We start from the raw sequence: 261,922 nt of genomic DNA on the forward strand, positions 1-261,922 counted from the left end.
TTGATAATATGGAAGGCGTGGAGATGTGAAACTGAATGATTATGAAGTTGAGAAACGGTTAAGTTTACTCCACAGTGCTGAAGAGAACACGAACACGCCTTTCTTCCACAGTGAACACAACAAAAAAGTGCACATAACTCAAAAAAATCCTTCCTATCATGTTCATTTCCAGAAACACCAGAGAAGAAAGGACAAGAATTCAAACAGATTTATGAAAAAATAGTTAATTTGGAAAAACAATTTAATATTAGATATGGACATATGTGTTTTTTTAATGCCACATATCCTGCAGCTTAATGTAAAAATTATAAACAGATATAGTTTGTTCTGTGGTGGTCGGAGATCCTGCACTTTGTTTGCATTGGTATTTCCGGAGATGGCTTGGCTTTGGTTTACTGTGCTGAGAAGGCCGATTGAAAACTGATGGATTATTTATGTTGCAGAGGTGAGGCGATAATTTCCAGGGGAGCAGCAGTCTGTGCTTGGCTGGCCACCATGAATGATTAATACGCAAACATTATTCATAACTTTCTCTCATGAATTTAGCTGGTTATTAATTCTGGTGACACACTCCCAGGTTTAGAGGTGGGGGGGTGAGGGTGGGGTGGGATGAGGTGAACGCGTGCAGCCTTGAAACGCACGGTGACACATTCACTGTCACGTGACGCTCGGCATCCCCTCTTCAGTTCAGGCTCGTCCACTTTTTCCGTTCGTGTTGTTTTTGGCACAGGAGTCTAATGTGCTGGTGAAACATGCTGTTGACATTTTCAGTCCAGCGGTTTGAGCTAATTAGCTGCTAATTAGCCTGCGTCTGCTTTGCCCTCTGAAAGACGAGTCTCTGTGGTTTTTTTTCCAGAAAGAGGAGCTTCAGAAAGCATCTGATCAGAGGTGAGAGGCTTTTGACAGGAATAAGAGGAGATTGAGTGTGGGAAACACACTCCGGCTCAGACTGAGAGCTTCGTTAGAAAGATATTCTAAATGTTGTAAGTGTAATACACAAGCAAGGATTCAATTTGTGTTTCCTAGATTCTTTTAATATTAATCATCTCGTACTTACTCGGCTGAGAAATTAGCATTGGGGTTGGAAAGGCAATGTGTCTGTCTCTGAAGTTGAAGGTTTAATATGTGTTTAAATACGTGTCATGAAGTAAAATTTTGCCTTTCAGTCGTGGTTTTGTTTAGTAAATCTGTTACTGTTTCCTAGAGGAGTTACATTAATGCCACTAGATATCATCTATTTCTCCTGGTGGTTCCCTCAACAATTACAACCATTGAACAATTTCATAACAAGCTATTTGTTAACTTTAAAAACGTGTCAACCTGATGTGTTGTTTCAGACAAACTTTCAGACCTAGCTTTCGTGTGGATAGACACGTACCACCCACCTAGACCAGACCAGACCAGACACCCTCACCGCATAGCAAAGAGACTCCTCGATGGCAGCAGCAATGACACAGGAACAACTCAGAAAAGAAGAAAAATAGTACAAGGCCTCCAAATTCACTATGTCCCAAACTGATCAAGTATCTGTGGGAGGATCCATAGAGGACCCTAATCTCAATCTATAGGACCCAAAGACACCACAGGACACCCTCAAAAGGCCCACGTCTATTCTTTGATGAGTCACAACTATTTGGAGGCACAAGGAAGACCTACACATTCTGTTTGTTTACATGCACGTGAAAGAAACAAATTATTGCCTTAATCTGACTTTAACTGGACAATTTAAGTGCATGTAAAATCAATACTATAATCCTAGACTAGACGGAGTTCTCCTTATCAGATTAAGACACCCAGATAATGTGATTGGAAATCGATTTTCGCTGGCATGTATACGCTTTAATTGGACTTTAACTAGACAACGTGTGTGTGCAAGACACATATCGCCACCTAGTGTGAAGGAGAGGAACACGTTCCTGTGCATTCTGACCACATTCAGAAAGTCGAATTTCAAGCATAGCTCGATTAGGCTGTAAACGCACTAAATATTAGGAAGGTGGTCATTAACCTCAAGTGAAGAAAGACCAAGCGGTGAATGGTCAAACGTGTGAAAATAGCTGTGGCCTTTTAATAAATAAAAGATGTATCACGTAATCCACAAAAAATCCATCAAAAAGGCATAAAGGCCGATCTTCCTCCTCATAAACCTACCTGAGAGGAAGGTAGCTGCACACAGGCCATTATTGCCCACTTCATCAGACAGTGCTCACTGGCAATTACGCAAAACAGACATACTGCAACAGATATTAATGTCAAATCCTCTGCAAACATCGCTCAAAGGGTTGCACAAACAATCCTGTACATAACTTATCTTACAAACTAATAAAGGGCCGTGTTTCTGCAGATTTTACTTTTCATACTTAAATAATTCTGTTTAAAATAGTTTCCCTTATAACCCAGTGTAAAGTATTTTTCTTTGAGTAAAGAAGCCAATTATTTTGGTATAAATCCGATAATTATGATATTTAAATGGACGTCATCGTCTCTTTTTGTGTCTTGATTTGATTCTTCACCTTAGGGACAACAATAATCCACAGCCTTTACCTTCAGGCAGAGAATTAAAACACAGACAGACAGCCTCTCTTTTGGTTCTCATAGTCTTTTTTACTGTACTTCAGAAATCTCACAGAGAGGAGAAAGAAATGACCCTGTAGCATGGCTGAGCAAAGATGAAAAGACCCAGATCTGATAAATGTTTGAAGACACGCCAGTGCAGATAAGTCCATAAAAGAGTCACTTGTGATGGTGCGTCTGATCCTGGATCTGCTGGAGTTGTCTGAAGTTGGTTTGACAACGGTCTGAATAACTGAGGGAATCGTCTTCTAGATTTGGTTTCCAGTGCTGTATGAATCACATAATATTTATATCTGTAGAAGCTTCCGACTCAAACTGGAAAATCATTGACAGTCAAAGATACAATTATTAATTTTTCCTCACTCTTTTCTCTTGAGCATTTCTTTAATTAATCATAGTCAGATACAAATATCTGTTTACTTTATTTTGTTTGACTTTACCTTTTCAGGTCAATGCTCTGGTGTCTTAACCTGATTGGACAGTTTAAACCAGGAGGGCGGAGTTTAAAGAAATGGGCTCTGTTTTTACTTCCTCCTTTTTTCTTTTTTTTAATTGAAGGGAAATTACTTCCTGTCTTTTAAAGTTTTAAACCTCTTCCTTCTATGAGCTGCCTTGTGACAGCTGCAGCCGTCAGACCTCCATCTGGATCCACAGGTAAGGCTGACGGTCTGTTGTGCTGCTATCTGGTTGCAGTTTGTTTTATGTTATCGTCACTAAACCTGAAGCCTTTCATAAATGTGCCATTATCTTTTCTGAACAGTGTTTTGTGTCGGCAAGCTGCCGTGGATTGTTTAATGTGGGGAAAAATTATGACTGTTGAGGAGAAAACGCTTTTCTTTTGTCAGTGTACCTTCTGTGTCTCCGAAGCAGTTGTGTTTTTTTAATTTATTTTTATTTTTTGAGGGGAAAACTACTAAACTTAAGTTACAATAATACGTTGCCATATTTTGGTGCTACACATTGTTATTGGAAGCACTGTTGTGAGCGTGTGTGCGTGAAAATGCACGTGATAAAAAACTTTAAATAGCATAAAGGTAAAATAGTCTTGGTTTTAGAAAATAGAACATACTTTTAAAGGCTAAATTAGAGTCAGCTGTTAACATAGTTTCAGTGAACTGTCAGAAAGTTTCAGGCCTTCAGACCATAGTTTTTTATGGTGTGTACCATACCGGTAGCACTGCTTGGACTTGGAGTTTTTCAGCCAGTTGAGTGTAGTTTATTGCCGACAGAGTGCATCCGTCACAGGGGTCCCAGCTTGGTAAACCCGATGACCAGCTTGGTAAACCAGACGGTTTGCAGCTCCCTAGCCTAGTCCATGCACTTTTTTGGTATTTCACATTTGGTTTTAGACCCGAAAATAAAGATGAAATATGAAAATTTTCATTTCCAAAAGCAAAATATGTTAAACAAGTAAATGTACCTTCTGTCTTTTAATATATGAAAACGTTTCTTCGTTGATTCTTCTTCTTCTTCTTTCGCTTTTTTGCAGTTAGCAAACAACTTTTAGGTGCATTACCGCCACCATCTGAACTCGGATGTAAAGATTCGGCACAAAAAGTATCAATAAGTGGAAATCGATAAGCATCAAGGCTAATGATATCGATGAATTGAACCAGTCGTAACTAGTTCTTTAAAAGCACCGGTTATTGACGCCCATGCGTAGTCATGAAGAAGCAACATCATATTTGACCTGTGGCTCTTAAATGTTTTGGTGCGTTCAGGCCTTTAGATATTTCAGTCAGTTAAAACGTGAAACTTTTGCTCTTTGTCCTGCAACCAAACTTGACCTGATAGGAACCAAAGCTGTGCTTGGTGTAGAACTCTGTGGTTGTGTTAATTAACTGCATGAGCTGCACAAGATCTAAAAACACAACTTTTATTCACATTCCATGTTTGTTTTCTTTGTTCCCTACATGGCTTCATTTGTCGTTTTTCTTTCTTTCATTCATTAGAATGGGACACACTTATTTGTAACAGCCCTGTTTGTCAAAGTCATCCTACACTATCCAGTAGATAATGCGTAAGATCCACACTAGTTGATTGATTTGTCTCTCTGATGTTTCTCCTCCGCCCACCTGTATCCTTCAGCCACCAGATGTTCCCCCGACACCGATCTTCATTAATCATGATGCAATTCTTCTGACTTCAGAACGAGGTCCTGAGCATTTCATCACGTCGACAAGAACAAGGACATCTCAGATGGGGAATTGCAGATTGTTTTGATGTACAAATCCCCCTAACGCACACATGAATATGCGCACACACACACATGGTTAGGACCTTATTGTTGGCTGGTCATTAATGCTGGAGCTTCTGTTTCTCCCGGCTACGAATCAATAGCAGGTTTAGATGCATGCAGAGCTTAAGTTGGACGGCCTATAAATATCATGGTTTGAGGTTTGGCCCTTGGCTGAATAGGATGATGGATGGCGGAGGCATTCTTCAGTGATGATATAAGTGATAGAAAAGCTACAAAAGAGCAACTCTCCGGGGTGTAATGGAAAGGTTAGACGCTTTGACCAGAAGGTTCATTCTTTAACGTGCCGTCAGTAGCTGCCAAAGACCCTCCCGTCTTTTCCTTTTCATTTTCTCGTCTTTTTAAATAGACCTGATCTCATATCGAGCCCCGGAGCCAGCGCACATGACCCGGAGCCGATACTCGTGTCGGCAACAAAACGAGTCTCTCCTGCCACTCGTTTGAAGTTGCCAAAGTTTCCTGAAACAACATTGATTGACTTTTAACTGACTTTGCGCTGGGGCTTGTTATCAGCCTGGATGTGCTGACTTCAGCTCCCATCCCTCATGTAACAACTCTCCGCTTCTGCATTAGCACTTTAAAGCACATCTGTTGGCTGCCGGAGCAATTACTGCCGGAGATACGACGAATTCACGTGAAGATTTTTCCCAATCACCGACGGAAAATGAGGCTGGAATTTGAAAATGAAGGAACTAATGATGCAGTGGTAAAGATCTGAGAGAAGGAACGTATCAGCTGGTACGAATCCCGTGTGCGGTTTCCCGCAACCTCGCACTTGATTTGTGCTGACCCACATTTTCTGTTGGTTTGCCTCGAAGGACTTGGCTTTGTTTTCAGGGTTGCTTCTCTCCGTCTGGCCTTTTCAAACATAAAAGGGCATTTTCTAAACAAAGCCATATGCTGCGTTGAGTCCTCTATTTCTCCGTCATTCAGAAGCATCCATCGGGGCACTCAGGATTAAGCAATAAGAGCTAGAGGATTTAGTAATGCTTAACCAAACAAATAATGTAAATGAGTGTCAAGTATTAACGATGCAGTCTACATGGGTTTTTATTTTATTTTATTTTCCAATCAAGCGACACCGGTTATGGTTCTTTTTGTACTTGAAATGACACTAACACATCCCCATATCTCAACAGTCACAACTGGGCGGAGTTAACAGGCAAAATTAGCTAAATAACTCCAATCCAATGGTCATTCTTCTCCTTGGCGTTGGAGGGATTTGAGATTTTAGGTCTGTGGAAGTCAGACTTAAATGCATCACTGTGTTCTTAAATCTCTAGAACAGCTTTGATGAGTACAATACAACTAAATTGAGTTGTAGTAATCAAGAAGAAACCTTTACTTCTCCTCAAACAGATCGTTTCCTTTTGTGCTTTCAGTTTAAGCGGCTTTTTGTCCTTTTAAAATAACTATCAGCAGAAGCTCTGCCCTGTTTTGTGGCAGATTTGAAGGAAATCATGTTCAAAAAAGTCTTTGTTGGACAAAAATGTGCAGAGGATCATCTCAACGGGTCTAATCACTGAAACGGGCTAAAAAGTCTTCTGTGACATTGACAGGAAAAAATTCAGACACCTAAATTAGAAACTGCTCTCACACCCCTGGACACATTAATATTAATTTCACTCTCGCCACGAAGACCCCTATAAGATGTAAGTCCGAGCCCCGTGTTCAATCTGCAGCCTTAAAAATTAGAACCAAACACTTTAGAGTTAATGAATTTTAATTTAACACTGAAATTAGACTTTTTAATTGACCTTATTCATGCATTAAAATGTGGATCATCATTATAAGGACTAAAATTTAAATGAGGAAAGTTTCCACTGCTATTTTTGTACTTTTAAATGTTTTAAAGAACTTAAAGTATGCAGAAACTGCCTGATTTCTTAGCAACACTAAGCATTTCAGTCTCTTGTAACCACATTATTATTTTGGTTTCATGAAGCCTTTTTTTGCTGCTGTCTCACTTTCTCTAAGGAAGAAGAGCTAAAGATACATTAATTTATTTATTTATGGTAAAACGAGTATAAAAATGTGACTTGCATTCATCAGGTACACAAATTCAGTGCATAACCAACAGAAGTTCAGTGTTTGTGCAACCATGAAGTTATTTCAGACTGAAATGCCATTAATCAAACCACATTTAGAATTGATTAACATGCATTTTAGACACGTTGCAAAGGGAAATACTCGCCTGAGCTTTACTTTATAGCATTCAGTTAACAGTCTGGGTGAATGGCCACCAGTAGGATCTGTTCTCTGCTTTTCAACAGCAGCTGAAATTAACTGCCGTAATATGAGCTCATGATGATTAAGAGGAGTCATCCATCTGTTCATGGACAGCTAGCTAAATTAATAAGCCACAGTTGGATACTCTTCGTCTGCCATTTTTGGAAATCTGCTTTAGCAGATCACCATTATTTGCGTGTTGTTCAGTAAAAAACGAGTTAGATCAGTGTGGTTCAGCAGCTAAAATGAAAATGCTCACCACACCAACCTCTTAAAGCAATAAAATACGAAGACATCGTGTTGTTGGCTTGCTCGTTTGGCTAAAAATACTTTGGAGTTGGACGTTCTTCACTTTAAACTCTTCCCCCTTCACGTAGATGATATTGGAAGAACAAAAATTGCGCAATAACTTTGCTGTTGTCAAGTGAACCAAGCCATCAGCACAATAAAAGAGATCTCTGCATAAATGCCCCCATGGACCTGGGTGTCATTGTCATTGAAAACTTGGAAGCGAGGCCGGCTCTTCGGTGTAATTTCAACGAGCCTCCCGAGTCTGGGACGCACCAGAGGAGACAGCTGCCAATTCAGACGGGCTCGCCTCTGCGCCGTGATGGATGAGTCTGCCTCGTCTGCTCACCTTGCACATGTAATTGAGGCTTCGGTTATGTCACACCGCACGGTTGTGGTCATAAAGGAGGAGTCACTTACAGCGCCGGGTAAAACAAGATCGAATGATATTGCAATTATTTACATATGTTGTCAGCTGTTAACTCTGTAATGGGATCTTTTGGTGCAGGGTGTTTTTGACTGACATCCCGACTTTTGTTCACTCGACATGAACGAGACGTATCTAAGAAAAAGCTGCTGCATGTTAGAACCAGAAAAATCCCCAGATGCTGATTCTGATCAAACGTTAGCAAGTAGTGTTTGACAAATAATAATAGTGGTAACTGATCAGCACAACCTTTTATCTCATAAGTGATTCCACAATGATTTGTATCCAAAAATATAACTCTCATGAATATTATGTTCATAAAAGCACGGTGGTCATGTGACTGTACGGCACTCTTTAAATTTCACACTGCATTGTGCATTAGGATGTAGCATGTCGTATTATCTTACAGTGTGCAGTGATTCCAAATGAGTTTCCTCAGTTTCCTTCCTAGAAATTAAATCTTTGGCCTGGGGTAATGGTTAAATGATTAAATGTGTTTAGAGACTTTACTTTAGATCATCTAGATCAATTAATACATCACAAAAAGTTGCATGACTTTGTAATACAATCAGCTGAATTGTCCAGTAATGGTGACTGTGGTGTCAATTACATCTTTATTTTTATCTTAACCAAAACTAAAGTGTCTGGATATTGAACAGTTTTCAGTTTATGAAATTGTCAATTTAAGAACTTTTATGCACAAATGCACTCATGGAAATCTGAAGTTATTTGAATTTGGTTATTTTTTTTCAATAAAACCAAATTCAGACATAGTAGCATCTTAAAAACACAGACAAATTGCTTATTATGTGGCTTATTTTCATAGTTTCTTTCACTGCACTTATTTATCTTCAGAACTGTGTTACACTGACTTGTATAGACCTATTTCATGTTGGTAAACATGAAGACGTTTTTAGTTAGAAGAACACTCGCTCCCTAGGACTGAGTGTGGTCCTTAAAACATTATCATAAATAGATGGGACCACATTGACCGACCGCTACTCAGTAACACAATAGATGGATGATCTGACAGGATTAGCTACTGTGAAACAGAAAATGAGGACATATAAATCCTTAGATGCCTTTAACTGTGACCCGAATGGCCATGAACAAGACTTAGCTTACAAAGATTTAACAGATGAGTTTTGTGTTGTGAGAGCCAAAGTTCTGTCTAGCTAGCAGCAAGGCTGGAAAACAAAGCAGTGACTACGTCTTGGTAGCTAACTGCTCCAGCATGGCTGGGAAAGTAACTTACACCTTGTATTTAACTACATATGTTTTACAGTATGCAATAGTTAGATAGGCTAATGAACGTGCTAATGGATGCTTTTACACAGGCTAATGGCTAAGAGGCGAAAACGAAAAAGCAAAATGTTGTTAGTTGTGTTACGTTTAACGAAATGTTGTAACATTGGCTAAGTTTATCGTGGAAGCCAGCAAATGCTACTTTTAGAAGGCAAACACAAACCGACGATCACGTCGATCCAATTATCCCATTTACGTGAAAATATGTGAGAAGGACATTTTACTGTTTTTGTTAGTTTTTTGTTTTTTTTACTGAGTTTAGCCCTATTTGAAAGGGACTGATTTTACCTCTGATGTCCTGTGATTCAGAAATTACCCCCCTATGTCTGTGGTTCATGTGGCACATTCAAATTATAATGGATGATAAAAATATATTTTTAGTACTATTTTTCTTGGGGAAGAAATTACCAACGACCTAGAAGTATTTAAATCGGACCCACCGTTGTCCCGGTACGAATAGGGCTTATGACTGTTTTTGCTTGTGTGGATTTGATTGTGGCATTTTATCCATTTGGTTGCACAATTAAAGTTTTATTGAAGTATTAGACAAAACTGAGAATGCTTTTGTAACAGAATAACTGCACAAAATGAGAGAATTATTAGGCTTTTCATAGAAACATTGAATGCCATCCGGGAGCTGAAAGAGCCAAGCTTCCCATTACTAGCCTCCAGACTGTGGCTGTAAAAAAAGACTCTTATTTCAAGTTAATCAAGAGTTATTTCTGAGGATTTCTGAACATGCCACTAACTGAATGAATAGCTCAATGGTTTAGTAGTGGCTCTTAATTTGAAAACCTTGAAGCCCCTTTTGACGGAGGACAAAGATGCATAAAGGTACCCGTGTAACAACACCACTGTCGAAGGAGGAAATTTTCATCTCCTTCAGCCCAGGATCTTTATATCTATGGGAAAGGATAGTCTATGTATAGATCACTCAACAATTTCTCATGTTTACGTTATTTATTTGGCCCTAAGGGTAGACACAGTGGTTTTCTTCTAACTAGGCTCCACCCGTAGACAAAGGGAGGAACGAGGCTTTTATGTGTCAGTGATTTCCAACGTGTGAAATATTTGGGTGTGATGTGCTCTAATTTGTGAGCAAACTGCAGCAAAATGGACAACAACTCCTTATATGGTGAGATAGCAGAAGTAACGTACTCCCTGTATTTCACAGTATCACATAACAAGCTCAAGGCTTTAGTTAACCCTTTAAAACCCAACACCACCAAAGGAAAATGGCAACAAAAACAATCCTAGAAGTATGAAGAAATACCTTTAAATGACCGTTAAATGGATCAACGTCAGTGAGCAATAACCGAAGTAAAACATCTCATCCCTGACAGCTGATCCGTCCTCTCCTCCTGTCATATCATTGGAAGCATCATTAGCCCAGTCAGCACCATCAGAACCAACGCACTGTGCAGCTGTTATGACCTTTCAGTTTTAAAATTAATGTTTAATGATATCAAGCCAATCAGTGTAATGTTTTTGACTGCAACAGAACACATCCAGCAGAGCTCATTTAAAAAAAAAAAAAAAGAATTAATTTTGTATGAGCGGTGCCGTCTTTCAGCCACTGCGGTCAAAATATCTGCAGAGCTTTCACCAGAGAGACGGCTGATCTTCATACACACAACTGACTTCTGACAATGCCTCCAACTGTATGTGCCGCTCGCTACGGGGATTCCTAGATGTTACAGCAAGCTCCACGGCCCCTAAGCTAATGCATTCACACAGATGCAGATATTCATGTTTGCTGCACTGCAGTGTATGTCATTAGGCTGAGTGGATGTCGACTCAAATTGAGTTTGAAGGCTGAAAGTGTTTCTGCCGGGGTCGGACACATCTCGCCTGATGGCTGAATGCTTAATATTTCATATGTAACATAGCCTTAGCGATCTGCGAACACAAACTGTAATATATATGAGCGAAGATGCGGCAGAGATGGCAGAGATTCAGCGGCGCTGCTCCGTGAAGCAGAAGACGTCTGGCTGGATAAGGGGCTGAGGACCACTTGACACCGAGGCTCCATATCCGTCTCTCTGCTTGCCTTGCCGTCTGATTGTGATGGGGTTACGCGGAGACGACTGGAAAAGGGTGTGAGGATGATATGAAGGGTTCGCGTTAGAGTGTGTGACGGGTGGAGAAATGACAAACCATTCATGCTTAAGTTTACGTCAGCCTCCTCGAATTAGTGACCAGCTCTGTGTTTTGGTGGCTACAGAATCAAAGTGAGAGCTTTTCCACTTCTGCAAATGGTCAGTCGTGCAGGCGACAGAGCTGATTGTGAACACTCCACGAAATGAAGGACGTATTTATGGCAGTGACTTCACAATGTAATTTAACCTCATTACAGCAGCAGCAGTGTCCAAACTTACTGCAAACTCTGTAGCCAAACCTCATTCAAGTTCCCTCAGTGTAATACATTCATTCACGCTAGAGATTTTTGATCTTTAGCACCTCCTTTAACACAGTGGTTCTCAGACTGAGTTGAGGTGATCAATATTTAATGAGAGGTTATGCTGTACGAGGCAGACAGAGATAAATAAGACACAGGTTTATGGGTTTTTCACTTAAGATAAATTTGACTTCTGCTGGGTGATTCGTCTCCACGTTTAGCTTGTTGCTATAATTAAACTGTTTGTTAAAACAGAAAAGTCAAGTGACATTCAAGTTTCATGAACATTACAGGCGCATTTCTATTATTGTGTAGGTCTTCTTTGTGCCTCCAAAACTGTTGTGACTCATCGGAGAATGGACGTGGGTCTTCTCAGGGTGTCCTGTGGTGTCTAGAAACAGGATGTTGTTGGTGTCTTTGGGTCTTATGGGTTGAGATGAGGGGCCTCTGTAGTCTGTTTGGGATCCAGTGAATTTGGAAGCCAGGTCAACACCTTGTTCTGTAATGTAATTAAAACATACAAACATAGAAACATATAGATACATATTCAACAGATAAAGTAATGGGTAATAAAATAAATTAGATTTTCATTATATTTTTTGTAGGTCTTCTCGATATTAAACCATTTTTTTAATACAAATTTGTCTTTTTTTTCCTTTTTTTTTATCAGACCAGGAGAAACGATAATAATAGCAACAGTAATAATAACAGTAAGAATGATCAATTTGCAATTCATGCATTTAACATATCCAGTCAATTAAAAGCATTTCTCTTCTCCCCCTAGATAAATCCCAAATCTTTTTTGTGTGTGTGCTATGAGATAGTGGAACAGATGAAAATAGAAATAAAAGCAGAATGGAGAAAGTAATAATGCCAAGGGACAGTGAAATCGATGGTCAATAAATAGAATAAATGGATAAAACTAAACAAACTAGAAAAAAATCACCCAGATAAAAGATTATATAGAATTTAAGAGACAAATAACAGAGGGAATAAAAGATTTTAAAAGACGGTTTGTCTTACAGACAGGTAGAGCATACCCACGGCAAGTACATGACCAGGAGAAGACAGAACGTTGGTTGCTTCCCTAAGTGTTTGTTGGTCCCAAAAGCTGGTCAAGTCCCCAAACTTCACACCTGTGATCTCAGAACATGTTTTTCTAAAGGCTGGGACACCAGCAGATGAGCCTTGTCTGGTCTGGTTTAGGTGGGTCTCACAAAGGTTTCCCAGCAGAACATTGTACTGTCACAAGATGGTCAATGTTATTTACTTCTCATGTCAGTAGTCGTAATGTTGTGGCTGATTAGATGTAGTCTGTATGGTGTGTTCAAGTGCAGCCTCCTTTACTGTTGTTAGTTGTGACTTTTGGTGTCTTAATACGTCTAAACTCCACTCCTCTAGCGTGTTCTACATAAGTTTTGTTTTTGGATTCTTCCCGATGCTCGACAAATCCCCTCCAGAGCCACAGAAACCGCGGCACAATGCACCATGTTTTCACAGGCCGAGCAGCACTTTCCCACAGTGAGCAAACTGACCTTTATATGTAACACTGGTGCGTCTCCTCGTTTAATGTGACTGCTAAACCGAACCGACTTGCCAAAAAGTGCTAACAACAAGCTTCTAATCGAAAGTGTCTCCGGCCGTGACTTACGACTGACATATTGACCAAAGCACATTTTAAGGGAGGAATATTTACTGTACTGCAAACGGGTTGGAGGAGGGAGGGAGGGGGTGAATCAGCTCCTCTCACCGATTTACAAGCACCGCTCCGCCCACCCTGGCACACAGATCGCGTTGTAATGCAGAGGACTGGTCTCATGTCCTTTCAGAGTCATGTGAGAGGTGTGTGGCATTGGTTTTATTGACAGGCTCTAATTGAGAGTGATTCACATTCATCTTAGTTCTTTTTTATTCTGCTAAAATGATTAAACGGATCCCAATCAATTATCTCCCCATTTGGCCCCATTAATATGACTGAGGTCCTCGGTCATTGTCATCTGTTTTTGTTTAAGACAAGAAAGAAAGAAGAACACATTTGTTTACTGGCCAGCCATTATCAAACCGAGCCAAAGCAAATACAGCTGTGATTTACACAATGCATTGTTCTATTCACTGCAGCCTCAAGCCCTTTTCCGTGGCAATTAAAATGCACCGCTTCAGGCAGCGTTTGTCAAGGTTATTTATATATTTATTCATTTATTTCCACATCCTTTATCCTTAAACCTTCGATTCAGATAAACAAAAATTCTTCACCGAGGATCTGCAAGATGTGCGACAGAGGGTGGAATGACAACACCCTGTGAGCGGGTTGTCCATGAACCGAAGGGTTAGTGGTTCAATCCCCCGAGTGTGCCATATGCCGAAGTGTCCTTGAGCAAGACACTGAACCCCCATTTGCTCCCAGTGCAACTGGCACTGGTGTGTGATTGTGTGAGTGAGTGGGTGAATGTGTCTCTGACTATAAAAGTGCTTTGAGTAGGTAGAAAAGTGCGATATAAGAGTAAGACCATTTACACATGTTCAGAGGTGAGACCAGAAGACCACATTTCATTAAACCATCTCAATGTTTTATTTCATTTTAACCGGTTAAGATGAAGGAATAACTGGTCATAATTTCTTTCAATTGGAAGTATGCGTTAAGCTTGTGGCACATCTTTAAAATAGTGTATTTAAATCCGAATAAACAAAGGGTTTTTGTTGCCTGTATACACCTAGAAATAAAAACACAACTACAAGCAGTGGCGGCTAGTGGTGAAATCTGGTGTGTGGGCTAACAAGTGCATTGTTATTATTTTCTTTTTTACTATTTTATTGAATTGGGACAATGCACGTTAATCAACACTGATGTGTTAGTCATCGGCGTAAATGCGCTGCACTTAGCACGAATGCTCATTTTCAGGCCTAGTCCAAGGTAGGTACACAACACGGACAGAGAAGACTTTAAAACAACAATCACACAATAAGCAATTACAGAACCAGACACAGATGGACAATGTCAAAACAAACCAAAAAGGACACAGACAAACAGTATTGAAATGGGCATGGACCAAGAACCAAAGTGTACGTATCAGATTAAGAAAACTATTTGGGTTATGTGAGTACATGTCTGATTTGTTTTTTAACCTGTGGTTGAGATTTTTCCCAAAAAAAGTAGGTGCCGCAGTTTTTGGATGTGTAGTGGAAACTTGTTCCAGGAATGTGTTCCTCTTACAGATAAAAACATTTGGGAGAAAAATACTTAAAGAGTTAACACAGCCGCAGAGGAAACATCACCTACAATACACACAGGTACAGGAGTTACAGGTACACTATGTCTTTTTTTAATTTTCTACATCAGTGGTTCAGGACCCACCATCAACACCTTAATGACGAGCCACAACGCAAATCAAAGATTATTTTCAACCTTTCAAATTTATTGAATGAAAAGATTGCGCAGTTTGTAACTAAGACAGTAGAACGGAATATCACAGCATGGAAACACACAAAAGTTTAAGTTCATTTAATTTATATAGCACCTTAAAAAGCAAAGAGCATTTGCACCAAAGTGCTTCACATTCAACATGTCATATTAAACATGTAAATTACAGCTGAACATCACTGTGTAAACAGGGACAAACCAAAACAACCAGCAAGTGGCGTCGCTAGAGAGGCCCAGCCCTGTTAGCCTGTTTATACCAGGCGACTACCAACTATTTTAAAAATGAAACAAAAAGTTTACAGCACCTAACGGGACTTAAACCACAGTCTGTTAATGCTAAGCACCTTTCAAACATACCAATACAGGTTTTTGTTGGTGTTTCTACACTAACAACAAGTCGCAAACTCCTGGGCTGAAAGAGTTAGCGCAAGTAACGAAAACTGCAGTTCCTCAAATGGCCACTTGAGACTGTTTCCAAAAGCGAGTCAATTCCCATAGACCTCCACGTTAAAACAAACTAACTAGCATCTTTCTTTAGTCATGACAACTATACATATGATTTTTTTTAAATATAAATATAAATAACCTTTTCAAACTAAACTTCTATTTACTCTGTTAATATACACTTAAAATACGTTAGCATTATACTGTATATACTAGCTAAAATGACAGAAGCCAATAAAAAAAATATAATAAAAAAAGTGACGTGTACTTTAGTGTTTTAGTTTGACCTACTAACATTGAGTAGGTGGAGCTTATATATTGTATATTTTTATTTTTAAAACTTGTGACTATTTTATGAACCACTATGAGGCCGTGCTGCAGCTAAACCTTCTAACCATTTGCACTTGTATTTACATTAAGCGTATGACGATTCCTCAGAAAAATCATCTTTCGTCTAATTTGTCATCACTTTTCATCTTTTTTTGTATGGAATGGTCCGAGTAGCCTCACTCCGACCCGTCTCCTGTTAAACAGTTCCTCATTCATTTCCCGACACGCGCCATCTGGCGGCCGAAGAATGAAGGACGCACCGAGCGTCTCGCACCGTTCACAGACGCACACCCATGAGGAGACAAATGTGACAAATTCACGCATATCAGCGTCGTGGGTTGGAGACGGAAAGCAAGGGCCATATGTCACGCTTCATAGACTTTGTTTAGTGGCTGTTGTCGCGGAGGATCAAAGCATCCGACGCTGCGCTTCTTTCCAGTGAGATTTGAGAGCTGTGCAACTCTCAGCTCAGCGAAGGGATTAGGCCAGCCTCGAATTTAAAGGGGTGGGGGTGATTTTTAGCCTACAGGGGGTGGCATGTTTCTATTTATGGCATGAGCTGCATATACTCAAGCTCGGTGTCTCGCAGGCATTCACTGGAGTCTTGGCCCTGTTTTGAAATAAAGAAACTCCGCAGTACAATTATGTGTTGGAGTTAAATGAGCTGCAGTCAGGTATTTTACTTCCCCCATTGCTTTATTTCCTTCTGAATTATTAGGGAAACGGGTTATTTATAAGAATCCATGTTAAAGTGCTGCAACCCTTCTACGTCCTAAGCGTTTTATTTTTATCTTGTAAGATTCCCCCTCACTATTTTTAACTCCAGATAGTGTGAGAAGATGTTCTCTTTTCCACGCATATCCATGACGTCTTTTATGATTAATGAGAGCCGTGCTGTGTTTTTGGCTTTGACTGTCATCTTGTGTGAAATGCAGGTGTCACTGAGCTCGTCGGGGGCCCCGGGGCCTCGTGTCGCGTCCACCAATCAAAACCCGGGGCTGAGCGCACACCGACCAGTTACGCGCCAGCTGTGGAAACGGAGGAGGGTGAGGGGCAGTAAAGGAGGCTGCAGATGACAGAGGGGGGAAATGGAGGCATCTGAACAGAACAGCTTTGACAGGAGCGGCGCGTTGCCCATTTTCTATTAATAGTTGAATATATGTAGTTGAGTGAATAGATCGTGTTCGCCCGGCAGTGCTACAATCTCAAGAAACACTCACACCATTTCCCTCCAAATGTCGTTTGTGTTACGAAGCTGCTTCTGAATTCCACGCTCCCTCGAATGCATCACGCTCATTCGACTACTATTAATATTGATGCTACTAGTCTGAAGCTATCTGAGGGAGTTCGAGTGTGACACGGAGGAGGCCGCGTTGAATTCATTCATTGTTTTAGTAGATGTTGTTCCTTGGAAACACTGATCATAAACTATTTGTAGAAGTTCAGAAAGTCCCCTTACCAATTATTAACAGAAAGAAAATGATCGAAGAGCCCCAGACCGCCTGGCCCAGAGTATCCCAAAAAACACTCATCAAATGCGACTCTAGACAACGACATCATCCGATGAGCTGATTGCCCAAGGAGGCCATATTTCACAATCACCTGCTGCAGTTTTATCCTGTCGTGAAACCAGAGTCAATTCAAAAATGCTCCGAGCGATGGAGCACGAGTGGCGCCGGGGTGGAGGGTGACGCCTGGACAGACAACGAGCCAAAACCGCCCGCTCCTTTAATTATGCAGAACGGAACATGAAATGATTATTTATATCAGTGTCTAAACATGTTTATTACTGCTCTAAGGTTGAACATTTTAACATTAATTCACATCTGCATCACCTGTGTTGCAAGTGGACGTGCACCGTCCCAAAAATGTGACATGGCGACACAGACCACGATTGGTCCAAACCACTTGCCCCAGATCCCCTTACTCAGCGGCCATACAAGCACTCAACATTCACCATTGTTCAGCCTTCTATAAATCAGTTACTGTCTTAAAGTGTCTTCTCTGCACTGATTTCAGTGAAAGTTCAACGTGAGCCGCTCGGGCCGCGGTCGCCGCTGCGTTAGACTCGACACAGCTGACTAGTCACCGTCTAGTGCCTCGGTGGATCGACTCGCCGTCGGAGTGAGCCCGTTAAGTAAGTGGCCGGCAGACGAACAGCTTCCACTTCTTCTGCAGAGCCGTGCTGGTGTCCATTCAGGGTGAAAAGTGCTGAGCGTTTCACACCCGCAGTCCCACAGCGTGTTGCCATACGTATGTGTGAATGCAGTTATTCACTCAATATACTGTGGTGGTTTCAGGTTCAGAAAAACATTATTTGATCCTGCCTTCCGGCGTGGGTTGTGTTCGTGGAAAAAATCTTTTGCTATTCCAACCTAGTGACTTAAATATCGTATTCCAAAGGAGCAAGCAGATCTGGTACAGACAACGGATAACGTGCTTGATTTGCAATGCGGACCTTGCTTTTCATGTGCAGCGGGAGCATTTAAAGCGGAGAGATGGAGTTGTGTGAGAAAAAAGCTTTAACTCTAATTTTAGCCCGAAACCCACCATCTAAACTTTGTCTGTACACCTGTGTGCAGGTTTCTAGAATCAACAACAGTAAAATACGTAAAAATTACATTTATCAGCACGTTGCCTGTCCTTGAATTTAAAAACTGATGGCTAAAAAAGAGGCACTGAATAATCCATAATCATCGTAATCCGATTAGTCGACTAAATGTTAAGACAGTCGATAGATTAGTCGCTAGCTGCAGCAATTTTGGCCAAATTTCGCTGTAAGTTTTAGTCATCAAAGTTGAAAGTGAAGCAGGAAGTCGAAACAAAAATGAACCTAACTGGCAACAAAAAAAAGACAGCGCCACCTAGTGTTTGGGTGCCGTTGTTAAGAGTACGCTACATGCGTATGGCACAGAGTCTGGGTCCTGCAGCACTTTAAAGAGCCTTCACCATGCAAAGATCATCTTTATACCATCTTCTCATGTAACTCTGTGAAAAAAATGAAAATTAACTTACACTAAACCATCTATGACCAGTATAGATTGCATATTTCCTGGTTTGTAAGATTCATAGCAGACAAGACCAGTATATTATGCTAATGATATTAAATTAATATTGAGGAGAATGACTCCAAAGCCTGCTGTCAAGGTGCGATATCTGAGAATAACTGAAGACTCCAGGCTCAGGCTTTGACTCACGCGTCTCTTTTTGCACAGTTGCGCCGTCATTTATATTCAAGTGTTGTGGAGAATGCAAATCGCTGACTTAGGTCTCAGAGAAATCAGTGACAGCACAGCGACCCTGCCAAGCAGCTGCGGGAAAATCAAACACATTTTATTCTGTTTATTATCCCCTTTTGGCTCCCTCTGTAGATATTGTTCAACATGTGTCAGAGGGAGTGCGTGTCATTAAGATCAGGCTGCCTAAAACAAACAGAAATGTTCCTTGAACACTCGCGTTGGCGCGTTCCTGTGGTGATTTCTCCTTTTAATAATTCATGCACTTGCCTCTCCTCTGCAATAAATAAGCACTTAATAAAACTCTAATTAATATTTAATTGCCACACTGTGCATTATTAAAGCCGTAATGAGGGAGTTTGGCATTTCTCATAGATTTTGCTAATTAACTGTGTTCGTTTAGATTGGAGATATCGTTTTATTTTCGCTCACTTTGTTCATTCATAACTAACTTGGACAGATGAAGGATAAAAAGGCTGACGTGGAAAATAAGAGCGACAGCTTGCATTGTAATCAAATAATTTAAAAGCATTGATGATAGCAGGCCAAAGTCAAGCCTGTTTTTTTTATATATAAATATATAAATATATTTTTCATCTTTCCTTGGAACTTCTGTGATGCAGCTCAAAATAAGCATAATTACACTTGGATATAAAGCCGTTAATTAGGCTAATTAATTTCAAATCCGCCTGTGATGTAAGGGTTAATCATCTGGCATAAATAATACAGCCCACGCAGTCGTGTCTTTCTGCAGATGAAAATTATTGCAGTGGATTTGTCAGTCTTTAACAGCAGCGTATCCTTTACATCCACATGCTCTTCTTGCAGTTTACAGTTTGATGCTGCTTCGAATGAACGTCAGAAATATCTGTTTTATCCAAACAAATTCAGATAGAGGTTTAAATATGTCCTGACCGTAATGAATTGTTTATAAGAGGTGTGTTGTAATGCAGTTCTTTATAACTGCATGACAAACATCTCTCCTGCAAAGATTCACACCTTGAGTCTGGAGTTTCTGGCCATTAACAGGTTTTTAGAGAACTATAAAAATAAAAAAAAAAAAACAACATGCTCTAATTGGACTTGGGTTGTTGACAGACCTACTTCCCACCAGTCGTTTAGAACTTAATTAGACACTTGGATGAAGCGCCTTCAAGAAAACTCAGCAAGGCCAAGAAAATGAGACTTAGTGGTGTGACATTTGGTGATTTTGTAATAATGTAGAACAAATCTTACCCTTTAAATGGGTAAATGAACAACAGACTGGTTAAGCTTGGCCATATTCTTTAAGCTTTTTTAATTGGAAAGCAATACCACCACTAACCACTAGATGGCTTCCAGTTCAGAAAACTTAGGATGCAAAGAGTGAAAAGATCATTACCCTCTAGTTGAAATCAGACATGCTCCAGTTCCCATCCATTGAAAGCAAGGCCGTGGTTTCACAGGAAGATGCTGATTGCTGCAAACTGGCTGCAAACATCCCCCAAAATCTGATTATATATGATGGAAGCGCATTAGTGCAAAAACACACCATGGAAGTCATGGTGGCTTCCCGTTGAGAAACTTCTGGTTGCTGTCAATTATTATCAATTATGCTCCCATTGAAATCATCAAGTTCTAACAGGGTCTGATGTGACTCAAGTAAACAAGTTGGTGTTCAGTCTCTCTAAAATGAAGGTTGCTTTGGACAAGAGCCTGTGAGCTCCAAAGTGTTGGTCCGGAGCTTGAAGCCAGACTGACAAATGGCGCCACTCAAAGTCAGGTGGGACAAACTGATCAGTTTCGAAAGGCATCTTGAAGCGTCGGCTATTTAGTACTTCACCAGTGGAGAGAGCGGACGAGCGTTCTGTCTGTTGGAGTGGATGCTGTGTTGGCAGTGAACCTGATGAGTGTCCTGCCCTTCACTGGCACTATAATAATTTAGAAAAAAAAAAAAAACAGTAGACTGGTCCAGCAATCGCCCCTGAGCCTGAGAACGGTGCCGGAAGCGAGGAGATGATGCACAACTATTTGGCTCATTGATACTTTTTTCAGCATTTTGTTTCAGGCACGCTGTCCTCTAACAGAGTGTCATAGTTCTCGCCAGTTATCTGTCCTCCAAAAAGAAAAAAGAAGCATGCTGAGCCAATCAGTGTGACCTGCGAGGGCAAAGCTGATGTGCCAGCATTGGTGAGCGATTATGTTGGTAGAACTGTGTGTTTTCTCCTCGAATCTTCACACATCAATACTGTTTTCTCCTCTGGATTGGTGTGATGACAGCAAGCGGAAGTGTCAGCACAGATTCAGACTCAAAACATGCTTCTATCAAGGCAACGCACGACGCTGCCTTTGTGTGGGTCGGTAGTTGAAGTTACCAGTGATGCAATGAAATAAGATTCTAGAAATGATTTGCTTCCATTTCGTTTTTATATTATTCTTTAACTTTGATAACAATCATTACGCAGTACAAAGTAACCGAATGGAAACCTGGAGCTGCTTTTATGACTGGCCTTCAAGTCGACAATCAAAGGAGACAATACCACCACTGACCACTAGGTGGCTTCCAGATTAGAAACCTTAGGATTGCAACAACAAAAAAAAAAAATATTATCATTATGTATTACAGAGGCCCATTAGTGGAAACCATAGACTGTATAAATATGTCGGCATATATGAGTCGCCACCTCCTGGCTGAACTGATGCTATTTTCCCAGCGATGCGGACAGTGTCATCTTGAGTTTGGAGCCAGCGTCCGAGACGCTACCTAAAATAACAGAAACCATCCTAGGGGGAAAAAATGTATACGTAAATGTGTGTAAACTTGTAGGCGTGTATTTTAGTGAGTCAATTCCTATCCAATGACATGGAGGAGGTATACTGCAGCCAGACACCAGGGGGAGCTCTACTTGGTTTGGCTGCAATTTTTCAGGGGCAGTTTTGCTGTCCATCTTTATACTGTTAATGGTGCCTACAAACATGGAAGTCACATTTCTTCATAGTATCTACAATTTGAAAAACAACAAAGCAACAAAGCAAACCAGCCTTTAATATGAAAATAATTACAACAGTCAGGGTGATTTGCCGCCATTTTGAAATCACCCCATAATAGAGTTGGTAGGTTGCTACTTATTAGACAGTATTCAGAGCCTCAGTCATACAGTCTACGACACTGATAGTCACTGACAACTAACTAATCTACTGTGTTTGAATGTAGCAGAAAAAAAATCCCCTCCTTTCCATCTTTAGCAGAGCGTCACCCAATCGCCCCAAAGGACAAACTGCCCGTGCTGCACAACTTGCGGATGACACATCACGTGAGCCCTCACCTCATCTCTCTTAAGTCCCAGTTCAATCAGTGTTTGATTTCAGTAGCAGTACAAGCCACACTGAGTCCACATGAAAGGTGTCAAAATAAGCTCACGGATTCTGAACTGTGTGAGGTTGACTGGCCGTCAAACTGCAGGAAAGACCGAGGGTGGACAGGCAGCTTTCTCAGTATCTCCATCAAATGCAGCGGTCAGCAGTGTGTTGACACTAAAACGGTGTCGGTAGATGTTGCCGGTTTAGTGGTGATCATCTTAAAGTTGCCCAAGACGCCTCCGTAAACAATTTGTACTAGTTAGAATTACAACTTCCCTATAGAATGGGCGATTGTCTCCAAAAGCCCTCATACGTTTTCTTTCTTGATCTTTTTACACGATATTAGATGGTGCAACTAAACATGTCCTTTATCTGAAACTGAACACATTTGTAAAAGGATGTTCTCACATCTGTTGATGACAGATTGCACAACAATAATTACTGTCCTGCCTGCACAAAATAACAAAAGATGTGGGGTGAGGTATATACAAAGAACCGGCGATACAGATTCCCAGCGTGCAGATGCAGAGATGAGTGACCAAGGCGGTGTCGCCCCATAATCAGGCTCCGTTTGCGGTCACGGAGCTGAGTTACGCTCTTTACTATTGCTGTTTGTAACCGTTATTGTTTACGGTTTAATTATAGACGTGTCTCCGCGGCAGACGGCGAGATGATGGTGCTGAACGTGAGACCTGTGATTAGAAAAGCTGTTCTTATATAGACCATTTAATTAGAATTACACCGCTCCAAGACTCTCCCTTTTATTTCCTGACAGTTACCGGCACGCGCTGCTGCGGGAAATAATTTAAATAAACCGTTTCAAATGTTCCCTTTTAAAAGTGGTCTAATTAGCATTATTTAATGTGAAGCTACGCTCCTCTAACGCCCCTCTGGGGACCACCTGTGGCCACCTGCCTCCACTCTGGTCAGTAGGAACCTAATAAACTCCTGGGGAAAACAACCATTCCCTCAGATAGCTTCGCTGCAGTTTTAACCAACTGAAATTTGTAAAATGCCCCAACAAAGCACTTAAAACAGTTAATTAAATAGAGCAGCATTTTTTTTTTCTTTACATCTGGTATATGATGCTTGTCTGACGATGTTTGGTGCAGATCTGCTCTGTGCAATGGGACAAACTGCACCTATAAACCCTTAACTTGAAATGTAATGAGAAACAGCTCATGATGCAATACAGCCAGGCTGTCACACAGTGTGACCTATGGACCACATCAGCGTTACAGTCAAGTCTTTTAGGGAACATATCGCTGTCCTTGTAAGAACGATACATGCGTCTCTGTCTGCGTGGAACAGGTGTATGTGCTTCAAGCTATTTTGCCGTGAAATGAATGTATTGAGTGATGTATCGTGTCGCACATTAAGCTAACTGAACAACACAAAAAAAGAATGTGTTTATGGTGCCACATTTTGTAGCACCGAAGTGAAACGGCCTCTCAGAAACATAGCTCTGCTTTGAGTTTGTTTTCATTCGAACCTCTTGGTAAGTAAAAGTCAGACAAAATAATGGATATCTCGCAATTTAACTTCTCTAACGAGATCACGCCTTAATAAATGTGAGCTTATTCATTGCACAGAACAGAATCGATCAGGGAGGTGAAATGAAGAGAATATTATCTTTGTCTTGACTTACAAAAGGCGAAATAGATTTTTTTCTTATCAACTAAGGATTTCTGGAAGTTGCTTTTGTGTGTTGAGAAATTGTTCTTTTGTAATTTGATTAATCATTACACACATGAATTAATGCAACCAAAAATGTTAAAATAGCACACATATCTACACTTCTTAATATCAGTGTTGGGAGTAAAACATTACAAAAGTAATGCAATCACTGTAATGCGGTAATGTAAGGCATTACAAAAATAATAATAATAATAATTGCAACATTTTACTCAGTACAAATTTCAGTAACACGCATTACAATGGATTTTAAAGCCCAAATTAATTAAATTAATTAAATTGTGTGTTTTCATACAAATTTGAGATTAGCAGAGGAGAAAAAAACTTCCTGTTATTGCTAGAGAACAGCTGATTGGGGAGAAGACGACTGCAGCGGCGGAGTCGGACTCTACGAGACAGACATACGCTCATTATTTTCAGTTCAGCAGAGAAAAAGACACAAAGAACATCATAGTTAAGTTCACTCTGTGTGTGTGAAACCCAAACATCTCTGTGTCTCGCGAAATAGCACAAGTAATTTCACCAAACATCTGCCGTGGTGCAGCTTCCTTTAGGTGTTTGGTTACAATATACAGTAGGAGCTTCTAGCAGTATTGATTTCAATAGGAATACAACTAAATTTACACTATCACAATATGCATTGCGCCATAACTGCTCCATTATATTGTACTGTCATTAGCGTTAGCTTAGCTTAGTCATTATATCATTCCACATCACCTTCTACTGGATGTGTTAATGAGCTACACTGAATGAAAAATGATCTATTGAGAACACAAAATCCATATTTCCAGTTATTTTGGTGAAAGTAACTTAAAAAGTAATGCAAAAGTAAAATGCAAAAGTGCCTCATGTAATATTATAATGTAACAAATTACTTTGAAATTACAGTAATAAGTAGGGATTATATATTTAAAGTAACTTGCCCAACACTGCTTATAATGCTTTTAATTATTTTTTTTTTAAATTTATTATTTCCCTCTTCACCCGTCATGTTGCTCTTACTCTCTGTCTGAGCCCCTCAGGTCATCCGTGTTCTCCTGGAGCACCGTCGAGTCCCTGGTGATGTAGCTGCACGATAGAGCTGAGAAATTCGAAAAAAAAAAAAAAAGAAGAAAGGGAGAGAGAGCAGAGAGAGAGGGAAAAAGAAAGAGAAGGGGAGATGATGAGAACCCAGTGACAGCAGCTTTAATCACAAAAGCGCAGGCATTTGTTCTGTCAGCAGAAAAGAGAGCGTCGGGTTTGGGGGGGGGGGTGGAGGGGATAGGGGGGGGGGGGGGGGGAGTGTGTATGCAGAATGAGGCAGATATGAGCGTTATGCCTCCGTGAACAGGAGTGTGGATGTATTAAGGTGAGAAAAACTGCAATGAGCGGCGCGCACACACACACACATTGCAGTACCTGGACAGGGATGTGAGGGATTGTCTACACGGTGGAGTCGGGTGGTGGTGGTGGTGGGGGGGGCTCCTCCTCCCCTCCACCTCCAAACCAATCCTTTCATCATCCTCCTCCATCTTCTCGTGATTTTGGCACAATTGCGATCATTCACACTTGGCGGAAGATACGGATGGATGCAGGTCGACCTTTTGGGCTTCCCAGCGCTCTCACACACACGGAGGGGAAATAAAAAAAAAAAAAACTGGCAGAGGAAGACGAGTGGAGGCTGTGGTAATATATCGACAGAGGTTTAAATCACTGTGTCTGGCTTTGATGCAGCTGTAAAGATTAAGTTAAGTGTGAGGTTGAAGCAATAGATCTGACTGCTGACATGGGGTCTCTCGTTGGCTTTAAATTGTAATCGAATGTATAGAAGAAATGGAGAAATATAAAGGAACGGACAAAAATCCAAATTGCATTATGTCTTGTAATTCCTACTGTCGCATTAAATTACATGCAGAGAATTACATATTGTAATCCTAATATTTATATTAACCTCCTGAGACCCAAGCATTTGTTTGGAATGCATCTTAATTTATTTAAGATAAGATTAATGTCTTTAGGTATTTAAGATTAAAAGTATAAAAAATAAGCATCATCTTTGTTTTTGAAAAAAATATGTGCCACTTTATTAGGTACACTTTGCTATTAAGAGGTTGGACCCACTTTTGCCTTCAGAACTGCTTTAATTCTTGGTGGCATACTTTCAATAAGGCGTTGGAACCATTCCTCAGACATTTTGGTCCATACTGACATGATAGCATCACGCAGTTGCTGCAGATATGTCGGCTGCACATCTATGATCCCAAAGGTTCTCTACTTGGACTGGGATCTGGTGACTGTGGAGGCCATTGGAGTTCAGTGAACTCATTGTCATTGTTCAAGAAACCAGTTTGAGATGATATGAGCTTTGTGAAATGGTGCATTATCCTGCTGGAAGTAGGTCTAAATGAAGCAGAATAAGAAGCTGCCACAAACCCAAAATGTAATGTCCTCATAAGAGGACGCAGGGTCTCACGAGGTTAAATATTTACAAGAATCTACTTTTGTTTTATTGCGTTTTCCACTAAGGGCCTCTGTTGTCACGGTTGTACACTGTGCCAGAAGTAGTGCCACGCATTCTAAACCACATGCAATCAACCGAATCATCGTCGGCAGTAAAAAAGTCGGCAATAAAACTAATCACAGACGGAGCAGGGAGGGAAATAACAGAGCAAATGTTTTCCAAATTATTATCTCAAGTGTTTTGAAAAGTTTCCGGCGAATGAAAAATTAAATACAGACAAAGAGGACAGAATAGTTTAACCAAAGCTGATAAAACAGCACGCAAGTTGTAATAAACTGGAATTGTGTTGAGCAAATACACACCCCTGATCCACGCTCCTCACAACTCTTTTCCCTTTTCCCTCCGCTCTCAGCATGTTGTTGTTGTCATTTGTGTCATTCTTGTTTTCGAGCATCTGCCAGCGAGGACTCTGTTGACATGGCGGTGCACTGTGCCTGATGAAGTAGCGCACATTTCCGAGCAGAAGCCGTCGACCAAATCGCTGTTTTCTAGTCTTGTGACATCGCGAAGCAATAAAACTAATCGCAGAGAGCGCAGGGGGAAACAACCGTGTAAATGTTTTCCAAATCATCTTCTTGAGTGGCTTTTTGTTTGAAAAGTTTATACCGAACAGATATTGTAATACAGACAAACCCAGATATTTGAAACTGAAACCTGCGGTTTTGCCATGTTGTACAGTGTTTTGTCAACCCATCGATCCACCCAGACCTCCTCACTATGCAGTAAAACGCAGTAAATGCCTTTTCATACCTTAGTTATTGGAAAGCAATTGCAGACTTAATCTTTCCACATATTGCAGAGTTTCAGTTTCTTTATCCAGAGCATCACAAGGGTTTGAACACATCCAGAGTAATTTATTTATTTATTTTAAACTCTGAAGTATATTGATGTCATTTACGATAAAGCCGAGCTAATACGACAACAGAAAAACCAATCAGAAGACACAGTCATGTAAAATATGTGAAAATGCTGTTTTAACCACGTACAAATGAAATAAGTAAAATAATAAGATCATTAAAATCAATTTTTGTTACTTTTTCTTACTTTGATTTGAGAATCGGGTTTAGGGCATAAAGACCTGGTATCGGAATTATCATCACTACCAGACACCTACGTCCCGTAGACCATGCAAACCTCAGTGGCGCTGATTAGCATAAACAGCGTAGTGTGAAGACATCTTGCGAGAGCGGCACGAATGTAAAGGAACGCTAGCAGATGGCAGACTCTGGTATCCCCAGAGTGGCCTTGTTAGCGCAGCTGAAACTGCTCAGATTTCAAGATAATGAGTATCAGCAGCATGTAGCCTTGGTTATAAGTTCAACGGGACGGCGTGTGCGTTCCACTTCCTGATGCATGACTCGGGGACACATGGAAAGATGGTAGCCTACAAACAGGTTACCCTATTTACAAAAGTCGCTAGTTTTTATAGGTCAGATTATCTCCAGCGCATAATGACTCATGCTACGTGAGTCACACACGGCTGATAATGGTGGCTTTGGTTCCCTCCAGCCCACCTCTAACCGTCGGCAGAGAGCGGAAAGGAGCTTACAAAGGAGTGAACGAGGCAGGAGTTCATAGCTATGGATTATTCTCACTAATGGTTAAGACCTTCTGCAGTGGCAGCAGTCAAGCGCATTGCGGGGACTCCACATTTTGTATTCATGAGATGAGCAAAAGACAGAAAAAAAAAAAAAAATGAGGGGAAGAACGTAAGAGGGGAGGAAAGAGTAAGAAGACGAAGCAGGAAGGACTCCGTGCTTCCACCGCGTTCATGCTTCAGAGAACGGCCAATTGTCACAGAAAGCGAAGCTATCAGCCTGGGGGGGGGGGTGATGCGGATCAATGGACTGGTATCAGCGAACAGTCGTCGAATTTTATTCATAAGAAACGGGAGGGCGTGACTGGAGGAGCAGATCGGGCTGCGGTGACGGGGGTTTTCCAGTTTGCGTCGATCGATAAATAAAAACTGCAATAATTTTTTTTGAACAAAGTGCGACATAAAGAATCAGGAAATGCCAAGAAACTGTCTGAAAGCATCCGATCCGCCGCACCACGACCTCGTCAGTGCTAGTCAGAAACACTGCAGGCGACGTTCAAGCTTCAAGGTTTTAATATCTGCTGTGAAATAAAAGTTTTAAAAGGCTCCAACTGCCAGTGGAGGGAATGACACTGGGTCCTTGCGACCAGAGACTGGAACGTCCACTGGAGACTCGACTGTCGGCTTCAAAGTGATGGGTGACGAGCAAATTACTGTATATGTGATCGGGGCCTTTAAAAGCAGTGACTCTGAAGTGTTTAGAAATGCCGAGCAGAAAGCAGCGCGTACCACAGCGTTAAAGCCACTGACAGGTGAATTTAATAAGCTGTTGCAAAAACCAAGCGATATGCGACCTGGCGATCACGCTTCGACAAGTATCTTCGCGCGAATATCGTTGAAGACGATACAGACAAACCTCAGAGCGACTGTAATGTAATCTGTTGGTTAGATTTATAGCAGCTACGGGACCGGGAGATCACTGCTTTAAATCCCTTCGACGTTCGCGAGTGAAATTTGCTCCCTGGGTGCTGCATGCATGGCCGTCCACTGCTCCAAGAACTGATGGGTTGAATGCAGAAACAGGATAACAACAGGGCAATTGCTTGACATTGCACAACAACAACAACAAAAAAAAAAATCTTAGTGATGACTAGGGCATTGAGCTGATCTTCCCCAGATCCCAATAATCAGACCGAGCTAAAACACCGCCAAGCTTTCCACGACGTCCACATCCGTATTATCGCATTTCATTATCTCAGGTATCCGCAGTAAAACACCAACCATTTCTTTCCCCCTCTCTGAAACGCCCATTGAAAATTAAATGACGTCCTCCGCCCCAGAACGCCGGCCACAGATTTCCGGGTTGGTGCAGAGTCTTCAGTAGATGAATGAGCAGGTTTATGAGGAGACAGGCTGCAGCACATGTGTGCAAAACAAATGAATTGCACCGTGCCATGTATATGAAATCGGTCGAGAGGCCGGCCCGGGTGAGAGCTAACTCTGTGTGTGTGTGTCGGGAGGGTTTGTGGCAAGAAAAGGTTATTTATCATAAAACAACAGCGAGCGTTTCCTTCTTATAGCAGCGACTAATCCCGCCCGGAGCCGCTGCCCAGATTACAAATAACACACTGCAGCGCAAACACACATCCACGCGCTGCTTCTGACACACACGCACGCACTCGCACAAATATTACATGCGTACACCATCCTGAGGGTATGAACCAGGAGAGTGGAGTTGCAATGGGTTCCACTTGGTCTGCACAGTCAAGAGATGGCTGGTGGCTGTGGGCAACCGTCAGGGCGACACTAAAGGAACATACAAACACAGCTGCAACTGTTTCCCCGCCGCAGTCTAACTATAAAACAGGTCCTCTAATTAATTTTAGTTCTTGGTGTGTGGCCTGCAGGGGTAAACAGGTTTTTAGTCTTTTGAGTCCAGCGTGCCTGTGGGAGCATTAGAAATGCTCAGATCAACAAAGAATTATTATCTACTATCTTTTTTTTTTTTTTGTACTGGAATTATCAAGAGCCTCTGTGCTCATCTTCACCTCAACCCATCTCCACTGAAATTACTGAGATTTTTTTTTTTTTTAGAGCGCATGTTAAATCATTACTGCAGTATAAAAGAACCACAAAAGTGTGTATCTGCTGTCTCCATTAAATCTCCTTAAATGTGCACCTCTGAGGGTGTTCTCCCGCATCAACGAGGGCCACTTGTTAAGATTAAAAGCAGGGTGCTTATTCATCTTTTCTGAGAGCGTAATTATGTTTGAGCTTTTTCCTCTGCTCACTCGGTCCCTCTGCAACATCCTGCCTGACAAGCAGATCGCACCTGTACAACTGATGTGCAAATGCATGACTGCAATTCTTTTAAGGAATTCCCAAGTCAAATAAACACGGTTGTCTATAAGCTTAATGCTGATGTATTGTGCGGTAAGGGAAAGGTGTTTGTTCCCACGGCGGCGATGACTAAAGAAGGACACGTCAGCCGCTCTGCATGTACAACACTTTGCTCCATATAGTTTATAGAAATAGTCTAACTCTTCATTCAAATTCAGTTTACTAGCTCTTAAGAGATTATTTTGTTTGCTATTCCCTGAGTCAAAAGATTAGTCAGTTTATCAGTCAATGGAGAAATACAGTGACTCTTTTTTTAATGAAAATGTGATCAAACGAAGTATCTGGGGCCTCGTGTACAAAGACTTACATGGATTTCCTACTAACAGTGGGTGTACGTTCAAAACCAGAAAACGCTGCTCGACCAAAAATCTGATGTATGAAGAATCTGTGCGTACACATGAATCCAACCACTTTTCCCATGTGTCCCAATCAATGATTGTATATGGACGAACCCATCATGACGTCACCCATTTGATTTTGAACCTCGAAAATGAAGCCCAAAGTGGGTGGAGCCCGCGGTCGCCATGTTGGACGGACTTTAACCCTTCCACACTCAATGCTCTAAATATGGACATGGGGGTCGTGTTGGGGCGGAGCTAATGGACGCTGAGGCCCGCCCAGGCTGTAAATATGTTTAATACTGCTGTAAAGTTGAGCTTTTTAACATGCGGGGTCTATGGGAATTTGCTCCCTTTTGGAGCCTCTTGTGGCTCGATGAACTTCAAATTTTTGCACTTCCTGTTTAACGGCGGTTGGCAAACAACTGTTAGGTGCATTACCGCCCCTATCTGGATTGGAGTGTGAAGCAGCACAAATTTACTCTAAATTCTATTGATAATACCAGTGTGTTACGACAATTATTAGCGGTTCAATACGACTTTACAAATTACGGACATGGCTGATTCACATGGCATTAAGATCACAGACGACCTCAGACATTGTTGCAGATTACCGGAGGTCCCAGACGTGTGTGAGGCTGTCAATGATGTGGGGTCAGAAAAGCGCACACACACGCTTAAGTGGTCAGATATCAAGGTGCTTACCCCCAAAGTGTTGCCAATACAGCATTATGACAGTTTCCCAGCATCACCAAGTGTCACCAAAGGATCAACATCCGTACATTCGTGCGTACGAGCTGTTTGAACGTGACACTATGCACATATCCGCAAAAAAAGAAGTGTTTCAGCGCACGCACCCTTTGTACATGAGCCCCCTGGTGATTTTTTCAAACCGTACTCGTAATGATGACGTAGGAAGTTGAGTTCACAAAATTCTCGATGTTCAAACGGTAACACTGATTGTAAGCCATGAGGACACCACTGCCAGGCAACTGGAGGATCCAAGGCTAACAGTTTAGCAAGCTAAGTATTGGGTGATGTAGGTAGGAAACATAAAAAAGCGCTAAAGAAAGGAAACTGGACTCGGGGAGTTTCTTGAAGACGCTTCATCCATGTAAAAAATACTGGTGAGGAGTTGGGTTTAAACAGGGACATCTGTCATCAGATACACGACGGTTAACTACTGTACCTGTCAATGGGACACCTCGTCTTCTTTCTCCAATGAATAAATGGTACTCTAACATGATCCCATTGTCAGTCAGAGGCCCCAGTCTCAAGATGTGAATTTTAGTGAAGCTTCTCGGGTACAGATGTAGCAAATTATATCTCCCTCCACCCTCCCTGTTGAGAGAAGGATTTTCTCAGCAGTTGTTGAAAAAGCTATAATCTGAAATCCGGCCTGGTACATGTTGAACCCCACTACCGCGCTTGTATGTAATAATAATAAAATGTCGTGAGAAGATATTTTTCTGTGGTCTTGCATGAAGGCGCCTCTCTGTTTGTGTAAAGGAGTTTTAATATCAGTGTAACCGTCCCTTAAGATGCAGCTGCTTCGTTCATTAACCTTTATCACCAACTTATTCAATTTGGACGAAGGGAGTTTCTATAATGGAACATATAAAGCACCCAAGCACGAAAAAGTTTTGCTGACTGTCTCGTTGAAGCAGAATTTGTTGGTCGAGTTCCCTTGAAGGGCTGAGAGCTTGAAGACAGTGTTAAATAACATTGGGTTCACTTGTTATGGGAATTACTGCCCGAGTGAATTACTGGTTAGAAGCAAAACCTTGAAAGCGAGTCTGCGTTTAAGATGATTTGAAGCCGACTCAATGGCAGATCTATGGTCAGGGTGTTGTGAGTGAGCACAGAGGGGCTTGGCCTGTCAGTGTGTCCCTGCACATGGATGTGTATTATGACCAGATGTTCTGTAGGAACATAGGGGATGAATAAAAGACTTCCCTACGTATGGGAAGTCTATGGTTTGGCTTAGTGAAGGCAGTGGCCCTTGGATGACATTAGTGGAATCAAGGAGACCATTAGCTTATATTATCTTGAAAACTGTAAATGGAGAAACATCTGATCAGGCTCCGGTTGCCTAGGTAACCCATTTGTACATATATATACAGCTCTGAAGCATTTTTGTCAATCCTGCCATTGTACAACTTCAACAGACTTCGTGGAGTTGAATTTTAATGCACGGTCATGTCCTTTTTGCTCCATTTATTTAACTTGGATTAAACTAATTCGCATTAATTTTTTTCTCCAAAAGGGGCAGAATTTTTATTTTTTTTGCCAACTGTGCTTCTTCTTGCCAACGCTTGTCGTAAATGGAAGTTTGCCAGTTAGTGTTCGTACTGAGGAATACTAAAGAGCAATGTTGTACTCGCAATTTGATGATTGTGTTTCGCATAAACACAAATATGTGGTTTGTGAAACATGGGGAATATATGGAACGGCATCGAGACCTGCTAACCACAGTCAGCAACTTTTCATCTCGGATACAAATAGAAACTCAAACTCAAACTAAAAAACGGTGTACTGATGTGTGTTGATGAATCAGCACAGAGGAACTAAAGTCATTAAAAAAAAAAAAAATCCATTTAAATCCAAATATTAAAGGCACTACATAAATGGCAGTTTTTTCTTTCTTTTTTGTGTATTTATGTGAGATAAATTCATCGTTACCCCAGAGCTCTGGAGTTGGTTCCTTTGCTGAACAACCATTAATATGTAATATTCATCATTAATATTTATTTAATTTCTAGCACTCTTCCTACTTCCTGCGGCTGAATGTTGTCCAGTCATTGCCCAAAAAAAAAAATCAAAAACAGCACTTGTTGCAGCTTTGACACAGACGTTGATTTGGAAATCTGGTGTGGGCCAGATGAAGGAGGAGACATTGGCTATCAAACATGGAAGTATAAATTTCCCTGTCAAGCGTCGTCTGAGTCACAGCTTCCCTCACCGAGTCTTCTTTCTTTCTTTTTTTTTTCAGGGGTTGCTGCAGGGCCTTGTGTCCCCTCTGTCTTTTCTTGTCACTTTCTATTTCCTTCATTTTCTTCACTCTGCCTCCCCCCCCCCCCCCCCCCTGCCGTCTTTCCTACATTGGCGCTTTGGGTTCTTATTGTCTCAGACTAGTGCAGCCGAATCACCCTCGGCCCTTAACTCTTTCCTTATTTCCCCCACTATTACCGCCCGGCTGTGGAAATCAATAACGCGCCTTCACCGCTCCTCCACCATCTAATTTGACATTTGATCCAGTCGTGGGTTATTTATACGGAGGAGATACAAATGAAATCCTTCTCTCTGTTCCCCCCTTTTTGTCCCCCTCTTTACTCTGTCGCTTATTCCAGAGTAACGAGTGGGGGCGGCACGTAGTGAAGCCCGTAGGACCCCATTTATTGAGCGATCGGTGATGCTGCCAAGGTGCTGCGTGTATCTATTTTAGGTTGCATGACTAATATCATGCATGACCAGTCACGTGCATCACGCTCTGTGCACAAAGTAAGGCAATTTAGATATGGCCTCACGCAGCTACAGTGTCCCTGTTAGTTAATAATGCCGCCGTTTTGTAATCTCGATGACTCAACTGGGGTTATAATAATGTCAGACTGCGTATGCCTGAGTCTGTGATGCTTATGGTTGCATAAAGAAGAGGGACGAGGTGTGCTGCATTAGTCTTCATCTTCGCCAAATGATGTAACCTAAGAAGTATGAGGAAGAAAAGAAAGAAATCTAAGACATAATTATGGAGTTAATTTGTCAAATTCAGGAAAATGGCTTCGGGTAAATTGGATTTTATGCTTAAAAACTTCAGATTATTGTAGGTGTGAGTTTTTCACACCGATCACCGGAAGATTTGATCAACCAAAAGGAATTTATAAATACGAGCAACAGGAAATCTCCAGGGTGGAATTAAAAATGTTGGTCTCAATGGGTTTGTGTTAATTGCTAAATAATTATTACGCAAGAATATCGTCTTCATGATCAACCAAGATCAAGTTGTTACAGAGAAAAGATTGAGCGCTTCATTCTGCACTGGACCTCTCTTTATTCAGCGCTTTCATATGAAATGACAAAACGGTGGTGATCTTATGAGGATTATAGTCTTCAACTCAAATTCAGCTCAGTAATGAGGCTTTTTTCAAAAAACATAAAAAAAAAAAAAAATCTATGCTATTAGTAGGTGCGATTTGAAGTCAGTCAACACAAATCATTTAGCCCGAGGGTCACAACATAAAGTGGAGACAAAATGACAGAAATAATAAGCGGGTGACACGTGATGGGATTCTGCAGACGAAATATAGCCTCGGTTGACCCTCCCTCCCAAATCCTAATGGTCTCGCGGCATGGGATCAGTCATAACATTATGACCACCTTCCTAATATTGTGTAGGTCTCCCTTGTGCCTTTTATTTTATTTTTCTGTATTTTGCCTCTGTAAAGTTGAGTAGGCCCCATCATGCACCAACAATTTCAGTAGTGGTGAGGTTGCATTGTTACAGAGTATTTGACAATAAAGAATCTTCAATCTTGAGATAATCAGTGTTATTTGCTTCTACTGTCAGAATCAGAATCAGAATTACTGTATTGATCCCATGGGATCAGCAGCTCCTACTCAAAGTGAACCAGTGTTAACAACAAAGAGCAATGTAGGCAGTAAGAATAAGTAAGAGTAGGTAGACGATTATAGTAAGAACACAGGCATCAGTGCAAAAAAAAAATATATAAGAAATATATATATAACAATACGTACAAGCATAACTGCACCTGTGTTCACTTATGCTGCTCTATGATAACACTGAATATGGGGCATTGCACAGCGGGAAATGTTTGCACATGGTGAGTCCAGAGTCCAATAATATATAAAGAAATATGTAAACATGAGAACATGAGTTATTGCACAATATCAGTATAAATATGGTTATAATGTTGTGGCTGATCGGTTTGGTCGCTCTGGGTTAATGTTATCAGCTAATGGATTCCCTGCCAGAAAACTTATCACTCAAAATTATAGTTTTTAACCGCATCCCAAGAAACGAATTTTAAGTAAATTGACCAAATATCTCGCGAAGCGGTTCAACGGATACATTTTTAATGCAGGTTCCTCCGGTGGAAATTGAATTTCATGCCGGGAGTAATCACTGCTGTTGTTCTACACGAGGGCGGTTTGTTGAGCACTTTTTTATATGTATTATTTTCCCCCACAAAACGCCGCTGCCTGTCGTACCTCCCTCCCCTGTCTCTGCCTCGCTGATCAAAATTAACTCGTCGGAAGTAATTATTCAATCAGCCCTTCTTTCTTTTTTTTTTTTTTTTTATTGCTTCCACCATCTGCCGTCACCAGAAACTCTGAAAGCACAAGCTTTCCTCCTTCTGACGGGGCCACAAAGCCGTCCAGCAGAGTTCCCTCCAAATATGGCGAGGTGACACAAGTTAAAGAGAAAGAGGAACGTTTTAAAGTGATTTTTTTTTTTCCAATCAGTGTAAGGTTGAGTACTTGTGCATTGTCTCTACATCCAGCATTTGATGCGCGAAGACATTTCCGGAGATGAGTCCGAGGAGTCATTTCGTGCTGGCGGCGTGCCTCGAGGGAAGGGAAGTGTCATTAGGTGCACAGCCATTAGATGAATAGCCATGAAATTTGGTACATTTGTCGAGAACCCTCAGAGGATGAGGCCAAATGAAATTTAAGATCCTCTTCATCTGGCGCCACCACCTGAGCTTTTCATTTCTCTGGTAGCTGCTGCACGCCAACGTATCGGCACAGTTTGATTTCGTCTGGAGATCTTTGTTGCGAGTCACACCCTGTTCTCTACCGTTGTTTCTCACGTCAGCTCTGTCGTGCAGCGAAATGTGTCAACGTCTTCCACGAGTCGGGACATAATTTTGTACAAGTGCTGGTGGATCCCAGAGAACGAATCGTAAGCCCCTTTCAAACATGAACAAGAACCCGGATCATTTCCGGACATCCCCATCAGTCAGACTTTCATCCTGACCGCTCTCTCACAAAGTCTGTGTACAATATACTCATGAGCTCACATGTGCATAGAGCAGGTAAGTGTCCAGAAAAATTCTGGTTAGCAAGAGACAACGTTGCCTGTGCTGGTAGACATGACTAGGGATAGTCCGTTTATTTAAAAGAACCGGTTCCAACTGGTTCAATTTGTTGTCGTCATTACCCTGACAGCAAGGAAGACGTGATGGTGGAGGGACTGAAACGGTCCAAAGGGTGGCTTCATGTCACCAGAAGGGACTGTAACAGCACAAACGTGCAACTTAGGCAGCACTGTAATTTCAAGCAAGGGCGGCAACACCACCAACACCATGAAGCATTTGATGACGACGCATGGCATTAAATACTGAAAGTGTTTTCACAAAACCATGAACACCTACTTTTTCTAAACCAAAAATTCACAGGAGGAATTAATAAGCTAATCGATAAAAACTCAGATTGATAAGTAGAACCGATAATGGCATCGGTATCAATAAAATGTTATTTATACCCTAGACGTGACACCTGAGAAAAACTAATAATAAATTAAGGCCGTGAAATACTAACTTGTGAGCAACAAATACCTATTCACAGGAACAAAATACCTCATTTGTGGGCTCAAAATATTAATTTGCAAGAATATTCAGTCATGATAAAGAAAGGCCTAAAAGAAGTACCTTATTCTGTTCTTGGATGAGCTGAGAAACATCTTCAAAAAACTCAACTAGCCTAGTTGCCTTTTTTCAGCATTTTCTAGATATGACCTGGACAACCGAGAACCTTTACAGGAATTCATTTTTGAGCACAACATACCTGTTTTGTGGACGCAAAATACAAATGTGTAGGCAAACAATCCCTATTCGGGTGTTCCTATTAACGTTAGGTGTACCACACTTTCACTACAAATGGCAAAACATTTCTTATTCTTCTTATCTCACTTTTAATTAATATGGTAATTTAATCAACAATTTTATAGCCTTTCTGGGGATGTATGGTTATGCTTGTCCTCATATAGTTTCCAACGTACTCAATGTTTTGTTACGCTGTTCTGTTAATTATTATTATTTATTTCTGAGATTGCACATACTGTACATCATGGCCAGACTCATTTGAGATCAGAGTATAATACACCTCTGATAACACTTCATCATGAGGCTCGTTTCAGATTAAAAAACACACTCTACATGCAATTGGATACTCCCACAATCAAACGGAGCTATTAAGTCGTAAACTAACGTCACTCCACGACGCTCATGTGACGACATGTGACTACATTTCCATTGCTCTTCTATTTATTGTGTTTTTTTTCTGGCCTGTAAGATCGTTGCATAATCAGTTCCCATTGGACAAACTTTTTTTATCCAAATTCTGTGGGTGGGGAAGTTTGTCTGGCTTCCATGATGTATCCAAATCCACTTGTAGTGTAGTAGCTACGGGAAAACAGTCAACATTAAGTAAGAATCTTCCTTTTTCTTCGCACTCTATCCTCGTCAGTCTTGACAAAAGGGGAGTTTCCTGTATCACATTTAACATTAAATCTGTGTTTGCTACACGTGTGCAAGGACAACTCTGTTATTTCTGAAATGTCCCTGTCTGATTTTAAGGACATTGACCAGAGTTTGAACGTGGATAAACAGATGACTTTGTGACTTTCAGATACATCCGATGTCTTTCCTGGAAAACTTTTCCAGAGTGGAGTGTGGTAGTTTACTGTGGAAAGTGACAGAAGTAGTTGTGGAAAGTGTTCTGCACATTTCTGGTGTTTATGCCTCGTGCTCCCTGTCCTGTGTGCCTCCAGGTAGAGTGCCAACCTTTCCCCATTCGGCAGTGGGTGATTAAGTGCAGGGGTAGAGAGTATAAAAGCTGTGGAGCAGCTGCATTCGGTGCCAGTCGGTCATGATGGCGGCATTTGGGAAGCTTGTGTGTTCCTTGTTCCTTTTGGAGGCTATAATTTCTTAGTTTTTTGGTGTTTTGGGGTTCTTCTGCAAGTAATTTATTTACTGTGACTCCCTAAATTCCCTTGGCTTTAACAGTGAAATAAAACGATTATAAATCAAAGTGAAAACGGAGCGTTCAAACGCTGGCTCCTTTCTTACCTCTTCCACACAGCTGACCTGTGAGTGTGTGAAGTTGCAGAAGTTGCCCCTTTCCTGATGTCAACCATCCTTTAGCTGGTTCCAGTTCAGCACAGTGGCGTTAGTAGTCTAATCACGACGTCTTGCTGTATATTTTTTGGGTGCCAAAACCAAAAAAATCAAAAACGCTAACTTTAAGTTTTATCACATACCAGCCACTGCCAGTCGTAGATTGGATTTGGAGTGAGACTAATAATCAACACACTTCATATCAGATAAGATAAATATGTGATGCATCATCAGTTTCAGCCTGAATAACGTCATATGATTATGTTAATTGTATGATTAATTATTTAGAGGATTCTTGTTACACATTAATGCTAATGATAACCTCTAGCTAACGCAACATTATTTGTGTGTTTCAGGGGTCCAAGCATAAGTTGCATTACCTCCACAATGTTTCCTTACTTACTGCTCGTAATATCTTTGTTGAAGAGGCTTCACTTGATAAAGACAGACCAGACTCCGTTCCCTCTGTGTTCTCCTTTGGTCAAGTCGTCCATCCAGTGAGTGAGAGTGTAGGGGTCGGTGAATATAGTCCCATCAGTCAGAGTCAACTTTTTGAAAATAACGCTCACGGTCTCGGGTAGTATTAGTATTATTCTGTAAAATATGTGTTTTCCTCGTCCATTCTTGCCAAAACAGTCTGTTGAAATATGCTAAGAAGTCTTTTACAGGCTTTAGTGTTTGAGATGTTTTGCCTCCAGCTAAGCCCCGCCCCTCAAAAAATGTCACACCGTTTACAAACGATGAAGGGGTCTATGTCTAATGTAAAAGAAAATAAATCCACTAGCTTGGTCATCCTCAAATTTGCAGTTATTTGAAAGGGTAAAAGTAAAAACCCAGATTTTAAAAGTCAGTCTGGGGTTGACGAATAAATACTTCTACATTTTCCCAAATATTTAGCCCATTCTGATGAGAAGATATCTCACACTGTATTGACATAATCGATAATATTACCTTTCTCTCCCGCCAAGAAATTTGACGCCTGAAACTAATTAAAACAAATTAGATTCCAGACATGATCTGTATTCTATGAGCTGTCCGAGGTGACTACAACATAAAAAAGACCAGAGCAAAACAAAAAGATTTTCCCTCAGAGTACAATTATTAACTTAATTAGACTGGTGTCGTCTAATTTGATAGTAATAGCATAAAACTGACAAAGCACTTCTATGTGAAAAAGTATTATTCGTGTACCGTAACTCCAGTGTGTCTGGATGAAATCAGGTATTATTCAAACCATTTCTCCCAGATGTGTTTAAAGCACTTATTCTGTGGCTTTAGTTTGTCTCCGTGTCTTCTGTGTCTTCATGTATGTTGGGATCAGAGCTCTGTGGGGGACGGACCATCTGTTGCCGGACTCCTTGTCTCTGAAAATAGTTTTTCCGAAACTATTTGCATTATATCGTAAGTCTCTTTGCACTTGTAATCTTGTTATCTTATTTGTTTAAACGCGATAACAAGATGATGGTTCTAACAGTATTATGCGTAATCCTGTGTTTACTTTTTATATAAACTGCTATGCCTTGCAGAATCTGATTTTCTCCTTCATTGTCTTTCTCCATGATCTCTTCTGCAAACGCTAGAATAGTTTTGTTTCTGCAGTTTTTTTTTACAGGAGGGGCTCAGCTGGGTAGAAGGGATATTACATTTTTCCACCAGTTCTAATTGGATCAGAATTGAAATGTCCTCATAAATTTGATCAAAACGGATCAAACCGCACCGATGACTCAACGTCCACAATGGATTCACACAGTGTGATGTGTGCCTTCTGCTACACTGATGGAAAAGCAGTTGTACGTCGCAAGTCATAAACCAATCAGCTCAATTGCTCAATTACATCTTACGCCAATCAGCCACAACATTATGACCACCGACAGGAGGAAATAAATAACTGGGAACATCTTGTGACAATTCTGTGTTCTGAATTCATGTGGATGTTACTTAGACATGTAGCACCCACCTGGACCAGACCAGACACCTCCACCCCATGATAGCAACAGTCCAGGAGGATTCAGCCTGACACAGACACACAAATTGTTTAGGAACAACTCAAAATAACATGAAGAACAGCACAAGGTGTTGACCGAATTCACTAGATCCCAAACTGATCAAGTATCTGTGGGACGATCCACAGAGGCCCCTCCCCTCAACCCAAAGGACCAAAAGGCCAAACTACGGTCAGAATGACTATTCACTGGGCGCTACAAGTTTGAACGGATGGAAATTAAAAGTTTTCATTCAAATATGTTCCCACAGCATTAAGCCTAACCCAGGCCCCCATTAATCAATATTAGAAAGGCATAAATAACCATGCATGGATATTGTTTTTGAAGTTATATACTGTATATGTCATACTTAATGGTATATTATACATATTGTACTTAACTCATTATTTAATGTCATTTCAGTAATGTTTTGAGAGTTCAGTAGTAGATACAAGTGTTTAACATTTTGATTAGATCCACATTCCCATACGACGTCCTTTAATACACAACAAAGTGTCTGAAGTTTCTTGCATACTGTTTTTTATGTTCTGAAAAGGAAAGATTTTTATACTTTTTCCTTTTTCAAAACCTCTTTGAAAGACTGTGGGTCAGGAACTGGAAATTGAATTCTCAAGTTCACTGAAAAGAGGCTGGATGAGGTACAACTTGCTCAGAGGTACAACACACACACGCGCACACACACACGCACACACACACACACACACACACACACACACACACACACACAAACACTGTGTGCATGGGATTCCCCAACAGCGGTTGAACTACACTCTCCGTAGCCCCTGATGTGAGCAGGAAAAACCTACTGCAGTCTTCCCATCTGTTCAGCTACAGAGCCATGGCAGAGATCCATCACACACACACACACACACACACACGTACACACACGCACACACACACTCATTCATAAAGTCGGTCAGATTCCGACCCTTGTCCTCTGGGAGCAGGCGAGGGCGAGTAGTTTTAGAAGCTCCTCTTAAGTATAGTTTTAACATCTGACTGTACATTTTAGAGCCATTAGTTTCTCTGTGGCGCTGCTCAGTGTAGAGACAGTTTCCTCCCTTTTAAAATGTAAACTTTAAGGCCATGAAAGACAGCTTCATACGAGTCCCATGCATCACAGTCATTCCAATCATTCACTGCTTCGCATATAACTTATTATGATTCTTAGCAAAGACATCGCAGGTCACGCTACTCCACGTTTGCGCTTCTAAACCGTTATCAGATCGCACAGAAATGAAAGCTGATGTTTTAATTCACACGTTCTTATAGCTTGTCCAAATCCTTTGCCCACATTTACCCACAATTACCAGCATCTGGGTCTAAGGCTTCAAGAAAAGATGAGAAGTCGGCCTCCTGGAAATTCCTAAGTTCACACTTGAATTTTAAAAATGAAAGTCTCCAGACCAACATACTCAAGTCACATTTTAGTCAAACTATGTTTAACCTTGCAAGTCCCACCTTCCTTACTAAGAGTGAACCATTCACACGACTAAGAGCAGGTAGAGTGTGAAGGCCGTGAAACAACTATAAAAATTAAGAAAGCAACAATGACATAAAGTGAGATATTGCTTGAGCTTGTTGTTGCAGCTTCTTCTGCAAACTTCATTTTTTTGCAAGTTGCAGGAGGAGCTGCAGTCTGTCCCAGCTGTAAATGCATCACAATTATATTAACTACGTAAACTGACTGAAACTATCCTTGAAAAAAAATATTTTATGTATGTTTTAGTGTTTTAATTTGGCCCAAATCCCATCCACTAAAATGGTGGAGCGTATGACCTATACTGCAGTCAGTCACCAGGGGGAGCTCTACTTGCTTTAGCTTCACTTTTCAAGAGCAGTTCCTCCATCCAGTCCAAATCTTGTCAGTGTTGTTTCTTTTTTTTTTTTTTAATTTAGTAACAGTATGAGAAGCATTTAACACCACAGACCGCTCCCCTCTCTCAGTAAACCCCCGCTGAGTTCTTCTTCAGGCACTAATTCTACCCCAACACACATTCATGGATATTATTTCCATCTTGGCATAACTTCATCAAACACGTCAAATCCATCTTCCTGCTTGATCAGGTCGAGACCACTACGCTGCCTTTCGGCTCCTCTTCGAGGAACTCGCACTGGATCACAAAGCGGAGAGAGAGAGACTTGCTCCGGAAACATTTTTCTGAATTCGTGCTCTCCTCGATTGCGTTGGCGCCGGATTCTCTGGTGTCTTGCCTCGTCTTTTTTTTGGCTCGCTTTCAGCCGTGTGCGTGTGACATGATTAGCCCAGCAGCGTCTTACATCTTGCTGCGTGTGCCAGAAATTTCTAGATGACTTCAGTGATTCATTTTTTTTTTTATTAGGAGTTTAATTGCATGACGGTCCACAGTAACGCTGCTGTGTGTGTGAATTAATGTGGAGATAAGTAAGACAAAGAGGGCGAACTGACACTGAGGCTGATGTAAACGCCTGACATACATCACACATGTCTTATGTATAAGGTGTCACATAAACTTTACAATGGCTCAGAAACTGTGTGTATAAACTTCTATATAAAGTGGGTTTGTCACAGTGGTTTCATTAATGGGAGTGTGGTATAGACCCCTTCGTGGCTACGTCTCTGTGACGTCACGATCTTAACTGGAGGCAAAACAGAGGGAAGCTTGAGGCGAAGACTGACATCACTTTCAACCATGAAAATGTCTCTTCCTGTACTTTTGGCTGCTAAAACAAAAAAAAAAAAAAAAAAATCAAAAACACTAACTTGAAGTTTTATCACGTGCCAGCCACTGCCAGTCGGAGACAACTTAGATTTGGCTTTAGCGATTAAATAAAACGATTGGAATTAGACAATCAACAACAGGCACAATTCATATCAGGTGAGATTAATACGTAATGCATGATCAGTTTCAGCTCGGAAAACGTTATGGGTTAGACTAAATCGTGACTGAAATTGCGTTACTTTAATCCTCATTTAGGGGATTCTTGCTAGGCTAATGCTAACGCTAACCACGAGCTAACACAACGTTACTTGGGTGATTCAGCATTGTCCAAGCAGAAGCTGCATTTACTTCGTTACCCTCCACAGTGGTTCCACTTACTTCTAATATCTTTGTTGGAGATGCTTCACTTGATAAAGACAGACCAGACTTTGTCCCCTCTGTGTCCTCCTTTGGTCAAATCGTCCATCCAGTGAGTGAGAGTGTAGGGGTCGGTGAATATAGTCCCGTTAGTCAGAGTCAACTTTTTAAAATAATACTCATGGTCTCGGGGAGTGTGTTGGTATATTCTCTAAAATAAGCGTTTCCCTCGCTTATTTTTGCCAAAACAGTCCACTAAAATATGCTAACCGCCGTTTACAAACTAACGTGTTGAGATGTGCGGCATCCAGTTAAGCCCCGCCCCTCAAAAAAAACGTCACCTTATTTACAACACGTGATGGCGTCTGTAGTAAACAATGTTAGGTTTTTATGAGTCTTACTACCTTTTACACAGCACCATAAATCAACTTCAAACCTTAACTGGAATAGGTAAACCATTTCCCACATTATTATACCTGCTTGTATTTTCACAGCACTAACACTTAATAGAAACATTAAAAAAAAAAAAAAAAAAATAGCTGTGACCTTAAATCCAAGTAAGTTTCACATTGAGAGTGAAATTTCCCCTTGGTTAAAACTTAAAAATGGATTTCTCTTTTTTTTCCCCTCCTCCGCTTGAGAACCTGCATTGTAGTGGCGATGCCCTCTTTCTTTCAAAGCACAAATATCTCTTAACCGTTCAAAAGTTTTGATTTTCTCATTTGCACTTGAAAGACTTCTTTGTGCGCCGGAGCGAGGAGAAAATACCAAACATTTAATACAAAGCATCGTAGCCTTGAGGCATTTCCCGTTCATTATCCGTTCCTCGCTGAAGGAGGACCGGTCCATTAGGATGTGTGAAGAGTCTATGGCGGTCGGATGTGTTTCATTGTTGTGCACAAGGGAAATCTTTGCACTGAATTTCACAGTGAATGTACTTGAAACAGGAAGAGTGTGTTGCTTGTGTACTTGAGGATTTCATGTAGCAGCAGGCAGTGGAATGAAAGAGTTCTCATTAGCTGGAGTAAACTGTATATAACATATTTTATGCTATATTATACTCACTGTACTTAGCTTTTGAATGTTGATGGATTTCAGTAATGTCTTAAGGTTTCAATAGTAGATACAGACATTTCTGGCTCTCAGTGTCGTGTCTGGCGGTTTGGACTTCTGCGACAATGTAACCACACGTCACGGCGAAGGAGACCACGAGGGCTGCGATTGGTGCACTTGGTCGTAGCGTGTTTCCACTTTAGCGTTTTACGGCTGCTTGTCCATCTCCGCAGTCTTTGTATCGATTGTTTAGGATCAATAAACATGGAACCCATCGTGGAAAGGTTGACTGAGGAGGTTTGGAGATTTGTATGACTTGTAGAAACAAAAATGAACCCAGTTGGCAAAAGAAAAAACCTTGAGTGGACTCACTTTAAAGCTGCCTTTTACCCCCGGGCCACATGTTTGACACACCTGCTCTTGAGGACAAGTGGTAAGATAAGATAATGAATAGATCAATTAATTTATTCGTGCATTGATTTGTTTCCGCCGGGGAAAAGGTGAAAACAGGGGGTTTATGGGAAGAAAGTTCCATATATTGAGAAACCAGTGACACCACTGGTGTGAGATGGGGTCTCCCACCATGTTGTTTTGAGTCCTGTGGTGCCGTTAAATAACATATTATTAGATATTTAACAGGTACAGTGCAGATAACCATTTTTACAGGGGGAACTGCAACGCATAAAGAAGACATATACGAGCTTTGAGCTCTTTTAATGTGAGTTAAAAGCTGCTAAACGCATAGTATAAGCAGATAAACGGTGAAATTCAGAGATAACGCTCCGTGCTAATCGGCGCTGCAGCAGTGCTGCGCAAAACTGCTGGAAGGATGGATTGCCATTTTTACATTTCTGCTGATTTATGGATCAAACAAACAGATGCAATCTGTTCATTAGTGAGCTTTAACGGTGTCTGCGGGGGGTTTTGTCAGAGGCAGGCCTTACAGTATCAGACTCCAGATCAGTAGGAACGCTGCTAGCATCAGACTCGCACAAATAAACTAATATTTCACACAGTATTGAACTTCTCCTTTGAGCGTATTGCGTGTGTCTGAATCTGAAAGGGTGGCCAGAGCACCGTCAAGTGGATCTGTTTCACTTGTTGTCCGCACAAACTCTTTTGAAGGCATTTAGCACCACGGACAGCTCCACTCACAAACACCGTTAACTCACGTTGAACCGTCCTTGAGGCGCCAACTCTACCCAGAATATATATCCCCGTGGTCGTCCACCGCTCTGCTATTAACTCGAATGCTGAAATGAGAAGCAAATGAGACGCTTTTGTTTTGTAAATAGCAGCCCGGTTGGTTATATTTAATGCATTACCACTAAAGATTGACCCCGCTCCCCTCTCTTTATTGATTTTTTCTCGTCATTATATCAGAGTAAAAGATGCCTGCTTTAATGGGCTCTGCGTGTGTTCGGGCAACCTGAGGCCTTTAAAAATAGATGTGTAGACGTACAACGAAGTCTGCGCAGACATTTGAAGATGAACTGCGCTCCATTGTGTGAGCTCAAACATGGGAGACAAGCAACCTTGTGCTTTTTTTGCTTATCGTTCTTAAGTGCTCCCAAAGCAAATTCTGTTTGCTACAGTACGTCCATGCAGAGGTTTCAGGCACTCAGAGCAAAGTGGACTGTGGAAGGAGGAATGTGGCCGGACCAGACACACACACACACACACACACACACACACACACACAAAAATTAGATTAGAAAGTTTCTCAAAACTCAGCTCAAACTACTGTGATACTTTTTCGGAATGTTTTGTTTATTTGCCTTTGGCGAAATATATGCCCAAAAATTGCATGAGACTCGTGAGTGCATATGCCAGAGTCAAATCTCCAACCGTCAGGAGCATTTTTCGAAGGGTGTAAACAAAATGAGTTTCTATTGATCCCTGTGGAGAGATGCAATTTTTGCAGACACTAATATGATAGAAAATGGAGAGAAAGAAGTGAAGCATGGAAGTGTTATTCTTGACCCGGAGAACAACAGATCGAGCCAGCTGCTGACTGTTTTCTTCATTAATCAATGAATGATTTTTTTTGTGGGTAAGAAGACACACGGAGGAAGTGCTGATTATAAAATGCACCACTCATTTCCACTTGGTGTAAAAGTCTTCATACATCCTGTTTTATAACTTTGTTGTTATTTCATCCAAGTAGCTTCTTCGGTTCCAAAAAAAAACTGGTGTGTAGTTCGGTTTTAATAGGAACATTGGTGGGCGTTGTCCACCAAAAACTCACAGCACTGAACTCTAATTATTCTTTATTTGTGTGAATGTTTTTCAGAAACATTGACGCTGCAGGGAACATTTTACAGGAAGACTCCTCTGCGTTTAGCCCCCCGAGCTTCGCGCTTTCTCCACTCTAAACAATCACACCGCTGTTTGTTCAGTGATGTAGCTGCTCCGTGCAGTGACACAAGGCACCGTTACAGTCGATGTGTGGTGTGAATACGTGAAGCCAATTCAAAAGCGAGAGATCTGAAGGAACTGCTCGCACCGAACAAATCTCACAGATGGATTTTTTTTAGCTCGCTCGTTATAATCCCGTTAATCGGAACAATTTACGCATCCTAAATGGCACCTGAGAGGCTGTGCGCAGAACGACAGTGCACGGGGAGGACACGGTGATTTCAAAAGAACGATCTGTAATAACTTGTGACACGGAGTGGGAGGGAGGGAGAGGGGGGGAAAAAAATCCCTTGTTAGACATCAGTCTTTACAGACGCTCTCTGTGTATCTTTGGATCAGCGGTTCTGGAAGTTTGGCTGTTTAAAGAGCTCCGGGGACTTTCACCGCCGCTCGGTGAGCTGCTGCTGCTGCTGCTGCTGCTGAAGCGGAGCTGACTGACGCCCCTCCTGCCCGCCTGCCTGCCTGCCTGCCCCGGTCGGGTAAAAGGCGCATGTGTGTTGTTCCTGTGATGTGAGTTGAGCCGCATCCAGACGCACTGGCCGCCGCTGGCTGATGCCCCCCCCTCCACCACCCTTTTCTCCTCCTCATCTTTGGTGGTGTTGTGCGCAAAATCTCCAGCGCCGGACGGACGGACGCAGTTTTGACGGTACAAACGAGCGGCACTGCGGGTGGAATATCCTAGATATATATAAAAAAAAAACAACATCCGAAGCAGACATGGATATTTAACCGGCTTTTTGATATTTTTTTATTTATAACCTGTTTGGGTTTTTTTTTGTTTGTTTGTTTTATTTTTATTTTTTTTTTTACCCTGTGATGTTGCTGTGGCCCCGGGGGTGTTAATTAAACCTGCTCGATGTCTCTCATCAGTTTATAACCGAAACAAAATGAGGATTTCTTCTCGCGATTGGATTCTGTTGATGTTCTCTGGCTTTTGGGGGCTGACTATGGGTGCTTTCCCGAGCAGCGTTCAGATCGGTAAGTGAGAGCCTTTCACGTTAAATCTCACCAGAAAATAAATCATGTGAATGAATCCGCGGACGTCCTGTCTGCAGCCGTCTCCGTTCCGGCTTTTACGCAAAGTGGGAGTCGCTCATTTCTTCTCCGTCGTCCGTCTTTTTGATTTTGATTTCATTTTATTCGTCTTTAAAATGTCACATGCGCACGGGGATGTGCGCTCTGTTTATGCTGTGCATGTTTAACACACACACACACACACACACACACACACACACACACACACACACACACACAGCTAATGCGCTTTGTATCTGCGGGCTGGAGTGTGTATCCCGGTGCACTCCGCCACTGCAGCAGATCAGAGCAGCAAAGTGTGTGTGTGTATTCCCTATGCAGGCTGCCTGTGCATTGACTGCTGTTAACTCTCTCACAGACCCCGGTCCTGGCGCTGCAACGACCGGCTGCCTCGGCCCCACAGAGGCCTCACAGGTCCACCTTTCCCCTCTTTAAAAAAAAACAAAACAAATAAACAAAAAAAGACATATTTTCCTCGAACAACTTAACTGTGTTTGTCCTGGGAGGACATACAGCTGATGATGGATCTATTTTATTTCAGTAACAGGCAGATTGACTTTGGTTGATTTAAAGGCAGGGCACTGAAAGAAGGGCAAACTGTGACCTCCAGCTGTTGATCATCATAACCCTCTCCAAAAAAAAATCAATCACCAGAAAAGCAGCCGTTCCCGCTGATCAGCCTTTTTTCCATGTCAAAAACCCTGCATATTTTAACTTGAGCGAGAGGCTCGATCTGAGCGTTTGCTTACGCTGACTTTTTTTTTTTTTTTTTTTATGTGTGTGGCTTTAATCTCCACCGCGCCGCTGTTTGGTTCAAATTTGAGGCACATCAGAGCCGGTCAGGCTGATGAAAAATGACAAGCCGTTAAAATGTCTCCTTGTCCTTTTATATCATTGTGATATTTGAATCCCCGGCCCCTGCAGGGAGGTCAGAGGTCAGGATCTGTTACAGAATTACACCCCTGGAACTGAGGGCACTTACTCTGGATGGGGGTTTAAACCCGGGCCGCTGTACCACCCTGTCAAACATGCAAATATTAATTTGCCGCTGATTTAAACAGAGCTGGTGCGGAGGAATTTTGGTCACATGGCTCCTCGTGCGGATTCAGATTCAGTCTCCTGATATTTCTGTTAAACTATAACCGCTTCTCATTATCATGTGCCTAACAGCATCGCTGCCAATTATGGGAAACAGTGTTGATGTAATCCCTGTGTCATCATATTTCACATTTCGGGCCTTTGGGAGTGTAAAAATTCACACTATGCCGGTGTTTCCTCACCCGCCAGACTTCATTTAACATTTAACAATTTTGAGCAGCTCCATCAGCCCTCCGAGAGGGCAAACATCTCCCCAATCAACACTTATCTGTTTGAAATAATTGTCAGCAAAGAATCAACACTTATTAGCAGAGGGGAGTTTGCTGTGTACACATGCATGCAACACCGAAACTAGTGCACAAACAGAGCGATGGCAAACGTGCTCCACAGCTGCAGATTGACTTTTACGGCAGTGACATGTGCAGTCAACGCGATTAGAAATCCTGCTTCTAATTTATATCGTGGGTGCTTTTATTTCCTTGATTAGGCAGCGGGCCTGTCCCGGGATGCATGGCAAAAGCCAAACTAAGCAGTAATCAGCAGTAATCACAACCGTGAAGTTTTTAAACTGCTATTCCAAGCTTCTGTTTTGTAATAACTCACAGGTTCACTTTCAGCTGAGACCTTGAGAATCGTTCAGTGACCACAACAGCAATGCGAGTTTGTGCGCGAGGATGTAAACTCTCCCGAGGCTGCGACTCTGCAGATGATTAAACGGGTGTCGCCAAATGATCCGAAGCGCTGAGACGAGTCGCCGTCACTCATTTGGGTTTCGTCTATTCGTTAGAAAATAGAATCTGCGGCCGAGTGACTTGTTTGGATAAGTGGTGCCGTAAATGCCCATTGTGCATTATAACCGGGGAGCACTGTGTGGCTCGTTGACTCCATGTTGCAACTTAGTGCAATTTATAGAGGGTGATTACATTCTTAAGGGCCGTGACACGGACGTTAATGGTCGGCCGTTGCCTGGTTCGAGTCTGTGAGTGCGTCTGACCCTGTTTCTGCCGCTGTGTCTGTGTTTCCTGTTCGGGCTTGTTGACTCAGCGGTGACATCTGGATACATATCCGGATATGTTTTCCATATTTCCTATGAAGAAACTCATCAGCGTGAGAGGCCAGGTCTCCTCTTTTGAAGGATAAATACAGAATACAGTCGTTTCCTTTAATGCATTTGCAAGTGCTAGCTGGTCACTGATTGTAATCTTTGCGGTATAACTTTTGGCCCAGGTGCCTAGGTCACAACGTCACAGTATTTTTGCTACTAGTTCTTTCACGTTGGTTTGTCCTACACACATCCGTTAAAAAAAAAGCTCACTGATGACGACAGTAATGTGGCAGATTGGAGTAGCCGAGTTGGCACTAGTGCCATTGATCGCATTTGTACTATATAAGCGATGCTACCCTGAGTAGGACGGCTACTGTAGGGGCAGGCCACAGATGCCATCAGCTGTTTACGTCCTTCACATGACCCCACCTCGAACGCTGCCGCTCGCCTCGGCCATGACGCTGCATGATATTTGACAAATATTTTTGAGTGGAATGCTTATAGCGTGCATTCCCTAACAGCGGGAGCGATAAGTCATAGTAAATTCAGAGGCTTTTCATCAGATGGCGTCACTCAGATGTACCAGGCGTTAATGGCGCCACAAACAAACAAACAGACAGGCTGGAGCCACTGGAGTCTTGTTTCTGCTAAACCATATGGCATCTTGGAAACTTCAAAGTCTGGGCCCCCCCTAAAGTGCGCAGACCTAGTTTTCTCATCGTCACGTTGCGTGTAGACGACAGGGATGTCATGAGTCGAAATATGTATAATTCAGGCCGTCAGTTGGTTTTCTAATCAGTGGTGATTGGAAAGAATAAATGAGAAATGGGAGTTCCTGTTGATTGGTGGCCGAGATGTACAAAATGTGTCTTTTTTTTATATATATATACATAATCAGAAACACAATCCAGGGATTTCCATGACCAGGCTTCACTAATTAATTACGTATTCCAAAGTTTACCTTTTTATTAAAGGAGGTCAGCCGTGAAAAGAACACACTGACATTTTGCTTTAAAGGACATTTACACTGTCTCCTCCCCCACAAACATAGCCTTAAGTCTGATTTTGAAATGTGAAACAAACTGCTGCCAACCTGAAACACCACTGACATTTGCACAGCCATGAACGGCTTTGAGAAGATCATTTCATAGGAACGAGGCCGTTAATCCAAAAGGAGCTGAATACAAACAAAAGTCTTATCTCTGATTTATGACACCGTAGCTGCTCTTGCATAAAAAAATGTATGAAGACCCGGGTTGATCCTGAAAGAATATATTAAGAATGTTATCACCTTTTCTGCTTGCATTAATGTGAGACAAAGACTTCTTTACATGTTAACCCTTACCACCAAGCCTAGTGGTGCCTAAAGAGCCCCGGGCGGCTAGACGGTGGAGCCACAGAATGTCGATAATGTGACTTACCAGACTAATAACACCCTTTTTATTACATTTTGGATGTTTTTTAGTCCGTTGTGTTATTTTCTGATATGAGAGAGGTGCGCCTTTTGAATAAAACTGCTAAAACTTGTCTGAAAACCTTACAAAATATGGTACTGACCATCATGGTTTGGTGAGGAGGAACTATTCATTCTGTTATTTGAACCACTTCATTCAAAATACTATCAATTACCTTATCAAAGGAAATATGGTTGTCATGGTTCCCAGACATCTCTTTGGACTCTCGTCCAGGGTATATGTTGGCACCGACCTGGTATATTGACATGATATTTGGTACACATATCCATAATTCCCATTGAAAACAAATGGTCTTTCCATTAGCATTTAGCCGTAATTGGCAATCTAATGCTAACACAGTAATCTAAGACATTCAACATTAACACTGAACGTATTCGTACATCAGCAGTGTTAGAATCAGCATATTTAAATGCTGACATAAACATTTGATTACGTTAGATGCGACCCAATGTAATCTGGGAGAGCCTCGAGCATCAGCTTTGGACCCTCTGAGTCTGTTTCTCACAGCCTCTTCTAGTGAATGAAACGTGCTCAGGTGTCATCACATGATTGCAGCCTTGTTGGAGCAGCTGGGGCAGTGGATCAGAAAATGTGTTGTTCCTTGGTGCACACACTAATCCACTGTTTGTTCTTCAATCAGAGCTGTTGAGTAGGCTCGGGTGGCCCTCAGCGCTGCAGGAATTGTTTTATGTAACTTTGATTTGAAGTTTCGAAATCTATACAAATTTTGAGGTTACGTTCTCACCAAAGAAAATGTTCTAGCTTGAGGATCTAAGTGTATGACATTCTTTTTTCTCTTCTTCCGATGTCCTGTCTGTAGTAAGTTTAAGCCAACACACACACACTCATCATCAAACTTGTGTGTCCTGTTTCTCCAGGCGGTCTGTTCATCAGAAACACTGATCAGGAGTACACTGCCTTTCGGTTGGCAATCTTCCTGCACAACACCAGCCCGAACGCCTCGGAAGCCCCGTTCAACCTGGTGCCCCATGTGGACAACATCGAGACGGCCAACAGCTTCGCGGTCACCAACGCCTGTAAGTCAATCTTTATGGCTTCGTGTTGGATTTGTGCGTTAGATTTTCTTTACTGCAAAACAAGTCCCCAGAACAACGGTACGAATGGTAATGGAGTAGTTGCATATTATGTAGTTGTAAGAAGTAATAATGCCTTATACACTAGAAATAGGCTGTTGTGCTTTTTACCTTTCGACATTCAAGTTAGTTTATTTCCCTCTGCTTCTAGCCTCGTTGCTAAGATAGCTAGGCTAATTAAAAGGCGTAGGTCTTTAGGCAGAGAAAGAAGAGTGGTATCAATCTGCAACGTTCGGTTGCTGTGATCTGATCAGAGGGGTCAGGAAATACATGTAGGTAGATGAAAGAAGATGTAAATAAATCTACACATTTGAATCAGTTTAGAGACACAACATCCTGGTTCAACTTTGACTGAATCTATTTTGCACAGATGTGGGTGCACTTATCTTTGATTGTTATTAAAATGATTCAAATAAAACCAGTAGTGATAGAAGTAGATGTCAAAATTGGGTGTGATTTCACTGAACAAGTTTCTGTTAATCATAAATTGAAGGAAGGTGTATTTTTGATCAGAGCTAGACTAGCTTCTAGCCTTTATGCTAAGCTACACTGAAAGAACATAAGTCTTGGAGCACTCACAAGAGGGAAATATCAATCTGTGTTCCTTTAATAGCTGTTTCTGCTCAGATGTGTCATGAAATACATGTATTCCAGTGGTAACACAGCTTGTACTATATAAACAGGCAGGTTTCACAAAATTATTTAGAAAAGAAAACAAAGACAAATGGGAAGAGTTTACAGATCAGCTTCCTGGTTTAACTTTCTGTATCTAGCACAGCTGTGAATGCACTGAAATAATTTCCAAAATTATTAAAAAGGTAAGAACTTTCTTATCCATAAATTAAAGGTTGGTGTGCCTTTATGCTAAGCTACGCTAAAAGAACTTAGAAGCACTGACATGAATGTGATATCAATCAAAAACATGTATTCAGATATTGACGTGGGTTGTATTTAAATTATCAGGTTTTCCAAAATTATTTAAAACAGAAAACAAAGACAAATAAATAGTTTACAGACCAGATACCTGGTTCAACTTCCCGTATTTGGCACAGTTTTGTGAAATGATTAGTTCTGAGATTTCAGTTACGCTCGAGTGCCATCATGATGGGTAGATGTGATATAAAACATTATATGTAAAAGCTGGAATTCAACATTAAAATGAAGATGAAGGTAGTGCGTTAGTCAGGGTTTCTGCAGAGTCTTAAAAAGTCAAAAAAATGTTGCATTGTAGGTCTTAAATTACATCTAGTCGATTCTTAAATCCTTACTTCCATTTACCGCTTCATTTGCAGTATGACCCCCTCTGGCTCCGGCCTATTATGTTTCTGTTCCTCATTAGGAAGGGATGACCTGAGTTGATAGGTGAATGACAATAAATTTTGTTATGTTGAAAGTAATCAAAGTGATCTCTGATTTTCCTTATTTGCTGTACTTGTCATGTAGGGTTTAAATTGAACCTATAATGGACTTAAAAAGGTCTTAAATTTCCTGATAAGTGCTCGTAGAAGGAGCAGTAGTGATGGAAGCGGTAATGAGGTTAGATTAGAACAACATGCACGGCTTGTCGTCCCAAAAAAATGACACATAAATGACAAATATTTAGCTTGTTTGTTTCCACCCAGGCCGCTCAGCACGTGTGTGTGTGTGTGATGTGGCAGCTGTGTTTGTGAGTGTCTGCTGGTTCACATCTGATCTGAGCAAAAACCACACATGCCAAAGGGGACAGACACTGCACGCATACAAATAACTAACACTACATACACACACACACACACACACACACAAAACAAATGACAAATCACACACTGTGGCACAGTTAGATCTCCCAGCGGTAGTAGTAGGCAGTGGTTTTTTACTGATGATCCTTCGGGAAGCATCTTTTTTCTTGCCTTCCTTTTCACTCTCTTCTGACTTTGAGTGTGTGTTCATTTATCTGTGTGAACGAGTGTGTGTGTGTGTGTGTTTGTTTCTGTAACAGAGGGTGGGAGGCTCCCGCAAAGACCATAAAACACTTCAGCCTGATGTCTTCTACTATCTATGGTGTGATCTGGTGTTAAGAAAATCAATGGCTAAATTAAGCAGAGAATGAAGTGCTTTTGTGTTCGTTTGGTGACTCTGTGTGTGTTTGTGTGTGTGTGTGTTTGTGTGTGTATAAAAGCCAGAGACAGAGCTCAGAAATTTCAGGTTCTGTGATCAGATTAAGATATTGAATTTAATTTAACATCGTCATTCATAGCTCATGGTTCCTAATAATAGCCACACTTTTTGTGAATTAGCAACCGAGCTAACTGTTAGCTGTTCCTGTTTGGAATAAGCATGTTGTGTACAGTTGAGTGGGATACTGCTGACTGAGGATTTTTGTCAGTGCATTGAGATAACATCAACGTCATACAAGAGCTCTTACACAACTGGGGTGGTTGTTTGCTAATTCTGGGACCTTGCTGAGTTCCTGTGACATGCACCGTTCACACTAGCTTCACCCCCTTTTTGGTAGTTTTTGCTGAATCTGCGGTGGAACAATTCTCTCTCAGAGATTACTCCGATCAGCCTTCTGCATGAGCAGAAAAACAGCAGTGACAGACGTAACAAACATTCAAATACACAGATCATGCCAGGCCAGCTTTGTGCATCGGTTTGTAGCTCGTCCTAGCTTCCTAGTCTCACAGCTAATTTTCAGTTTCCCCTTTTTAAGGACAACACAGTCGACCTCTCGTACAAACAATTACTTCACGCAGGTGCAAAAAGTATGCGCCAGCTGGTCGTTGGCTGCGGTCTTTGCGTTGTGATCAGGTGCAACTTCTCTGACCACAGTTGACAACAACAAGTCCATAGTCCGCTGAACATAAATATGTGTTTGTATCAGGGAAATTCTACAGTGTATGAGTGAAGTTTTCACTGAAAGATAATGTCTTCTGCCTCCATTTATCCCAAAATATGTTGGATTCATGTTAATGTGTATTTAAAGAAATTTAAATTTATGGGGGAAAATTTAAAAAAAATATATAAAAATATCTAATCAACCAAATATTTTGCGAAACCCCCTGCAGTACCTCCACCTACTCCCTAGGGGTCGCACTGAAGTCCTGTTGAAGACCTATGGCTTAAAGACTGAAGAAGAGAAATTACATTTAAATGTTCAAAACAAACTTAAAGATATAAAGGTCAATAAAGGTAGGCACTCCCTGCCAAACCATAAAAATAAAATAAAGTTTAGCAGGTGCTAAACCCTAAAAATGAGCTAGACACGCTTATGTTATGTATCCAGTCTGTTAGTTCAGATTTGTTTAGATGCACTCCTTTATCTCCTTTATCCTGTGCAATATCTATCATCAAACACTCCACAAATAGTTACGTGTACATGTCTATTCCTGCGCCGAACAGCAAATAAGAAACTCAGATTTCCTCCCGATACACTATATTTGTTTTGTGTTTCTCTGCAGGGATCATTGAAACCAACGCTGCTCGAGTTCTTTTGTGACTAAAACACATGTAGTCGTGAGGTTTTTTTTTCGCCGGGTAATGACCTCTGAGATGAAATTCCAGAAACGCGACGCTCTCTGATCTTTGTGGGGAAACAAGCGATGCCGTCTGCAGATAAAACAAACGGACGAAAAAAATGGAAAAGCACAAGTTATCAGCACAAGCATGTATGATAATGAGAAAACTGCAGTGCGATACTGTACACTGCATGCATGCATAAATATAGAACGTCTAAAGCAGCTTGTAGGAGAGCATGAATATTAATGTGGCTTTCACATACAGGATGTAAATTAGCTCATTGTATAAGAGACCAAATCTTTGTCCAGGTGTGTGTAGGTGCTGTAATGATCCATTTAGAGTGGAAGCTTTGGTTTGAGCGGCCGAATCAGCAGGAGGAGGCCAGCGGTTCTCCGCTGGTGGAGGAGCAAAACTGTGTGTTTGCAGGAACTGCAAGAAACTATGGGATTTTTCACCTCCAGTCTAATGGCGGCACAGTCACAGGAAGTCGGTCTGCAGCCCATTGATTGGCCAAGCCAAATCAGAGCAGAATTACATGAGCCAGTCAATGCCTCTGATAGCTCAGGGCCAGCGGGGGAATCTGAGATCGAACCGCGCTGCTTGTTTTCACCCCCCACCCGCCCGCCCTTGTTTTTACATTTCCCAGTGTCTTTATCCTTTTTTGCTTCTCCACTTCTGCTCCACCATCAAAGGCCCTGAGATAATGCTTGTGAATAGGCGGCGTTGCCACGTGATGTTTAAGGGCATAGCGTACATTTGGGGAGAGGAAATGAGACACAGAGCTAATTTGCGAAGAGAGATTAGGCCGTTCAGGGGCTCGGCGTGCCGCTGTCAGGAAGGCTGATGGGGATAATTGGTGGGTGGACGGGGACAAATGTTGTTGTGTGTTCCCATTGTCGTCGACAATCATCCCGCAGACAGAGACTCTCTACTACATTTGTTTGATTTACAGTTTTTGTCTCCTCATTATCCTCAGTGGGGTTACTGGTATTGCTGGCGTCACACTGCGACGGGAAGCCACTGAAAACATCTTCCAAAAACTCCCACTGTTCATAGTTTACACAGCAGTGTACTGTAATTAATCATTATCAAGTTAATTGTGATACTTCCGTGTAATTACCGCTAACAAATGAAACGGTGGCGAAGACATTCGTTAGTCTATCGGTGGCGGCACGCTGAGGATTTATTCCTGCGGAGGGAAACTGGACTTCTGCCAGCGAATGAGCTTTTAAAAATCGCTTGTCAAACTCTTCTCTTACCTCTCTTTATTAACCGCACAAAGAGCGTTTGTTTGCTTTTTAAACTTCATCTTCAAGCTAAAACTCGACCCAATGTGTGTAGAGTTGTTGATTTAATAAAAAATGTAATAAATCCAAATATAAACAAACTTAAAGTGAATTTCCTGAAATGGTGAAGCTGATTCGCAGGAAAACACCAACACAATCATATAGTATAAGTAAAATAGCACCTGTGAAACTTTAAATGTATCATATTATATTATATCACGTTTCATATTCTCATGTTTTAAGTTTCAACTCACATTCTTCATCTCGCCACATCTACGTATATATTGTGCAGCTCCTATTTTATTTGAGCTGTTTCCGTGACAGCTGGCCACGCCCCTTCCAGGAAGTGGACTCACTCTACATCTCCTCAGTGTGTTGCAGAGAGGAGCAGCACATGTAGCTCATACCAACGTAAATGAGCGTGTGAGAGTGATGTATCTATGTCCAATCTACGAGTAGCAAAACAAACAAAAAAAACAGACAAGTGGCTAAAACGCTTGCTGACGTTCAAATTTAAAAATGGACCGGTGAAACAAACACGCGTGATTGGCTGATTCTTCGCCGCGTCGCTGGAGCAAATAGCTGAGGTCGGCTCAAGTGTCAGCAGCTTCGTTTCGCTTGTAGCCAGGTACAAACACACATTCAAACACGTTCTCTTTCTCTGTGCGTGATCATTTTACATTTGCTGAAATCACCCTGGCTTCCCCCCACCATCCCAACACATGCTCATTAGGTTAATTGGTGATTCTAAATTGGCCGTAGGTGTGAGCGTGCATCGTCTCTCTGCGTTTGACGCGCCAGAGGTTTAGCGGTTACAGAAAATGAATGAATCAGTGAATGTAGATGTTATACTCAGTCTTTCAGGATGAGGTTTGCCTGTTTTAAAATCAGGATTTTTGTTGCTCGGAAAAGGCTTTCACACTCTGACAACAAAAGCTGAAAAATATGCTCTATTGGGAATTTGTCCGTGTTAAAATACTGTATATATAAGTACAGAGTGCGGGAGAGAAGAAGAAAAACTGTCTATATATTATTGTGTGACTGGGCCTTTGCTTATACACTTGTCTACACACACAGTCTCAGAGAACTGTTAGACACTCTGAATCATGCGGTCATGAGGTCAAATAAATGACGTCGCTGTTAGTCAGTGGCCTCCAGAAGAAGAAAAGCGGTGCATGAAGTGAAACTTTTAATTTTGCCCCGGGTCACCTACAAATAAAGCATGACGCATCACTTCAGATTAACTGAAATGATTAGCTTCATGCAGCCCAAAATGAGACGTTGGCTTTATTTCTTTTTTTTTTTCTTTTTTTTTTAAACTGGTGTTAAACGCATTATCCCTGTCTTTCACGTATGTGTAAAGCCTGGAAGTTAAACGCCAAAACAACAGACTGTCTGGTTTATTGTGAAACACCGAGCCAGCAGGATGATCACTTCATGGATCCCTGCCTTGTTTTCAAGGTGCCATTCATTCCTAATCCTGTGCTAAAGTTCAGAACGACCGTCTACGTTAATGTCTCTGGATCCTTGAACCTGGAAGGCTTCTCCAACATTTTTTTTTGCTTTTGATGTGAGGAAACCTCCTCTGGGACGTCAGGAGGAAAGTCAGTGAGAACATCCAGGAGCTCCAGACGACAGGCGACTGCATCTATCGGGATGGAAATGGGCAGAAAATAAAGGCACTTGCGGCCACAGCAGTTTAATGCTTAACCGTCTGTTCTCAGTGCGATCCAGTCGGTCCACTTGAGAAAAATACCTCACATCGAAAAATATATTGCAGGGTAATTCTCTAAGCTCGGATTCTCCACGGTGAAGTGGAATGACGATACATTGTATACATGAGGGAAATCACTGAAAGGTAAAAATCAACACTAACGGTTAGTAAAGTAGTTTTAAATTACGTAAAAGGCATTTATTGTATTAAACTGTACCTGACAAACCTGGTGTTGGCCCGTCCTCGAGCCTCTGTCACCATAGATTTTCTGATACGTCCTGCACGGGTGACGAAGGTTCTTCATTTCCTCTTAAGGCCACGAACGGTTTATTCCAGCCTCTGGGTTCATTCTTCTTTTATTGTTTTAAGTCTTCAGTTCAACATATGAGTTCATGGAGAAGTTGCATTAAAAAATGTTCATGACATGTCCATCTTTCTCCATCAAGGTTTCCCTGAAGAGCGCACTATAATTTCTTAGACAGTCATTTTCACCAAAGCGGTTGCTGAGCAACGAGGTTGAATACACAGGATGTAAACAGGAGTTCAGTTAAACTTATCCTGAACAGCGAGCAAAGGCCAGATAGTGAAAATATTACCAGAACTAGCATCACAGTTTGCACACACACAGCTTCACGCACCACATTTGCCGTCGTCGTGCCTCGGTGCAATGCGGGAAAATCTCAGCTTTATCCGACCCACAAAAATGAAGTGCATGTATGTTTAAAATCAGGCTGAAATAATTAGAGTGAATAAATTCTCACATCCTGTTCACCTCCTGGGGCCTGGGCCACCCTTGTCCTGAAAAACCTAGTGACGCCCCTGGTCCACATCCAGCCTTGAGCTGCTTCAAACTAGGCTGCGTAGGGTGAATACACAGGATGTAAACAGCGGTTCGGTTAAACTCATCCTGAACAGTGAAAATATTACCAGAACTAGCATCACAGTTTGCACTTTACGACTTTACGCACCACATTTGGCGTCATTGCGTCTCGGTGGAATGAAGGAAAATGTCAGTTTTATCCGACCCATGAAAATGAAATGCTAAGAAACATTTGCCTGGTGCTGAGTGGAATTAGCTGAACGTAGCAAGGCAAGGATGATTTTATGTATGTGTGAATGAATGAATGAATGAATGAATGAATGAATGAATGAATGAAAGCTTTATTTCAGACATGTAATACAACATTTTTTACCTAACATGTTCGAAAAGGAGCAGGAAGAAGTACGCTTATTTGATCCTACCCCTTTTCCATTTACTTCCTGTGTTTTGTTTTTGTTTTTTGTTTTATTTCTCACATGCTGATGAAACATATATATTTAGACATATTCAGACCCTCCTTCTTCCTTATACCTGTTTAAAACCATGTGTTTGTACGGCTGCTTAAACCCGCTCATGCTTGGACATTGCTTTAGTTCCCCCGTCAGTCTGTTCTATAATTTCAAATGCTGACAATCAACCAGAAACACTGAAATGATTAGATAAGAGGTGTACGGAAGAAGAAGGTGAGTTTTTTTGGGGGGGGGGTGATTGAACCTGGATGGAATCAGCGCAGTGAATAAATTAACCTCTTAGTGATGAAGGGCAGCGTGTACTCGAGGTGCGGAGCGCATCTCCACGCCTTCGTCATGAACTCCCAATTAAATGAAGATTTGCTCTCGCCGCTTTGTGCCGTGTGGAAAACGCAAAAAAAAAAAAAAAGAAAACTAATCAATATGCCCGTAAGCAGGTGCAGAGTCCTTGGCGGAGGGCGTGTTACCTTTTCAGCTGCGGCTCATTCATCCGGCTGATCTTTGTTATGTGTTTTCGTGGTAACCTCTTAACCACGCGGCAGCACAAAGGCTTTAAAAGCACCGCGGGGGTGGGAGGGGTTAATGTGACCTCCTACACGCTGCCCCTGCCTTCGCCTTTATTGAAACAGTGACATCTTAATCTGCATTGAGTCATTTATATTCAGCGTGGCGCTCTGAGTCACTCCAGATCCAGACGGCGTCCTGCGCTCCTATATGCCCGCACAGGAGAACCTACATTTTCTCCTGAACGCGCGCCTTTCTTATCTGTCCTTGAGCATGAAAACGCTCTCCCATTTCAGTTTTTAGTCATGCCCATGCATGTGTGTGCGCGTGTGCTTGTGTGTCCGCGGGCGTGCGCGCAAACAATCCGGCTGTGCAGCATGTTAGTCCTATTTAAGTCTATTATCTCTCCCTCCACGGGCTCCGTTCAGAGGGGCTCTTCTGCTCTGCAGTGCTGCCCTTTAAATGGCTGCCAGTGCCCCTCATTTGTCTGAGGATACTTCTGCGCGGGTGAAAATGTACAGGCCTTTCGGCGACGGACGCACGCATGTGTGCGTGTAATGGCTGGTGTTGGGAGAAATAAAGGGTGGGGAGAGAAAAGCGAGGAGGGTGCCGCTAATGAGAGATTAATGTGTTGAAGCAGGGAGGAAGATGGAGTATGGGAGGACGAGGGTGAAAGATGGGGTGAAGGGAGGAGGAGGTGATGCGAAAAGAGATTTTTTTTTTAGTAAATGTATGATAATGTAAGAACCCTGCTCTGGTAGATCTGGGAGAAAAATACGACTTCATTAAACGGGGTTAGCGTTCATCAGCGGTTCTGGAAAAGTGTGACTCAGAGGTTTTGATAAAACGTGTCCTCGCATTCCTGTTCTTTGCAACATTAGCTTTATGTGACATGTCTACAAATGCCACATTTACACAGAGTCACTGAGTAAATCACTTAAATAAATCAAACTTCTATTACCCTCGCAACACGGGGAGATTGGATCCGACGGTAAGATGTTTCTGTGGTTTCGGACCGTCAGTGAACACCTGTTTATTTTGGTTGTGTGCACCACAACGTTGGCACAAGTCGCCTTTTCGGCTTTTCCTGGCAGAACCAGGAAGTCGGCGAGGTCAACCTGTTTGGCTGTTTAGGGAAATAATGCACGAGCGGAGAATAGCTTGTAGCTCGGCGTCTCAGAGCTAGTGGAATGTTTCCCGTTTCGTCTTGTGAATGGTGAATACAGACTACTGCCACCTGCTGGTGTGGAGAGTTATTCCTTTTCAACACAGGCAACACGAGGCAACGTCACACATGCTCCTCGTAGCCGGTAGATCTTTGATGTCGGTTTTTGCGTGTCCTCATCGAATATCAGTACTTTTGTAGAGAAGCTGTTTAAGCTTCAACGATTACGCTCCAGTTCCCTTGTCGTTGCTCCCACACACAAAACAAAAGTTTACGTTAATGCGATCTTGCATGTAATTCATCCGCTAATTTACGCCCTTTTAATTTCATCTCCTTATCCACTCCACCTACCCTGCACATCCCCCCCACCCTCCCTGATCTGTGCACTGGTTACATAAATCCCCCCCCCCCCCCCCCCCCCTGAAGTGTGTGTGTGTGTTTGTGTTTGTCGAGGTCGCACAGGTTGAGGGAGAACTCTGAGGAGACGAACGCGCACCGAACAACAGTTAAATGTGATGGTTTCGGATGCCGTTTGAAAATCAGTAATCTGAAACGTTCAGAAAGATGCCCCAGCTACAGAGTGAGCGTCAGTTAGCAAACTAGAACGAAGAAAGTCAAATGTTTTGCTCTGATCTTTATTCATTTTACAATCTTTGGGCATAACATTTCATTTTTCTTTGTTAGTCTCTTTAGAAAGGATGCATTTAGGCCACTAAGGCTTCTGTGACAGAAACATCCAGTTCAGAGAGACTGATTCACTGTCACTCTACATCAAGACAGAGTCTGGCTCCTACATGGATTATTTGTTTAAAAAAAAAAGAAAAAGCTGAAGTAGTTTCCTGTGATGAACACTGGTTTGATCCCAAAGGGCCCTGGTAAGTTTGATTAGTTATTATGACCTGTGTCATTTGAAGGGAACCACTAAACATTCAGAAGCCTTACCGGGCGTGAAGCAGCCTTGCCACCTTCTTTCTCAATTAGAAATCTATTTTTGGATGTGAGGATGCGCTGATGGATTTTCTCCAAACTAGGACAGCAAGTCATGCCAGTAGCTTTGTTTTAATCATTTAGAGATCGCAGTTTAGATTTTGAGCATCTTTGATCTTTTTTTTTTTGTATTTTTTTCATAGGGTGGCAATGCAAGTTTACCAGCTTCATTAAACAAGTAAATGTTACTCTACTACTGGACCTCATTCAGGACGAGACTATGGGACATCTTCTGTATCACGGTGATTTGCAGAGAGAAAATGTGCCCGACAACGATAAATTTCCTCATGTAGCCCGGTTCACTCTAATGGTCACTCTCTAACCCTAATCCTAATGAACTAATTAATCAAAAAACCCTTCGGAGGACGTGTTTCAAGGCTAAAGAGTCTAACCTGCTGCCCTTTGGGTGGTGTTGCATTGTTTATGTAATGCTAAATCGTGTATCATGGACCAGCCCACTGGAGCCGCTGCTCTAGGAGCCAGTTCGGTCTCACGGGAGTTAATTAAAGAGTCGAGACATGTAATTACGGTATCCTTGGGTTTTCACTTCTCTTCATCACGACACAGACTTTGAAAATATTCTATTTCGGTTGGCAGTATCTCTTCTGCCGCATCATGCATTTGTAAAATTGTGTCCCCTCCCACTCTCTAAATCTAACCAAGCAGTGGAAAAAATGTGTTTAGGTTAGATTAGATGAGACTTTGTTAATCCCCGCTGGGAAATTAAGGTGCTGCAGATGCTGCAAAAATACAAAAATACAAGTCAGATACAAAAATAGAAGTATAGAGGTAAGAGAAGAAAACTAGATATTATCATAATATGATATGTGATATATATGTATGACATTCATGAATATTATAAAAACTCCAGGGTCTGCATGTGACGTCACAGCGAGCGAAGTCTGTGATTAGCATCATAAGTTTGAATCATAGCTTCTAACATGTAAAATTGATTTAAAAATGGAGGAGGAGCTGTTGTGCAATTGACTGAATGAACAGATCTGAAAAGCAGTCAGAGATATATTTTTACAATTCAATTCAATTCAATTCAGTTTTATTTATATAGCGCCAATAACAATACAAATCGTCTCAAGACGCTTCACAAAAACCAGCCTGCAACCTCCAGAGCAAGCCTGAGGGCGACGGTGGCAAGGAAAAACTCCCTTTTAACAGGAAGAAACCTTGAGCACAACCCAGCTCATAGCCGGGTAGAAACAGAGAAGACAGAGAGAAAAGAAGAGCAGGAGAAACAAGATAAACAAACTTCTGTCATAGATACATACATCAAGCGGAAGGAAACATGTAGGGTCTAGTAATATAACACATAGCTGATGATCTGTGACAGTTTGTGAGTATAACAGGAATCATGGACGGGTTGGTGAATTGTTCATCTAGGTACAAGTGGATAACTGGAGGAGGCCATGATGACTGGGGCAGATATAGTTTATGGAGCTCCACAGGTCTGATACACAGCACTCCAGACCATGAAGACTGGGCTGGTTGATGAGGCCACAGCAGCAGATGTAGCTTAGAACTCCACAGGTCAGATATTCAGCACTACAGCAATACAGATATCTACCAACTGGGATCCAGGCGCAGAAACCTCACATTTAGTGTCAGGTAATATTCATTTATGCTGTATTTGTTGAGTATTGTATGGCTAACGTTACTTCTCAGTAAAGCTCTAAGCGTTAGCATCTTTTATTTAGCTTCAGTTATCATAACTGAAATGACCTAAAACTAACTTAAACTAACTGAAACTGAAATCCATACTAGTTCGTATGGATCATTTTTGAGTCTAGTTTTCCCTAATTTGATCTGATAATCCACATTTTCCTGTTCTGGCTGTATTTACTGATACATTTCGCCATGTTTTTGCCACGGGCGGTAGTGATGTCAATGCATACCCTCTATAGGAGGATGGTTCTTAAAAAAAAAATATACATATAGCACGAAAAAATGACACGCATAAGTTAATAAACAGATGCCTTGTCCAGTAGAAGCACAAGAGCAATGCCAAGAAATGCTGTCTGACAGAAGCTGAAGAGATCTTCTGAAGATCTCCTCCTTCTTGCATCAGTCCAATACAGAGGAGGTGAGAGGAGTTGCGACACAACCAGAACAACCTCCATGGCTTCGGCCTCCAAAGATAGACATTTGCAGTTGCTTCTCCCTGCTGGTGCTCCACCTTCATGGTCAGCGCCGCAAAAATGGAAATTTGTGTCCGTGGACATTTGAGTTTCCGTGACTATTTAACAAAACCCCCAAAATGGAAAGATTTTCACTGAAGCACTGATGATTTTAAATTAAAGAGCTAATCACAGTTTGTTGTGGATACATTCGCTTGATACGTAGCGGAAACCTCACGCGTACATCACAGGGGACGGAGAAGGTGATCTGACGTGAATCTGTCGCACCTTCATGCGCACATTTGCATATTAATGGAGGAATTTAGAAAGTGCTGCTAAATATTGAATAGCACACATGTTACGGTGAAAAAACGGTTGCTAATTAATGAGCTAATTAGGAACAATGCAGTGCCAGAAACACTGCAGATACCTCGTACGGATGATGACATGATTAGATTAGATTTGGTGTGGCTTGCTGCATAAACATTACATAAGAGCAATTTCTTAAGTGTCGCTTGTCACGGATAAGAGGGTTTTGATGTTGGTTCGGTGGAAACTTTGAACCAAATGTGGCGTTAGAAAGAAAAGACGAAATCACAAAAATCTTAAGGAAGCCATGAATATTTAAGACTAGATAGTTTAAAGACTAGTTGGTGAATAGTTCATGCAAATCTGTATTATATCCCTACCTATTTAAATGACACACAGACAGGAACTGAATAAATGCCCGGAACATGGCTTCGACAGCTTCCGCGCGGAAATATTTCGGTCCGCGTCGACCTTCAAATAACCGTATCAGTCAGCTGCTAATATCAACATTGTTCATGCAAGATTAACACTAATGAAAGCCTAACGGATTGAAGTGAATTGCCCTGCGAGACAGAGACGCCAAGAATATTTTAAGAGGCCGAACGGAGACGGAGACGGAGAGGGGAGTGGGAGGGAAGTCGCAGCAGGTCTGCTCTCTGATCACAGTGAATAAGTTGTGCGAAATTCACAGATGGGTTTTTAACAGGAACACACTCTGGCCAGGGGAGTTGTTCTCACACACTGGAGGATGCTGTTACAGCTCGCGCACGTACTCATACGCGCCGGGCGCGTCACGTTTTTGAAATGACAGGAAGTTGCTCTCGGATTTCAAGTTGCAAGAGACTCCTTTGGCATGCAGATCAGGCGGGGAGAATGGATGGGGGCTGAGGCTCGTGTTTAACTGTTAATGATAAAATGACTAAAAGGAGGCTGAAATCAATAGAACGATATGCCACGTCGTTATTATTTTATATATATATATATTATATAAAGGGTGTGCAAAGCATTGAGAATTTATATTTGTATTTGTTGTGAGAAAAAAGGGATTTGTATTTTTATAAAATTGAAAATAGATGCAAAAATATAAAAAAATGTTGAGTTACACTTCTATTTTAAGTGTAATTTAAGCCATGTTTCGTCCAGTCAGGGCCTCGTCTGTTACGGAGTCAAGACTTTTCACCCTGACTCCTGAACGCCAGTCAGTCCGCACAAACATTCACCGCAGTCACGTGACGAAAAGCAGTATTTCAAATAGAAGTAATTTGAAAACACATCCCTGCTCAGGTCTGTACACTCAATATCAGCGTATTGAACGTGCTCTAATGTTTCATTATGTTTCAGCGTGTCACAACAAACCTTTTTTAGACCTCAATTTATTCCTGCGCTCCGAGTGCGTCCGCCATCCGTCTTTAAAGCTGCGACAATCAATATTTCCATATTAAAAGTGTATAAAAGTGATTATGTGTGATGTGAAGGTTTTTTTGCCCTCGGTGTCGTGGTCCGTTTTGCAGCAGAATAAAAGCTGTTATTTTCAGCTAAATAACCCGTGATTAATCTACGGCAAGCAAACTATACAGCGCTAATCAGCAGATGCACACTGACGGCAAACAGCAGGTGTGCATAGTGGAGCATTTTGCAGCTACATATTGGATTTTATATTGATTATGTGGCCGGGAACACAACTCAGAATCAATGCTAATGTCTGCTGCGTGTGGTATTCACAGCCTCATAAATGGAATAGTGAATCGTAAGTTAATATATTATAACTTACTTGTGAGTTACTTACTTGTAACTTGTAAAGAGGTTTCTTCGTAATTTTAAGTGCTAATGTTAAGCGCAAAGTGCGAAATGTTAGCATGCTAAAACAGGATATGGTGTTTTGTTCATGAGGAAACCAATATGAGCAACTTATAGTATGTCTAAGGAAAATGTTGATATTCCCAACACCCTCTTCCTTTCATTATACGTATGTGTTGCCTACATTTGGTTACTCAACCATTAACTTAATAACCTTCTAAGAGTCTTTTACTGCGGGACGTAGATGCTGTAACCTGTGCACGTTGCTAACACTGGTCTGAGCCATTTATACTTGTCAGCCTGGCTCTGTAAAGCTACTTGATCTTGTGTCTTTTTCGCCAGTCGGATAAATTTTTGTTTCTACTTCCTGCTTCACTTTCAACAATGCCGACTGAAGCTCTCGCCGAAATTTTGCTGGAGACGAGCCCCGCAAATGTACCTCAGAACTTCCTCGGTTAACATTTCCTCAGTGTTTTCCATCTTTATTGATCCAAAACAATCAATTCGACAGTGGAGATGGAGAAGCAGCCGCAAGTACACGTCAAGCTATGGCGTTATTGATGCAGCCTAATCGCCTATTAGCTTTGGTGGCTTCTAGCTTCTAGCATTTGAACGCCAAGGATTGGTGCAATCGACCTCCAGTGTCATAACCACCAACTCACGAGTTCCAGTTAAAGGCAGCACTGTCCTATCAGCATATAGTCTATGGATATATCGAAAGATACGTGAATTGCACAGTTATGACTTATAGCTGGCATCAAATGAGGTCACGAGAATGGATGTTTTCAGAAATGGCCAGGACGGATATAGCGGTTAATGCTGTAACTTTATCTCCTGTTAAGGAAGTTATCAAAATAAATAGTGCTGACTGAGAGCATTACACTAACAGGAGGTACTTTAGTGTTGTCAGACTGATGTAAGGAACCTCTGTGGACACCTTGCAAACTAATGAGTAGTGCGTTTGTTCGTAAATGAGTAGGTGTGTCCATGCAATTATCAGGCCTGGTTTCATGGTCATTATATCTCCAGCCTGAGTCGAGGTGCTTTGACGGAGAAACCCTTCAAGGACTTTGTTCATTAGCCGCTGTGTTCATTAGTTGGAGGTCAAACGGTCAAAGTCCCACTGAAAGGCCTCAGGAGGGAATAGGTCCTGACTTGACCTCTCTGCACACAGCTGCAACCTCTTCACCTTTAACCCCTCGGCCATGTTAAGAAAATGGACTCCGGCTAAAATGTCCACAATGTATTCATAAAGATGTAGTTTGTAGATAGATGATGCGCAGCAGATCTTATCCTTCAGTTGAAGCAAATCCGGCCCAGAAATGCCACATGGAGGTGAGGACGGGGGTTAAATTGGCGTCCGATTAAACTCCTTCTGCTTTCCATGCTGTTAATTAAACAGCCAACGTGGTTCCTTTTCCTGTGGTAAAATCACCCACACAAGTACAAAGTAGCATCTTTGTAGTCAGCTGTCCCATGAAGCTCACATTCAAACGTTCACATGCATATGCCAGATTACATTGTTATGATCAAATTGCACATTTTGTTATGTCAAGTGGATCAAACATGCATTGAATTGCATATATATCTTTATAATGTTAAAAAAAAGAAACAGTCATAAATTCCCACATTTTTTTTTAAATTGTACTTTAAGTGCAACATGTACGTACTAAGGAAAGCTTAATACTGGGAGTCAAACATGGTGATTGTTCACTTGAAAGGAAATTGCCCAGTCTCAAGCTTTTAAAGCTCCCAGGTTTACGTCCGCATTTTGCAACCCTGCTGCACATGTGTCTTAATGTTTTCCCCTGCTTCAGGGCTGTACTTTACATTGTGTAATTTTTCTAGGGCATGGGAGAGTTTAATAAATAAGTCTCGCATGTACTCAAACATTCATAATGGAAAGATGATGATGGGCTAAAGGAGAAATGCTTTTTGAGCTGCAGGGAATGTTGTGGTTGCAACGCTGAAAGCGAGAACTGGGACAAATTGCCAGTGCGGTCTTCTTCTCCTTCTTTGCCTTTGTTAGTTCAGTTGTAGAGTTTTTACTCAGTGCTGCCACCAATCAATGAATTAAGGACCATCTACCCTGCCTGTTATTTTACTCCATAATGTGAAAAGCCTGTGAAGTCGGCCACAAAGGATTCCTGGAAAGTGCTTTTTGAAGCTCAGCGTTGGTGGCACCGGCTGTCACCATCTTGGCAGTGCCTCCTGGCTCCTCCCAACTCACGGCTAATTGAAATATGGGTGAGCCCTTATAAGTGGAGCTCAGCAAACATCTAGCAACGTGTGACAGGACCCACCTGTCACTCAAAGAGGCTACAATCCTTAATTCTTTAAAAAGGTAGCCTAGATTAAAACTGAGTTAAGGTGAGTTATGTAAATATCCAGCACCGCACAGCTGTCATGATGAGATAAAATATCTATAGAGACTGGAATAGTTTTTAGCATTTTTTTTTAATGTACCATCTTTGATAGCCTGCCAGACCACGTGCCACTGTTTTTAATCAGAATTATGGCAGTTTTTGAACAAAGTTTGCATGTTTTCCATTGGTTAAGCACTGCTTCGGGAACCTTTTATGCACCAGCGTTGTTTCAGAAGTATTGACTTGGCGCTGGTATGAGATAAAACCTTAACAACGCCCAAATGTGTTTAGCACCAGGCCGTAAATGTGTTTACAGCCTCAAGTGGCCATTCGAGGAGCTGCAATATCCTCCTCGTCTTTGTAGGCCTCTTTTCTTTTTAGTGTTTTTTTGCTTCGTACACGCAATCGTACATAAATCACATTCAGTTACAGGCCTGCACACAACGAGCAACTACACCACGTCTGTATAGGCAAACAAAGAGAGAGGGATGTAACATCAAGCTCCACCTCAGCAATTACAACAGCCATGCATCTCTCTCTGCCACTCTCTGCTAACCTTTCACCCTGTGCTACTACTGCAACTCCGTCTAATGATGACACTATTATTAGAGCAGATGATTACCAGTTATCAATTCTCTGCAAGCCATTCACCCTCTCTGCGGCGCTGTGTGTGCGCGCGCGCGGCGTGTTCGACAAAGCCGCTGTTGGACGGCCTCAGCATTTGAACTCTCGCCAGCAGACAACCAGAGAAGAGCCCCTGATTGCAACATGATTGGCCAATTATTGGTCTTTTATCGCACCAGATACACCCCTCACTGGTCAGTGGACGGAGGGCGGGAGCGGATGCGGGGATTGGGAGAAGTTGGACGTTCCTTGCTGCTCGCTACGGCATCTTGACGACGCCGCCATACAAAATCTCCCAAATGATAGGGCTGACGGCGGTGATTGAGTTCAGAAGGATCCTGCGGTAGCAGCCGCTGAGAGAAAGGCGAGGAAACAGACGGCTCCTTGGGGTGAGAAACAAAAGCTGCAGCTTGAAAATTAAGGATCCAAATAAATAAATGCGCCCCTTGCCAAATCTCGACGCTGGGATCGGATCCAGCTTCTCTGCGACGCTCTAAAGTAGTAATAGACACAGAGTGAATGGATGGATGGATAAATACCATTACTCAACGCTGTTAAAATGGAGAATTGGATTGTCTTAGCCAACAATGAAATGATAAATGTGTAGAATAAGAGGTCAATACCTTCATAGTCACTGCCGTTACTCTCACCTTGAGTTAGCTTGGATTAGCTTGAGGTTTGGCCCAGATTAATTGGTCCAACCTATCGAACAGCTCACAGACTCATCAGGGCCACCCACAGTTATTTTTATTCGGACGCGCTTTCACACCAACCAATTAGGGAGACAAGTCTGAAAGCATACAAAACAGCCTCCTGCTTTAGCTCCCATTACAAACTATTTTAAAGTTGCAATTAGCTCTTCTTCTGTGGAAGAGTGTGAATCCAGTCCAGTAGGTGATACATCCATTTTCCACTGCGATGGTGTTAGGGAGCTGCACACAGAACTCCCTGACCCGACACTACAATCCAAGTAATATTCGTACGTTGCCCTCTTGTTTTTAAATCCTATCGTGTGGGCAAGTTTGAGATTAGAGAGAAAATTACCTGTGAAGTTTCTCCTTAAGCGTGTGATGCAACCTGGTTTCAGGGTTGAGTAACATTTGAACATTTCTGTAGCCTGAGCCCCGTCTTAAGGTGAGGAAACATTCTGATCCTGTGTGTGTGAAAGAGTCTCGGATGTTCCCCAAAGAAAAGAAAAGGTCTGGAAGAAAGTGTGCACTTCTCTTAAACTCGATGTGCATTTGCCAAACCACCCAATAACTCGTCATACTTGGAGTAATTTTTTCTTTTCTCGCGCAAAATGAGACTAAGTCTGACAAAACCTTCCCAAGCCTTTCCCTTCCAAACCCCTCACCTGTGCGTGTCCTGTCCAAGTAAATGTCTCAGTGCCGTGCCTTATTCTTCTCATTCTGGCCTACAATGATCTGAAATGGGATTAACGTCCCCAGAAGGCCTGAGGCGGAAAACACCCACTGGAACTGTAGTTTTTCTTTTCTCCCACTTGAAATCCAACCAGGTCATGGCCCATACGGTAAAAGTAGAGGTTGTGCTTTATTGTAGCTCCTCAGTGGGAAGCAGAAGGGAAAGCTGGATGGAAAAAGTCCCCAAAGTTTAGGAAGGGTTTTAGTTAACGCTTTGACTTCCACACTAAGAAATTACACCTAATCAGTTAATTTTTAATCCATATTAATTGCGTGCTCTATAAACTGAGTATTTTGACACATCATTATCAAAATGTTCACACGATTGTACAGATTGATACAATATAAATACGGAAGCTATATGATGTATATTTTCATCTGTTCAGTGCTATAGCTCAAGAAGTATAAAAGCTTACATATTTGTATATATAATGTGTTCACTCATGGGTGAATTGAGAAAAAATCAGAAATCAGAATCAGAATCAGAATTACTTTATTGATCCCAGGGGGAAATTACTTTTCGTTACAGCAGCTCCAACCCAAAGCGTAACAGTATTACAAAGAGCAATCAGAATAAGTAGGAGACAACAAGGATAAGTAAGCAAATGTAAAAAGTATAGGAAATATATATATAACAATATGTACAAGATATAAGTGAAGTGAAATCAGTGTTCCTAAGAGATGAGGTGAACATGAATTATTGCACATAAAATAAATAATATTGGTTCTACATTAAGCATTTTATTGTCTACTACTACAAAAAAAAGGATCCACCGTGTGGTTACAATACCAGTTTAAGGGTTAAGCTTGTGGTCATGATTTAATCTCAAAAAGCTGAATTCTGGAGCATGTTTCAGATCAGACTTCAAAACCACAATCCAACCAACCCAAAATGTAACCACACATCTGGCACAAGACTCTCTACATCCACCTGCAAACCACAATCAATCTCCTTTATGACTCCTGTGCAGTTAGTAAGCCACACTTGAAGCATAAATCCCTCATAATGATGCTGGTCATTAGAAAACACTTTTATAGTCCACTGCGTCTGCATTCGTTCCAGCAATCCATTTTTTTTACATGTTTTTTTTGCAGTATTATTTTGAAGAAATACTACTTTTATAGCGCAATCAGCGCCTTTTCAGCCGGTCTGACGATGGAATCCTCTTTGCATTTTTACACGTAAAAGAGAGAGGGAGTGTTTGACATGCGTCCTGGAAAACACAAATCACATGGTTCGCCGTCAAACAGAAGGAGCTCACGTGCACTCGAAGGAGCTGCATGAAATGATCGTGGCTTACGACATGCCAGTAGCGGCGGCATCACAAGCAGCAGAAGCTTATCACTCTAAATTGAGTGTACTTCCAGCAGGAGTTAACAGTAAGGGTGACTAAAGGACATCAAACACTACTGATTAGCTTTTCTTCTTCTCTGAATACATCGACTCACACACACACACACACACACACACACACACACACACACACCAGACGTGATGGCTTATTTTCTCAGACAGCTTGCAGTGGATTTGGAGGCCAAAGAGGGAAGTGGCTTGTTTATGCAATGCCCTTGACATTTGCAGGCTCCTCACTTCAGCACAGTCAGAGAATCAGAACTCACATTATTGAACTGTTTTCCTGCAGCCCACCGCTACACGCCAGCTCCCCCCTCGCTCATGCCTGGCTGCTCCTCGCTCGTGATAATGAATTGTCCTTGAATTTTGACTGAAGATCTTAAACCCCATCACCCCCTTTTCTGATCCCCCACCCCCCCCTCCACCCCACCCCGCTCGCCTCCGCTCCCCCCCAAGAGTAAATCCGCTGACTGGCAAAATCCGGCGGGAGCAGACTGCATGATGATACACATTAGCGGCCCAGAGGGAGAAGAGGGGAAAGACATTTTCGTTTTCCTGCATGACTGAGACCAATGAGATGTTTGATTCTGTAGCAACAAAGGAGGAGATGGAGGAGAAAACAGAGAGGGGCTGAGGGAGGGAGGGAGGGAGGGAGGGAGGGGTGCGGGGGGAGAGACGACGAAGGGCATGGCTGACTTCGATTTGTCGCCAGTGATAAGACTGAAAATGCAAATGACTGCAGATAGAAAGCCAGAAAGAGGATGCTTTAAAAAATAAAAAAGAGTAAAGGCAAATTCGCTGCATCGAGACTTAATGTGACGTACTGGCAAGATATATCTGTTTAATAATATATACCCACATTAATGGAAGTCTGAGATTTAGCAAAGCTCGACGTCGTCCAGTGAGAGATGCAACTTCTCTAAACTCTAAACTTAAACGCATTGAATGCATTGAAACAGCTACCAACAGAGCATCTTGGTATGTTTGAAACGTTACGGATGAAAAAAAAGAGAGACGGGTTTTCCGTTTTTGAATGTTTGGTTAGTTTAAGGCACACGATGGTGAGAAATTTATATAGCCACCCGTCAGACTACGAGCGCGGTGACACTGCACTTGGACCATTGTTGAAGGAAAATCAGCAGGAAATGGGAGACAAAGGGGAAATCATACCTTTTTGCTGATCCATCCATCCACCCTGACCTCCTCCCTGTGCAATCCTTCCTATACCATTAAAACATCACACTCCTCCTTTTTTTCCCCCGACAGATGGCAATAGTAATGGGCACAGCTGCCAGGGGGCTTTGTCACTTAAATAAATATATGTTCTTTTGTGGCCTTCGCTGAAATCACTGATTCTGCAGATTCCAGTCATTAGCTCCTCATTATCGCGGGGCGGCGCAAGGCGGCGTTACTGAAGCCCGTTTGAACGGTTTCACCGGATAACCTGCGCGGCAGCTGGACGCCCAAAAGCGCCATAGTTTCACTGCTCGTTTGCACAAAAGCCTGCAACGCGCATTGAATGAATTTTCAGTGGAAGCGCTCGTTTTCGACATCTGCTGTTTTCATCTGCACATGAAAAATGTGTGTATGCTCCGGATTGTGCGTCGCGTATCATATCCAGTGCACGCATGCATAATTCTCCCAATTGTTCTGATGCGTAATGTGAGTCCTGCGTAGAGCAATGACAACAACAGAGATGCAAACACACTAAATAATTTAAAGGCTGAATCCATCCTGATTCCTCACTTATATCAACCTATCTCAAACAATCATTCCTTCCTTCTTAACGTCACCACGTTTTTTTTTTTTTTTTTTTTTCCATGAGTTCCTTTGCCCCATTTTTCTCTGTCCCCCAAACTAACACAAACACATCTGCTTACACACACTTACCCATCACTCATAACACTCCGTGCATCCAGCCCTCCTCCTGGTGTTATTTCCTGTCTCCGTGGGGAGCTGGGGGGTGGGTTAATGAGGCAGACAGGCCAGATGATGCTCCTCCTGGTGAAGGAGATCCAAAGTTCCTTAAACCTGCATTATGCTAGACTCCTGTGTAACCAAAAAAAAAAAAAAAGAAGAAGAAGATGAGATGAAGGCATTCTGAAGGAGCATATCTTTTTCAATGTAAAATACAATCCAGATGTTATTCTCGTGTTTATGTCTCATGCAACATGGCCTTTTTTTTGAACATGAAGCAGAGACGTAAACTTGATCGCGACTGAGTCAGAATTGCAGAAGTGCAGTTTTTGCATTTGTGCAAGCTATTTTGAGCCACCATTATGCGGGAAGCTGATCTATCTATCTCAGAACTTAATGATGCGATAGATGTGTCTGAATAATGAGCAGATATGGCATCAGCTAAAACTAAATCCCACTGTTCAGTGTGATTAAATGTGTGAAGTGTTTGGTGTGTGCTATTTGGTCGCTGCATTTTTATGTAGACATTTGTAAGTCTGTGTGCTTTTTTTTTTGGCATATTTATTCATTAAATGTGGCCAGTGAAGCACCAATAGTCACAATGAGTAAAAGAGGAATGTGAGTGAAACCTGTGTTTTCTCTTTAATGAAGTCGTCCCCTATTTATGTCCTCGTGAATGTCCACTGAGGTCATTCCATCAGCACCGGTCTTAACAGGACTTTTAATCCCTCTTTGTAGTGTCGCTCCTTTCTTTTTCCGTCACTTTGCAAAACAGTGAATTAGAGGCAGAAGCAAAATGACTTTGGCGTCCTCCACCAAACAAGAGACGTGAACTGGTGCTTTTTAAACACCAGAAGGCTAATTACTTTCTAACTAAACCACAAATATATTCAAGTTGCTCCTCGGATACCAGCCTCAACATTCATCATAGTTCAGAGAGTTTCTACGGAGTGAATGCAGTAAACCCTGGTGATGTGCTCGGGAGTGCTCGAGGGATGGATGTGATGAGGTGCAGGAGAGGTTTTCTGATGTGGGTTGACATCAGCATAATTTAAAATGTAAACACAGACACCTGCACACAAACACACGCAGGGCTTATCACTGACAAGGATATGTGGTATCGGGGGGCACACAGAGTCGTGGCGTTACTGCACAAGCTGGAGAACTCGGTCTTGGAACAAATCCAGTCAGGTGGCGTGCTCTCTCTCTGTTTATCTCCCTTAAAGGGAAACGAAGAAACTTTAATGATCTCTGCAGGGAAGTGGGTTGTTACAGCAGCTAATAAACAACAGGAATGTGTTTTACAAAAAAAAAAGATGTTAAAGAAGTCAAATGTCCAGAGATGTGTAAAATTATTTTATAGTATCTAAAATAGACAGTATAAAGATGGACGTGGAACTGCTCCTCAAAAGCGAAGCCAAAGCAAGTAGAGCTCCCCCTGGTGTCTGGCTGCAGTATATGTCATTAGGCTCCACCTCCTCCAAGTTAGTGGGCGGGGCTTGAGCCAAATATTTTTTTTCAAGGATGGTTTCTGTCATTTTAGGTACATAATATAATACTGATGCATGTGCAAGTGTCATTTTGTTTGGATAAATTTCACTGTAGTTAGTTTTTTTTTGCTATAGAAACAGGATGTGACAAAATGGCGGCTACCAGTTGCCATGCTAACTGCCTTGTAAAGTGGTATATGGGACTGTGAGAGTTAAAAGTGAAAAAAAATAAATAAATAGAATAGCATATTGCAACATTTGAGTCTGGAGGAAGACAATATCGCAGTTCCTCACGCGGCTCCACTCTCGGACCGTACTGCACAGACTCTGACCGCAAGGACTGCATCCAATTTACAGATGGTACATAAGTTGTTAAAGCCTGGTGTAGCCTAGTAACACAACATTTGGATTTTCTTGATGTGTTAGAACTGATACAGGGAAAAAAAAACTGCATGCAGTGAGATAGTCTATTTGTTGTAAAAGAAATTTGCATTCAGAGCTCAGCTGACGTGTATGACTACGTCTCTGGAGGCTACAAAGACCCAACAAACCCTTGTGCAGAACTGGCCTCTCCAGAATCATCCTGATCAGTTGTTGCACTGTGAAAATATCTGCGCATTCGATTGTCAGACCCACAAAAAAAGCCGGCAGAGGTCCGACTCGTGGCATCGGTGCAGGACACATCACAGATACTTGGGTCACGGGTGACCGGACACCAGCGAAAGGCCAACCTCAGTCTCTAAACATGATTTGCAAAAATGTATTCACATTTGCAAGGGCGCCTCCAAACACGGCTCATGGAAATGAAATCACTCTACAGACACACAGGACCATTACTTTCTGAGTTGATCTGCATCAGTAAAATTCAGATTCCATCCTGTGTTTGTTATTCTCGGCCTCAGGTAAACAAACTGTCAGAAATGCATTTAGCTGCAGAGCAGGTAAGCAAACAGCAGACATGAATAAATGAACGAGACGGCAGCCGGCGGTTTTAATTAATAAAACCAACGGCGACAGCGAGCTCACCTGCTGGTGCTCAAAACAGACCCTTTGCCTCGATGTCAGCGAACGTTTGCAGGTGCGTCTTCTAAAACGCTGCTGTTGCCTGAAAAAAAAAAAAAAAAAAAAAATCAGCTGAATTTCTGTAATTTGTTCATGCTGCAGATGAAGAGATGCCACCTGGCCAGAACAGATCCAAGAACAACTCCTCTTATTTTGCAGAACTACAGTACTGTACGTTATATCCTATAGGCAGCCATCATAGACAAGAGTCTTTTACCCTTGTAACAAATGTGATAAAAATGCAGAAAGAATCATCCCTTTTTGCAGGGCATCCGGGATGACATTGAATATTACTTCACACATAATTAGGGGACACAAGAGAAAAAAAAAAAAACTAACTCTTTAAAAAGGCTCATTATCATGTTGTCTGAGTTCATTGTTATCCCCGTGCTGCAGCTCTGATCTGAAGAGAAGCTGGGAGGTTTTCTTCAAACTGCACACAAGCTTTGATCTGGATTTGAGGGTCCCTTTGTAAACTAAAATCCCAGCTGTTAATGTTAAGTAAGAGGTCAAGAGGAGGACAGCAAGTCAGTTTTAAGGTTGAGGTTTGACTCACAAGCGAGAAGAGAACTGAAGAGAGCAGCGCCGAGCAGCTCCTTTTTAGTAAATCCAAAATTCCTAGAACGAAGACAGCTTTCGCTTTGTAACCGCCGTTTAATTTTGACATTTTTTCATCTATATCATCATTAATGTTGACAGGAGCAGGCAGTGACTGAACAACTGGGGATGTTTGTTTAAGGAAAGCTTTTTCCTTTTTTTTTCAGAAATTTCTTCTGCCAGAACTTTTGGAAAGCTGTACCTCCAGTCTGAGTTGGCTCGGAAATCAGTGCAGAACCACAGGAAGGGGGTGAAAAAAAAAAGAAGAAAAATTATAGCGAGGTAGATCATACTGACAAAATAATACAGTGCCACAACCCAGAGGTTAATAGCAGCGTGGCAGATATACTGGTGCCACAGACACAAAGGTCTCCTGTTGTGACATGATCTCCTGCTTGCCTATATTTCCCTTTGTCCTTCGTGTCATTTATTACAGCGGAGCCTCATGAAAAATTGAGTTGTGGATGTGACTACTGCGCCGCGTTTTAAATGGCCTTTTATGATTTGTTTTACATAGTGATAAATGTAGTTTTACATGGCAGACAATTGTGATAAGATAATAAAATAACAATATGCTGAATTGGTTGAACCAAAACTGCCATGCCAGAAGCTGCCTGAGGCTATAGTTAGGGCCGCCTAGAGCTAGCCTGTAAAGGCAGCATGCTAACATGCTAACATCAAACAAAAGCTGGAAAGATGGCAAGTCAGTCAGCTTGTTATAAATAATCCTTTGTGGGTAATGAACATGTGCACCACACGTTTTACGACTGTAGAATTTAAATTAAATATCTACCAGTGGTGCATCCATGCTGACTGGGCCTGTGCTAACATGCTGATGTTTGGCAAATATGGCAACCGTGTTCTTTTCTTTTCAGACTGAACTTGTGAGTATGGGCTTACGACATTGTGTGAGCGGTGTACACAAAATGTTTGGAGTTCAAGCGCTAACTTCAAGTATAAGTCATGAGAACACAAGATGCTAGGCATCTAGAAGTGACTGAAGGCTAATAGTTTAGCAAGCTAACAAGCGGCTAGCTTAATGAAAGAAAGAACATCGTTTCCAAATGTGTCCAATTTCACCCAAATTTTGTTTGTGAAGTTTTCGAGTACCTTACGGGGGGGCTGTTTATGTGGCCTTATCTCGTGAATACGGTAAACACGACCAAATCTGCATTTAGTGTTTTGGGATGCCGTCGTTTGCACTAGACATTAGCATTTCAAAGAATCACCAGCATCATTAAAATCGATCCTCTGGGAGCCATTAGAGTTTAACAGTGATCGTTCCCAGGGGATGAACACACAGCGTGACCATATGTAAAATGTATTTCTGCCAGGTTTAAGGTGGGCGTATTGCTAGTTTTGCATAGTTTTCCAAGTTTTCAGTGTTTCTCTGACTTTTAAGGAACATCGCTGTAAAAATAACTATTGAGAAAACTTTTTTTTTCTTTTTTTTCCCATAAACGATTGAACTCCGTGGTGAAAATAACTCCGCTCCGCAGCACACACCATAAGTTCACAGCAGCGTTGGCTTCGACTGCAATAGGAGCGAGGCAGTAGCGGGGGTATATGAAGATAAATCCTGAACACAAATGGTGATGATAACGCTTGTTACCAGCTGTAATAAGGTCAGAGTCACCACTGTCTGGCTCAGATAGAGATTTATACAGAAATGAAGAGGTCCAGCTGTCTTCCAAGGCACATACCAATAAAGATAGATCTACTTGAGTAGCTCGGAGCAAGGAGGGTGACGGGCGTGATAGAGGAAATACAGGAGATACCTGCAATCTGATACATTCAGTGAGGATTTGACACTGTACATAAAAGAGACTTTTTGGACCCTTAAATTTCGCACGACTCTACTCACAGTCAGCACCCACTGGTTTTGATGATTGGACATCTAGCGGCTAACTCCGCTTTCACACTGCGAACCGTTTAGATAAAGTGTCGCGCTTTTCTGACCACCGGTGGGTGGGAGGAGATGCTTGATTGCATCCTTATGGAAGGTCCTACTTATTATTAAACTGGTGAATTTCACACTTTTGAGTTTCTTTTCACAGCAGATCTTTTGATGAGTTGACCAGAAGCGTGAATCCTGCTCCATACTGGAGTCATCTGATGATTTTGAAAATAAATAAATAAATAAAAAATGGACTTTTAAAACTATTGGAATAACTTCATATCCTCCTGAAGCACAAAGATAAAAATAAATGCTGAGACCAGCAGACAGATGAAACCAAACCATACACAACTAATTATGGTAGTTATGACTGTACAGAATTGATCTGCAGTATGTTTGTGTGTTTGACAGCTCAGGCTTTTACATACATCTTAGTATTTTTATCCGGATTTGACAACACAAGTCTTTGCCTGAATTTACCTCAAACCATATTATTTACTCATGGACCGTGGATAATTTTTTTATAAGATCATCACGCTGCATGTGGACAGTATTACAGGGTTTATTCTTGTACAGTATTCAAACCCCAAACAAAATAGCACCATTTCCCTCAATCGTGTGTGACTCTCTCTGCGCGGGCCAGCGGGGTATCTCCTTGAAAGTGGAAAGCAATTAAACACAGAGGCTGAACCAATTCGCTGTTGTAGCTTTACTGGAGTGTGGCAGCAGGAGGAGAGGGACCAAAGCGCTGGCCTTACCCACCACCATGTCATCTCTTCTCCACAGCGAGAAAGAGACTACATTAGCGGCAGAACAAATACAGAGCGAAGAAAAGGAATGGACTGCTGGGAACAGAAGTGTTCACATTCAGCCCGGGAAGAGAGGAATATGGAGGAAATGAGGAGGCCGAAAGAAAAGAAAACACAGGGGGTGACAACACAATGTCTGGTTTGGAGCTGAGCCCGGTGCTCCATTGAGGATTGAAGGTGACATTTTACTAGGTGCCCCTTCCACAGGCATGAAGTAAGCTTTTTCTATGAGGCCGGCCAGTTGAAAGTTACGCTGCCAGCTTTTTCTCAGCGTAACGAGGTGGGTCCAGGAAACGTTGGACGTTGTTGTTTGTCTGCAGTGCTACTGTATACACTTAAGATCAAAGTGATCCTTCTAATTAATTTTTAAAAAAAGAAATTTGAATCTGGGCCAGTTCAACACGACTAATAATACTCCACAGAGGGAGTCGCTAGGTATTTCTGTTTTTATGTTTCCGTTCTTGACGACTGATCGGGTTTTTGTGCATTATTCTACAATGAATAAATGCACATTTAAGCGGCACGGTAGCTTCTCAGCATGACCGTCCGTTGTGCGGATCTACGCCACCTCTGTGCGTGAACGTCGTGCCTATTTCCTCCTGTCGGGGACAGGATTGTTTGTCCACTGTTGAGGAACATTTTTACGTATATAGGTAAATCACTCAAACACACACACACACAGGGAAACCAAAACGAATATTGTGCTCACGCTGTGCACGAGTCTAAAAAAGCTTCCGGATTCATCTCGGTCGTCGGTTGTGCTGCTCTCTCATGTCACATCCATTCATTGACGCCGCGGTAACATTAAACTTCCTGTATGTGTCGACCCGGAGCGTGACTGTAAATGCACTGACAATTACCCAAACTGAGTGAGCGACACAATCCATGGAGCACTCGTTCTCTCTGGTGTATTCGCATACAAATAGGTGTTGCATGTTAAAAACAAACAAATCTACACCATAGATCCAGGATACACTTTAGAAAATCAAAATATAATAATGACAACGCAGTGTTCTGCTGGGAAACCTGTGGTTAGTTTGTTTGGATGTAACTTATAGCAGTGACATTCCTGGGTGGCAGCAGCCGTCAATTATCAAAAATCTCCAAATTCCCTAAATCCCAAACAGATCGAGTATCTGAGCGGTGACTCTCCCCTCAGTGGACGCCCACCAGACGCCACAGGACGCCCTCCGAAGGCCCCGTGTCCGCTCTCTGATGAGTCACGGACGTTTTGGAGGCAACAAGGGCAACATTAGGGAGGCGGTCATAATGTTGTGCCTGATCGGTTTGTGTGTCGCAATCTGCATCCAACAGTTTCAAGGTGAGACGCGATTGTGCGGCGTTTTGCATTATGAAAACAATCCGTGTCGTGTGGTGAGGCGTGTGAAGGCAACACGGGGGTCTGGATTATTCATGGCCTCGAGTTTTAATAATGAATCGTGTTTAGGTTTACATTCGCCGCTTGTAACAATAACGTAACAAGACGGAGCGGGATGTGAGGGCGCCAACAGTCGCAAGTTTTAAACTCGAGGGAGAAGGAGAGAAAATAGGGGGGGGCAGTCGTCTCGCCTTCGACAATTACTCTTAACGGCGCTGTGTGTGTGTGATATAAGACTGGGTGTCCACGCTCCTCCGAGCGCCCAGATGGTGTTTGCCAGTGACACAATTTTTTAGCTTCAGCCCTCAATCCTTGATCGCACGCGTCACGTACTGTAGAGCTCCCCGTTGGTGCAGCCCAACAATGAGGCGTCGTGTTCAGGCATGACTCTCTCCTCATTAACCCTCCCATCTGGTCGCAAGTCGCGGTTTGTGTGTTTAAATGGAGACATGCTTCCCCGGCGCCGTCGCTCAATCACCACTTCCTCTCTTCCTTCCTTCCTTCCTTCTCGTCCGCGCAGGTTCTCGTCTCTCTCTCTCTCTGCACTGCTCTCGGTTTTCTCTCAGACTGATAATTAAGGCTAATTGTTGATGCTTCCTTCTCCGTGGTCTGACACCGTTCGCTTGCTTTCTTTGAGCTATGATGATTGTCATTAAAATTACTGCAGTCAGCAGCTTAAAAATAAAAAATAAAATACAGGTTCGGAGTAGAATGTGTTGTACGATTCTCTCGACAAATACCAGATGGATTGTTATGAAGTTTGATTTAGATGTTCGAGATTCTCAGAGGATAAATTATGATACCTCTGCTAGTCTCTGTGTTTCTTAATCTTGTGCTAAAACTATGTAGGAATCACAGTTTCCTTTCAGTTCATTCATTCAACTGAGGAGAGGGTTTAGTAATTTCAAATGCGTTTCTGTAAATGTACATTGCTCTTGGCAGTTTGATGCATATCGAGACGCTGCAGGTTTCGGGCTAGAACAGCACAAAATGTACGTCGCTGTTTTGCTGCTGCTGTGTTGCCCTTTATCTTGAGCTGTACGGCAGCGTTGGTCAGTTTGAGAAAAATATCTATACGTTTGAAATGGATTTCCGTGAAATTTGCTGCAGGTATTCATGGCACTCACAGAACGAATCCTCGTCCCTTTGGTGATAGAAGATTTTTCACCTTTCGCCAGGTTGTGATTTATAATTCATCCGATACTTCATTTATTCATTCTTTTTTTTTTTAACCGCTTGACCTCTGGAGCTTATCCCAGCTGTCATTGGGCGAGAGGCGGGGTGCAAACCCTGGACAGGTCCCCAGTCCCTCTCAGGACGAACACAGAGGGACAGACAACCATTCACTCTCACACCTACGGCCGATCTAGAATCACTAATGATCCTAACGGGCATGTCCTTGGACGGACGGTGGGAGAAAGCTGGAAACCGCGTCAATACGAGTAGATCGAATCGCTCAGGCAAGAAGTCCGTCCTTGAAGAACATAATGGATCCAGGTGATTTTCAAAATAAAACACAGTCTTTTACTTTGAAACATCAACATGACGCATTGGCTTCAACACGGTTCAGCAAAATCCACTTTATATCTTAAACTAAAACGAACCAAATTGCTACTACGGACAGTTCCTTTTGTTCTCCATCTAAAATTTCTTAAACCGTTCTATTGCTTCATTGCCCTTCACACTTCACTCCAATCAGCATCCTGTAGAGGGATCATCTTATGGTCATGCGGCGTTCACACAGGCAAGTAATTGTTTTGTTTGACTACTGTCACGCTTCCAGTCGATCCGAGGCTTTTGAATTTCCTGCAGGACTAATAACCTCTTCATCCATCTCAGATATACTCCAGGGAGACCGGTTGGTGTAGCGTAAAAAAACTGATGCAGACGCAAATAAACAAACACTGTGCTTAGCAAATGATGCATATTAAACCAACTAATTTACATGCAGTCTCTTCACGTTTGTGTGAATTTCAAATCCGGAGTTTCTGCGTTATTCCTCCCGTTTCTCGTCTCCTGCGCTTACAGACCCTCAACTTTATCAATGTAGGCCTGTGAGCCACGCGCTCTACAGTACGCAATTCTGCGGCCCTGAAGGTCGTCGTTGCTGGTTGATGTCTTTTGACCTCAGCGTTCACCACCGAAGGGTAAAAAGCATCTCATTAATCGCTGTTGCGCACATTCACCTTTAAAAGTGCGCTCCTGCCTTCGTGCTAAGTGCTCAGGTGGGACGTGTGATGTTTCTGCAGCGCCGCCGTCGCACGGCCGTTTAAAACACAACCACTTAAACTACGTCAAATGTTTTTGCGCGGCCGTTTGTGACGCGTCGGACGGAAAAACAGAGGACTGCATCGTGTAGGGAGAGCGTACGTTTAACGTGCTGCAGTGCGAGTCTCTCGGGCCGTTTCCGTCTTTGAAATGATGACCTCGTTTCTTGTATGTATTGGATTTCTCATTCTATTGCGTAGCTTGTTATTAGTCATGATGTAAGTCCATAGATAACCTCTGCAGGTTTACATACTCGTTCATGTGCGCAGAGTTTTCTCCCTTTGATACGAGGCAGCAGAGAGTCAGGAGCTCCTCCTTCCCTGGAGTTGACTGTTACCTTTAAGTTGTAAATATCTGCATGCCCTCCTCCTCCTCCTCCTCCTCCTCCTCCTCCTTCTCCTCTTCCTCCTCCTCCCTCCCCCCCAACGCCTTTGCTGGGTAACCCTGCAAATATATTGTGTGCTTTTTGATATTTTCTGCTTGTCTGAGCTGCTTTAAGCACTTTCTAAAAATAGGACAAATCTCCACAGTGGTTAGCGCAAGGTAGTGGCAGGACAGAACATGTCAGCCGTGTGACAGCAGTGGCGGGACCAGACCACGTTTCTCGCAAACGCAGATGAAACAGTTTACTTTCTCGTGTTTCACACTCATCTCCCAGACAAGGATTTTCGCAGTTACAACCCGGGCTAACTGAATTTACAGATGTTTTTGTTTTTTCTGTATTCAGCTGTGATATTCCTTTTAGAGCTGCAGGGCTTTTGTATTAATGATAATAAGGTATTTTTCCAAAAATGCATTAACTGATATTCATTTTTTGGCTTTGGAGAGCAGGATGAACCCCAACGTTTCCCATGTTATTGCCTTGAGCAAGTTGTTGAATGTGCTATAAGTCTGCCCCTGTTGCAAATCCAGCAGACGGGCAGCGACATCGTCATTCATCCGCTGTCATCTTTCTCGCTGCCTGATGAATATATGTACAAGCGAGTCCGGCGTTTTAGTGTCCACCAACACTCGAAGAAGACGCCCGGCTCTTTGGCTGTTCGCTGGAATCAGCCGTCGAGCTGTGGAATCAGAGCGACGAGCAGAGAGGTTAATGAGCTCCTCCGCCGCCTCGGAGTCGGCGATGATTCTCCGCGAGTTCAGCGCCGAAAGTAACCCCTGTTAAGATATTGATTACATTATCACAACAATGCCCCTGCAGATGGGAACAAGACTACAGCAACACATTAATATACGGCTTTAGTGCCAAAAAAAATACAGAGGATTTAAGTGTTCCCAGAGCTCTGTGGATTTAAATAAAATAAACAGAAATAGGTCGTTGAATCACTGTTATTTCCAAGTGACTAACGATGCACTCATTCATTTCAGAGTTACCTGAGGACATATCAGGGGTTAAATGTTATCCTGATGCTAGGACAAGGGTAGAGGTCGTACAGTGGGCGTGCAGATGGGAAGATACCAGCAGTGACGGGGCGATAAGACACAGTGGGGCGTTAATGAAATGCGGAGAGTCGTAGAGATGATAGAAGAAGGAAAACAAAACCTGCGACTCCGGTTTCTATGATCAAATTCATCATCTTGATAGCGGGCTGGGAGCGTTGGGATGAACCCAGTTTTCGTGTTTATCAGATCCGCTTTTACATTATCGACCCCTTGCAGCCCGGAGGTCCTCTGCCGCCGACCCCTTGGTGGTTCCTTGAGTTACAACAAGGAAGAGTTGTGAGGCGTCTTTTCAGTTTTATGGCCCACGTCTAGGACCTCAGGGCCACACAGATATTTGATATTTTTTAAAAAGACAGTCTGTCTTAAATGTCTATTTTAGCTTGACTTATTAACACTCTATTTATCTAGTTATTTATGTATTTGTTGGTTTTATTAGTCTATTTGCCTATATTTACATTTGATTTTTTTTATATTTGCTTATTTACTATTTTTTTAATCTTACTCCAGCTGTGGTGTTTCCTGTTTCCTCGTCCTCTCTGGGAGCTGTGATGCTGTGGTGATGTTGTGGGGATGGTCCAGGCTCGGTGGGATGGGTTGAGGGTGGGGGGCCTGTTTGTGGCATGGACTCCTTGGTCTGCCTGGGCTGGGGGGGTCCCCGCAGCGTTGTCCTGGCAGTTGGGGACTATGATCGACTCCTGGTGCGGACGGCCCACTGTGATGGCATTTCCTCACCGGGCCATCTGTGCTCAGCCATGTTACTCATTTTATCAGTGCTCTTTCCATCCCTGTGCTCCTGCATGTGTGTGTGTGCACGTGTTTGCGTGTCTGTGTGTGTGTGTGTGCGGGATGGGGGGAGGCTTCTGTGGGTTTGTTTTTATATTTGTTTGTTTTGTATGTGAGGCACCTTGTGTTGCAATTTATTTGTATGAAAAGGTGCTGTACAAATAAAGTTTGATTCGATTTGATTTGATCCCGGCTCTTCGTTGTTGGTGACACAACAACGAAGAGAGATAACATTGTTCACATTCATCCCTCGGAAATATTTGTGTTGGCAAATATACAAGAGGGTTACCAGGGGGACGTTCACTCATGACTGGCGGTCGGCTGCTAAGCTGATGAGTGAATTGATTTACATGTGGACGAGGTTCAAATATCTAATAACAGGGAAGCATGAATGTGCACCTTGGACTCTTTTAAAGCTGCCCTAAAAACCCACTTATTTAAAAAGGCCTTGCTGACATGATAGTTATCTGTGTATTTTTTTATATACAGTATTTATTTCTTATAGTATGCTTTTAACTTGTTCCCTTTAACTTATAGGATTCTGAGATCCCTGGATGAAAAGTGTTATAAATAAAATGTATTATTATTATTATTATTATTATTATTATTATTATTATTATTTTCATGATGGTCCAAACAAACATTAGTTCAGATAAACTATAATATCTGTCTCTTCATAGTAGTGTTGGGTGGAAGTACTGACTCCATCACAGTTTGTAAACAGTGTGATGTATTTTGAGGGGCGGGGCTTAGCTGGAGGCAAAACTTTTCAAGCTATAGCCTGTAAACGTCGGTTAGCATATTTCTTGTTTTCTTGTTCTGGCTGGAATGGACGAGGAAAACGCATATTTTAGAGAATATACTAATACGCTTACTGCAGAAGCCGTAAGTGTTAAAAAGTTGACTCGCTGTATGGACGATTTGACCATAGGAGGACACAGAGAGAGAGAGAAAGAAAACAAAGCTTGGTCTGTATTTATTAAGTGAAGCCTCTTCTACGAAGTTATTACAAGAAGTAAGCGGAAACACTGTGAAGTATAACGTAGCAAATGCAGCTTCTGCTTGGACACCCCTGAAACATACCACTAACATTACTTTAGCTCGCCTAGCTGTTAGCATTAGCATTAGCCTGTAACAAGAATCCCCCTTGTAATGATTAGCTTTACATAATTTTCATCAGAATTTGGTCCAACCCATAAAGTTATCCAGACTGAAACTGATGATGCATATCAATCTGACCTGATGTGAAGTGTGCGCTGCAGACAGAGAGTCGTTAATGATTGTCTCACTTAAATCCTTTCTTTTAATCACTTTGTACCAAAGTCATCTACGACTGGCAGGCATGCGACAAAACTTCTAGTTAGTGCTTTTTTCCGTTTTGGCAGCAAAAATAAGAGCTGGACAACATTTTTCTGGTTTTTCTGGCCTCCAGCTTCCCTCTATTTTGCCTCCAGCTACAACTGTGATGTCACAGTGACGTAGGCCATGAAGGGGTCTATACGGAGTGGAAGTGAAACGACATTATGTGGGCACGAATTAATTCAAGATCCTACTCTCTCCTGTCACCTCCTGAAATGAAAGCCACCTGGGTGGATTAACACGGCTAATACTGCCGTGAATGGAAGTATGCTGCGTGACGTAATTGAAATACAGAGTGAGGAGGAAGGTTGAATCATGCGGGGAGGAGGGGCTCAGATCTGCAGCGGTGGAGAGAGGCAACAAATGCGTCTGGATTTCTGTTGTGTTGTGGCCACTCTGCGTTCTGCCCTCTCTCTTTCTGTCCTCTCGTTACCCTGGACCTCTCCATCCTCTCTTTCCCCTCCTTCCACTGACTCATAGCTTTGGTTTTACCTCCTCTCAGGCAACCACATAGGCTCAATCTGCATGACATGAATATTCATCTATTTGTTTGCCTAAATCTCATTGTTTCGCTGTTTACTCCGTTGCTCTGAAAGCACAGCTTCAGGAAGGAACCAGTGTGTATGTGTGTGTTCGCACCGAGTCCCCCGCACCTCTGAGGATGAGCTGATCTGACAGCGTCGGCCGAAAAAGAACTGTTGTCCTCCGACCAAGACTCTCCCAGCCCTGCTAGTGTGTGTGTGTGTGTGTGTGTGTGTGTGTGTGTGGATGTTCGTTTGTCTTCCTCCATTTATGTGTGTCTGTGAGCGTGGGTGGATACGCTGTCTTAGAAATCAGTGAAGCGGAGTGTTTCTTCAACCAATGCACTTCCTCTTTCTGAATACCCTTTCCCATGATGTCTCGGTTTGTGTGTGTGTGTGTGTGTGTGTGCGTACGCGTACATGTGTGTGCTCATATGTGTACACCTCCATGACCTTAAACAGATTGTATTAGTGATAATATTCCTCTGTGAGTAGCTAGTCGGGGCCCCGTGGTACAGCTCTAAGCTGAGCCCCTGGGCTGACAGCAGACCAGCAACCACCTGACTAAGTTGAGCAGAGGGAGGCCTCGTGGTGCAGCTCTGCCCCCAGGCCCAGGCTGTGCTTTCTGACCATCCAGTGAGTCATAAACCGTTAGCTAACATGCTAACATAGCCCCATCCTCCTCTACTCGATAGAACTATTACACAAAAACCCTTAATGGTATTATTTCACATTCATTTTTTCTATTATTAGAGAGAAACTAAATAAGTAGGGTAATATTCAGTCGGTGATTTTAAATAGAAATAGACACATGCTGCTCACACAATTATTCACACGTGCAGGATGTACACACACAAAAGCCACCTGGCGTCATTTGTTGTGTCTGGCTGCGTCTTCTCCTTGTTGATGAACCGCGCGTTGGATCTCACTCCGCAACTTCTCCTCTTTGTTCACACTGTCAGCAGGTACCGAGACATTTGTGCCTGTGCAGGTGTTGATGGATGACATAATGGATGATGCTGCATTCAGGGCCTATTGCAAGGCACCGGGTCTTTTTTTTTTTCTCCCTCTCTCTCTCTCCCCGATGCTGTGCGAAAACCACAACACTGTGGCGTAGACATTCGTTGGTGCCGCACGCTAATGAACATGTTAGCTGTTCGCAGTGTACAGCGTTCCCCACCCCTGCTAAATGGAGCCGCAGCTTCCCCTGCTTCCACTTTCACATCAAGACTCCTTACAGGACGCAGCCGAAACGGAGACAGTTACCGCGGCAGCTGTCACATCGCACGCATCCAGGTTCTCACAGTGATGTCATTCTGCGGTTTTCCTTCCACATGTGCATCAGGATGAGGTCATTTCTTTGCTGGGAAAAACTCTCGGACGCCCAGATCTCGGTTTGTCTTCCAAGCTGTTGGTTCGTCTGTGTTTCTGCAGAGTGGATCCAACTGCTGAAGGACTGCATCTGCACTTCCTGGCGAGGGAACTGTATCTTCAGGCGTGTTTCCTGCGTTAGGGTCCTTGTTTTAGTCATTTTTGCCTCTGAAGAACTTTCAAATGCACTGGCTTTATACAGACGCGAAGCACAGCAGCACAAAAATGTGTCTTTTAATAAAAAGCACGGCCTTCGTTAGTGGATCACTGGTACCAGAAAGACCCAATACTCCAAATTTCTTGTGTATTTTTATGCAACCAATCAATTTTAAGTTTTTAGTGGCTGTTTTAGGGTTTGTTTAGTATTTCATCTGTGACTGTACTAAAAGAAGTTGCACCTGAAGCCCTAAGAGTGATCCTTAATGCTATATTCTACAAATGCATGGGCTTTTTTTCCACCACTGATTTCAAATAAATTAAATCTAAGAATAGGATAGGATGTACGGAAGAGTATAAGGGCCACCAATGAGAAAAAAAAATTTGAGGAGGTAAATAGTTTTTTCTTCATGCACTTTGAGAAAAAAGTTGAAGTTTCGAGAAAAACGTTGAAATTTAAACGTCTATTTTCGACTTTTCTTCTCCAAATTTCACATTTTTTTCTCAAAATTTTGACTTTCTTCTCCACATTTCGACTTTTTGCTCAAAGTGCATGATGAAAATCCTCAAATTTTTTTTCTCATGGGTGGCCCTAATAGTCTTCCGTATGTATGCATTAGTTACGAAAATTATAATTATATGCAATCAGATTTGACGGCGGTTTATTCAGTCGTTGTGGATTTCAGCCTAAACTGGACTAACAAAGTTAATTATGTAACATATGTAATGTATGTAATGTATTACATATACAACTTCTTGTGCTGTAGTCCACATGGATTAGACTTCACAGCAGCTGCTGGGTGACACTGGTCATGTCAGACCTCAGGAATATATATCGGCCAAATTACCTGTAGAGCAGAGAAATGTCTGGCAGCTGCTGTAAATCAGTCCGCACAGATATGAAACAGCGGCGCTGGTGATTGCCAGGGGAGCCATACTGTGGCTTATTGGTTTTCTCGCTGACACGCTCACATGTGGGTATTTATGCATGTTTCGCTGAGCGTATGTGTGCGTGTGTGTGTGTGTGTGTGTGTGTTGACTGTGTGGCTTCCTGTGGCGCGTTAGAGTTGGACCTATTTGAGCTGATGAAGAGTCATATTTAAAATCAGGACAACAGTGGGTTTTTATTAGGGGAAGAACCCTGGACTGTGGGACGTCGTGGGACTGAAGGAAGAACTAATAAAATAGATAAATCAAGACTAAACATGTCGTCTCCGCTTGAAATTATAGCTTAAAATTAACCCCAAAACAATAGACATTTTTTGACCATCATTAGTAAAATATGACCTTTTCTCCATTATTCCAACTCATCTGAAAGGTTGAGCCAGTATTATTGTTTGTCAATTTAATTTAATAATACTAGCCCAACTCTTTACATGCATTAGAAAGTTAGTACTACTACTAAATTAGTGGCGTAACCCGGATGAGTTGGTGGTGTTGAAGCCTAATGTGGTGGCTCTGGTCGTCGCCATCTTGCCCACTTGTCACTTAAAGCGACCCCCTCCATTGATTGTGTGTAAATTTAAGACTTGACTTAAAGTTATTAGTCTAAAGCTGTTTTTTTGTGTACCAGGCTTTAAAGTTGGACATTTTAAGACGGGGGGTTGACTCTCTGTTAGTCTCAGCCTCAAGTGGTAATTGGAGGAACTGCAATTTGGACGTTTTTTTGTTGTTTTTGGTTTGTTTTTTTAGCTCCAGAATTCGTCGCTTGGTTCGCACGACTGCAAATTTAAATTCAACATTCCCTACTCCCGCTAAGTCTCATTAAAAGCTCTGAACCATGGAGAACGGTGAGGCCTTTATTGTGAAGCAACACAAAGTGAATTAGTCATCAGGTTAGCGCGCGGAGAGAATAGACGGCGAACGCAAATTGTGCTCCTACAGTAAAGAGAATTAATTTTAATAGAGTTCACATTCAATCAAGCTTTTTCTGATGCGGCGGCTGAAGGTAGCCGCGCTACGTTCACTAGTTAATGTGAATTTGCCTTTAGGTGGGAGAGTGCAAACTGAGATATTAATTTGTGTGAAGACACTGTGCGTGTCTCTGAGGGACAGCAGCTCATGGCGCCGCACATAATAGTCAGTTTTTCACACTTTGTCAATATTTGGCAGCCACCTGTCTGTCAAACTCTCCACTGGTGAAATGTGGTTTTCTTAAAAACAGGCCTCGCTTGCATTCAATTTACTGCACAAACTAAAACTTCACACCGCCCTCCCACGCTCGACATCTCCTCCAATATATTATTGATCCTGCATCCAGAAAAATGAAAGCTTCTTAAAGGAGGTTGTTCGGGTTATCAGTGTACATGCAAGTGTTGCATCTGTGCTTTATTTTGTCTGAAAACTCGCATTTAAGCAAAACCTATATGCGAGAGAACTCAAAAAAAGAAAAAAAAAAAGAAATGTTGAGGACTCTTTGGCTTAACAACTCTTCTCACATAATGAGTCAAACATCTTGTAGAAGTTGTCGCAGTCCTTGTGTGAAATTATCTTCTGCCTCTTCATGTAATCCCAGACTGACTCCACGATGTTGAGATCAGGGCTCTGTGGGGGACGTACCATCTGTTGCAGGACTCCCGGTTGTCCTTGTGGCTGAAGACAGAGTCTTGTGTGACTCAGGCATTATGTCCGGGGGGACATTGTCTTGCTGCGGAATGAAACTCGAAGTCTCCCCGATGGTTTTGCGTAATGAAAATGAATCTAACGGTCTAAACGGTTTGCGGAGGACTAATACAAGCACCATCGTATTTCGCGTTAGGTAAAATTTTTGGTCTCTTGGAGCTGAAAATGATTAATTATTGCCTTTATTATACCCACAGATCTGCCAGAGCCAAAAACTCTTCAAATAAATACTTGAGGCTGGCTCCAAAAAGTGAGCCAACCCCTGCAGACATCCATGTTTATAGCAGAAATAAACATGTTTACAGCCTGGTACTGAAGCAGTTCTGGTCTCTCTCTAGCTAATTTCTTCATTCAATGAATTGGTTTCTGTTATTTTAGGTACTTAATGTTAAGTATAATTTTTTTGGATAAGTTTAATTTTAGTTAATTAGTTGAACAGGACGTAGGACCAGTGAGAGTCATAAAAACTAAATATAATTCAACATTTCTTGTAACTGGTTGAGGTAAATGTGAGTGAGTCCGGAGGAAATGTGGTCGGGTCGAAGATTTTGCGGCTCTACTCTCGGACCGTCCTGCACAGACTCTGTCTCCAAAGTTGCAAGATGGCGCCACCCGTACGGAAGTGGGGAGACATCGTCCATATTTATACAGGCTGTGGTCCATTCAGGTTTCATGTCTTTGACCGTTTTTTTGAATCAGCGAAGAGTAAAGTGGAGTCACACACTTTTCAAGATGGCGACTGTCAGAGCCACCGCGCTGAGCTTCAAAGCCGCTCTTCAGGAATGACTGCGGGTGAAGTCATGGAGAGTTTGTCGATATTTAACCCTTTAAAACTGAACGGATCGCCGGTGATCTGATAAAGCTCGCAGTTTTTGAATTACCGTAACTCACCATGTTTGGCGCTATTGATAAAATTCAAAGTGTGGCTGAACACTGGGAAGTTGTGTTTTTGTCTGGAAGAACTTTGTGACGAAACTAACTTCGTTTTTACCAACAAATTCCTACAAACAACTCATTAACAATGCATCATCATTACCGTAATGGCTGTTTTTTGTCCAGAAAGTGCAACTTCCCAGCCACACTTTGAATTTTGTCCATTGGTGAGTTACGGTAATTCAAACACCGCATGCTTTTTCGGTTGTAATCCAGTTACACCAGTTATGATCAACAATTCGAAGGTGGAACCTCCACTGGAACGTGGCTTTAATTCAGTTCAAGGGACTCGGTCTCAACAAAAGTGGAAATAAAAGCGGAAACCACAACAACAGCTACACTCATCTCTGCGGTTCCAGATGTAACACGACTTGTCACACTTGTAAATAATAAGATGAACAATGGGTGAATTCCCTTTCAACCCTTCAGTTTCTTGTTCTTCTTCTTCATATTGTGCTTTGCTGACTCGCTGTCTGTCACATCTTTGAACCGGAGCCATTGTTAATCAGTCAAAATGTCCGCTATATAAAAAAAAAGAAAAAAAAGGGCTATTTATTACTGAAGCTTGTCTTTCTGTTTTATCTCTCTATTTACAATAAATGCGTTTCCCACCACAGTCATTTCTTGAATCAGTTTTCCCTCCACAAGGGCATAAAAAAATAAAATAAATAGAAATTGGAAAGTCGGCCGCTTTGATTGGCTGTTATCCATCATCTTCCAGTAACCCCCCCCCCCCCGCTCTGTATCTCCCTCCATCTTTCCCCCTCTCCCTCCTCCCTGGTTCGCTCATGTTTTATGGATGCTAAGTGGTAAAGGATTTACGAGGAGTTTAGTTCACTCATCCCTCGGTGCTTGCACTTAAAATATTCACAGTTTGTGCCTCTTGGCGATGCCTCTGAGGATCCCGGCTACATTATTAACTGTAATATTTGTCGTTTTGTTCTGTGTTGCTCCCATGTAGAAATCCGGTCCAGGCTTGAACTTCCTCTTGTCATGAAAGCTGGTATTACATACAGGGTCCTGTTGCACTTCGTGGCGGCTGCTGTGCTGCTGACTTACGACCATAGCAGTATTTTACCTGTCTGTCACATGCTTTTCTTTTTTAACTCCCACCACGGGGTCAAAGTCCACTGTGCACTTAATGTAATTAATTAGCACCAGTTCTGATTGTGTGATTTTATAGTAACATTTCTCTCTCTTTCTCTCTTGATGTGACGGATACAGTGCTTGTTTATTTTAGCATTTGAGCGCATTTACAAGGTTGTAAACCCGCTCCCTGAATAGGTTCCAAGCAGAAATTTATTTATTTATCTGAAGGTTTGGGTAGGACCAAAACATTTCTGGCGGATGCGACGTTTTTGAGGCCTGTGGTTGAGACACGCATGAACAAGGGTCCCCCCTAATTCTCTTAGCATTCAACCCCAGGCAGCCTGGTTTTATGACAGGGTGGAAGGAAATGGAGTGAGTGGGGGGAGGGAGCGAGGAGGCGGGTGTAGATGATGTGCAGAGCAGAGCTCCATCTCCCCTCCTGCCCCTGCACCGCCATTGTTTAACCCAGGGCATGGTGGGAGACAAAGTCAAGCAGACAGAATATGGTGCTGCGCAGCGCGTGTGCGTGAGCGTGTACGTGCACATACGTACGTGTGTGCGTGATGAGACGGGGAAAAGTGCTGCAATGATGTCTACTGGAACTCTGTGTGTGTCTGCCTTTGTGCGTCTGATGCCGAAGGAAGACGTGGTGTGCGCAAATGCGTACATGCGTGCAACATGCACTCGAATGCACACAGGCACGAGGCACGGGCGCCTTATTGAGGCTGACACACACACACACACACACACACACACGGGAGATGAAATGCCAGGTCTGATTGAATGACTGCAGAAGAGAGGCAGGATGCACAACTGATGTGTAGGTAGGTATGATACACAATTGCATCTTTACACTGATCAGCCACAACAGTAAAACCACTGACAAGAGAAATAAACAACTCAGTGTTCAGCCGGGAAACTTTTGGACCTCGCATTCATTCATTCATTCATTCATGTGGATGTCACTTGGACATGTACCACCCGCCTAGACCAGACCAGGTGCCCCCACCCCATAGCAATGGCTGCTGCCACACAAGGTGTTCATGATTAGTCTGATCCAGTATCTGTGAGATGATCCACAGAGACCCCCCCACTGTAACCCATAGTTACCCAAAGGCCACCACTAACAACATTGTGTTACCAGACACCACAGGACGCCCTCGGCCCCCGGCCGAACGTTTTTTTCACTTGTCATCGCTACATTTTGCTAAATTTTACCAACTTTGCATGGACTCTTTTCACCACGTTGTTGTTAGTCACCAGCTGTGTGCGTGCAGTCCTCAATTTTGCATGGTTTTAATTAAGGAGGCAAGGGGCCGTGGTGTAGTGTAGTGAAGTGTCGGCAGAAAACAAGCACAGACAAAATGGCATGTTAAAAAAAAAATATTAAAATAAATCCTTTTATTTATTATCCTGGAAATATGTCATGAATGAACCTCATGTGATGAAACTTAATGTTTTCACTTGTTTGTTCTTCACTGTTCTTCACTGTGACCTGTCTTTTCTCCAGCCAACTTTCTGGGAGCTTGTTCAACCGAATAATCAAACCTTTTAAGTGAGTGAAATCTGGGCCCCTGAGAAGTGACTGTACCGAGTGTGCGACAGTAATGGTGTCAATAGAGGTGACACGATTACCGTCTCACCGAATTGCCCGCTCTTGTTCAAAATGGCCGCCCGCCCAGCGTGAGCGCCGTGTACCGGCGGTAAAACAGCGATGGTTTCTTTTCATCCCGACTGCTCAGACACGGCCCGCATTGATTTTTTCACCTCGTTGAAACCATTACCGACACAAAGAGGCTTCATTCTCGTCCTTTCCTGTACCTTTTCATAAAAGACCTCCGCTCGCGTCTCCTGCTTCTTAGAGAGCCCATGAAGATGTTTCGCGACAATCGAACGCGTTTAAAACGGACAATGAAAGAAAATAACCCAAGAATACCAGCCGCCGTAACACAGTGGGAAGTCTTCCAATACTCGGATGTTAAGAGAATTTTCTTTTGTTAATGTCTCCAACAGATTCTTGAAAAATATCAAAATCAGCTTCATGATTAATGCAAAACAAATTTCCAAACTTAAGAATCAAATACCTTTTTAAAGTGCTGCATCCATTCAATAACATGTTTTGTATCTTCCCATTGCGAGTAATGTTTTTTTTTGTCCTCAAGTTTTTAATACACAAAACCGAGACAAACGAAATCCTACAACATCTTTTACTTCAGCTCCAGAAAATAGTTCCAAGTAGCGACGTGAGGGTTGATACTGAAATATCGATACTTCCGATACTTCAGTCATTGCAGGTAATGTAGGAACACAGTGGAAAGTAACTAAACTATTGAGTTGTGGCAACACAACAAACCTTGTGAAACACCTCAGGTTAAACCACAACACAGAATAAGAGGCACTTAAGATGAGGAGGACAGAAGAGAAGAGTCACAATTAACAGTTAAGATGCAAGTTTTCATTTTATAGTAGTTCTTAATAATTAAACAATCATTAATTTTAATGGTTTAATGGTCTTTTTTTAGGTTTACCAGACAAATTAGTGTCTATTTACACAAGTATCAGTATCAGATTGCCGATACCAGCCTGGATTTTATGCAGTATCGAATCAGAAAGAAAATCTGTGGTATCAAAATCACTGTTCCTGAGGAATTACTCTGTTTTTTCTTGTTTTTGAATAATGTTTTCTACAAATAACAGTGTCCTGCTGTTTAGTAATATTACTTTATCTTCTTTTAGTTTTTATTTGGGACAATTTATTTAACATTTCCAGAAGGAACCAGTGGCATCAACATTGATGCAAAATGACAAATGATCGTACCAGAAGCTTAAAATGATCGTATTTTGAGGAAAACTAGCGTATATACATGATTTGACATTGCTCAGGACCATGCGCTATAGTAAAACATTACCACATACCCTGTAGTATAGCTTATAATGCAGTTTTACCTTTAAATAATCTAACAGCACTGTTCGTGTTTGCTAATAGTCGTGTATTGCAGGGGTCAAATTAAAGTTCATTATGGGATTTCTGGAATTATTCATCGTACAGAGGGTGATATTATCATAGAAATACGTCCGGGAACGCTGGGTAGAACATATTGCAGTTTTTCACTATTTGTGATTCCCATGTGTTTTACTGACTGAACGTCAGGATGTTAAGTGGTTTCTTCCTTTCAGTCCTGGGATACAACCAACGACTGATCTTCTTTAACCGCCAGGCCCTCAAGAGCTGATTATGACGATCATTAGCAAGAGTCCAAAATATAAATTAAAAAAAAAAAGGAAGAAAAATATCCCTGAATCAAAGAAATACACCTTATAGTTTATCCAGAGACAAGAACTTTGTGCTTATTTTAAGATTTTTTTCTCAAGCAAAACAATCTTAACACGTTTCGCAAATTTATTTTTTCTTAATATAACTTGATTTGATTGAATATAAGAATATTTTGCTTATTTACAGCCAGGCTGTCAAGCATCTCGTAGTCATTAACAAACAGGAACAGGTGTGTTGTAAGTGGTTCGAGTAGTAAAACGTCTTGGAGAGCTACAGATGGTTTAGTGTTAATTACAGAAAATACTGCGCATTTATACTTTATCTACTTTGTCGCATAACATTAATTAAAAACATATATATATATATATATCACAAAAACAGTGCAGTTAATGGTGCATTTGTTCTAATTGTTCTCTCTATAAATTTGGATGAAATACTAAACTATGCAAACGACTGATGCTGAAAGGTTTCTGATGTGTTATAGTGGCTCAAATGATCCATCTCTCACTTTTCCTCAGAAATACAGTTAATAAAAAGTTTTGGATGTGTTTCTATTAAGATTAAAAAAAAAAAAAAAAAAGCGTGGCACTTTGACTCCCAGGCTTTTGCTCCAAAACAAGTGGTAAACGATGGAGGTTTGTTCTGCGCGGCTCGAAAATCCATTTATTGACGGGGCAGAGGTCGGGGGCAGTCATCATCAAACGGCCCCTGCGCTGTGGGTGGGGCTTGACACCTGGGGGACCGAGGGAAAAGTGTGTCAATGGCACTAGACCGCATCCAGCCGCCCTCTGATTTACACAGGGCCCTGATGACGAAGCAGTTTAGCCGCCCCCCAAAGTCCTGCCGCTCAATAGCACCAGACTGGGAAAGCTTGCATTATAACCTTCCTTTAGCGTAGCCTAGCGTGGTTAGCTCACCTTGGCGGGTGATGCGGCTCTAACTGAAGACGCACCTGAGGTTGACTCCCTCACACGCGGGTTATTTTAACCAGAAGAGAGTCGAGTGTTACGTAAAATGACAGGAGAGCTGCTGTTTAGTGTGTCACACGCAGAAGGTCTGGCCCATTGATCAGCGCGAGCTGCAGCGAGTGTGCGCGCGCTCTGACCTGTTTGTGCAGTGGAGTGTGAGTTGAGCGGATGCTGTTTCAGGGTCACTGCTGGTGTGGGACTAAATGGACCAGTCCAGGAGGCCGGCCCGTAACTAACGGCCGCCCACTCACTGTCAGTACTACTGCTGTCACATCACTACTGGGTCACGTAAAGCCGTCTCTGTTTCATACAGCTTGACTCTGATGGATCGGTGCTGTTGGCCTCTGCTGTCTCTTTGCACCGCGCCGTGTCTCAAAGTCCGAGTACAAGTTACTTTTCCAGACATTGTCGTGAAACTGACCTCTTTTCTTTTTTCTTTTTTTTATTTATTTCAGCACCATAAAAACTTTCACAGACTTCAGTCTGTCGAAATTGTGGTGGAGATTTCTGTTGCAAAGATAAGAAATCAGAGCGCTCTGGTGTTTCTGTGCGTTTTATTCTGCATCTGCAGACGGTCTCACGGCCCAGACAAAGCACCGAGCGTTAGGAGGAGCGGCAAATGGTCAGACTTTTGAAGAATAAGAACAGAATTTGGAAAATATTTTTTTTAAAACAGTTTCTTCTTGCACTGTGATACATTCCTATATTGCTGCTGCACTTTATATCGTACTTTTATCTTCTCATTTGTAACTTTATTACATTGTCGTGAGCTATATGCAACTAAATTTCGTTCTATATACACCCCGTGCATCCAAAATGACAATAGAGTTAGTCTAAGTCTAAAATAGTCCGAATTCAGAGTCAGAAATCTGAGAATAAAGTCAGAATATATCACCTAGACTGAATATATCAGTCTTACATTACGCTGCTCCTACTGCTGCTGTTACTTCATGTCTGTGGACGTTTGTGTACTATTCTATTCTATTCTATTCTATTCTATTCTATTCTATTCTATTCTAGAATCCAGAGAATTAAATCAGAATTCCAAGACTAAAGTTTTTACGCTCTAATCCTCTTCTGTACTAACAGACATTCTCAGAATTAAGTCAGAATTACGAGAGTCAATACGTAAGTGTATTTATTCTGGAAAAAAATAAAATAAAATAAATTACAACCAAAAAGTCTTCCATACTCACCTGCCACTTCATTAGGTACACCTTGCTAGTAAAAGGTTGGACCCCCTTTTACCTTCAGAACTGCCTTAATTCTTCGTGTCATACTATCAATAAGGAATCATTCCTCAGAGATTTTGGTCCGTGTCGACGTGACAGCATCACACAGTTGCTGCAGATTTGTCGGCTGCACGTGTATGATGACAACGTGACGTCACAGCTAACCGAAGTCTGGTCTTTCGTTGTTTTCTTTGTATATGTTTCCTACCTTATTCTGCGCTATTGTGACAAGGTAATTTCCCATATGTTCAATAAACAAACGTCGTCTTATGTCTTTATAGAGTTTTGTGGACCCCAAACTGCCTTCTGAGCATTTCTTCGAGCCGTGTTCCCGTCCTGTATTTCTCTCTGTTTTGATTTTCTGAGGCTGGATATGAGGTCAAGTGGTTACGCTCAACCAAAACTCGCTGACTGACACAGGGGGAATCGCTGATACATGTGTCAGATCAACAATTTCACTCGGCTAATATAAAAATCTTACCGCAGTTTAAACCCTTTAATCATAGTAGCTGCACGCGGCACATTTAATTTCCTGCCCAACCTTAATCATATCGATGTGAGGGATTGGTCAGATAGTATTTCAGTAATAATCTGAATGAAAATCCCAGAACAGACTAGAATCACATCAGAGGGCTGGTGTAAGGGCGACGTCTCCAATAAATCTGAGAGAACCACTTTGTCGGGAAGGTTTTTTTAGTGGTGGATGTTTTTGGGTAATGTAAATATATTTTTTCAGGTCACTTTATTTAGCATCCAGTTGGATTCTCTGATCAGGATGATTTCAGTTAGATTAAAGAAATACCGTCAGCTTGGCCGGTGCAGCCGCTCTTCTTGGCAGGTTGTTTGTTCCAGTGTCTTGGAGATGTGGTCACAGTTCTTCTGTGGGTTTATTCTGGCTGGAGGCCTCCTGTCTCTTCATGCCATCCCAGGATCAGTCCGAGATGCTGCAGGACTCCTCGTCCCCGCTGCGGATACTTGTTTACGGCTCTGGCTGCATATATCTGGGGTGATAGCGAAGCTGCCAGATGAAAATCTCTAAACTTCTTGAGTAAATATTTTTTTTTTCTTTCTCAGAGCTCTGAATATGATGCTACGTAGTGCACACGGCCGTATTTCCAGTCTCATTGTGAGTCCAGTTACTAAAAAAACAAAATCCAAAATCGGTCCTCAAACTTCTGAGAGCTGGCTCTGCTCCGGCCGTTAGCCGGTTGCGGCGGTGATGAATTCATCTTGCGGGCGCCGAGGCAATCTATTTTAATGAAATGGATAAGACTCATCATCTGCCATTTGGCGAGTGGCGCGCGCCCTGCGCTGTACTTTCCCTCTGTGCCAGAGATTCTCTGGACGCGGCGAGCTCGTTGGCAGCTCCGGAGAGAGAGCGGAGACGTGACCTTGAAGGAGGCCTTTGTTATGCACACAGTTGGACGGGCGAGGAGGAACTTTCGGCTTCAGAGGTGTCACATCTGACGGGCTGCCAATGGGACAGCTGCTCCGAAGCCTCCTCCATGTGTAGCGGCTAAAGGTCCAATGACTTTAGACAGTGGAATTCACCGTAAAATAGTTGATTTGCAGCCTCCTTCTCCTCTCAGGTGAAGTTGGTTGACTGGTGCAGAGAGGATTTGCATTTTTTTTGCAGTAGTATCTCATCTCATCTTCTGGCTACCGCTTATCCTCACTAGGGTTGCAGGGGTTTCTGGAGCCCGTCCCAGCTTGTCATCAGGCAAAAGGCGGGGTACACCCTGGACAGGTCGCCAGTCCATCGCAGCCAACAAACAAGCATTCACACTCACACCTAGGGTCAATTTAGAGTCACCAGTTAACCTAACGAGCATGTCTTTGGAGGTGGGAGGAAACCCGAGTAAATGCAGTAGTATTTTTGTCGTAATTCAGGACAGATTTTTTTTGCATGTCACCACAAAATGGGCTTCGTCTTTAGTGAAGTATGTCCACACATTTGGTAAACCGCTGCTGGTTTTCTGTAACGACCCACCGGACCCCTCACTTGTCTTCTAGGAGGCGTCCACGTAGGATAGACTTAGTCAACTTACTGCTTGTAGTGTAATAGCACAGCAACCCCTAGTGCCAACCCCCCCCCTCCCTCCGGTTCCTTGTCTCCCTGGTTCCTGTAATGACGGATCAGAATCAGAATTTACATTATCGGTCCCGGGGGGAAATTACTTTCAGCTCCTACTCAAAGTGTAATAGTGTTCAGAAGAAAGGGCAACGTAGGCAATAAGGATAAGAATAGACATAACAATGTAAAACATATAAAATGTGGAAGGAAAGAAAAGAGAGGGATGGGGAGTTTGAGGAGGGGGGTAGAGCTGACGCAAACAGGAAGAGAGAGGGTTAAGACACTTTATAGTAAAGCGTCTGAAATAGGAAAGACATGGGACGTTGTCCTGCTCTTGAACTTGAGTCATAATGACTTCGCTTATATTTGGGCATCGAGAGCGGGCGCCGGTTGACACATGAGGATTGCGAGTGGCTTAGCGCTTGCGTGTTTCTATGTCATGCCTTCCCTCGAGGGGCCGTCAGTGGGCTGTGTGGATTTTCCAACCTCTGGACTACTTTCTTGCTTGAGCGGGCTCCCTCTCTAGCGTGACTCCTGATCGCCTTCATTCCTCAGTGTGGACACACTGTAGGCAGTAGGCGTGTGTGTGTGTGTGTGTGTGTGTGTGTGTGTGTGTGTGTGTGTGTGTGTGTGCGCTCTTCATAGATCATGCGCAAATACCAGCAGCGGTTTGTTTGACATTATAATAAAATGTTGTGTGATTTCTGTTTTTTTTTTTTTTAAATGTATTAACGCAGTTCTTTCAATCTACCATGTAGAGATTCTTGTGGCCACTTGGGGGCAGCAAAAACAATCTGTGAGGAATATTTAGTATTTACATCCAAATAAAACGCAGCATTAACATTTTGAGTGATGCTTCTGTCCACCTGATACATGAAGAGCTCGCTGCCTTTGCCGTCCATGGAGCTAATGAAGGAAATCTCTGCGTCTTCTGCTGCTTTACGCTTCTCTCTGGTGCTAGACACGTAGCATGTGCTGCCTTTTTGCAGCAGTAAATTTGTGTGGTAAGGAACTACAACAGTTCCATGGAGATGCTGATCCTGGTGCTGAAGCACCCAGGAGAGCTGAATATGAAGATATTAATGGCTCCTGCAGCACGGACCTCGCACTTTGTTTTTGCTGAATGGTCGAACAAACTGAAACGCATCTGAAAATGCCAACATCTATAATCTCGACTCTCGTTTACCCCGATGCTACTGCTAAGAAAGCGTTCTTTGCTCCCGGCTCGCGTGCGTTCTCTGCAGCGCAGGTCTCTTTAGATCTCAGCGCACCTGCTGGCTCAGCCATCCGTCAAACCTATACACCCTCCCCCCGGCTTCTCCCCCTGAATGCGAGGCTAAACTAGTCGGACGCAGGTCCACTAATCCAGCAAAGGAACATCACTGGTGCATGTTGTATATAATCAGAAACCACTTTCCTTCCTTTGATATTAACACTTCCTTACATTTGGGAAATCACTTTAAGGTGAGACACTACAGGTCAATAGGATTAATTACATAAATACAATAACTTACAATAAAGTTTCCTGTGATTTTTGTATTAAAATATGCAAATTATCTGCTTAAGTCCCAGAAGAGAAATCTGAATAATGGTTAAAGTGATGTTCAAGATTATTGTTCCATTTTGTTAACATATATAGGCATATATCACATATTGTTATATATACATATTAGATTTCCAGGTATTTACAGAGGGAATTTCACTCCATAAATCACAAAATACTGTCACAACAGTCCAAAAAAATCCATTTTTGCCACATAAGTAAAGTAAAATGTTATATAAATCAGGCTCTGAATGATATATGGAAAATCCCCTCTGTAAATACCTGCAGAGTGTAGTTGGGTTTACATCTGTAAAGTTTGATATGTGTAAGTGCTACTGAAGTGGAGATTTCTGGCTCAGAGTATGTAGAAAAACTCATTTTGAAAAACGGCCTTTAAAGTTTTACATTGACAAATCATGTTTATTTTTATTGGAAACCACTATGAACCAAAACCAAATCCACTCAAATCCTCCAAAACATGTCATATAATCATATCAACATACATAAAATCAAAATATAAGATTCAATTTTTAATAAGTTCATCCAAGTGTGAAGCATGAATGATGGTCCGTTGTCCCTCGTCTCCACCTTCGTCTCCTTTTACCAAAGACATTTTACGGGACGGTTGAACTCAGATGAGTCTGACGTCCTCTCTCCTCTCCTTCATCTGTCTTTTCTTTGGTTTTTCTTGCTAATTTGAGACTTCATGCAGATAAACACAGACCGGCAGAATATCCGGTCACGTGACGCTTTTGAACGAATCATCGACACCAGCCAATGAGAGGGCGAGTTTAGCTTTTGATTGGTCTTTCTACTTTCACGATGGGTAGCCACTAGAAAGGATATGACCATATTTGGACTTGACAAACTTCTGCAGGAGAAAAAGAGCTTCACAACAGTACCTTATATTCCAGGTTAGAGACGAGGCTCATATTACTACATGCCAAGGCTGACTTTTAGCTAATTTAGGAGTAAACTAGAGGCCCAACACAGACAAAGTGTAGTGAACTGATCACCTAAATGTACATGTGGATCGAAGATATGTTAATGGAGCAAAATCTCGCCTTAACAGGATCTTTACAGCAGAAACTCTTATGGCTTCAGTTTGACGTCTTTGACCCCGTGAAGATAATATGTGTCGTCCAAGATCGAGGGTTGACATTAAAGGCGTCACGACACAAGGAGATGCAAACTTTAGCTGTGATTTTTACAGCAGACCCGCCGCCTCCATGTACCTTAATTGTGTGCACAAGAGCAGAAGAACAGTGTCTTTCCTCTAACCGTTGTCTTGTTTGTCTCACTGAGGGATATTAAAGCCGACGCCGACTCCCTCTCCCTGTCTCTCTGTCTACAGTGGAGCGCTACACTCACGGTGCATGGAAACAATGCGTTTGTCAGTAAAGCAGCCCTCTTGTTTACCTCCCCACCACCCTCCACTTTTTTTTTTTTTTTTTTTCTGAAGAACAGGAACATATTGAGCTTTTCCTTCAGTTTTGCTGCTCACTCTGATTCTGCTCATACCCGGAAACTGGCAGAGGATGCTCATTATCTTCCCTTTTTCTGTTGTTGTTCTCTGTGTGGGTAAAAAAAAAAAGCAGCAATTATAGTGCGACTCTTGCAGACAGCCAAACCTTTCTATAATGAGAAGATCTCCTCAAGCAGGATGCACTGTGTATTTATATATATATTTATATAAACTGTATATATGTGTATGTGTGTGCGCACAGACTGTTTTGCCTTTATGCAAATCTCCATTTATTTCAAAGTCTGACCAATAAAGCACAATAGACGTTTTGTTTTTTTTACGTCGCCAAGCGTGAACGTGACGTTTCGTTAATGGGGGGGAACACGTCCTCAGGAATATATCCACACAACAGCAAATGGGAAGCAAATGTTGGTGCTGTTGTCGCTGTTTAAATGGGGGAAGAGAGCAGCTTTTGAGATGAAAGCGTCAGAGGAAATGGATGTGTTTGGTTTTGATCTCTGTTTACCGCGTTCGCCGGTTCTCTTGAAAGGATTTAAAGCGGTAATCAGCGGGATAATGGTTTGTTATGTGGTCTCCAGTCACGGTGCTCAGCGCTCATTGCTGTGGTGATTTTTTTTCCCACCAATCAAATGTCATTCATTCAAAGCAGCGTCTGTGGGACGTGGCGGCCGTCGCCGCTCGCATTAACCCGCGCGGTCCTCCCGCTCATTTCAAGCAACGTGAAAACGTCGCCCGCTTGGAAATAGTTTTCGGCTGATGAGCCCTAATTCATCAAAACAATAATAAATGCATTTGCTTCTAAACAATCAAATTATCGCGGGGGGAACACGTGCTTAATAAAGAGAAAAAGTAATTCACGGCGTGATGGCGTCCTAGGTTGTGTGTGGGGGTTTGTTGACGATGTGGAAATAATTTGTGAAAACTCATTTCCTAAACGTTTCCAAGTGGTTGTTGTGATCTCTGGCATTTCATCCTACAGAACTAAATCATAGCACGTGAGACATATTCATATTTTAGGTTTAAATATAGAAGAATTATAGATTTTTTTTTTTTTTTTAAATGCGTCAATCAAACATTACGCATTTATTATTTATAACTTAACTGGAATAATCATGTGAACATTTGATCAGATACTTTCTCTGTGGTTGGAATGAAACCATTCTTTCTGAGTATACACCAACCTGCCGTAACATTATGACCACCTTCCTTATATCATTGCGTAGGTCTTCCTTGTGCCTCCAAAACAGCTGTGACTCATCAGAGAATGGACGTGGGCCTTCTGAGGGTGTCCTGTGGTGTCTGGTAACACAATGTTGTTGTTGGGTTGAAGGGAGGGGCCTCTATGGATCATCCTACAGACACTTCTAGTGAATCTAGTGTTTCTAAACTGTTTCTGTGTGTGTGTGTCTGTGTCAGGCTGCGTCCTGCTGCCATCTAGGAGTGTCATTGCTATGGGGTGGGGGTGCCTGGTCTGGTCTAAGTGGGTGCTACGTGTCTAACATCCACAAGTTTCCCAGCAGAACACTGAATTGTCACAAGATGGTCAAGATGTTATCAACTTCTCCTGTTAGTGGTTTTAATGTTGTGGCTGATCGGTGTATAATTAGAGCTGATGAGGTGATCTGGTCTTCTTGGCCCAATGGGATGTTCCACTTTAGCTCCACTCGCCTACTTTACCTCCACATTAACTCCATTTCATCCTCTCTCTCTCACACACACTCTTACCTTTTTGTTTCACGTTGTCGTTTGCGCCCTCAGTTTGCTCCCAGTACTCCCGCGGTGTCTTCGCCATCTTCGGCCTGTACGACAAGCGCTCGGTCCACACGTTGACGTCCTTCTGCAGCGCCCTGCACATCTCCCTCATCACGCCCAGCTTCCCCACCGAGGGCGAGAGCCAGTTCACCCTGCAGCTCCGGCCGTCCATCCGAGGGGCCCTGCTCTCCCTCCTCGACCACTACGACTGGAAAAAGTTTGTCTTCTTGTACGACACCGACCGAGGTGAGTGATGACGACGATGCTCGTCTCAATCCTCTGTGTTTAGTGAAAACTTGCATCTTACTGACAAACTTTTGCCATTTGTTGAGGTAGTGAACTTGTGTGTTGTACGGCTTCTGCAAATCTGTCCTGTGATCGATATCTTTCCTTGAAACATGAAAACCTTAGATCGGTGGTTCCCAGCCCGGGGTTCATGCCCCACCAAGGTGGGTGCTAGAGATCACACCAGTTTTTAATCAGCATTGCCTGCGTCTCCTTACATGTACAATATGCAGGGCGTAAAGTATCCCTGCACTGTGGCGGATATGGAGTTTGAGTTTGATGTGGGAATGCAGCTTTCCCTCTCCAAACTAACATGACTAGCCAATCAGAAGTAGGGTGGGTCTTGGAAAGTTTGGTTGAGTTCCAGCTTCATGACAACGTGGGAAAAATTAAATCTGAGTCGTCAAACTCAGAAATTACTGCTTCCAAAATTAAAAAAAAGAAAAATAAAGAAAAATAACTGCTGCACATATTTTAATGTTCAGCAAATGGTGACAATATACTAAATGTATGTTTTCTCCTCCCAGTTAACCTGTAACGTTATGCGATATGCGATATGCGATATGACATCGCAAATCTGACATTTCCGAGTTGAAATATAGAATTATAGAAAAGATGGAGAATAAATTTATGAAGCTAACTGAATTAAATGGCTAAATTGCTAATTGAGTAATTCCCTGCTTTTCTTAGACACAAGTAGGGGGGGACTGCAAGGAAAAAAGGTTGGGAACCATTGCCTGAGGTAACCTGTTGAGAGAGTAAACCCTGATCACACCACAGAAACCACAACTTCTAACAAATCAGATCACAGGAGTATCTTTTGTATGAAAGGTTTGATAGAAAAAATGCTTAAGACGAATCTGGAAAAACACGCTGAAACAAGGGGAATGGACATGGATGCTATAGTGTCTGACTATATTTATTTTTTTTGTAGAAATTGTGTTTATATTTAAAGAACTCAAACCGTGGCAGCCCCTCGAAAATCAATCCGACCCAAGTGAATGTCCGAATCATTTAGCATGTTTCTTCGGCCCGCTGCTCCCACTGTGGGAAAACCCAGAACTGTGAATGGATGTGCTTCTAAAGTAATGGCTGTTTTTTTTTTTGTCCACAACATGTCTCTGGGCCAAGTGATCAATTTTGCAGTGCAGCTGCCACTAGAAGTGTTGCAGACTCAGTTCCCCAACTCAAGATGAGGGCTGTGCATTTCTCCCGTCTATATGTTTCTCACCCCTTTTCTTTTCTTTTTCTTTTACCCTTCCCATTTTTATTTTTTTTTTCCGCTGCTGGACCAATCTTCCCGCCCCAGCCACCACACACACACACACACACACACACACACACACACACACACACAACAATGACTGAGTCAATACGTTCGCACTTATTCACCCCACCGTGTCAGATTTCCATTACAAGACAGAATGGATATGGGCTACTGCTTGGAACACATCTCCACATCTCGCCTTCATGCATTTTCCAGAAGGTAGTCAGGGGCTTTTTCGTTCATTCTTTTTTTCTGCCGCCGCGGTCGACACAGATTGGCTGCAGAGGGGCTGCAGAGTATCACGGCGTCCTCCCCTCAGAAACAACTCATTCCCTGCCTCTTGTTCTCTTATCTGGAGCCGTACATGCTTCACTGGGTAAAAAGCCCCCCCTGCTCGTCTCCACGACGCTGACCTGCATCTGATCGAGTGTTCTGCAGAAACACAACAAAATGTCACAGGCTGCGACGCCGCGCTGCCTCACAGATGAGCGGCGGACGCGCGCGACGAGAATTTTTTTTAGATTTCCGGAAAAAGGCTCAGTGTGGCATCGCAGCAGACTCGTGACGGGAATGCGGATGAGCCTCTGTGAGCGGCGAAAGCCGAGCGCGGCTGCATGCGGCGGCGACGATTCGCAGCCGAAAGTGTTGCTCCGACGCTCATTGACGTTGCTGATGCCGACTTCTGTTTGAAGTCAACTGATTTGAGTGTTATGAATAAATGTGATGACGGCTGTAAGTGTGACACTTCGTGCACCCGGCTTTGGCTGCAAATGGACTGAAGCCTGTTTCTGTGAATGTTATATCCAGAGACTTGTAGAGCTTGTTGAAGAGGTCTCGCCCAAGTCTTCAGTTCTAAAACACTGTTGGGGAAGAAGAGTTTTAATGGCAAAATATGTGGAAGAAGAAGAAGAAGAAGCATCTTCAAGAAACCCTAAAACTCCAGTTGTCTGTGTCTGACGTTGGTTGTTGGATAAACCGTTATCTGAGCAAGGAACATCCACTTACTTACCCTGTACTGTACTGTATGTGGACAAGCTTTAACACACAAACAGATTGGTGACCCACTCATTCACACTGCTCCACAGTGTCTAAAACCCCGGTTTAAGCGTCTCAGGCTGCTATGTGCAAGAAGGAAGAGTGAGAATAACTCTCCATTGATTAAAAAGCAAAACAGTAAATAACAACCAGTCGTGACCTGGACTTGAGACTGGGAACCTTTATCGATCGTTCTACTTCAGACACATTCAACTGGCCGAGGAAGTGGGAGGAAGAGAACTGAAACGTAAAGAACTGGAGGCGCTGGTGAACTGATGCTTTTGTAGAAATTCAAGTATTGTGAGAGATGAGCGAGTGATGTCTAAAACTCTGCAGAAGCTCAGGGGATGCACAGCCTGCATTGTGTCCCTGTTTATTTGAAATTTGAATTCGGGGGACATGCCTTTTATTCTGGCGCGTGGATATCCTTAAAGTATCCGTCTGCACCACTGCCCTGCTGTCCTGTGGCTGCATTAGATTTTTAAATGGAGGAAAAACTAGCACGTTACAACGGATGGATACTCACGGCTCAAGCTGCCTGAGGAGTAATGTTTGGAAGAATTACACACCTGAGATTTCTCAAATCCTCCACAGCGTTATATATATGGATAAAGTCAAGGTTGTTTGCTGACTTTGTGTAGTCGTCGCTCCCTTGCGCAACTTTAGCTTATCAGTCACACGATTTGATGGAGGCCCATAAAAGAGAAACCCTGTCAGGCAGGAATTTGCAAGGTTAAAATTTGCCTGTGCGCTGAAGCAAAAAAAAAAAAAAAAACTATATGAGGAAGATAGATAGTGTAATTTGAGTAGCAGCTGTCCACAAAGCTGAGAATTAACACTTTATTCCTTGTGCCCTCTAATAATGTCCTTGTGCAACAGACTTACATTTTTTTTTAAACCCTCCACTTATATAAAAGAGGGTGTGACCATCAGACGTCCGTCCTCTCGTCTCGTAGCTATTACTCCTTATCCCGTGGAGATTCGCGGGTGACTGGAGCCTCTACTCTCCGCCACCGGGCGAGACATCACAGGGCTGAAACACAGACAGATGAGCAACCATGCAATCATGATTTGCATGAAATTGCCATTTTGTTCCGGCAGATCCTGAAAACAATATATAATCCTGTACTCCTTTATCGCATGGTGTCTTTTGTTTTAATTCTACAAATCTAAAAACAATCAGGTTTACACGAGCAACCTCCAGGGCTGAAAAGTGAAGCCAGCGCGGAAGTGCCAAAAAGCTGAGGCGGTTTGTGGCTGGCTCCAAAAAGCAGACCTCCAACTTTATAGGAGAAATAATGTTTACAGCGAAGTTCTCCGTTCAGGACGACTTTACAAGGCACATTTTATGTGAGTCCCCTGTTTAAATGATATAAAATCTGAGAATTATGCATAAATAATGGCGTGTGCACTTTGAATGCACTTTGAATGACAGGTAGATGACCTCACAGGTCGCTAACTCGCTAACTCCCCATTCACGCTCCGCTTCTTTGCCAACTTGGCAAGGAAATGGCAAGGAGCTACGCAGAGTGGAGCGCTACCGAGACGGTGACTGTCAGAGAAGTTATATGAAGGGTTCATCTATCTATTTACTTTTTTTTATATAAATAATTCTGAAAAAAATACCAAACACCTTAAAAGATCCTTCAAAGAATCCCTGAATCTAACAAATCATCTGCTTTCCAAATATCTCTAAACTCTCTCTCTCTTCCTATGCTTGTTTATACACGCATGCCAGTTTATTAGGTACGCTAATGAATGCATCCTACGCTAAATCTTCTCTTCGTGCAGCTTATGCCATTTAGCGTTTGGTTTAAAAACAACAGAGAGGCTGTTGCTTATAGAGCTATTGTATTGAGTCCCATACTTTATGCTGGACGCGCTACATTGAGTCGCGCTCAGAATAATTAGATCAGTTATGTATTTTCCCATTCGCTCGGCCGGGAGCTCTGTCCGTGGTGCTGAAATCAGGAAGTCGCCTGAAACTTATTTATCTCGTTGAGCTCTCCCATTCTGAGATAAGATAACGTAATCCTTTATTTATCCCACAGTGGGGGGATTTTTAGTGTTGCAGCGGCAGACAGTTTAAGGACAGTGCACACAGGAGATAAAAAACAGAAAAAAATCTTGAGTTGTAACAGCTGAAAGACATGTTTTATTGTTTGCTCCCAATTTAATTTTATGGAAGTCTCTATGTGGCATTTCTTTAGCCGTTTATTTCTATATTTGTATCTTTTTTTTTTTTGTCTCATTAATTTCTTTATTTCCCCCAGCTTTATTTGAAATCTGTTTTTGCTACCTGGCACGTCAGACTCCTAAAAACCAAGAGTCCTCCTCTGTGCACTGGTCTGGAAATGCAGCGCAGAGGCGTAGGCTATCATTTTTTAATTTCTCGTGGATGTATTATGCCGCGCTCATTCAGCCTAGTGTGTGTCAGAGTGTGTTCTGAGGAGGCACGGTTGCATATTTCAAACCTCAAATCTGTGCCGAGGTCTTATGTCTTTGTTCGGCGGCGTGAATGTGTTCGCGTACACGTCAGCAGCGCCTCGCTCTCTATACGTACGGATCAGCGCTCTGTGTGCGCATGCGAGAGCCTTTCAGAAGGCTTTTGGGTGCAGGCTGCAGCACTTTTTTTTTTTTTGTCGTTTTTCTTTTTTCACACACACACACACACACACACACAGGACCAGGCATTCATCCAGTATTGACTATAATGTAGAATCAGCCCACGCATGGCTGAGCTCAGTCAATGAGTGCCAGTCTGATTCCCTGCATCAAGGCAACAGAGATACAAGAGCCTGGATGCTGTGTGTATGTGTGTGTGTGTGTGCCGTTCCTCTTATCTTTCCTAGAGATTCACATAAATATTGCATACGTACACCAAAAGAGACAGAACATATAAAAGGTAACATAAAAAAAGAATTGAATGAGACATAAAAAGCATCCGGGAAATGAAAAAGAAGTGGGAAGAAAGAGGCAGAGGGAGGAGAATGAGTAAAGAGACTCAGGTAATGACTTAAGGGAGGAAAACATAAGGAAAGGAAAGGAAAATGGAAAGGAAATGAGTGGAAAGAAATGACAGAGGAGGAAATAAAAGGACACACATGGAAAAGAAAGGAAATGGAAAAGGGAAAGGAAAGGAAAGGAAATGAAACGTAAAAAGGAAAGGAAACATGTGGAAAGGAAAGGACAGAAGAGGAAAGGAAAGGGACTGAAAGGGGAAAATAAAGAAACAGGAGTGCAGTGAAGGAGAGGAAATGAGGATTGCACAAAAGAAGGAGAGGAATCGGAGATTACGAGAAACAAAAGAACGGGCAAAGAAAAATGAATCGAATATACAAGAGCAGAGGAGGCGATTCAGGTAATGAGTTTAGAGAATGTACAAAGGAAAGGATGAGTGCAGAAAGCAGAGAGGGAAGTTAAGAGATTGGGACCAAAGGGAGGAATTATAATAGAATATTTGCAGAAGAGAGGGGAAAAACAGATGGACGAAAGAAACAAAAAATAAAAGACGACGGAACAGGAAATGGGAAAAGAAACAAGAGCAGAGGATTTCAGAGCATGACAAATGAGGAAGGATGGGGGGGAGAGAAGAGATAACATGAGAAGAGGAAGTAAAGGAGGAAGTGAAAGAGCGAGAGAGCAGATTCCTTTCTGCAGCAGATGGACGGCTATCAGCCATGATGAATAGCTCTCACTCCGGAGAGGAAGAGGTGAAAGCGAAGCACCGGTTCAACGAGGGAGGAGGCGGCAGGACGGAGGCTCGGCAGACGGACGCTTGAAGCTGTGCATCACACTGCAGGGTACAGACGGGACGGCGTGGAGAAGAGGGAGGAGGAAATAATAAAAAAATAAAAAAAAAATAAATAACCCAGATGTGCAGTCGCTCTCCTCTCCACTCGCTGCAGCTGCTTCCATCTAGTGTCCGGCTCGGCTCCAATCAGCGCGACGCGCGCTAGCGTCAGTCAGCGCTCGGGCCCGCGGCTGTGTCTTTGACGCTGATGCTGATTGTGGCTGGCTCCAGCTCCGCATACAGCCCCCGGGGGCTACACATTTATCAGCTGGTAATCAGCTGGCCCTTTGCACGCTTTGCTTGCCTCGACCGCCACCGCCGCGGCTTCCTGTTTGTGCCATGTGGCAATAATAGGGCACGATGGGATGTCGCGTTGCTCGTATCTGACGGAATAGTTGGTGCGAATCCGACTCCTGATTCTGATTTAATCTCACGCTGCAGCTTTTGATGAAGTCATCAGTTATTCCTTGTATCTGAAAATATTGAAACCTGAGAAAATTAAAGCTCATAAGGCAACTGCACTTATTTAATTTTTCTTGAAGAGGTTTCACCACTCATCCCTCCTGCAATTAGAGGACATTGTTCATATTAACCTGGGTGAAATCCTCTTTTTTCCACAGTCAGTGTTCTTTAATAGTCAGAAAAACTGGTTTTCTATCAGTACTTTCTGAATTTATAAACCCAGTATAAAATAAAATAAGATTTTATCCCGTGGTGTCCAGTAGCTTCATCACATAGAAACAGATATGAGGATATTTAACCCCCCCTAGACCCCGCGTCCTCATATGGGGACGTTAAGTTTTAGCTTCGTGGCAGCTTATTCTGCTTCATTTAAACTTTTATCCTCCTAACTAGTTGCTGTAAAAACATGATAGTGGGCATTTCAGTGGATTCATTCTACAGTCGATCACTTCACAAAAGTGGACAAGGTACAAAACCTCATCACATTTTACAGTTCAAACTGTTTATTTGTGAATATTAACTTTCCTAGTTTAATATGCAAATTCTATCAATCATTATAACTTATAAGGCTCCACTAATTAGCAAGAACTCAATTGAAGACATTGGGACTTCATTATTTGCAATTCTGCTTTTGCACAGCAATGTTCAGACAAGAAAATGAACACTTTTATATTTTGTTACACATTGGTGACTTTAAGATAATGCTTATTTTTTATAGTTCTTAGGTCCTACTATTGCCAAATAGAGAGAAATGGAGAAATTAAAAATGCATATCAAACAAAAGCCCAGGAGGTTAAGTTATATAATAATATGAATATATTAAATATGTAGCTAGTACCTAATGAACTAGCAAATTAGCATATATGAGTAGGAAATCTGCAACTTCCATTTTTGCAAAATGTGTATATATTGTGACAGAATGTAAAGCCTGACAGGCCTGAATGTAACTGGGCACCACACAAGATAAAAAGAATTTAAAAAGGATTCAGAACAACTAAGAGCAAACTCCAACAGCGAAGTGAAACAGCTGCTCATTTGTAGCTCGAGCAGCTTCGGTCAATACCGTCGATAGCAGCAAAGTAGCTGCAGCTACCACAGGGAGTCGTTTCAGCTTTGTCTGCAGCTTCCCACCCCCAACCCCAACCCCAACCCCGGCCCAGCCTTTATTATCATGCTTATTTCTCGGGGAACGTGTGACAAAAGTCTTCATCTCGAGCAATAAAAGGAGACGCTTTGAATCGAGCTCCCGGCCAGATTTAGTCAAGTCCTCTGCCTGACGCCCCGGGGCAGGTACACGCAAACACCGCAAAGTAAATGTTAAGGTAAGGAAATGGAGTGTGTTCCACTGAGGCCATGGACATGAGTATTGACACTAAAAATATTGATTTTTTCTTTTTACCACTTGTAAGGAACATCAGTCATTCCAGAGGCAATAACATGTGAAAGGCAACTAATCGTTTTTACTCAAGAGAACTAAAGAGTTATTGAGTGTTTAATGAGAAGGATTTCTTTGTCAAATTAAGAAGGATAATTCAAACTGTAGCTGTATTATGTCGGGATAAAAAAAATCATATGATGACAAAACTTAAAATGTTTAATTGTCAAAAAAAGCTTTAAACCCCGAAAGTGGGATATATCATCTTGTTTGCATAACAAGAAGTTACACTAATACATAAATACTCTTGCATCTATTTGAGATAACAACAAAAAATTAAAATTTCAATCTACAAAACGCCAACACAGCACATTTTGAATTCTGTTTTCAACCTGCCGCTCCATTTGTCTCCAGATCAATGTCGTCCCATTTCGGGGGTTTGACTTCCCAGCTGCCTAAGAAAATGTCGTAAACCACTTCTACCCAGAGGCCTCACCGAAGACATTCTGACACGATCCGTGTTTGTGTTTTCCGTTTACGTGCTGCCTCAACCGGCGGTCCCTCTTGGCACCGACATCCCTCTAATGGGGGAGCGAGGAGCCGGGGAGGGTGACAGAGGAGCTGGGGAGGGAGCCGAGGTTGCCAGAGCGCAGGTTAATCCACTAATTGGGAGCAAAGGGAGACGGGTTGCCAGATTGTGATGGCCACCAGGAGGGGCCGTTTAAGGGAGACATCTGTTCCTGCTGGAGAACAGCCGCCCTCACAGCTCCCTGGTTTCCCTCTCTGACACTCATCTTCTTTATACACAAACCTGACAGCGATACCCGCTCCTCCCTCCAGAGTCTCGTCTTACATCCAACTCGTGGCGCCCGTCTTTCCCTCCGGCTGGAGCGAAGACCGGGATCTGGTTGGAAACGGATGAAAGCTTTAGGAGAGTTTGCAGTTTCTTTAAGAGGAGGAAGAAGGTTGCCTTGCCAGAGATGTCGGGCCAACAAAAGCCCGCCTGTGATTCAAACCGGCAATTATGAGCAATATGCTTTTATCGCTGCACACGGCCCGACGTGCCACATTTAATCCTGGAAGATATCTGCTTCAGTTTAATCATTCAGAGAGTACAAACTCGTATCGTAGTCATACAAAATGTTCTGAAAACTTGAATCCTGATCTGAATTTTGAGAAAAACAGAAGCTCTAAATGTTTAATCGATATAATTTACCAGTCTCTTATAACCTTAGCTGACAAAATGTCTATGTCCAAATTTTTCTTTAACCGATTATTATTTTTTTGTGATTTTTCTGCATAAATCTCTTAAACTACTTCAGCACTTTACAAAACTACCAAATATTCAGTTGTTTTTGAGGAATTTCAACCCTTTAAATGCAAGTTTGATTACTTAAAGCCACTGTTGTTTTTACGGAAAAAACAAAAGAAAAAAACATGGAGAATTTTTATTTCTTTTTCTTTTTTAGATCAGTCTTGGGTATGACCAAGGTTATCTAAAATATTGACTTGATTGCATTATTAGATTTTGTGTAGCATCAGATTTAAAATATGCTACCCGACCAAAATTTGTCCCATTGACTTCCATTATAAGTACATTTTTTAATCTCTCAGCCGTGACACAATATAATCGTTCATTCTGCAATATTAGGGTTTCATTTAGATGAAAATTTGTCAAATTTGTCATTTTTAGTGTTAAACACTAAAATCAACCATTTCCCTATTGTAGGGCCTATGCATAACATGTTTTTTATTTCATTCGTTTTTCTGCTTGTGTTATTGAACTTAGCAGACTATTTCAGTTGTAAATGTTTTATGGAGCTGTGTATTTGACCATTTAGTTTGTTCTTTCCAGTAATTTAAAGAAGAAATACCTTCAGTGATGCTCTCAGCCGGCTATCGGCACGGCATGTTGTTTCCTTTGCTGTAAATGTTTAGTGATTTCGTTTTAGATCGTCTTGTGTCGCCACTTTGCTGCAGGCCTCCTCCTGTGTCTCTTTATGCTTGAGCTCATACTTGGGCAAAAGAAAGCAGGTGAAGCAAAAAAACATGACCCCGCGGGGAGAAAATTAATTCAACCCATTTTTTTCAGGCCTTAATGATGCTGAAGGACATGGTTTGCATGTATGTAAGGATATGGTTTGCAAAAAATGTCTGCAGCTAGATGGAGACGAAACGGGAAAAAAAAAATACGTGTCCGTTGGTCTGTGGCTTAACTTTCCACTAAATTTAATTGATGAATGTATTAGGTTGTTTTTTGTTGTTGTTTTGTAGGTATCTTGCAAAACCATCTCACCTGACAAGAATATGAGTGGATGCTAATTTCGTGCCTGGAGGGTTTTCTGCAACCGTGTTCAATCAAGACTATCACTGTTACACTGCTGTGTTTTACAAAAGACTGTGGTTGTGACAAATAAGTTGCAGTAAAGGTTTAAGTCATGCAGCTGAATCATTTTACAAGGACAGATTAGGGAAAAGAGACACAGAGACACAGAGACACAATCCCATATTTCACCTCAACCAAACTTTTTCTATACCTTACTGCTCCCTATGGGTGTGGAACCGTCCAGTATTTCCTCAGAACGAGTTAACGTCATTAAAGGATCCCACAAATGAGACGATAAAGCTCAAAACCAAGCTGTTACCTGAATGCGTCCTGTGTCTGTGTGATTGCGTTAGGATATGCCATCCTGCAGGCCATCATGGAGAAGGCGGGACAGAACAACTGGCAGGTCAGCGCCATCTGCGTGGAGAACTTCAACGACGCCAGCTCCCGGCGACTGCTGGAGGACCTGGACCGGCGACAGGAGAAGAAGTTCGTCATCGACCTGGAGGCCGAGAGGCTGCAGAACATGTTGGAGCAGGTGATGCTGTCCTTTAAATGCGTTTTTACCTTGAACAATCTATTCTGTATAGTTAAGACACTTTACAAATGAAGTATGGAAAAGAAAACACCGCCTGAGATATTACTATAACTTTATCTTCCAGCTCCCAGCTTTGATTTGTTTCGGCTAAAAAACATTTGTTAAGTTCTGAAATGGCAACAAAGCGAGGAGGAGTCAGATGATCCGTCATCGTAAACATCCTCTGAATTATAACAGCTTTGCTTTTTGTTCATAGTTTTATCCGTTGCTTCCTGCTCTGAGTTCACAGAGTTCATTTCAGAAACTGGGACGTGCGTCAAAAAAATAAAGTCTAACGAGACAAGAGACACGAGCAGACAGATGATCGGGCAGATCAGAAACAGAGCCGCAGGTTAGCCAGACGTATCTGAGAGGCAAAAACAAAAGGTAGATGGTGAATTTATTACTCAAACTGTGCGTTATGAACATCAGTCACAGTTTTTAATGGATGTGTTGTGGAACAGTCCAAAATGGCACATTCATCTCAATGAAAGTTTGCCCTTAGGGAGTGCACAAAAAAAGGCTTTTTTTGCTCCTGTTGTTTTTTTGTTTTTTGTTTTTGTTGGGTTTTTTTTTTGCAGCCTGCTCCAGCACATTGATGAAATGTGATGTTTGGAACTTCGCAGGCATGTCTCGAGGCTTTGTGGATGTTTTACAAATATTATATTTTCATGGTTTAGAACTGACCTTGTTTGAAGCAGTTTTAGGGATCGAGGAGGAGGAGGAGGAGGAGGAGGATGCATTCTGGGCCTGTCTTGTGGCAGTTGGGAAACGGCACAAACTCACGTCATGTCTCTTAAAACATCAACAGCTTGGAAACAGACTTCCTGTTTCAGATTTGACCTGATATAGTCGGTGTAGTTGTGCACAGGGCATGATTACTGGCATTTTGGGGAAGCTAATGTTTGCTTTTACCTATTTTACACAGAGATCAACTCAAATTAATAACCACAAGATCATCCATATAACTAAAGTTCCTATTCTTTAAAATCCAATAACTAGAGCCCAGATACTGCACTACGTTAATACAAATAACAGAAGTGAAAACTTGTTTGTTTTGAGCGTGCATGTGCTAATTAGAAACTTTTGAACTTGAAAACAGTCTGTTCTGATCTCCAGTGGTGTTAGCTGGCTTAGGTACACTCAGAATATGATGTGCTCCTTCCTCCTCCTCCTCCTCCTCCTCCTCCTCCTCCTCCTCATGCTCCTGTTCGCCTTCATTCCTTCCTCCCTGCACCTTTCCCTCGGGCAGCTGGTGTCTCAGTAATTGTTCAATTATTCAGGAAATCTCCACTCGGACATCTGTCATAGTTCTAACAATTTACTTTGCAGATGTGTGTGTGTGTGTGTGTGTGTGTGTGTGTCTCAGCAGAGCAGCAGACGTCCCGCTCCAGCCTCGCACAGTGCCGGTCAACAGAAACGTCTCCCTACTGGACATGACGCATTCTGTCCTACTGAGAGCTTTAGGGACGATGCACTGTTTCACATGGTGTCGGTCGGAGTTACTGCCAACTGTTTTAGCTTATGTCCATTCCACCGGTCACACCGTGCTCGTGTTTACCTAAATTATCCTGATCCGGGATTTGAACGTGAAATCTGTGTGTGCAAACTGGCTTCATTTACCGATGAGAGAGTCCTGCACCTACAGTATGTCCAACAGTTAACATTTTAAAATTCACTGCGACAGCATAGTTTAAGATTCAAGATTCAAAGAGTTTATTGTCACATGCACATTATAGAAACATGTTTCTTGCCACCCAAATACCTAATAATATAAAATCTTCGAGGCAGAATATAAAATGATACATATAATACAAAATATGTCTGTGTAGATTCATTCTCTCTGAGTACTCTGGCTGCCTCCCACCATCCAAAGACATGCTCGTTAGTTTCATGGGTGATTCCAAATTGGCCGTAGGTGTGAGCGTGAATGGTTGTCTGGCCTGCCTTGTCTCCTTCCTTAGTAGCTAGTAGCCTCAAGTGATGTCAAATTGACCTAAATTTCACCGAAAGCTGCAGCAGATACCTTTCAGACATATGCAAATGTGTCTGTGGTTTTCCATATCAGCGTAGTGTCAGAATAAATCACGTCGAGGTCGCGGTTGGGATATGACTAACACAGATCTGAAACAAGTCTGAAGTGAACGTGATCACGTTAAGGCTGCTGCAGGACAAGGTTAAATATGCATATCTGGTTCTGCCTCTTAATGAGCACTCTAAATGTATTATTATTATTTTTATTATGCACTATATTACACCAGGACATGTTCCTTTAAGCATTAAGAAATAGCCTTTTTAAGTCATTGTATTTTCAGAGATCTGGGTGGGTAATGGAGGTAAAAGACAGCAAAACATAATAGCATATGAGAGTATAGGAATTGAACTGGACTCATTTTCCGACATTCAGCGCTTGCTCGCTGTGATGCAGAAGCTTCTTTCTTTGTCTGATAAATGGTGAAACTGATGGGAACATGTAGCCGGTGACTGACTCACTGCGCTCCCTCGCACTCACAGCGGTCATTAGCGACGGCTTCAGTGGCAAAAGAGGTTTTAAAACCCATCAGTGAGGCAGCGCGCGAGAGAACAGAGAACACTCTTCCTCCTTCGCGTCGTTATTTTCCAACTCGCCGCCGTTCCTCAGGCGGTGACTCAGCTCCTTCCAACAGAAACAAGCAAAAAACTGTCATGTCTACATGCAGTATCAGTTCATTTTCGCTGCAGAGAAACCGGGACGTGGTTGAATCTTGGGGACTTTGCTGACATCAAAAAAGTGATGTGACTTCAGTGAACTCCACATGACGTGTGGAGAATTCAGTTTGTGCCGGTGGGGTGAACTTTGAGGTGCTGGGCGGTGCGACCAGACATTTTCTACTGGTTGAGAGAGGATTTAATGCAGTAGACTGGCTAAGGATGGACTATTTTACTGCAATGATGAGTAAACATTAAAACAGGTTTGCATGGCCCCTTGTTAGCACTGCCTGTTAATGTGAAAGTCTAGAAACTATTTAATGTTATCAAGATGAAATAAAGAAAAAGGGGACATATTAATTCATATTTAACTGCTAAGTCTGTAATGTCAATAGCAGCGCGACCGGTTACCTAATAATTGTAGTCTGCGTGAAACTTTTTTTTTCATAAAGCTAAAATTAGGGACACTTTTGGGGACAGCTACAGCCGACAACAACCGACACAACACCTTTTTTTTGGCACAAGTTTTTTCCTTCTGCTACTTCATTTTTCAGACCTTTCCATCTTCACCACTCGTCGCAGTGACACAGTTGCACCAGGCGTGTTTAGTAGTTATGTGCGGGTTGTGAGTGAAATATCGATACTTCCGATACCAGGTCTTTACACTCTAAAATTGATTCTCAGATCAAAATATTGATACTGTTGATACTTCAGTCACCTGAGGTAATATAGGAACGCAGTGGAAAGTATCTAAACACCTCAGGTTAAACCACAACACAGAATACGAGACTTTTATGATGAGTGTTTTTCAAGTGTTTGAAACACCATTTTCACATAGTTTGCATGATTGTGTCCTCCGCTTGTTTTTTCTGTTGTTATATTAGCTCGACTATATAGTAAATGAGGGCACTACTTCCGAGTTTAAAACAAATAAATAAATTACTCAGATATTGTGTATTCTTTATGAAGCTATGATTTGAAATACACTACTTTTTTAGGGTTACCAGACAAGTATCGCTATCGGATTGGTATCGATGATACCACCCTGAGTTTTACTCAGTATCGGATCGGAAAGGAAATCGGAACAGTATCGGACATCACTAGAAAATGGTCCGGTCTGAAACAGCGTCTCGCGGCCCAGCGTTCCAAACACTGTGTGATCAAATACACCGGTATATTTAAAATGTATATCATAACGGGAAAAAAATACCGGTATTCAACCGTATACCGCCCAGCCCAGCCCTAAATTACACAATATCTGGTGGTTATTCTGATTGATATCATTAATGTATTTACTCTTGGATAGTGTACCTTGGCTCTTGACAGCAGACTACAGCGGTTTAATTCACGCCCTCATTACCTGCCCGTCCAGTGGGATTTCCCCGCAGATGTCAGCTTTCAAAATGAGTTTTTATCAGCAACTCTGTGGCCGTATTTATATATTATGTATGTGTGCTGTGTAAGAAGCTGTCATGTCCCTGAGAGCGTGAAGTGTTTACTCCCTCAGTGAGATACTGACGTGACCGCCCGTTCATTTGTTCAGACGTTCGATCCGCCACGCTTTAAACCGGACGGACCCGCCGTGTCAACACGCATACACTCACCTGTCACACGCACCGTTTAATGTGATTAACGAATGCTGTGCTGTAATCCAGTCAGATTAACGCTGAGATGTGCTCCGACCTCTCGCAGATTGTCAGCGTCGGGAAACACGTCAAAGGCTACCATTACATCATGGCCAACCTGGTGAGGGAAATGGACACGAGCTTGGTGTCCTGTTATTTTGTTGTTGTTGTTGTTGTTGTTTTGTCCTCTATTTCACCACACCTCTTGCTGCCTCATATTGCTCACTAGACTTTCCTTTAATTCCACTCCACATGTTGTGGTATTGATCCAGGGAGCGTGTCTCATAAACAACATTAGTATGCCGACCAACAGTGGTACTCTTGTATGGAAGCAATGAAAGAAAGAACTGAATTATTAATAATATTTGCCATTAAAATATGTACGGCTTGAAGTTAGCCATCCTTGGCTGTGATTTCAGCCGATAAAACCTGTTTTTTTTATTTATTTATTTATTTTTACTTTAAATTCAGATAGAAATAATGCCTCCAGACAGTCAGTCTTGAACAAAATCTGGTAAATCTTAAGTATTCGGTTACAGTTAATTTTATAATTTGGAATTTGGTTGATTAGAAGATTCATTTCAAGGTGGCCTTTCTTTGCTCCCGTATTCCTAGGTCACTAGACTTAAAACAAAATATCAGATTAAAACCCTGTAACATTCTGCTGAGTCGTATATGGGACACCAGTAGCTTTTTGAACCTCTGTACACAAACTGTGTTTGAGTAAATGTTGCATGCGATATGAAATTTTCTTCTCATTTCATTGATAAAATCCATTATAGGATAGAACCAAAAATAAATAAATAAAAAATCAGGTGAACCCAACAACTTCTTATTTTTTAACTGTGTGCCAACTTTGATTACTAAAGAACAAAACCACTTAGACTGATTCTGATTCTGTTGTGATAGAAACTTATCAAACGTGACCAAGACGATGCATGAGCGCCAAAATGTTCATAAAAAGCATTCAATTTACTTTGGGTATGTCCTAAATAGGTGTTTTCTTTTTTGCAAAAAAGACTGGAAACTGCAAGTACAACATCTATTTTATTTTTTTTAAAAACAATAATCAGAAGTAGTTTCAAGCACCAGTTAAATAAAATGTTAACATGTCACACAGCCTCTCATTTAATTTTGATCCAGGATTAATGTAAGAAAGCAAAGCTATCAAATGGAAGAAGTCAGTCAACAAGCTTTATAGCTTTATTACAGTATGAATCACACTCAGTCTCTCAGACGCTTAAACGTCCTGCAGCTTCAGACATCAAATTCATATCCATTACTCATCTTGTCCTCAAGGGACTTTAAGTGCACTATCTGGACTCATAAGATTATATTTACAAGAAGGATCATTCAGATGAGTAATTTTTCAAACAGAAATGTCAAATATTGTGATACATTGTTGTCTTCAGTTATACTGAACGTTTATCTTTGGGTTGTCTGGCCCAGTCAGGGAATTTGAATATGCTAATATGCTCTAGGCTCCAGGAGTTGGTGATGGATATTTTTTTCGTGTTGATTTACTGAGTATGAATTGTTTTAGCTCCATCAACCAGACAATTAAAGAATGCTCCAGGACCTTTTAGCGTAAATTATTAAAGGCAGCACCCTAAGTGATCATCTACTTAGATTGAAGAACTTCAAGCTTTGAGTAGATTACAGCTGATCATCTGTGCTTCGATTGCTGTGATGTATTAGTGCCCTATGAGTAACTTACAGGAATTATCAAAGTATAGTTTGTTCTTATTTGTGTAATACAGTGCCGGTCAAAAGTTTTATGACACATTTAACTCTGAAATGAAGACCAAATAAACGACTGAAAAATCATGGAATCAATATATAAACCAAAATATTATCTAAACTTTATACACATCAAAGTAACTGTCTTTGGCCAATTTAACATGTGAACATTCTTGTGACGTTGTTTCTTTTCTATAATGGAAATCAAATATTTTTCAGAAAGTTCTTCCCAATTTTGTGGCAGAAGTTTCCAGAAATGTGTGGTGCTAAATCCACAGGGCTAAAGTCTAGAGACTGGGCCGTGGTCCACTCCATGTTTTTAAGCTTCCCATCCTGTTTTTATTCTGAGGTAGTTCTGGTGTAGCTTGGACTAAAGTTTTGGGTCATTATCTTGCTGTAGGATGAAGCTGTTCTAAAACTTTTGACCTGTAGTGTGTGTGTAATAAATAAACCCAAACTACTATAGTTTATTTGGTTAAGGAATGAGATCAAATCATCCACTACATCTACTTTCATCGTCCTTGCTGTCACTCATGTTTATGTCCAACTTTGATGGATTTTTTTTTTTATGACCGGCCTTAATCGCTCTTTCACCTCGTTGCCCCTCAAGGGTTTTAAGGACATCAACCTGGAGCGCTTCATGCACGGTGGAGCCAACGTCACAGGCTTCCAAGTGGTGGACTTCAGCAACCCCATGGTCATCAAACTGATGCAGCGTTGGAATAAGCTGGATCAGAGGGAATACCCCGGCTCAGACGCCCCACCCAAGGTATGTCATGCTAAAAAATAAAATAGACGTGTGGTGCAGCCGAGCAACCGGTGGCCACTGAAGCGAGTCAGTCTCCACAGACAGTAGAAAGAAACCAAATTTCGTTTGGTCTTTAAAGCTACTTTTTCAATTCATGACAACTGTCTGGCAGAGAATGTTTATAGTTTCAAATATAGCACGACTTAAAGTTATGCATTATTAGTTATGTCACCTCAGCTCCACACGCGCCCCCTCTTTGGGCGATTTTTGAATTGGGCACTGACCCAAGATGGCGACGATCAACGTCACCCCTGTTTCCAGAAAACCTGTGGATGATGCAAAGGAGGCTTTGTTTGGCCTCATCAATGAGTACAAACAGCATTTGTCTTATTACGATTTGATGCTGCAGAAGCTGGGTTGTCACAAAATCAAATCCAGAAACCGTTTCATGGACCAAGTCGAGAATCTAAATCACAGTTGAGTTACTTCTGCAGTTTCATTTAGACCAGAGCGAAATTAACTGAAACAAACACCAGGAGGGAGAGAAATTGGATCTAAAACTTATATTTGAAGAACGATGTGCAATAACTTAGGTTCTATCTGCAGGTAATGGACTGAAACCTGTGGTCATTTATTAGGCCCTGTGGGGTAGCTGAGGCAGCAAAAAAAAAAAAAAAAAGGAGGAGTATACATTTAAGGCCGATGCCATATAAAGATGGAAAGTATGTGAATATAAAGTGGCAGCAGGACAAAAAAAATAGCAACCAATGATAAAACGCATTCGTGAGCATGCGTGCATGTGTGAGGAACAGGCAACACCGTCCGTGGTGTCCTCACATGCAGCGAAGTGACAGACTGACCCACTTTAAATTATTTTCAGCCGCACAGATTGTGAGTGGCACTGGGGCAAGAAGGCATCACGCCACGGTGGTTAAGCAAACCCCCCAACCCCCAACCCCACAACCCCCCCGAGCAAATCTGTGTGTCCGGTGAAGATTTCTATTTTAAAACCCAGATGCAGTGGAGTGGAAGTGGAGTGAGTCAAGCAGTGTGTGTGTGTGTGTGTGTGTGTGTGTGTGTGTGTGTGTGTGTGTGTGTGTGTGTGTTTGATGGATTCGCTTGGTTCAAATTAAAAGTTTACACCACAGGCCGATATCACATGACAAGATGTGTGTGTGTGTCTGTGCGCGCGCGTACGTGTGTGTGTGTGTGTGTGTGTGTGTGTGTGTGTGTGTGTGTGTGTGTGTGTGTGTGTGTGTGTGTGTGTGTTTATCCGCACTCCATTTCTTGATAAATTGCTCTCTCTCCTGGAAATCCACTCAGCCTAAATTGCTCTGCTCCCCACTAAGTTGTCCACAGCCTGAGTCACAGTCAGCCCGGCTTTCTGCTCATATATTAACACTACGGTGAGTTGGGAATTCTTCTGGCATGTTTACTCACTTTGCAAAGACAAATGCTATGCTCAGTGGTTAAATGTTCAAGGAATCAGCAGGTAGTGGACTAATGAGGCTTTCCTGTTTTATGTGTGACAGCGGGCTTTCGATATTAGACATTATTTATTTTATATCAACACATTTTGCCCTATTATTTATTTATTTTTTATTTTTTTTTGCGTCCTGCAGCCATGAGCTCGAACTTTTAGCGTCCTGGGTGCGTGGACTGTTTCCGAACGCACCGGCTAGTTTGAATCATACAGGCTGAAGCTGAATAAAAAATCGGTTGCAGCACCAGTTGCCCTGAAGCAGCTGTTTCAATCACACTATCGCCAACACACAAATGGAAAGAGTTCAGCATGAAATCACATTTATTTGCACAACATCTGGATGGTGCCGGCTTAAGACACTACACCTCAAATCTGCAGCCAGAGGCAGATGGTTTGGTGTTTCTTAATGAGTGTAGAAAGTAGAAATCAATAATTAAAAGAAACATCTTCTGCAACTTTCTTTATCTACAGTAAATATACATTTTTGATCCACTGGCTTTCGGTATGTTTTACAATTTAAACATTTTAGTTCTGACTTTTAGATCCTTGCACGGACAAGCGCTCCTGCCCCACCTCTCAGATCTTATACAGCCATACCTTCCCACCCACAGTCTTAAGTCCTCTGATCAATGGCTACTAGTTGTTCCACCCACACATTTTAAGACCAGAGATGATAGAGCCGTTTATTCTGTACCCCCCAGACGGCGGCATGCCTTAAACAGACCTTCGCTTAATTATAGTTTTATGGCTTTTTTTTATACTGGTTTTCATTCTTCTGATGTTTTTGTTTTAACTTTATTGAATGTACTTTGTTTTACTTTTGTTTTAATTTTATTGGAACACATTTTGCCTTATTACCATTTTATTGTGATTTTTTGTGCCTTTGAAAGCTGCTATATAAATAAAGATAACTTGCTTACTTGATACCAAAGTGTGATGCACATCTGGGGAAAGTGACACACGTGGTCAGGTAAACATCAGCACTGTGTGGGTGCTGCTTATTCTTGAATCTGTATCCGTATATTAATAACATCTGGTCATGGAGCATTGGCATTTATTTTTAAGTTTTCTCATTAACTTGATTCCTCCTGCACCGTGATTTGATCTCAGTATGCTAATGGAAAAGACCGACTTGTCAACAAGCATCAAGGAAAATAATTTTAGGGTGACGGTTAAGATTTATGTGAAGCCAAAGTTTCTGAAAAATTAAGCCAATGGGGGAGTAGCTTTATGTACAATACTACTGGGTGTCTTTCTGGATCCAAATGATCTAGTCATACAGGTTTTCTAATCGGTGTGTTGTAGATATTAGCTCACGTTGGCCTCCGGTCACAAGTATCAGCTGTCTCTAGTTGGTCGCTGTATCAGAACTTCAAACTGCGTTGATGCATTTGGAACAAGCTGTAACGTCTCCATCACTGTCTGAAAGTGATGTTCTCTGCACACACATTAAGATGTTATCTCTTTACATATATTTATTATCTGTGTATCTATCTGGTGGTTGTATGTGTGTGTGGCTTTTTGTTTTCAGAATGAATGAGGCCAAATTGTTCTGTGTGCACAGGAGTGGTATATCAATGTGACCCAGGAGGCACTGTGCATTCACACAGCTAACCCTAACCCTAACAGTAGCCCTACCCTAACCCAAACAAATGTGGTCTAAGTGATCAGATTGGATTAACCAGTGTGCATTGGAAGAACTAGGTCTGAATGGGGCCTTTGAGCTGGTATATTTGGGTATATTTGTTTGAATTAAGCCCACAGGTTGGTCATGTCCAGCTCCTCCCCCTTGTCACCTGTGGGTTCAAAATACACACAACAATAAAAAGATGGTGTCAGCCAAATGCCAAACACTCATACACAGTCTGCAGGATATGCATCTTTTGTAAAACTGTGGTGTTTTCACATTGGAAGGAACTTTAATGGCAGAGATGGCATTTTCAGAACACGTCTCCAGTGACTCCCTTTCATTAGTCTTTAGGGAGGGTAATGATATATCTTTAAAAGAAAGTTATCCATGTCCTCATTACTGGAATAATACTCCCATTTGCACATATTAGAATAAAATGCCTGAAACGCTGCATTAATTTGTTTTTGCTCACATACTAAAGAACGCTTACAATCATATATTCCTGGAATATAGTGTTCGTTTTCCATTTGTTTTAGTCTGAGTGAGAGCATTTTTCCAGTTTTTTCACCTGATTCAATGTATTACTTGCATAACTGAAAGCAAGATGTCTCTTCAATAGCAATAGCAATAATAAGATCACTAAGATCAGTAGGCTACCTATCAATATATATCAATAACTCATTAGAGTCAGTGATGACGTTGTATTCTAAGTAGTGGCGAGTTTGGCTTGGAAATTCTGCTGGGGGGCTGTGCAAGAAAATATTATGATTCAATTCAGAAATATCATAATCAATACCCTCACAACACAACACCTGACAACAAACAGGTGATGTCAAATTTACAGTTGAATAATGTCATCACACAAAAAATGCCATATGTTGTCATATCAATAGCACCACCAAACGGCAGTGTTCAAGATCTTACTTTATCAAATACTCAAGATCGAAACAATAACGTGACAACTATAAAAACACAATTCACCACTCATGGCGTGAATGGCGCACAACCGATACACAGCAATCAATATACAAAGTCACCACCCACAATATACGACAGTCAAACAGATATTTCACCTCCACAGACAAGTACAGCTCCATGAGGTTGTGTCCCCCCCACACACCCACACACGTATCGCCAGTTACGCATTAGACAAATTCCACTATAATTCAAACGATATGTAAACTACATCATGAATTCCATTTAGATTAAAAATTAAGAATAAATTAGACTCACTAAAGACCTTTTCCTCTTCCACCACTCCTGGTTGAATGACCTAGTTTTGTCTTTTCCCTCTTGAGAAATGATTAAATCCTCCGGTTGATATGCTCCCAAATGTTTTATCTCCAACTTCTGCTGAAGTAGTAAAGTCTTAAATCGCACACTAGTCAGGAAGTCAACTCAGTTCATCATGCAATAAATGAATTAAACATTAATTAGCTACTGTATGCTACTATATCAGCCGAGCTAGTGCAGCCTGTGCAGTACCCGCCCCTTGCTTCAAATCAGCCAATAAGAAACGCTCTGGGGCCCTGAACTCCATTAGTTCATCAGTCCACAACACTGCAGGCCAGAGCCGTCTCAGCTGAGCCCCACTGAGCGGAAACAGAGGAGACGGAGCATCAGGCACAACGAACTGTTCGCACACAACTACACTACAAGAATGGTCTACAGCGAAAATTGCGTTCATCAAATGTGAAAACTTTATTACTTATTAACTTATGCGAAACGAGATTTTTGGCACAGGAAAACTTGCCCCTAATGCAAAGGAATATAGGTAGGTCAATATAGCTGGAAGATGTGGAGGTAAATAACTCTTCAGTATAATGGCTACATTTCTAAGGACACACACCCAAAATGTTTCAGATCTTCATGTAGGCTGTTCCTCATGTCGCTTGGTTGTAGACCTCTGACCAACACATTCAATTTTTTTTTCACAATTCAAATTGGTCTGCTGTCTGTCTCATTAGTACTAATGTTACATCTGCCCATGAAGATGCGAGAAAGCAGACAGTAACAAATGTCCTAACTGTTTATCCCACACCTTTATTGTTTGTCTGTGCGTGTGTGTATTACTCTGGGCAGCTTGTCAAACAGTAACAGGGGGATAGAGTGCAGCAGTCTCCACAGAGAGCCATAATGTCACAGTGAGCAGTGGTCTAATGAATAGGATTCACCCCCGGCCGGAGGCAAAGTTAATGAACTCCTGCTAGCCGGGATAATTAATGCCAGCCTGCTACCCGGCTGGACAAAACACTCGCCTTTTTCCCTTTCTCCCCTCTCCGCTCATTCTCCATCTTGCTGCCTTTTCGTCATTAGTTTTGTGCCGCGCCAGAGGTGAGTTTTAGGGAAATGTATGGCTCACGAGGGAGAGGGTGATTTTTTTTTTTTTTTCCCCGACCAAAATAATCAGAGGTAAGAGGTAAATCAGAGGTGAGGAGTCTTCAGGTCAGAGATAGATTAGGGGGAAATTGGGAGACTTACACTGTGGGGAATATGCTTTTCTCCTATCTCCCTCCTCTACTTTCCATTTGCAGAAAATAATGAGCTGAGTAAAACTGCTGTGGCTCTGTAACAGCCAGGCCGGAGCTGCGTACTGCTTGGCCCTGCAGGAACAGTACACGCACTCAGAATCAGCCTTATACCTACATTGTTTTTAAAAAGATCTGACCAGCAAATATTGCGGAACATTTTGCCTGTCTCGCTAAATTAGCATTTAATTGGCCTCATACCTCTGCCCAGTATGTGTGTGTACCACAGCATTGTAAGTAAAAACGGCCAGGAAGCCTCAGGTTGCGAAGACTGTAATTTACAAATCACATGTTCTCTCCCTTCTGGGTTTTATTTTCCTTTTAATAAATCGACTCGACCACAAGTTCGAACATAATTCTGCATACTGCAGTGTTTTTACGGGATGTTAAGTTGCATGTGTGTTGCATACAGTAATCTCTGATCGCCTCCTCCTGCCTCCCAGTACACCTCAGCGCTGACGTACGATGGGGTGATGGTGATGGCCGAGGCCTTCAGGAACCTCCGCAGGCAGAAGGTGGACATTTCCAGACGGGGAAACGCCGGCGACTGCCTGGCTAACCCCGCCGCCCCGTGGAACCAAGGCATCGACATGGAGCGCACCCTCAAACAGGTGAGGAAAGAGAGGAAAAATGAAAGCGTTTGGAGGAGGTTCGCGGCGGAGTTGTCTTATACGTTGTGTGTGTCTTCGACTTATTTCATGTTAGTATTCACTCTGATCTTTAGAATCGTAGCTTCGATGCGTGGTTGCGCTTTTAAAGAGGTGCGTGTCAGCTGGCGTGTAGTTACAGCGGTACCCATTAGAGGAAGCAGGAGAACAAAAGGTTCAGTCTCTGGAAGAAATCATATTTGGCAAAATATTGAATCTTTCTAATGCCCTCAAACCAGCTGGAAGTGTATTTCAGCCATGTGATGCACATAAACAAAATCTGTCTTCATTAATTAAAATCTTCCATCTATTATAATACATTAAGTGGGAGCAGAAAAACAATCGTGTTCATCTGTATCATGTCATGGTGTGTGTTTCTGTGTCCTCCTCTGTGTGCAGGTCCGGCTGCAGGGATTAACAGGTAATGTCCAGTTTGACCACTATGGCCGCAGGGTCAACTACACTATGGACGTGTTTGAGCTGAAGAATAACGGACCCAGACGGGTAAAACATCACGCCACACCACTTTCACACTTTGTGTTGTGCTGAACATGCATCAATATTATATTAACTAACTTATATTAACTAAAATGACTGAAACCATCCTTGAAAAAGTTATATGCATTTGACGTGTTTTATTTCCGCCCAACTCACATCCACTAACATGGAGGAGGTAAAGCTTATGACCTATACTGCAGCCAGTCACTAGGGGGAGCTGTGCTTGCTTTGGCTTCACTTCAGTCTTGTATAGTCAAAACAAATCATTTTTTTTCTCCTTTAGTAGCAGCTGAGTTTGGCAACACATCTTAGAGGTGCATTACTGCCGCCAATTGTACTTGACAAGAGATTGAACCCCCTAAAATCTGTACAATCTTTTATCTGATTTTAATTTTGTACATACTGGCCAACATCTGGATTGCTCCCTCTTATCTGGCTTCTCTTGGCCATCATTTTAACTGTGTTGGTGCATGTGGCACAATTTTTTATGTAACAAAGTCACTCTCTATACAAAGGTTGAAGTAAATAAATAAATAAATCCTAATAGGTCAACAGAACACTGAAAAAAAAAAACACTTACCTCTTAAGCCATTAAGGACAAAAATGTCTGAAAAGAAAAATTATTAATATATTTTTTTTGTGCATAAACCTCTTAAAACCACTTTGGCACTTTACAAAACTACCAATGTTTCAATCATTTTGAGGATTTTAATTCTTCAATAATTGGCAGTTTGATTAGGTAATGTTGCTTTTGTTTTTGTTTTTACAAAAAATAAAATAAAATCAGATAAAAATTTGCAATTTTCCATGAAATGAATGTTGGGAGGCTGGGGCATTTTTTTAAATTAGTTTTTGATATGACCAAGATTATCTAAAATATTGACTTGATTGCATTATTAGTTTTTGTGTAGCATTAGATTTAACATTTACTTTAATTGTGTTACTTTAATTGGTCAAAAATGTCCCATTGACTTCCATTATAACCACAACACAACATAGACATTTATTCTGCAACATTAGGGCTTTATTTATGAGAAAAGTTTCAAAAGCCATTCCTCTATTATATGGCTGTTATTTCATTAATTTTGAATTTTTTGTGCTTGTGTTATTGATACTACTTTGAGGTGTACGTGTGTGTTATCCATAAATCATCTTAAAATTGTGGAAAATGTATTTTATATTCTAGCGGCCTGCGCACGCATCCTTGTTAGCTGGTAAACTGGCAACAAATTTAGTTGCGTGTAATGTGTAAAACATGGACTGCACAGGGTATAAAACAGGTCAGAGACGTGCACAGGTTGCTATCTTGAAAAATACCCAGAGGCTTAGATGATCCAGTATGCAGTGTGCCCATTTTCTGTTATCATAAGTGGGCTGCCATTGTTGCCTGGATTAGCTTCAGCCTCTTCTAGCGCCTCTACGTGCCCTATGAGAGGCTGGCTGTCTGTAAATGAAATTCACTGAAAATGGGAAAGAGAGGGGGGGAGAGGGAGAGCACTTGTGAGAGTGATGGCGAGAGGATGAAATGAAATAGAAAGCAATCAAGGTAGAGAAGGAGGAGGGGAGGAGGAGGAAGCAGGAGAGGAGTTCCTATCAATCAAATGCTGCTTTGGCCTGTTGTACCCCACCAATACAAGGGTCCTATCAGGCCTCGGTGTCCATATATATATACAGTATATATATACACACACAGTGTGTGTCTGTCGTATTCTCCAAACAATAATTGCTGATTGTTTCTCAATCATCCTAATGCCCCAGCACAGAGGAGGCATCAGCCAATCACAGCTCTCCATTCCCAGCATCCCCGCTCTGACTAATTATCATTACCTTTATTATCTTTACCTGCTTTAAAATAAATGCTTCAGCGCAATACTTTGTTTGCAGATATAGGCATTTTATTCGATACTGTGCATCATGTAGGACCTCACAACAATCCTTTGTCACAAGATGTTCATACTGTGGCAACAGTTTCTCCCAGAAGGACGTCTGTATGAGGACGGTAATGTCAGCTGAAGGTGACCTAGCTTTCAACATGAGGAAGCATCAACGTCAACGTGAATCTTGAAACAGACATCTCTTGTGAGGGAGTTTCGTTTGAGTCCAGGCTGTAATTCAATATTTATAACGTCTGATCTGATGACGCCATGAGGTTTAGATGTGACATACGGTATTACTTTTTTTAAAAGTTGATTAAAAACTTGGATTTTAATGACCAAAAATAGCTGTAAAATGGCAACGATGAATTAAATGCCCTGACCCATAATTATTTGGTAAAACTTTAAATAAACTTCAGTGCAGAGACAAATAACAGTGGCCATTCCTTGGGGGAAAACAATCCAATTGGTCGTCTGCATTGCATGTCAGGACTTTTTGCCTAAATAAAAGTATTTTCTCATGTAATTTATCTCCCCAATATAGTGACTTTTTCTGTGGAAACAATTGCTTCTTGTAGTATAAATCTCAAGATAAGATCCAATTAAAAGTTTTATCTAAACTTTCAACCACCTCATCACTGGACACGTGCCGAGACGTGACCACAGACACACAGGTGACATATACACCAATCAGCCACATCATCAAAACCACCTGTGTAATACTGTGTAGGTCTCCCTTGTTCTTCTGAAACAGTATTAACTCATTGCGAATGGACTATTGGCCTTTGTGAGGGTGTCCTATGGTGTCTGACACCAGGATGTAGGTTGTCCTATTGGTTAAGAGGACAGAGTCCAGGAGTTTGGGGACAGAGTGTCGTTGCTATGGGTTACGGGTGTCTGGTCGGCAACAACCTTGAAGTGGGCGGTAACTTCCACCTGAATGCCATGACCAGAGGTTTCCATGAGATAATCAATGTTATTCATTACACCAGTGAGTGGTTTTAATTTTGTGGGTGACTGGTGTATAATCATGGCATCATTAGTCACGTAAGTCCAGGAGAGGCACCATCAAAGTGAGAGAACCTTTACTTTCTTTACATCCACCATGCCATAGGAGTGTGATGCCACATGCACAATTTAATGGATTGTTGGATTAATGGTGACCAGAAGTTGTTTGATGAAAAGGAGGAGGAGCGAAACCTCGTCGAATCTGTCAGATCCACCAGTATTCAGAGTTTTCTAAACTTGTTTAACCCTGTGGAGTCGATGGACGCGCCAGTGCATCCAAATCACATGACCAGTTTCAGACGATGTAGCAGCAAGACACAGCGTCACTGAAACTCCATTTCAACTGTTGTAGAAAGTTGTAACTTCAAACTATGAACCAGTTTTTAAATTGTGTTAATAGGCCAAGTAAGACTAGACTTACTATAAATAATTTATGCTACATTTTTTTTCCTGAATATTGCATCCCATCAACCAATCAGGAAATGATGTGTCAATGGTTGCTAAGGAAGTGGGACAAGTTGTGGGAGCGACGCTATATTCAGTCTATGAGTGATTGTGGTTTTCACAGTGAAAAATCTAACTTTTTCCTACTCAGATTTTATGGTTTTAGTGTGGTTTTAGGTAAGATATAAAGGTAAAACCAAAAAATAGTCAAAAACGACCAACTATACTCCAGGGGGTTAAAGCACACAACCGGTAAAACCAAAAGTAAGAAATGTACAAAAACAGAAACAAAATACTTCATCTTTATTTAGAGTTTAATTCACCAAACTTTTTTTTAAAACATTTCCTCCCAAAATTATCAAGATGTTTAGGATCTTTGCTCTTTTAAGATTACATTAACAAAAACCTCCTGAATAATGTCCCAGGTTGTGCACGTGGCATTGAACACCACGTAACTGTAGCGTCAGAACCTCATATTTCGGTTTTACCCGCAGATCGGCTACTGGAACGACGCAGACAAGCTGGTGCTGATCCAGGACTCTCCGCTGCTTCCGAACGACACGTCCGGCATAGAGAACCGCACCGTCGTAGTTACCACCATCATGGTAAGGGACCGGCATGTGTGCACACACTCAACACTCAACACACTCAAGCATGCACCGATATTGCACCAGCAGTTTTTATGCTAGGAAATGATTTTATCTGGCTCCAAACCAAACATCAAATAATAATAAAAGAAAGTATATAGTGGTCAGTTAGTACATTTCTGTTGTAAAAAGCTGCAGTTTGTCCAAATGCACCATTTCTCTTGTTTTTTAAGCCATAAAAACACATTTAGTAGCAATGTTTTTAGTGGAAGACGGATGAAAAAGCACATTCCAGTAAATAATCTCAACATAAAGCCCTTATATTATAAACCGCGGCTGCCCAGATTTCAGGGATAACATGCTACGACAACATTTTGAGTACAGAAATGGGTTTCGTTTTTTTTGTTAAACCAACAGAAACTTCAATAAAACTTTATACAGCACCTGAGCTTACCGCCATCACACACAGTCTTTGATTTACTGCACCAATAAACACCTTGAAACGCAGCTGCCGTCACCGAGGCATTCGTTCTTGTCGCAGAGATAAGACTTTCACACAACCACAAAATCAAGCACACACTGCACAAACGGCCGTTTGCATGGCATGCGAATCTCTGGCTGTGACAGTGGCCCCCCCTCCGAGACGGGCGCCTACTGTACACGCAGCCAGATGTTGAGCGTGCATACAGTGTAGCAGCTGGGTGGAGGAGAGAGGAAGGAGGTGGGAATGGAGAGTCACAGCTCAGCACAATCCCTCCCTCTTTTCAGCCCCTGATGAGGAACCCCATTTTAAGAAACTGATCCCCCCCAGTTGGACGCAAGCAGGATATGAAAGCCCTTAATGGGAGAGAGAGTGATGGACACAACAGCCTGAGAGCCCTAAAGACACTGGGGGAGAGGAGAGAGACACGGCAACTATGTTAATGGACACCCTGTTCAGAAATCTGAGCGAGAAATGGAGCCGTTCAGAGCCGTAATGGAGCCCCTCGAGAGGAAAATGAAATGCAAATGGAGGGAAAAGACAGTCTTTTTTTTTTTGGTTTTGTTTTGTTTTTCTTTGTTTTTTAAAGGATGTTGCTTGTGGATTGAGGCAAAAAAAGAAAAAAGAAAAAAAAAAAAATGGGCCCCAACTCCAACCAGCACAGTGTCTGTTTACTAGCATAAACAAGCTCCCATTACACCTGCTTGTGTGTGTTCATACATTGTCACGCCTGGTGTGTTTGTGTGGCCAATCGCAGCTTGAATCCTATCCTGTTTTGATATTGTAATTTTTTTTTTTTTGCATAAGATCTGTGGACCCTGCTCTCGTGTGAATACGCTGAACTCGTGTTTGCTCTAAATCTGTCTCTTTCTCCCGACTATCTGCTCTACCGTACAGTATATTACACACTCCGAGGGCTTCGTTTAAGCCTTAAAACAGCTTATAAAGACTAATGCGGTCATAATCATCACCGTTCATATCCATCACGCTTTTATGCAGCATGATATTATGTAGTGACGGCTGCCTTTCATGCACGCTTTTAATGTTTGTTTATCTTGAGAGTAATGTGGGTTTAGTACAAACTTAATGACTTAGTGTTATTAGATATTTCAGTTGAGAAGCCCTTATAACGGAGCAGTTTAACATGTTGGGAAGTACACTTGTTTGTTATTAAACTCTTGATTAGCTGCCCTCTGGTTTTACTGTTTGATTAAGCTGGGCTACTAATATCCCAGACCTACGTTTGCACAATGTTCACACCATTGAAATCCATATCACATCTGAGATCCAGCTTTACCAGCTGCACACGTGTCTCATTTCTTGGCCTTTAAAAGATGTCTGCAATAGAAGAGCAACAAAAGAAGAAATGAAGCTTGTGGTTTAATCTTAATCAAATCTTAAGTATGAGGTGATGGTAACTACAACACAGTCGTACACAAGTTGATTTTGCCGACAACAACGAAAGAGCAGTTAACACATTTCTCAATGCGTCGTATAATTCATTGAGACTAGGAAATTCTGTTTGGTTGCCCTTAGTAGTAGGAAAGTCCTGATCGGTATTGAAGCTGATCCAGGCCTTTTTTTTAAATGTTTGGTATCAGGCTTGAGCTAAAGCTGATCTTAAATAGTAATTTAACTCCGCTGTAGACTAAAACCTGAAAGGTCTTCAACAGGGGGCCCACAACCCCTAGGGAGTCCGCGGATGTGCTGCAGGGAGGTCGCAAAATCTTTGATTGATTGGACATTTTTATATACATTTTAATTTTAATTTTCCTCCATAAGCTCCCCCCACAAATTTTAATGTCTTTATATAGACATTAACATGAATCCAACATATTTTAGTAAAGGGATAAATGGAGGCAACACTTGACTCATTCATCAATACAGGACTTGTCTCAAAAACCACTGTTTCACAGAGCGCCACACTAGCCGAGACCTGTCAATCTAAACTTCCTGTACACAGTAGGCCACGCCCCTATTGCTGCCGAGCCAATCACAAGGCTGCATATTACACTCTGTCAGGTTCCTCAATACCACAATTGGTCAAGAGTCTATTCAGTACTCAGGTGAAATCCATGCTGCTATATTAGCAGAAGAGAAGCTAACAGTGCAGCTTGTTACCATCAGCCAACTACTGAGGACAACATGACTGGTGGTGATTCACTGTGTCTACTACATTTAGCTATAACTAAAGGTAAAACTTGAATCTGTAAATTATATACAGCCTATATGCTCCTCTCTTAATCTCTCAGTTTGGGGTCCTTGGTCTAAAGAACGTTGAGGACCCCTGCTGTTACGTCTCCTTTCTCTTCTGCTTTAATGAGGTCACCTACTTTTAAAGCTGGCAAAAGTCAAAGAAGAAGAACCAAAATCACGTGACTAAACACACGTGGATGTTTGGCGCGGTTGTACTAGGAGAACATCATTACATACTATCGACTTGATTCAGCAACTTTAAGACAAAACATGTTGAGTCCATTCAGGCTGGTTGAATAGAAGCAACAACATACATTCAATGCTAACGTTTAAAGAAGACAAAAATTTCAAGGTAAAAAAATATATTATGGAGAGGGTTCAGGGGTTTGTGGCGTTGGATGACCAGCACATTTATGGAGTAAAGACTTTCTGGAGCCACATTGAGGTGAATACAAAGACGAGAAGGGAAGCATTTGTTTATTTGAGATCAGACTGGACGATAGCGGGTATTAAAAGATGGGATCTGCTCGGGGGACACCAAAACATAATCGGTTTCCCCACCGCTGACAGGTTCCAGACATTTGTCCTTGCTGTTAATTAAATTATCCACGAGTTAACGTCTCGATAGAGCTGTGTACACGTGTCACTTTAGTGTTTACAACTTTAGAAGCTGTGGAGAAATATCCATTGTCACAACAAGGACACAATGTTCCCACAGTGGGGTTGCCTGCCAAGGAATGTTGTCTGTAATTTTAGCTTAAAGCACTGAGTGGATCTCTGTGAGGTCTTGTTGCCCGGAGGTTGATGCATCAACAGAGGAGCTCGCAATGGACAAGGAAACCTTTGACTGAGCCTAAACTTTTTGACTGCACTTTAAACCTGGCACTCTGTCAAACGGCTGGAGGGCAAGAGCTCTAAAGATAAAGATGCTGCTTTAATCTTTTTTTTTTCAGTTTTTTTTACTGAAGGAGGAGGAAATGTTTGAATTTTGTTGACAAATCCGAGGCCTATTGATGAAGAGCACTGAGAACACTGAGTTCAGCACCAGGCCTTTTTTGAGGCTACATAATACATACTACATTATTCACCAGTTTCTAGGACAATTCTTTACAAATCTCTATCAATTTCACTTTTTTTCCAATGCATATAAGTGACAGACTGCTTTGCTTCCAAGGCTAACTTTAGGTCAAACCATTATATTTCCAGTTATATTATATTTTGGCATTAATAGCTTTAATGGTAATGTTCACGTATTCCCTGATACCTTTGCAGACTCTAAAGAATATGGCACGTTTACTGCACATCTAATCTGCAACACAAAGACCTTATGATCTGAGTTCTTTTCTTTTTCAATGAAAAATTGAGCACATATCATTATATGGAAAGTGAAGGTTCTTTTAGAGAGAGAGAGATGTAGACAATGCTGGCTCCTCATGTGGGGACGTTAAGTTTTAGGTTTTATTGCAGCTTATTCTGCTTCATTTAAGCCCGTTGTCCTCATTAGTGGACGCTTCAGTCTGCCATCTAGTGGTAGTAAAGGCTAAAACATATTCATTTATGCTTATTAACATTTCTAATTTGCTATGACGTGCCAATTAGCAAGTAATTGATTGAGGACGTTGGGACTTCATTGTTCGCAATTCTGTCATTGCACTACTATGTTATTAAAATGAACAGTTTTATATTTTGTCACAAATTGGTGATAATTTACAATGTAAATAACGAAATAATCCCAGTGTCCATAAATGAGGACACTGTTTTTTATCAAAAAACTACTACTTCCTGTTTAGAGATGATGCTTAGGTCCGACTAATCCCAAAAAATAAATAAATTTAAAATGTCTACCAAATGAAAGCTTGGGTCTCAGGAGGTTAATCGAGTTGAAAGAGAGTTTCAGAACAGAAACATATTCTTCCATGAGGCTTGTTGTATGTTAAAAAGTACAATTAAGCATCAAAGCTCAGCACCTTGTAAAAACAAATCTATATCTATTTTTTTTCATTGTGTTTCGTTGCTTTATTATTGCAACCAGACCATAAGGAGCTGAGGATTGCCTATAGCTGTAGTGTAAGTCATTGAAGCACCATGGTCACCTTAAACCCTGGACAGGGCTGTAATGTGGCACTAAATAATAAATACAGTCCCTTAATGAAAAAGAAAAGAAAGAAAGAACAAAAAGTGGAAATCTGCTAAAATACTTTTTTTTGTGTGTGTGGTTCGATTCAGTTATCAAACACTCACTCAAATAAAAATGTGATTAGAGTCTCTGTCCATAAATCAGTCCCTCACACTGAGACATGCTAACATGCGTTAGCATCACGCTGTGCTGCCAGTCGCTCGTGGTCAAGTTATTGTCGAGTTGGCGACTTGCTGCTCATAATCACACAGATTGTTTATCTTGCACAATGCACACACAACGCCAAACAGGGTTTTTACGCAGCTCAGACGAGTCCCACGCGGGCGCATGTGTTTGTGTACGTATGGATTTTTGACATCCGTTGTGGGCGTTGTATTGTGTGTATGCGGTTTTAATGCCATGTGTGATTAGTCTCATTAGGCAGTGAGTGAAGCAGTGTGGCTGTGATTACGGAGCGGCCTGTCAGACATGCCGGTCTTAGCTGTGACGACCTCTGACGCTCTGCTCTGTTCTCATGCCTTCTGCTCCTCTGGCTGACTTCACTGTTGCCCCCCCACCACCACCATCCCACCCCCCACTGTCATAAGTCATATGGATTACAGCTGTTTTGCCTCTGATGTTTCAGCCAAAAACACTACACGACGATCAACTGGCAGATTAAGCCTTCATAATTAAAATGGTTTGGACTCATCTGAAGAGTATTATGAATTTCTTTTTTTAACATGACGTGTTTTAAGTGGTGCAGAATTTTAGTATTATTATTTATTTTCTTTAAAAAGCATTCAATAAAAATTGTTGCAGTCTGTTATGGTTTATGGGTCAGCTGCAACAAACTTATTTATTTCTAAATCTATACATTTTATTATTTATTTATGTATTTAATTAATGAGTCCATCAATCTATTCATTATTGACCTCAGCAGCCAATTAATCTTATGGATAACTACCACAAAACAGTAACCAGAACACCTACCATTAATCTCTTAAACTTTTATTCAGACATAAAATCTATGTATGAATAAATAAACTTTTACCTAATGATACTATTCATCAAAAGTTCAATCGATGGAGGCCTAATTAGGAAAGGTGTTTGGTATATTCTGCCCATAATTTTGCAAAGATAGTTTTGGGTGCGAATTAACTTTAATGGCCTATGCAGATTTAATTGGAATTGCATCTGTTATTATTGATCTGCTAAAGGTTGCTTGGATGCTTATCTGTTCTCCAGCTGTGAATCATGAAACTTTGCAAGAGACGGACAAAACTCCTAAAAAAAAGTCTGGGCACTGAAATAACTAGCAGCTCTCTATCAAATGTAAAAGCTGAGTGGCACAGCTTTAAATTTAATTACTTTACTCGGCGGGAGTCCGACTGGGAGATGCAGGGTTTGGGGATTATTTAATGTCGTACAACAACAGAAAGAGATGCGTGGGTTCTCAAATTGACGACCTCATGCTGTGTGTACACGGCACAGAGTGGAGTTAAGGGAAGCAGGGACGACTTGCAAAGCATTAATATGGATGCATGATGCACTGGGACAGGAAGAGAAGTCAGAAAAGCATGACTAGGCAGAAACGGATGCAGTCAGAGTGAATGACTCGATGCCAAAACAAGCCCGACTCAAGTTGAACGCTTAAAGTAATCAGGGTGGCCACATTCATCTACGCTGTGACCCACACTGTGTCATAGATCTTTTGGTTTGCTGTGATTTAAATGGTTTCTGTGCTCGTACTGTATCTCCAAACAAATTACTTTTGTCATGGAAGGCAGCGTGTTGCATATTGAGAACGGGAGCAATTTATTCTGGCGATGTGTTTGCTTGACATTGCCCCAGGCAAAAGCAAGGTAAACCAAAGACTCCTCTGTAGGGGGGAAAATGCAAATGGCTCGGCTGAGCCCGTGGCACGACAAAATGTTACTGTACAACATAATAACAGCATTTTCCTCTTTTTTTTTATGACGGAAAAAAAATCTTTTTGGAAATTGCAAGAAATTAGTCGGAAAAATGTACTTAATTCTACTTAGCTCGGTGGTTAGCACTTTTCTCTGGGTACTCCCACCTCCGAAGACAAGCTCGTTAGGCTAATTGGTGACTCTAAATTGACCCTAGGTGTGATAGACTGTACCGGGTGTACCCCGCCTCTTGCCCTATGACAACTGGGACAGGCTCCAGAAACCTAGTGACCCTAGTTAGGATAAGCGGTAGTAGAAGATGAGAATAAATCCACTTAATTCATTTTTGACCGAGTCCGTTAGAAGACAGATGTATTCTACTGATGGTCATGACTTCAGGTCATGGTCAAGAATGAGCTGAAAAGAAAGATTTGAGAGGGGAAGTATAGTTACAATAACAGTTTTGAGACTCTTATCAGGAAACCTTGTAAACTGAAAGATAATATTTCCCTTGGCGAGCCTCAGATTTAATGACACATTTAGCAGTTATTACAAGACTGATATTTCAGTCCCTTCAGGAAAATACTGCTCAGCTTTCATAACCAAGTCAAATAGTTTTCAAACTGATTTATTGATTGCAAGTCGTATTCAATTCGCTTCGAGATTACAAGACACAGTCTCCACCTTTTAAAACATGAAACCAGTGAAGGTCTTTTCTTTTTTTCGTGATCTGTGATTTAATTAATCCACACAAATGCAGTACCAGCAGTTGCCAGCAGATGCCGCTATCTTGGCTTCACTAAATGCTTTAAACCATTTTCAACACATTTTCTTCATAGTGATTCATTGTATTTTTCCATGTGAAACACTTTTTTTAATATTTTAAACCTTCGTTGCATCCATGTTTGCTAGCTAGCAGTCACTGTGTTTCTAGGATTTTCTACTGCCTCCACCATTTCATCATGTGCACGCTTGAGACATGAACATAACGAGGGCTCACTCATTGAACCATCGCTCCATAGCCACTAGTGTCCAAAAAAAAAAAAACTCAACAGGGAACCTTCAACCTCAACCCTGGTTAATCCTGTGTGTCGGTGTATCAGTGCGAGCCCTGGTGTCTGTGTGTCTGTCGGTCTGACGGTGTGGTTCACTGGTTATGGTCCCTTGTGTAGGAGGGTCCCTACGTGATGCTCAAGAAGAACTGGGAGATGTACGAGGGCAACGACCAGTACGAGGGTTACTGCGTGGACCTGGCCTCGGAGATCGCCAAACACATCGGCATCAAGTACAAGATCTCCATCGTCCCGGACGGAAAGTACGGCGCCAGGGACCCAGAGACGAAGATCTGGAACGGCATGGTCGGGGAGCTGGTGTACGGGGTAGGCACTCTTTGTTAAGTTGGCTTTTCATCGTACTGTATGTGACTCATCTCACTGAAGCTTTGATTTCATGCTGTCACTACGAGAACTCATGGTGGTATTTACAGACAATACTCTTTTCTCTTTCTGGTCTTTTAGTGCTGTCAATAAATCTGTACGGCAGCTTGGCTTCTGACAGGAAAACTGAGAGCGGATTCAAAAACAGCTAGAAATTAGTCGTTAATATCCACTTGAAGCTGAGACGCCTTTAAAGAACAGACGCAGAAAATTTAAACTGCTGGAAACGTCTGTTGCAGTTATTGAATCTAAAAAAAAAAAAATGAAAACATAATATGCGTGTCAAATAAAATAGGCAAACTCCAGGATAAGGAAGAGAAGAACATGATCATTTAAAACACATAAAAGTTGCTGGTTTTTAGTTCATATTAAATTCAAATCTCAGTAACAAAACAAAATAGAAAACTGACAATGAAATGCACTGAAGCAGTAAATAAATCATAAATAAAAGCCGATAGTTTAAGAGATCCTGTGAAACGTAAATTACTGACGTCTCTGCTTGCAGCACTGTTCCCGGATAATAAGGGAAGAGGTGCATTAGTGCAGCATTAGAGCCGAGCTTTGGGACGTGTTTAGGAGGGGAACTGCAGGTGTGGAGCTTTATAGAAACCTCAGGGATGACGTCGGATGTGTGTTAGTGCTGCTGCATCATAAAAAAAGATGCAAGGACAAAAAGCATTTCTTGCAAGAGATACACACAAACCCGTCAAACCTAATAGAATATATATGAATATAGAAAACAAAAACACACACTCTCTCTCTCTCGTCATTTTTCCCCGATGAGCTAAGTGCCATTTTCACAAAGTGGCATTTTTCTCACCCGGCGCCTCTTTTGGCGTCGGCGGTGACTCACCGTGAAAGTCGACCGCAGAGAGCGCGAGCGGAGCCGCGGTTTCGGGATGTGTCAGGACTGATCAAGCGGTACAGGGAACTTTTGGTGTAAAGCCTAACCGGGGCGGCCAAAAAGCACGGGAACAAAAAAGTGCAGCTCCATTCGCTGCTGTTTTCATCTATTTAACAAGGACCCACAGATTTGCTTCGACTGGAAATCACGGCCGACGTTACTTTAATATAGATCCTTTAATACGGAGAGTTGAGTGTGAATATTGTGCTTTCACCGAGTCCTCAAACTATTTCTTTTGGGCTATTTGAACCCAATTAATACTGAGCCAGAATCGTTTTTTTTTTGAAGCACTGTACTTCCGCGTATCTGCTTGTCAAAGTCTCCTTTTTAGCTTTACAGTGCAAGTTTCCTTTTTCAAGATCATTGAGGCTAAATGCTAATTCTTTCGCATTTCCATATGGCTTGAAGGTTACTGTAGAGGACTGAGAATAAAACATACTTTGGGGCAAAGATGCAAGCTGGGTAGATAATGAACAATGTCACATTCAGCTGAAGGTGTACTTAAAAAAAAATATATAATGTGGCGTGTAGCCTGTAGTGCAGCACAGAGTGTGTGATTGGGGGCAGAGGGGAAGCTGGTAGCTTCTTCATGGGAACGTCTGAGGACGTGGAAGTTGTCAGCACTTTCCTGTCTAAGACTTTGCTCAGAGACCATTCATTTCTCCCCAGCTCTCGCTGAAAAGACCCACGCTACCACAAAAGCCCTGCCTCCTTTTAACCTGCCATGTATTTTAGCTCGCGCTAAATGCCCCGAGGCTGTCATCTTAGTGCATTTTGCTGAGGATGAAAGAACTTAAATCTCTTTCATTTCCTTTTCCCTCGCTGCTGTTTTCTTCTTTCCTATCTCCTTAAGTGTCGGATGGTCGTAACGAAACTTTAAATTCTTGCTGATATTAAGCCCTTTGCTCCAGAGCAAGCAGGCAGACAAGGTCGCAAGTGTTAACACTAAGTCACTAACTGTAATCTGGTTTGTGGATTTTCAGCAAAGCAGCATGCACTTTTCCACAGCTGCAGACCTCAGAGGTGGACCTATCCCTTTTTTTGCCTTCCTGTGCTGTAAGCATATTTCTCTGACACATTATTTCATCCTCCCTGCTGATTCTCCTGGAGTTCCAGCTAAGCCTTTGAGCATTAGAGAGGGATTCAGAGTTTCTTTTTCAATTTCTTTTTTTTCTTTATCCCCCCCCCCCTCTCTCTGTCTTAACTTGATCACTCTGAGGCGTGTACGGCTGCCATCCGAACTCGATCGCTCAGCGATTTGCTCTGTCAAGGGAGAATCTCACGATGTGAGCACTGTAATTCTCCGTTTGTTGTTTGATGACTGTCTGACTATTGGCCTTTGGGATGTTGCTTCGGTGAAGAAGTGTCATTCGATCGTAGCCTGCTCCACTTCAGACATGCGATCCATCATTCAAGTTTTGCCTTTCGCGGATGCTAACCAAAATTCCTCTCCGTCTAAATTCCCACAGAAAGCGGAAATCGCTGTGGCCCCTTTGACTATCACGTTGGTCCGGGAGGAGGTGATCGATTTCTCCAAACCCTTCATGTCGCTGGGTATTTCCATCATGATCAAGAAGCCCCAAAAGTCTAAACCGGGGGTGTTCTCCTTCCTGGACCCGTTGGCCTATGAGATCTGGATGTGCATCGTGTTTGCCTATATCGGCGTGAGCGTGGTGCTCTTCCTGGTCAGCCGCTTCAGCCCGTACGAATGGCACACCGAGGAGCCCGAAGAGGGCACCGACGGTCCGCCTAGCGACCAGCCCCCCAATGAGTTTGGCATCTTCAACTCTCTCTGGTTCTCCCTGGGCGCGTTCATGCAGCAGGGCTGTGACATCTCTCCAAGGTAAGACACGCTTTCGTCAAACTGTTTCTTCTCTTAACTTTCTCCTCCTCCCCCCTCAGTGTTTTGACACGTTGCATGACCTCTAGGCCAGCTCTAATCACAGTGCGCCATCATGTCAGGTTGGATTGTGTCTGCGTCAGTGTGGACGATCATGCAAATGAGCTTGCGCTCACTCCGGTGTGAGCATTGTGTACTGAAATCCCTCGCCTGTCAGTCCCGTTAAGACCTTCGTCATTATTTCAAACATGTCTGATTGATGCAAACGGAAGCCGAACAAATCTTGACGCCCCGCTGTGACGAACCGTCGCCTGTGACCGTGTAGAAGGAGAAGAAATAACACATTAGCATGTTGTTTGGTCCCGATGTTTTGTTTTTAATCACGTTAAACACGTTACTGACATAAAAGAGACGTCAGGGATTTTCTGATTCGTTTTAAGGTGCATGTGTAGACAAATATCTAAGTGATTTAATTCATAGATTATTGTGGTGACGTGAAAACCTCAGAAGTCTACGTCTACTTCATCTAAGTCTACTTGGACTTTGCAGCTTTGCGTTGATTAAGATGGATTTAATGCAAAGGAACAGTTCATTCTTTTGGGAAATATCTGGTTTTGCCAGAGAGATAAATGGCTTAGAAAGAAACAGCTACTCTGTCTGTGTCCAGAGTTCAAATAAATGCCTCCCAACTCCTCTGAGGCTGATTAAATCATTTGATCCGTGTGTTAGTAGATTCGTGTTAATTCATTTGTCTGCAATGGTGGATCCTGATTTCTCTCAGAATATGGAAAGTAACCTTGGTGTCACACAGTTTTTAAACCAATTCCTCACGTTGGGGCAAAACCAGCGGGTGTCAGATATCACCATGATTGGCTGATCCTCCTCTCGTAGTTCATCTTCAGCTCCTTTGAACGTCAAAATATGCAAATGATTTTCAAAACAACACCATCATCTAGAATGAATAAAGCATAGGCCAACTGATCGGCACGAATCAGGACCCATCAACCCGTTTCTCCCGTTGAATGATGAATACATACTACTGCCACCTGCTGGTAATAAGGGTATTTATTTTCACGTAGGTGCAGAACAAACATTGTAGCCATTGGCTGTACACAAGCCACATGAGTCGGCTTAAATTATCAAATTATTAAGTTTTTTTGCCCCGATCCGATCTTAAATTAAAAAAACAAAACACACAAACGATGACTGAAGCCGTGTGCCGATCGGATCGTTTTAACGCCTAGATCAGAACATTCATTTGTTCATTCAGTTCGGTGACATCACTCTTCGCGTCCCGCAAGAAATCATACAACAATATTTCCCAAAGTATTGAACTATTCCTTCAGCTGTTTCTTAAAAAAAATAACTTTTAATGATCATATAAGGATTACATCTTCTACTCATTATACACTGAATGGTCAAAAAAAAGCCGCCGCCAAAATGGTCACACACAGCAACAGTCACTGCAGCTTTGTTTCGATAAGAAGCTTCTGCAGTGTCACAAGATCTATTTCCATCCAGTGTCTTCAACAAGATGTTGTATTGATAATGGGAGAGTCTGACCCCTGCACAAAACCTTCTCCAGCACATCCTAAAGATTCTCAATGGAGTTAAGGTCTGGACTCTGTGGTGGACAATCCATGCTCCCTGAACCACTCTTTCACTATTTGAACTCAATGAATTGTGGCATTGTCATCTTGGAATATGAGGGAAGAAAAAAATCCACTGATTGAATAACCTGGTCATTGAGTGTATTCAGGTAGTCAGCTGACCTCGTTCTTTGAGCATTATGTTGCTGAACCTAGACCTGAGCTACTGCACCAACCCCAGATCATAGATACAGTCGACACTAGACGTGATGGGGGCATCACTTCATCTGCCTCTCTTCTTACCCTGATGAACCCATCACTCTGGAACAGGGTAAATCTGGACTAAATCTGGTCAGACCACATGACCTCCTTGCTTTTTGCTTCTTGCTCCAGAGTCCAATCTTTATGCTCCCTAGCAAATTGAAGCCTTTTTTTTTACAGGTCAGCCTCACTGATTGGTGGTTTTCTTAAGTCTACACAGCTGTTCAGCCCCAATCACTTGATTTCCCTTCACACTTTATGTGTGGAAATGCTCTTATTTTTTTTCTTATTTTATTTTTATTTATTTTTTTTTTTCCTTCCAGTTTTTAATAATGTGTTTTTAACCCAGTTTTAGTAGTTTCTGCTTCAGTCTCCTTAGATGTTTCTATGCTTGATACATGCCAATGATTTGACCCTTCTCAAACAGACTAACATTTTCTTTATGACCATGGAGGTTGTGTCTTTCCACATGCTTGTTTCAGAAATTACAATTTTACTCATTGCATCGGTACTCATACCTATTTGTTTAGCTAAATCCAGGTGGTGACTTTTTTTTTGGCCAGTCAGTGTATATGTGTATTTTGTCTTATAGATTATCTGTAAACCATTTCTCATAACCTGCTGTACATCAGTGACAGTTTGCATGCAGACTTTAGTTTAGAGGCATAAGTTTAGAGTTATTAAGTTTCAACTCCCGTCCTGTCTTCGCTGCTCACGCTGTGTGTTGTACTTGTGTGTCGTGGCTTATTGTACATGTGGTGTGTGTTTATGTGAGAGAGAAAGTGTCTCTGCTAGTATTGATTTTCCCTCTATCTCTCTCTCTCTCTCCTGAACCGCTGTGTTGTGTGCTTGTAAGAGAATCACTCTCGTATCTGAGCTCCAGTTACATCAGGGGCCATGTTTCTTTGTCTGAAAGCCGTGTTTGTGTTTCATTACGTGTCTGCGACTTCTCTTCCCTTTGCCCAAATTACGAGAGCCGAGCCTTCAGACTTGCGGCAGGCAGATTGGTTGTCCGGTAAAATACGGCGTACTTTGGAAGGGTGGAGAATTGTTGTTTGTTGCGTGGCTTAATGGCCAGAGTGGATCTTTGATTCCCAAAGATCAGGCTTCCCCGTCCGTCATCGCATCCTCTCGTCTGACGTGGTGGAGCCGGTGAAAGCTCTCTGTGGTTTCCCATTTTCTGTAAAGCCTTTTTGTAGCAGTTTGTGTGGCTTTGTCAAGCTTAAAGTTCCAGCAGATGATTTGTTTGGGTTATTTTAAGCTACTGCTACAATGGCTCCCGTGGCTACATTTTAGCTCTTTCAATATTATAAGTCTGTTATCTGTTTAAAGCCCTTACGGATCCTGCACTGTGATAGAGTTGGTAAGATTTTAGGATGATGAAAGGAGCACCAAAACCGGCCTGTATCTTTCAGCCGCCCCCCCCCACCAGCGGAGAACAGAGACTCACACACACAAGATGGCGGATCCTGAGGTACATTAGAGCGCCTTCGAAATTATAGCCCCGGCTTCACGTAAGCAACCTATAGAGGAGACTGTGATTAAGCGCACCCATTCAAGGAGTGCTTGCTTTGTTCACGTATGTGCAGACCACCCCTCCCACCCACCGCCATCACCACCACCACATCGCCGCCTGCCTGTGTGATGCAGATAAGGACTTAAGAGCTGCGCAACAATGTTGGCACCTGAATAAAAAGTCTACATTTCAGTCCTCTCTCTCTCTCCTCCCAGTCTCTGGCTGCGGTCCCCGCTGCTTCCCACCTGTCACCGCTAATCCCAGCGGGCCTCTCCCAATCCATCAGCAGCACAGAGAACCTCTCGAGCCCAGGAGCGCTTTCGCTTCCAGTTTAGCCTGACAGGGACAACATGCAAATCCCCTTCACACAGGGGAGATTAGATGGCACGGAGGAAGTGACAGGGGCCGAGGTGAAAGGGACAAATAATTCGAGGCCGGGGCCGCGGGGCTCGCTCGTGTGTTGCTGCAGGGAGCTGGCTGGACGGTGGGAGCCGCCCGGACTGCAGCGTCCGAAACTTTCGGGGAGTCTACACGCGCCGCAGGTTACGTAAGAAGCCATCGAGCTGCGCGCATAATTTACAGTGTTTGCGGCTTGGAGCCTTTCTGGGAGCGAGCTGCGATGGGGTAAATTTTGTTCCATCGTGATTGGCGTGAGGTCACGCTGCGTCAGCTTTCATTAGAAAGAACAGCACAGAAACCTCATGCAAGGACATCATCATATTCTTATCCTAAACCTCGAGTCACATTCATTCTCATCACTGCACAAGTTTGTCATGAATTACTCATTCGAACCTGGCAAACGCCACCTCTCCACATTTGTCAGGTTTCATTAAACAGCTACGTAAGGCCACTTGTTGCTTTACTTTCAGTGTGTGTAGCTCCTCCGAATAAACTTGCAAAAATATAGCCTATAATTTGAGAAAAATAGAGCTGAATTCTGCAAAGCCCGGCTTATTCCTCACTAAATAAACAGTTCAGATATTTGCTGCCTTCAAATGCAACTTGTAGTAACAGCGTGGGGAGTCATAAAAACGATAAAAACTAAGCTGGACCAGTTGGCAATCTCGCAGTCCGATTAGTTCATTCAAGAAATGCGAAGGAACAGTGAAAGGATAACGCAACATTTCCCTCATGCATATTCTGAAATTACCACACACCTCCGCTCCGCTGTTCCTGAAAATGTCAGCGAACACGTCACAGCTCTTGACCTTAATGAGAATTTCCACTTATGAGGTTGTTAAGGGGCGTCCGTCCACGTGAAGTCCTGTGAAGATGGCAAACACGGGCGGCTGGAAGGCAGCCGCGTTTGAAGGACGCGGCCGAATGCTTCGCACAAGGGGCTCGACGCAATCTGTTGATTCAGGAGCTGCTGTTCCTCTAAGCCAGTTTAAAATATTTAAAACTGCACTCGGTCATAAATGATGCATGCTTGCTAGATAGCTTGCTACCTATGTTTTTAAACGGAAAGCTAGATAACCAAAGATATACCGCCCTATCCGCGTTCCCGAAACCTCGGCTCTTACGTGCCGCCGCTCCTTATTTATAGCCGCGGTTCGTGTCCTCTTGTGACTCTGCCGCTCTTTGTGTGTAGATAAGTTTGACTCATTTCACGACAGCTCGGACGGGAAAGGCAGAGGTTGAAATAGCGCTGAGCGTCCTCCTCTCCTCCTTGCTCTCTCCCTCTCTTTTGCTTTTAATAAGGGTTAATACCCCCTCTGCTCCCTCAAGGCAGCCCATAATAATTAATTCAGTGATTAATATCCCGGTCTCCAGTGGCAATGTCTCCGTGGAAACCAGAGAAGAGGGGAGCTTAAAATGAAACGGTGACACGATAGTCTTCTTAATTGACTACAAATCCCAGGTGAATAGAAGTTATTCTGGTGTTTTCCTCTTAAGACCGCGGGATCTAAGTCAGAAAGTATCAATGTAAATATCGAGGCAGCCATCTTCCACCTCACGCAGGTGTAAACTGATCGTGGCTGAACCAGGTGTTTCCAGTCACTTCCGTCTCTTTGACGCAGACGGATTATCATTGTCTCCTCTGCTGAGTCAGCGCCGCCACATCTCTGGCGAGCTAATGAGGAAGCCGTGATTGGCTTGATTGGCGCTGATTAGCTCGGAGTGCGCGCGCGCGGATGGCAAACTTCCTGACGGCTTCAGACGAGACGCAACTTTTAATTTGACTTGTGAATTTAGGCCAATAAAAGCTGTCGTATGAAAAGACCGAAATGACTTTCAAGTGGTCTATCTCCGAGGCTCCTATTATTCCATTAATTCGGTGCCAATTAGTTTTGTTATCCAGCTGACACACTGCTGTTCCAGTGCATCGCTTATTGCTCGTGTCAGCGGCGCTTGTCCTTCTTTACACTCGGCTGATTTGTCGTGAATTATTAGCTGTGCTCGAGGCCCTCGCTGCATCCATGTGCAGTGGTGGTCTATAACTTCAAAGCCGAGCGCCAATTTAGCATTTCTTGCTTTGAAATCGCGGTAGCAGCTGGTAATTAGTTAGCTTTTATCAAAAACAAGCTTCTCCGGTTGCCATTTAAACATTTATTTGTTTTTCTGGAGCGAGTGGTTCAACCTATTTTTGGACTTTCATTTCCATAGATACCCACATGAGAATGAAATAAAGACGAAAACACAACAGCTATTTTAGAAGAAGGCGAACAACACTGTGCTCGATGTCCTGACTCTGAACAGATGTGCAGCTCATTAAATGCTGCGACTAAAAATGTGTTGAGCTTTGATATAGCCTCTCCGATCGCAATCAGCACTTGCCAGACGTCTTGAGGAGGTGAACGCGAAATGACAGATCCATTTGTGATACAGTCTTTCCGCAGCATGTTTTGAGCTACTACTCTAGTCTTTTGAGCATCACGGAGCGATCAGATGTCAGGTGTTTCACAAAAAAAAATAACAAAAAGAAGAAGAAAAAAAAATCCTGCAGATTTATATCTCCTCGAGAAATAATGCAGCTGTTTCTGCAGAGCATGAAAGATAAAAGAGCGTGGGATATCTGTGACAGTACATCCACACCTTAAAGGCCTGCGTTAACAGCCAGCGCTGTCATTTGAGCAGGCAGATAGGCATCAAAAAGAAGTACGATGTTACGCTTAACTTCAGAATATTTAAGTAGAAGTTAGAAGTAGAAGTTTGTCTTTTATTCCCAATCCTCAAATACATGAGGAAAGTTCATCGGTGGCCATTTTAGTGTTTGGTTTTTAATTTAAAGAAAACTGTTGGAAGTGAGAGTGTTGCTGAAATCATGTGTGAAAGAAATCAGCATATCTGTGCTGAGTCAGACAGACGTTTTAGGTGGATTTATCGTTGAATTCTGTCCTCGGAGGTGCGGCGCAGATTATCTGGTAATGTGAGACGTTTAGAGATCCACTCTAAAGACTCTTGAACCCAAACAAGGCTCATAGGGGCTATTTAGGATGATTACATCAGTAGTTGCACAGTGAGAGTCTGCAAGCAGACGGAGCAGCTGACGGTGTTGTCAAACATTCTTGGTCTCAAGGCTAACGTGCTAACTAGCATACCGCTGTTGATATTGGAATTTAACAATTAAGACCTACACTTACACCTTCTGTTTTATTCTTTCCTTCTCCTCCTTCTTCTTCTTCTGCCTTCTGATGCAGATTTCGTTGCTTCATTTTGTTGCCGCTGAATATTTAATTAACGCCCCATTAGCTCTACTGCTGCGCCGACGCTACGCGTGACGTCAGTTTTTCACCTGCGTGGATGAAAGTGAACCTTCTAAACGGTCAAACGGCCAAAACTTTGGCTGTACTTCACCTCAAACGATGCAGACTAGGCAACCTGCAACAAGGGAGGCAACACCTGGGATTCGATTAAACATCTGACGACGCATAGCATTTTTCTTAAAAGTCGAGAAATGTACCATCTTTGATAGCCTGCCAGACCCAACCCCACTGTTGAGGGGGACCACACTGCAAATTAATATTCTGTTCACATCACAAAATGCATTAAAAATAAAAAGGCACAGTTTTTGGATAAATCTTGCACCAGGTATGTTTCAAAGGTTTGGCATCGGTATCATATAAAACCTTAATCAGTAGTAGTATGAGCGCACATACAAGGAATTTGACTCTGGTCACTCAGTGGTACAAGACAAGCACTTACATAAGCATAAAACTAAAAGCGTAAAAAAATAGAAAAACTGTGCAACATAAATTAGACTTAAATCAGAATATAGAATTTAGAGAAAACAAATAACTAAATAAAGGGCAGGAGCAGATATTTACGATCAGAGCGACAGCCCAGGGGAACGACTGTCGCACAGGGAAGGAGTCTGAACAGATTGTGTCTGGGGAGTGAGGGGGTCCGTGAACATTTTACTGGCCTGCTTCCTGACCCTGGACCGGTACAGGTCCTGGATGAAGGGAAGGTCAGTATCAATAATCTCCCCCTTCTCAGACCTGATTGTCCTCTGCAGTCTGTCCCTGTCCTGTCTGGTGGCTGATTCAAACCAGACTGTGATGGATGTGGTCAGGGCAGACTGGACTATTGCAGTTTAAAAGTTGTTCAGCAAGGTGTACAACCTCTGCTGGGCCTTCTTTCTGTCAATGTGGTGGGTCCACTTCAGGTCCCATGAGATTGTGGGAACCTGGAAGAGTCCACGGTAGGAGGGGTTGATAACAACACTCCATCCCCACTGAAGTCAGTAGATGTTCAGCCAGTCGATGCACCACAGTCTTCATTTTTTAGTTTACCACCATTTCACCTGAGGTGGTGCATTCAGTGTTCTCCGATCTACCATTACGATCGTATGAGTTAGATCCTATTGTTTTTCCAATCTTGTAGTGTGGGCACATTTGAAATCAGAGAGAAGAATATCTGTGAAATTTCTCCTGAAGTTTGTGCCTGACTTCAACATCAGCAGGATGTTAAAACTCCTGCTGTCTGAGCCCATTAATGCGCTGGAGAAGTATAATATGCATATGTTTAGTCTTCAGATGTAAAGATCTGGAGCGGCGGTTTGTCGGATGTGAATATGTCACATAACATTATCTCACTCCAGGTGTCACCCAGAGACCAGACTACCACCCCCTCATTTATTCAGGCCCTGCTCAAGGCCAGAGCCGTCCATCTCTCCTTTCACATTTTTACTGCTTTTATTTAATGTCTTTTCTTGCCCCCCCCCCCCCTTCATTTCTTTCCCTCAAATCCTGTGGAGAACCTGCACACTCTGCAGCAAATCATATCTGACAGCGGCTTTTTTTTTTCTTTTCTTCCCCCCCCACATCAGAGGAGGGGACAAAAATGGAAGAAAGAGGGAATATGAGCAGCGAGCGCTATGAAGTCTCACATCACAGTGTGTCGGATGGTTTGCCGACCGGTCAGCGATACTGACGCAAACCGTATTATATTTAATCCTGATAGGAGATTTGCTTTGCTTTCATTTTTTGCTGATTATCTCAGAGTTTCCATTTAATTTTTCATTTAATCTCATTTCATTTAAAATTCACATTTTTTTTTTTTGTGGCTCTAGATGGTGAAAATAGACATTATACCACATTGAGTGACAGAATCAGTACATATACAGTATATATATATAATATATGGGCTAGTTGTTCCAGTAGTTCTTTGAAGCTGGGATGTGTACTCTGTGTGAAATATTTAAACCCTGGTTACCCCTTTCATGGCTGCACACATGCATCATGGATTCTTGATGTCTTGTGTATCGTTTTATTACACACAGTGTAGTTTGGTGCAAATCTGAAGGAAAAGGAACAGCAGCATGTAGATCATACCAGCCACGGTACATCCGTCTGTTAAACCTCCATTTAATAAGTACAAATTAACTTAACCGGGAGAGGAACATGTAAGCTAATTGCTGAAATTGGAGTTATTTTATTTTTCTTATTCTTTCCACCCTGAGGTTTACTGGACTGCTGCTGTGAGGAATCCCGTTGCCGCCACGCCGGAGCCACTTTCTCTTTCGTTTCCACTTTATTTCTTCCAACACTTTCCCCCAGTTTTCTTGTTCGCTCCACTCGTGGGGAAACGGAGCTCGTTCATCATTACAGTCAAGTTCTCCCCAACGTTTTTCACAACACCTAACAGCGGTGGAGCATTTTCCCAGCTTTTTTCTTATTACAGCAGAGCTTTATAATGCCCGAAAAAAACACTTGTAATGACCACACTTGGGTAATCACACGTCCCATCTTGCTGAAAACGGACAATGTCTGTTGCGTGCACAAACTTTTCCCCTCAATCTCAATGCTGCTGGACGCATTTTTAGTTGTCTGACGGTTTGGTTTTGTATTTATGCACAAGAAGGTCCAACCAACCAGACAAATTGTTGTCCACTGAGCCACGCCGCTGCACAGGTTTCCATCACTGTGATTAACGCAGGCGCTGTAGTTAATGTTCTCACATACAGTATGCTCAGTAAATACTCACTGAAGCACCAAATTTAAATTTAATCTACTGCCAAAAACAGTCGCAAGAAGCGACTGCACTGTTTACTCTTGTGCTGGGAACAGCTGTACCAGTAAATCACTGAGACCTTTCTCAAACAAATGATCTGTCTTCGCTGGGAGCATATGTGCTCAAGATAAAGTTGGAGACATTTGTTCGGCGATTATTACTAAAAGGAAGTTCAGAAATATACCAGCTGTTCCCATCCAAGCGTTGGTGCCACAAATGACATGATCTGTAATGGTGATAGATAACACATAACATATATTTTAAGTGGTTTTATTATTTCAGTTTGTATGAGTTTGTGTGACACACTAAGAGACTGTAGTCTCACTTCCTGTTTCCCCTTTTAAATGACAAACACAGACTACTGCCCCCTGCTGACACGGAGGCTCCTTTCATGGCGTTTTTGCAGCTTGTCCATCATTTTTATACGCACTTTGTCGTTCGGAGCGTATCTGATTAGATTATTTGAAAGAAATCCCAGTGGCATTAAGCAGGAGCAACGTGCAGGCCGTACCAGCCATATCGCATCTGTTTTACCCGTTTTAATAAGTACAAATTAACTTAACCAGCAGGGGAAACGTGCCGACTAATTGCCGAGGTTTACTGGACCGCTGCTGTGAAGAATCCCGTCGCTGCCACACAGAAGTTTCTCTTTTGTTCCCACTTTATTTCTTCTAATACGTTCCCCCGGTTTTCTTGTTTCCTCCGCTGATGGGAAAACGGAGCTCGTTCATCATTACAGTCAAGTTCTCCTCCACGTTTTTTACCCAACATCTCACAGCAGTGGAACATTTTCATTGTTTTTCTTATTGCAGCAGAGCTTTATAATGCGTTTGTGCCAGCAGCTGTAATCTTTGCAGCGAGTTCAAGTGCGGCTTTTTGGCGAGGCAATGCCACACTCTACTACACTTAAATAACTTAATAAGCGAGTACTTCCCTTGAAGGTTAAAGCAGTTATGGGGGGTTTAATATGTTATACGTCGAACAATTAGATAGTTGGATCAGATGACGTTCAGGACTACGTCGCTGTTACTTTTATGTTCATATTTACATAAAGCCCACCCAACCATTTCATTGTAGCATAATCAGTCAAAAACTTTCGTTAAGGACAGTCTGAATTTAAGTGAAATCTAAAAAAAAGAAAAACAATGCCACATAAAAAAAATGTGCATATTTAATGCTTGTTGATTTAATTGAGAGCTGTAAGCTGCTTCTTTATGTGCCGTAAATGTGAAAATGAACAATATATAGTGTAAAAGCCTGCTTTATTAATAGGATTAAATACATAATGTGTAATCCATCCTCACTTTAGAGATCATAGAGAAGAGAGAAGGCACTGACGTGTCCTGAAAATTACCCAAACTCGCAATGCTGAGCTTTTCTCCCCCCCCCTCCTCCCTCATTCCCTTTGTTTACTGCAAGCCCATCAAGACACAGCAGTGTGTCACTGTGGATCAAAGTCAGTGGTATCAGCCGGCAAACACACAGCATGGAGAGTTGGAGGGATGGCAAAGAGACCGTCCTCCTCTGGTCCCATTATTACGCTCCCACAATCCTCTCCCGATTCTGTTTAAATAAAGAAATGCACCCAACGATGGGGAGGGTCTGCTAGAAGGGATGAGGGGATTTTGGCAGGTGGGACAGAAGCCATCCCCGCATCTTATCGTTCACTTCTTTAGTCGTTAATTTACAGGCAGCGAAATTTCCCTGTGCTCAAAAGCCACAGAAATACACCCTCGGTGAGAAGGAAAAACGGAGCGAAGGCTGAGAGAGGGAGTCATTTGTATTCAAATCCAGAGCTAATACGTCAATAAGTCTATTTCATGGCCAGAGTTTCTCCGTGTGTGGAGGAGACATGCTCTGCTGCAGCACTTCAGGCACTTTCATCAGCACAGGCTGAGAAAACTTGAGGTTTCCTCAGTGATTCTTTGGTTGGATTGACGGCCCTCTGACCTGGCGATTTGTTAAAATCAATTTTATTTATTTTATTTTTTGTCATTAACCATCAACTGTATGTGGAGCAAAGGGATGCCGTCACCTGTTTTGTAAACTACATCCTGTGTGTGGGAGTTCAATTGAATACGAGCAGATTGCAACAAGACACAGTGAGACAGCAGCCAAGAAAAACACTGACTGTTGCGGATGCCCGTCTCCTCCCCTCCTCACACCATCCTCATCCCCCTCTTTCTCTGCGTCTGACAGAGAGGCCTCGGGGTTTTGTATCCTCCGCTGTTTGATTTGCACCGAGGGGAGAATCTTGTTTGTTCTCCTCAATGCAGCATTTATGGTTTAAGATTCTCCTCACGACCTTCCGCCGCTCCTGAGCAGCGAGCTATCTGTCTCCCCCGAGCGAAAAATGCAAGAAAAGAACAGTGGCGCTGCTGCTACTGCCGGCCGAGGGACCTGCAGCTCTTTTCATCCCAGCAGTAAACAAAAATATGGGGGTGTAGGCGGGGGGATAAGGGACAGAGGTAGCCTTTACCTTTTATTTATCAAGGCCACTCAGCGCAAGCATGTGGGGATATTTTATGAGGCTGTCTGCACTAATGAGGGGTAAATACAGCTCTGGCAGGTTTGAGTGTTGTCAGAGCTCCACCTTGTGGTATTTCATCAGCATCTTTTCTAACCACAGTGGTGGCCCTCCATGCAATCATGTCTCATTCTTATTGTCTCATTCACTGTATTTTCCAACACTGACTTGCTGTTTTTCTCTTTTTTATCTCTCCTTTTTCCTTTATCCTACTTTTACCTCTTACGACTCTCCAACTATCATTTTCCTGCTTGATATTCCTGCACTTCCCTTCCCTTTATTCCTTCTTATTTATTGATTTTTTTTTTACCTTGTCCATCCTCTTCTTTCCTCTCTGCTTCCTAATTCTTTCCAAACGACTCCCTGCTCTGTTTTTTCCTTTTTTTCCCCCCCTCGTCCCTTACTTCTCTCCGTCAGGTCGTTATCGGGACGAATCGTCGGAGGAGTGTGGTGGTTCTTCACGCTCATCATCATCTCGTCCTACACGGCTAACCTGGCTGCCTTCCTCACTGTGGAGAGGATGGTTTCTCCCATTGAGAGCGCAGAGGATCTGGCCAAGCAGACCGACATCGCTTATGGCACTCTGGACTCCGGCTCGACCAAAGAGTTCTTCAGGGTGAGTTGGTATTATTGGAGTTAATGGTCTTCGATGAGACAGGTAGGTGGACGCATGCAGTGTTATTAGCAGCTGAATGGACATGAGGAAGCTAAGTAGACGTCCGTTTCCTATGAATTATGTTTAATTAGTTTGTTTTGCCACAATAAAGTTCTTTTAGTCTGTGCTAAGTCATACCACACTGGCTGTATAGACCCCTTCATAGTCTATGTCACTGTGACATCACGGTGTTAGCTGGAGGCAAAACAGAGGGAAGCTTGACGCGAACACTGTTACTTTCAACCGTGAAAATTATGTCTTGTTATATTTTTGGGGGCCAAAACCAAAAAATCAAAAACACTAAGTTGAAGTTTTATCACATACCAGCTACTGCCAATAGTAGACGACTTTGAATGAGGGTTAGACTAAGTCGTGACTGAAATTACGTTAAGTTAATCTTTATTTAGGTGATTCTTGTTACACATGCTAATGCTAACAGCAAGATAACGCAATGTTGTGTATTATATTTCAGGGGCATCCAAGCAGAAGCTGCATTTACTACGTTACCCTCCACAGTGGTTCCACTTACTTCTTATAATATCTTTGTAGGAGAGGCTTCACTTACTAAAGACAGACCAGACTCTGTCCCCTCTGTGTCCTCCTTTTGTCAAATCGTCCTTTTGGTGAGAGAGAGAGTGTAGGAGTTGGTGAATATAGTCCCATCAGTCAACTTTTTAAAATAACACTCACGACCTTGAGAAGTGAGTGTATTAGTATATTCTCTAAAATATACGTTTTTCTCGTCCATTCCAGCCAAAACAGTCTGTTGAAATATGCTAACTGCCATTTACAGGCTATAGTGTTTGCGATGTTTTGCCTCCAGTTAAGCTCCGCCCCTCAAAAAACGTCAGACTGTTTACAAACTGTGAAGGGGTCCATAAAGGACTGTGGTTTGCATCAGGGTCTAATATGAGGTTTAAGTGACATCATCTCTCAGCACATAAATAATATTTCTAGGAGTAAAGACCACAGTGATAGTGATACTGGACATTTTACAAATATATGCTGAAGCAGATAAATTATTAGATATGGTATAGAGTATTTCAACCAAGTCTTCGCTTGAGGCTTCTTTAAATTTAAACCGAGTCTTACATTTTGCATTCTGACTCTCCCAGTGATTTCCATAGACCTCATATTAGCCACTTAGTCTGCATGTACCGTACAGTATATGTAGAAACAGAGAAGTGCAGCACCAATTTATCAATGTTCTGCAGCCATACATAATACATGCTCTATAAATTTTATGTAAAGGAAAGACGTAGGTTCATCCAGTGTTTAATGTCAAATTTGGCACCTGGGTTTAAATTTTCAAGCGCATAATAAACCTTCTGATACTTTTTCCTTCCATTAAAACTTCTTGTTATTTGAATAAGATGAATTCAAGCTGACCTCCTTCTGCGCACATTTTCATGAGGAGGCATGACTAATGCGCCCTCTATAAAATCTGCCTTTCTAAGTAAAGCAACAGCATAGCCTCAGGTGATATAAAATCTGGGCCCACACTTGGGTTTAAGATGCCTGAGTTTAAGTGCAGAACAGAAACATGGATGTGAATTCCCAATATAACTAAAAACGAGTTCGAAACTGACCTTATATGCACTTTTTTGAAAAGAAAAAAAAAGATCTTGTGTTTTTTAATGTCATTTTTCTTACTTCATTGGGATAAATAATATGAATATACTATGTATTGCAGGTCATTTATAGAAAGTATATTTATAGAAACTGATGCACCATGTTGTCTCTTTCTTGTTATTTTGTATGCATATGCTTCTCAGTTTCTCTTACCACGTCTACATTTAACACACCCCCCCCCCCCCCCCCCCAAAACCCCACAGCGGTCCAAGATCGCCGTCTATGAGAAGATGTGGGGGTACATGAAGTCGGCCGAGCCCACAGTCTTCACCAAGACCACGGCCGAGGGGGTGGCACGTGTCCGCAAGTCCAAAGGGAAATATGCCTTCCTGTTGGAGTCAACTATGAATGAGTACACAGAGCAGCGCAAGCCCTGCGACACAATGAAAGTGGGAGGCAACTTGGACTCCAAAGGCTACGGAGTAGCTACACCCAAGGGTTCACAGTTAAGGTGGGTGGAATAGTGTAACAATATGTTATACGTGTTGTTATGGTATTCCACCTTCCCTGGTGTGCCGCCTTTTCTATCTCTGTCTCCACTTACTGCTTGGTTGTGCGTGGGTGGGGCGTTTTATGTCTTTGTTTCAGAGCAGAACTTGCAGCTTTTTGACATCTGTGTCTGTTGCATGAGTCATTGTGATGATGCAGGGGTGTTTTTTTTTTTTATTTTTTATTTCACTTTTAACTCTTCACAGGTTTCCAGGCCAGGTAAATTGTTATGCTTGTTATGCTCGGTGTTGGAATGGCATGCTGGAAGCTCCAGGAAACTCATCTGAAACTGTCTTGTGTAGAAGATCATCTGCATTTTTATATACAGAATGTAATTACTCTGGGATGTTCAGCTAATGCTACTTCAGCCTTCCTTCACGGCTGGCTGATTCTTTATTTTCTGAGTTTCTGAGTTAGTGTTTTGGGAGCCGTTTGAATGCGCAGCCCCGGGTAACTCTGCCAGACTCTGTCGCTGCTTCCCGCACACAGTGGAATTTACAGACCTGCCACCGAATACAGTGTCATTACTGTGGGGAGTTGCACTTTCAATCCAAACGCTCATCGATCAAAGCCCCCTAGCAAGGTCTCACTGTAGGGAGTGGATAAATAAACTAAAGGCAAAAGCTACACATGTGTTGATGTGTGTGTGTGTGCAGCTTTAACCATGCTTGCACTTGCACTTTCTTATATTCCTGCAGGAGAACATTATTTTAAGAACTAGGGAGAGCACTTTTCTACGAAGGCCCCTGCATAAATAGATAATTAGAGCATTGTTATCATTGATCATTTGCAATTAGAGTCTGCCAAACCGAACACGAGTGGTGCCAACAAAGTAATGTGTTCCAACTCCTCACAGCCAGTAATTTAAACCTTATTATTTGTTCTCTGTAAATTCCTCTGCCCAGGAAATCGCAAAGTGAAGCAGAGCAGCTACTGTTTTTTTTTTTTTTTTTTTTTGCTGCAGCCAGGCTGGTGCCAGTTTTCAACCACTGCTTTGACCAGGAAGAGTCCCTGACAGATCACGGTAGTCCTCCCCTCCAGGCCTCCATGTTGTTGTTTTGGGGATTATCTTTTTCTGTCAGCCACTTGTCCGGATATCAGCGAGGAAACACACCAGCAACATCGAGAGCCGGCAACGCTGTTAGTCGGGGCTGCTATTTCACATGGCTCCTCAATCAAAATCATCAGCTTACATGGAAATATTAGCTATGTGTGCTTTGTGTCTCTGAACCATTTCCATTACTGACTGTGTGCCTTTCTTTCTTGCCTTTTTTTTTTTTTGCATAATGATACAGATGAATTAAAAGGATCAGAATGCACGCCGAGGCAAATCTCTCTGTCGCTGCACTATCATCAGCCATCACTACGGCAGCGTGCAAAACAACCCATGAAATTATTATGCACTCTTATTTTAAAAAGCTTTTCAAGGACATTTATGCAAGTCAATCACGATTTTCCAGTGCAGCTTAATGCTCAGAAATCCTTTGAGCTTTGAATTGGCCCACGTACATACATGTGTAGAACAGGTCCAAATTGTTTGAAGCTGCCTGTGTCTCAGTGCGCTGGCTGTTGGAGGCATTTTGGGACCAGCGATGCTGATTGCCAGCATTTAGTGCCAACATTTTAATGTTGTAAATTGGTCAACGATGTGCAAAAATTGCTCAGTTAAACATTGTGGGTTATATTTACTTTAGTTTAGGTTTGCTAGGGTAGAAAAGGCTTTAAATGCCAGTTTAACATCTACTGTATGCATATCTATGTGGTCACTGGCTGCCTATAACAAATAGTTCCTATTTGAGAAAATACAGGTTTTATGTCAAAAATCCCTCAGATGCAGTTGCACAGGTGACATAATGTAAGACATATCAAAACACTTTTATGGGAGCGTGACCATTTATTGCTACATCACCTTATTACGTATTTGCAGTAATTATCTAATTCCCACAGAATAAAAGTAGACTTCTTGTTTCACACTGCGAGCTCAAGCTAATGCTAACATGCTAGCACGTGGCTGAAAATGTATGTGCTGACCTTTTAATGTCTGTAGTTCATAGGTCTTCAACAGGGGGTCTAAGGGGGTACACTAAGGGGTCCGCAGACATACTGCGGGGTGGCTGCAATTTCTTTGGTTGATTAGACATTTTATATATACATTAACATGAATCCAGCATATTTTAGTTACGGGATAAGGGATAGCTTAATATTGAATGTAAAATGCTAATAATATTGTATAACTATAAATAGCACTAGGTTGTGTTTAATATAGACCACATATAGTAGCTGTTTAATCTCTCCATCAGTTTGGGGGTCCTTGGCTTGAAAAACCTTGAAGACTCCTGCTCTAGTTTGTTTCAAAGAGAAACAGTTAGATCGGAAAGTTTATCGACGTCATTTTACTCATGACGGCACGTTGGCGGAGAGAGAGATTTGTGTTCCCCGTGCATTCTGGTTCTCGATTGGGATTAACGCACTTTTCCACCCTTGTCCCCTCTCTTACTGCTGCTCCTCCCTCCCCTCTCCCCCCTCCCCCTTCCCTCTTCCTTCCCTCCCAAATTGGACAGCATACTCACCCCTCTCACCAAATATGTTTTATCGTTTTCAAGAAGTGCAGTTAACCTGGCAGTGTTAAAACTCAATGAGCAAGGCCTGTTGGACAAATTGAAAAACAAGTGGTGGTACGACAAAGGAGAGTGTGGCAGCGGAGGCGGTGGCGAGAAGGTTAGCCGCTATGTCGCTATGCCCATGTGACCTTGATGCGGGTAAAAGAAATGTGTTTTTTGTCGGTAACAGGAGCATCTGCCGGGTCGACGTTTACGCTCACGCGGATGATTTAGAAACTTCTTCTCATCTGGAAAGAAGCGCGAGTACTGTGAAAGCATAAATATTTGCATGTAGTGCTAAATTTGAACTGAAAATGTATTTAGCGACTCCTAGCGTCCAACAAAAACTCTAAATACGTGTCTTAGAATAAGACAGCAGCCCTGTTTTGGGTGATTTCAAAACACCACTGTCCGTTTTTTGAGCCAATAGTTTTGCTTTGACAGTACTAGCCTCCATGATTGTTGTAAGAAAGGTCCCGGCAGTATGCGCCCGTTCCAAAAAAGCGATGCAGCCGGGGCCCCACATATATATGTCTGTTAGCTCGGCCCCTTCCCCCTAAATATCTCCATAAACCCCCGTCCCCCAGAAAACAGACGACTCAGTCAATGAGCAAAGAGACATGTAGAAATAGTGGGGCCCCTCTTCTGGCTTCGTCACTTTGTGAAGAGTACTGAGCTGCTCTTGTTGGGCTTCTTCTGATTGAATAACATAAAATAACATGTCCTATGATGTTATTTATGTTATTTTCCCCACCCCACCCTCCCCCGTCCCCCCTGATTTGAAGAACGCCCGTAAACCTTGCCGTATTGAAACTGAGTGAAGCAGGAGTCTTAGACAAACTGAAAAACAAATGGTGGTACGATAAAGGGGAGTGCGGACCCAAGGACTCTGGAAGTAAGGTCAGTCTCCACCAGCCTGGGAGCCTCCCCTCCTCTCTTTTTGTATCTATGCACACTTTTATAACGCTGGCAGCACTGTTCTGTTATCACAGCAGGCTGGCTGTTAACACACACACATCGTATACTTAGTGTGGGTGACAGACACGCAGTTAGATACTTGAGGTGTAGCCTGAGGGATACAGCATGACAGCCAGAAGGCATGGTGCAAGGCTCACACTTAAGATGGTCCCAGGGCATGTTCAGGGTTACTGTACGTCACACTACATGTCAGCAGCACTGCACACCTCAGCTATAGTTGTACTCTCAAGACTTTAAGTTGTTCCACATCAGAGCAGGACACTCATGTTATCACCTGGAAACGAGACTAAGAATGAAAGGTAGAAAAGCTGCATACATTTAAGTAAAAATAGGTCAAAGGGTGAATCTCAGAGCTAATAGACAGGCAGGCTGTTCAAATATAGAGGAGTATTAAAGGGCCAGTTAATGCAAACGACAACAAAAGAGATATTTTCTCACTTAAGACAGAGTGGTTGTAGCCACACACATGGTAATCAGCAAATACAGGGTTGCTTAAGGGTTTTTGCACCATTCAGAATTTTCTACATTTCTATATAAAAATGAACCATAAAATATTACACAAAAATGTGCATAAATTGTGCACAATATTGTTGTGGAAGCATCTGAAGCGGTTCTCTACTAAAGAATTGTCTAAAATTCCTCTAAGATGATATATGTGACAGATCAGCAGTTACCGGAAACATTTAGTTGCTGCACAATGAGGATCAGAGCAGATACTGAAAACTAATCATAAATATGTATAAACTATAATGATCTCAAATTCATCACTACAATACAGTACAATATTCTTGTTTTATTTGTTTGACCCGTCTTACTTTCAATTTCAATACAATGGAGGTGGATGAATGGTTGACATGTTGTAATTTTGCAGCACAGTTTTCCTTCTGAATTTATAAAACATTATCTGATTTTGGCTCCTAGCCACCAACAGCTGCAGCTGACGTTACCACCTGAATGCCAAATTTATGAGTCACACTTACCAGATATAGAAGATAATCCCGGTCACTCTGTGTTTTTACGTCTTCTTCGGTTTCAAACAGAAACTGCTTATTCTGCATCTATTTAACAGCACACTTATAATCGTGTTCATTTAACATTTAACAACAGTGTCAGCATCTAAAAGCATGTCTAAGAAAGACGTTCTTTCTCGAGATTTTTTTCAATTCTTCGGTGATGCAGAAATTTGACATTAGCGTATTTTAATGCTAATTTAGTTGCTAATAATAATGGTGAGCTATTATATTTTCACGTACATGAAACTAAGAAAACTATAAAACACAATAGAATACAGTTAACAACCTAAATAAACTCTCATTTAAGACTAAAACAAGTTTAGATGTTAAGTGAGAAAATATTCTTTTTTATCTTGGTTTAACTGACCTTTAATACAGTGGAGTAACTTAAAAAATGTAGAAGATCACTGATAACATTGCTTCAGACTGTTACAGTGGACTTACAGGTTAGAGGAAGTGTAGTGAACAGAGATGTGTGTGTTTCTGTGACGTGAATGTGTTGTGAGATGTTTCCTTCTGACCCTGTCTTCAATGTGCAAGTGCTGAGTGATTGTGTTGCCCTCTCTGCTAAAAAGAGCGCTGACTTTTGTGTTTGTCCCTCTCCCCCACCACCGCCGGCTACAGGACAAGTCGTCCCAGGCCCTCAGTCTGAGCAACGTGGCGGGGGTCTTCTACATCCTCGTCGGGGGCCTGGGCCTGGCCATGCTGGTGGCCCTCATCGAATTCTGCTACAAGTCGCGCAACGAGGCCAAGAGAATGAAGGTGGAGGCCCAGTCCGAACCCCGGTCCCCACACTCCCATTACCAACACCCCCAACACCACCACTGCTACCCCTGCCTCTCAGGCACCCCCCGGCATAGCCCCGAGCCTAGCCAGAGTCCGAGGCCCAGCCCCAGCATCCACAACTTAGCCGAGTTTAGCGAGGTTTTCAATGGTTACGGCAGCGACGGGGAAGCTGATAAGATGTAGATGGGGTTTTCGTAGAAGGTCCTCCCAAGCCTTTGCCCCCCTCCCACCCCTTCGCTAGCTCCCTGCACAGAGACTGTAAGTGAAACCTGTCATGTCCCCGTTGCTAGCTTCGCCGTGGCTGAGTGACTGTCGTGACCAGTGGCAAAATGTTTCCCAGTTCTCTGTCGTATCTGCTCACCGTGTGGTCATGTGACGTCCTGGTCTGCGTTGGAGCTTTTTTTTTTTTTTCCCCCCTCAGTGTGACAGGAAAGCGATGAGTCATCTTCTGACGTGGCGTCAGCTCGTGTGGCTGCAGATGCTGGCCTTCATTTATCAAGCGGGCATTCAGTGTGACCCATTCTCCTGCCAAAATCAAACATGTGTGGCACATTCTGCACTCCCTGGAAGATAGTGATCGTCATTAAACGGCGTCAGAGTACATCTTAAACGCAGTGATTTATCAGCCTTATCAGAATCTCATGTTTGAGACGCAGATAAAGTTTCATTTGCACAGAAATCATTTGAAGAACCTTTGCATATTCTCAGTCTTAGCTCCAAGCTTATTAACAGGGACGAAAAGCAAAAGATAAATGGGGACCAATGTCTTTACTAGTGGCTTCATTTATCAAACCTTCACAGCATTTTATGTAGCCTTGTAAGGGGCTTACACGCACACATTCACACACTTCAACCTGAATAGTGCAAGCTATAGCTCGAGGACATTAATGTCTCATGTCTCTCAGCTACGGTAGACCATCAGTGTAAAGCCACCTAATGAGAAACCAGCCCTGAGCACACACTGAAAGCCCTGTACAATAACGCCATATTTAAGCACTTTACATTCATCGTAAGGTATCCCTCGAGCTTTAGCTGACTTTATTGATGCGAGCTGTGCTTTTTTTTTTTCTTTTTTTTTTTAAATCCTGAGGATATTTCCCTCAGGTTCTTGAACGTCTCACTCGGTGTATATCTGTCTAGCGTGGTTATGTGTCCCCCATCAGCACTTCCAACCCTTCATTAGCTTGACTGTCGCTGAGTCAGCTTCCCTGTCCCACTGCCTGCAACTATCACTCACTGTGTAATAACTCTGTCGCCAGTGGATTTACATGTAGTATGGGGCCGGCTACTGTACTGAATGGCTATGAAAGGTGTTCTCTTGACTCTGTGGTGGCTACGTTACTGTGTACATATCTCTCTATATATATATTTATTTATTTATTTATTTCTGTATATATAAATGTGTGAGGCTGTTCCACCTGTTGATTTTGCAGATCGGAGTTTTAGTTATAGTCAAATTTTGCTAATTGATGATAGGGATGCAACAAAAGCCACAGTGTTTTGGGCGTATTGCAATAGCGCTATAGTTTAAATAGTCCTTTTTTTCTATAATGTTACAACAAATCTGTCCACTTGTGTCGCGAGGTCTATTAGTTTTTGTTACACTGACTTTTAAGATCTCTGCTGAGTAAAATAGTTTTAAATTAATAACAATTTGCTCTTACATATCCACATGTTTCTTAAGAATCCTATGGGAGTTGCCATGACACAGTTCTATCTCCGGTTGCCGTTTTCATGTTTCCGGTGTCTCACTACTGCTCACGCAGCTAATCAAAACTAGCAGAGGGGGAAAAAAGCTAGTTTTTAGCTTGATTGATTTTTTAAAAAAATTAACTCAGGTTCAACTTGTGTCGTTGTTGGTTTCCACAAAAATTCAAAGAAACTGAAAAGTTTATTGGAAATCTTTTGTATTTAGCGCCAAGAACTACGACATTAATATTATAAATAACAGTTATGCTACATTTATTACTTACAGTTTTTATATACTTTATACTCACAGAACTATGCCCACAACTTTTTAAAGCATCCATATAATGTATCCACCTCCGATTTTGCCCATTTCTGTGCTAATCATAGCTGAAGCTGGCGTTTACCGTTTACCACGATGTTGACAGATCCTGAAACCATGGAAACGTAGCGGTACCGGAAGAGCAAAACTGGCTTCCGCTATGAATCATGGGTAACATGCAGAATTCAGGAAAACGATTGCCATTGGGTTCAGTCTCTGGGCCTGTGACACTTTTGTCTTCCGGGGGTTGAACTGACAACTGCACAGTAAGAGATGAAATTTATGTCCAGAGCTGAAACAAAAACGAACTTTCCTTAAAGCAGCTTAATGTCAACTTTAAATCTTGTTTTTGCTGACCTCCAGTGGTTCATCTGCGTATGAGGAAGTTCAGTAATCAGGAATTGTATGATAAATTAACGATGAGGTTGATGTAGAAAGGCAGAATTATAAATTATATTTGAAGCTCACCCTAATCCCAACCCATTGGACAGACTTGGGTAAGTAGGCGGTGAGTAAAGTAGCCTGAATAGACAATTTCTTGTAGTGATTGTTGCATAAAGAGTAAAAAGGTCTGTACATTAAGGTTTAATCTCTATTCCTTCATTAAATGTGAGCTTTCCTTGGTGTTATCAGTCTGTCCAAAGGGTTAGGGTGAGGCTAGCACATATTAATCAAATTCTGCCTTTCCAGATCAAATAAGGTGCAACTGTCCTCTTCTTCCAACTCAGTTTTCATCGGTCATCCACAACCAAACACCAAGGGAAGCTCATATTTAGTGCAGCAATAGAGATTCAATTGTATATTAATGTACAGATCTTTTTGCTCTTTATGCAACAATCACTACAAGGATTTGTCTATTCAGGCTTTATTCACTTAATACTTTACCCAAATCAACCCAATATCTCTGGTTCAGTTTGTTAATGTTTTAAAATAGTCCTTTATCAAAACATGGACCACATTTGGTAGCCCAAGATCTCTTTAAGGTTTTCTTCAAGTTTCCTAGACGAGTAATTCCTCTAGGAAGCTGTAATAATTGAACCCTTTAAATTGAAATCTCGTAAACACATCCTAAACCTCCAATCTGCAGCAGTCCAGGTTTTTTCTCATTTCCGCCTGCTCCGTGCACAAACCCATCTCTTTTATTTCTCTCTCCTCAGCTAACATTTACAGAAGCCATGAGGAACAAGGCCCGCCTGTCCATCACGGGCAGCGTTGGGGAGAACGGACGGGTTCTGACGCCCGACTGTCCCAAGGCCGTCCACGCCGGGCCTCCCATCCGCCAGAGCTCCGGCCTAGCCCTGGTCTCCTCTGAGCTCCCGTGAAAACCAAAAACCTCTCAAGTGCCTTATTCCAATAATTATAATAACGAAATAATAATCACACCGCCCACCACCGGAAACCTAACCATAAAGAAACAGGATTGACGACACGGCCAAACAGGTCTCTTCCGGTGGGCGCCACAGGACAACAAATCCCACCGATGGAGGTCAGAGGAGGAGGAGGAGTCGTTATTTGCTCTGCGACTTCTCTCAGAAATCTGTGGAAACCAGAGGCAGAACAATTGTTCTTTATTTTATTTTATTATTATTTTTTTTTTTACTGTGCAGCCACACGGAAAGCATTTAATCATGAAAGTCCACTGGAGACATTTCCAGTGGCAGACGGAGAAGAAAATGAATAATATCATAATATATGATAAAGATGAAGACCAGAAAACTGTAAACTTGAAACTCAAAAACTGTGCTTTTCTTTCTTTCGTTTTTTTTTTTGTCTTTTTTCTTGGATCGCTGTGAATTTGGGGGTGGGGGGTTGGGGTAAAAAAAAACAAAAAAAAAAAACACAATCAAGATTGTTTTCAAACTGAACAGTATTTGCTACACAGACATGAGCAGCGTTCAAGAGACAACTATCTCGCCGGATATCAACGCTGCAGCCTCGGCGCCGTGACGACGCGACGAAAAGATATTTGTAAAAACTAAAAAATCTATTGATACTGAATATATGAGCAAACATAGAAAGCTGTGAACATAAGTAAATATGTATATTCCGTGAAAAAAAAAGAAAAGAAAAAAATCTAATGAAATATTTAGCTGTACATAGGGACAACTGTGCTTGCTTTTTAAACACATGTACATAGCAGATATTGTAGTGGACAGACAGACGGTTCTTTTTTGTAAATCATCTTTAAAGATTTTAATTCATCGCAATAATGAAAAAAAAAAAGCGGTTGATGGAAGGAGTGTTTAAAAAAAAATGTGTGTAACTGTATAATAATCAAACTCTTAAATGTGAAGAGGGGTATCGACTGCCCAGATATTCTGATACCTGCTACGTACAGAAATTATTAATAAATATATTCAATAACAGATGAATGTTAACTAGCTCCATCCACCCACCCGCCCACGCCCTCGACCCTGAAACCACAACCCTCACTGTGCAGACGCAGAGGAGACCCAGAGAGCTGCTCACGAGTGGAGCTTTACGAATCCAAGGTTCTGCCGTCAGATTAGAACTATTTTTTTCATTCTTCGATCTATTTTTTGTACCGAGAGTTGAAAAAAAAAGAAGAAAAAAAAAAGAAATCGTGTGTCTCCTGGTTTTAAACGTACTAGACCTTTTAGAGCATCGTGTGTGGAGACATGGAAACGACACAAAAATTGAACCAGTGCCATTTCTCTCACTGTATGTTTATTTAACGAGCGCTGTTTCCAGCTGATGAAGACGCTGTTTGTGTGTCGAGCGATGATTTACAGCCCTTCCTTTGTTGAATCACTGTGGATCCTCCGGGGGAGGCTGGACACCCCGTAGCAGAAATGTCCTCATCTCCTCTGGAAGTGGAAGGACAATCTGCAGTAAGGAAAAAAATATATATATACTGTACATATATATATATATATTTAAAAAAATGAGACGCCACATATTCCGCGTATGCCAGCCCAGTGACGGTGTTGGTAAAAGGATTTTGTTTTATTCTCTTGCTCATGGACGGGTGAGAAGCCTACAGCAGCAGAGAAACCAGCTGAAATAGTTCAGGTCATTCTTCTTCTTCTTCTTCTTCTTCTTCTTCTTCTTCTTCTTCTTGTCCTGCCATCTGTCTTTAGAGCTGAAGTGTAATATGGCGTCTTATTTTGGTTTCAATTGTACATCTTTATTTTGATCTTTTTTAAGTAAAAACAAATTTCAAATTTCAACTTCCCGTGTCTTTATTGGACGAAGAGGCGTTTGTTTGACTGTTTTGTTTACATCCTGCGAGCAGAATGAAGTGTTGATTCGGATTTTAACAGTTTTAGAGAGTCAGACTGAGGCTGATTTATCACATGTGCAAAGTCGGGTAACTCAGCTTTCATATCCAACGGCTGCCAAAATCCTAAACCGGTGATTAATTCTAACTTCTGTTTGAAGGAGATTTTAGGCACAACACAACTAAAAACTGCTTTTACAGTTTGATTTTTGGGAGATGTTGCACTAAATATAAGACTTAATGTGCTTTAGACGTGCTGACAGGATGAATTTAACATCAGATTTTAGCTTTCATGCTAAGCACGGATACTTGGCTCCTGGCTGCAGCTTCAGATTACGCCTGTCCACTTTTACACAACAATAAAAAACATAAAATGTTCTGCACATGCTCATTTCTTAAAGGATGAAGCTTCATAATCCAGCATGCATGATGTTTGTATGATGAATTTAACGCAGACTGTTAATGCAGAGCCATATATTAGACAGAGTCTGGCCAACTGGTGAATGGACCGTCTGAGCTATTCCGCTATGCTGATTGGTTCTGAGCTGGTCACGTGTTTCATGGGCGCCATGTTTGCTACATTTTAACAATGATTCCCCAATAGAGAAGTGGCGATAACCGAGAATAAAATTGGATTAAAAATTAAAATATGCCACAGTGCTCAGTGTAGGATCAGGTTAGCGGGAAAAGGACTGGATGTCAACTGATTTTTACTTCTTATGTGAGGTAAATGTCACTTTCTGTCTTTGACGTTTGTTAAAATTTTAACGTCATCTCAAAGACGTCCAACACCGCTTTAAAAATGAAGTTTGAAGTTAGCCAAGCCGTATGCTAGCCTTATGCTAGCTAGCTAGTCTAGATAACTTGCTACCATAAAGCTAGCTAGTTAGCTAGACTAAAGACTAAAGAAAGATAGCAGCTACCGTCATGTATGCTGTGAAAACCACGCGTGAATGTAATTTATGTCCATGTTGATAGACAAATTTAACTGACACGTAACTTTAGCTAGAATGCTAATGTTATAATAATAATACTAAATAACATTAAGACTAGTTAAATTTTCTTGTACTTGTAATTTTTCGTAGTAATTTCAAACTTTTCTCGGCGATGGATGAACACAGGAGACTGAGGAGAAGGTAAACACAGCTCTGTGACTGATGAGGTGATTGGGCTACGAAGCATTTCAGGATCTCACAATTTCTGCAAATCATAGAGGAGCAATGGCCATCTTAGATGCCATGTACCTCTGCACCCAATAACTGTTGCTACAATAAATGCTGGACACAATAATAAGTGAACAATCTTTCCTTCCATGCCACCGTCCAAATTGCTGTTATTTTATTGTTGGTCTTAATGCCAATTTAATAAAGACTTTTGTTTTCCTACCACTTAAATTAAATACATGTAAGTAGCCTGTCAGGACACCCAAGTAAAAACATAAGTCCAAATAAATTTAACTCTACAATATGCATAAATAATACATGATCATAAATTATAGCTGTGTCCAGTGGTGGTGAAATTTGGTGGGTGAGCTACCAAATGTATAATACTGATTAAATAGTAAACACAGCAGCATTAGAAACATCACCTACAATAAATACAGTTATATCACTTTCACTGTATGCTATGTAGTCAGGTACGCTATATATTTTTTTATTGCTCTACATCAGTGGGTCTTCTCATCTGTTCTGGGTTCAGGACCATCACCCCTTAATAACAAAATGCGACACAATTTTCAACTTCTCAAATTTATTCAATTAAAAGGTTGTGCAGTTTGTACCTGATATAGTAGAATATAAAATCGCAGTATGAAAACACACACACAAAAACAAAACAAATGTAATAATGAACCAAAACATTGCTAGAGAGGGAGCTATTCCCTTTTATACTCAATTAGCTGCATTTTCATTAAAACCAGTTCACTTCAGTAACTTCAGCCTTTTTACCAGAACTCAACAGAGCTTTCATGCAGCAAATAAATAATTTCTGAGAAATATTAACAAAAAAAAAAATAATGAAAAAACTCAAATTATGCGGCTTTAGCTGAGAATCCCCACTCACTGAATCTATGACAGCCAACACTGCACTATGGGGGAAAAAAACAACAAAATTTTCAGTCAGATCCTCACCAGATGTGTTTTTGCACTAGCCAGGGATTGAACCATGACTTCCCATCTAATCACATGTCTCACGTTGCTAAATCACCATTTTTCTGATGTGATTTCTGCTCCAAAAAGCAGAACCATGGACAACAGAAAAGTGAATTCTTGGCTACACTTCTTTTCTTTCCAACCAATAAACACAAAACGTACGATTTTGTCGTTTTTGTCTGCTTTTGACCAGCAGCCTGAGGGCTGACTGGATTTAACTCAAATGATCAGCCAGAAAAAAGTCCTTCTGAGAACAATTATAAAGCCCCATAAGATGTGAATAGTCATATTATACTCACCTTAAACATCTGTCGTCTATTAGAACAGTTCTCAATATATGCACCACAGCTTATTTACCTCTCAAATTTAAGAATATTATTATTATTTCCATTATTATTATTGGAATATTGTCTTTTGATTTGACAGGTTATTTAACATGATATGGATTTAAAGAATTTACCAACTAACAATCTTAAGAAAATACCAAAAATTCAACTATTCTGTGATTAATAAATGTTAGAATTAATTATTATTATATATTTCACTGTAGAGAAAAAATAAGATGTAGTGACACATTTTTGTTTGGTTAAATAATAAAAATAAATACCAATAATACTGTGTGAAATATAAAATCAATGGTAATTAACCCACTTCTGGTGCCACACAGACCTAAATGTCTTTAAACTCACCTGCCAGTTCATTAGGGACACTTGTGAAAATAAATGCATTTGAATATAACAGTCCTGCTTTAAATCTTAGTCAGTGGGCTAGGTCAAATAATATAAATACAGTGTTTAATTCAGTTTAGGTTCACAGCACCACAAACTACATCGACCAAAACGATCCCTCAGTTGAATATCACGGACGTCACGCTCATTTTAATTCAGGGGATTAGTAACATAATAACCTGTAAATGACAACAATTCCAGATGTTTTCCTTTGTTTTAGTGAAAGTACAAAAATAACTTTTAATGAACTTTCCTTTAAAAAGATAAATGTATTGTAAAAGATAATAAAATAAGTGTAATTTGAGCACATTGCTGCCATCTACTGTTTAGTTTTGGGTTTTAGGTTTGTGCACGTCTACAACAAATATTACAAATAATTAGGAATGGGAGTCAATTTTATTGAAAACTTAATGTCTTCCATGTCGTTTTCACACTTTCCAAAATGGTTTTGGCCCACACGCATGATGTTTGATTAGGAAATACAAAATACAGAAAAAATAAAACGATTAGAAACTGAGCCAATTTTAAATTTAAATTAGATTTAAATTAAATTAAACTTTATGTAAGCCTCTTTACAGGATTGTTTTCAACTCAACTCCATGTTCTCCATCTCTCTGTAGGTACTTACATGTTAAAATTGGCAATTTAAAACAAACCCTGGTGGAATCTAACTTGTGTATTTGCTACTCGGCCGTTTCTGTTCATACTCAAACACAAATTCAGTCAATTTTACCGAGTTTCTGTGTCACCAAGTTTCCTAACTTTACCAGCTTATTAATCATCACGAAATCTTGCCTCGTCTCTTTTGAGATGTTGGCACCTCTTCTGTCGGATGGTCTTATTTAAATGCTTGTGTCTCAAAGGCAAAAGTATCTGAAAAAAGTAAACAAAAAAGTCACAAGATAAGATACATTCAATGAATCATCTCATGAGACCCAATCTGCCAAGTTGCAAATTTAAATGAATTAAATGCATCATCAGTCACAGTGGAATTTAGGTTATAAAACACTTGTTTATTTTGAAGTTTTGGTTTGTTTGTGCATTTCACTGCTAACAGGCCTCAGGGAAATGGCACGAATCACTGTGCTCAAAGTACAAATCTGCGCAGCAGGCCACCGCTGCCCTCTAGTGTTAAAAACATATCAAAACGACGAGAGGAAGAAAAGGACAGCACCTCGGGCAGGTTATTTTAACATTTGAAGTTTAATGTTAATTCCATGCTGTGTTTCAGTAAGAATACAGATGGTACTTGTGGCTCCGGTGAGAATATCCAGTAGTACAAATCAGATTCACGTTACACATACTGAACAGAAGGAAGAAGAGAGGAAATGAGAGGGAAGACAGCCGGGAGGGAAGGGGGAGGAGGAGAGGGGAGGGAGGGGGGGGAGGAGTAAAGATACAGCAGGCCTCTATTTTCCAAACTGTTTTTATATAGTGTCAATGCAAAAACTGCATTACATTACAATCAGAGAGTGTTGAGCATTCCCCTCCCACGCACTGTTAAAAAGCCATTACCTAACTATCTGCCATTAGCAAAAAGCGCTACAGCCTCGCAGCACAAAACTTGGTCCGAGAGTGGACGGGAGTAGAGGTCAGAGTGATGCTCGGAGAAGGGGGACATTCTGATGTTTGTCTTTAGAAAAAAAAAAAAAGAAATAAAAATAAAAATACTGACGAGCTGAAGGAGCAGGTTTGGTAACCACAAAGTAAACAGGGCACTTAGTTCTTCCTAAAAGCTTTAACGCGTCCCTTTTAAACCTTCCACCGCCGCTACAAGAAGAAGCATGGACAAGATATTATTCATAAACACACATACACAGGGGGAAAACAGCAAAGTATTGTCTTTTTAAATAAACTCTTTGCATATGTGTGTGTTACAAATACAGGTGAGCGTACTTGGCAACAGATGATACGGCAAAGTAAAAACAGTAAAAGAGGACACGGACCTTTAAAGGGTACAGGCTTGCAAAAAAAGAACAAAAAAAGTCGTCAAAATCAGGTAAAACCCCCGGAGAGGTTTTGGAAACGAGGACCCGAGCGGAGCCGGAGGGGGACCGGGGAAGGACGTGCATACGAGGAGAAAGAGACAGGGAGGAAAATGGAGAAAAGGGAGGAGAAAGAGAGAGTGGGCTGTAGTATAAACCCAGCTGAAAACGTTGGCTGGGGACAGGAGCTAATGCTTCGAGGAGAGGAGGAGGAGGAGGGGGGAGGAGAAAGAGGAGGAGGAGGAGGAGAGCTTGTCTTGTGTTGTTCAGTCTCACTGGGCCTCGTCCTCCGCATCTTGCAGTGCTTCTTTGTTCTGTTCTTCACCTGAGTTGAAGACAAAATAACAGATCAGTGAACAGATACGTTAATTAAAGCTGCAGACACAGAAACGCTCCAGAAGACGTCCCCGAACAGGAGCCACAACCAATTCCCATAATGCAACTCTGGACTAAAAAAAAAAAACAAGTCACCAAACTCTGGTTTATTAGAAGCGGCTTATTAGAGTTACACTTGATTTAAAGGGGACATTACAGAGAACAAAAGGGAACTCGGTCTGGGGAGGATAGTGGGAACTCTCCGTCCATCTGTCCATCTGTCCCTTTGCCACTAATGAACAGATACAGGATGTTTTGTGTGGACAATATTTAACATAAATACTGTCATCTCAAGGGCTTCTGAGAGCTCAGAGCTCAGTGGCGCGTCACACTTCACCCTTTTTTGTTCTTCTGATAAATCCCCCAACCAGCTTCCTATGTTACTGTTGCTAGGTGGGACAAACCATAGACACATCAGGGTCCTCTGGTTGGACCACTCAGAAGGACAGCAAAGGGTTAATTAATTTTTATTATAATCAAAATCCCCCGAAAAGACAGAAACCAACAATGAAACAAACCAATAAGCGTCATAATTTTTATTCGTCTGTGAAGACGTTTTCAAATTAATTATAGGACCAATATTCAGCAATATATAATGTTGGTTTTGGCCTTTTCAAGGGCAGAATAATCCTTGAAACAAACACACGCTGAACATATTCTTGCACAACATTGTATTATTTTTTTTCTTTAGATTTGCATCAAGTACAGAGGCAGAAAGTGTTAAGTCGAAGCCAGTAGGAAGGTGCTGATACGATAATCACGGGATGCGTTTTATCACAAATACATGCAACGTGAAAAAAAAACTGGTAGACGTCTTTAAAAAAAAAAAAAAAAAAAAAAAGTGTGCACAGATATCTCGGTTTCACAAATGTGTTTATCCGCGAGTCGTGTTAAAAATACCTCGGCCGTTTAACAAGCAGAACCGAGGCGTTAATCACAGACCGAGAGTCTGAGTTTACTTCTCAGCGTGTCCAGGACGAGCTGTGGACAGATTTACTGAGGGGGTAATAAATAAATAAATAAATGAAATAAATAAAAGCAGTGCCTTCTGTGAACCTGTACGACTGGTTGCTCAGAGGGTTACCATGGAGACAGCACAGCCATCCGTGTGATGAAGAATTAAGAGGCACGAGCAACAAAAGGCTCGGGAACCCGTCGCGGTTCAGATGGAAACCGTGACTCGTTAGCAGCAGCAGCGTGTGAGACCAAGCAGAAGCCTCACGTGCAGTTTTTGGTCCGTTACAACACTCGACGTGCAACGTGAACGAGCAGCGAGTCCGCAAGTCAGGTCGGTTTAGGTCTGGACTCGGTCGTGCGGTGGCTTTTTCAGTTAACTTCAACACTTTCCAATCGGATGCCATTAAACTGAGGCTGGTGAAAAAGTCTCACGGGGACGTTTTTAGAGTCGCGTTGACGCAGAGAAAACCCGGCGCCCGGTCTAATTAATAACCTTAAAATTAAACGAGCAAATATCGGCGGTTAACAAGCTGAAAATGTGCATTTGGGAAATAAAAGTTAAATATCTGAAATGAACTGGAACTACAAGAACGGAGAAATTAATCACAACCGAAAGTTTCTTTTAATTAATGTCGGATATGGAACGAACGTTAATTAGATACTGACTTTAAATATATATAAAGGACCTGCACACTTCAACACTGGTATTTAATGATAATAAAAAAAATAATGGATGTAAGCGATTATTGGTTCATTAAGACCAGCTACTGTAACTCAACTTTAACATATATATATATAAAAAAAAAACAATAGGGACGTCCTGATCCATTTACTGTGAAAAATCACTCAAATTATTCAGTGTGGACCTTTGGGGAGGTGATAAAAAAAACAAAAAACGAACCAATAAACACTGAACGCTGCGTTTAAAAGAAGAGCAAAGTTTCCTGGAAGCAGCGAATATATTTACTGGACTGAATCCAGTCACATCTAGGAGAATACGCAGAAGAGGAGAAAAGCCTTTATCAATCTACAGGGGAGGAATTTCTGTTTATTCAAGGTCTTGGATCGGACGATACTCAAGTTAAAAAAAAAAATAAAAAATCAGTATGGAGGGGGGGGGGGGGAAAAAACTTAAACACTTAAATACATACAAAAATGTAATACTCTGTCTGACTTCAGGTTGTTATAAATAATCTGAGCTTAAACTGGTTTATTTGATGTTAGGACACGTTAAACTGAAAGTTTACTGGACACTTTTGTTGCCTTTAAATTGAGTTGTGTTTACCGAGAAAATAATAAGGTTCTGTATCTGAATAACACCTGAAAACCAAGCATGTCTGTCCCCGACTGTACTGTCTCTTAATCACAAACTCTAACCATCCTTCCCCCCGGTGAGAGTTTAACCACAGCCTTGCATCATCTAATGTCGTACTGACTTGCGGACGCCAATCGAGACTTTAAAACACACAACATGTGCAGAAAAAAAAACGGTGGAAAGTGAAGCGGTCCAATCAGATACATTTCAGCTGTGTGATCCTTGAAAGGCTGGACGTGGTGCTGTGAGGAAGTCAGTGGTGAGGACAGAGAAAGCCCAAGACGGGAGCAATGACTTACAAAATACACTTCTATAACGGAGAAGAGGGGAGGAGGAGGACTGTCCTTAAGAATCTATAGAGGAATGGAGAGTTAGAGGAGTGTGTGAGTACTGAGGCTGAAAAGAGGGAATGAGAAACTGCTGTGCTCAGAGGAAAGGTTAGAGAAAACCTCGGGTTATTCTACTTTTAGGTTCCTTTGAGAATATTTCAGTAGCTAAATCATTTGTTCCTCAAAGATATTTGTCACTATATACAACTACTAATGACATCATCATCAACATCAACATCAGAGGCGACACTAGGATCTGAGAGGAATGGTTGTCTCACCGTCTCCCTGCACGTCTGAGGTCCATAGTGTCAAGTTGTCACGTAGCAACTGCATGATAAGTGTTGAGTCCTTATAGCTTTCCTCGCTCAGCGTGTCCAGTTCTGCGATGGCGTTGTCGAACGCTTCCTTCGCCAACCTGTCAACAGAGAGGACGACGTGGTCACCAGGTGTTCGCGTTACAGGGAGTTTCATCATGAACAGCAGCTGTGCTGAGGGCGTGAGAAACTAATATTAAAACATGTGGAATTCATTCAAACTGACTACAACTGTAGCAAAGAGATTGTTGTTGGAGCTAATGCTGCAATGTCTGTGTTCGTCTCCAGAAATATAACGACACAGAGAGCAAGAGCTGTGATTGGTTCACTTGGTAGTCGCGTATTTTCATTTTAGTATTTCCGGCTGCTTCTCCATCTCTGCAATTTTTGAATTGACTGATTTGGAGGAGGTTTGGAGATACAGACATTTGTATGACTCGTGTTTGCCGAAATTTGGCCAAAATTTTAGGAGAAGTTTCAGTCGCCGTAGTCAAAAATGAAGCGGGAAAAAAACGGGGAAAAAAAACTAACCCAACTGGGAAAAAAATGCAACAGGACTGGAGGAGGCTCCATCCATAAGTTGTGGCTACGTCTAGGTCCTGCAGTACTATAAAAGCTTTTGGCTAAGGTGGCCATGACCAAATATGTACCACAATAAAACCATCAACTATTACCCCTAGAAATATGCAACACCTAACATCGCCTAAAACCGACGGAAAGACCCACATTTCTAAAGACCTCGAATATTGTCAAAATATTTTTACGCTCTCAAGGTGTTTTTTTCCAGATGTATCGATATTAAAGTTTATCACTAAAGTGCAAAGAAAACACTTTTTCAAAACTCTCCATCACCGGCGTCACCAGAGAAGACGCAGGGGGTCATGTGACCAGTTCATTTAAAATCTGTCTTCCTCAAAGTGACGTCTCTGACGAGAATTTACAGTTAACAGTTACGAGATACAGTGAGACACGCAAGACTCATTCACAAAACACCTTTCAATGGAAACGCGTACAAAGAGCAATTGTAATTCATCGAAATTTCAGAAATCTCGCTTTTATGTTGCGACAAACTGTGATGGAAATGCGGCTAATGATTAAGCAGTTTAGTGCTCCACAGTCCTGGTTGATGCTAATTCAAGATTCAAGCTTTAAAGCCTGGAAATATCAAACTAACACAACAACCGCTCACCTGCAAGCACGGTCCGGCGAGTTGAGGATTTCATAATAGAAAACTGAAAAGTTAAGGGCCAGTCCCAGACGGATGGGGTGCGTCGGAGGGAGTTCGATCATGGCGATGTCGCTCGCAGCTTTGTACGCTACCAAACTGTTCTCGGCCGCCTCCTTCCTGTCGTTGCCTGTGGCGAACTCTGCCAGGTACCTGTGGTAATCTCCCTTCCTGAGAGGGGGGAACGCAAAGGTCACACAGATATCAGCTTTCACACAAACACAAGCCTGGGAAAAAACAAAACAGGACAAAAAAAAAAAAAAAAAAAAAGGAAAAAGGGGGGAGTTCGGGGCACTGATGGATGAAATTACATTTGACAAATCCAAACAGTCTGGAGGTACTGATACAAATGCCCCAAATAAATGAACTATTATAGAGACGGACACTTAAACATTACACAAAACGGACACAAAGGTTTCATAGTTTTCCTTTTATAATAAAATAAGCTTTTTGTAACATTTTAGAGATTATTGTACCTATTCATTTGAGGAGAGAATACAGTTGTTGCCCGTTTATTAGGGACACTAGTGAAAACAAATGCATTTACTATAACCCCCAAAACCCCCTTAAAGCCTGTTGTGGCACTATTTTACAGGGTATAATGTGTGGTGCTGTTCAACAATAATTGGAACATGTGTCGGTACAACACAAAACAATTAAATAATAAAAACAAACCCCAGTTTAATCAACAGCTCTCAGTTGTATTAAACAAACGCTGAATCCCAGAACCTTGGTAAAGACAACATTTAGTGCAGGACTATTTGTTTTCACTAGTGTGCCTAATGAACTGGCAAGTGAGTATATATACAGTGTAGTTGTTAAGTGGTGGCATTATAAGGTAGTGAACACAAAAACATATATATAGTCTTCCTAGTGGAGGTACGCAGGAAAAGTAAATGTTTTAGAGGCTGTAAAGTACGTTTATGAGGCAGTTCAGCATCTTCAGGCCGAGCGGCACAGAGCAAACGACTCCTAAAGTAAATTGGACAATTAACCAGCATTTTTTACTGCAGACTAAGATGAAAAAAAAAACTGCTGTTTTGCTGTGATCAGAGATCTGTCTGCTGGTGGACAGCTAAATGAGGTGCAGGGTAAAAAAAACTGTTTATTTATTTAAGAGAGTTACTGTCGACTCCTTCCATCATCTGCGTAGTAGATTCATCTTAAACGCACATTATCTCCAAAAAAGGAACACAAAAGCACGTTGGATAGCAGGAATTTCCCCTCCACAGCCACTAGACCTTCAACTTCACCCCAACCTTTTCATTTTTAAAACAAGACACGACTGATATTTACTTGTTCAGTTTATCTATTTGGGAACCACAACGTCCCAAATATCAAATAATTAGCTCAGATTAAAAAGAGGTGAGATAAAATGTCAACAACCTGCGTTCTGATTAACCAAGGGACATCTACGTCACAACTTTTGTGTACGTTTGCCTTGCTTATGTTGAGTCGTCAATAAAACATCTCCTGGATTCTTACATTTTGTAGTAGAAAACCTTAGATTCTCCCGTGGTAGCAGCTAAGATGAGGTGCTTGTCCAGTACATCCAGAATGTCATTGCAGATTGATTTCAGCTCTTTCTCAACCTGCAGATAAAACCACACACAAAAACACCGCAGTCAGTGAATTATTCCAGGGCCTGAACCCAAAATCCCCTTTGAGTGTTGAAAGGAAAAACCCTGATTTGATACGAGTTGACCGAGATCATTTTGGAGACGTTTGGAAAGGACAACGTGTCCATCCACACCCACACAACAGTGGCCAGACGCATTCATCACTGAAAAGAGTGTCAAGTGTCTCAGAATCAACTATTTTTGACGTCTGTATACGGCTTTATGTCCTAGAGAGGGAAACAGCGCTTTGTTCAGAGGCAGCTTTTACCCAGTTAAGGTTGTTTTAATAAAGGCTTGAGCAGCCTGAATGCGTTTTCTACGGGGCTGTTAGCAACTGGGAGTTTCTCTGAAGCAGAAATGAAGTAATCTAAAGATAATTCATGGTCACTACCTGCCTCATTATTTCACTCGTGTTGTTGGGAGAAATGAAAAAGTCATGATGAACGGTTTGGTAAAGCATCTCTGGCAGCTTAACTACCATACAACCTCCCTGAAACAACTACAGATGACTTCTATTTCCATCAAGTGGGTCTCGCTTTAAATAACGAGTTAAAAAATGGACTCGTGGCACAAGCTGCGACACTTATTAGGTTTCGGTTCTGACCGTTTTCCTGTATTCTCGGATCATCTTTAGTTTGTCTTCGCCGCCTTTGTTCTCTTCTTTCTGTTCGAGGCTGCTGATTATCCTCCAGGAGGCTCTTCTGGCTCCGATCACGTTCTTATACGCTACGGACAGCAGGTTCCTCTCCTCCACCGTCAACTCCACGTCCATGCTGGCCACGCTCTTCATCGACTCCACCATTTCTGAAAGACAGGGAAAAAGACGACATGAGGGGCAGGGCTTTCTCGAGTGTTCCCGAGAGCTCGCAACAACTAGGTCACTGTGGAAAAAAAGTGGATGTTGAACAACAACTAAAAGTTTCCACAAGAAGGTGTTGACCTTTAGAGGAGCACTTGTTTGTTTGATGTACTGGTCTACGGGTGGCAACAGTGACTCGAGACAATCAACAGGAGAAGGAGGCTCGATATACTCAATATTAAACTGTCGGTATCGGACTAGGGGAACCCTGATATTCCACAACCTGAAGTATAAGCACAAGCCGATGAGAGCCAGGAAACAGCCACATCTTCCGGTGAAATAGGAAGACCAGACGTCCCCAATTTCTTTGGACAGTCCCCGTTTTGGATGACCTGTCCCCTGGCCAAAGCTGTCCCTGAAAACATCCCAGATTTTTGCATTTTATGACTACAACAACGGTTATTACGGTAGCTCGATAGGAAGCACCGGTGAGCATGTTTCACACAGACTACAACTACTACGGTAGCCAGAGGCTCTGCTACTGACATCACAGACATAGCAGTTTAAATTTGTTTAAATATGAACATGTCAAAATAAGTAAAACCATAATTGTCCCCGTTTTTTTTTCATTTTATCTCAATAACATTTAATTCTAGCTTTAAATGTCCCCAGATTTCATTTTGCAAATCTGGTTAAATATGGTTAAAAAAATATTAAAGAATAAATAAAATTGCAGATGCTTTTAATCAGTCTGTTCCATATGAGAAGCAAAGCAAAGGATAAGGAAGGACAGAACTGAAGGGATTACATTTTGCCCGGTGGAAAACATGTTGTTGACTTGTTTGATTAGTCACTACAGTTTTCTCCACAACTTCCCACTTAAACCTGTAGTTAAGCAGCTTATTTGACTATAACTGGTAAGTATCATCTTAGAGCTCTCAAGACAAAATGTCTCAAGTGACAGATTGAGTCAAAACCATGGATTGTAAATTTTTTTTTGGGCCCATATTGCCCGTCCCTTTTCTCACTACTGTTTGCGAGGTTTGCAGGACAAACGTTTACACCAACACGCTGAAAGCATCACCCACTGCATCTGCTCTCATGTCGGGTTACTGCATTATCATTAACCCACCCCGGCTTCGTCTGTTTGCACCCACATTAGGTTGACAATATTCAGTGGGACAACCTCGACTGGGGAATAAGTCCCGATAAAAAGTGCTGACTGTGGGTGCTGTGGATTATCCGGAGCAACGGGGACACTGTTTCTAGGAAGAAATACTGCAGCTGAATATTTTAAAGCTCCACAAGCAAAACCTCACTCACCTCTGTCGTACAGAGACAGATGTTTCATAGACCAAAACTATCTGCGTGGCTAAAACACCACGAGAGGTAAGTGTGAAAATATCCAAAAATGACTCCCATTAACATTTTGTGGCGACAGGGAACATTCTTCCGGACTGAGAACGAGCACATTCTCCTACCCATTAACACAGGACTTAGACCTCAGCACTGAGCCATGAAAGCTCGCCGTCATCCTCAGTATTTTATTAAGGGAGTGTCTGGGACTCTGTCCAAGTACAAACTTCTCTAATGCGGACATTCACCACCTGTGGACACCTATGGCGGACGCTGGGAACCGAGCCAGGACAGTGAACCAGAGCTGAGCTACGTCGCATGCAATTTGTCCTTTGTGGGGCTTTTTAAATGACACGTCTTTCGTTGCGGCTTGATGTTAACGTCGGTGGTAGAATGGCAACCAAGGATGAAATGGTAAGGAAAACAGACAGTGAAGGAGTAATTAATCAGAACAATAAGCTGCTTCCCCGAGGATTCATATAAATGAGACACAATATGCAGCATCTTTAATTAGTTTTAGGAGGCTTCACGGGAGCGTAAACTCCTCAAATAAACCTGTTCAGCAGCTGTTACGAATAAACATCCTAATCTTCAGAATATACGAGATTATTTTTCAAATGTAGAGAATTTTAAATGCCACAAAGACAAATTCTGGGATTTGATGGCATGTCTTCTTTCCTCATAACATTGGGTAGTAGCAAAAACTGTGGCTCAAGCTGAGGATGAGTCATGCTCAACGCACTTCTCTAGAGGCTTAGCGACAGAATAAAACTCTCTTGCTCTCATCTCGCCAAAAACCTCGTCGCTAACAGAGTGAAAGAGCTCCTTGGAGATGCTTGCAAAGGTGAGAGATTTCCAGGTAAGTAAAAAGCAGCAGTTGAAGATTAATTCAGTCGCGACTCAGTTTTGCCGGCCGTGCCCTGCGCAGTTTGTAAGAGTTGTCCCAGCATCCGAGACAAAGGCGGTAATCTTTAACGCCACAGCACAGACAGGGTGTTATCCGCAGAAGGCCAGAGCAGCATGTTGGTGAAACCTGATATAAAATGGTTAGAAGCCAGAAGGAGCACTACGCCGCTTTGATCGCTTCCTCCCTTCTCTGCACACAGATCAACTCTGTGACCTCGGCTTTAAACGCTGTTCAGATCCAATGAACTGATCCCAATCGCACATCAATAGCTGGAACAAAGTGAGCGTCGATAACCTCGGGGACACCTCGCTACGAAACGAAATCAAAGAAGTCGATCGGCAATCGAGTGAAGATGGACTCCTCTGCATTCACCTATTTTCCCCTTGATTATTTTTATTCTTGTTTTTGGGGCAAACCTTATCATTTTGATGCGAGCTGATTAACAACAACGTGCCAGATAAAAATGCACATAAGACCAAGCATGGTAGCATTTCAGGAGATAACTTAACAACTCTCCAGCTACAACTGCGTCCCAATATCCAGGGAAAAGCATTGACTCAGTCTGCTCTCTCTACTGCAGTAACTTGTTCTTCTGATATTTCATGTCCTGACAGAATATTCCTCTCAACAGCCAAGAAAGAAAAACTAAAAATATAGTTCCAATGGTGTTTATTTATACCATTAACCCATGAAATTCATTATAAAATGACAGCTTCTTTATAAAACAGGCTGTGTGACTACACACTCACTTGCCAGTTCATTAGGTACACTATTGAAATAAAATGAATTCTGATAAGACAACATGAAGTTTAAGATATTCAGCATTAGTTTAACAGAGAGCTGCTGTTTCTGTTTTAATTTTGACAACCGCAATTTTTAATCAGTGGACAAGTCCAGATAACAGAAACACTTAACACTGACCAGTTACAACATTAAAACCACTGACAGGAGGAGAAGTGAATAACATTGTCCGTCCTGCAACAATTCAGTGTTCTGCTAGGAAACTTTTGGACCTGGCATTCACTCGTATAGATGTTACCACCCACCTAGACCAGACCACGGACCCCTATCCCATAGTAATGACATTCCTTGGCAGCAGGATGCAGCCTTACACAGACACACACACAAAAACAGTTTAGGAACAACTAAAAAAAAAAAACAAGAAAAATTCCCTACATCCCAAACTGATAGTATGAACTGTGGGTAGAAGTATCTGTGGGATGATCCACAGAGATCCCTCCCGTTAAAGGGAGGGGACACTTGATGGTGTCTGTTGACAGACACCACAGGACAGCTGTTTTGGAGGACACAATATGGGAAGGTGGTCATAATGTTATACCTGACCGATGTAACCGCATCCTTCAAAATGAACTTACGGTTGAATCACCATCTTTCTGATCTAGTTTCAGCATAAGCCGAACATTATAACAGTCATAAAGTTAACATTTAGTGCAGGACTGTTTTATTAGAATGCATTTGTTTTAATTGGCGAACATAATGAACTGCCAAGTGAGCATGTAAACCAGAGAACAGTAAAGAGCCATATAAAATACAAAAAAACAAAACAGATATAATCAACCAGCAGCAAGGAAAGAACATCTGGCAAATTGGCCTTTTTCTATATAGATGTTTTACATCAGACAAGGAGCTGTGACAACTCCCTGAGTGGAGAGTGGATGGTTCAAGGTGCCATGTTGAGGATGCATACTACTGTTTTCATAGCTAACAAGGAGAGGATGTAAGGCAGATAGAAAACATTCAAGACTGTTACTTAGGATTAAGTGCATCAATTCATACCTCTGTAGATTTCTCCATCCCAAAAGGCAAGTCCTTTAATGGTTTAGTCGCTTTTTTAAGCAAGAATACAAAAACAATATGGCCAAAATTTAAAAATGTCTTCAGTTTATATTTCGATACTTTTTATATTGTACATTTTAAGTTTTATATGTTTAACAAATTAACATTGACAATAAAGTTCATATTTGGGGTTCAAGTCTTCACTACTGGCTTACATAAAATAAATAAATAAATAAATTTTACAATCGGTTTTAATGATATATCATGAAACTAAGGACGTACAGAGGCAAACATTGAGGCTAAAATCATACTAAAAAGGCCTCTATATTTAATGGCAATGTACTAGATTTAGACTGAATACACATTTAAAAAAAACTGTACGTGTTATTCAGTATTACCGAGATGTTACTACTTGTGTAGACGTTACTAATTTCATAGTTTCCAGCTTTAATTACTCTTTGTATTCGTTAGAAATGTGTACCTTTAATATTCAGTAACCGTGTTTTCTTTTAGCTGCTAGTTAGCCTTGTCAGGTAAGTTCTACCAAAACACTTTGTTAAGGCGGTATTACAGCAATAAATGTGGCCGGATTTGAAGATTAATAGTCGATCATTTCGTGGATACAAAGGGTTTTTTAGAAGGTGCAAGTCATGTTTGCCTGGGTGTGGACGGTCGTAAAACCGCTGTATTTTTGAATGGAGTCCGGCGTGATGCGTGACGGGGCTGAAGAAAGGCTAGCCAGCTAGTTAGCAATCTGCATTAGTAACTAACGCTAACGGGGGGGTGGTAGCTTAGCTCGCCGCGCAACTAACGTCAATGTTTAACCGGAGAAAACAAAACCCTCCCCGGTGAGCAAACTGCTTTTCCCATTTAATGTGAAAATTGTTATTTTTAAAGTGCTCCACTTGGTTGGGGGAATCTCCGCCATTTTGTCTCCTCTAACCCATCGTATCCATGTGAACTGCTTTTACCTGCGTCTCCGAGCCCCCTGCGCAGGGACACTGAGGTGGGAAGAGAGGCACTCAGGCATTCCGCATTGACCGTTATCTACCCAGAGCCTTACCGTCGTATCGCTCCGCTTGCTCGGCCAGTTTAGCCTGGTATACTAAATTGTCTCTGTCTGCCATGGTGCTCGGGTTCTGGGGCTTCTCGTAGCGGCCCGGTGGAAAGGGAGAAATTATCGGCTGCTCGGCGATTCCTGGTGGTGGATCAGCAACAGTGCCGTCGCTCCGCTGAGCCGAAGACCCACCGGTAGCACTTGCGTAAAGATGGCGTCGCTGCTCCATCCGGGAACTCCACGCAGCAGCGCACTTCATCCACGCCCTCGTGTCAATTCCCGAAATAAACCGACCAAATTCCAATGAAATATAGTCTAATTCAGCTATAAAAGATTCTTAGTGAATGCAACAGCGGTAACAGTCATTTCATTTGATTTATTGTCAGCAACACTTCAATTCGGCACAAGTTAAAGCAGAAATATAAATTTCTTTTCATTTTGAAATTATTTTTTCTCACTGTCTGTTAGCATGTTAGCCTTATAACCTAATTGCAAAGAATTTATTTATTTATTTATTTTTTGACTTTTTTGACCTGTTGCAATAAAAACATATACTGGGCTTGTGTTTTTTCTTGTTTTCTTATTATTAATTAATTATGGAATAATTTCACACTTGGAGAAAATAATGTAAAACAAACTGGCAGTTTGGTACACATTTTTATTGGCTATGCATATTAACACATTACATGCTAGAGAAAATAAAAAAAGGTCATTTCAAAATAATATATTTTCATAATACTTTTGACACATTGTACAATCTCCTTTTTAAAAAAAAAACGCATCCTATTTTTGCTTGTTCGGTCCGCTTTAACTCTGAGTAACATGGCACAAAAATATATATCATGAATGGGGAAACAACATTATTAAACGTTATTTGGCATGATGAGACGTTTTCTTGAGCCGAAGTAAGAGGTAAGGTGCATGTTGTAGGATCGTCAGCGGTGGTCTATGGTTCTTGACTTCTTAAAGCCGTCCAACACAGGGAGTTTTGTGCCGTGCATAATAAGCACCTGGATAACGTCCTTGAAAAGGCATTTCTTTCAAAGGGACATATGGCACAAAACAAAACACATCATCCAATTGACATCACGTGATAAATGGCATTAATTTTGTTCTTGTTTAAAAAAAAAAAAAAATGTTCTACTTTTCCCAAAACCACCAACAACCCACATATGCAGCAGCACAAACCCATGTAGTGTCAGTTGAAATTTTATACATGCTTGTAAGCTGTAAAAAAAAAACAAAAAAAAAAAAAAACATCAAAAACTGCATAACAAATATTAGAAATATTGCATGTGTTTATTAATACAGTACATACGGGACTGTACAGACTGTATGTGGCTCAAAATACTCAATAAAACATATCATGGTAATAAAAAATATGCTGTTAATGTAGCATACAAAAATATCTTTGTCTCAAAAACAAAAAGGAATGGAGGGAAAATATTACACAATGTAAACGAAGACTATTGCATTGGTCAACATCAGCGGGTCAGACAGTACAAACGCAGAAATACGCATCCCAAATTACTTTCTGAATTCATTTAATTGCCCTTTTAAAAGCCGGGATAATTTCGCCATCAATAAATGTGCTTTTATTTGCATCTATAATATACAGTAGATACATTAAGTGTTCAGGCCGGCACTTATTTGTAGATTTTCTGCTTTTCGTCTTAAATAAATAACTATAAAACCACTCGCGTGTCTAATCCCTAGAGTATCCATGTTTAGGTCTGGTTTATAGATCTGACCCCAGTGAATTATGGGAGCGCTCTCGAGGCTTCATCAACTTCTCATCTTTTTTCCAAAACTAGAACTTGAGGTAGAGAGGATGTAACTCAGAAGAACCTCCCTGGTGACACACAAACTGAAAGACTTCTGCGTACAGCTGGAAGTTCACCACGTTCCTAGTTATAGGCCGGCACATTTATACACACAACGATCAGCCACAACATTAAAACCACCAGCGTGTGAAAGTGATTAACAACTTCACTCATTTCACCCCCTTTTACTTCTTTAGCCCACTGCAATAATATGCTGCCTAATATAAATCCCAACCCACTGACAGGTGGAATAACAATCTGTGTTATTCACCAGTGACTACGACTAGTCTTAATGTTATGGCTGATTGGTGTATTATAACAATAATAAAAAAAAAGATGATACACGTTGGCAAATAAAACCCAACCTCTCACTCACACTCAGTGTTTTATCAGTGTCGATGCCCTTTGACCACATTTTTACAACCACTTTCAAGTCACTGAATTAGTGTTCACAAGCTTACGCCGTCAATGTCAGAAAAAAAAAAAAAAAAAACTCCCAAGTTGATGATTTCTCTGCCTGCGTTGGCAAAAAAAAAATAAAGTAACATGTTTTTTTTGTTTGTTTGTTCGTTTGTTTTTTTACACACACTGACGCGGTGCTACAAGAAACGGCTTGTGTCATTCATGGCACGAGGAAGAGTCCGCTTTACTGGTTTGAAATAAAAAAAAAAATGCATTAGTGTTGAAGTTACTTTAAAAGCACTGAGGATGAAAAATAAAATAATAATAAAAAAGAAAAAATTCCTTTTGTTCTTTCACACGGCTGCATTTGAAGACATCCATGAAGGCGGCGTAGTTCGCAGTGTTTCTGTACGTGGATCTATATATAATTATATATAGTCAATTCTGTTATAATATTTTCCACTTTTTGAACAAAAAAAAAAAAAAAAAAAAAAAAAGGCGTTCCACAAACCATCCAGCAAAAGTCTTTACGAGCCCATTTTGACGTCTCCTGTGTGAATGAATGAAACGTGGAGGGTGGGGGGGCAGGCAGAGCAGCGGCGACGACAACTTCAATCCTGTCCTGGAAACTACGGTTTGACTGATATCGGCCACCGGTGACTAGCGTCGCCCACCACAACTCATTAAATACTTATTTATTTATTAGCAGCTTCTGTTCTACGTCCACACAGCTCCAACTTCTCCTACTTCCTGTTCACACCGAGTCATGATTAAACAGCTGTAAAGTGAATATGATGTAAGGAACCGTTCTGGTGAAGGTCTGCTTTGCTTAATGAAGGAACTGAGTGGAGTGGACTTTGTAAAAGTAATCGTTCACAGAAATAATTACCTGCTGAGATGCAGTGGAGTCGGACATGAGCGTCTGTTGTGATTTTGAGCTTGAACAAGGGTTGGGTCAGTATATAAGTTGGTCGTCGGCTATTTTCTGGTGATGACGGGGGTTTATTTTATTATTTCAAGAATTTGCCTCCTTGAGAATTCAAGTCAGGAGGTAAATAAAATGTCCACTATACAGTAGCGTGTAGCATTAGCTTCTTGGCGTTCGTTTGATATGATGCAGTGAATACAGACGGGAGGTGATGGGTGAGATAAAGGGGAGAAAAGGCACAAGCTGCAACCAAACCAGTAAAACTGAATTAAATAGAGTCAGACAACTCTCTTTCCAGCTTATTCCTGCTGAGGAGGATCTCAGTGTGACTGCATTTAATTCGACCAGTTCAGTGTAACGTTGTAGTAAAGTTTGAGTTCAGATTTAAGATTTCAAAATCGAACAGAATAAATATCATGTCTGGTAAAATAATAAATCACAACGTTACTGCTTTAATTAAGAACTGTGAAGAAAGAACAATAACAATGGTGAAACTGACGGCGTCAGGATATTTTGCTGGCTGTTATATATAATAATGATTTTATTGTATCGCCCAACCCTTGTTCAAGGTGCAAAACCATTTCAGGCTCTGGGTTGTGGTTTAGTCCGAATAAATGCACTAGATTTAGTTTAAAGCACCTGAAAATAATCTTTTATTGTTCCTATATAGTGTGTGTTCAACAAATAAAATGTAGAAAGCAAATAAAACCATTCTAAAATTAAAGTTGTTGTTTTGTTCTTTTGTTTGGTGATTATTTGTTGTGCTTCTGAAGCTAACCTGAGCTAGCTAGTTAACCTCCCATTGAATAGATGCTGACGTCCGCGTCAATAAATGAAATATGTTATTGCAGGTGTCTGAGAGCTTGTGTGCGGCTGCAGGGATGGAGGAATGTCTGACGGTGATGCTGGTATGACTGAATTAAAAAAAAAAAAAAAAGCTAACGCGGGCAAACCGATATCAGTCTGACCTTAGCGTAAACTTTTAGCGTGAACGGCGTCCATTAAAAACGGCGTCAGGGGAGGTCGCTCGACACGTCGCGGTGTCGGCAGGGTCAGGAGAGACGGTTTAGCTCGCGGGTTCATACACCGTGTCGCTCCGGCAAATCTTTTTTCCTTCCCGAGCGTGACGTGAAGAGCCGAGTTTGTGCTGTAGGCGACGGGAGTTTGTGTGTTGTGCGCTCCTCAGCTCTCGTCGTCGGGATGATACTGTTCCAACAGGCGAACGTGGGTGAAGGGAAAGTGGCCTCGCTTGCCCTTGCACTCGCCCTCCCACTGGCCGTTCACGTTGATCTTGGTCACTTTTACCGTGTCCCCCAGCTGTTAAGACGACAAAAGAAAAACGACAGTGAGTCAGGGGTGAAACACACGTGCTCTTTCCGCTCTAGACGGACGGAAACGTGGACGTCAAACTTGGGTTCCATCAAGAAAGAACAATACTGACGAGGAGCTGACTGATCTGCCTTCATTTTTACAGCCACACAACAGAAAAACCACACGGTTGTTGTATATTAAGTGGAACGGCTCCTAGTAAAAGTGCACAACAAATGAACCATTGATAACGAGATAAAGGAATTCATTCAAAGTCTGGAGGAGGCTAAATAATATTTCATTTGCCTTTGACGTGAGAGGAGCTTCGAGGTCGTAAGCTCAACTACAGACACTTAAAAGTGCAATAAGTATGTATCGACTACACTAAGATATTGTTTCATAGTCTATACTTGGGCAGGCTGCGCAAATGTCTTGGATCCAGTTTTAACAACAGGAGCGGTTTATAAACACAACGCGGTGTCACCCAGTCTGCTTCATCTCACGCACTCTTCTTCCCCTCTCGTTAATTCAAACAAAACGGAGGCGTCCGTGTTTCCTGAGAAGACTCAAATAAACAGGGCTCCACAGAGAGCGCCGCGAGCCCCGGCTGGTGACAGCTGAGGATTTTAAGAGGTGGCTCTGCTGGAAGTTAGCAACAGTACGACTATGTGAGCATTAAACCATCGCAATGAGCCATTAGCGTTATTCAACCCAGCTCAGGCTGCAGCCTCCTTGGTGGAAGGAGTTTCTAGTTTTATCTTTGGATTTGAACTGGTGGTCGTACATAACTATACTACACAATTCAATTCTTCTAACTTTAAACAACGAGCTATAGGGACAAGCTGCAGAAAATTCACGCACAACAACCGGGTTGCGACAGGGTACAAAGTGGTCACACAAAATGCTAAAAGTGGGCGTCATTGCTTCGGTCGACGTAACCTGACATGCACCTTCACAGAAGTTTAACTAGACATCGCGGCAACAAAGACCACAACAGCTGTGAGAGCTCTGAAATGAACGCAAACCAGAACAGAAGCTTCGCCCCATGTTCAGCCTCCAACAAACCATCTACTGAGACGTCTCATCTACATCGTGTGCAACAGTGATTTCAGAGAAAGTTACCACTGATCCACATTTATTAACTTTGCCTGAAGTATGATCTCCTCATCCGTATCGGAACGATCAAGGCTTTTATTTTGAAAAACAAATGACATAGAAGAAGAAGACGACTTCTCCTTTGTTTTAGTGACGGTTGCCTAGCATCAAAGCTGCCAAGGAGAAGATGACAAACCAAAATCATGTGACTAAATGTGTCGGCTATGTGTGGATCGTATCCAATAGTACCTTGATTCAAAATAATAACACAAAATATTACTAAGCACCGTTAAAAGAGAAGAGGGTGAAGATGTTTGATGCTACAGGGACGTGGTTTTGGTTTATGGCAGAACTAAAATACATAACTACTAAATATCAGGCTTTGGTTGAGGCCTGATAACGATCAGGGCCATTTTAAAAAAAAATACCAACAACCCTAGTTTTTCGTGGTCTGTGGTGATTTCATTTGGAGACAATTTGACTTCAAATCATTTAATGATGATCTGACAAACCAAATGACGTCAAAACTGTCCATTAATCTCCGATTATCCTCATTTTATTTACTACACCGCACTATTTGTCCCAAGAAAACAGCCTTTAGAGACGGGCTTGGTGTCGCTGGCTGCTGTAATAATACACATACAATGTAACATTCACAATTGATCCAGTGGGCCACAGTGTGTGTACATAAAGAGAGGATCTGTGTCTGTCTCCCTGTACAGAGCCATCCCCACTGTGGACATCCTCATGTGCGCTGTCAGTTCGCATTTGCAAAGACACTTTGTGTGTATGTTCACATGCATGAGTAGGCCATTATGGCCGTCGCAGCTCAGAACCCAAATAAAAAGGGACACACCGAGGCGAAAGTGGTCCACAGTGAATGGAGGGACAGCCCCTGGAAATGAATGGCGAGTGGAATTAGTACCTCCAGAGCGAGCGCCGTCTTGTCGTAGGCGTTGGGCACCCTCTTCTGAATAGCTCGGGCGTAGACCGGCCCGTTCTGTAGGTTGGGAAGCTGGGTGTTGACCACAGGCTGAGCGTACTGACCCGGGTCGCCCAGAGGGTTGGCCTGAGGGGCCCCTGTCCCGTCTGTGCCGGCACCCGCCACCCCTCCAACCTGACCTCCCTGTCCCGTCCCCGCAGCGGGGGGTCCGGCGGCGGTGGGCGAGGCCGGCCGGTACTTCTCCACGTAGGGGACGGGGATCATTCCCACTCGGCCCTCCTGGTTGGCGGCGTTCCACCACTGGTCCTCGGGCTTCTCCAGCACGCGCAGGATGTCCCCCCTGCGGAAGGGCAGGTCCTCGTCATCGTTGCCGGGGAAGTCGAAGAGCGCCCGGACGAACTCGGCCTCGTCGGACTGCTGGGGCGGCGGCCCGGCGGAGGAGGAGGAGCTGACGAAACCCGAGTGCCTGGACCTGCTTAGAGGCTCTATGAGTGTAGTAGTGTCCAGGTAGTGGATCTTGTAGAACTCCAGAAGGGCCGGCAGCGCCTCGAACTCCTGATCTCCGATCCGAAACCAAGGAGAAACCACACCTGGGAGAGGACAGTTTGTTAGTTCGCTGAATGTAATCAAACGCTCACATAAATGGACAGGTTATTAGCAGGATGATATTATGACTGACTGGTCATAAGAGAATAACACTAATCTATCAGTGGGAGGGATATATCAGACAGAGAGTGAACATTTTTTCCTCAACGCTGATGTTAGAACGAGCAAAAATGGACAAGTGGAAGGATTTAAGGGACTTTGACAAGGACCAAATTGCAATTGCCCGATGTGGGGTGTTTATGGTCTGCAGTGGGCACTGGGTGTGGCCTGATCCAACACACGAGCTACTGTAGCTCCCGAAAAAGGTGAAGCTGGTTCTGATGGAACCGTAGGGGTAGATAGGGGTGAAATGTTCAGGCGGCGGTACATATCAAAATTTAAATCCACATAAATGCCAGGACCCAGGTTTCCTAGGATAACTTTACATCGTAATGAGATTGTTAATTTTCACTGATTTACTGGCATAATTAAGTAATACTGTAGAAAAATCTGTGCAGGATAAACAATGTTAATAAACCCCATGCTCCGCCGGTGTCGAGGTTTGGGTTCAGGCTTTATTCCTTCAGAGTGTTCAACAAATGCACAAATCATTTATCATACAGTTTCTGCGTAACGCAGTTACACGGAAGGACAGAGATGGTATTTCACAATGCCACTGAAGTACAAAAAAGAGTGGGATTGTGCAACGATTCTTAAGGACTACAAGCACAGCAGCAGACCTGTGAGCAGGGATGTGTGTCTGTGTGTGTGTCTGTGTGTGTGTGTGTGTGTGTGTGTGTGTGTGCACGCAACAGGGCTGGATCACAGACATTCCTGAAACACCAATCGGACCAGTCATCAAGCCAGTTGTGACAGTGGAACATGCCGGGTTTCATTCAGACCCAGACCCACCCCAGACCCAGACCCAGACCCAGCCCACCTCCCCTCCCCTCCTCTGACCAACCGCCCCATCGCTAAATAAGAACAAAACACCACTTTAACTCTCAGTCATGCATTTTTTTTTTTTCCATCTTGGAAGATGGTAGAATTAATAAAATGCGAGTCGTTGCTAAAAAGATAGCAGCTGGCCAAACTTTCACCGAACTCCATTCAGAAAGTACACCGCTTTAAAGTTAACTCGCTTAAACATCAAACACACGTTCTTAATGTCGGTGTCTTCAATTTTTCTTGAAATTGGTTAATTCAATTCATAAATCTGTTACAAGGGGATAACCCATACCGAAAGCATTATTCTCATTTTTACCAGTCAATGGTGTTAAGGCTCAATCACAGTAGCCACCTAGCTACACAGCAGTGGGCGGCAGTGAGCCGTGTATACCATATCAGAAATCTTTCATTTTTATTAAACCGAGAAAAGATCTTAATATTACACATACGCCGACGTTCAAATGACCTTCAACAAACATGAATACATGTTTAAACTCCTTTAGTAAACGTTGGGAAAAGGCAGATTCAGCAACATCTTTTTAAAATTGACAATTCTTAATGGGGGTTCTGAATGGCTTGACAAGCGTGAGGGTGTATCGTGGCTAAATCAAAGAGATGCACAATGAAAATGAAAATACTCGTGACATTACGGTGATTTAAACGTCTGGGTTGAGCTCAGTTGTGTGACTAGCTATGGTGTGAGATAGATTTGACGTTACCTGTGCCGGACTGCCGGTTGTTACTGACGCTGTTGATTATATAATGGGACACTTTGGAGTTCTCTGAAACGGACAGCACGTAGTCACCGGGGCTGGTGATCGAGTCCCTCACCAGGAAAACACCGTGTCTCTGCCCCGCTAAAAGAGTCACCGTTTCCTGGCGACTCAGTCTCCCCCAGTACCAGCTCTCACGGTCTTCGGCATTAAAATTACCGGCCATGGCTACGAAATCCAGTCCGAGGCTTGAGGCCTTTTCCCCTTCGCCTCTCCCTATCCGCAACTCATACAAAAACTTTGGTTGACTAACCCGAAAAAAAAAAAAAGAAAAAAAAAAAGAAAAACTAATAATGACACGACTTGGGCAACTTGCAGCAATAATGTGAATGTGTTTAAATAAACTGAGCCGTTGCCGCAAATAAAAAACACAATTATTTACTGACTAAATGTTAATATCACAACAAAAATCTAAACTAATGTGCAACAAGAAACTCCGGGACTGAAATGGCGGATCTAGGGAAAAGTTGACCTCATCTACCGGAAGGGATGCCTGGTCAATGGGAAGCGTTGCATTCACATCCCCTAAAAAAAGCTGGAACACTACCAAACAATTTTTTTATTTCTTTTACGTTACAACTCTCTATACTGACAACATCACTTGGTTATTGAACATACATTTAAAATAAGTTAATTTATAAATTGAAAATATCAGAATCCGAGGAGATGACGCGGTGTATGGGATTGTAAGGAAAATGAGCAGACTCGGCTCAGTCCCTAAACGCACCACCGTTGAACTTTTTCAGCAGAAATTCAAAAACGTGCACCTTGGGAAAATTGGAAATTACAGATCCCAAATCCCAAATTTCTACTTATCGGTTTTAAAAAATAAGAATTTAATATAATAATCATCATAATAATCATAACAAGAAGAAACGCTGCGATTTTAAATTAAAACACAGCATTTTCCCTTTATCTTAAAATTATTTTGTTTGGGTGATGGACTATTCTATTATTGAAAATGTAAAGAAAAATTTGCCTATGTTTACTTTCAATATCATTCAAAGTTTCACTAAGATTGGCTTGCATCCTTTAAGTAGATGCTAAATTTTGAATTACTTAAAATGACACTTTAAAGGTCGTTTTCTGTAAATTTGTCCTACCAGTAGATGGCAGTGTACTTTCTGTCAGCAGTTTGAACCTCGCGTTTCTGAGCCTTTATCTTTTTTTATCTTTTCTGACAAACGTTGGAGGAAAAACACTTTTTTTTATTAATTGCAACAAATTCACAGAAATTCATATGTGCAAGATTTCTATCGTGCATTGGAGTGTGAAACAAACTTTTTAAATATTTAATTTATCATTTAAATTATTAAACAAAGAACAAATATAAATATGTGTAGTTTAATAACGAATAATTAAGAGAAATAAGTCTCCAGTTAGATGCCATTGGATCTACAGTGTGTTTTTTTATATTTATACTCAATAACACACAATTTAATACTAACTAAAAACTTCAAACAAGACTGAACAAATTTGATGATGTTGCACGTCTTAAGAATGATACACATTCATGCACATAATGTTTTAATAAATAAATTATATATACTGCTACACTTACACTCATGGACTGCTCATGTCCTCAGACACCGACAGATCAACAGAAACGATCTTGCTTTTATTATGACAGTATTATTGATTTGAATTTGAGAGCTACACAAACGCTAACTTTCATTTTGCAAAATAAAAACATTTTAGCCACACACCTCAACAACACAACTGCAGGTGAAGAAGTCCTCTACAAAGGTGAAAGAAATTGTGGGAAGCCGGTGAATGAAAGAGAAAACCGACGTGGGCTCCTCGTTCAAAGCGTTAACACGACACCCAGGCAGTTTAATCCGCTCTGATACAGAGTTATTCGAACTTCTTCAGGTGGTTGTAGAGGGACTGGACGTATGTAAACACACACATGGGGTCCGGCTTGTCCCCCATGTCCATCATGTCGTCCACCTCGATCAGACGCAGACAGTCGGCCTGCTCCCTGAAACACAAAAGACACAATAAAGGAAATAAAAGTGAACAGAACATGAAGCAGTGGAATTGTGTATTTGTGTATTTCCAGAGAAATAAAAACAGAGACTGTAGAACTTCAAAAGTTTCACATCGGTTTTAGCCATACTTTGGTTTTGTAAGTGTTCGCACACACACACACTAGCATGGCTTCATTTGTATTTGTCTGCACTCAAATGAACATCGGGGTTAAATTTAAGGAATTCCTTGTACTGAGGGATAGAGTTTCAACTTTCCTAAAAAGTCTGAAAACCGAGCTTACTCTGCGGTGGTGAAGGCCAGCTCTAAGTTGTGTTTGCGGTTCCCAGGCTCCAGAGTGTTGTAATCAAACTCCAGAGGGAAGAAAGAGTGGACCAGGGCGCAGAACGCCATCCCATCGCTCCAGCTGGACGAGAAGTTCTGGATGTCTATGTTCTGGGATAAAGAAAAACACTGTGTCATTTACTCAACTCAACTCAACTTTACCTTGTTTATTTAATGTTGACACACAAAGCAAAGCTGTTACACCCACTAAAACTATTGGGCTATGGAAAATTTAATTATAAACACCAGGGGTCATCAATGTTTTTCAGCCCAAGCTGATGGAGAGTTTAAGTAGGGACCCCCTACCAACTATATGTGTTCTATATTAAACTCTGCCTAGTGCTATTTATAAATATACATTATTATTATCATCATTTTATATTACATATAAAGCTCATGTTAAAGAAATTTGAAAAAAATATATATAAAAATTGGCTAATCAAGCAAAGATTTTGCGACCTCCCTGCAGTGCCTACGTGGACCCCATAGGGGTCGCTGTCCCCCTGTTGAAGACCTATAATATACATTCTAAAAAGAGATCAAAGAAAATCAACGTAACAATTTCCATTAGTCTTTTTGAGTTCTGACAACTTCACATGAAATTACTTTTAACCAACAAACTATACTGAGCTACGGGAATTTTCTTTTCTTTTACAATCAACAGTGTTTTTTTAATTATGACCTGCTTAATATAGTTTATAATTGATAAAAATAAAGATGTTCCAAATAGTTTCTTGACATTATTGAAAAGAAATCTTTAGAAATATCAATGTTATAAACATAGTTTTATTAAGTTTACCTGCATTTTAAAATTAAGTTGTTCTCATTGATAATTTTAATAATGCGTCAGTTTTATATAGACACTTTATCATAGACACTTTACATTGAATACATTATTAATTCGCTCACACAGTCACAAAAGATAATACTCGTAACTCAGTATAGTCTGCTGGTTAAAAGTTATTTCATGAGAAGTTGTCAGAACTCAAAAAGACTAATGGAAATTGTTGCGTTGATTTTTTTCATTGAGCCAAATGATTCATTTTTAGAGTGGCACTACTGAGTCAAAATACTGATTCATCAAGTCAATTTTATAAAGTTACCAGAACTTGAAACCAGTTCAAAGCCAAGTGATGCAGAAATATCAATTTAGACTACACATAATATTAAGTTGATCTTAGTACCAAAAATATTGAGTCAGCTGCGATAATGCATTTAATTAAGTGGTTGCAGCTCCTCTGAATTCTTTAGAATCGTAGAAGATTTTTGTGTTCAACTAGTCATCATGGAACTAAATATGTAGAAAATATTGATGAGAAGTTCACAAAAAAGACAAATTTTTGTTTACTAAAGATATTTAGCTCCCGAACAACTAGACCAGATATAACCTAAGTTCAGGTCTCGATGTCGTACCTGATAACCGATGGTTTTTGAGCGACACCACTCCAACAAAATCTGTTTGATCCCACTGGCGCTGGACACCCCAAAACTCTGAGAGCGCTTCAGTTTAGGCTTGGAGTCCTTCGGCCTAGTGTGTGAGAAATTCAACTGTTTGTCAGGAGGGGGTTTCATATTTAAGAGTGATGGATGACATTTCAACGACACTCACTTTGTAGGCTCTGAGTTCATCCTTTCAAACAGCGCCCGTTTGGCTTGAGCCCCGTTGGAGCGTGGGAGTGTTTGTGATTTCATCAGATCCTGTTTGATATCGAGTCCCCCCGACTTGTTCGCTCGCCTGGAGGGAAACAGCAGGCTGACAACGTGAGTTTTAGCCAATATAAGCATCAGACTGACAATAAATTTAAGGAGGATTTTCATTTAAATAAGGGGATAAGGGAACAGATTAGATTAGTATAAGAACCACAGATGAAAACTAATACTAATACTAAACTAACAATAATTTGATATTTTCATAATTGAGAACTGGATATCAGTGAAAACAACAAAGGTTACTTGTATTTAGTTACTGCTCAGGTAATCTCTATAGAGGGTATGCATTGATGTCACTACCGGCCGGAGCCACACCCCCCGAGAGGAAAAAACATGGTGAAATATAGCGGTAAATACAGTGACACTGGGAAAAATGTGGATTATCAGATCAAATTAAGGACAATTGGACTCGACAATGATCCATACGAACTAGCATGGATTGAAAAAATGGATTAGCCTCAGTTTAAGTTAATTTAAGTTTTAGTTCATTTCAGTTATGATAAATTTAGCTAAATAAAAGATGCTAACGCTAAGGGCTTTACTGGGAAGTAATGTTAGCCATACAATACTTTAGCGTCCGACCAGATGTTAAAAAGATGACGAGGAGTGATCACAAATATTCTGTTTATTGTTATTTATTGTTGGAACTGAAATAGTTACTGTCGGCCATAACTACGATAAAATAACAACATCGACAAACTTATCTAACAGCCCTCCAAGATGTAGCTTAAGAAGTAACTTACATAAATTAATATTACCTGACACTAAATGTGAAACACAATACCAGGTTTTCGGTGCCTGGACCCCAGTTGTTTCTTCTAATGCAGGGATCTATTTACTTCTCTTTTCTTTGGTAGATATCTGTAAAAATATATCTCTGACTGCTTTTCAAATCTGTTGGTGCAGTCAATCAGCTCTTCACCTTCATTTAAAATAATTTTACAGTTTAGACGCTATTAAAGCCTGTGATTCGAACTAATGCTGCTGATCTCCATGCTCATCTGTCACCTTTTGCCACTCAGTGGCCGTAACCATGGAGACGGCCGCTAGCTGTGATGTCACATGCATACCCTTTATAAGCAGATATCTGCCAGTAAAACACTAAACTGTCACAGGATGATAGCAACGAACTGGCGACAAATTGACTGACTTTTACGACGAAGCAGTCACAGGAAATGCAACGTGTTGGTCAGTGAGCTTAGTGCTTAGTTTGTTTCAGAGCAGATCAACCACAGTCACAGTGAGCTGTTAGATGAAGGCTCCAACAGAGAGGTAACCAGCTGCTTTCATTGTACCTAGGAGTTGGCAGCACAAACAGTCTTTGCCTGAACACAACTTAACTGCCCCCAGAATTCTGTATGACCAAAACCACATTTGCTGTAACTATAGGTACGAACATGGCTGAAATGTTGGCGACCGTCGCTTTAAATTAGCTCAGTGTTACAAAACAAGGCCACAACTTACTTGTCCAAATTAGGCGAGAAGCCAGATTTTATGATTGATTTGGAGGGCAGCAGTTTTTCTGTAAAGAGACGATTAAAGAAACTCAAACACAAGACAATAAAGCAACATTTAAAAGTGTTTTTAGTTAAATTATAAGTAGGTGCAATGGAGATTTTCTTGTAACTGCACCTGCAGACTGAGGAAAGCTCACGCTTCTCTTTAAACTGGGACTGGGTGTCTTGAGAATTGGTACTGTATTGATGAAAGGAACACAGCGACAAAGTAAGGAACATAAAAAAATACATAAATGCATAAAGAACGATTACCACATCATATCAAACGTACCCCGTTTAAAGGGATATTCCCCAGGTTTTAGAGCAGACTCCTGGGAAGCCGGACCGGTGGGAGGCTGAGCCGAAGAAGGCGATGTGGGGTCTGTGTTGGGTTTGGATATGGCAGAAAGAGGCAAATGGGGCTTGGGTTCGTTTATGTCTTGAGAAGAGGAGAAATAAAGAACACATTTTAGCAATTTACGCACGATGTTAAGAATGTTAAAAAACCAAACAATAACGGCGGCGTTGTAGCAATGAACGCACCACGTCTAAACGGATAATCGGCTCGCCTCATCGTCGGTGATTCTGGCACCAAAGGGTTCGGCGCTGGGTCAGATTTAGACGCAGCAGGAGCCTCTGAGCTGCCCCTAGTTACAGCTGTGGGGGCAGGATGGGGCAAAGTCTGGGATACGGAGGCTGACTGTTCCTGGGATACCTGGGAACTCAGCTCTTTTGCTGCAGACATACCTGCACAGGCGAGGATGAAACGGTATGATGAGTAGAAAGAATCCAGAGCAGATGGAGTGGAAATAATGAAGTGTGGAGGCTTTGTGACTAAGCACAAGCTGGACAGGGGTGGACAAGCTCGCTACTTCCTCAGCGAGAACATCATTAATGAGGAGAAGATGCATCATTAGATAATTTATTACTTGTAAAAACTGCAGATAGAAACAGTTCAATCCTCTACAAGAGAAAATAACCTGCACACACAAACCTAAGGAGTTACCTCTTAGAAAAGATGCCTCAGCAGCTGCAGACAGAGTGGCAGCTCTAGGTGTTGAAGCTGGAGACTGAGCAGGTCTGGCAGCATGAACTCCTCCCTCTGAACTGGCCTTAGTTGTCATGGCAGTGACGGGAAGATGAGGCTGAGGTTCACCAACATCTGAAAAACAGAGAATCTGGATAAAAAGTGCAGTCAAAATAGTCATTGTGAACGACTTTAGTGCCTGTTAATTTATAGGTAATTGTTTCTAATAGTGGGAAAGTATTTTTTTCAGGATGAATGAAGAAAAACTGACATAACTGTGTTATGTGTGTGTGTTATTGTGTGTTCCCAGCATAGACTGTATATAAATATGTACAACGCACTTCCTTATACTTGCCAAACTCTCACCAGTTTACTAATGGGGAAAAGGAAGGCGCCATCTTGCAAGTTTGTTTTCCAACTCTCACGGATCATGGAGTGGTTGGCATAGCAACTTGTAGTCATCATGATGTCACATCCTGTTTCTATAGCGTCAAATAACTAAATATAATATTATTATACCTAAAATGACAGAAATAATCCTTGAAAACTATATTTGACGTGTATTTTAGTGTTTAGTTCGGCTCAAGTCCCACCCACTAACACAGAGGAGGTGGAGCTTATGACTTATGACCGCAGGCAGTCACTAGGGGGAGCTCTAGTCGCGGATGTTGGCTAGGATGGATGTCAATGCTAAGTGTAAACGGGGCCTCAAGCGACAGAAAATCACTCACCGCACTGAGCAGGAGACTCCACTGACTTTAATGAAGCTTCTTTTGTTGCAGGAGACTGAGGAGCGGCTGGAGCTTCTGAGCTGGATTTTGTCATTGCGGTGAGAGGAAGATGGGGTTTGGTCAGAAGACCTGACACTTCCTGGTCTGACAGGGGACAAATACAGACTTTCAGCAAACTGCCATGGTGGCATTCTATATAATATAATATAATATAATATAATATAATATAATATAATATAATAACCAGAATAACACACTAATTGTCTTCTTTAAAGTCATCTAGCAGGTATTTCTATTAAACTAGGACCGACCAGGCACACTGGGGGTCTCCATGGCAGCAGACTCTGGGATTGGTTTGGTGGCGGCGGTCAGGGGCCAGTGGGACTGGGGAGCAGGTACGTCAGAGTCTAGCGATGAGTCGTCTGTGAATAAAGAAAATGAAAGTCGGCCAGTGAAGCAACTCGTAAAGAACTGGGGAGGGTGCAGGGAGGGGTAAGCTGTGTTCATACCTTGATGTTTGTGATTCTCTTTTGCAGCTGAGGCCAAGTGGGCAACATTTTTCTCCTCTTTTGTATCAGTGCTCTGTTCAGGGAAGAATACAAAATGTGAAATTCTATAATTTAAGTCTTCGTGACCATGACCTCAAAAAAAGAGAGGTCGATAAGTTTGACCATCCCCGAGACAAACGATTGAGGAGTAATGTACCCAGCTTAAATGAGGAATCTCATTTCATTTGCTGTTTGTTTGCTGAGTTGGAAACAGGTCTATTTGTACACTTAGCAACATCACTTTTCCATCTGTATCGCCCACAATAAACAAAGATTTTGTTTTCTTTTGTTCCTCCGACAGCCGCCTTGCTGCGGAGCTAAAATTATTATTATTATCCACAGTAAGTCTGTCTGTGCGCTCGCTTCTCCCCATGTGTGATCTTCAGCTGTTTGCAGCTGACAGCTCCTCCTTTAATGACAGCTGTGGCCAACAAACCTACGTTCCCACCGAGAGAGAGTGAGAGAGACGCAGCCTTTTTTTAGATTTTGCAATCAGCCACTTTGCAAGAGTTTCCGCTGCACTCTTCTTACGTCCCGATATAGCCCCAAATGGATGCTTTGGAAATCAGGGAGTTAGCTGGAGTGGTTCAAAAAAAAAGGGGGCCTGAGCATGTGAGGCCTCATCCAGTCCTTCAATGTTGTGATTTCCAGAGACATCATTTCAGCCGGTCCGTCAACTAGTCGTCAGGAGGGAGATTAGCACCACGGTGATCTGTGGGCTCCACGGTAGCTCCTGTGGGATATCATATCATAGACGGACTGTCTGACCCTGCTAATCCCCTCAACCTCTGGCTGGGCTTACCTCCACATCCATTTGAGTCTTTCTCAGAAATTTATTTTGGCTGGACACTGACAAGCTTCGGTCACGGGGTCTGTTCCACTATAGACGAGGCCTTAACAAACACGCCTATTAATCAGCTCTTAATTTCCTGCAAAAAGTCCAACCAGAGAACTTCTAGACACCTTAAATAGGGCTGGGTGGTACACCGGTTCATATCAGATAGCGTCTGGAAACGCTGCGCCACGAGACACTGTTTCAGACTGGACCGTTTTCAGTTAAGCGCTTCTAAACAGACATGGAGCGACTGCGTCACTGCGAGACGTAGTGAAGATGGAAAGGTCCTAAAAAAGAAGCTGCAGAACAAGAGGATTTAAGGCCAAAAAAAAGAAGATTATTTGGGTTTTTTTTAGGGTGACCAGACGTACCTGATTTCTGGGGACAGTCTATAGACAGGCTTTATAGCTTTTAGCTTTTTATGAACAAAAAAAAAATGTTGCGCACAGACTACGATATTACGGTAGCCAGTCCCACCACTATGGACATCACAGACATAGCAGTTTAAATATGTTTAACTGTGAATAAATAAGTCAAAATAAATGAAACTGTAATTGTAAATAGTCCACCCTTAGTCAATTTACTGCATTAATACCAATTAAAACCTAAAATGTTGTGAGCATGTGTGTATCATGTTTATGCATGGAGGAAAAAACGAAGCTAGCTAGCTTAGCAGCAATAGCCATGGACTTTTGAGTGAAATTCGTCTCACGCATTAATTTCAATAAGTTCACACGCTCTCACGTCGAAAAATGATAAAACTCCCCGCATATAGATGTTAAAAGATATAAGTAATCTATGAATACATGAGGCTAAGGCAGGATGCTCTGCGTCAATCAGCGACCAATCAGAAAATATCAGCAACCAATCAGCCAATCACGAAATGTCAGCGGCCAGTCAGCCAATCAGAAAATAGTAGCTGTCGTTGCCAGGTGAAATAGGAGCGCCCTATCTACGCCTTCCACAAATGCGCGAAAATATCTTCTCGTCAAAAAACTGGAAGTGGAAGTCCGTGATCTGGTAATCACTTCATCAATCAATTAATTATTATTATTATTATTAATATTATTATTATTTTTTTATTATTATTATTATTTTTTGCTTATGACTCATGGTAGGTTATCTGTTAACAACTCACTCCAAGTAAATTCAAAAGTAATTCAAAACTTGTGAGCTAGGTGCAAAATAGCCACAATTTTGGTTCCTTCCACCAAATTCGCACTGCTGATAAGAGGCTTGGTGGATCGGGTGAAGCCAGATGGAGTAGCGGATGTATAATTTATATTTTTAAATTGCTAGCAGGGAGAGAAGAAGGGCTAGCTACAGCCATAGGAATACTTTTATGTTCTGCTCGTTTCACTCTGAAATATAGAAAGTGTTACCCAGCCAATGTCAACTAGCAGAATGATTTCATTGTAAGTAGGTCTCACTTTTATTCATGTTTGCTGTCAGAAAATACTTTCTGGTGACCATTAGCCATCAAGGAACTTGGCTTCAGGCTTCTATCGGGACAAATCCCAATCATTATTTACAAGGGACGTACATGGACACTTGGAGGACAGTGTCTCGTCCGTGGAACTGCACTTGGTGGAAAAGTGATGGAGAACTGAAAACCGATTGGGAGGCTGGGGCGGAGTTTGAATCTGAAAACGATGATTCAGATTTTTATCTCAGTGGAGAGGAGGGGGTCGAACCCGTCGGAGTCGGGGGTGCTGATCGTTGGGAAAAGACCGGGTGACTTCACTGGAGAGGAATGCTGGCAGGCCGTGTGTTTCGACAGGGCAGCTGGTTGTCCATCTCAGGGTGCGTGCTGGGGGGTTTTATCTGACAGGAACATAGACGCAATTCAACTTTCCATTAGAGAGAGGGACTTGAAACCTGGACTGGCCATGAAGCCAAGATTCCTGAGCGATTATGGAACAGGGATTTATTTATATACCTGTCTTTGGAGTGTGCATGGGAGTTACGTCACTTGATATGTGTGCTGACGGCCCCCTTAGGAGCGTACACCCTTAAATACTGCCCGTGTTTGTCACCCTGTCCACCACATCCTGGACCGTGGAGTTTTAGAACTTAAATTCCTTGCGTGTGTTCGTGCCTCCGTTCGCGGGTGCAGGTGACGCGTGTGCTCGAGATAAGGAAGAGCCTTGTTGAAGAGCCTGCAGAAGCAGAAGAGCTGCAGCTCACCCGCAATCTCCGACCCAAAAATACATGTGCCCTTTGGAGGACCTACTGTTATAAAAGCAGAGCATGAGCAGAAGAGGTCTGAGGCCGGGAGGGGCAGGGGAGGCAGTATGTGTGTGTTTGTGTTGGTTTTTAAAAAGGTATAAACAGAACGGTGGCGTCATTTTTAAAGGGGATGCGATGCATACGTGGGAGTCAGAAATTAAAGATAAAGTGCACAAGCTTACTGAAGAGCCGTCAGGGCCAGACTCAGATCCAACGTGGAGATCAGGTAGGCTTGGTTCGTAAAGCACGTCTGATCTCTTGAAGGGTTTTTTGGCCCAGCAGGAAAGTAGCAGCTTTCATGACACCACTGGGGGTTTGAATAGTGTACAGTCCGTTTCTGGAGGGATGCTGCAGGGATCTGCGATGACATGTGGACGGATCAAGCACAGAGCGTTCGTTCATTGTCCGGATGCCTGACATGGGGCGTTTAATCTTGTTTGCATAAATGTAAGCTACCTAAAAAAAGATGATTGGCAGTGAGAGTTGGGTACGATGCAAGGTTCTGGAGAAGTGATACGACTTCAGTCGAATTGAACAAGATCCCTCAAGAGACTGCATGAGCCAAACAAAGACATGCACGATTCTCCTGCTCATTATTTACTAAGGATACTTACATTTTCTACTTTTTAGCTCCATTAAATCCAAGCGTTTTAGTGTCTGATAAGCTTTTAACACTCACAAACTCATGAATTCCTTGAATGTTTGACCTGATTCCGCTTTTCCTTGGAGAAGCACACCCCCCAACAAAGCATTCCCTTGTAAAGTAATGCAGAAAACATATCAATACTCACATTAATCTCGGCATGTCTCTTTGTTCTCCACGGAGGAGGGGTGTGGTTGGGAGCAGCTGCATGGCTCAATCCTCCACTCGACCCCGATGGTTCAGCGCCCGTTGAAGCCGTGTGGCTGTTTTCCGATCCCCCGGAGTTGACCAGACCCTTCTGGTCCTCCTGGCCCTTAGACTGGATCTGCACATGGCCGTTCTCTATTCGCTCCTCCGCGCTCTTCCCCTTCACTTCACCGGGGCTCCTCTCGATCTTCACCCCGGCGAGACTCTCCACGAGGCGGCCGAGGGCGTCCAGCTTCGCCCGGAGCTGCTGGTTCTCATCCTGCAGCCTGGTCACCGCCTCGGCCAAGGGTCCGTTGGAGGTGCACAGCTCCTCGATCCTTTGCTCGATGCGCTGTTTGAAGGCGCTCACGTCCACGTGGACCTCCCTCACGGCGGCTTGCAACGTGGCCTCGAACTGAACAAGAGCCTCGCTCACCATTCCTTCCTGAACCCCCTCTGTAGCTTCATCCATGTCGTTCTTCTTCTGCAACACTCACCACCAACTCAACACTGAAGTCAACTTTGCGTCGTCTGTCTTTTTGTTTTCTGGTACACGTCCCTAAAATAAGTTGAGTTCTTGACAAAATAATTCGGCACTTCCTCTACTTCCTTCTATAAAATGTTTCAAAGGTATCTGCCATCTTCCATGCCAGTTTCCCAGTAAAGCTGCAATAGAGCTTTAAAGGATGACCCGGGGTTGCTGAGAGATTCCTTGGCAGCAACTCATTAAAGTCCCGTCAAGCTCCATGGAGGACTCCTCTCAGCATGCGTATTCTCTTTCTCTTTCCTCGCATCTGGTCAAAGCAAGAGCAGGCCGTTATTTATAAGCCGTGGAAAACCAATGCACAATGATATCTTGGAAAAAGAGCTCACGGGCAGATCAGTTTGCTCGGCGTGCACGAGATCCAGGAAGTGATCAAACTAACCTTTCAAAGGAATCCAGTTGAAGTGGCAGACGATTTTCTTACACCTTCCTCCTCGGTGGTGCATCTACCGCCGCGAGACGCTTACCCCCCACCTGCCCCAGCTCAGTGTGTTTGTCTGAGCTATCTGTGCCTCCTAAGCATGGGAGCAACAAGTTTGCCCCTGTATTTTTGGACATAAAGGGGGTGGGAAAATATCAAATGGGAGGAGGGGCTTGAGTTATTCAAGTGTTTTTGTCTGTCTTTGCTGTCATGAACCCTGAATGAAGCCACTCTGAAGAGGGAGATTGGTGAATTTATAACAAAGACCAGTTTGTCTTGAACTAAATGAATTAACGAGAATGAAAACATACTGACCATCAAGGGGGAATTCACACTAATCATTTGACAGAAAGAAATGATAAACATTTTAGTCAAAAAATGTATAAAACACTTCCCAAGCATCAGCGTTTCTCTTAATTAATGTGACTACAAAGCCACGATTTTAGGCAGAGAGGACCTGCACTCACCCAACGACCGAATACAATCACAGGAAACTACCAGTGTAAACTACCACCTAGAGGTTTTTGAACACATTTTTGACATTTCAGCATAAAAATTATTCAAAATATTTGCAGATTTTCCCTGAGCGTAGACACACAGTTTGATTTATTCAGGAAAATGAGCCAATGTTACATATCTGTGACCTGCAAAAGTAAGTACACCTCAGATTTCAAATTAATTTCAAGACTTAATTAGAGTTCATGTTCGCAAGTGTTTCCCTTCAATGTAATGACAGTTAATTAGTGACACTGTATGTCTAAAATATAGAACATTATTCTAGCATGTTTGTTCAGTGGTTTATAATATATATTTCAAATATATATAGTTATTTCATTTATTTTATTTCAACTTGACTATTGACAAATGATTGCGTCATGTCTAAAACTACTCGTGTACACTGGGAAAACAGGGAAAGAAGAGGGAAAACATCTAAGGAAGCAGAAACTCCTCAAGTTGGGTTAAGAACTGTCCAATGCATTATTAAAAACTGGATACTGACAGTGAGGAAACATCGTCTTTGAGGAAGAAATGCTGTCGGAAAAAAATCCAATTGATCGTGATCAGCTATCACTTTAAACGTTTGGTGGAATCAAATAGAAGAAAAACAACAGCAAAACTCATGTTTAATAGTGAAAGTAAGAGCATTACCACATGTACAATGTAAGGGAACTCAGTGGAGCTGAACAGCTGTGTAGCCTTAAGAAAACCACTAGTCAGTGAGGCTAACCAGGAAAAAAGGCTTCAATTTGCAATTTGCATGTGGTCTGATGAGTCCAGATTTACCCTGTTCCAGAGTGACGGGGCATCAGGGTATGAAGTAATGCAGATGAAGTGATGCCCCCATCATGTCTAGTATGAACTGTACCAGCCTGTGGGGGCAGTGCTAGGATCTGGGGTAGCTGCAGATGGTCAGGTCTGGGTTCAGCAACATTATACCCAAAGAATGAGGTCAGCTGACTACCTGAATGTACTGAATGACCAGGTTATTCACTATTAAAGAGTGGCATGAGACATCATTTTCACACGTGGATTGTCCGCCACAGAGTCCAGACCTTAACGCCATTGAGAATCTTTAGGATGTGATGGAGGAGGCTTAACACGATGGTCAGACTCTCCCATCATCAGTACAAGATCTTGGTGAAAAATGAATGCAACGCTGAACGGAAATAACTCTAGTGACATTGCAAAAGCTTCTTATCTAAACAAAGCCACAGTGAGTGTGTGCTGTAATTACGATTGCACCTTACTTGGCTGAACTGCTCACCCTCAGTTGTCTTCTCGAGTCAACAGTGCCCCTGGGTGGCCAAAACTTCACATTACACCTGTACAGAAAGCATGACCAAGCATACGCACTGAAACACGTGTACAAAATAAAACGCTGCTGCATCCATGAAAAATAGCCATGGAGAGAGTGTTGGAACAGCTCTTAAGTGTATAGTTAAAAGTTGTGGTGCCAAACATATGAATAGGCCGACCAGAGAAACAAATCTGGGCTGTGGCATGAATTTGCAAAGTGAGAAAATAACACACATTAGACATTAACTGTAATCCATCAGTAAAATTGGCACCTAGTCCTCATTTGTCTGCTGGGGGAGTTGCACTGTGTTTGTCAGTTGTAACACAACAGTAAGACCCACAACTAAACAGCAGAGGGCAGCAATGTGCCGAAATTGGCCTCAACAAATTTCAGGTTCATAAAACCTTTATGATGTTCTTCTTAGCACTAAAACAAAAGGAGACATCTTATCATTATTATGCTGTTATATATTACTGGTCCTGCCTTACTGAAATCAAACAGAACTAAATTAGTTTGATATCTCAGGTTTAAGGTACTTAAATGAACAGTTCAATAATTACAGAATTGTGATTTTTTTTATGTTATTGAAAGAGAGAGATGGACGCAATTCACAATTTTACTTTAGGGTTGATTAATGGAAAGTCCTGGTTTATTTAAACCTGCCTTTGTATCGTAGCTCTACACTAACTTTGTACTTGTACCTCCATTGGAGTGACTCAGGGATTCAATGAGCATAACACGAGTGGGGAGTCGGGGTTTAAATGCGAAGCAATTTCCAATATAAACTAGATTAAATTCTCTGCAGAGTAAATACTTTTATATATATATATATATATATATCATATCGCTCACTTAATGCAACAGAGTAAAAAAAAATTCAGTGTTTTATAACCACACAGGTGCAGAGACACATTTATGGAAGCAGAGTAAATAAAATAGACACTTGTTCAAAACAGTCTATCAAATCAAATTTATTGAATTTTAAAGGGGTGCTCTGATTTCACAAGTTGCAGCTACTGTACACAACTCCTCTTATTATTATTATTATTATTATCATCATTATTATTATTACATGAAACAATCCAGTCTCATTTCAGATAGGAAATTTCCTCAAAAAAGGGTCACGCTACAAAAAAAAGGAAAGATGCATCAAATCTAATATATATTTATATATGTATGAAAAATTAGAACGCTATCAAAAATAATGTGGGGCAGGGAGTGTTAAAAGGTTGTGAAGGTGCTGCATTTAAGGAACGGTGAGCGATATGAACAACAGGTCAAGAGTAAAAACTCAAATCTCCAAGGGCCTCCACCTAAAACTGACGGATTATGAGATCAAAAAACAGAAAACACCGCAAAACAAATACAAACCTGTAACACATCGTATGCTTTAAAGGGCTCAGCCTCAAATGACGCATATCCCTTTAGACGAACAACACTATGGGATCTGCGTGATCATTTGAATTATCGATGAAATGCTTCAAAATATAAAATATTACAAAATATCAATAGAAAAGCCTTAATTTTTTTTTTTTTTATCAGGATCAAATGACAATATCAATTCTCAATCAAGCAATAAAAGCACAACAGTTTGTTTGAAATGGTTTCAAGCAGTTAAAACATTTTTTTTTCTTTTTTTTTTTTCCCATTTTAAATACACATAAGTTATGAGACTTGATGATTGCTGTGATTCCCAAAATGATCGAAAGGTCTCCTTGAGGATGCGCACGGATGAGAATAAATACGATAAATACAGCCACAACCTGTAAACACTGCCTGCCAACTTAGCTCTTTCATACTGAGTTTTGTGGGTATCACAAATAGATTTTTCACAAGGCACTGGAGACCAAGTTTGGTTCACTGTCCACAGATCAAAATCAGTCCCAGCAACTCCAGCGTTTGCAGTGCTCAAAATCCTCGCCTAGCCAAAATCTGCACGACAAAATACCACATCCGCATCACATCAGAAGAAGCAGCAGAATATTGTTGGCTGATGCTGAAGTCGCACCTTACCCAGCATACGGTTATTTTCCTCCAACGTGATGTGAATGTGGCATTTAAACACATTTTGTTTTTTTTAGTTTAAAACCAATATATATATATAGAGATTTTCTTTCTTTTTTTTTTTTTTTTTTTAACCCCACATCCAGACCAAATCCTGCACTGTCCAGAAAGGAGGGACCATCCCTGAATGAATATGTGACAATACAGAAAGCAGCAAAATTATACAAAATGTGTCCCGGGGAGCAAAATAAACTCCATAATTTTCATTAATAGAATCTGCAGCACGTTGCCCTTTAGATGGTGGGAGCATAGACACCAAAAATGTGTTGCCCTGGTGTTTAAATGCGAGGATTTGTATAACACTATATATATATATCATGCCAATGTGTTAGCATGGAAGCCCAACACCTCACAGCATTTGAGTGTTAGCTTGAAGCTACTATTAAGCGTGTTAGCATGTAGCAGACAGCCAGTCAACATATGGTTCTGTATAATAATTTGTTTTATAGCATGGTGTGTACTCCCATTCATGCACTTCTTGTTAGCAAGAAGATGACCAGTCGTTGATATGCTTATGCTAAAAGGCTCAAGTTTACTTTCATTCCACCAAATAGCGTAGGCCTGTGCTAATGAGTTAGCATGGAGTTCACTACTACTGTCCATAGCGTTGGATAAACACTATGGACATATTGTGTCAGTATTTAGCAGAAAAATATGCTAAGGTGTTAGCATGGCTTGTACCCTTAGTCAAAATAATGTTAGCGAGGAGACGACTACAGCTCAACAAAGTGTGCGTGTGTGCTAAAATATTAGCATCTATCATACATTCACTTTAAATGATAAGGTGTAGCATATAGCTACAGTCTTAAGTAAAAGTGCTTCCTTTGAGTTTGATTTCACTCAACAAAACAAAGGTACAAGCCAACGTTAGCAAGAGCATTAGCAAATATTCAGCTAAATAGTGAAGGCCTTTGCTTAAGTCTTCGCATAGACAATGCTATCACCTAACATATACTGTGATGAAGGGCTAGGCTAAGTTCAACATAAAAATATGCTCAAGTGTTAGCACAGCTTGAACGATCACTTAAGCAGGAAGTTAGCAGTTAGACATGTTAGCTTGGAGCTTTAATTCCTTCAACAAATACAGCCTCGGAGTGCACCGGAGTTATCCAAAGTTTGCCAGAGGCAGAGTATTCAGCGGAATAGTGTCGGCCTATGCTAAAATGTTAGCATGGAGTGTTCCCTCATTCAAAACAATGTTGGCAAGTACGGGAACGTTCACTAGCAAATGTTAGCAAGAGGCAGAATATTCAGCTAAATAGTGTGGACCTTCACTGAAGTGTTAGACCTTTGTTCAGCCAAATATTGATCAATGCTAACCTTTGCTAAAGCTTGACATCACTCGCAAGAAAACGCATTAGCACGGATGCTAAAATGTTAGCAAGGAATGAACAACCACTCGAAATAACATTAGCAGGAAGCCGACCATTTCACAGCATGATGTAGACCTAAGCTAAACAACGCTAGCATGACGTAACACAGCCCGGGTTAGTTTTGGTGTCCATGTTCCCATTGAACTTGCTTCACAAGAGTAAATTAATATCCTGTCACAAAAGTACAAGGAATAGGAATTATACGATTTTAGTGTTAACGTCTCCAAAAGTGATATCAGTATAAAGCTAATATGAATAAGCATGGGATGTGCGTTCGAGGAGGATAAACTAAACAACAGGAATGTCTGTATTTCCTCAACTACATCCCAGTACTGGTCACCGTCGAAGGACCAAAGAAGAGGATGTGACTGGAGGGTAGTAACGATTTAAAGTGTGAAGTGGGTAACTTAGCCATTAAGACAAATCATGTACAGCATGTCCAAAAGTATTTTAAATTAAATTATTCTCTTCACATTACTACAGTTACTGTTAACTAAAGTGCCTGACGGTCTTTGGTTTACCAACCCTTAGAAGCTGACGTATCAAAAGCCGTGTCAGGAAGCGTAAATAGAAGACAAATCTATAAGGAAACAAAGCTTCTTTAAAAAAAAAAAAGAAAAAAAAAATGAACAAAACAAACATCATATAGAAAAGAAACAGCATACTCTTCTACGTGTCATCTTCAGAATCAGTCTCACAGTTTCATCATCTCACAATAAACCTCTATACACACAATTTCATAAAACTTCATCAAACCCTGAGCAAAGAGGATGAACTTAAGATTTCCTATATTACAAATCTATCGAGTGATATATATATATATATATATATTTATAGATATGTGTACTCCTCGTGCGTTTAAGCTTCCATAATGATTTCTCCTATGATTTTATGAGGCAGTGATCCATGGTCCTAGCAATGTAAGTCATGTGGCTTATCGTCCCGTAGTTGTTGTACGTCGCAAAGAGCAAAGAACTGTGTTGGGGTACAAGCACAGTAAACTCTGGTTTCACTCCGAGTTGTGGCTTTTGAAACAGTTTAAGAGAACAAATTCCATGTGATGTCTGAACACACAGCCGTGAAAAAATAAAAGAATTAGCCGCTGAAATAAATAAACGCAACCGAAAAGGGAAATTGAGAAAAAAAAGATGGTGTTGAAAACAGTGGAATGTTGTATTTTCTGTACTTGTTCCATGATTTCAAAAGTAATAACGGGCTGTTGTTCAGGTCCCCGCGAAATCAAACTGTCTCAAAGTTTCTATGTGAATGACAAAAAGTCGATGACTGATCCTGCACTAGAGGGCGTACACTTATTTTGCGTCCAATGAGAGCTCTCGGCTTAAACATGCATGGGCGGAGCCAGCTCCAATCGGAGCAGACGGGGGCCATTTGGGACTTCATTTCTTCCTGGCCAGTCTAAACTTGTATATATCGACTTCATCTCCTCCGACTAGTCTTCGCCACGACTTTTTAGTAGTGACTTTTGAAAATTAAATAAGTGACCGAGGGTATTTAAATGATTGTGTGTCATGATGCTCCATTTCAAAAGCTTTTCCCATCCAAAATAAGACACAACTAGAACTTTGTTTAACGAGACATTTTCAAACATCAAGATCAAAAAAATTGTACGGGGGGAAAAAAAAACAAAAACAAAAAACATGCACAGTTGCACAGGCTGCAAACTGCTGAGTGGACAAGCAGTGGATAATCCTGACGACAGATGGCAGCAGAGGGAGGGCGGATTCTGCCCTATTAACTCTCCCTTCACCTTTCTACACCAGCCAGGAGACTGGGATGGCTGTCGGAGAGACCAGAGACAATGAGGCGGAAGGGAAGGGAGGAAAACAGTGGCAACAAGAAGTGAATTACAGGAAACAACCTGCAGCTTTTAATCTTAAATAGCATAAAATAACGTTTGACCAAAGTGAAAGTGGAGGTTTTTAAAAACAAGCTGTTGAGATAACACGATTAAATTGAAGCAGAGTGGGACATTTCAGCTGAAGGACAACACACAGAGAAGCAGTACAAAAGAGCGTGGGATGTTTCCAGTAACAGCGTCCCGATCAGCCGCGGACAAAAAAAAGAGGCCTGCGCCGTCCTGGGCTCCGGCCAAAGCAGACAAACAAACCCATCATTCATCCGCTCTGCGCTCCGTCGTCCTCACGCTGCTGCTGCTGCTGCTCAGCAAACCGGGCCGTCTACCAACAAACGAGACTCAGCACCTTTTAGCCCACGCTCAAATCAAGGCCGTTGTCGTGTTTTATGAAAAGTCCCATTTGAACCTGATGAAGTGAAAATAATCCCCCAGTGATTCTAGAGTGACCTATCGCTTTGATCCCGGGGACACGAGCTGAATTCGGAAGTAGCAAAACACATCCCCTGCACTTGGTCTGGTGGCTCACAGGGACTAATATTTCCTGAAGGTACAAAACTTTTAAGATAATTATTGTGTATCAGTTTGTGCGACTGTTATAAATATGTTTCATTCACAGTAAAGGCTAAATAAATCTGACTTAAAGCTAAACGAAGGAAAAGAGCAATCATGACACAAAACCATCCTTCACTATTGGGGCGTGTCTTAAATAAACCCTACAACCAATCAGAGCTCGGGTGACATGTATCACTACAACGCTATTACTCTTCTGACCATTAAGCCCCGCCCCCCAAGATCTTTCACCGGGAGCTCGGGCGACCAACTTCACTCCCTTCAAAGTTTTCAATGTTTAGGTTCGAGTTGGTTTCCTGGCGACTGCTTCACCGTGAAGCTACTGTCCGCTAGCCACGTTACTTCAATAAACGCTAATTAGCGTAGCTGATCTGCAAAAAGTCCTATCAAATCCGTTGCCACTCAGTCCGATGTGTCAACTGAGCCGCAGCTGTAAACATGTCCACGTGCAACCGAAAACATGGTCGTCAAATTTCGTGACTAAGCGTAATGATATGTAGTGAAGACTGTACACGTATCGAATAAGGATAGAAATAAAATTCCTTCATCACCTATGAGGCGTGGATCACTTTGTTAATGTCTTGACATTAGTGTTGTGTACATGCACCGTAGCCTTTGCTTCTTCTTTTTTTTTTTTTTTTGCATAGATTGACTCGACGTGACAAAGGGAAAAAACAAAAAACAAAAACAAAACAAAAAAAACAAAGAAAAGGCCATTAACGCTTTCCTATAATCACTACGAAGCCTGAATGATTATCAGAGAAATAATCCAGTGTCTGTGTATGAAACTATCCTGCAGCATTCGACTGAAATGAACAACTTCTACTACTAATTCTATCGATATAGAGAAATAATTAAAAAAAAAAAAAAAAAATGTTGGAGATTTTCTTTTAAAATAAATTTCTCTATGCAGCTGTGAATTTACATGATAAAAATGGTCCTCTCTGGTCCAGAAATACATTAGGTTTCGTTTCTTTTTTTTTTCCTTTTTATTTTTTAAAAGCTATTTGTTTTCTAATGAAACTAAAACAATGATCTCTAAAAACTGTGAGTATATACAGCCCTGTGTATTCAACGCAACGCACAAGAGCACATAAATGTTTGGAGATTCAGGGATATTTTTTGTTGTGTGTGTGTGTTTGTGTGTGTGTGTGTTGTTGTCGTTGTAATTAACTGCGTGAAATTTTAAATAGTTGGTCCAGGTTTACCCTGGTGAGCTACTGCTCGCTCATCTTATTGCTCCGACTCTGGCCCTGAGTTCATCTGGGAACCATTTGACCCTTAAATCCACCTTAGCGTTATCGTATCCCACGTTACAACTCCGTGGTCTGGAAGGCAAATCTGACTGACCGCAACATTTACATCCCCCAATTCCCACCCCCCCTCCCCAGCCACCGCCTATATAGTCTACTGTGTCATCTCCAAGCTGCCCTGCATCAACTCTGGCTTCAATGCTCAAGAAACTCTCCCGCATACAAACAGTAACACACTTAACACAGCAGGAACTCAAAAAATCCAAATCCTTCCAGTCGGGTGTAAATTAGTCTAAATGCGCTCTATCTTCTATCAGACGGGTCATTTGTCATCCAATCATGGCTTCACACATTATAGCTATTCACAACATGAGAGCAAATGTTGATGAGTGAGTCATTTGGGATAAACTGAATCCTGTTTTTTTTTTTTTTTGTTTTTTTTGTTTTTTCTTGTTAGTTTTAAAGGCCAAAAAACTGTGAGGTATATGGGATAGTTGATGCAGATGTGTATCTGATCACATGCGGCGCTAACAATGTAGCTGTTTTTAGGTTGATGAGCGTGACTTTTTTTTGTTTGTTTTTTTTTGTTTTCGTTTTTTTAAATTCCCACCCCCCCACCCCCCCTCCCCAAAATCCCCGTCTATCAGTGTGATCAGCGAATGGATGGTAGAGGGAGAGCAACTATCTGAACACATCACTCTTAGCGAGGAAAAAAAAACAAAAACGACAAAAAAAAAAAGAAAAGAAAACAACATAAAATTAAATATAGCCTATAATAACAGCCACTTGACACGCACACTGTAACAGACCTTCCCAATCAGCAGCAGCTGTAAACACAGTAGGAGTCAGAGATAAGATAAAGTCTCTCCGAGGAAGCTCCTCTTTAGTTTCTGGTGCTCCACATTTTACTCGCAGCGAGCCGGACACGACCATTCTTCAGTGTTGCAAATGTAGACAGACACAGTGTAAGCACTTCAACAAGATCCAGGCTAGAGCCAAATAATAAAAAATCAAAAACTAAATAAAAAAAAAAACAAAAAAAAAAAAGACTTCAGTAGTAGATTTAGATCGGTGGTAGAGACGTCCACTTAGGCAGCAGAATTGTAACAGAGGAGTTAAAGTGTGCGGAAAAATGCCCAGGAGTTGTGGAACAAGAGCAGGCAGTCCTGGCGTACTGCAGTACAGTGGTGGGGGTTGAAGTTGCGTTAGTAGCTGAGTGTGCGGCTTGAGCGAGAAGTCGTGGAAACTTGGAAATCAATCCTCCTTAGAATTATCGGTGACGGCGGCCGCGGGGGACGAGTTCGGCTTGCGGCTGCGCTGGTACAGGCGGTAGCCCTTCCGGCAGAGCAGGACGAACCAGTAGACCTGCGGCGCCAGGATGCACGAGTTGCCCAGGTTGGCCAAGAGCGACAGGTGGAAGGGCACCATGTAGAGGGGGATGCCATAGTGGCGGCCGTACACCCAGTACATGAAGGGGAAGAGGGCGATGCGGCACATGAAGAAGGTTAACAGCACCATGCCGCCGTTGGCCTTGTGCACCCAGCTTTCCTGGAGGCTGATCTGGAGGGGGAGACCAAAAACAGGGAGGGAGGGATGGGGGGAAAAAGGAGGGATGTGGATGAAGAAAAGGATTTAGAACAGAAACAAATGGGGGTCCTCGGCCTGAAAAATGATCTTGGATGGAAGCGAATCGAGAAATCTGTGGCGACACCCAGTCTGAGCCTCATCAGGAAATAAAAGTTTTACCATGCAAATTAAAGTCTGACCCATTTACATTTTGTTTCTGTCACATCAAGTAGATTTCCATATAAATGTAGCTCAAGCGTAAGTTTTAAATCTCTTGGTGTCTGCAGTAGGGTCATTTTTTATTCACATTCATGCATTTTGTTAATTCTTATTAAGATTCTTGGTAAAATATGAGATAGAGCAACAATAAAAACACATTTTACACTAGATCTTCCCATACACCAGATATTTTCAGGACACTGCATGCTTCAGAAACTTTTACCCTTGTAAAACATCGTGAACTCTACTAGTATTACCAAAATTACTATTTTAACAAGCAACGGATGGATTTGCTACCAGTTTTTAAATGTCTGTATATCAATGATGTATTATTTGTGATGCACAAAGCATAAAAGGAGACATGCTAATATAAGAAAAGCCACACTGATTTTAATTATCTCACAAAAAGGCAGAATTAAAACGTTCGTTCTCTTTTATGTAGACGACACTCTACTTTTTTTCACCTTTGTTTATAGTACAAATAATACAGTGAAAACAACCCTGAATGTGGATTTTGGTAACTTTTGAGCATCTTTTCTTTTCATCATTTACTAAATAATATCCAACAATTCTAGTCCCTTCTTCTCGTGTTTGATTAGGTCTTACTCCACACAACAGAAATCACCACTGTTGCTGGGAGCAGTAAAACTGTCTGGCACAGTTTGTTAGTGCTGATCTAATCCAAAAGAGGGCAGCAGTGCCGCCTGGCGTTGCCCTTTTTTTTTCTCTGCTGACACCAGATGTCAGCAAAGGGCCTGAGAGGCCTCAGCCCACTGACTTCACCGAGGTTCACAGTAAGGCTCTTCTATTCTTAGTAAGGGATTATAGGACACACAGCCTTGAACTAAACTCTACGTGCTGCAACGCGGCCGTTAAAGTGTGGGGTTTAATGACCTCTGTGTGCGTGTGTGTGGTACTAATTAAAACGTTTAACTGCAGCAGACGGGTTAAAAGAGAATTCTGTTTCTGTTTCGGATTCTCGGCTGAATGCTGACTGTTTTTGTTTGTTTGTTTGTTGTTTTTTTTTGGTGAGCAGTGCACCTTAATTATTGATGGACCAGTGACGAGCTACATTGGAAATGAAATGGAGATACTCAAGTTGTTTTTTTTTTTTTTTAAACAACCACGCCAGGCTCTGCCTAAATATCGACTGAAAAATAAAAATTGTGGATGGACTTCAATAAATTTGAGATGACAGCATTTTATATTTACAAGGCCAAGGCCTTTATTATACATCAGGGAAGTGTAATTTCAAATCCTAATGTAGCATTGAGTTGCCTCTAGGGCTGGGTTTAATAAATATGAATATATATATTTTTCTTTATTCAAAAATATATGGATTCGAAAGATCAGAAATCGATTCATGAACTGCTCTCGTCTCATTACAAAGCGCAGTGGCATTATCTGAAACTACAGAGACCATGTGACCTAAAATGCCACAAATCTCTGCGACCAAAGACAACATTTGTTATGTGAAACCGATAAATAGATAGTTGGAAAAGAAATCAGCGAAATTTCTTTCGTAACCAAGTAAAATAGTGTGGAAAATGACATATCTCTAAACTATATTATACTGAATTCAATCTAACTGAATTAGAATGAAATGAATTGAGGGCATGAGAAGCGATAACCAGCCCTAGCTGCATCTGAAATACATGAATGAGGTCATCCAAGACATTTTAATCCTTTGTAAATGTAATTCTGTCCAAATTGTAGCTATAGTAAAGGTATAAATATTGTGTATATTTGGTTTTCTAGGGTAATTTGCCAACTGCCACAGCAACAACACATACAGGATACCATGCAGGATACAGCAGATAAATGATCTCTCTCTTCCTTAAGCCCCACCCCCCCAGTTACTGTGGCTACACCTGTCTATTCCCCGAGGGAACACAAACACAAACACACACACACACACATAGTGGAGGTAGTAATTTCAAAAACAATGGGTCCTACAGATGGATAAATAGGGAATTTATCAGCTGCAACTAGCATTGCATGGCTAAACAGAGGATAAAGGCTGAGTTTGGTGCTTTCTGGTTCATACTTTTGAACACTTTTTAGCATGGAAGCTAACAAATGTGTTTTGTGTAGAGAGTTATTTCGTCCCCCTGATCCGACATTGGTCTTTTAATATTCTGAGTTAGACAAACAAAGTTCCTTCTTGATGCCGTCTCCAGGAAATGTTTCTCTTCTTTTAAGCGCCGTGTTCAGCGTTTGTTGTTGGTGCAGTGCACCCTGCTGCTGAATCAAGTTGAGAGTGTTGAATGACAATCTCCTACTACCACCTCACCAAACATCCACATTGCATAATTTACACATTTCTGTCTGACTTCATTTTCCAGAGTAATCGTCTTCCACATAGTAGACATGTTCATTCAAGTGTATTTTAGTACCTTTTCTACTTTATTATTGTTATTTTTTATTTATTGGGATAGATTAGATGAAAAGGAAGAAGATGTGGGGTCGCAAAATCGTTGCTTGGCTAGACATTTTTTATTTTCTCCCAGAAATTTAATTTTTTTTAAAAACACAGTAACAGGAATCCAGGGATGACTTGGTGAGTCAGTGTCCCTACTACATTTAGATATGTCTAAAGTTAAAACCTGAATCTGTCAATTATTTTCTTTCACTGTCAATTATTTATACGTATGCCAGTAAGGTATGTTTATGTTTATGGCAGTTGGCACGGCCACTTTACTGTTGCACATGTTTGACATAAAATAAAAATGACTATTTGAACCTGTGTATTGTTTGAATGGCTTGATATTTAATGCAAATGTATAATAATGATGTGTATTTATTAATAGCAGTAGGTCCAGTTTAATATAGACCACAAATAGGGGTCTCTTCTTAATCTCTCCACCAGTTTGAGAGTCCAATGCACATCAGTGTAGCGAAGCTCGACAGGCCTCTTGAACCTGTGCTATGATTGGACAATTGCATCTCTGGATAAGGATTTAGAAAATGATTGCCCAACTTGGTTGTGTAGTGCTCGACCTCACATTTTTTAAGATACTGTAAAGAACACAGGACTTCCTCCTCCTCCTCCTCCCCCCAGGTTGTTTCAGGTGAACGCACATGTATACATGTCTCACCTGAATCAGTATCTTCCCCAGGGAAACGAAGGGCGTGCTGAGCTCCGTTAGAAACAAGCAGCCGATGAAGAAGTCCCCCCGGTCGTTTCTGAAGAACTGCGAACAGACAAACGGAGCACACGCAGATTGAGCAAACAAACACGAGCACGGAAACAAACACAGCTGACGTTCAAGGACAACTTTCGGAACACTCTCAATGGAAATATGCTGAGAGACGCTCCGAAAGGCGTGGGACGGTGTCAGGTTTTAAACGCATGCTTAGACCGACTGATTCTGATACATCTGACGGCACTTTAGTCGGTGCATTTGAGGAATTTGCCGTTTCTTCCGTTGTACTCTTTACATAAACACTCAAATCCAAGGGTAAAGGCTGCGTTGTGTGCCAATTTGAGAAAACTGGAATCAGGAATAGTTCAGTTTTACCAACATGAGATGAATGGTTGTGTTAACATGGACAATATTTCTTCAACCAAACTGGAATCATTCTGATTAAAGAGTCAAACTTTAATTTCTCCTTTATTAACAACATTGAATTTGTTCAAGAGAAGAAGGTGATGACCCAGCAGGACAAATGTTTTCAGTGGTGCAGTGTCCACATTGATTCAAACCAAGGACATCAATGTTAGATTTTCTTTTTCTTTCGCACCTGATTCAATCCCGATCATTTAATATCGAGTATTCCAATGCAGGCCTATGTGCTTGACAGATAAGAGTTTTGTGTTAAGGGGGAAAAAAACATACTCCGCCAAGTTATTCCTTAAAGAAGATCTTGCAAGACACACAGTTAAGATTAGCCCAAGTGTGAGACAGAAGCTCCAACTCTGAGATCTCCATCAGATCTGAAAGCTCATTAAATTTAAAAAAGGATGACGACCAGTAGGAGATGCACAAAAGGGAAGCCATATGCAAGGTGTGAAACTAGAGGTAAAACATTGTGGAAATACCAATCAATACAAACCCCTGGAACCAACGACCACAGCCCTAATCTCAATACCTTTCGTGTTCCTTGTTTCTGACTGAGGTCGTCTGTTCAGGCGTCTTTATTCTGATTGTCAGAGGACCATGTCTATGTAAACACAGCACATGTTTCCTACATGTTGACTTTGGAGGATCAAGAAGCATCATCAACAGGTTAATCAACACTAATCTTGGCATGTTGGTGCTCTCAATGCTACAAACCCTAACAATGTTTGGTACCAATGTTTACGACCAATGTTTGATACCAATGTTTGATACCAATGTTTGATACCAATGTTTGGGACCAATGTTTGGGACCAATGTTTGATACCAATGTTTGGGACCAATATTTGCTCATGTACCGGATTCTACTCCACGTGAACAAACATAATGAGAATGTTTCTAGGCGGATTAAATTCCAGACTCTGGGGGCAGCCAAACAAACTTCACTTCACTGATTCTGTTAAGGTTATCTCTACATGTTTTGCACAATGTCACAACCACTCAAGGAAGACCTTTTGCTAACTCAGTGGTAGCGAGCAGCAACCGGAGGGCAGGGAGGGAGTGATGTCCTGTACATAAGTAATGAATGACGCTTTCAAATATTGACCAGCGGCACAGTGCTGTGTGGCTTAGAGATGCCACCCTAGAATAGGTGAGTCAGGCTGGATGGATGGACTCAAGACAAAAGACAAGCCCTGTCTGGTAGCCGAGCTTGGCGTGTGCTGATAAATAAAGAATGAGCGGCTCCAGACGTGGCTTTGCCAGCTGCCCACAAAAGAATTAACAAGACCACAGCATGGGGAACTCTACACCACGCCTCCAATCTACCTGCCGATCTCAACCCACTCCTCGCTGCCATGGGCTTCATTGTGTTACCTTTATACCTCCCCGTATTTTCACTTCAGAAATTGTGTGACATATCGTCATTAAAAGAGACCTTTGGGAGGTCTTGACTATCATTGCTACATCGCGTTGACATGTTTTAGTCTCCTCAGACGTTAAGATTATTATCAATTGTCCAGAAGAACATGCAACAGACAATATGGCTCAACATATTTGTGTCTGGTAGTACATAGAGAGACAAAACAGACTTATTGAAGATGCTCAACAATCCACCTGATCTGAAGTACCATAAAAACACCCCATTTACTGCACTTTAACAACTACTCATGGCAATAACTCTATGATAATAATAATCATCTCAGCAATCTGCATAAATGTAATAAAACTAAAGCTGTAAACCACAACACACTATTCTGTGTGCCTCTAGGTCGCCTACAGCCACTGACAACAACAGTTGTATTTGTTGTTACTAGCATCTGTCCAGGGATTTATTTGAATTCCCCACTATACACATGGGCCTATGTACAAAGCAGATGCATTACAACAAAAGAGACGTGTTTATCTCTTGATGAGCAGGTTGTAATGGCAGCCAATGACAATAGGCCAGGCGTGCTTCTCGTCAGCTACATCCCAACTCCCTACCGAGGTATTCCCACGTCAGGGGGGACAGGTGTGACATCCCTCAGGTATTACTCCCACATGGAATTTCCCACGACACCTACAGGGCTTAGACTCACTAAACTCTCACACAAAAAAAACTACTAGAAACAAAAGCTGACATTGCTTTGTAAAGTCTCGCCTGAACACCAAAGACACCCATCAATGGCCAGTTAGTGTGTGTGTTTTGTAGCTGGGAAACCAGAAGAGCTTGGAAGCCATGGAGCAGAGCTGATCTCTCCTGAATAACTATGTTAAATCGGTCTATAAACTTATTCCCATTCCAGGTGCTCATGTGTCTGTGAAAACGTCCCTTCTTGCTTTTTATTGTTTGCTAATTTTAGTCACTTGCGATTCGATTTTCATGCCCGGGTGTCTGACCCATTTCTACTGACCTTGAAGTAGTGTTTCTTGATTCAGTCCCTGAATTTGAACAAAATGTCCACGTCTATGAAAAAATGTCAGTCTGTGAAGTACAGCAGTGAACTGTGGACAAAGGTCACACCACCTGTGACTGGAATTTATGAGACTGTGCGTTGCTCAACTGAGAGTGAAAAGCATCAGGTTCAAGCTTATTTGCCAACTTGCCACATCCTTATCGTCCATCTGCCCCTTTTTAACTTTCTCAGCGCAAATGTTGACTTGTCAGAAGGTGGAATTAAAACTGTCAACAATGACTTTGAGAAGCAACTGAGAATCCACAAATACTTAAAGTGGCACAAAATGTCCAGGTATCTTTTGTAAAAAAAAAAATTACCTGAATGACACTGTTACCAGGCGGACAAACCAACCTTGTTCTACCCTGGCAAGTCAAAGAGGCATAAAGCTGGTGAGTGAGGGAACAAAAGGAGGACCAAAGGGAGGGGAGTTTAGAGAAAAGAGTGGATGACTGCAGCTGGAGCTGAATAATGTAGGGTAATGTGATCTCATATAGCCACTGACTGCCACTGCAAACAAAGGACTGGGTTTCCACAGCACCTGGCCTGCTAACCTAGGATAGCACCAGGAAAGGAGAGTGTCTAGATGAGCTGAAAACTCCAAGGGACACGCTGTACAGTAAAAGGTTGACGGCAGTCTGGGGCAATAACCTGAATGACCCAATTCAAGTGTGTTTGATTAATTATGCATTTCCTAGAATAGAACAGAATAAAATAGAAAAGTTCTTGGTAAAACAAATATTCTTATATGACTACAATACAATATTATATATCCCATTGTAAGCAAGTGGCTTGTTTGCTGTCCAAAGTGCAAATAATCAAATCATGAGACTTTCCTTGGAAATGAGTTTGCAGTGAAACAGTGAACTCAGATTTAACAGTTCAGTAAGTTTCCAGTTTGGTGGTCATACCTGCGGTAAAAGCCTTTCCTCGCCTGCCTGCTTCCTCCCATATGCTGGCTTTAAAAACTCAACATTTTATTCCTAGATGCTTTCACGTGCTTCGCGTTCTTTGGCTCTAGCACTTCTTTTTATTCTCCTTTCCTGTATATTTGTATTGGACGGCTCCCATTTTGCAGCATTTAGAATTCAAGGCCGTTAGAGAAAATAATAAATAATCATTCACTGGCATCTGTTCAAAGAAACCCATCGATAATTACTAGCTTAGTGTTGAGTTTCTTTTCCTGACATTTACTCCCTTGGAGGCCTGGGCATTTGTTTTTGTTTTTTCTTTACTTTGTCCCGACCAAGTTGGACTGTATTTCCTTCAATGGACCACAGAGTAAATTGGTAAAGTGGTCCACTCTAGGGCATAAAATAGAACTTAGTGAGAGTTCAGTTTTCATGTGGTGGGGAATAAAACGCACACTGGCTCATCAGCGTAACCCTGCTTCTCATGTAACCAAGGACGTTAACAACTGAAAACTATACCACACACTGGATGGCTAGGTAAACGTCTGCTGTCCCAGAGAGGACTAGGGAAGGATAATATACTGTCAAAACACTTGTTAGTGACCTATGTGTTAGGTGTTTTCTCGAAAGCTTCGAGAGAGAAGTTCAAAACTTGCTCGCGTTCACACCTTTAAACACCAGGTCTCGCCTAAGAAACCGCTGTAGTTGCTGACGATCTTGATAACTCACACCAACATGAGCGTTAAAACATTTCTGCACTAAAATGTAAATTTATTCCAACCCTCAAGTGTCTTGCTTTTGTATTTTGAACACATATCATATATTACACAGGGTTTCTGACCCTGTTTGTCAACTCAACAACCTGGAGCTGAATTATTCTTTCAACTGCTTTGAGTTAATTTTCTACAGCTCGGCACTTAAATCCCTTCATATGATTTCACACTACAGCAGAAATGTTGTCCGGTCATGTTTGAGCCAATTTTAAACAAAGAAATGAGGAAATTCAAGTAGTTTTTAATCCACTTTTGATTACTGCTACGCGTATCTAACAGCAAATCCTCAAAAAGGGGCGGACATGATGACTTTAGTTGATGATTAACGGTCACACACTTAATTGCAATTAATGATTAATTGTCTTGAACAAACTAGTTTCTCAACTGTAAGTAAAGATCCTTGAGACAAACAAATTGTGGCACCAATTCTCTCTTCAGGTGCCAATGAATCATAGCAGAAAAACGAGACAACCATGTGACACCATTAAAAAAAAAAGTGTTAATGAAAACTCAAAGAGCTGTGAAAATGAAATGTAGAAATAGAGATGGAAATATGACAGCTGTGTTAGTTTCCTCATCATGGTTTTAAATAGATGAATGAAAACTACACTATCAGGGTGTGGTAACAGTGTCAGTGACTAACAGCGACTAAAAATGCAAAACCATTGCACGTGAAAGAAAACCTATTATACCCTCTACATTTTAGAGTGGACTTAAAAATATTAATGATCACTTTTAGGGCTTATAGGAGCTTGCTCCTGAATATATAGGTGACCTCCTTTCCTGACAGCCTGAAGGCAATCAGAGCCTGTATTGGAGGTTTGGTAGTACAATCCTAGAATGAGTTGTCTCTATGAGCTCCTCTTGACAGTGGAAAGTCCAAATTCATCGTCTTTTTTTAAGTATTTCACGTCGTATTATTTCAGCATTTAATTGTAATTTTTTACTCATCATGTCTTGTTTGCCAAGTCCATTACAATACTGGGCTTCTGTACGGACTGTTTATTGGGTTAAGACGTCCATTTGTAACGTAGCTTTAAAACCATAATTGTCTCTGTGGCATGCTCGGTCTTTTAATACGCTTCAAAACAGGAAGTAATGCACTGTGGATCACAGTTGACCCGATAATGATGCTTTCACCAGTAAGGGCAATTCACTTAGTAGACAGTGTAAGCTACAGGCAGCTACTCAAGTCCTGAGGTGCGATTTAATGTAACATAACAGTTCTGGGCGATAACAGATAACAGAAATTCAAATAAACTGGTTTTCCCTTCATTATAAGCTACATCAACGTTTACTTGTACACAGGTGGAAACCAGACTCAAAATTAGTTTATAGGTAATCTATACCAACATGTCTATTTATTGCTGCCACTTAAATAATCACTGGGAGATAATGCAGCTTAAAGCAATGATTGATTTGAAACCACTGCACAACATTAGAGTACAAGCTAATAATGCGTTACTGGCAGAGGCCTGTTCTGAAAGGACACATGACTTATTATTTATCGCAAGTGAGTGTCAGTTGCTCCCAAATTGATTTTCGTTCCATTGCGAAATAAATCAATAGCTGCCTCAAAGCTACAAAGAACAAAAAAATGATCATTAAACTATCTTGATTATGGTTTGAAAAGTGCAGGAAATAATAGGATGTATATATTTGGAGGTAATTCTCTCGGCTAATCAGTTGGAATTATCTCAAAAAACTACACATGGAGGTTTTAATGTGTATCCGGATCCAAGTCCATTACAACCTGCAGATAAAAACTGGAATCTGTGATAGTAATCATACTTTTTAATTATGGGCCTGGAAGACTGACAAACCCCCCCACCCCACCCAGCCCCATGTCTCCTCCTCACCAGTGTGATAGGCAGCAGGATGGTGAGCAGGGCGATGTGGTGCAGCACCAGCAGGAACTCTCTGCGGACGAACAAGCTTACGGTCCTCAGTGAATGGCGCTTGTAGTCCTCGTGTCCCTTGACGCAGAAGCGGTAGTAGTGACTGAGGTACATAGCGAAGAGGTCGTAAGCCATGTAGGGGACGCCGTACCAGATGACAAAGTGTGTGGCCAGCCAGTGCCTGAGAGGGAAGAAGGAAGAAAATCTGGGGTTAACATGGCACTCGTTACATCAAGGGTCCGTGTCCTTATTGGCATTCAGCGTTTGGTTGTAGACTCAAAAATGTAAAATTGATTAATAAGAGTCTGTTTGATTTGCAATTTGAAAAGCAAAGTAAATTTGCCTTACGTCCTATAATGGATGAAGAAGAAAACCAAAAGAGCACTAAATGAGAAATGTTATTGTGTCTAAATTTGTGTGTTTGACTTCTGCATCTGAAGAAGCACCAGGTTTTTCCACAAGAACCATATCTATATTTATACATCTATATCTATATACTGTATATACCAGTGGCGGGCCGTGTATTTTCCACTTAGGCCTTCAATGCCCTCCAGCTTTATACAACCTAAAGTGGCTGACAAATCCTTTTCTGAGGTTGACTTAACTTTCTTAACCATCGTCCCGCTTACAACAGATGCAGTTTGCTAGCTCTGGCTAGCTCTGGCTAGCGCACTTTCTGACTATTCAATGAAAGGGTCTGAATATGCTGATGACACCGTACGACTGCTAGCAGGCTCTTGGTTAAAGCAACAGTCTGACTGAGACTTATTTTATGCTGCAGGGCCTGTAGAACTGATTCTGAAGGCCTCCAGGCAGATTTCTTTGACCCTAGCAACAAATGAATGCTGAAATGTGATTGGATAAGAGTTTTTATATGAAAATACACATTTGAAAGCAGCACAACTAGGGGGAAAGCTATGAAAGGAAGCAGACAGACCTTTGGGAATTATTTAATAGGTATTCATGCAAAGTATGAACCTTAGTCCAGTTTGAGGAGTTTGTGTCTTGGATTTAAACATCCAACCAGAGAAGTAACTTCAAAATACCACAAAGGTTCTGACTTATTATCTCTAATCTTCACACATATATATATGTATTTTTTTTTTTTTAGTCTACTGGCCCTAATGTTTCGCAAAAATGCTTAATGTATGCATGATTTCCAACCTACAGCACATTTATGATCAACATTAACTATGGATCCACACACAAGTGTTTTTTAATCTGTAAAAATGTTATCGTGAGCCGTCTGTGTTACCAACTGTCAGCTCAGTTTCAGGATCACACAAGACTGAAGCAGACGCGTACAAGATAAAGTCTGGAAGTGGAAAATAAACAAAACATAACAAAAAAAAAAAAAAGAAAAACTAGTGGGCTATGACAGAAGTCTCTCTCCATACCTGGACTAAACCTCAGTCTTTTGGGGGGAACAGGCTACTTCTGAATATAGGCACAACATTAATTATTATTCTTTTTAATTAAACAAAGGAAATATTTTAATAAAAGGTCTTCTCTTATTATTTTTAACATTTCTTGCAATTACACATACACTCAGTTGGAAGCTCATTAGGTACGCTAGCGAAAACAAATTTACTCTAGTAGAACAGTCCTGCACTAAATCTTATTGTCGTATTACCGTATTAGCTTAAAGTAACAAGAGAGCCGTTGATTCAACGTTTGGTAGTGCTCCTGAATTGCACTGTGTTGTAATGACACACGTTTCCTAGACTAATCCAGTTTAATTTAATTAAAGCACCACAAACTACAACCTCCAAAAATGATCTTACAGTTGAACTACATTTCTGACTCTGTCTCAACATCAACTGAACATAAAGTCGTGAACGTCATAAATCATGAAGGGGGATTTGGGGCATTTGTTTCCTCTAGTGTACCTAAGGAACTGGCTATGAGTGTACTTCAGCAAAATAAAAGGACATCAGTTGTTTAAAAAAGTAGGTCTCAAAAATAATGTCAAAAAGTAACATGTAACCTTATTCTAAATACACTCCTACAGCCATCTTCATCATTTGTCTATTTTACGTAGGGTAAGCAGGCCATCCAGGCCCCGAGGTTAGCTGCACTACCACTGGAGTCAGAGCCATAAGATGCTACAACAAATGACCTTTAGGTTCATCTGAAGCAAACACACAGACTCACTCGTTTAACCTATATGTCTTGCCTCTCTTGCATGCGAATGCTTTCAGGCAGGCTTATGTAAGTACAGTATAATAAACAGCTTGGACGGCTGCAGCACTCTAATGAGCGCTGATTACGGTGATGGTTAATTAAGTGGACAGAACGCAGTAAAGCTGCAGGGGAGAGCTGAGCTACTGAACTCCGACCTTAGCTCTGAAAGTCAGTGGATTTAGATTAAGGGCAGCAAGGAACAACAAACAGATCAGGGAGGAACGGAGTCATTTCTGTCCTGTGTATACCTGCAAAAACACACGAGCTACAGCCTGCAGTTGAGTCTAGAGTAGCCGTTAAGCATCAAAATAACTGCTCATTTAGCAGGATAGCTTAGCATTAGCATAGTGTATTGTGTAGCCAACGCTATGCTCATTAGAGGTCACTGGTAAGATCTGGAAACACATTTTAAAGAACGACCATTCCATTTCCATTTATTTTCAGCCATTATATAACAGATTTATATATTTAGTTCATGTAAATCGTCATATTTGTAGAGTTTTTGCCGCCGTAAGACCTTTGCGAAGGTTGTTGTAACGCCTAAATGAAGTGACAGATTGTGACGCAGTATTAAGAGTATTCGTGGGTCTGACTCCGGAGCATGTGTCTGATAAGCTGCGGGCCGTGTGCACGTCACCGGGCAGCAAAACTGAGCAGCGCCGTAGAGGAATTAAGCTCTGTGGGTTAAGGGGAGGGGTGGCGGAGATTAGCAGGAACTGGAACCGGGGCTACCCTGGTCCAGCTGCTGACTCAGTGGGATTAATGAGCTAGCATTAGCCTAGCGCCACAGTTTCACGAGCTGAACGGGAGAAACGAAGAACCACGGTGGATGCTACGCTAACGCTAAGTCACTGCCAGCAGGCTGGTCGGGGAGGCCTTGAAGGAAGCCGTTGGTTGAATAACAGTAGTGGGTTCACTGCTGCTGTTGTGAGCGTTACCATTAGTAACCACTTTTTCCCACAGAGGGGTTTAATTATAGGACTAACCTGTCATTAATGACATTGCCCCAGCATGATGACACAATGATGACTCCTGCAGTGGTTGCCATGACAGCATGGATGGAGGACACCAGTCTGCAAATAAAAAACAAAAAAAAAAGGGGACACAAGAACATCTTTTAAACATTTATTTACAACATCACACATCTACAAGGCTGCAGAATCTAATAAGACACAGAATGAAGGTCCTTGGAAAGTAATGTTTGTTAGTCACACACTCCTGGACTTCACTGAAACCTGACAACGATCCGATCCAATCATTTCAATAAAAATGTCTGGAGATGATCAGGAGATTCCCAGTTCCCACCTACTTTGTGACGCCAAACACAGGCTGAATTTGAATAACAATCCATGGTCCCTTTTTGCCACATCACTGCTCGTCTCTGCCTTTGTGAATACCCCTTAAATCATCTTGATGTAATCGGGACTGGAGAATTCCCATGAATTTATGCATGTATTTTTAACATTTACCTAGATATTAAACCTCAAACACTGGTGTCACTTGGTGCAAAGCAAGAGTCAATATTAGAAAATGCTGGGTAATTAAAAAAAAAAAAAAAAAAAGGCTTAATCCAGAAACTAATTGATTTCATTGCTAATCTCAAAGAGAAACAAGTGACTGAAACAAAAATCACCATCATTTAAAACAGCTCCAGTCTTGTGTGATGTTAAATTCTGGGATATAACAATTCAGACATGACACAGATAGAATCGACTTGAATAACTTTCCAATATCAATTTAGAGATATTTTAGATATTTTGGGGAAAAAAAACAACAAATTTTGTCACTGGTTCCAGAGACTTGTGGTGTTTATGTAGATTGTAGAATAAATCTAATCCCCTTGGATTAGCCAAACTGAGGCTAGTATGAATGACACTAGTAAATCTAAGCAGTCCCATTCTGGATTAGGAATGTGCGATAACTTATTGCACAGCAGCTCGTTGCAGCTTGTTGATGATAGTTACACAAGGCTCCTCATCAATAATGTGGAACTTGTTAGGATATCACAAGGTGGATTTGGACTTGTCCCATATGCGAGGTTTGCAATGAAGAGATAATTGGATAGCAACACAACTAATTTATTTTCCTCCACCTGAAGTACAACCAGGAGCCGGAGTACAACGAGAGCCAGCAAATGCATCAGGAGAAAGCAGCCACATCCTCCGGGAAATTAAAAAAACTATAACTGGTAAGTATCATCTTAGAGACATTCTGTAGTGACAGACTGAATCAAAAACAAGTTTTTTATCATGTACTAGCATGGAGGAGGTGGAGCTTATGACCTATACTGCAGCCAGTCCCCAGGGGGAGCTCTACTTGTTTTGGCTTCACTTCTGAAGAGCCGTCATGGCATCTGTTTTTTTCATATTGAGGATTTTATGGGGTCGTCCAAACAAAAACGAAACAAAACAAAACTACTTTTTAAACCCAGCCCTATTACAAATAAATATCCAATATTTAATCAAATGCATTTTTTCTTTTAACAAACCAGCCATATCAACTGATTTGATGACCAGCATGTAAAATCAGAGGCTCCCTCTGAGCAGGACGACCCCCTGATAAATGTAGGTCAAGTCTTAAACAAGTGTCCTTTCAGGTGAGCCACTCAAGCAGTCAGACCTACAAGTCCAGTCCCACACCACGGGATTAGCAGCGCTTGGCCTCAACTTTCCTCGTCTATAAACAGACCTGTGACATAGGAGAACTTGGTACATCTCTATTTGAAGTGTGGCCGTGTAGTGCCACAGGGCCTACATATCACTCTAAGGCCTCACGCCTGTCTTAGCAGTGAACTCGACTTGTGAACCGATGAGACGTTATTTGACGAATAACAATCAGAGATCCTCTTTTTTTTTCCCCCCCCTGCTGGGTCAACAGTTATTTTTCTTCATCCCATTTAAACAGTATTATATCACCAATTTGCTCTAACTATGAATGACTGCTTTTGCTCCGACAAGCTCTCTCTCTCTCTCCCTGGCTGCTCTCCAACTTGGCAGCAGTGACAGTAAGCTGCTTTGAAATCAGAAAACATGTAATTTATTCCCCAGCACTCACTGCAGCCATAACAGAAAGGCACCCCTTTAACACGCCACTTTGTTCGGGAATGAATTTAACCCCTGGGTCTGGTTTTTACATCACCACCTACTACTTGTAATGAGCGGAGACAAACCCGGGATACCCCGAAAAACTGCAAGTTTGCAACAGTTTTAACGAGGGCACTCGTGTGTGGTCCACAAACACAAAATATCTTCTAATTTACACATTTGTGACTTGAAGTCTTCATTTAGGATTAATACTTGGTAGAGTCCCAATGGCAATACCAATCTGTTACTATTTGTTATTGACCAATCCAAGTCCTGATTCGATCTTAAATAAACTAAATTAACTTTTTTTATCCTACTATATCCAGCGCGCACCGTGCAACCGTAGTGAGTCCAATAACCAGGACTAAAGCTAATGTGGTGTGGAGAGGGCAGCTCCAACAGGCGGTGAAAACCAAGTTCTCTACTCCAGAAATGTTTGTCCACGTGACAAATATGTGTAGTCACGCGATTTCTTGGTTTCCTTTACTTTTCAGCAGCTTTGATGCTCGGAAACCAAGAGGAAGAAGATGTTTTCATGCGAAAGGGATGTGGTTTAGGTTCACGTTAGACCTAGAATAAATTATCACAAAACGTCAGGCTTGGCCGAAGGCCGATACCTATCAGATCAAGAAAACTAAAAAAAAAAAAAAAAAAATGCTTGGATCGGCCCGATAAGGATCTCCCGATATGGATTGGAACAGCCCTAATTAATACTGCATTAGGACAGCAGCGAAATAAAGACGATCGATAAAAAAAAAAAAAAAAAAAGGGATGGCAGAAACAGGCTGCTGTGGGGTTTGAATGTCACCACAGTTTCTGGCAAGCTTGACCAAATGCAGAACAGATACTGTACATTCCTCAACGCCTTTCAGTTTAACATTGAAGGTTTTAGTTTCTCGCCACGGAATTATTCTGTTCCCCAGCCCAAGTCCTCAGTGGATGATTTCCAAAGGATTTTTTTGTGACCCTGAACTTTTCCTCTTCCGTAGTCCAGGATTTGTCATTAACCAACAATGGTCCTTGACAAAACTATTACCCAATCTTTTGTGTGACCTCTTAAGCTTTGGACACAAATTTTCCTCGAGTTTGCCTACTTGCTCAACAGCGCACACATGACATCTTGATATTTACTTGGTACATTCACGAAGAAACAAAGGGAGCATTTGTGTGATTTTCCGAGTTGAACCTGCTGCCACCTAACACCAATCTCTACGGAGAATGCGGCCGGTGACACCGCAGCCGAAAAGGCCGTGAAAGCCATGTGACCAGCAAGTACAAAACCACAGGCTTTACAAAATCAACCCCCCCCCCCACACCCCCTTCAACACACACACACATTTTCACCCCCATGCTTTTGCTGCCTTTTAGGGCTGCATTCTCCGTCACAAGACCCAGATTTTACACAACCCGTTCATTGTGTGTCCGCCAGTAACACTCACTCTTTCTGCTGATGAAAGGTTGAGTTTGATGGGGTGAGGAGCGTGCGGCTGGAGGGGGGGGGGGGGGGGGGATGCCTTCGCTGCCTTGTTCGGCAATGTTGTCTTTTCTTTCCTGCTGTGTCAGGCCAGTGAGCAACCACTGCTTCCTTTTCACTACAACACAAGTCTTCCTACTGACTGCGTCGTTATGCGCGGACTACTTGCTCTTTCATGATCTGTCACACACAGAAGCGTCCCGACAGTCAGGAGTGGTTCTGTTTTTTTTTTAGTTTTTTTTTGTTGTTGTTGTTTGTTTTTGCTCCTCCGGTAAATGGGTACGCAATCTGTGGGTCCACTGGCTGCTGCAGCAGAGCGAAAGAAAAAGTGACAGCGGAGGCAAAAAAAAGCAAACGGGGTAAAGTGCATTTCACGGCAAGAAAGATCTCCCTCTCTCTTCCTACAGCATCACAGTCCCACAATCGATTGAATGGATGCAACAAAACCACTGACTGCTTCGTTTCTCAGCTCTTTCGGTAGGAGTCACAGCAGCTAGCGGTGCGTCTACCAGGAAAATAATCTTTATACTTCTGCATGATAGGCAAATTTTGTGGATGAATAATCCAAGTCGATAGATTAACGGTGGTTTATTTCCCCTTTATGGCCATAAAAGCACTTTTAGAGTACTACAGGATCTAAACGCTACTCACGTAGCCAACGCTGGTGCGAGTCAATGACACTTGTACGCTCGTCAGTCTGGCTCGTTGTGTAACAACGCCAACCGAACACTAGTCGAGTCCTTATTGGCGGTCGAGTTAATTTTTGTCTCAACTTCCTGGTTCATTTTCAACAATGGCGACTTCAACTTTAGCCGAAATTTCGACAAACACGAATCGTACAAATGTTTGCATCTCCGAACCTTCTCAGTTAACCTTTCCGATGTGACGAGCTCCATCTTCACTCATCCAAAACAATAGTTTAAAAATTGCAGAGATGGAAAAGCAGTTGGAAATACTAAAGCAGAAACACACAACAATCAAGTGGACCAATCAAAGCCCTCGTGTTGTGCGTTGCCATAGCCAGTAGTTACATTTCTGAGGAGGTGCACGTCAGTTACGGCAGTCTGTCGCCATAGCCTGTTCGTCACAAGTATGAACGTCCTACTACTGCTGAGCTAGCTTTGCACTCTTCACCTTTGTTGGGATATAGGGATGTCCCGATAGGTATCAGGACAGAGGCAGGCATTCTTTCAAAAGACCGGATAGGTAAATTCTGCATCTTTTATAGTTGTAGGCCTGCAAGAAACCAAAACCACGTCCCAGACATGACAAGATTTGCTGTTCTTCTTCGGTTTATATCAGAATATAAACACAAAAATGAGTCGCCAATTTGGGAACTGCATGACAGAGTTCCATCTGGGATCCACGCAAGTCTTTTGGCTCCCTAAGACAGTTTGTTCAGGTTAACGTTATGGTTTTCAGAGAGCCGCTGGAAACTTGGGCTGGCCGCGACTTTTCATTGCCTTGCATCTGCATGATGGAAGCTGAGAGTGCAGAGTTAGCATGATGTATAAACCAACAATAGCCACATTAATGGGAAACACAACAGGGTGACATAATCCAGATTTATCCTTTAAGGCTTAAGATTGTGTCGTGATTGGATTGCACTATATTGTCACGCATTCCTAACACAGAAGCCATGTAGATTTAAGTCCATTTAAGTTGGTGGACGGTGGGTTATACTCAAAATTATAATCCTCAGTCATGTGTTGTTCTTTAAAGCAGGCTACAGTATGCTAGGTCATGTACTAGTGCCTTAATGATTAGTGTGTTGAAACAACAGCATGCTACCATTAGCATACAAACATTAACAGTGAAGCCTAAGTGCACTTGAGTTTATCAAAGGGCATCTTAGGTTGATGAAAGATACCCAGATACCCAGATGATCAGAGCAATAACAACTACGTGATTGATTTGTCTGATAATACCAGACTATCCTTGTTGTTTTCGAGTATGGTGGCGAGATAAAAGCACAGTGAAGACGAGACGTTTTAGGAAGTTGCAATTGTTTCCATGGACCAAATGATTGATCAAAAAAAGAACATTATGTAAGGTTGTTCCTCTAATACCACCCTCACAACCCTTTTTCCTGCCCTACTAGTGAGAAGAATGACAAAGTTGTCTCCTATTTTTCCCCTCTTTTCACAACCAAATTTTCCAAGGCTTTATACGCGTGACTAGAATGATACAAAAATAACTCTCCTCTCAAATTAAAAGGGGTAGTTCACTAGTTTTACACATCTCAAACAGTTTACGCATCATAATATCCACTCTGTGAAACAATGTTCAGTGGAGGAAAACTGGGTGGACCGTTGTTACGGTTTATCTGTGTTATGTACAAAGGTAAAATTAGTACACAACAAAAAAAAAAAAAGTCCTGTAGTCCAATTTGTCCAATCTCAGAGCTTTATGGATTCTTTAGCAGAGTGCACACTGTGTGGCATATTTTGGCTTCTTCAAATGTCTTAAACCTAGAGGCCATTCAGTACTAATGTAATTATAACACTCTCCTTCTATGGTATCGTGTTTGGTAGAGCTGTAGTTCACATCTTTGAGAAATTATTCACCTGCATCAGTTGCTACTGACTCATTGTTGTGGAATTATGAGAGGCTGCTGGATTTTTGCAAGGTTGCAAGATCACAAGATAATCAACGTAACCGTGGTGTCTTATGTCTCTTACAATAATTGGTTTGTGCCTTTTATGTAAAAATTTACCTTTACCAAGACAACAAGAGTCATCTACCGACATGCTAACTACAGAGCTAGCTGCACCAACTAGCTTTCGAAGCACTTCAGATAGCAGACTGTTGTATTTAGCTTGAGATCAGATCACATAATGGTTAGTAATCATTCTCAGCCATTCTAGAACTTTCCATAGAACTATAAATTAAAAAATAAATGGTACAAGGAAACATCTACGCCAAACATTAGGCCTTTAAGCCCAAATGTTTACTTAGGAGAATATAATTACAGGTGGAAATTCCAAAACCTACCTGAGGGCTGAGCTTCAACCCTTCTACAGGCTAAAGGGAAAGATAGGCTTTCATAACATGTCTCCCAAACAAACATTAGATATTTTTACTTGTGACCAAACAATAAGAATCACCCTCACTGACGCCAAGATATTATTAACTAATCAACAATATCAGAAAGTATGGACGTCCCGAACAATATCGGGGCTGATCTGGCATTCAGGCTTCTATTTTGTAGCTATCTGTCGTACGTCTTCTTCCTCGTCTCGTTTTAATGGTAGTTGATGGTCGTCCAAGCCGCCAAAAAAATTAAAAAACCAAAAGTCATGTGGTGGCATGTCTGCCATGTAGACTTTACTTTCGAAAATGCAATTATGCAATGCGGATGTTTGGTGAGGTGGCAGTAGGAGATCATTATTCAATACCACCGACTTTATTCAACACCTCACTGGTGAAATAAGAAGAGAAAGCTTTCATAGAGATGGTGTTGAGGCGAAAAATATTCCAGCGAGGGTTACAGAGTTCTTGGCGTTGGATGACAAGAACATTTCTGGAGAAGACAACACAGGTTTCCTGGAGCCAAGGTACGAGCCACCCTTTATACGATTACTTTGACTCGATTTACTGGACGTGATACAGTTGCATGTGTTCTAGAACAATACAAGGAAGCCAATAAAACCTTTATGAACCTCCATGGGAAGACATTTTGTTTATTTAAGATTGCACCGGTCAATACTAAATGTTAAAATATTGGTATGGGCAAAATAAAACCCGATCGGGACCTCCCTTTTAGAAATTGAAGCGTCCTATTTGATACAGAAACCCACTCTTCAATTAATTTGCAAACCACTTACACCAAATTCAAAGAAACAAGCTCTGATCCAAGTTCGACCAGAGCCCCGGTAGATCCCCAAATGCTGGGTTTCCCCGTTCGGACAACGAGCATCGTGACATCTCCAGGGGCACGGACGCTTGTGAGAGGAGCATTTTTTTCCCTCAGCTGAGCATTAGCAAATTGGCGTTATTCAGGAGTGGGGGTCCGGTTTTCCCGGTGCACAGCTAGCTCAGCAGCCGGCCTTGATCGGAGGAGGATTAGCCAGAGTGACAGCCTACAAATGAGCACTGAACTGAGCTGTGCACATGTGAGCAAGTCACACTGGACTCCTCCAACCCCCCACCCAGAACACACTACAGTAATTATTACTTCCTGCCTACATGATACCCATGAGGTGCATTTTTTTTTTTTTTTTTGTGGCAAAAATTGCTGATGTAAAGATTTTTTGTGTATAACAACACATATATCATGCTATGAAAAATATGACTTCCTGTGTGCACCAGCTTGCAGTGTAAGACCCTGACTATGTCCTGGATGTGGACCATCATGACGGTCCCAACTTTTAAATGCTTAACGTTACATAGATTACATTATATTCCTCACACCGATGCACATACATGCACACACAACATGCACTAATTTTTTTTTTTTTTTTTTTTTACAATAGGATTATCAAGACTCGGTGTGCTCCCAGGCTTTTTTTTTTTTCCTGCAGGGACACCATTTGTTTTATGCAGGGATGATATTTGCAAATCATCCCTGCGAATATCCCTCGGGGGGGTTGTTGTGCAATAAGAAAAAAAAAAAAAGAAAAAGAAAAAACGCACACAGTAAAAACACACAATATACGCATGCAGCTAATTCGGTGTTACGTAGCCGGTTACTGTGGATTAAACCTGGGATGAATGAGGATGTTACTAGCAGCTACAGCAGCTACGAAGCTAACAGTAGCACGTCGTCGGGCTGCGTGCTGGTGTAAAGTGAAGTGATGGGCTCTGAGCTGGTTTACCTCTCGCTGACCAGCACCACGTCGGCATCGCTCCAGTGTCTGAACACGCACGGCAGGATCCTCTTGAAGGCGAAGAAGAGACCGGGGAAAACTACGGCGCCACAAGCTAAAACTTGCAACATCCTGCTCCTATTTTCTTTTCCTCTAAACCCGCCTGGAGACCTGACTCTCTCTCTCTCGTCCTCTGTCTTCCTTTCTCTCTGTCCCCGTCTCTCCGTTAGATTCGGCTTAAAGGCGGCGGTGAGGCATTTTTCGTGCGGCCGGGCTGCTCGGTGCTATTCACCGGGAACGATCCACCATCAACGCACACACTAACACTAACTCACTCTGTGTATATGTGTGCGTGTGTGTATGTGTGTGTGTGTGTGTGTGTGTGGACCGACCGACCGACCAATGCTCAGCAGCAGCACCACTGTCGAGCTAAAAGACAAAGAGACACACGGAACTTCCGGCGGGGACTTTCACAATAAGATAACACTATATTACTCGTGCTCTTACTTTGAAGGCCGGCGTTTTTCACTGTCTGTGTAATATTGCGACTTCTAGGGAAAGGGAAATAAAATGCAAATGTAAATTTAAATAAAAATAATATCTATCTATCTATCTATCTATCTATCTATCTATCTATCTATCTATCTATCTATCTATCTATAGAGAGAGAGCTCAGAAAAACAAGAACAAGAAAACGACAAGTAGGTGTAAAATACTTAAAATATATATAAAAAATAGTATTAAAAACTATATGTATATATATATGTATATATATATACACACAAATATACTATTTGACCCCATTTCTCTGTACATGTGTTTTTTTTGTTTGTTCTGAGCTCCCCTTCAGTGAAAAATAGCTTCCTTTTCTTACCTTATTCTATTTTGTATCTGACTTCAACTTTGTTCCACTGTGTGTGTGTATATATATACATATATATGTATATACAGAGAGAGAGAGTAAAAAAATAATAATTTCAATTTTAGAGATAGATTTTATTTCACTTACTTTAGAAGTCACAATACCACAAAACTCCCTTCACGACTTCCAATAAAATCCCGCATTGAATACAAGATCATCCCACGCTTTTAGAAAACTCTCTCCGCTGACCTTCAAAACTCTGTGACACATTTCAAATCCAGACTCAAAACACATGATCTGCTTTTACACTGTTGTATTGTATGCTTTATTATTATGATGTTTTATGTAATGTTGTTTTATGTAAGGTGGCATTGAGTGTTCCCACAGATTATTATTATTATTATTATTATTATTGTCATCATAGTACTGCATTCAAATTTAAATTTAAATTCCGTTTTTGGCCACTTGGGAGCAGTGCAGCACTCCTATCCACAAACAGAGCAATAAGGCTTTATTAATTACAATGAGGAAATCTAGGTTTTTATAGTGGGAGGTCGGGGCTAAAAATCAAGTTAGACAAGAGAAGGAACCTGTATAAGAGTAAATATATTAAAGGTACGTTGAGATATTTATAGTCTCCATCGTGCTTTAATAAGACTTAGACTTTATTGATCCAAGGGAAATTGCTTGGTCACAGTAGCTCATAAAAAAAAAGTAAAGCGTAGAAATAGGTGTAAGTACTTAAAATATATGTAAAATGTATGAGAATAATCTTACAAAAACCCATAATTAAGAGGTAAAATGGCAAATAGAAATAGAAGTAAATATACACTATAGGAAGGATAAATGATAAGGTGCAATAATATGATTGGAAAAGCACTGATGCAAATAAGATGGAGTTATCTCATACAGAAAAGCCGCTAAAATACAAAGCTGCTAAACGACTGAATATCACAAATAATGTCAAACTTTACTCTTGAGAAATTCCTCTTGAAACACAAGAATTGGACCGAAAATGACCTCTGGAAGGATTCCTTCTTACGCAGTAGCTGCAGCAGTAGCAGTGTCTGGCTGGAGGAAGCTACCTAAGGTCCCAGCAGTGTAGTACAAGGGGTTAGCAGGTTTGTTCAGGTTTGATCAACAGGAATAGGGGGGTGTTACCGTCCCCTGTGGAGCACCTGATTACCTCATGACCTCTTCTGACTAATGTGTGCAGTTTGAGCCTTGTGCAATATCCACTCTCCGTTTAGCAGAAGAAAGAAAAAAAAAAAAGCGGTGTCTTTAGCTACTAAATGCTTCTCTGTGTTCCTAAGCTCATCAGTAAAACGACGAGTGCAGAGCTTGTTTGCTCTCAATAGCCGCCTTCTGCCACTGGAGTGTGTAAAACTGAACATGCTCTGAAAAACGAAAAGCAGTGAATTAAATGGAGGCAAAAAAAAAGCCAAAACCAAATGCCTTCCGCAGCTGAATTAAAGCCTCTGGCACCGTGTCTCCATCAGTTGTCAATGTTTTGCTGAGGCTATCAGTCTCAGGTGCTGCTATCAGCTGTCAAGTAAACGCTCCCTTTAAGGCCCGTTGACCTGACTTCACTTGCTTTGTCGGGTTGTGTCTGATAGCTGTGTGCAGGTTCTTTCTCTCTCTCTTTTGTATATTTCTAAATAGAATTGGTGCAATTGGTTTTAAAGTTTTGCAAAATTAAATATATTCTTCGTATTATTATTATTATTATTATTATTATTATTAAGATTCACCAAATTCTAGTGTTAAACATTTATGCTGCAGCTGTTGACAGGAGGTCTGGGTTACACATACACCACCATGGACACTGCACCACAAAGTCATTTTCTGCTTCACTGAGAGCAGAAAATTACTATAGTTTTCTTATTTGTTTTTAATTTATAGTCTTTGTTTCATGGTAATGAGGCATTTTAGAAAAAGTGGTGCATACATATATATATATATCGCTGTGTCATTTTTGTTTTGAAATGTGTTAGTTGCAGTAGAACACCCACAACAGAAGTGTAAATATGTCCTCAATATAAAATCTAGATGGATAGATAGATCTCTTTTCCACTGTATTCTATTCTATTGCTATCTCTATTCCATAGCTAACTCTATTCTATTCTATAGATTATCTTCATTCTACTCTATTCTATTCTATAGATATCACTATTCTATTCTACGCTATATATATCTTCATTCTACTCTGTTCTATTCTATCGATTCTATAGATATCTTTATTGAACTCTATTATGTCTATTATTCTATTCTATTCTATAGATATCTCTATTCTACTCTATTCTAGCTGCCATAGCTGCTATTCCTCACCATTACCATGAAGTCAAAGGAGGACCTGGACACCTGATGATTTCTCCTCGTCTCAACCACCTCCAGGTCAAGAGCTCGATGCTTCGGCTCAGACTGGTGGGTGGGCTTTAGGTTTTTAAATCTGTGGGTGACGCCCACCTACAAAATCCCATGACTACGTTTATCTGGTTAACAACCAGACACTCATCTGTAATTGGAGGAATTTGTCTTGATAATTTTTTCCACTGATAAATGAAACACTAATAAACCATTAGTGGTCAGGAACATTTACACTCAGGTTGTAAACATGTGTGACACCACCCAATATGTAAACAGTGCATATCCTCACATCACTTTTCAGAGTAAGCGCCGCTGGTTAAGGCGACTTTATAAGTATATCTATGGGACTTGAAGGGGCCCATTTACATTTTTTCTTGAGAAAAGTCTCTTTATCATTCATAAATCTTAGCTCTTTTGTATCTCAAGTCTGACATTAACAACGCTCTACATGACAACAGTGGAATTTTCCACGGCCCCCACTGATAAGAAGCAATTAATAACCTGATAAGAGCCAACATCCACAGATCAGTGGAATTTACTTCCCTCTGTCTAATTATTGCCATTGTAATCATCAGGAAAGTGGCATTAACATCATATTCTCAGGAGTGAAATATGAAAATAAGGACAGAGACACTACCACGTGTTAATACAGTTTCAGGGTGTGTTGATGCCGGATCAATATTTCACTGATATTTTTTAAAAAGGTCTGGTTATTAGTGATGTGCGGATCAATAATGAAATATCAATACCTCCGATACCAGATCCTTATGCTCAGAATATCAATACTTTTGATACTTCAGTCGTTCGAGGTAATGTATATCATTGACAGGAACACTGTGGCAAGTTACTTAACTACTGAGTTGTGGCAACATAACAAATCTTGTGAAACAACTAAGGTTAAACTACAACACAAAATATGAGGCATTTATGATGAGGAAGAAGGAAGAGGAGTGTCAGAATTAAGATGCAAGTTTTCCCTTTTGTATAGGTTCTTAATAGTTAAACACTTTATTTGAATGGTCTTATTATTTTATTCAGTCTTTTTACACTGTTTGAAACCATATAGTAAATGAGGCCACTACCTCAATATACTTCAGAGTTTAAAATAAATTAATAAATTACACTGATGTCTATCTATTCTATATGAAGCCATGATTTAAAACACACGACACCAGCCTGAATTTTACTCAGTATCGGATCGGAAAGGAAAACTGGTTATTATCTTATAACATTGCCTTTAGTGAAACAAATATGTTTCTTTTGATCTTGGAGTGAATGAGTTCTTCAGCTGCCACTTCATTATCCAACACTATAACATTACATAACAAAGGATTACCTCTTGGTTTTACACCCGATATGAGTTAAGTTTTGCTTTGCGTAATGTAATATTTCATCCATTTATCAACCCATTGTAACAGTAAACTGACTTTACCAGTTTTACAATAAGGTGTGGGAAATGCTAGTAATAAACCACCACTCCTTCTAGGTGTGAGCTCCACTTCAGGCGTTATCTTGGGTCATCATCCATAAACTTTGTCTATAAAAATACTACTAAATTAACTGATTCACTAAAGGAAATATTTTCTGAATGGAGCCATTTCAGAGACCCTGAAGTGTTACTTATATTCTTGTAAAAGACCAACTGCTGAACAAACAGTTTAAACAAATCAAACTAATTTTGTGTGATTGCACCTACATGTAATGGAACAATGGAAGAACCATTAAATCAGAATGACAAGTCTATAAAAATCCAAAGTGATCTAAGTTGTCGCAAACTCTATTTTTCCTCTTAGATTAAACTTATTATACAAGGTGTCACGTAAGCATTTATGGAACCAAAAAAAAACAGTAGAATAGCACAAATATTATGAAAAACGTGGTTGGCGAGTCAGAAAAAATAAAAAATAAATCATATATCACTATCAATCAAAAACTGCCGCGGAAATCATGCATTGTCGGCTTTTTCCATTTTAAAGTTAAAGTTTATGAAATTACCGATGTCTTCACAGTTTTAATCAAGATGATGACACATGAAAAAACAACAATAATCCTATTAATATATGTTCAGGTACCGAAACTCCTTATAACATTGGCCACTAGGGGGCTTTGTTATTTGATTGTGAACATTTTTTGCAAGTTATAGTGAAGTAACTAGAGTTTTTCAATACGTATAATTGAATAAAAAGAGCCCTGTGAGTAAATATTCCTAGTCACATTCTAACTGTGCCTTCTGATGTCAAAGTCCTACACTTTACACACCCAACCTCTACTACTGATTCATCCCTGGTCCTAAAAATAACATCTCGTTTATGGAGGTGAAGCCTAGGCAACAGCCATGTTTCCCTCAAAATGTCCCTGGCAAAACAAACTTAGTTTACAAATGTAATTTCTGAAATCTGGAGTTTATTTCAGATTTTTTTCTTGGCTTCGCTGCTGCCTTTGATCGTGGTTATGGAATCTGAGAGACTGAGATCAGGTTCAAGACAAAAGTGTTTGTGTTCATTGATAACTTGATAACTTTAATGGCCCAGTAACTTTTATTTTATTTTTTCTGAGGGCGTTTTATTGTAGTCGTCGACTTTATTAAAGATACTACTACAACAACTTATCAGTTGTGACCTGAAGTCACATAAATGATACACAATTCTTCCTCAGATTATCTGTCAACTATAAAACTATAAACAGGCTTATAAACACTCCTGAAAAAAAAACTGAATAACTACCTGCTCTGTTTTATGATTCATGATTTTACATCAAAAAAGATTTGCATATCAAAAGGATTCTTGTAAAAGTTAACCATTCAGAGATATGACTGTGAAATCTTTTCATTTCAATATTTCATTTCAATATAAGGAGTTAAATATACTACAAAAACATGTGGCTAGTTTTTTTAAGCTACATTAAGCAGCATTAGCGTAGCACATCTGAATCTTGTTTCAATGTTATACTTAGTTTGAGTGTGCAAAATAAAAATGAAATTAATGATTAAAGTTTATTTTTATATTTTTTTATGTCTCGTTTTTCTTTAATGTATGAATGAATCAAACAAAATATGTTAATAAATGAGTTTTGAATGTGCTGGTAGCTGATGGCTTTAAGACCATTCAGCTGAATGACGCAAGCAGCCGATCCAAATTCTATGCTACACCAAGCAAAGCTAAGGTAAGATAAGCTAAACTAAGCTAAGCTAGGCTAACAAGCTCGTCATACTAGCCTCTCATTAGGCTTACATTTATAGAAGTTATATTCTCTCACGTAAGACACAGTGAGAAATCTACCTTGAAAGGCCTTGAAATGACAAGCCTGTATATTCACACTTAACTTGCTAACCCAGTAAAAAAAAAAAAAAGTTCAGTTTGAGGCCCATGTTCCCTCAACACATACCAGTATAGAACTACAGAGTAAAATTACTACATGCACAAAATAGCTTTAATTGAAAAGAATTGAAAGGATTGAAAGAAAATGATGAAACACTTTCTGAGCTCTGGGGGGTTGTTTTTTGTTGCTGTTGTTGGTCACTGGGAAAAATTGGCAACTACATGATGTAAATGGCATGCTGCTGTGCTATGGTGACAGTTTGTTTTTTCAGCTACAATCTGCTAGACAGCTCACCGACCTGAGCAAACAGAAGGCAGTAACCACAGTTTCCAGGCTCTGCTGCCTTGTCTTTATCATCCCCAGTTACCAGCATTAACTTGTGCTGCTGAGTCAGAGTGAAGAAGTGAGAACAGCTTTGCATGATTGGTGATTTTCAACATTTTCTGGTAAGTACAATTCAGTACAAATCTGAATATTGTTATTACTTATTTTATTTTGAGTAGATTTGGCAAATCATGGTCTAGTAATTAATGTACTAATAATTAAAACTAATGTACATGATTAAGGAAGGGGAAGATCGTGGTTATTGTAGCTATGTGGGAAAGTGTTTTCCTACATCATGCCACAGTCACATGTTTTACTGACTCGACAGTCACCCTCAAATATATTAGTTGGAGGTACATTTGGCATTTTTAATCAGATTACTGATTCTATTTCTTGGTAACAGTCTGTTTTTGATGTTTACATTGACCTTATTCCTGATGCGCTCAGAATTGGCCTCTACTGAGAGCTTTGCTAGGTTGCCACTACATATTGATTATATTTCTTACTTTTAAAGACGTTTAGTCAAAGTTGAAAACGTTGAACACCCCAGTCCTTCACATGGTGGCTCCTCCTGTCTTCCCCGCCCATGACCAATATTTTTATTTTACACTGGACAGGAGGACGAGGTGTACTTCCTATGTTACGTGTGCTCCAAGAGTGAATCATAAAAACCAACCAAATATAGCCCCTTGGTAAGCATTAATAACCCTATAAAAATCAATGCATGTATTGTCCTGCTGACAGAAATGTGGTGATGTATTACAAAGCAAATACAGATGGGAGGGCTTGAAATGATAGGGCGGTGATAACCACATCATAAAAGCAGCTGTCTGAGATTGTCCTCCAGTCTTACAGCAAAAGAAGAAAGAAGTCACTTACGGACTCTCAGGTGAGTAACACATCTTTAAGGCTTTCTTACAGCCACAGAGAAACTGTTTTAATTTTTTTCTCATATTGTCCAGGTAATGACTCTTGTTATTTTTCTGATGTGACCTCAAAATATTACCGTGAGAATTTGTGTTATTACATTTACCAATCAATAACATTTGGTTGACATGCATCAAACGCTGCCTTATACGCACACACGTTGCGTTGTCTCCAAGACAAAATATACTGATACATGATCCATGTCACATAAATGCTAAATTGGGTTTAATTACATTATGTACAATGTAAATGTATAAAATGATATCTAAAAAGAGAGTTTTACTAGAACCAAATTTGATTTTTTTTAGACACGGTAAGACAATAGAATGTAGATACAATCAACTTGAAGACCAACAGTACATTTCAGGAAAATTTAACAAATCCATTAAACATATTCGTACATAAATCATCTGAACCTTTGTGCTTTTATTTATTTCCCCAGCAGCACAGCTTCCTTGTTTTTGGAACCAGCACGTAACTCTGAGACAATGCATAAAAATATTCTTCTACTGACTGTCTGCCTCCTCAGCACAGGTAAAACTTACTTCTTATACTTTCCGCCAAGCTGTAAAGTATTAAAACTGATGTGCCAATAGTTAATAACACATAACCCCTTCACAAATGGTGTCTGACATTGAGGATGGTTAATTCTTTAGTCCAGGGGTCTTCAACGTTTTTTAAAGCCAAGGACTCCAAACTGATGGAGAGATTGAGTAGGGACCTACTATATGTGTTCTATATTAAACACTATTAACATTTTGCATTCAATATTAAGCTATCCTTTATCCCTTGGCTAAAATATTTTGGATTCATGTTAATGTGTATTTAAAGAAATTTAAATTTGTTGGGGGGGAATACATAAAAATGTCTAATCAACCAAAGATTTTGCAACCCTGCCCCCTAGAGGTAATAGAAATGCAGCAGATTACTTTTGACCAGCTATAAATCAGCACATTTAATACATGTTAATAGAAAGGCCTGAAGTCAAAATAAATGGTGTGCTTGCTTATAGGTTTTACCTGCATTGGTGGAATATCAGTTTCAGTATGGCAAAAGTTTCATGGATGTTTTCTAATGTGTCATCGTGTAGGACAGAAAGTTTGCACTTGATTTCGTTTCATTTTTTTTCTGTGTGCTTTGCTTTCATTGACAGTAATTCTGTGTGGAGCCAATTCTACAACCACAGCAATTGCGCCAACTGTCACAACTGGAATTACTGTAAATGGAACGACCGACAATGGAACAACCACAGCTGGGCCAACCATAAATGGAACAATCACAGCTGGGCCAACCGTAAATGAAACGACCACAGCTGGGCCAACCGTAAATGGAACGACCACAGCTGGAACAACCCTAAATGGAACAACCATATCTGGAACTACCCTAAATGGAACAACCCCAGCTGAAAGTACTGCAAATGTAACAACCCCAGCTGGACCTAACACCACAGAGGAACAGCCAGGACCCTCACAGTCTAGTGGACTTTCGGGGGGTGCCATAGCAGGCATTGTAATCGGCTCTATTGCTGGGGTGGGGGTAATTGGTGAGTACAACCCACGACTCTTCCATAACTCCACCTTTATGGTTCCTTAATAAAGTCTTGGTATCTGTTAATGATTCACTGGAGATATAATGTTGGATAAAGCAGACGTAAGAACTATCGCTTGCGCATGTTGAACTTGAGCCTGAATGAATCCAAATCTAACTATTCATATGTGAGTCAGTACTGTGAGACAGTAGGTCATCATCATCTCATCACTTTTACTCCTGCAGAAGTTTGACCATCAAGTTTGATCTACAAGAGTTAATTAATTTTCACTACAGGAACCAGGCCTACATTTTAATCCTTTCTCTCCTGGTGGAATCATGTCGCAAATAGACCTGCTCACCTAAACAATCAAAGAATATATCAGTCAGCAGTTTGTTTGTTTGTTTTAAATGTGGTTGAGATATTCATGTTTATCTCAAATTGGAGTCCTGCCATTAAAAAAAGTCATTCTTCTTTACTTCAGGTGGAGCTATCTATGGTGGGCTGAAGTACACTGGAAGGATCTGACACCAGCCGGAAGAGGATTTAATGAGTTAGTTATAAGCTGAAATATTTACTATGCTAACATCAGAGTTAAAATTGGCAGGCACTGATAAGTGGACAATAAAAGAAATCTTGTCTGAAACGCACCACAGCAGAATAAACTGCTACGTATGTCTTAATCCTGAATGACATCATGGGCCAAGAGGAAGCCATGAAAACTGTTCTACTTGTATGTATTTTATATTTTTCTGTATTAGGAACTGTTCCACTTACTTTGAATTAGGATGGAAACTTCTCGTATAATCACTTTTTTAAATAAAATAAATAAATAAAAATAATCTCCCTCACTGTTCTCCACCTCTCTGGATTTCAATATGACGGGTGGACTCTTATAAAAAATAAACACCTTGATTGACTTGAGGGTGGAGCATGTGTGTCCTGAGATTCCAGAGAAAAATATAACGCTGTATCTGCACTACTGTAACTTATCATATGGAGCACAAAAACTGTGAATAAGAACAGATTATTTTTAGGTAATTTTACGTGAATATTGTTGATTTTATTTTAATGACTGACTGGGCTCTAAACCCAAATTCTACATTTTTTTGTCGAAAAGCTTTCCAATATGTATGTATTTCTATGTATTTAATAAAGAGCTGTTCCCCTCCCTTCCTCTCAATTGTCTCTTGTGACGTGCTGTTATGGTAAATCTTCATAATATAACACTCAAAGTTATGTGGTTAAAGTCCATGTGTTATTATTTTCATACTTCCTCATACACCTGAGTTGATTATCCAGTTTATGAGCTTAATGAGGTCAGTAAATAAACAAAAGAAAATTTCCATCCATGATTTAGGAAAATAGACTCCAGTGAAATGTTGGTAAAGAGGGACCCAGGAAAATCATTTTGTCACCTTTGAACCAGATGTCACCAGTGTCTGCTTGGCAGCCATGGTTTTGATAGTTATGACTGAAGACCTAGTCACTGAGCTACAACACTACACAGGTATAACAGCTCGAGGAAAAAGGCATGATAATGACTAAAATGTGATTTTTACGTAACGTTTTTGCTTGCCTGTTTATTGCACAGCTGTGGGAATGCTTTATGTCAGGGGTACTTCAACGTTTTTCAGGCCAAAGACTGTCAAAATGATGGAGAGATTTAGTAGGGACCCCCTACCCACTAATAACCAGGCACAACTGACATAAACATACCTACATATATATATATATATACATATATACCAGGCACTGTTGGCTTCTCTTCTGCTAATATTACACTGTACTTCTGGATTTCACCAGGGGACTGAATAGGCTCTCGGTCAATTGTGGAGAACCTGACAGAGTCAGCTGTAATATGCAGCCTCGTGGTTGGCTCAGCAGCAATAGGGGTGGGTCCGACTGTGTACAGGAGGCTCAGATTGACAGGTCTCGGCTAGTGCGGCGCTTTGTTGTGACCGCTGAATTTTTCCATTCATGCTTAGGGGTTGAGTGAAGCCATTTATTGATAAACCACTGTGTTTTCTATTTTTAAATCATAATGACATCAAAACACATCCAAATGACACTGATCAAAAGTTTACATACCGCAGTCCTTAATACCTTGTATTGCCTCCTCTAACATCAATGACAGCTTGAAGTCTTTTGTGTTAGTTCTGGATGAGGCCATTTATTTTCTCAGATGGTAAAGCTGCCCATTCTTCTTGGCAAAAAGCTTCCATTTCCATGAACTGCGCGCTTGAGATCTCCCCAGAGTGGCTTGATGATATTGAGGTCAGGAGACTGAGATGGGCACTCCAGAACCTTTGTTCTGCTGTAGCCAATGAGAGGTCGACTTGGCCTTGTGTTTTGGATCGTTGTCATGTTGGAACGTCCAAGTGCAAATTTGCCTCCAGTATTTGCTGATAATGTGCTGCATTGTTCTTTCCTTCAACTCTGACCAAGTTTCCTGTGCCTTTGTAGCTCACACATCCCCAAAACATCAGCCATCCACTGCTATGCTTTACAGTAGGAATGATGTTCCTTTCATCATAGGCCTTGTTGGCACCTCTCCAAACGTTTATGATTGTGGCCAAAAAGTTTAATTTTGGTCTCATCACTCCAAGTTACCTTGTCCCAGAAGTTTTGAGGCTTGTCTCTGTGCTGTTTGGCATATTGTAGGTGAAATACTTTGTGGCATTTGCGCAGTAATGGCTTTCTTCTGGCGACTCGACCATGCAGCCCATTTTTCTTCAAGTGCCTCCTTATTGTGCATCTTGAAACAGCCACACCGCTAGTTTTCAGAGGGTCCTGTATTTCTTTGTGGGTTTTTCTTTGCATCCTGAACAATTTTCCTGGCAGTTGTGGCAAAATATTTGTTGGCCTACCTGACCATGGTTTGGTTTTAACAGACCCCCTGACAGAGCTCCCATTTGTTAATCACAGTTTGAACATATTTCTGACTGGCATTATCACTTCCTTGGATATCTTTTTAGATATCCGTATATCCGTTGACAATTCTTTTGCTTTCCCCATGACTCAGAATCCAGAAATGTCAGTGGCTGGATGAAAGATGCAAGAGTCCGTCTGGATCCCAGAAACTCACTCAGCTTTTATGCACACACACTGATTACAAGCAAACACATCACAGGTGAGGATGTTACCTTAGTAGCCATTCAAACCCATTTGTGTCAACTTCTGTGCATGTTATCAGGCCAAAATCACCAGGGTATGTGAACTTTTGATCAGGGTCATTTGGGTAGTTTCTGTTGTCATTATGATATGAAAAATAAAGATATGAAAATACAGTCATTTGATAATAAATGGTTACACCCAACTACTAAGCATGAGTGGAAAAAAATGTTTTTGTATTATCATTCATATGCTCTGGAAAATGGTCAAAGAATCATACATTCTGCCATGGTATATAAACTTATGAGCACAACTGTATATATACAGAAAATGTCTAATGAACCAAAGATTTTGCGAGCCCCCTGCAGTACCTCCACGGACCCCCTAGGGGTGGAGGGGTTGGGATGCAAAGGGCCAAGGGAATGAGATGAGAAGGGCTGAAGGGGTTGGGATGAAATGGGTCGAGGGAATGGGATGAGAAGGGCTGAAGGGGTTGGGATGAAATGGGTCGAGGGAATGGGATGAGAAGGGTTGAAGGGGTTGGGATGAAAAGGGTGGAGGGAATGAGATGACAAGGATGACAAGGGTTGAAGGGGTTGGGATGAAATGGGTCGTGGGAATGGGATGAGAAGGGCTGAGGGGATGGGATGAAATGGGTCGAGGGAATGGGATGAGAAGGGCTGAAGGGGTTGGGATGAAATGGGTCGAAGGAATGGGATGAGAAGGGCTGACGAGGTTGGGATGAAATGGGTCGTGGGAATGGAATGAGAAGGGCTGAGGGGATGGGATGAAAGCAGTGAGAGGGAATGAGAGGTTCAGATCCTTGTCCCCTGGTCCCTGTAATGAAAAGTGGAAAAGGATGGGAGGGATGTGGAGCGTGGGAGTGAAGGACTGACACCAATGGTTAAGAGTCCTTGACAGCACTCTTTCATTCAAATCCCACATCAAAACACCACTCGATCTCCCTTCATCCACCTCCGGAATATCAATCCATCCCTCCCCTCACCCCCAACACTGCCTCCACTCTTGTCCACGGTCTCGTCACCTCCCATCTCGATTACTGCAACTCTCCAAGAGTACGAATCATAACTAAAAAAAAAAACCTTCTTCTCACCATATTGCCCCCCATCCTACAGCAACTTCAATTGCTCCCGGTCAAACAAAGAATTCATTTCAAAATCCTTCTGTGCATTTTCAAATCTATCCACAACCTCACCCTTCCATATCTATCTGACCTACTCCACATCGCCAAGGAGAACATCTGATAACGTCAACAAAACAGGAACACCACAATAAAAGCAATTTTAAAGTGCAGGGTAGAAGTGCGTGTTTAGTATGTTTAGAAGTGCTTACTCACTTCACCACCCTTAACTCACCTTCTTCATTTCACAACTTTTATTACCCCGTTTTAATAAATGCTGTCCAATGTCTTTTTGTTAATGCCTGAATGTTGCTTATTATATGTTTCTTGTGTTTGGATGTTTGAATGCTGTTTCATTATGTGTCCTAGATGATTTTATCCATTGTGCTATTCTTTAAAGTGTCCTTGGATGACTTGAAAGGTGTTTCCTAAATAAAATGTATTATATATAATTATAAAACAGTTGTAATAAAAAGTTATAATAAAACTAATGTTTTACAGGACCTAAAGTGGCTAACATTTTAGCAATGAGTACAGTAATGCATTACTGTTTAAAATTCAGATACTGTAGTTCAAATGTCAGCATTATTTCCTGTCTATCTTTGTAACTATGAGCATGCCGTCATGTGTTTCAGTGTTAACATGAGATTAGTTGAACTTTATCAGCACTGGAGAGAAAAACACTCACTACAACGTCACATTTGAGTTAATATTCAACATGCCTTTGAATATTTACAGGATTAGTAAAATATTTATATTTTATATAATACTTATTTACTAATGATAATCAATCTCCTACATACCAGCCTGTAATAAACGTTGTGGCAGCACTGATAAACTATAACCTGTATTTCAATTTGAGGAGCAACGCTGCTGCAAATGTGGCACTAAATATTCACAGGTATATGAATCTATAGGTAACTAAAATCTGATCAAATAAACTGTTGTTATAACTTCTGGTGAAGGAAAAGAATAAAACTGGAGACCGGAGTGGACTTTATCCCACACGAGGCCTTCACGGTTTTATGGTATGGACATTTGCTATGGAAGTGTCAACACTGGGAGCGCTTGGTAGCAACAGTTCTGAACCGTGTGAACGGCCCATATGGTGTCCATGGGAGCTAGGGGGACTGTGTGCATGTGTGCGAACCTGATGGGGGAGGGGAGTGTCCTGGTATCTTTGGGAAAATTTACTTTTGTCTTTGAATTGGAGTTTAAATAATACTGTGTTTGTGGAAAAGTGTTTGCCCCCTTCCTGAATTTTTTTTCTTTTTTTGCAAGCTTGTCACATCCAAATGTTTCAGAGCATCATAAAACAAGATTTATACAGAAATATTGAAACTAATTTCAATACTTTTTAAAGACTTTTTCAAGACATTCTCAATATTTTCGGGCATTTCGGACTTCATTTTTGAGCTTCAGAATCCAATGGGTGACATCACAATGGGTTTGTCCATATTCATTAATACACAGGACGAGATGTTACAATCCCTTGTGCCATGATCTGAGGCAAAACTCCTTTTGAAGCCCAGTCCAACTGGAGAACCGACCAGCAGACCAGTGGTCAGCTACTAACTAATCTAGCCAAGTATCATTAATAAGACAGACCCAGACACCACCTACATAAAGCAGCATCAGTATGTATTATTATTATTATTATATATTATAATATTATATTATATACTATACTACTATAATACACTGTTTAGTTACTACAACACTACAATCATATCATCAGTACTACTGCCATCATCTTGCCACTGCACCTTATCTACCTATGTTTCTTGTGGTTTTTAAGTGTCCTTGTCCTATTCTGTGTTTTTACCTTTGCTTTTATTTTTATACCTCAGTATTTTATTCTATTGTATTTTATTGTATTAAAATACTGGACTGCTATGACAACCTAATTTCCCTTGATCAATCAATCAATCAATCAATCAATCCATCCATCCATCTAGCCTAGTCCAACGCAGTAGGTAAGAAATGATGGGAATGTGACTACACTTGAACCAGACATCTCCTCCTTCTGCCTTGAACCAGACATCTCTTCCTTCTACCTATATCAAAATAAAATACTATCAGACACCAGTTAATTAGCCTAGCCACGGAAGTAAAACACTCGAAAACACCAGCTAATTAGCCTAACCACCAGCAGTAGGTAAGAAATGATGGGTTTGTGACTACACTCGAACCAGACATCTCTTCCTTCTGCCTCGAACCAGACATCCGGTTCATAGTATATACAGTCAGTGGTGCAGCCCAGAACCACCCTGATGTTGGCAGAAGATGAGGGGGCAGAGGTGGCTGTCCTAGTAGCCGAGGTCTTAGCTGACGCTACAGGTTGGGCCAAACTGGCACTCTGATACATCGCTTGTGCCTCTGAATTTCCACCTGCTTAAGTTCTGACGTTCTCAGACACAATTTACAAACACACCTGTAGTAGTGCAGTTCTTATATTACTGGTTCATCTCTGTTTTTTTAATAAACAAATAAATTCACAATGTCATGGACTTAAACTCAAAATTAACCTAAAAATTACCTTCAAATTTTAAGACCTCAAAGTTGTGATAAGAGTTTTTAATACTTTTTAAAGGTCTTGATTTCCCCTGGATTAAATTATCAGCTTTTTTTAAAAATATATTTTTTGGGCTTTTAAGCCTTTACTTGAGAGCAACAGAGAGGCGGAAAGGTGGGGAAGGACACACAGCAAAAGTCACCCAGTGCAGGACGCAAACCAGGGGCGCCTGCAGCAAGGACTGCAGCCTCAACACATGGGGTAGACGCTCTACCTACCGAGCTAAACACCGCCCCGAATGATCAACTTTTGACACTTTTCCCCACGGATACCCTGTAAAAAGACGGTTTATTCTCATAAATCCTCCAACGTGGGTGAATTACACCAAGTCTGCAAACATGAGTGGGTCAAAATTTCTTCACAGTGCTGTAAAATACTATTGCAAGTTATTAAGTTATCACAGACGTTTGACTGCAGTTGGCCCAGTCAGTTATTAGGTTTAGTGCGCAATCACTTATTAACACAGGGCCATATAGGTTTAGATTTTGTTTTCCCTCATTTAAAAACTGCACTTTGTGTTTACTTTGACTAATATTTAGTTTGTTTGATGTCCTCAAACATTTAAATGTGACAAACATGCAAAAAATAAGTAGGGAGGGGGTCAACACTTTTTCACACCACTGTATTTCTGTCTGTTCCCTTCCAGGTAGTGCAATAATCAACAAAACACACCAATAAATCTTTCATCTCTTTCATCTCAAGAATTTATATCTTAACTTTAACTGCGCAGTAATTTCCCACATTGCACAATATTCAAGTCTGTGTTTTGAAGGGTCTTGTATTTACAGTGTGTTGCACCGTTTGACCATTTCACACAACAGGTCTTTCACCAAATACCTTAAATCCCCAGGAAATACACCCAACAAACAAAACACAAGATCTCCTTTAAAACCGAGATCATCAATCCTTTTAACGCCTTTTCCAATAATCCGCAATCCAGACCATCCAGCATTTGTTTGATGAATTGATAAAGACATTTAAATACGCAAAACCCTTGTATGCCAGGCCAACATGACACTCATCATACTGTGGGACTGTGTGTCGTGTCAGAAGCACAGTTAGTGTTGCAGAGGCAACAACACTTGGCCCCACTCTGATAACCTTATCTTTTCTCCTCACAAGATCGTGTGTCCAACCCCCGGAAACCTAATCACACACACACACACACACACACACACACACACACACACACACATTCCTTTATCCCTCAGGCGTTCACAAGCTCAGTGACTTAAGAATATCAGTTCATTCAAAGGGAGGACAGCGGGGGGAGGGATGGGGGAGGTGTGAGATGACCACAACGGACCTTTAAGTTGTGTGTTACAGGCTGAAGGGTTGGCTCCTACGGAAGCCCTAAGTGGCCATTTTTTCATACATTTTAATTCCTCCATTTTCCTGTAATGACGAGTTAATTTTCTTTGTTTTGTCAAGATCTCAAGTTATTTATCACATTATCTCGAGAAGTTATCTAGCAAACATTAATACACAATGTTTGTTTTGTGCATCTTACAGAACACATATTACATTAGGCTATTATTATTGTTATTACTACTTTCTTAGTGTTAAAGGCATCCATTAGTCAGCAAGACAAACAACATATGACCGAACTCTCTAAAAGTAAATATATCAAGATCTCAAGAAAACATAAGAAATTAACACATTATCACAGGAAATAATATGTGAACACATGACCACTCAGGGCTTCCTTAGGTTTGATCACATATCGAAAGATTAGGGTATTAGCATGGGCCTGTTTTGTGCCTGATATGCCTCACGGGCCTATCTAGACCTTATCCTTCACATAAAACAGGGACATTTTTTTCAAAGGTTAGAGAGGCTCACAGGGAGGTGTTTTTCGTGCCTAACTTCAACTACTTCCAAGGCACACAGAGAATGAAGTTGACCTAAAGGCCCCCATCAACAACATCAACACCACAGGACACACTCACTAGGCACTGATGAGAATGAACAAGGGAGACCTGGGCAATATTAGGAAGGTGACTGGTGTAAATACTCATGAGAACACGCACAGCTCCCTCTAGTGGTGGAGAACCTCTGTCAGATGGTCCTGTCTTATGTGTGGGTCCTGCCTGACCACAATCTGCTCTTTTAGCCTGCCGGCCATGTGTTATGCTACTTACCTCAGAGAAACTGGCTTTATTTAATTAAATCCATCCCGAAATTAACATTGTAAAACTTCTGATATACTATTAATACAGCAAGAATAACTGGTTGTAGTGTTTTACAGACAAAGTACTTTACTTTAGCTAACAAGATTATTGGAATTTATGAAACTGAAATGGCTTTGTCACATTGGGAAAAGAATAATTTAAAACACAATTGACACAATTTGTTAATAAGCGTTTGACAAGAACTACAACTTAAAGTGGTGATCTTGTACTCTGGGATGGGCACAGAGGGTCACGTATGATCCATTACACAACAGATAGGACAGATTTTTGCAAGAGACAACTCTTGAAATTGATGACGATGATGAAATGGAGGGCAGAATGGACAGAACAGCTCCTCGAGCTCCACAAGCTGAAGTCAAAACAAGTAGAGCTCCCCCTGGTGGCTGGATACAGTATAGGTCATAGGCACCATGTTAGTGAATGGGACTTGGAGAAACTAAAACACTAAAATACGTCAACTAATTTAATTATTT

General features: G+C 41.5%; 5 protein-coding genes and 1 long non-coding RNA gene across 9 annotated transcripts; 2 read left to right on the plus strand and 4 right to left on the minus strand.

Moving 5' to 3' along the window:
- The first annotated feature begins 47,675 nt into the window (after positions 1–47,675).
- gria4b (glutamate receptor, ionotropic, AMPA 4b) lies at positions 47,676–172,805 on the plus strand. The gene is made up of 17 exons (XM_047607800.1): positions 47,676–48,029; positions 48,254–48,361; positions 52,915–53,073; positions 107,605–107,844; positions 118,495–118,679; positions 123,099–123,152; positions 125,382–125,540; positions 131,604–131,771; positions 132,207–132,311; positions 136,126–136,236; positions 144,097–144,303; positions 146,734–147,107; positions 159,871–160,069; positions 161,944–162,191; positions 164,833–164,947; positions 167,445–167,582; positions 170,772–172,805. The coding sequence occupies exons 1-17, from the start codon at positions 47,936–47,938 to the stop codon at positions 170,934–170,936; spliced, it is 2,829 nt and encodes a 942-aa protein (XP_047463756.1). The 5' UTR covers positions 47,676–47,935; the 3' UTR covers positions 170,937–172,805.
- Positions 172,806–176,917: 4,112 nt separating this feature from the next.
- Positions 176,918–190,012, minus strand: LOC125021673 (14-3-3 protein epsilon). 2 transcript variants are annotated; one of them, XM_047607804.1, is made up of 7 exons: positions 189,775–190,012; positions 184,457–184,656; positions 183,719–183,825; positions 182,198–182,404; positions 180,973–181,109; positions 180,665–180,718; positions 176,918–178,043 (listed from the first exon to the last, which is right to left on the minus strand). In XM_047607804.1, the coding sequence occupies exons 1-6, from the start codon at positions 189,995–189,997 to the stop codon at positions 180,711–180,713; spliced, it is 882 nt and encodes a 293-aa protein (XP_047463760.1). In that variant the 5' UTR covers positions 189,998–190,012; the 3' UTR covers positions 176,918–178,043; positions 180,665–180,710. The 2 variants fall into 2 exon arrangements, with proteins under 2 accessions (XP_047463760.1, XP_047463757.1); XM_047607801.1 differs by lacking the exon at positions 180,665–180,718.
- A 394-nt stretch (positions 190,013–190,406) lies between these two features.
- Positions 190,407–199,931, minus strand: LOC125021087 (adapter molecule crk-like). The gene is made up of 3 exons (XM_047606924.1): positions 198,520–199,931; positions 196,250–196,857; positions 190,407–194,238 (listed from the first exon to the last, which is right to left on the minus strand). Exons 1-3 carry the CDS (start codon positions 198,737–198,739, stop codon positions 194,104–194,106), a joined length of 963 nt encoding a protein of 320 aa, XP_047462880.1. The 5' UTR covers positions 198,740–199,931; the 3' UTR covers positions 190,407–194,103.
- Positions 199,932–200,087: 156 nt separating this feature from the next.
- LOC125021086 (smoothelin-like protein 2) lies at positions 200,088–211,386 on the minus strand. Its single transcript, XM_047606923.1, has 14 exons — positions 211,218–211,386; positions 210,254–211,085; positions 206,360–206,432; positions 206,162–206,272; positions 205,851–205,994; positions 205,099–205,254; positions 204,636–204,839; positions 204,385–204,531; positions 204,229–204,291; positions 204,061–204,118; positions 202,496–202,621; positions 202,300–202,414; positions 200,846–200,997; positions 200,088–200,554 (listed from the first exon to the last, which is right to left on the minus strand). Exons 2-14 carry the CDS (start codon positions 210,761–210,763, stop codon positions 200,428–200,430), a joined length of 1,986 nt encoding a protein of 661 aa, XP_047462879.1. The 5' UTR covers positions 210,764–211,085; positions 211,218–211,386; the 3' UTR covers positions 200,088–200,427.
- A 2,623-nt stretch (positions 211,387–214,009) lies between these two features.
- LOC125021006 (TLC domain-containing protein 3A-like) lies at positions 214,010–243,544 on the minus strand. The gene is made up of 5 exons (XM_047606736.1): positions 243,111–243,544; positions 234,723–234,809; positions 231,514–231,733; positions 225,074–225,169; positions 214,010–221,750 (listed from the first exon to the last, which is right to left on the minus strand). The coding sequence occupies exons 1-5, from the start codon at positions 243,230–243,232 to the stop codon at positions 221,445–221,447; spliced, it is 831 nt and encodes a 276-aa protein (XP_047462692.1). The 5' UTR covers positions 243,233–243,544; the 3' UTR covers positions 214,010–221,444.
- A 6,405-nt stretch (positions 243,545–249,949) lies between these two features.
- Positions 249,950–253,610, plus strand: LOC125021144. 3 transcript variants are annotated; one of them, XR_007114309.1, is made up of 6 exons: positions 249,950–250,094; positions 250,590–250,664; positions 250,740–250,861; positions 251,342–251,433; positions 252,053–252,442; positions 252,912–253,610. It is a non-coding gene; the product is annotated as an uncharacterized LOC125021144 (long non-coding RNA). The 3 variants fall into 3 exon arrangements; XR_007114308.1 differs by having other exon boundaries at positions 249,951–250,094; positions 251,345–251,433; XR_007114310.1 differs by lacking the exon at positions 250,590–250,664 and having other exon boundaries at positions 250,080–250,094; positions 250,717–250,861; positions 251,345–251,433.
- The last annotated feature ends 8,312 nt before the right edge of the window (positions 253,611–261,922 follow it).

This window comes from Mugil cephalus, chromosome 15 (assembly GCF_022458985.1).
Source record: "Mugil cephalus isolate CIBA_MC_2020 chromosome 15, CIBA_Mcephalus_1.1, whole genome shotgun sequence".
Taxonomy (NCBI): domain Eukaryota; kingdom Metazoa; phylum Chordata; class Actinopteri; order Mugiliformes; family Mugilidae; genus Mugil; species Mugil cephalus.

Excerpts from the sequence above, each read along its gene's own strand:
- LOC125021087 (XM_047606924.1), bottom strand. The coding sequence starts at position 198,739 with ATGGCCGGTAATTTTAATGCCGAAGACCGTGAGAGCTGGTACTGGGGG. Across the intron at positions 196,858-198,519 it reads CAACCGGCAGTCCGGCACAG|GTGTGGTTTCTCCTTGGTTT; the intron begins GTAACGTCAAAT and ends GTCCTCTCCCAG. Across the intron at positions 194,239-196,249 it reads AGACGGCGCTCGCTCTGGAG|CTGGGGGACACGGTAAAAGT; the intron begins GTACTAATTCCA and ends TCGTCTTAACAG.
- LOC125021086 (XM_047606923.1), bottom strand. The coding sequence starts at position 210,763 with ATGGATGAAGCTACAGAGGGGGTTCAGGAAGGAATGGTGAGCGAGGCT. Across the intron at positions 206,433-210,253 it reads AGAGACATGCCGAGATTAAT|AGCACTGATACAAAAGAGGA; the intron begins GTGAGTATTGAT and ends TTCCCTGAACAG. Across the intron at positions 205,255-205,850 it reads GGAGTCTCCTGCTCAGTGCG|ATGTTGGTGAACCTCAGCCT; the intron begins GTGAGTGATTTT and ends TCTGTTTTTCAG.
- gria4b (XM_047607800.1), top strand. The coding sequence starts at position 47,936 with ATGCCCCCCCCTCCACCACCCTTTTCTCCTCCTCATCTTTGGTGGTGT. Across the intron at positions 118,680-123,098 it reads TGCAGAACATGTTGGAGCAG|ATTGTCAGCGTCGGGAAACA; the intron begins GTGATGCTGTCC and ends GACCTCTCGCAG. Across the intron at positions 167,583-170,771 it reads ACGAGGCCAAGAGAATGAAG|CTAACATTTACAGAAGCCAT; the intron begins GTGGAGGCCCAG and ends CTCTCTCCTCAG.
- LOC125021673 (XM_047607801.1), bottom strand. The coding sequence starts at position 189,997 with ATGGAGCAGCGACGCCATCTTTACGCAAGTGCTACCGGTGGGTCTTCG. Across the intron at positions 182,405-183,718 it reads AAGGTTTTCTACTACAAAAT|GAAGGGAGATTACCACAGGT; the intron begins GTAAGAATCCAG and ends CCCCCCTCTCAG. Across the intron at positions 181,110-182,197 it reads TCGCCGGACCGTGCTTGCAG|GTTGGCGAAGGAAGCGTTCG; the intron begins GTGAGCGGTTGT and ends CTCTGTTGACAG.
- LOC125021006 (XM_047606736.1), bottom strand. The coding sequence starts at position 243,232 with ATGTTGCAAGTTTTAGCTTGTGGCGCCGTAGTTTTCCCCGGTCTCTTC. Across the intron at positions 234,810-243,110 it reads GTGGTGCTGGTCAGCGAGAG|ACTGGTGTCCTCCATCCATG; the intron begins GTAAACCAGCTC and ends TTTTATTTGCAG. Across the intron at positions 221,751-225,073 it reads TGGGGAAGATACTGATTCAG|ATCAGCCTCCAGGAAAGCTG; the intron begins GTGAGACATGTA and ends CTCCCCCTCCAG.